The sequence below is a fragment of the Buteo buteo genome, chromosome Z, assembly GCF_964188355.1.
Source record: "Buteo buteo chromosome Z, bButBut1.hap1.1, whole genome shotgun sequence".
Classification (NCBI taxonomy): Eukaryota; Metazoa; Chordata; class Aves; order Accipitriformes; family Accipitridae; genus Buteo; species Buteo buteo.
The window spans coordinates 2868858-3112650 of NC_134204.1; the positions used below are offsets into that span (position 1 = coordinate 2868858).

The following is a 243793-nucleotide window of genomic DNA, read 5'->3' on the forward strand; positions in this document are numbered from 1 at the left end:
ACGGCTGCATCCAGACTGGCACCTGGATGATGTGGTCGCACCAGCCAAGTCCCAAGGGCGGCCACAAAACCCATACACAACGGAGCAGGAGCCTCTCGGCGTGAGGCTGTAGCACCTTCAAATACTTCAGCCTCCTGAGGAGCAGGTGAAGAGGTGACCCGATCACTGCAGGCAAGGAGCTGGGAGTGACAAGTCACCTTTGTGACAAGGGCACAACAACATCCCCCCTCTGCAAGTTGAAGCTAGATAAGTTCAACCTTGAAATGAGATAGCATCTCCCCAGAGTGAGAGCAATTAAGTGTTGGCACAAGGTAGGAAGGGGGGGGGGGGCCCTCACCATTGCTTAGAGCCATTAAAACAAAATTAACGGGCTGGTTTTTAACCCAGCCTTCTGTGTCTGCAGGAGGATGAGCTGCAAACACTTCCCTGCAGTTGCATTTCTGCAACACCTCCCACCTGGGGACGTGGAAAGTTTCAGAAGCATTATTTATGCCTCAAAAAAGGCCTGAGTGGTAGGAGAACAGCAGGGTCATGCTAAAAAAAAAGGAAAGATCAAGGTGAAAGGACTGAAAACCAAGATTTGCAAGCATTGCACGAGATTCATCTCACTTAAATTGTGACCTCTTAAACTCAGATATCCAAGTCGGAACCAGCACCCTGAAGGACGTTCGCCTGCGCCGTGACTGAGGTTTACCACAGGGTGAAAAAAATCCATTCGGGAGGTGCCTATCCCCTCCATTTGGTGGGCGGCAGCTCAGATCAGACACTTTTAGATGCCCAAGTGAGGGCAAATGAATTGCATCCACCAAAACAGCTTCCACTGCAAGTGAGCTGCCTCACACCGCCTGGAAAATCGAGAGGCAATTTTGGCTTGTAATGCCAATTGTGGCAATTTTGCTTTGCTGAGTTGCCCAGCACCCAGGAGGCAGAAGCAGGATGAGAAAAAGCTACTCCAGCACCTGGAGGCAGGTCTTCATGTCTCTGTTCTAGGTATAAAGAAGAGATAAACAGAGACCATATGCATGAAGCACTCAACCTGGAGAGCTTGAGGTTGGCTGAGATGCTCGCAGTTCAGCATCCTTCTTTCTGAACACGGGTTATTTGATTGGGATTTCAGACCTTATTGGTCCTCACTAATAGGCTGGGCTCTGCTTGAGGAGGGAAAGGACTGCACTGAGCCTGACTTTTCTCTGCTTTGGCTCTGAACCCAGGTGGAGGCTCACAGTGGTGGTCTCCCAAGCACAGGAGAATCGATGGTACGTGGGTTATCACGTCCCTTTACCCTCACCTCTTTTGCAGGGAGGGGGAATGCTGATATGCTCACCTGCTGGGTATGAGATTTATCCTCAAAATATTACGTGCAACTCCAGCCCTGGCTCCTGCGATATCCTCGCTATGGTCCTGGTCTCCTTTTCCCTGCAATCCTTCCCACACATACCTCCACAGAGCTTCATTGTCACCTTCAACCTGATGGACATCTGTCCATCCAAAAGGAGGAAAGTGCACTGCAAATCTGAGTCTCAGTTGCATGCCTTCATCATATCCAAGGTGATGATATCACCATCCCCAGGCCTCTTTCTGCAGGAGGCTGGGCTTCTGCTGCAGACCAGGGGAGGGAAAAGCACTCTGCGTTTCCTGGGAAGTTCCCGGTGCCAGGTAGGATTAGACACGCCTAATTAACAGTGAGGAGCAAGCAACACAGAGCTGAACGCAGGGACCGAAACCCCTCTCAGCAGTATCCAAGCACTGTGTCTCCAAAACCAAGCCACCTGCTTCGTGAAGAGAAGCCCTTGATACTGCACATCACCTTCTCTAGCCGCAACATCCCCTAGGCATACAGACAAGAGACAGGTAGCGGAGGTACCCAAACACCTCCAACACCCCGAAAAGGCTGAGCTCGGGGTGTACACCGGACCCTGGGGGGACCCCTCTCCCCTAACCCACCCCACGCCTCCACGCTGGAGGACGCGGCCGGGCAAAGCGCTGTGCGGGGATAGCCCGTCAGAGCCGCTGGGACATCGGGGTCGGGTTTTTTCCCCCCGCTTTCTGGTACTCACACTACACCAGCCTGGGATGAATCTTCCCGAGGTGCCGTGCCTCCCGGCGCAGCAGCCAAGCATGCGTTCATCACACATCGAGCACGTTTGATGGCCATTAAAGCCTGGACCGTCGCCACCTGCCATCTCCAGACCCGAGGGTCTAGTTCAGGCTAGGAGTAAATAAATAAGATGGAGAGCAAAGGCAGCCTGCCTTGGAGGGGGAAAGAGGGAGAGAAGCAGGTTTCTCTCTCCGGATGCGGGGAAGGGAGCCGGCAACCTGCCGGGCACGTCGACGCCAGCTCGGTTGCGCGCAGATTTAGCTGTGCAAGCCCGCAAGTCCGTACGCATATAAACATAAAGCACGTACATACACATAAAGCAGGTGTAGAACCGGGGAGAAGCAAAAGCAGACGCGTTCGCTCGTCCTCTTGGGCGCTGCAGGCTCCTTACGGATTTTAAACCCACCGTTCCAAGGAGGCGGGGGGGGGGGGTGTCTCCGGCAGGCCCGGCGGTGGCAACGGGGCCGGACCGGGCTGAGCCCCGGGGAAGGGCGAGACGGGACCGGCACCGGGACCGGCACCGGGACCCACGGGCGGTTCCAGGGACGGCTCCCCCCCCGCCCCAGGCGGGTCCCGGCGGGCTGCCGGTCCCGAGGTCCGGTCCCACACGGGACAGGAGCGGGAACCCGGGCAGCGAACCCGTTCACCGAACCCCGCCGTAACCCACCCGCCCGCCCGCCCGCCCTCCGGCCGGCTCACCCCGCACCGCATCGCTTCCCGCCCCATAATCCCCTCACCGCCCGTCCCCGGCGGGTTCAGGCCGGGGTAAACGGGAGCGGGGCGCGGCGCGGGATGAAAGGGAACGGCGGACCCGCCGCACTTACCGCGGCCGCACCGCTCCGCCATAGCCCGCCTCGGCTCGGCGCACCGGCACCGCGCGCCCGCCCCCGCCGCTGACGTCACCCACCGGCCTCCGCCGCCGCGCGGGGGCCACCTGCCGGGGGAGGGGGCGATCCCCGGTGAGGAGCCGCCTCGGGGGAGCCCCTGTGTCCCCCCCAACCCCGGCTAACCCTCGCCGTCCCCGGCAGCGGCCGCCTGAGGGGATCCGGCGTCCCCCTCGCCGTCCCCGGGAGGAGCCGCCTGAGCGGCTCCGGTGTGCGTCGTGTGTCCCCCGCCGCCGGCCAGCCCCTGTGAGGAGCTGCCTGAGGGGACTGGGTTCCCCGCCGTAGTGCCTGTGAGGAGCTGCCTGAGGGGTTTGGGTTCCCGCCATAGTGCCTGTGAGGAGCTGCCTGAGGGGTTTGGGCTCCCGCCATAGTCCCTGTGAGGAACTGCTGAGGGGGGGATCCCGCCTGGCCCCCCGCCCTCAGGGTGTCCCTCACAGCAGGGGCAGGGAGCCTGAGGTGAAGCCTCACTCTGAACGTGGAGACAACCCAGGCTGGGCTTTCTGCCCTTTCCCCCCTCCATTGTAGCCAAGGTGTATTTTGTTTACCGGTATTAACGTGTGGGTTTCCAGGTCTGCACCAAACCAGCGTCCCAGCAGCCCGTGAGCCACACCGGGGCCTGCTTTGGCCCCGGGGAGCCCTGGAACATGGCAGCGTCCTCCCGTCTGTCCGCTCCCCGAGGTCTGTCCCCGCTGAAGCTGGGCTTTTCCCGAGGACAAAGGTGTAATGGATTTTGGGTAGTGCCCCGAAGGGCTGAGGGCTATTACAGGTGGAGTAGCTGTGGTCTTTCCACCCCCGGGTGGCATGACCCGCTGTGCAGCCTTAATGGAAAAAAATTCACCGTACGCTGTATTTGCAGTGTGAAAGAACAATTAAAGGAAGCTGCTTCAACAGTCTAAGTGGAGGAAGCACGATAGTTCGATAGTTATTGATCCCTCCAGACAAGCGTGCTGCTTTGTTAGAGCTGGAGGAACCGAGCCTCCCATGTCTTCCGCAGGGGAAATGGTGAGAAAAACTAAAAGAGAAAATGGTCCAGTAAATTAAACTCTTAGGGAATTACACAGGAGGAAATGAAGGTGTATAAACAATTTTTGGTGGTACAGTAATCTGTAACAAGACCGCTCCGCTGTTTCACTGGCTAAGATTAAAATGAACGTTCCCGTCCGGTTACCCTGTGAGCAGGAAGGTATTGAATTGGTGCTTATGCCTGTGAATGCAAGGGGAAAAAATCAGAAGAAAGAGGAATAGGAGCATTAACAGTTATTGTTAAAACCTCCCAGGGAAGCTGATGTCGTGTGCCCTGCATCACTGTGAGCTTAGGTGCCGCTTCCCAGTGCCTTTCAAGGCCCAGTGTGGAGGTTATTCCCCTGGCTGACACAGCTGACAAACGCCCAGCCAGGGAGAGCGAAGGGCGTCCTGGGGCCCTCCTGGGAAGAGCTCAATGGGGAAAATTAGGGTGTTTGGGCAAATACGTTCTCAAACGAGAGACTAACGAGATAAAACACTAATGAGATAAAGGGGCCTCCGTTCAAACGGGGTGATTAAACGGCAGTAACTCCAGGCGGCTATAGTTAGCTCGTCATCATCATGAAGCTAACAAGCGTAATGAATGGAAATACCATATTTACGGTACACGGTGTTGGTGCGACTCAAACTGTACGCCATAAATTGCAGGTTTTGGCACCTGTGGGTGTGTAATGGTGCCGTTACACACACACAAACACACACAGAGGAGCTGCTGCTCTCCGGCGTGAGGTGGGTGCAAGGGTGCGTCTTTACAAGCAGGATGAAGAAAGACAGGGTGATAACATGATAAGCGACTTAATTAAACACTATGGGGCCTGAATAGATAATCATGGGCCTGTGCTGCATCTTCATGCACGAGGAATTGCATCTCTTTCTAAGCGGGGAGAAGCAAAGCTCTCAAAAACCTGCCGGAGTGTTTACATCAATTTCCCCGTGATTGGTGAGGAGGGACCCGGCGCACTTGATCAAAGCAGGCAGCACTGTTGCCTGAAGCATATGCCAATAATGGGAGCTATAAGAATCTCTTTTCTTCCACCTTGCCATAATGTGGTTTTTAATCCAGGCTCTCTCCCTTCCCTGTGTGAGACAGCTGAAAGCACAGGTGAGGTAAGTGCAGAGAGGCATAGCATTAGTCCTGTCTGAAACCCGGCAATTTAGCCTTCCCGCTGCAGGCTTGGACTATCGGATACCTTTAGGAAGAGGGTGCTTTTCTCTGCTGTCTCCTTTTCCAGCACTTACTTTCATTGAGAGAGGGGGCATTTTTATTGTCTAATCACAGCATGTGCAGCATTTTATTCAGAGCCTGAAATTCACCCCTTCCGCAGGCAAAGCAGCAGAAACCCACAGGGGTGACATTCAGACTGTACTGGGGGGACTTACACCCTGTCCGGGTGTAGATTTCACTCCAGTTGCATAATGATGCCGTTACACCCACTGCAAAATATTTGTCTTGCATAATATTATTCTGTCTCCAGTTACAGGACTTATCCAACATATTTAGGAAGTTAAATTGTTAGCTACCAAAATAAACAGGACCTGAGTGTCTACAGCACTGATGACTTTCAGAAATCCCCGGCCAGATCTGAACTCGGCGACGTCAGTGAAGTGATACAAGTCAGCCTGGTGCCATTGTTTCCTGCTGGATACAGTAGATTCAGCACATCCTTTTTGACACGTAACGCCGCCTTTTCCAGACATATCCCTGATGTTTTATCAGCCCTTGGAAGAGGGTGCAAAAAGTCGGTAGTTGCTCTGTCTATTAGTGACCTGTAGTAGCATGCCCTGGGATGAATCGTTAACGCTTTCACAGGCCCGTACACAACAGGCAGAGAATAAAGACTCTTTTTTCATGACAAATTCCACAAAATGAAGAACCAGTGAAAAAGTGGCCATATTTCCAGAGGTGCTAAGACTGGCTGGCTGCTGGGCTTTGGGGGCATCTCAGAACCCATGAAAAAAAAAAATCATGCTTTTATTAACACTTGATAGGTTGCCTTTTCTCTATGCAGATGGGGAATATTGTTAGGAATTGCTCTGGGTTATAAGAATTTCCCATCTTAAAATTGCTTTCATGTGCTTGTGAGGAACCACAGGATAATTTATGTGGGAAGGGACCTCTGGAGTCACCTAGCCCAGCCCCCCGCCACTTGGAGCCTGATTCCTCGGATCAGGTTCCTCACAGAGTTTTCCAGTTGAGTCTTGACCATCTCCAGGGATGGAAGGTTGTACGGCAGGGTGGGGGAAGGGGATTTAACTGAATCGGGTTTCCTGTGTGAGGCAGCAAAAAAGAAAACAGTGTTTCTTGCCTCGGCATTCTCCTCTCCAGGCTGCAGGCTGCCTACCCCACATGTACACGCTGCTCACCAAATTTTAGCTTTCCTCAGCAGTTTGAGCTTGCAGCCCAATTTCATTCCGTCAGCTGTATTATTAATCAGCAGGCTGCAAATTATGTTGCTATAACCCACGTACTTTTTGTATTTTAAACTGAAAATAAAATAAATTGGTGCATAGTAAACAAATCCCAGCTTTCTGGGAGAAGCACGCAACTGGAGCAGCAGAGCAAGGGGAGCTGCGGGTGCTACGGGGCCAGGACAGCCGGGAGCCCATGGGTAGAATAACCTTGTCCAGGCTGAACCCTCTTCTTGGGAGATTGAGATAATTAGTGGAGCGCTCGTCTGGACAGGCTCCGTACAGATCCCAGGGTGGCAAACACACCTGCGAGACTGTCTCCCTTCTGCTTCTCACCCAAGGTGCCACTTTGTCTGCTCAACCAGGGGGGATGAACCCAAACCCCCGGGGTTTCACCCCAGCTGAGCAGCCACATGGAGCTACCCAGAGAGCTGGGCACAGTGCTTGCCTTAGCCATCGTCTCAACCCTAAACTGTATGAAGTGAATAGCTCTCTAAACAGAGGCTGAAAAAAGAAAAGGACAATATAAAATATTTAAAAAGCTCTTTGACTTCCTAACCTTTCATGCAGAAAAAGGATGCACAAAAATACCAAAAAAAGAGAGGCTGATTAATGGCTGGGCCAGAGCTATTCTCCCACGTCCATGTTTCCTATTCAAACTAAGTTTGCCTTCATAAAGGACAGTTTATATTTCTAGGTTCAGTGCAGCACACACTAGTTGGTCTTGGTACAAGAAAAAAAAAGCCATTTAATAATGCATATGCTTTTTTTTCCCTGCTTAGAGCTCTGGTGCAGCTCGTCGGACGTGCTTTGGTGATGGTATAAACACAGTAAGGCACTGCTCGAGCGCGGCCTGGCTGCATTAGCCATGGCAGCTCCACTGAAATTACTCTGCAATCGCCCTGATGCCATCAGGAAAAGATGAATTCCCCAGGGGGATGCGAGACAGTAATGTGTGATCAGTTGCCCCAGAGTAGTATTAATGTACAAAAATAAAGTGGACATTAAAAACAGCAGGACAGGAAAGTGCTGTGAGTGTCAAGCTGGAGAATTTAAACCACTCTAAGTCGCCACACGTGCCGTTCGCCCCTCCATGTGCGCTCCGTTTTCTCCCCAAAGTGTTATAAATCAAACAGATACTTAAACGTCGGTGTCTACAAAGTAGCTGAGCAGGTAAGTCCTGGCTGGTGGGGACACGGTGGTGGAGCAAAGCAGCCCTCTGCGCTGCTCACCTTGCAGCATCTGCCTGCACCCATCATGTTGTGATGGTCCAACACTGCCGTCGGTGCACAGTGCCCTTCCCACTACAACCGAGGACAGCAAAACCATGAACACAAGCTCTTTGGCACAGGCACCACACCTTCCTCTTTCTTCCCTACCTTTAAAACACCAAAGACAGGTTAAGGGTTTGAGTTTATATCTCTTAGAAGGAACAAGCCACTGCTGCAGCCCTGGCTCAGCTTTACTTTTGCGTAGCAAAGCTGGCTGTGCGCAGAGCTGCCTGTTTGCCCACCTTGCCCTGCCTGCAGCGGCAGCGAGACCCTGGCTTTGGGCACAGACCATTGCTGGACACCAGAACATCAGCCAAGAGACACTGGTGAGTTGTCCGCTAAGGAAACAGCTCATAATAGTCTGCCTCTTCGAAACAGGAATGCTTCAAAGGAGGAAATGTCAGAGTACAAGGTCTATCAGGCACAAGTGAAGTATTACCCCCAGCCCCTGCCAGCTCCTCGAGTGCTCCACGAGGAATGGAGAATCAAATGGAGGAGGAGGGGTCTGAGATACTTCAGAGCCGCACTGAATCCCGGGTTGGATAACGTGGCAGAGGACAGTGTGGAGCGGCCAGTTCGAAGAATAATCGAGCGGCTGAGCAGATGTGATGCCCAGATGTCGAGCTCCTGGGGATGAGCCCATGTAATGAAAGCAGTGTCAGCAGCACAACCCATTTACTTTCTATTTATTGCAAATGCTTGTTCACTGCCTTGTGCCCGCGGAGCCTGTCCCTGCTGCTCTCCCTCCCTGTCCCCACGCCGGCACAGCTGCACCCAGGCCTCGGCACCCTCCTTGCATCCTGAAATAACACTGTTTATTCACTTCTTCCTCCATCTACCCACACCACATTTGATTTATCACTGGTGTCAGAGCACCCACCCACCAAACTGGAGTGAGGGCAGCGACTGCTGCTGCTCCCTGGCTGCGAGGGATCCCAGCCTGCTCTTGCCATCTCACTGGCAACAAAACTAGTTGAGAGCAAAGCTTCTCATTTCCCAAACTGTCACCAATTTTGCATCAACTTTCTTGAAGTTTTCCTTTTTGATTCTGTCTTATTAAACTGACCTAAAACTGCCAAAGCAAAGAAAACAGATGAAGTCTCTCTCATGTCATAGGCATTTTACCTTTGTAAATCCTCGGGAATGAGAGCCCAAACTTTGCCATGGTGCTTCCCAGTTTCTCTCCCACCCCAGAGTCAGTTTGTCATGAGCAATTAGCACTGGCACCAACGTGCCCGAGCAGAAGGAGCTGCCGCATACCGCAGCATCACCTCCCTTTCCCTAACCAGCATCCTTCGCCGCTTACCTGCTTACTACACAAGCCATTCATCCTGGCATCTCGATCATTAATAAAGTTTCTAATTAAAAGCACAGTCTCTGCCTGCCCATACCCCCCGGTTTTGCTTGTTTAGCCGTGACTACTGAAGCCACGATGGGCGAGAGGAGCCCAGGCACAGCTGGAAGCTACCACGCAGGGTCTATGGTGCTGCAGGCAATTTTGAATACTGGTACCCAGATCAGTTGCATTCCCGATTGCTGTAACCGTTTTGTACCCATAACAGAAATCCAGCCACAAGAAAGAAAACCAACAGAATTATTTTAAAACTTGTGTTTTTCTTTCTAAAAGCCAATGCCTTTCTTTTGCCATGGCTGTCCCCAGCATGTCAAATGCAGATGATGCCCAGATTAAATAGCATGACCTCAAAACTGCCATTTCCCCAGCCTTCAGGGCAAATCCCTTGCAGTACTTGGATCCAAGCTTAGCTTTAACAAAGGAGCTACCCCAAAACCAACTCACCTGCTCACATGGGTATTTAAGTGTTTTACCAGCTCCCAGCATTTGCATTCCTGCTTGTTTGCAGGACTGAGCCTGCAGAAAACAAGCAGCCAGGTTATCTTTTGCATGGACCTTCACAAAGCATTGCTCAAAATTACCTGGGAGAAGCATGGGAAGCAGAAGGGAAATAAAAATGGCAGTTAGTCAAGGTCTTCTTATTCATAGATTATTTTATCCATTAATTAAAGCAGAGCAGGCTTCAGAATGGCAACAGCTTCCCTGAGGTCCCAATTAAGTGGGATGGCTTTGCACCAGCCGCAGTGGGTATCCGAGGGACTGGGCGAGGACAGAGGGATTGATGGATGATAATGAAGGAGCTGTTTGAACATGTGCAAGCGAAGCTCTCAAATGACCTTAAGCAGCCTGGTTTGGGAAAGCTGCGCTGTCTGCGCCAGGAGATGCTATCTCCTCCGAGAACAACCCAGCTGAGGCATCATCCAGCCCTTTGTGTTTTAGATCCAGCGTCTGGGGAATATTTCAACGTGAGAAATAACCGACGCCAAGTGCACAGCAAGATAATTTTTTTTTTTCACCCCAAGACTGGCCATTTCCATGCATTGCTCTTTTAATTGTAAATAGTGTTTTTAAGCTTAAAAAGGGTGGTTTGGAAGTGGTGCAAACTGCCCAACCTTCCAACCTCTCAGATCCCATGACAGACTGAAGCCGAGCAGTATTTAGCTGTGTTAGCCTTTTAACAGGGGGTCAACCTGAATTTACAACTCAACCCCAAACCCTCCAAAGCTGGGAATACAAAGGGGTCAAGGAGCAGACGCTGACAATGACATCCCTGCAGAGAAGTCTCCCAGCCCAACACAGTTCGGCTGGGAGCAGCATCTGGATGCCGCACGGGGACCACATTTGAGATAATGCCCAAGGTAGTTTGGGAAATGAACTTTTAATTAATACTACTATGTCTTTTCTAGAGGCTCTTAGCTGGGAGTTCAGCAGGGCAAGGTTGGCAGCAATGCAGAGCTGCTCTCTTCCATCCTGAGCGGAGAAAATGCAAAACACCCTGTGTCTGATGTGCTTATGACAGCAGCATGGGTGTTTGGGGAAGAATAGCTCTTAAGACACCCATTTAGCCCAAGATTGCTTAAACCTTCCCTCTGACGGCACCCGCCTTATCACACACCAGCTGCAATCCTCCAGATTTCAGTGTGCCTCCAGCAACAGCCCGTGGGCAGCCCGAGGACGGGATGTAGGAAGCAATGCTGCAGCTTGCTGGCACATGGCAGCCGGCGGCACCGTGACCTGGCATCACAGGCTCCAGGTCACCAGCAGAGCAGGAGAATTTGGCTGCCGATGAGGTGTTAATGGTGACAGAGCTGTGAGCTTGATCTTCCCCACCAGCCAGGTCTTCTCTGGCCATATGGTGCTGGACAAGTCTGGCAAGCCCCGGCTGCCACTGGAGGTGTGCAGACAGGGCTTAAACCCCCAAATCAGGCATGGTCCATGGGGCAGAGCAGGATAGCCGAGGGTCCCCAGCTGTCCCCATCATATCCTTCCTCCCAGTTCCCTGGAGTTGGTTTTTACTGGAGTTGTTGTCCAAAAGGGACGGGGAGGCAGCTCCTCACTCCCCCTGCACTCATGTCCCCACTGCCTTCTGCCGGTGGGCTCCAGATGCTGCTTTTGTGCCTAGAATTAGCCAGCAAGCCTTGTGTGTCCTCACTGACCAGCAGGTCATCCCGGGAATGCCACTGCTGCGTGGGACATCGGCAGTTGCTGGTGGGGACATGTGGATTGTTTCTCCCATCCTTTCCTTTCTTAGGAAAGGTTTCGCTGTGCCGGGGTGGAAAGCAGAGCTTAGGGCTCACCCCTTAGCCTGCGGCTCCCACTCCCATGTTTTTCCTCTTAGTGGTCCCCAAGAAAAGGCAACAACTATGTGATTTCACCTGGACATCTTTTTTGTGATGCACACTGTTGTTCATCACCAGGAAAGGGTCTGGATCAGCCAGGGCTGCTTTTATGTGAATTGAAGGAAGCATCAGCCCTGGCTCACACGGCCATGCAGAGCCCTGAAGGCTTTTCCAGTGCTGGTTTGACCTTCCTGGTCCTCCCAAGCTTGCAAGGTGGGGAATACATTTCCAGCTGAAGAACAAAACCAGAATAACCAGCTGGGCCACCAGTGCCAACCCATGTCTACAGACTGGAGAAGACTCCAGCTGCCAGACAGCTTCTACAGAAGCAAGTCCTTTGATGGCAGGTGGAGCCCAGGCAGGGTAGCGGTAGCAGATGATGCTCGACCTCTGCCAGAGCAGAGGCAAAACCTGCTCTGGGCTTCACGGTGGCCCTGAGGAGGATTCGTGTAGCTCCCTTGTAGAATAACTCCCTAACAGATGGCTGGGTGGAGAAAAATCAACATCCTCCTCTGTTAGCACTGGTGAAAAAACAACAGCATTACTTATTGTAAAAAAGGAGACAATTTTCTACGGCAATTTCTCTTTCCTGAGGCGTGGGGTGAAGCGCAGCAGCGTGCACGCAGCTCCTTGTGCCCGGCCTCCATCCCAGCTCCAGCAGCAGCTCTGGAAGTCTGTGCTCTGGCATCCACCAGCCCTGCTCCTCACACTCACCTGGAGGACTTCAGTCCTCCAGCTTCCTTTCTGCGACAGCTGGTGTGAGCTCAGAGGCCAGGAGTGGGTTTCACTCAAACCTAAAGAAACTCTGGATCAGCTGCCCCTTCCACCTGCTAGCCTCTGCTTGAAGTCTCATCTTGGGAAGATCAAGGTGGCCACAGCTCCATCCACACATCCAGAGGTGCACCTCAACCCAAGTGCATGACCTGTCGCTTCTGCAGCTCCCAAACAAGGCACAGCCTTTTTTTTGCATGATATGGACTGAAAACTTCCATCTGAATGACATTTACCACCAGCATGTAGAGTCAAGCCAGTTCATTTTAACTCCTTTCCTCCACCGAAGAGCCAGTTGGCATCACCAAGACATTTTCTGGAAACCTGCCCTGTCATGGCACAGACATGGGCTGGGGAGGGGAGACAGGACACAGCAGGGAAGGCGATGCTGAAGGTCATGCTGCAACAGCGAAAAAGAAAAACAAAGCTGGAAACCCCAGCTGAAAAGGCAGAACAACCTGCAGAAGGCACAGAAAACATCAAGCATCAAACCTTGGCATTGCTGTTGCTGAAGTCCACCTGTGTTGACAACAAGGCATGTGGAGGAGGAGGAAGGTGCTGCAGGATTTCAGAGGAGACCTCTAAGATACATGCAACAGATTAATCTGTAATTTGATGTTTTCAGCCAGGGAAATTTTGTTTGTCTCATCATCTGAGGAACTCTGTGGCCAATTTGTCCATTGTCTATGTGTCTGTGGGTTGTGTGCTCCCACCTAACAGCTGAGACAAAGGCTTGGCTGTAGCAAAAGAGAATAAAAGACTATAAATGTTTCCATGGAAAAGATGACTTGAACAGGCTAAGGAGCTTTGTGTCTGGGCTCTGTCATTAATCAAGCTAATTCAGATAAGTGAGCCATTCAAGTGATATTAGGCCCAGCAAGAAAAGTCAAAGCAAAATAATCAAGGCTTTAGAAGAATGAAGAAGTCTCTTGAAAGTGCAGACCAGATTTCTGATGGCTGCTGTGTACTGAGCCAGAAAACCGGAGGGGTCGAGGGCCTGGAAGCCCAGGACATGCTTTTGAGTCAGAGCATGGAGGATTTGGTGGCTACACTGAGCAAGAAAGACTCTTCAGTGGCTGGACCTGGGTAAAGTTTTGTGTAATGGGGCATCCCATCAGCCCGGTTAAGAAAATGAACTGGTTGGGCTGGAGACTTCTAAGCACCCTTCTTCTGGTCATTGGGGATTCGCTTGCCTGCCCCTAAGTTCAGAAAACAGGAATAAGTTAAGATAGACCATCTCTGAAGCACCTTTGCAAGAACACCCCCTGCAGCCAGTGCTGCCACCAGGGCCTGGGTCCCCCTCCAGGCATCGTCCCCCAGACACGGGTGCAGAGAAGAACCAGCATTTCAGCCTGTTCTCTCGCTGGTGCTTTTGGGATGAGAAGTTTTGTAGAGCTTTTGTATCGCCCCACACCAGAGTTAGATGATAGGAGGTAAAACCAGCAGAAAGCAAAGGATAAGAGGTGCTGCTTAAGCCATCTCATGGTCCCTCTGTCACCTCCCTCCATGCTCTTTTGTGCCTTGAAGTGGTATTTTGTAGAGCTAGAAAAAATAGGAAATATCTTCCCCAGCCACCAAAGGAAGATCTTCCTGCGTGGGCTCCCCATTCTTCATGCAAGGCAGCCTGGCTTCTCCCCATGCTGCTGAAAAACTGGGACCTTTGACTGGATGAAAATATCCCAGCTGAAGGCAGATGAAGGGAAATATGGGAACTGGCATCAAAAAAGCTGTGCTACCCTCGTGGCAGCAGTGAACTGAACAAATCCTTCAAAAACCTGCGTTTTAAGATTGATCTGCTCTGAAAGTTGGCTCTGCAAAGCCTAGCAGCTTTGCATTCCCCACCACCTCTGCACAGCGTGTTTCCAGCTTTAAACGAAAGGGTGTTTTGCTGTGTTTTCTGATGCTTTTGATACTATTTTGTAGTGCATCTCTCCTACGCGCTCCGTTTCCAGGTGAGCTTCCCACGGTTAATAAATAATATGGGCACAAGGCTGAAGAAAAACAGGCAAGGGAGCAAATCTGAGGTGCAGGTGGGAGAAACACGGATGCACATAGCTTCATGTGGGGAAGGGCTCCTGCAGCAGCATCTGAACAGGATTCAGAGGTGGGAAGCCACGGAGACAGTGAAGTTTCCCATTTCTTCCCTGCTTCTGGGCACAGACTCCTCAAAGCCACAGTCAACCATAACCAGGAGAAGTGTCTGAAAATGGAGAAAAACCCAGAATCACAGAAAATGCACATCCCACGTGCTCAGATAAGGACCCAAATTAAAAGATGCAAACCATTGGTAATCGAATGAATGCTGGTAGAAGATTCGCTACTTTCAGCCTGGTGTCCACAACCATGAGCTGAGTCTGTAATGTTTGGCCCCACAAATGGTGTCACTAAACCCCGTGGAACAAAGGAGAAGGCAGATTCCTACCAATTTCTGGCAGCAGCATTCCCAGCAGAGGAGATGTTGGGACAGGGAAGGAGAGCAGGACCGGCTTAAAGAAGAGGGCGAAACACGGGGCCAGAGCTTGCACCAAGCAGCTCCCAAGGGTGGGCACAAGGGCAAGAGGTTTTTCTCAGCCATGGCTGGATTTAAGCTGGATAGTGGGAGAGGTTTCTTTCTGTTAAGTTGGAAAGATATCGACTTCACAAGTCGAAGGGGCAAAGGTGAAGCCAAGTGGGTTTAACATGGAGCTTGGCAAGTCAAAGCAAGCAAAAAGCATTGCTTCTCAGAAAGGGATTTGCAAGACAAAAGCTGGGGGGGGGGTTGTGGGGAGGTGGTGGCCAGGAATGACACTCCTTGCACTGTGATCTTAACTGTCAGCTTGCACTGTGGCCTTGGGAATTACTTCAATGCCCTGATGCCTCATTTCCTTTTGAACAATAGGGACAATAATACTAATCCATGCTTAGGAACCACTCCAGACATCAACATTAAGGCATAATCACAAGAGAACCCCTCCTGGTTTGCGTTACAGCACAAAATATTAATAACTTCAAGTCATTTGTGACAAGTTGGAGGTGGGAAACACTCAGGTGCTTGACAGAGAGCTCAGCCCATCCCAAAGCAGTAGGAAACCCCATGAGCATGTTGCTGCAGGCAATGGAGGAGCCGAAGTATCTCAAAACCTCTAAACCCCTCCAGAAGGGAGGTATAAGCAGTCTCAGGACTGGGCAGGGATGGAGGATCCCTGGAGCCAGCGCATCCCCAGGCACCCACCAGCACAGAGACATCCCTTCGATGCTCTTATACTTTATTAATAAACCACAGGTCCCACCCCACAGGCTTGGCTTGCTTTCCACATCGAAGGCTGTTTAAATTTTAATTGGTGTGTGCATATACATTCATACCCAACCAGCTCCTGCCTGAGATGTTGCCATGGCATCTCCCAGCCCCAAAGCACCAGCGTTCGGCTGCTGGATTATTCACACTCAGTGCTGCTGAGCGAGAGCGGGGGGTTCACAGCCAGGATGCACCAGCACGGGGGAAAACAGGCTGTTTTTTACATTCATGGGGCTTTAAAGAATCAGTGAAATTGCCGCCATTCTGCCTAATTACCCACTTCATTATCAGCAGGGGAAAGCAACACTGAAACTCCAGCAATTTCCAAATTTCCCAGTTGCTGGGAGGGGAGAAGCAAGGAGCTTGGTGGGGCTGGTTCACCAGGAGAGCCACAGTGCCAGGTTCAGGATGTACCCTGCGATGAGACCCTACAACAGCTCAGCTGTAGGGTCAGCACTTCCCCAGCTGCTCATATATACATTCCCATATATCACATCCTCCCACATGTAGCCCGCATGCGGGGTCCCAGGGCCGTTTCCCAGTGGGGAGCAATCCTGAGCCTTTCTCTCCTTAAGCAACTGAGCAACAACCAGAAGGAAACACTGCTGCAAAGAATAAACACAAAAATCAACGTATTTCCAGCTTGTAACAGTCAGCACATTATTTAATTAAAAAACCCTATTAAGATCAGTGTGATTTCCCAAAGGGAAAACATATTTAAACTACTTCAGCGGCTGATGCTCGCTGCAGTTATTGTAAAGTGGGGAGGTGGCTCTGCCCCAGACACCTACAGCACCTGAGAGCGATAAGAGGAGGAATACTTTTAATGCTAATTTGCCGTGCAGTCAGGTTATGGGCCACCTTCACTTTGTTGAGTCTTCCCAGGAGGTAGCACAGGCTGATAATTTACAGCCTATTTATTCAGAGATGTTTAAATGAGGAGCCTTTACACCCTGTGTAAGTTTTTTTGGCTTTTGAAAGCCTTCTAAATTCTAGGATATTGCAGGAATACATTACTGGATGCAGCTAAAGAGCTAGAAAATGTAATTTTGATTTAAGCTCATCTGGAGGCAAATAACTGCATCAGCTAGAAGAGCAGTTTTCCTTACAAGGCACCTGGAGCTCTGACCAAGTAGAGGACACCATCCCAAATTATGGATTCATTTGAAGGCAAACCTGGTTTATCCATAGTGGGGGTCATCAGAAAGTGTGGATCTTGGGCAAAGTATTATTTAGAAATTGGAAGCTCCCATGGCAGCAGCAGGGAACGAAGGGTCCCATTTGTATTTTAATTTATTTCCTTACTTTTTTGTGAGGGTACAGAATCAGGCCGTCAGACCCTCGATCCAGGCTGCCAAGACGACCCACACAACCACACTCTTTCCAGATGGAAGCAGACAAGAGACTAGCGATAAACCTGCTCTTAATTAAACATTTGTCTTGCAATTACATACTTCTGAGTAATTATCACCATCAAGACAAACACCAACTGGATTACACAGAGAAGAGACAGATGCTAAAGGTTAACAGGTCTTTTTCTCCCTTTGCAATTATTCCTGAGATCTTGCAGAGGGAAGGGCAGGATGGCTGGACAGTCACTGCCACTACAAGGGAGGAACAAGCCCATTCAAGCAAGAATTAGCCTGAACTAGCAGATTTTGAGATTACAGTACTGAGAGGATGGATGATGATTCCTCCGAGGTCTTGGTCCAGGCCTGGTGCAATCTAGACCATGGCCAACAGCCTCCAGTGGTTGTGCATCATCCCTCCATAGCACCTTCCCATGTTTTATCATCCTTAAGCTCCATGAGGGTAAACCTGAACCCACCGATAAGGGCCCACAGCTTCACTACAAGGTTTTGGGCTCTGCAAACACCAAGGTTGGAAATCCCCAGGGGTGGCTTCAGTTTATTCTTCTTGTCCCTCCTCCCACCCCAGACCATCTATCCCACAGCGGGGTCAGCATAACAACTTCTTCAAACAGTGTTGTCTCCACTTGAATCATCTTTCTACATTAAGTAACGCCAATTCCTTTCTCTTCCCTTACATCAAACCTTTTTAGCAATCCTCACTTCCACCTTCTGGCTTCTCTTTAATTTGTCCAAAGAGGCAACAAGAATCTTACAGAGTCCAAGCTGAGTCCCCACCAGCAAGAAAGCTGGAGGACTTTTTACAAGGGCCTGTAGTAATAGGACAAGGGGTAATGGTTTTAAACTAAAAGAGGGGAGATCTAGACTAGATGTAAGGAAGAAATGGTTTACAATGAGGGTGGTGAAACACCAGCACAGGTTGCCCAGAGAGGTGGGAGATGCCCCATCCCTGGGAACATTCCAGGTCAGGCTGGATGGGGCTCTGAGCAACCTGATCTAGTGGAAGATGTCCCTGCTCGTGGCAGGGAGGTTGGACGAGGTCACCTTCAAAGGTCCCTTCCAACACAAACCGTTCTGTGATTCTAATTAGTAGGTTGACGAACTGCTTTCCATTTCTAACATAGAATTCCCATTTGGTAAACCCAGTTTTTATATTTATCGGCTTGCTTTGCAATAGCCACATGAAATGATTCGCACTTTAGTCTGTGCTCCACTGTGATCATCAGGTTTCCTCTGACATACCGCTGCTGGCCAGCTCATTCCCAGCCTGCCCCCGATTTCTCCTTCCCATGGATATCTCTGTCTGTCATCACCCCAGGACATGGCATGAGGACGTGATGAGGCAGTGTTAGGTGCATGAGCTAGGGAAGCAGGGTTGCCTACAAATCTGCTTTTAAACAAAATTCACCAACCCAGCACCTTGAACTTCTGCATAATTCATTGCATCCAGCTGTAACTGAGAAGAGAAGAAAGGGATGCCCAGAGATGAGGTCTCTCAGAAAGACCAAGGTGAGATGTAAGCAACGAGAAATTGGACAGAGATTTAACACCCGTATGCTCCCATAGCAGGTATCACGCAATTACAGCAACTCTGCAAGTCTTTCCGACATCCCTGTGCAGCTCAAGGCAGAGGTGCTGTGGCACGGCTGAAAGTATCACATAAAAACCCAGACTGTTAAAACAAATAGGAAAATATGGATTATTAAAACCAAACATTTGAATAGTTTGAATAAATCTCAGACTCGCACAACACCTGACCTTGTCACGCTTACTTGCAGCCATCTCCCCCAAAAGAACCATCCAGAAGCAAGTTGCAGGTCTCTTCCCTGCTCTGAATGAATCATTTTTCCACTTTGAAAACGAAGGCTGCACAGAAAAGCAGCCTCAGTGCGTTCCCAAAGGTTAATCTGATTTGCTGAGCCACAGCTGAATTATTAATGATTAGCGCTGCCGCTTCTATTAAGGAACAAGCATACAGGTAGCAACCATTACGCCAGCAAATCTTTTAAGCCAGCACAGCTCACGTCTATGAAGAAGCTCGTCTGCCTCCCGGCCTGCTTGGGCCACAGGGAAATTTAATTATTTAGGTTTCTCGGCTGCTGCATAAATACCAAACATAAAACATTAGTTCATAATCGAAATGCTGGTGCTCAGCACATGGCAAGAGAAGCTGCATCAGCAGGGATGAATGACATGAGGCTGGCCAGTGCAAAGAGATATGTGGGAACAAGGACTGAGCTCCTGTGAACAAATTCCCCCTGAAATTTGGGAAAAAAGAAAATAAAAAAAGGAAAAAAGACAAACTTCGGAATGGATCAATCCACAAGACTTCCACTGAGCATGGAACAGCCTTCAAATATTGCCAGGAGAGTCCAAGCAGCTAGAGTTCACAAAGTGACGTAAAGGCCTGGACTTATTATCACTTATTAATCTCACATCAGTTAAATTAGAAGCACTGCTAAACTGGAATAGAAAAAGTTTTAAAGCCATTGAGTTGCTATTCACTGCTATGATATTCCACTAGTTTGTTTGCATTCAGTAAATCCACAAAGAACTGAGGAAATGGGAAAACCAATTTTCCTAGTGCAATTCTCAATACGAAGCAGCAGAGGCCATGACCTATTACATCAAAGTACAAATACACTTAATTGGTTTCGATCTTAGCTTTCCAAAACACTTGCTTTTATTCAGCTTTGAAAGCAACACATATAGGAATAAACTTGTTCTGTGTTTCTGTCTATACATATAAAATGTGTGTTTCTGCCTATACATAAACCCCAGCATGTTTAAAGTGGTTTCATTTAAACAAGTTTTTCTGCATTTTAACTGCATCCCAATTCCCAGGAAATTCCGTGTGACACAAGCTAGATTTAAAAAAAAATAAAAAATAAAAAAATCAACCATTTAATAAGAAAGCCCTGTTTAATTTTTGTACTTTACTGTGGAAAATGGTAGGCTTAATTATGAGAATATTAAGCTTTACAGCTACTTAAATACATATTCTCCTGGTTATCACGTGCACAGGTTCCAAATTGAGCCCAGCTCTTGATTTTAGTTGCAGTCAACATGTCTTAAGGGGTCTCGATCAGTGTAAGGATCAAGCACTGAAGGAATAAAAAAACCCTATAAATGCAAAACTGGATTTAAATCAAGGTTTCCTGCTTTTCCATGCTGATCCTCAGCACAGGGTTTCTCTGTAGATAGCTGAATGGTTTTGTAGCTTGTTTGAAACACAAAACCACTCCTCTGATGAGGGCAAGCTCATACACACGCTGGTGTGGGGCAGGGAAGGCAAGCAGATTTGTGATTGCAATCGCTAGGATACGTCAAGATTATTTAGTCCCATGAGCCATAGCAGGCACCACCCTAGAGAAAAGTTTTAAAAATTTTTTTAAGTTAAGAGAACAATTCAGAGGGTCACTTGCTAAAACTGTGTATGGGGAGAGACACCTTCCTCAACTCAGAGACTCTTCTGTCAAAGTCCTTGATATCAGTTACCTTCTTTATGCAGCATTCCCTTACACAGGGAATTTTTTTCAGCTTTGTTCAGTATTAACTCCCTATAAGCAAAGATCCACCATGAATGACATGAAATGCTCATTTTCTCTTCCTCCTCGTGGGCACTATGAAAGGGAACATGTGCTCTCACAGATGGAAATCGCTGCCTCCTGAAATAACACGCAGCTAAACACCAAACTAAATACTCACGGGTAAGAGCGCTTTGAGCATTAGTTTCAACAGATAATTATTTCCATTAGTGCCTCTTCAAAAGAGGAGTTAAGGAGAACAAAAAATGCATTTTTTTATCCAACAAAACAACAAAGCAACAGGAACAAAGAGCATTTTAAAAGCAACTTGTGCAACGCTGCTTTCTCCCTGTCAGACCGCATCTTTCCTGTCCTCGGAACCCCCCCATCGCAAACGGGGCAGTAGGATTCAGTTTGATTTCTGACCATCAGGGCCAAATTTAACAGACGTTCCTTTCCGCCTCTGCCCAAGACATTTACCACAACATATCAGATTATCGCAAACGTGAAGTTCCATGTTTTGTCTAGACCAGCCCCAGGAGGTAACTTTGCTCACCAAATACATATTCATCAACAGCTTCTTCTGTTCCTCACAGCTCCCGCTATGTCCAGGGGCTGGAGAGCAATGGGTGTGAAAGTACAAACCGAGCCATGTCCTGAGAGAACAGATTAAGGCTGCGGGAAGATCACAATTCCTTTCCAGTATATCAGGTAATTAAATTTGCGTTATGTCAGTTTCATTTCCTTGTTTTCAGAAGCTGAAATATCAGGGAAGCTGACATTTGGAAGAGCACAGGTTGGCACTGGAAAGCTGCAAGTTAGCTGTATTTTGGAGGAGTATTACATTAAACCATCTGGCAGGACCGTCAGAAACACTTACTGATATTGAGTGCTATTGCCAATTGTATGCTGATGAAAGATATGGGGAGCACTAGCCAAAGAAAGAAATAAGTAAACATACAGCAGAAGATAGTCATCTTTTGTGGCAACTCCTGGAGATGAACATTTTGTCCCCAAAACACTTTGGAAACAGCAAAAACTCATTCAAGAGAGGGGACAGGAACTCACTAAGCACCTGGGACACCAGGGCATTACGCTTTTCCAGCTCACAAGCCAGAGTGAACTTTTTGAGGAAGAAAGGTGGAAGGGTACAGTGAGCAACCACGATCCATGGCTAGACTTCCTCGTGAAAAGTAAAAGAAAGAAAACACAATGTTAGGATAGGGGATTAAAATAATGAGCACATTTGTGAGAATCTGCCCGAGGGAAAATAGTTTAGAAAATTAAAAACTCCATGGTAACAGACTGAAAGCTGTTAATCAACGTCTAATTAATCACAAACTGCAATCCTCACAACAAAACATTAAAAGGAATTACAGGCAGGAGAAAAACATTCATGCAAGCAACCAACCAAGCTTACCCAGACCAAAACAAGTACTAAGAAAAAAAAAAATAATAAAAAACCACCATAGTGATGATACCTGAAAAGGAAAAAAAAAAAAACTTTTGACGAGTCTATCAGGACATTACCATGAACAGCCAAAACCAAGGTTATCTTGTACACTACCAAGTTTTGGTTTTTTTAATATCTAGCAGAAGGCAACCTCTAGGATCCCAGCCTCAACCTAAGTTAAAAAAAAAAAACCACCCTGTTGGCAACAAGCAGCTATCAGGTTGTGGTGAACACAATCACATTGCATGCTGGCACAAGTAATGCTCGGCCATTTTAGAAGCACAGGTTAGTCTTTGACTACAGTCTGCATTTACACCAGCTGTCAGAGGGCACAGTTGCTGCAAGCTTGCCGATTTCTGTTGCTCTCGCTCTACTCCAGCCTTTCAATCTGCTAGTGTAGACCCTGCGCCGGGCCAGAAGGTCCCGCAGAGCTGCCGCAGCTGCAAGTTTTCTGTCCCTAGTGCTACACAGGTACCATAGAGCTTTGACAATCCAAAGCCCTGCTCATCTGAACACTGAGCAATCAGTTTGAGAACAGCGACTTTGAAACAATTGTTAAGAAAGGGTTTCTCATCTTTCCTCAATTATAATGGTAATTGAAACATTAGACACCTGTCTCTCAGTCTTGTTTGCCCATCAACAAGTTCCATTTTTAAGCCTGCCACAACTGTCCCATATACTTGGACCTCTTATTACAACAAAGTGTTCACTTGGACATGGTTCTTCTGAATCCATTTGGGGCTCTTTTTGCTTCTTCCCCACACTTTTAAAGTTAAAGCCATATAATCACAAAGTAAATTGCAGAGAAAGAAAAGTCAACATGCTGTAAATACTGAAATAGCCCCATGTCCAACAGACCAACTTCCCTCTAGGGACACCCATGCAACAGGATCTCCTCCTGGTGTGGGCTGGAGAGCTGATGAGTCAGATGATCAGACGAAAGCAGATGAAAACAGAAGTTAGGCTGCTGGACAGTCTGGAGCCAGTCACCTGGAAATGTCAAAACCAAACATGAAATGAAGGGCAAGCCCGTGCAACTGCTTTATGAGGAGATTTCTTTTTATTAAATAGAGGGTTGCAAGTCCTGAATCTTGAAAGACTCTTAAACAGTACATGAAGCTGGGCAAAACGAAGCCCCCCCCCCCGCCCCCAACACAATAGCAAAAAGAAGGACCTGATGATCCATGGACCCTAACCTCTACATTTTATTTAATATAAAATAAGCTTTGCCAAAACCAGATGGACTCAACTGACACCTATGAAAACTGATTTTGCACATCCTCTTATTCTGTGTGTTTATCTGAACATGGAATACATTCCAATATGATGCAGAGTAGGGACCTCAGCTTGGATCTCAACATCCCAGAGCAAAAGACCAAAAAACCCCCAAAAACCAACCACCACACACACACAAATGGGAATCTAAGATTATATAGCACTCACCAGGATCTCTTTATTGAGAAAGTTCAATGTTCATTCAGGGTCTTTTGCTCATTAAATTGTCATCTTAACACTGACAGGGTACAAGAGGAGGTATTTTAGATTAGATGTTAGGATAACAGCAGATATAGGCTCATGGAAGAAAAGGACCATAGCTTTTCATATCAAAACAGTTTTGATTACTTGCAGAGTTGACATTTATCACAATAATTCTACTCTGGAACTTACTACACTAATAGGTCATTTGAAAGCAACCCTCTACAATAAAAACTGCGATGAGTTTGACCAGTATTTTCAAAGCAAAAGACAACATTTTCACTTAAAAAACCTCACTGCTCTACTGCTTCAGTCTAATGGGTTGGTCTGAGGGAAAAATCTGGCTGCATGATGCAGTATGAAAACCACATGGCTAACAGAACTACCAGTCATCAGTCTGGAAATGTTTAAACCACCTCAGATCTTTCCTGTTCAAGTGATGCAGGAAACTCCAAAACATACAATTAGGATAAGAAGAAAAAGATTAAAAAACAGGAAATCTGGAAATTGGTTTGAGGGATTAAAAAAAAAATATAAGATGCTTCCTTTGAGTAGCTACAGAGTCTTAAACACAGTCTCCAACTCATGAACACAAAAGGAACATTATTAACATGCAGAGAATGTAACTTTCAAGTGCTGACCTGAAAATGTGATTAAAACTGCCTGTGACCACAGGTATACCAATTGCCTATCTGGTTTACATCTGTAATTTTCCAAAAGACTCTCAAGTTTTCAAAACAAAACTCAAATACTTCAAGGCCATTTGATATTGCCACTCCTAATTTAGGATAGATGTCTGAAAGACACTTCTTGGTCCTCACTACTGCCTTTTAGAAAGTAAGAGAGCTGGATAGGAATGCCCACACATAGAATCTTTCTCTGCATCTCAAAATACTTCTGCTTTCCGTATCTTGGGTAAGCAGAATATGGAAAGCTCATTAGCAGATGACATAGCGGACAAGTCTTGAGCCACGAACTTCTCTCACTCTCTGGCAGTGGCGCAGGATATTGAGGATGCTATGGAAGCGCTTATCCACTTTCAGTTGAGTGAACTCTTTGATATCAGCCTCCACAATAAAAAATTCACCTGGAAAACAAATAATGACTTTGCTATAGAAATGACTATGTTATAGCATACACTTAACATTTCACAAGTAACAATACAACCTCTTCTTAACCATTCCATACACTGATGAAAAAATACAAACAGCAGTAGGACAGCCTCACACCATCTCAGAATTTGTTCTGCTTTCCAGATTTGTCACCAGAAAGAAGAATTACCAACCTTCCAATTAAGTTCAACCACCCAGCATCATCCACAGGCCCCATTCAGCGAGTTCCGTCTGTTGCCAGCTATATCTACTAACATCTCTCAAACCATCCATGCTCCTCTATCAGGGTATAAAGTCTGTAGCATCCCAAACACCACCCAGGGACAGATATGAAACATTTCACAGATGTGCCAGACGATGTGGATAGTAGAAAGTCAATTGACAGCACACCTTGAAGAGCCTTGATGCCTAACAGCAAACTTCTTTTTGAGGCCTTGCCCACAGGTGTTCTGCATTTAGTGACATCCAAAGCACGGACCTGAGCAAAACCAAAGAGATGCTCAGGGTCTGCTTAAAGATCATAGCACAGCTTTACAGAGAAAGGCATCACGCTTCAGTGTGTCAATCATGGAACACAGTTGAGTAGCAGCGTAATTTGAATCCCAAGTAATTGTGTTGCAATGTCTGAAATAAGCTGTGGCCTGATGACGTTCTCTCAACAGGCACTCAAGTTCTGGAATTGGCCCTTTGCAAATAAAAGGACAGAGCCCTGCATACATCAGAGCTATGCAGCCCACCATTCCCTTGACTTCCATCAGATTTGGAAAAGAATAATTCTTTGTTAATTAAGAAAATGCAAGAGACTAACCACATGGAAAGGCATCCTCCCTGTGTCTCTCTAAGAAAAAGGCATAGGAAGGTCCTGCATCAGAGTCGGCAGCCCATCCCTCCTTGTAGTTGATTAACTACTTCTAAAAGGAAATTCTCATTATCAAGTGCTTGTAAGAAACCAAGGCCTTGACTGGAGTTAAAGCATTTAAAAATGCCTGCAACAGAACCCCAAGAGAAAATCCCCACAAGCTAATAGTAGACACAAGGAAGGAAGGAGTTATTCTAAGCACTCCATAGCTATATTCACTAGCTGCAATTTCATATTCAGTTTTTATACACTGCTCAGATAGGAGATAATTATAGATCTAGTAAAATGACTGTACATTTAATACTTCCTGTAACAAGGCATAAGGTTTTAACCATGCATCTTCACAAAACCATAAGAAAGAAAAGCAATCTGAAAACAGGAACATGCTAATTAAGGTATAAGAAAGAAATGTCCAATTATCTTTAAGGAGAGGAAGTAGAAGGAAATAACATACTCTTCTGTAGTACCATGCTTCCAAGTCTTATGAGAAAGAAGTCACAAGGTTAGGGGTGTTCTAGCTTGGAAAAAAGAGGATAGCATTCTCCCTCCTCCTTTTACCCTTAAAGTAAGGCATAGGCAGTGTCATCTTAGATAAGATGGAGCACCTCTTCTTTCTATTAAGTTATTGGAGAGTCCTTCCAGTTTAACTGAGGAGAAAGTAGCTGACCATAGCTGGAAAGCCAAAGCTGCCAGGAAAGCTTTTATTTGTTTATATAAAAACAAGTACAATGTAGCTTTATATAAAAACAAGTACAATGTAGCTTTACACAGGCAAATCTGTGCTTTTATGTAAACATTTCAACTTTAAAGTTTATCTTATGAGTGATCTAACAGGACACACACTGCACTCTGAAGTAGCATCCAATGTTGTGACGGCCATTAGAACTAAGGTCCCAGAGTGCTGTTTATAAGTGCAGTGTTCCCTAAAATATTGCTTAGCCAGAGCTGAAGAATAACAGATCGTGTTTTCTCACAGACTGGGCCATTTTGAGAGTTGGTGACACAGATGTCTAATAGGAAGCAGAATCTTCCAGAGACAATGACTGTCAAAAGCTGGAGGTCTTCCCCCAGATGGGAACTATACTGGACTCTCAACAGAGATTGCAACACTGCCAAATTTGCATACAGATGAGAAGTGGAAAGTTTGTTTACTAGGAAAAGAAAAAAACCCTGCGTAACTGCTTAAAACATAACTACAGTTGCATAGAGACCATTTGCAATTTCCAGTAATAGGGCAATACACCTAAATGGTGTTAGGAATCCAGGGATAATCCACATACCAGTTTTGCAGTCTATTATATCTGGGGGAGCATCAGAACGTCCTGAATCTGAGCAGAATATGATTTCTTCTTATGTTTGCCCAGAATTCAGGGCAGCAACATTCAGCATAGCAGGATCTTTTTTATGAATAAACCAGAACTGGATAAAGGGTGGTGGTTTGGTTGGAAACAGTAGGTCCACGCACTAAATAACTAGCTAAACTAAATGAATCACCCTACTGGCTGGAAGGCTACCCTGATAAACCAGGCAGCATCTTTTCTCATCTTGAAATCAGAGGAAGAGGTCAGTTGGCAATCAGCCCAGGCTGAGAAACTGTGGGAATCCTAAGCAGAGAGACACTCACAGTAGAAATTTAAGCAAACAAATCAATGAATGCACAACCTCATCCTGAAAAATGCAATGGATAAAGACATTTAATCATTTTGTGCTGGCCAGATAAGAACTGTCTGACAGCCTGCCAGACTTTTTCTCTAGACTTCCTAGATGTTTAGTCACAGCAAACAAAAACAAAACAAAAAAACCTACCACAGACACACACACACACTCAGGTGCTGAATGTCCTAGTTTCCTAACTGAACTTTCCAGCACAAACAAGAAAACAAAGACTGTCTCTCAGGTACCTGAAGAAATTAAAAGTGTCAATTTTTCAGACTTAAAAAAAAATACTTTCTGGTAGAAAATTATCTCTGACTAGTTGTAGCTTTCTCAAGTTGCTAGAGCAGCTCCTTCATTGCAGCTGAGGCTGCTGTGGATCATGGTGCAGACTAAGCAGCATTCCAGGCCCAGGAGGGCCTTTCTGGTGTTTACCCTCTCCTCTATAGCCATGGGCTCAAACTCCTTACTATCACCCTGAGGACAGTAACAGTTAAACCAAAAAGATACTGCAAGTTAAAAATTATGAAGCAAGTATTTTAAGAAATACCAGATTAATACGAGCCACTGTTAGACTGAAGCAGAACTTGTCTAGAAAAAAACCCCACAACTATCCAGGCCCACATCAGAAGCCAGTCATGTGAAGTAGTCTAGCTGCATGCCTTTAGCATGCTTTTATTAAAGTCCTTTACAACACTGACTTTCATATGACATGTTTATCCTTTAAGTCTCAAAATAAAGTGCTAGGCATGTCCATCATGTCAGAATTCCTTCCCTAGAGAAGAGATGCATTTAGATCTACACGTTAGTGATGTTATCACCATACCATAAATATTGAGAGAGTCTTGATCAGTGACAAATTCAAAGGAAGGAAGAAAAAGTCATCGTTTGTCATAAGGTGACTCCTGAGTAGCCAGTGAATGCTCTTAGGGCAGAATGTTCTTGCATTCTGTCCAGGACAAAAATCAAGAGGCGGGCACCGAGGTGTTGTCAGAAAAAGAGCTCTCTTTCTGTGAGACAGAAGAGAGTTTGCTCCACACTTTATGTCTGAACTTGGAAACACGAGGGCATTCTAAGGACATCACCAAGCTTGATATGTGCAGTACACCCCTCCAGGAATAATTACATACTTGTTCTCAAAAGGAAAGGAATGTCAAAAAGGAGATTTTAATATTAGAGATTTACTGTGCTACATATCTTTGGAAAAACTAACCTGTAAGTACGACTTGCTTTTAAATTGAGAGACAGACATTTTGGTGCATTTTTGCTCTCTCTATGCTTTTAGGAGGAGAAAACGTAAGGTTATCAGACAGCCCTGTCTCTTCCACAAAGTCACTGCAGCATGACTGATTACCCAGATTTCCCAGCTCGAGAACAAATTTTTAATAGTTCATGTCTATTCTAGGTTAAAAACTGAAAATGCAGTTCATGCAGTTTGGTTATCAAACTAAGAGTTTCCAGAACTTGTCGTGATTCCAAATCAAATCTTTGTGCAGTCAAAGGTTTTGCTACAACACACCGTGAACATGACATGTTTTCAGTGAAAACATACAAAAAGTAACCAAATGAGTTATGGGAAAACTCTTAAGTCAAAACAATAACCCTTGTTGCTACACTATGTGACTATCCGGAAGAGGTGACAGGATTTTATACTGACTACCCAGTTCTGTATAGTAATAAGAAATTTATATTCTTTATGGCCTAGAATCTGATCTGGAGATGAATCTAATTTCTGTTCTCCTCCCCTTATATCAAGGTAGAACCAGAATTTTCATTGCTCCAGACAGTCAAAGCGTTGTTTGTCCCCCACAGTGGATAAGAATTTTTCAGGGCCAAATCTGATTTACATTGTGGCACCCCATGCTGGGAAGGGAGGGAAAGCCCTGTTAAATCTACAGATTTTTTTTTTTTCCTGTTCTGCATCTGAGAATAAGCAATAGCAGGTTTTCTAAAATTTTTCAGGACTGATAGTTTGAAACACTCCCACAGGTTAGGCCATTCCACCAACTACCAGAGTGCCTGGATGGACTATTTCCTGAGAATAAGATACTGTAAGATACACTACAAAATGAAAAGCACATGCTGTCATGAGTCATTCAATATTTTGTCCAGTATGTTTATACTTGTGCTGCAATATCCAAGTGTTATGAGTTTGGTACTAGCAATGGGGGAAAAAAAAAAAAAAAAAAATACCTTTCGTATCCTTAGTTTCTTCTTCCAGGAACCTGTGGTAGAGATTTCTGACTGCTCCATTCATTGATTTCAAAGGCTGATGCAAGATTTTGTACTTGCCCACCACGGCCTTGTTCACCTCTTGAACAACTGCATTAATCTGATCATATGTTAAGCGGCCTTTCATATACCTACAAATAAAAATAAAAATCAGTAACCAGAAAGTCACAAACAAAGTTCCGTGTTTATTTTTCTCTTTCATCATCCTTAATTGAACATGCTATTCCTAGTTAGAGGCAGTTTCTTCTGCTTTTTGTTAATGAATAAATGTAGTAGTTAATTTTGTTCATTTCTTTGATTGTTCAATAATCTTGAAGGTAAAAAAGCCATGATAAAACTTAAACCAGAGAGACGAAACATTAGAAAGCTAAATTAAGAAGTAAAAAATATCTAGTGCTTCAGCTGTAAGGAGCTTTTCAAAATGGAATAAAGGTTGCTTTCATAGCTTAGCACTTAAAAACTACAAACGCAGAAAAATCAAGCGACTTTGCAGAAAACAGCATGAGCCAAAACTGAAATTAAATGTTGCTGCCTAAGAGTGCAATTTGGTTCATATTATAATCATAAATCATCTGTATTTGATCTTACAGCCATTCCTTTGGTTTTTTTTGAAGAAATAGCAGTTTTGTGTTGTTTTCTATATTTTTTTGTGCAGCCTACTAAGCTATACAGACACAGTTCTGCACTACCAACATCTGCTTCTGAACTTTTAGAGCATTTCATAAAACTAGTACTAAAATAGTAAGATCTGTTGATAACAGCCTAGAGGTACAGGAAGCACAGAAGATAAAAACAAAGTGATGTGGAAATATTAGAACACTGGAACATTTGCAAGTAAGGCTATTTAGTATTTATAGATGTAAAGGCACGTATTCAATGAAAAGGAAACATGCTACAAACTGAGAAGCCATTGTATAAAAACGAAATCTGAAACCCGTATGACAAGCAGTAAGCTAAATACAAAACAAAACCCCAGAAGACACTACAGTAAAAGCCAAGGCAACCTTGCAACTTGAATTATCCTGTGATCACCATTTAGTCACTACAACAAACCAAACTTGGCTGTTTGTGTTTGGTTCAGTATCAGTTTGCAGGTGCCTGGAATTCAGAAAAGTGTTACAATTCATTTTAAGAATGAATAGGGTTATTGAGGTCAGTACATCAGGCGGTTAAAAGCCATAGGACAATAAGACTAAGAAGATCAATGAACAGCAAATTCTTCCCTCATTTTAACCTGAATGAAAAAACTCAATATTTGGAAAACATACAAAGAATTTAAAGCACAAGTAGCTAATCAATTACAAACTCAATATTCCAAACCAGAATGTGGGCAGGCGTTCTACAATTGCCAACTACAAGTAAGTGTTTGCTGTAGATTTTAAAAATAGTCAGTCTCTGCCAGGAAGGCAGGTCTGCACAGGGCGTGTAAAAACTCCTGAATTCAAAGCAATTGCTCTATTGTCAGACTGAATTGCCACTGAGTTATTCGCAGCCTGTTTCCAGTGTTATTGATACTTTGATTAATCCAGATTAAAAGTTGGAGTGTAGCCATTTTTATAAAAAACGCTCTAATTGGCACACATAACATCTTTTCAAATAAAAGCAGCACTACCACCCCTGAAACGCAGTCATGCTCAGCATAAACAAGTAACACAGCCTATAACCACAGAAGGCCTTTGCCTGTATACATTAACCGCTATTTATTGCTCTATCTGCATCCCTTAGCCTATTTATAAAGTCACAGGGGAATGTGCAGAGCTATGAAGATTAAGGCCAGAGGTATAAAATACCTGTATTTAAGTTCCTGTGCTCCTGCTATCAATAGACATACAGTGAATATACTTAATTAAGCCAACAGAACACCTCAGCTCATCCTGAAGCAGAAACAGAGAAGCAAGATTTGGTTGCCTAAACCTAAGAACCGAGTGGTCTTTGAGAGGGCCTCAGGCGTCCAAGGTGCTTGCAGGGGGCCAGCAGATGTGCTGGGGTTTACAGAAAATTCAGTAACTAGAGATCTGGCAGTACATGCTAAAGCATCTGCAATGGCACCAGACAGCTCTGCTCAGGCAACGGAAACACACCATTAGCAGCTAGGCAGATGAGCCATTTTCTGGTTTCGCCAATTGTACTGACTAGACATTCGGCGACAAGAGTGGGGGCACTCGCTGAACGTGGAAAAACCCATGTCACAGACACTGAAATGTAGGTGCCTTAATCTGAAACTAAATTCTGTCAAAAGCAACTGGAATTTTTCTTCTGTACATAACTGTAAGGATCATAAAAACTCCAGGTGTTCCACAGGCTTCTCATATTTCTATCCAGCCATGGCTAGCAAACCCATAAATGCTCACATTTATTTCAATCCATACATACACTAATATAAAAATACAAATTTGAGAAGTTCCAAATTCATCCGTTTAATTTAGATTTAAAATAAACTTTAAAATCTGCTTCACTATACCAACAGCAACACCATTCAACTTTTTTTTTTTTTTTAAAAAAAGAATGACCCAATTTCTTTTTTTAATCCACAGAAGCCCTTTTCAAAACATTTTTTTCCATAGGTACGAAAACCAAAGCACAGTGCTGTGTTCTTCAAAGAAAAATAACAGCATCAATACAGCACATATATACCACTGGAAAAAAGATAAATCTCCTAATGGCCAATCCTGCACTCTCAAAAATGCTTAGCCTAAAAGAAACATATATTCCCCCCAGTTACCATCTTCTGAGACTTTAGAGTTATAATGATTGTGCAGATTCTAAAAATATCTTAAGCGGTAAGAATTTCAGAGACAGAATAAAGCAAGCATTTTCCTTTGCCTTGAATTCAAAGTTAACTGAGACATCTACTGTGCAATTTCCTTTTCCTTCCTCCAGAAAGTGTCTTTCTGCAACCGATTTGAAGGCTCAGATAATTTGCAAGTTTCTTACTGTGCAAGAGTATTCTATTTGATCAAGGCACTCCATATCTGCACCTTAACACAGCTTGTACCTTTGTTAAATACCTGCTGCAGAGTTGTAAGAATATGAAGTCACTGAAGACTGTATATCCCTTTCAGTGCCCTAATGATGTTAGGGATAGATTCTCTTTCACTTTCAGCACAAAGGGGGTCAAAACCACCTAGATTTTTCAGTTACAGCCTGCCACAGCTGTGGTAGGAAGGGAGAGAGGAATGAGACTCTTGGCAGATGCAAAACCCACGATACCCAGCTGGTATGGGATTTAGACACATATGTGACGCGTATGCAGTTGCGCTTTATTAAGTCCCTCAAACAGGCTTAGCATAGGCACAGTCCCGTACTAGCACAGCCACGCGGCTCCAGGACCAGAGCTGCATAAAAATGCAGTAGTATCCCTTGTTACTATTGCCAGCAGGTATAAAGAGATCCTGCATGAGAACCAGTGCTGATCTGGAGAACTGGGATATGAACCTAATCCTCATTATTCTAAGGGAGTATGGTTAGGTGTGAGAAAATTTGGGTCACAAACATTTGCTGCTTAGATTTGATTAAACAGTGTGTGAAATTGAAAGCTTAGCAGACTCCCCTGATCTTGTATTATAACACTGCCAGGCAAGAGTCAAAAAACCTGGTAGATTAATAGATCCATTGAAATTCATGTAAATCTTCCTCCACTGAACAAACATGCCTTTCCCATCTCAATAAAAATAGTTCTATAGCCCCACAAGCACAGTCTAAGATGCAATCTTTCTATAAATCAGCAATGAATATAAGAGGATCCAGCTGGCCTCTGTCCCCATTCTCCCATCCACAAACAGCAGTGGAAAACTTTCCACTTTAAGGGGCTACCAGGGAAGACCATAGTTTTAACTGGAGATTAAAACAACATTTGGCTGGAATGGTTTATCTGGCCTTAGCAGAGATAAAGACCAAAAATTCCCACGCTCCAGCTTTACCTTTCCAAAATTTTATCAGGAGAGAAGTACCTAAGGGATTAAATACACCAAATACTAGAGATGATCTACAGAATAAAAATATCAGGTGCATGCACTTTTAAGAAGTAATCAAAAGAGTCCTTTATCATGAGCTCGACATTCAGGCTCCTTCATTTTTTGGATTAAGCAATTTGGTGGAAGAAAATGGACATTGCTTACCTGAAAATTTTGAAAACTATAGGAAAGATGATTTGAAAACCTCAAGGAAAACACAGACTCAAAAAAAATAAATTCTTACTGAAACAAATGTTGTCAGGGGACACACTGAATCTAGAGTCTAGACAACAATTTAGCCTTAGGCATCAGGAGAATTTTCTCCTTTTTGCAGAAATATTTGTCCTTGTCCCCAAAATGCCATTTAAGAAAAGTTATTCCTACATGACAGACCTCAGACAAGGACATCTATTAATCTGGTTCTGTTGGTAGGGGAAAAAACCCACAGCTTTCTACTCCAGAAATTTGGTATATTTCAGTGGGAGGTGTTTTTTGTTTTTAATAAGTCTGATTTCTTTTCCTGTTTCAACACAGATTAATAAGTCAAGACTTGAAGTTTTCAGAAACCAATAGTCAGGTCAAATAAAAAGAACATTTATCATTATTTTTCCTTTTAAGTGTAACCATACCTTACATGTTATGAGATGATGGCTTTTTTTTTTTTTTTTTAGTGTCAGGTCTCAAAACAAGAACAGAACCCATCTATTAGCTAATATATTTCTGTTCATATAATGAAAGCGACTTTCGAGATAAGAGGTTTGGGTTTTAACTGATTAGTTCTGATCTTCCCAACATACACATAAAAAAAGAACCTAATTAGCTCTATTAATTTCATTTTCAAGTTTGCCAGTATTGCATATAAACTATTCGGAGCTATGGTCATGATGTTTCATCCTGTGAAACATTTAAAACTTCAAAACATCTCTATCAGTCTCAGTTCTGCAAGTGCTTACTTTCCCAAACCTATGTTTGCCACACAAATTGGCATGACAGGGTCTAAGAAAAGCTGTGCTTACTTACGCAGGAACACTTTCAAATTCTTCTGCAGTTATTAAGGGTGCTTCTTTAATAAGTCTTGGCTCTTTTGTAAGTTTCTTTGCACGTTCAGGTTCTACAACTTTTGTTTGTTCTTCACATTTCACAGTTGGCCCGATGATGCTGTAAAATGAATGAATATGAAGTGTATAAATAGCAGATAAGTAGTAAGGAGAATACCATTAAATTATCAAGTCTGCTTACTCACAGACCTAAGTTCCAACCCATCTGTTAGGATGGATGAACACAATTCATGATCTTTCCTGAAAGAAAAATAAAAAAAATCCTACTCTGTTTCAAATTGCATATTTTAGCTGACTTCATTATAGCTCTTCATTTGTCTGCTAGAGAGGCTGCTAGCAGGTGAATTGGAAGCAGTCCAAATGCAGCACAGAGCAGTTAAGAATTCAATGTACCATTACATTTCACAGAACATGAGGCCTTGCTTTTTATCAGATGAACCACAGCACAGAGCTGCAGCCTAACAGGCAGATTTGAAATACTTCACAGCTCTTTGAAACAAGTTCAAATCTTGGGAAGCCTGACTCATCCATTAATCTTTTGAAGCAAAGAAATTCAACACCATCCAGAAGGCTGGGATATTTTTTATATATATATATACACACACACATATATATATATTTATTTTTTTAGGCAAGATCCCAAAAGCCAAGAAATTTCCTGCTTTGAGTGATTATTAGAGCATTATTTTTATAAATTCACCCTTCCTCCAAAACCTCAGCTTAAAGCCTCAAACCCAGAGTTATTTGCCAGCCATCCACCTAGCTGCTCTCCTACTGATCGGTAGGAGGACAGCAAAGAGGATGCATTTGGCCAAATTCACTGTAATCTGAATACAAGGACATTATTGGGCTGAGATGCGCACCAGAAATAACTACAGCAGTACCGAGCTGACCTGTCACAAAGAACTGATCCTCTTCTTGTGGGAAGGTTAGATCAAAGTAGGGATCTTCGTTCGACATGGAGCCCTATGGTCAGCAAACAGCACAGCAGTGCCTCATCTCAGTTGACCTGAGGGCCGGGATTTGATGCGTCACTCGAGGTGACACCCCCAAAGGTGTCCCATTTCCCAGGGAAGAGGACTGCAGTGCAGGGGACAGCGAGTGCCACCTGCTGGACTCCCAAACTGTCCTGTCCCTGACACAGTGACAGGGGAAGCTCTGCTCCGTGCCACGACACAATGCAGAGCCCTTCTGAAATCCAGGACACCAACAGTTAAACTAATTCAGATGTAAACATCTGAAAAACAAGGTGAGGCCCTGCACAAAACGAACCCTGGCACCCTGGAGCTAGCAGTAGTGGCAGGGAATGTCAGCAAGGACGAGGGAAAGGGGAGGGTGGGGTTTTTTGGTGGTGTTGGAGGTGGCTTTGGAATAGAAGGATGAACACAAGGACTGAGAGAGGCGAGTTTGCTTCTTAAAACTTCACTCCTCCCAAACACTCCAGTCTCCTGCCATCCTCCTCACTGCAACAAGCCTCTTACCTTTTCTAGATGATTCCCCACCCCCAGGTACTTCTGCTTTGGGTTCCCACCCACTCCCTAGCCTGTGCAAGTATGGTACACATACAGCTCACTGCTGACCTGGACAATGAAAAGAAAGAACCGAAGCTTGTATTCAATATCTGGCTTTTGTGTAGTAAGAAACTGCTCTCTCAATAAACACCTGGAATACAAACGGCTTAAGACACATTGCACTTGCTTTATATTTTAGTGAGATTCCTCCAGTAAATAAGAACATCAAAACCAAGAACACAGGAGAGAAACAATAACTAAAGCTGTGAATTGTTCAATTCATCTGTGTGGGCGTTTTCATTCTTTCTGAGATTTGAAGGCCTGTCTCACCAGCGTTCAAGTGCTAACTCTGCTTTCTGTATTACTGATCTCACGATATTCACTCAACAGACAATTAGCAGTCAGCTCCCCAAGCATTTTGGGATGTAGAGGAACGGATATGGAGAAGGTCAATGGAGGAAGGTTTGAGGAAGAGGACTGAAGACCTATTTACAGTGATAAAGATGGATTCTAAGCAATTACAGTCTGCCTTGCACTTGCTTGATCCTCCACTGCACGATACAGTGACAACAGGGGACAAAGGAGAAAGGGTGCTTTGACAAACGGCATTAACATATAATGTATTATTCCTCAGGAAAAACCAACACCACAAACTGACACTGACAGAACAGAACAGCAGTTGTAAACCGGCAGAGCACAATCTGTAGAAAATTAGAAAAACTTGATTAGTTTCACATGTGTAGTTCTCTCTAGAAAGGGAAGGACCCGCTAAAGTTGTATCACAATTAACTTCTTGATCAAAAGCAGGACAAGACTGAAAGGGAAACCAACATCCAAAGAATCTTTTTTTATACCAGAGGCGACACAGTCACTAAACAAGACTCATTTTCATCTAAACAATTTCCAGGAGCTAATGTAAACTTAAGACAAAGGGTTTTCCTAAATTAAGAAAGTAAGTTATGAAAGGAAGGCAGAACTGAAGAAATTCCATTCTTTCACACACAAACACACAAAATATAAAATACAACATCTAAATTGAAATGGAACTTGAAAAGGAACGAGATATCTCTAGACACATTTTAGGAGGCTGTTTCCTAAACTGAGGGTTCATGTCTAAAGGGTTGCATTGAGAAAAAAGCTTCTGCACAAGTCACCTCTTTACCAGCTAAGACTAGTACAAGTTTCAATACAAGCAGTACCTACACAGATGAGAATGTTGCTACACGCTATCTAAAATTACAGTTCATTTTTCTCTTCTGTAGCCCTGTTTCCACATCCTTAACCTTTTACTTTGCTGGAATATGCCTGAAATGTTTTCAGCCTGAGGCTTGTCTGGCAATAGGAGCAAGACCAGGTAAAGCTGATAGATTCAGGGCACATATTGGAAGCATTGAATTCAAATAGACTAATGCATTGCCTTCTGACAAGCTACAAGGCTGGAAACAAGTTCTGGGACCTCCAGATGTTAGACTCTAGAAGAGAATCCCATCTGGTATACACTAACATCACTCAAAAATAAAAAGCAATTCCAACAGGCCAGAGAAAGAGCTGACCACTGAGAAACCCAGTCAGTTATAATGTCTTAGAAGTCTTCTGAATAATAGCTACTGTTTCACATACTTGTGTCTCCTTCTCCCACATGAGCTACTTTATTCTGAACAGCTTCTTAGTACAGCCTTCTCAAAGGCAGGTGGATGTCATTGCTAGCTAAAATAAATGCCAGGCTGCTGCAGGGAAAGGAGAATAACCACAACAATAATTCAAATCTCCACAGAAAGATGACTGAGTTAGAGGATTATTTTTTTTTTAAATTATATTTGGAAGGGCAGTGTTGAACTTCAGTTCTAGTGACCCAGCATTTGGATCACTAACCCACCCGTCAATCCTTATACACTGCAGCTACCAAATCAGCGTGTTTGCAATTCTAAAGCAGGGAATGCTCAGATTTGTCAAAGAACTAGCTTTCTACTGTAATGTCACACCTGCCACTGGAAGCTTCCATCCAAACAACTTGGTATTTTATAGGTTTTACCTGAGGGATTTGTTAGGGTGCTAGCACAAGCCCGGTAGCGAACAGCCAAGAACAAACTCCAGAATCAATACATATAACAACCTTGGCTCCCAAAAGTTCACAGTTAATATACAGTAAAAGGAGCAGAGCTGTACAGTGCTGCAGCTGGACACTGCCAGAAGCAGCCCGATACGCCCATGCTCATGGACCACATACCAGCTCTGAGTTGGTTTAGGCAGATGGGGAGGAATGTTTTCACGGAGGTGCTGTGCTTCTTTTTGATCTCTTTCAGCAGACTTCTGGAGCTCCTGAAATTAACGTTAGACTTCATCAGAAATCTGAAACTATTAATGTCAAGCAAATCAAATTAGTTTACCATTAGGGCAATGCTAAAATAATTTTTAACTTCATTAAGAGTTCTTTGCTCTCTCCCCATCATCTTACCTCTTTACCCCCTAATTTCCCAAGAGCAACTAGTAAAGCTCAGAAAAACAAAGTTAAGAGTGTGAAAACATAAGCTGGTTTCTCCTTGCCCTCAAAGTGTCAGAGAAATCTGAGTGGGCAAGAAGTAAATCTTTTACAATATACCCTAGCAGGTCTGGGCAGGGGAATGGTGGTGGTGATGAAGAGATACTACAGGAAACTCATCTACATTCCCCAAACAACACTTTCACAAAAAATTTAACATATGAAGGCACTGCAAACACACACTGGAACAAGAAATAAATATTCTAATTAAATAGTTTTCATAGCTATTGCAAGGATGTAAAAATAGAACTGTTCTTTAGATCACAGTATCTATTACGATAAAGACATGCTTTCAATGTATAAACCTTGAAAAATAGAATTTTTAATATTCACTATGCTGGAGAGCTGCTTAATAAACCATCAGTAAGCCTGTTCCAAGCCCCAGTTTTCTTATAAGCACATGTGTCCAAACATATCACTGAGGATCTAGAAAAGAACAACTACCCACTTATCAAAGATTCCTTTGAATCTTTCAGTATTTTATGAACAGGAAAAAAAGATTACTTTTAGCAAATCCTTCAGTTTTTCTTGCTGTTGAACTTCAGTTTCCATTTTATTCAGGAGATCATGCAAGAGAACCATCTCATGTCCTATTTTACAGAGCATAGATTTGAGGGATGGTTCTTGACCTGTCAAAGAGAGAACGTTAAGCCAAAAAACCTCCAACACAAAACCCATACACATTTCCCTTCCCTCCACAAGCAGTGATTATCTGCTAACTCTATGCTCCCCAACTACCATATCTTTCCAGGAGAAGCAGCAATATTTGCTGGTCAAACAGTCAACCTCCTGCTCCATACAGCCAACAGAGTTCAAAGCTGCTGCAGGAATAAAGGCCCCTCTCCAACACAATGCTGAAAAGCGCTAAGCTGTACACACTACCACTGCAGATTGCAGGTGGAGGACACAGGGCTTAAATGCAGCCTGGCTTACACAACTGCTTGGCTGCAGCACCCTGTTCTACTTCGTCATCTCCCTCTGTTTAGGGTTATAGTTCCTCTTCCAACAGGAGGTTAGCCTAGATGACCAGATGACCCTCCCAATCAACATTTCTATAATCCTCTGCAACCTCTATTTGTGCCTAGGAAATGATAAGAGATGAATCTAAAACATTCAGATCAATTTCAGTACATCAGTTTAAATAAGTTTGTTAACCACTGCGTGTTTGCATCACAGTCAGGCGCTCCTGGAATGCTAGGACAAGACACCTGTATAAACCTCCACCTATGCCTTTACACATTTTTGTAATTAGGCTTAACATACTCGCCCAGATATTTTTTAGTTCTCCTATCTGAAGCTTTCTCCACCAAGTATACAGAATAAAAGGTACACAAACCACCAGTCTTCATGTCCCTCAGAGGAACATACTTTCACTTAGCCTGTGTTCTCTGCTTGGCACCTAGTTCCCTGATAACGCTCCCATTTTGCCATCCTTGCTCACGTTGTTGTTGTTGTCTATATTTTACTTGATTCCCACTTCACGTTACGCTCCTTGTCTAATGAAAGCATTCCCTTTTTCTGCAAGGAGGTGCAAACCAAAACCCACTCTTAATTTCTTTTACCTATGTTCCTTAATTGAAGAGTCTTTTTAATAGTCGAAATCTTCATGTTGATGTGAAAGCATAAATCTTCCAGGTCTGAGGACGCCATATCCTCTATTATCACACTGAGGGGAAATAAAAAAGAATGCATAATTTAAGAAAGACCTAAGTTGCAAACACTAGGCACACAAGCAGAATTTTAAAAAGGGCCCTGATCTGTCAAAGAAGCAAAGGGAACTTAAATGAAGCAGTAAATGTAGTAACTACATTCTATTTTACTAAACTGAAAGCAGGAGAGGCAGCACAAAGTGACTGGCATCAGACAAGACAAAGCAATTTCCCTGAACTCTGGATTTAAATGCACTGTAATATCAATACAACGATTCCTCATGAAACTGGGTAAGACTTTATTATACTAGGACGTTCGCTACTAAGGGAGTTGGAAATTTACTGCAATAAGCAAGAAATATCTGTTTTATATAAAATAGTACTATAAGGCTCTATCAGGGAAATTGCATCAGATGATCAATATTTAAAGCGGTATTTTGTTTTGGATTTCTTTTTTAAAAAAGACCAGTAATTAAACAAAAGGGAGCATGCACTTGCTTGCTAGCAGAGTACGGAGGCACAAAAAGTAGCATCATATATCGGTTGCTCTTGTGCAAATATTATAGAAAATAATTGATAAAAAACCGTTGCTGAAATGCATCTTCCCCAGTCGCCGTGTAACAAATCTCCATTTAATACTACCGTCTGGCAGCCCTTGTCTTCACAGCGCTCACACGGCTCCCTCTGGTGGCTAACTCACCCCTGAAAGCTCAGCTTTTGTTTTGCTTTAGTTTTAAAATACTACGAACTAGCACTCTTGCTGAACGAGTTACTAGAGATTTGCCGATTTCCACACCCTCCGTACCTCAGGAGAAACCCTTACGACCCGCCGCACCCCCCGCCCTCCGTTTTGCCTCACGCCCTGACCCAACGCGAATACTTACCCCCTCCCGGCGCCCCGCTCTCACCGCTGCCGGTGACCGCAGACCAGCTGACTCGGGACGGTGAGGAGGAAAGCGGCTCCCTGCTGCGGTGACCGGAGACTAGCCGGCTCGGGGCGGTGAGGATAAGCGGTTCCCCGCCGGAGAACCCCCGGCCGGTCCCGCCGTCCCTCAGCGGCGGCGGCGCCGCTTCAAACCCGCCGCGCTCGGCGCGGCCGTTGGAGAGCGCAGGCGCCTGCACCGCGCATGCGCCCGGCGGGAAAGGCGGGAAGGGCTGAAGGGCGGGCGGTGCTGAGGGGAGAGGTCTCCCGCTCCGGTTCCACCCCAGAAACTGGGATTGCACCACCAAAAACCCCCCCAACAAACAAACCCCACAGCATTTGTTAAGTGGTTACATAAATTCAGTTTATTTCGGCATTCAAGAGAAGACAAAGCCCTCAAAAAAAAAAAAAGTCACTTTTCAACATATACATACTCGTACTGGTATGTCTCCTATAGAACATCATCATCACCCACTGCTTTTTTTCTCGGGGGGGCAGAACCCCACCATAAATAAACAGCTTACACTTACCCCAAACTCATTTTTTTCTAATTAGGTACAGATATAAAGGTTTATTGCTAAGGATAGACTGCTTATCTCTCTGAAGAAAAAATATGCAAAAACTGTTGCTTTTCCCCAATTCCCTAATAAAGAATAGCTCGTAGTTCCCTCCCTCCCTCCCCAACTCTAAAAACAACCCAAAAACCCTAAAGAACTGAGAAACAGATTAACATCCAAATGAGTTAAAGAAGGACCATTTTTAAACCAGTGATGCAATCCAAGAAGTGACTGCGTTCAACAGACCTTTAAGGAGAACGGAAGAACGAGCAAACAAGGAGTCCAGACAATAGGTTACTGAAATTGCTCGGTACAAGAAGGCATCATCTTAACATTTTTAGCGGTGAAAAGCGGTCAGACCTTCAGTGGCGCAGGGACGGCTGCACTAACCCCTCCAGCAGTCCTGTCTACACAACCACGCCGAGCCAATGTGTCCTGTGACTCCCATCTTCCAGCCTGTATTCATCTCAGAAACTCTGGCAACCTCTACATTAAACACAGAGACATAGCCTGTCTTTGTGTAGACAAACCATAAAAGCATCAGTAAAAGGAGGAAAAAGAAAATTTGAAAAGCCCTGCTTCATAAGCAATTCTTAATGTCAAAAAATAATAATTAAAAGAAAGACAAAAAAACCAAGCCAAAGAGAGATGTCCCGAGCCCAAAAAGCTCAAAACACACATCCCCTCCTAACCTGGAATTGTTCACATTTGCTAGCTGCTTCAAAAAAACAACTCAAATGTCTGTTCTAGACTTTAAACGTGGGGTTGTCTTGCACTAACGACCTCTGCAGCAAACTGAATTATAACATATGACCATAAAAAGGAGTGAAAAAAAATACAGAAACACTATCAGATATAGAGAAAACTTATTCTAACTCCCCATGCTTATGAAGAATATTTGAACATGGCATTCAAAAGTTTCTTTTGCTGTTTAACCATGCCATGGGAATCATTTGATGTTTCTGCAGACAGCTGAAACCCCTCCTGTGGTCTCGATCAGTTTAGTGATTAAAAAATAACATTTCTTCTGCATGTTTCAAGGGGAAAGAACCGCAGAAGTAAGATTCTTTCTGGAGTCTATTACACCATCTGGTGCTACCTAAAGTCACAAATCCAAATGTACAACAACCTTACAGAAAGCTGTGGTATGTAAGATCAGGGTACGTTACTTTAGGGCACTGAATACTGAAATTGTCATTTCACATCACCTGCAAGAAACTTTCCCAAATCAATACACAGTGTTCTTTCTGTTTCATATACATAAAATATTTAGCACAAAGGTCATAAATTGTCCTTTAGCATTCATCTTTACAAGTCTATTTTATCATCAGGAAGCAAAAGAAGAGTGATCTTTGCATTTTATTAAGCAAACACCCCTGAGTAAAGAGGCTGATATCCACTGTCTTCTCTTTTGCAAGTAAGCACGCAGACACTCAGCATGCCGAAGAACTGAAAAAGAGAGAGTGCACAAGAGATTTAGTTCTGCTGTATTTTTCGTTTCGGTCATCAAACTCAACACCTATATGTTAATTAGGCTTCATCATAGCAAGAACATTCCTTCCATATTAAAAACCACTTAGAAAATACATCTACAGAAAGTGATTTTTTTCCTCTCCCCTTATCGTCAGGCAGATGAAATGGAGGGAGCTGGAAAATAACAAGTAAGGAACAGAGGACTAGGTCTACTTCAGAGCCAGAAAAAGGCTGCAGGCTAATAGGACATGGTAGAAGAAAAAGCCCTGAGATCAAAGGGCGAACAGTATTATCTTCCATGAGGGAAGAAATAGAAACATTTACCTTTACAATGGCAAACCCCAGGATTACAAGCATGGCATAGCTGATAACGCTCTGCAGCCCAGACTCCAGCTCCTCTGCACAGCCCTGCCAAGGAAGAGATAGGTGAAAATAAGTTAAAAGACACTAACTCAGCTGGACTTTTTTTTCTTTCTTTTCTCCCCAACCCTTCAAAGCAAGCAGGACCTTGTAAGGCCTGTCTAACCAACCACTGCGGACCTGAGAACTTCCATTCTTGCCTTCCAGACCTGATGGCTTCTCATTCTCCTCTTGCTTGAGGAGAGGCACTGACAAACTGCAATTCACTGACATTTTCTGCTTCTCAATCTCCTCCAGCTCAGGTCACTTAAAGAAGTGCCCAAAACTCAGAGCCAAGAAGATCAGCAATGGTATCTATAAAAGTCAACTTATGGGCTTGTGCCCCAGACTGAAGAACCTGCTATGCAGTTCTCCAGATTCAGCATGGTCAATCCTAGAAGAGTCTCTTTCCCTACCCCAGATCTGTTTGAACAACTATGTGCCCGTAGCTAGTGCCGGGGCCTTGTCATGTTGCTTCTGTAGCAACGTGAAATGGAGGAAATAGCTGAAAAGAATTGGATTAAGTTATCCCTAAACCCTGTCTGAAGTGCTTTTCCTCGTTGGTTCTGGCTGGTTGAGAATGATCATGGCCCAACTGTGAAACTGTGCCCTTTATCCTCACCCGTGTATTGAGTTCCTGTAGCTGATCCAGATGGCCCGTGCAGTTCTTCATATCTTGCCTGCAGCAGCTCAGAGGGACACTGTTGTTACCGGTGGAATTAAACCACTGCGTGGTTGTCCAGTCACTGTAGTTCTTTACCCCACAACAATGAAGCTGCCAAACACAGGACAGTTACAGGGATGCATGAATATGTACAAACATGAATGCTGGTGTTGAGTTAAACCTCTCCTAGGCATACTGGGCAAGAGCTGCCCTCAGTATGCAGCACATTTACAAGCAGCAGTACTTCAGGAAAACAGCAGTAGATATAATAGATCATCCTCCTTTCATACATTACCTCCTTATTGGTTTATTCTTTGTGAAAAATCTAATATTAAAGTGACAGGTTGCAGGATAGAGTCTTCTGTCATCTTTCTATTTTATGATAGAGGATTCTCAGCAGCAGCAGTTATTCACATGTACTCGTTTGGTATGATGCAAAGGCCACTCACGTCAACAAGGTCATTCATTTACATGAACTTCACACCAGGAGCCTGAAAAGGCCAACTCTGCAATGTGGGGAGCACCCTCAATTGCCTTGGAGATTCAGATGCTAAACACTGCTGCAGAGCCAAGTTTCAGGATATGATCACACTGACCCTCCTCCCCAGCCTTCCCAGCCCAAGTTCCTTGTTTAGGACCCCACTGTTCTTTTCTAAATAATTCTCAGGACAATTTAAAAGTTTTCTTACCTGCTCTTGCAAGTAATCCACAACAGCAGACTCCGGATTTTTCCCATCATACTTCTCAAAGACTGAGTGCATTGTGCCTTGCACATCAGTTTTTACCTATTTAGAGAGGAAAAAAAAACCATATTGTTTTAACATGAGATCTAAGAATTTTATCTAGTGGAAACTAGATCGTGGAGAAGATCTGTATCCCAACTAAGTCAGGGGAAAAAAAAATAAAAAAAATAAAAAGCAAGTGATGTTTTAGATAAAATGCAGGTAGCACTTAACCAGAATCACATTCCTGGATAGAAGCTTGCCTCCCCTGATGGAAGAGCCCTCCTTTGTGAGCATCAACAACTATTTAATTCAACTTAGAGATTGTTGCAATGCCTGCCAGGTACTTCATGTATTCAAGAAAACTGGATATATTGGAACGCTCTAACAATGCAAGATCTATTCTTTACTTTTAGGTTAGTACAGAGATGCTAATTCTTCACTTACCTTTTCCCTGTAAACAAATCCCAGGACAAAAGCAGATACTTCTGCAATAAAGATAACCAGGATAATGGCCAAGAACTGAAATTAAAAGAGAGAGACTGTAAGGAAGAATTCCACAGCATTTGAATTCAATTGCACACTACCCATCACATTAATCTATAGTCGTAAGTTATCATTATCTGTTGTTGCCTCTCCAATCAAAATAGTTTCCAGAAAATAAATTAGAATAGGACATCACTGTGCTTGGCTGGGACTATGACTGTGGTTCCGCAGAATCTGTGCCCAATGTAGGCAGTCTCCTGAACACTGCCATAATGTGATCTGTGTGAAGAGCCTATGAAACACTTCACAAGGTGGCTGTCGAACAGGACACTGCACAAATAAACCAGCAACTGAGTTGGGTATGTTGTGCACTACTTGCTGAGCTCATACTGCCTTCAAGGCATGAGCTACGGGCCTGAAGTTACTCAGCTTGAACCTTTCTAGGTTTTAAAAATCATTCTAGAAGAAGTGCGGGCATACTTTCAGGATTCAGAGAACCAAAGTCAACAGAAAAATACTTTTTTTTTTTTTTCACTTGCTTTGGAAATTCATATCTCCTCCTATTCCCTCACCATCACTCTTCTTCTCAAAACTGGCTAGTCTCCACACCTATCTCCAGGAAGCTAGCTGAGGCAGAGCCATGAAACTGCCCAAGGGTATTTGTCTGTACAAGGCAGTGCAACTAATAATTTAGCCTGCACCTCACTCACCATCAGTCAGTGCCTCACAGCAGCACGTAACTCCCACGAAGGAGCAGTGCTTCAGCAGTATATTTCAGAATAATCTTTTACTTTCTGTTCTGTGTGTCCTGAGAAGGTCTAGTGTAGCACTTCCCATACCATGCAACAGGGTGAAGAATAGAACATGCAAGAACATGCAGCACTCACCACCCCTAGACCAACTCGAGACTCCCGGAAGGTGGCACAGCAGCCGATCAACCCGATGATGAACATTACCACAGCGACGCAAATAATGATCACGGCTGGCAACAGAGCATACTTGTCCTGCAGAAAGTTGTCGTAGCTCTTGTAGGTGTTGATGACATATGCCCCAACATAGCTGAGACCTGCTGCTGCTGCCTGAAATGCAATAAAGTTATTAGCAGTTATTTATTAAGCCTCTGCCCAGGAAAGTAAATACAGACCTTTTTGTAACAGTGCAATTAACATTTCCACTTTAGAAGTAATGGCTACAGTATGCAAAGATCTAGAAGAAAAAAATGCTGCATCTGAAACTAGCTACCCATTCAAACTTTAACACAGAAGAAAGAATTAATTTCCCATGAATCACTCTTCTACTTATGAAGCACCACTTTAGCCAAGCTAAAACACGAGTCTATTAACATGCATCAGTCAGTGTCTCTGCAGAGGGCCAAGCTCACAATTCCTACCCAAGATCACCTACATCCTGCATTTGGAGGAATCAACTTTTAAGATGATCACTACAGGGGTGGGCTGTTGGTTTTGAGCTTTTTTTTTTTTCCTGAGAAAAACTCATCCTTTCCACTCTCGCAACACCATTAACCACTAAAACAGCTATAAATGTTCTTGTTTTCAGCAAAACACAGTCCTTCCTTTTTCTGGAGGAAACACATTTCTGCAACCTGTAAAATAAACTCTCCTCCAAAAGGATATTTTGCCGATTGAAGCCAACATACAGTGCACCAGTGACAGCTGCCCAACTAGCAGCCCTACAGACCAAAGGCTTTTATCTGCAGAACTGAGTACAGCCCTGGAAATAACACGGAAAGACTCAGCAATGCCCTGCCAATACCCCACCAATGGCATAAAAAAATTCTCTCAAGAGTTACAACAGCTCATCCACCCACTATAATCCTGCAGCACAAGACAACACCTGTAAAAATGAAGCACCATCCATACTCACATTCTGGAAACTCAAAGGAAACCAGTCTATTTGTTTTCAATAGGCTACAACTGGATTTCATCATGCACCTTACAAGCAGTTCATTACTTGCCCCAGTGCTGTATGTCTTAATTAAATCAAACACTCCTCACACTGGAGCTAGGACTTGCTAATTCCTTGTCTTGGTTTCAGCCGGGATGGAGTTAACTGTCTTCCTAGTAGCTGGTACAGTGCTATGTTTTGAGTTCAGTATGTGAAGAATGTTGATAACACTGATGTTTTCAGTTGTTGCTCAGTAGTGTTTAGACTATAGTCAAGGATTTTCAGCTTCTCATGCCCAGCCAGGGCACCTGACCCAAACTGGCCAACGGTGTATTCCATACCATGTGACGTCCCATCTAGTTTAGGAACTGGGAAGGGGGGGGAGGCAGTTTTTTTTTTTTTTGGCCGCTCGGGGACTGGCTGGGTGTCGGTCGGCGGGTGGTGAGCAATTGCCCTGTGCATCATTTGTACATTTCAATCCTTTTATTACTTACTGTTGTCATTTTATTAGTGTTATCATTATCATTATTAGTTTCTTCTTTTCTGTTCTATTAAACCGTTCTTATCTCAACCCAGGAGTTTTACTTCTTTTCCTGATTTTCTCCCCCATCCCACTGGATGGGGGGGAAGTGAGTGAGCGGCTGCGTGGTGCTTAGTTGCTGGCTGGGGTTAAACCACGACATTCCTTTACCTTGTTTGGCCCCTTCCCCTCCGGCCAGGTCTGGTGCCTGCCCTTCAATTACCTCCACATCCTTCATTTCAGACAGCTCTCAGTCCACACCACTCTCACATTCCTGGACGCTGCCTGTGCCTCAAAATTACTGGGATCAGATGCACCAAGTGATGAAACCAGGATCAAATTAACCCTTAGAGACATTTAGCACACATCGTGCAAGATCCTGCTGTGCTGGGGCTCAGATATGGCAGGTCCTCTGCAAAGTGAGGTATCAGGAAAAGGAATAGGATCACCAATTCTCAAGCTTTTTTTTTTTCTTCTCCACATGCATTGGGTTTTCAGGCGGTGCTAATGATTAAAGCAGTTCCTAAAACTTCCTTTAACTTTTCCTCTCGTTGAGGAAAAATCTCTTTCCAGTTTCCCTGTCTGCAGGCATACAGCAACCAGGGCTTCTTCCTCCCACTCCTTTTTAGGGATGCAGGGAAAGGATGAAGACCACTTTAGCTCAAAGGGCACCATTGCCTTCTCACTTCACCACCGTGAACAACCTCACCCCTTCCTCCTCCAACACTATGCTCTTGTGCTGAAAGCGGGACAGAAAAAGTCCCTGGAGTGGTAGCAGCACTAAAGGTGGGGCTGGGGACACTGCACATCCATCCTGCCTTGCCTTCAATTGCACAAAAAGAGCAAGGCATATGACTCAAAAAGTGCATCCCATATTTCTGGCCTGGAGAGCGGGATGCATGTGCGACTGTCCACCTATTCTCCGTTCTGGAATGGCATCACCTAGGCAAGGGCAGCCACGGAGAAGGAAGCAACACTCCTCAGCTAACTATCCATCATTCTGGAGAAAACCTGATGATGGGATTTGCTCAATGTATGCTTTATTTCTAACATTTTAGGACTATCAAGCACCATGATTGGCCATGTTGGCCCCAAACCCAGTGAAAACAATGCAGATTCAAGACAGGGGATGCAGGGCTTTTATTAAACACAGAAATGCTCTGCTCAGCTTGGCCAGCACCAGCTCAGAAAGCAGCTCATGCAGTTCCTAAAAGGGTTCAGAGTTTGGCCTCTGCTCCCATGGAAGCCATGGAAAACATCCTAGTGACCACAGCAGGAACAGCGGGATGCTCTGGGTTGACTTAAAAACTTCTCCCTACCTCTGCATGGCAAAAAATATTACACGAATAATGCCACAGTTACTGTCAGAGTTGTCCCATCCTGACTGTAACCCCTGGCTGCATTTGTTGCTGGGGTTTGAAGCCCTCCTGGTAAACATGGGTATGTCTGGAAAGTAACGGCATTCTAATTTCTCAGGTTTTGGGGAAATTTCAGGCAGGTGCACCACGACTCTACAGCATGCACCAAGTCATAATCCTCCACCATGAATACAGATACAACATGGCGATGCTCCCAGCCACCATGCTTGTACCCCAAAAATCACCTCATCCTTGGTCCCTCTGCTGCTGCCATCACTGCCAACCTAACACAGAGCTGAGATATGGCTTTAAAAATTCCAGGCTAGAGAAAGTACTCCCAGGTAGTCACCCCAAACCAAAGGTGGAGCCGGCCACTAGCAACACAAAGCCTCCTGCACGTGCACTTTTAAACCAGGCGCTTGCATCTGGGCACAGCCACTAATGAGAATGTTTTTCCTGAGGCAATAAGCCTTTGGTGCAGCTCAGTACCCAGGTTGGGATGTCCCACTGCAGTTGTCATCAACCACTGAGTGCCCACAGCCCCAAGAGAAAACCAGAAGGACTGCGAGACCCTCAGAAAGGATCATGATAGAGGAAGGCAGCCCCTGGGGAAATGGAACAGGGGTGACTTTACTGCAGGAAAGGCAGAACAGGCCGAATAACCGGGGTACAAAAAGGCATAAACCATGTTTTTGGCAAGTAAATGAGTCATCCGCATTCAGCAGCAATGTCATGTCTAACACATGCACAATGAAACAGTCTTGTGACTTAGTTAATGTGTAAAAGTTAATGGGCAAAGTGCAAAGTTAATTGTTTGTCATATTCAGAGGATGCAAAGCCCTGCTCTTTTGTGTAACTCTAGTCCCAGCCTTCACAGTAGTTCTGTACTTCTAAAGACAGTCTGCTTCACAACTTAATCTTCCTATAGGATGTTTTACACAAAAGAATAGCCCAATATTTCCATTATCCTTCTGCAAGCGATTTAGACTATAGGCACGTTCTTCATCTCTCATCCATACTTTATGCCTAGTTTTCTCCGTATTTTCAATGTGCTCAACACACAATGCAAAGGAAGCACACATAGGAAATGCTGAAGACGGACCAGCTGTGGGAAACTAAGAAAAACCTTGTTGCTAGTAAAGGGCTACCACAAATTTAAAAAAAAAAAATTAAAAAAATTGTTAAGCCAATTCACAGAAGTCCCATAAAGCCAGGACTAACAAAGCTCCACGACAGTTAGCCAACATCAGAGGGTCCAGTGTTGAGTTCAAGGAGATTCTTGTCCAAACTTTATCAACGCAAATATAGACCAACACTTTCACAGTAGGTTTTATTGTGACATTCAGATTTTGTCTGGGTTCTGGTCAGAGATGAAACACAGCCAGCCAGAGGTCTATTATAATTTCCAAACTTCTGCTTCCAAGCAGAAAAAGGAAGTGTAATGAGGTAAAAATAAGAGACTTTGGGTAAAGATCTGGCTTAAAGGAAGTTCACATTTTTCCCCACAAACTGAGATACAGCCACAACTTCACCCGTGGTTTTTAATTCAAAGTGAAGGTTTTGAAGACTGAAGAGCAGGGTCACTCAGGAGTGGAAGGCATTTCAGCTAACGATCTGTTCCCTGTTTTATTTTTGCAGATGAGTCCCAGGGCCAAACTTCAAAAGCGAAGATGAAAAATATTTCGGAACATAAACCTGAGCTCTCCCCTTAAGCCTTCCCAGTACTTAAGGCAAATTCAAAATCTGGTAGAGGGATTTTCCCCCCAGCATTGCAAAACCTTCAGCCCATTCCTAGATCTAACATGAAACTTCTCTAGAAGAGAAGTACAACAAGAAATGTCCTTTGCACTGCTGAAGATAGACCTTAAGTCAAAAGTGTAAAGTATGCCTGATTAAACAGCTTCTGTTGGATCTCAAAAAAAAAGAATTTTCACAAATACAAAGGCCAGTTTAAGTAATTACTTTTGGTGAGGAAGAGATCAAATAATTCCTTCTCCATGATTAGTCAAACACTTTCTCAAACACATCTAAAATTATATACAAGGTTGCCAGGATTATTCCAAGAAATTCACACTAGAAATTGTTATTGTTCTTTACAATTTTTTTTCCTCTCCTGCTTGGAAGTTTTCTTTCAGAAGAATTCAGTGCAAAATAGGATCACACGATGCACAGAGAGGCTTGGCACAATGTGGCTGGCAGAAACCCCAGCACTGGCAGCCAAGGAGTGATGCAAGGCTGATACGGGAGAACCAGTTCACCTGGTCTGTGGGGCTGCATCATTGCCTGCACCTGGCTGTGGTCCACCAGCAAGCACTGTACCTCTGGCAAGCAGAACATCATCCTAACCTTAACCCTTCCTCCCCAAACATCCCCAGCTGACTCACCGGGGCCCCAGGAAACACTGCTGGTATTTCTTTACAACACTGATGATGCACATAAAACAAGCTGAAGAGATGAGGCAAATGGAAATTTTGCAAGAAAACCCCTTTTCACAGCTGAGCGACACAGCTGCAACTGTCTCTGCCATCTCACCCACCACAGCTTGCATCATTCAAGGACCTAAGCAAGAATTACTTGGTTTTTTATATCCTGTGCCTCTGACAGAAAGCAGAGATCTTAAATTGTTTGAGTGTGAACAATAAACTCCTTGTTGGGGTTGAGCAAAAAGAAAGCAAAGCTGTAACAACTGGGTTTTCCTAGGCTGATGTTTGGGCAGGACCTGGGCAGGGTTACTCACCAAGCTGACTTCACCCACCTCTTCCATACTTAGCCCAGCCAGCTGAGCCAGGGAGGCAGGTATACAGTGGTGCTCTGCTGCAGGAACATATATAACAAGCTGGAACTCTCTCCAGCCACATAATGCACACACAGCACTGTGATATTCAGTCTTGCCCGGGAAACAGGAGGGGATAGGACTGGATGGCTATAAGGAGCCCAAGCTGTCTCACTGATGCAGAACAGGGCAGCTGCTGGAAAAGAGTAGAATTTTTTTTTTTTTTAAAGTACAGCAAGATTTTTACTTTGTGTTCCACCATCAGAAGAGGAATTTTTTTTATATGCTGATGACCATGAGCCCCTGCCCTTCTAGAGATACTTATAGCCATGCAAATACTTCATGACACTTTATCAGTGTCACAGCCATAGAAGGGCCCCCTTAAACTTCCCTCTATACCACTGCTCTGAGAAAGAGAAAAAAAAAATTACAAAGTTTGCATCTGTCAGTCAAGCAGAACAGATACTTTTCTACCTTTCCTTCTTTGTTTTAGTAAGTTGACCTTACATGATGGCTGGGAACAGAGGTTTGTGTTCGTTTGCATTTATCAGCATAGGCTTCTTTGTCCCCCACAAAACCTAAATAAAATACAGTAAAGGAGCCAACCTACTAGCTATTAAATTAAAAGGCAGTGTTTGTTGGTTCGAGGTTTTCTGGGGCTTTTTTTGAAAGTTTATCCCAGAATCTTCCAATTTCAGAGTGTTGATTTGATCATTTCGTCTGTTAATACGGACCAGTATAGGATTTTCTTTTTAAAAGGCTGGTCAGTTAAATACAGAGTAATAAAGCTATAGTGTTAAAAGGAAAAGCTGTAAGAACAGAGCAAATTGCAAATTCACCAAACAAGTGTGTTCAGCCACATGCATCTTCTATACAGTAAAAGAACTGAGATAATGACACTTAAAAAAAAGGCATTTCTCCCACATGAGTTCTCAGACAGAACCTTCCCAGGGCCAACACTAATATCTACCACAGCACAAAACTTGGACTGATTGGACTTTTCCCCCATATTGTTAACTTTTTATGGGCAAAGAAAGATAGGGTAAATAATACAATTTAAGGAGTAATAGTAGTTGTTTTCTGCAGCAAAATACTACAAATACGTACTGGAAGAACTATTAATATCTACGCAAACCCTTTCTGAACCATTTCCTTCTAGTTCTTTGTTAGACAGTCAGCTCACAGAGGTGTTTTAGTTAATTTTAAGGCTTGAAAACCACTTTTTTCACCAGTATCTTTGCGTAGCAGTGATTTAAGTCAGAGCGCCTCACCCAATACAATACCTGATGCTGTTTTGCCCTCACATCAAACAACTACATTCACTCAGATGCTATCACCTTTTCAGTAATTTTAATTTGCCAGAGGACAGATTAGGATATCATCTTCACTTACTAGTTTGCAAAGTGTTTGCCACTACCGTGCTGTCCCCATGCCCCCCTTATCTAGAATCAAGCTCCAACAACACTGATCTCAATTACAGCTGCACACACCTCCCTTAACACAGAAGACACTCCTTATCTTTGGGTTTTTTTTTGTGTACAGAAATGGTTTTTGATTTACCTTGATAGGTAAATCCTCTGCTCAGAAGGGTTTGCACAACATTTCCTCCATAAACAATTTATTTGATTACCCAACAGCCATCATGCACAGCAAGGGCAATTACTCTTTCTGGCTCCCTTGCTGCTTTATTGTACTACAAGTTTTACTCTTCCCATTTGCCACCAGATTTTCAAGTCCTCCCTAGCTTCTGCGTTACTCCATTTCCGTGGAGTCAACAGGTTTTCTAGTGACTTCAGGAGAAAACAAAGGCACTGAGCACTTCCACAAAAGCCTTCTTCATTTTATGCGTGCTTTAACAACTTCACAGCTCCTGTTTTAAACTCCACTTAGCCCATACAGACCACGCAGTTCCCCAGACCTAGAAGTCTCCCTTGGCTCAAGGCAGAGCTCTTTCTTCCCAGCACTTAGGGTAACCCTGGCTCAGCACTTCCCATCCCACTTACAGAGATTCCTCTCCCTTTTCCTGTCCCAGGTTTAAAACTCTGCCAGCTGGGAGGGACCTCCTGGCTTTGGCTACTGTTTCCTACCCTGCTTATGGTATTCATTTCTCTGAACGATAAATCAATTAATTGCTGCACTTGTGTGATCTGGCTTCATCCAGGGCAGCATGTAACCCTCCACCTGTGGTACAGAGGAGCAGGCAGGCTCCAGCATGCCCATCAGATGGCTGTGCAGGCAACAACTGCTACGGAGGGGATGTACCCACCATCTGCTGCAGCTCCCGGTCACACATAGCTCACGGCCACGACCGGACAGGCTGGCCACGCACCGGTGAGGTACAAGGTCACAGAAGCACGGAAGGGTTGGGGTGGGAAAGAACCTCTGGAGGTCATCTGGGCCAACCCCCTGCTCAAGCAGGGCCACCTACAGCTGGTTGCCCAGCACCGCGTCCAGGTGGCTTCTGAGTATCAACAAGGATGGAGACTCCAACACCTTTCTGTGCAGCCTGTGCCAGCGCCCCGTCATCCTCATGATGAAAAAATGTTTCCTCATGTTCAGAGGGAACCTCCTGTGTTTCAGTTTGTGCCCATTGCCTCTGTTCCTGCCACTGGGCACCAGTGAGAAGAGCCTGGCTCCGTCCTCTTGGCAGCCTCCCTTCAGGTATTTATGTATATCAATAAGATCCCTCCCGAGTCTTCTCTTCTCCAGGATGAAGAGTCCCAGCTCTCTCAGCCTTTGCTTACAGGAGAGATGCTCCAGTCCCTTCATCATCATCATCGCCCTCTCTCCATTATGTCCATGTCTCTTCTACTGGGGAGCCTAGCACTGGACCCAGCACTCCAGACATGGCCTCCCCAGTGCTGAGCGGAGGGAAAGGACCACCTCCCTCCACCTGCTGGCAACACTCCTCCTGATGCAGCCCAGGGTACCCTCCGCCTTCTTGCAGCAAGGGCATATTGCTGGCTCATGGTCAGCTTGGTGCCCATCAGGACCCCCAGGGCCTTTTCTGGGAAGCTGCTTTCCAGGACACGCACGGCTCTGCTCTGCTCCCCACTGTTCTACAGGTCCTTTAGTTTCTGAGGCCTTGGAAGCCCATAGCTTCAACTCTTTCTCCACTTTTTTCTACTGGAAAAAAAAAGTAATTAGCAATTTAAAAACCTAGTGCACACATCTCTGTGTTCCCTCAGACTCTCAAGTTGTGAAAACATTGATTTGCAAAATAATAAAAATACTGAACTCAGCAAGTTGGCTCTGGGTTGGAGCAAAAAGCAGCAAAGCTGCGAACCCCTACCAAATTGTCCTCAATTGCCAGCAGCACCAGGAAAGACAGACCACTGATCTTGTGCCAGTCACTAGCCACAATTTTAACACCTTTAAACCATGGTCACCTCATGTGAGGTACAGAGGTGGGACCTAACTAACAAAACTGTACTGAGCCTACTTACACAAATCCACAGGAGACTCTTCAAAGTACATTATATCTAAATATTCAGCTGCAATGTACAACTACGGGGCATGTTTCAGCTAGCCTTCAAAACACACCGCAGGGCTGCTTGGTGGGTATGGTGGGAAGCGCTTGCTTTTTCCTTTTCTGCCTCAAATGAAAACAATAAGCAGCAGCCAAAAGGTTCTGAAAACCTGTGGCGCTCTTTCAGAGAAAAAAAGAAAACCTACACCAGCATCTACTTGCAGTTTTTACGTGCTGCAAACCCACACACTCAAAAAGTGATTCTGGTTTTAGTGGGTTTGTTTTCAAATTATATTAAATAAATGTTTTCCTTAGGAGTTGTCCAAGCATGTCGTCTTCTGTTTCCCGAGCCTAACTCCAGGGTTATTTTCCCATCCCTAAATGCCAACACCTATCCTATGAAGTGTAAGTGGTGGGATGTCCTTGCGGAGACACTGCACACCAGTGCAAGGCAAGGAATCCTGCCCCAAATCCTCTGACTTCTAATGCTTAAACCTCTGCCTTGGGGTCAGTGTGCTGCTGCTGACCACAATCGCAGAACATCACGCACCTCTGAGGACAACAGGACCACTACTAGGAGAAAGCAAACCCACCCTTTTCACTCTTATTCTCCCAAATACAGAGAGGGCAGGGCAAGAGCTTGCTGTGAGTGTAACTTCAGCTGAGCATGGATGGATTTTTCAGCCACTGCCAAACTGTTTTGGCTCTGAATGTCCAGCTCAGACACAAAACACCCTCTAGTTCAATATTTGCCTTCAGAACCACCCTAGTTTCTTAAGAGGCTGTTTCTGGCTCAGCCATCAGATCCTGCAACTAAACTGAATAGCAAAGTGCACCTAAAACACAGCAGAGCTAATCCTACATCCTGGGGAAACTTCTCGGAGCTGGTAACAGGACAGATGCCTCTATAATCTGCCCTGACATATTGCTTGTCACTCAGCTGAAAGGGAAGGACCATGGGGAGCAAGGCCGCATGGTTGTTGTGTGCTTCTTCCTGTGAAGAAAAATGCAGGTTGGGATTCTCCTGCCGCAAAGGGATCCTGCCAGCTCCATGGTAAAGCTTGGTAGTGCAACACTTTGGGGGAAAATGAAGGAAATGCCCAGTTTATACACCAACTACAGGAAAGAGCCGCTTTCTATTCCCCCTGCACGAAGTATCCTCCAGCTCTGAACTTCTTGCAAAAGGGGTAGCAAAATGGGACCTCTCGAGCAGCTGTAATTATCAGAGGCACTTCTACAACATCAGACCTCTGGTTTCAGAGACCTGCAAACAGTGTGACTTGCGAAGAGACCAAAGTGTGTTTAGGACCAGACCCATAGCCCGGCCATCTAACAGGAGCGTTTTCACAGCCTCAGGGACTACTGGGGACAGTCAGACTAAGGCTGTTCCCCAGAAGCAGACAGGAAAGGGTGAAGTTTCTTGCACTGTGTCTGCATCGCCATCTGAACACCTCCCATTTCCTGACCACACAGCACTGACATCTCAGTTTTAATTTTGTCCATGAGGCCCCTACGCATATGGCAGAGCGCATTTTCCTGAAAGTCAGTTAAGTTCTGCTTCCTCATTTTGGGCAGAGTACTTTAAAATAAGGAGTAACTTTACCCTTTCAAGGCAAAAGAGGATCATGCAAAGTGCCAAGTCCGGTACCAAGCCCTGGCATCAGCCCCCTCCAGTGACCTCTCCAGTTCATGCGGCTGGTTTTCCCCCCACAGTTCAGCAACAAGTTCACAGGAGTGCTGGAAACAAACCCACCACTTCCCACCCAACACTCCTCATGCTGGGTCAAGATGTCCCCCAGCCCTCCCCAGCTCATCGCCTCATCCCGGGGGGTTCAGGGAGCCCCAGCCAGTACCACCAGAGGGGCAGAAACAAGGAGCCCACAGGGAAACCCGTCCTGAGCCCTTTCAGAAAGGGATGAATGACCACAGCTTTACTCGCTGGATGTGCTAAAAAAAAATTAAAAAAATAAAGCTCTTGGTTAAGCAGCTTTTTCCACCACGGACGCTACTGTGAGTCAGACTGACCCCATGGCCCATTAGCATCATTTCCCTGACCCAGAGCGGGGAGGAGAGCTTCCACAGCTCTTCTATCTTCCTGTCAAGTATCACATAGAGCATTAAAAGCCAGCAGAGCTGCCTATACCTCACTGTCACGCACAGTGGGCAGCTACAGACAGGATTAAGGATTTGCTTAAGAACAGATGGAGGAAAGATGAGAAACGGGTCACAGGGCTACTGACACCCAGACCTCTAAGGACTCTTTTGAGAATACCTCCATCCTTAAAAATAAATGTGCTTCCAGCACCAATAATCTCCAGCATAACCTTTGCTATTCACTACATTTTTAATCCCATTGAGGGATTCAAAATTCTCCTCCTCATTGGGTTTTATTTTTTAAGTATCCCGATTTCTCTCTGACTGAGGCTTCAGAGCAAGCATTCCCAAACCACCCATCACTGGCATGAGTGATTTCAAACCACTCATAGATGCAGGAACTTTGCCAAACCCTGCCATAGACCAGTGCTGGGATCACTCTCCTGGGCTTATCCTCCTTGGACAGTACTGTTGCTGTCAGCAGATCAAATTCTGACGTCTCCAATGCACCAGTCCTGCTAAGACTACCCAGGCAATAACTTGCCCAACAGCAGAGAATAGCATAAAGGTAAGTGAAGCAAGGCTGGGGATATGCCCACCTCTGATAAAAAGTGAATGGGAAACCTGGGCAAACAGGATTTTCACTCCAGCAACACTTAAGGTAGCCTTCTAGTGATGAACTCCCCAGGACTCCTGGTGAACGCCAAACCCTCTCTGGAAGCAGAGGTCTGTTTAGTGACAACAAAGCTGAAAAAGGTGAGCAAGTACAAGCTGCTAATGGCTGAATTCAGCAGCACAGCTCTGGGATTAAAGAAGGGAGTTTAGAAGAAAAGCAACCCTCAGATCACGTTATACAGAAATATCAGAAGATTAAACTCAAATCTAGTTTTAAGATTCCCAGTTCCTTCCCTTGGACCAGCAGGTGAATCCCTGTATTTCACCTCCCTCCTTCAAGGATCATCATCACATCCCACCCAGCCAAGTCCCCTCACAAGACATCACCAAGAAGATCAGAGTCTCCTCCAACCCTCACTATCCCTCTTTTAGGTGGCCAGAGTTAAACCAGCATCCCCAGTCTTTACCTAGAACAGGCCAACACCCACTTACCAAAATAACCACACACTTGGACCTAATTAGTAGGTGCTAAAAAGCAAAATTGGAGGTGGACAGACCTCCCACAGCTTAAAGCACCACCCTTGGTAACTGTAGTTAAAGAGCTTCAATCAATGCCTATTTGTGGGGGTTATGCACACCTACGTCTCCTCCACTCCTTCCCCCCCCCCCTTTTCCCCCATAGCAGAACGACCCACAGATATGATGGTGAGCCTGGTGGGTAAGAGAGAAGTTGCTTTTTCACCTCATTTAGGAAGCCATTGTTTGTTATTCTGCAAAATCTGTCTTTCTTCACTCCTGCACTCTGATAACAATCAGAGATCCAAAAGAGGATTTATTGCCTTTTTAGGACATCTCTAAGCAATAACCTTTGTCAAAGCACCATTAACTGCAGCAGCTGCTGAATATGCAGGTGGTGAATTATTTTCCATAATCATTTCCAAGCTGGGCAAGGTTTGCAGCATGCAATGCCTGAGCATGAATTACTCCTTAGAGAAGGACTAACGTTCATTGCAAATCTTATGTTTTGATAATGATCTGGAGCCTTGTACTAGTAGAGCCCCAACTGTTAGAAATGTTCTGAAAGAGCATAAAAGAGTCGGTTCCTCCTTCCCCACCCTCTTAAAACCTGAATTCCAGGTTCTGCAGTTCTGCTGCAGGAATGCAATTACCACACGTAATGGTGGTGGCAGCGTCTAAATGCCATAAGGTTTGGGGCTGCATTGCTCTTCCTAGGATAAAAAAAAAACAAAAGGCTGGTTTGGGTCACCCCACATTCAGAGGCTACAGACATGCAGAAGGATAATTACTGATGGTCCATGGATCCAGATGACCTACTAGCTTCAATCACAATTAATGAGTTCTCCTACAGCAGAAGAAAAGGTACCAGAGACCTCTGGTACCAGAGACCAGGACATAAAGCTGTTGTTTGATTTTCAAAAAGCTAAGCAACAATGCTAATCTGAGGTACACCTGAGCTGAAGCTCAGGGGATTTCCACATACAAACAGTGGGATGCTCCAATGTTTCTCTGCAGGTATTTTAAAAAATCACCACAAAACAAGCATACACGGTGAGATCACATTACTTGACGTGCAGCAGTAAACAAAGCCTCCTGCGCCGTTCAGGCTAGTGATATGAGAGTTACCTGGAACACACGCAGCAATAAATTGTGCTCAGCCCCTATAAAGGAGGCACAGGACTGGAAGGGGACAAGCTCCTAACTACAACCAGCAGCAGGTCCCCATATTTACAAAACAGGGCACGACACCCCACGAGACCTCAAGGTTTAATTCAAGCAGTTTTCAATTATTTTTTTTTCCCTCCCCCCCACATAGCTTCTCTCTTTGGGAGACCTCTGTTTTTTCTCTTTAAATCTTCCTTGCTTTAGAAAAGTCCTCTGCCTTCCCCATTACCCAGTCCTGCTCGGCCAGGCGATGGGGAAAGAGCAGAGCCCGGGGGGCTGCTGCTGTGCTGAGCCTTAACCCAGGCTGCGCAGCTCCCAACCCTTGCTCTTGGGCTACCACCAGCACATTGAAAGCATCCTTTGCAAAACACTCTTCTGAAAATACTCAAGTGCTACAAAACAGATGTGAACGCCCGAACCACGCTGCTGATACAGATGAGGTTTAACTGGGCCCCTTCTCTCAGAGCATGTGAGTCCTTGGATGATGACAGGGGGGTTACACAAACTTCCCCATGCAGGGGAAAAGCCCGAGACTGGTTGCAAGAATAATCACTGCCTCTTCTGAGCGGTCACCTAACCCAGGCCCTGCTGTCACTGTCATCAGGCTGCCGTGCCACAAGCCTCCAACGCTGAGCCCCCCAAACCAAAAAGTACACAACCCCACCCTCATTTTTTTGATTGCTTGTAAATAATTATTGAGGAAGTGATTTGGAAAGGCATAATTATACCAAAACATAATTGGAACAAAGTTCTCGGCCATTTTCCTCCCTCAAACACTCCTCACCCCAAACTGGGAGGGCAGCCCCTGCCTAATACCCTCATCCTGCTGCAGCCAAACAGCTCCATTTGTTTCCAGTCACAAAATTAGCTTGTAGATTGCTTTAACGACACACCTTTAAAAACACTACTAAAAAACCTACTACATTAAAAACACCCTGCAAAAAACCTCAAACTTCAACACCTTTTTTTTTTTTGTCAGAAACTTAAAAACCCAAATCTTCCTGTTCTGTAAAAATATATATGGAGGGTTTCCTATAGAAATTAACAAGTCACCTGCACACCGGTAAACTAAATTCCCAATTAACGCTGGAAACCCTGTTAACCAGAACGCAGTCACGTCCCACGACACCGTCTCCTTCTGCCACATCTCTTCGTCGCATCCAACACCCGGGACCGCAACCCCCACGTAAACCAGGCGGTTCCGGGTCCCCCCGTTCCGCACCCCCGTGTCCCAGCATCCCGTGGTGGTACCCAGAAAGCGAGGCTCAGCAGCAGCAGGACGGTCTTGGAGGTGATCACGCCGCAGTCCATCGCCTAGGACGGAGGGAGCAGGTCTGGGACTCCCGAGCAGGGACCGGCTTTGGGTCGCGCGTGGGGCCGCCCCCGGGCCCGCCCCACAGCGCAGCCCGCCCCGTCTCTGCCCACCCACGGGGATGCGGTCAGTGTTTCCCCGCGGCCAACGAGGCAGTTTTCCAAGCAAGGGGGTTGGGGAGCACCGGGAACAAATGTCAAAGCAAATTATTGTTGACTTCAACGTGGGGTTTTTTGTTTGGTTTTGTGTTTTCTTTTTTTACTTCTGCAACTTTCAAGCTTAGTTAAACTGAGCTTTTGTGAAAAGCTCTCACTGCAGCTGAAAGGTTTTCATAAAATCTGCCTTCCGGGACTGTGAACACGCAGCAGCGTGTCTCCCTTCATCGAGCACTTCTCAGCCTTTTTGGTTTGGCACCGTGTCATGCCAACCTTTTCAATGGCATGCACCAGGAATAGCAGGAATACAGCTACAACGTGGGTTTGGACACTCAACTGTGTGTCCTAACCACTGAAATGTGAGTCTGAGCAGCCACAGGGAGAGGGATTTGAATTTGGTGACTGCAGAGGGCATGAAAACATTGCTTTATTTCCATCAGCCGAGCCTCGTGCTTTTAAAAACAAGCCGAAGGTGCAGGGCGGGCAGCCAGGGGTTTGTTTTGCAAAGACCTCCGGCAGCCTGAACTGAGCTGAACCCAACTCCGCTGGGCTGCAGGATGCAGCTGTAACAAGTTTCCCGACTTTGCCCCTTCCCAGCAAAACCAGATGCGAGCCAGTTTCCTTCAGGGGATATGGATTTTGGAGGGGTTGTGCTGAAGTAGCTCTCCAGCGGGAAATCATGGAAAGGGAGATTATGGACAGTCTCTGCCTGCGGCCCATGAATTGAAGCCGCAGCTGCTTTGAAAGGCAGCAGAAGGGCTTGTGCTGCCGGCTGCCAAAATCACAGAAATCCCCACGCAGAAAGTAGGGTGAAGCTGACTTCCAAAATTAAATTCCTTTAGGAGTAAAGATCAGCACAAAGTCAGACCTTGATGACTGCTGACGGAGCTCCTCCTGCCAGCAAGCTTGTGTTTGCCATGATAATTTCTATTACAGCAATAAATGTGAACAGAGTGTGTAATTGTGGAGTATTTCTTCATTTTAAAAAAAGCAGCACTTTCACTTTCCCTTGCAGTGTGGCAGGCTGAGGTGTTAATAAAGAAAGGAAATTGCCTGGAAACTTTTATCTTCATAATTTTGTAGGAATGACTGGTAATCTGGGGGAAATATTTCGAATAAGAATGAAAGGGCAAATTCTGAAGTTTCATTTGAAATGAAAAGGAATAAAAAAAACACACCAAAGAAACCATCTTGCCAGCCAAACCCTATCTTTCTTTGATATCAAAAGATTGTTTCCATTTTTGTCGCTTGTTAGTTCTCTCTTTAAAAAATAAAAGTAGTTTCACAATGAGAATGAAATAGTGTCCTTAATCAAAATGTTACCAGCTGTATGCTGTTTCTTTCAAAGCAAAATGTTATTAAAATCAACAACGGCCGATTTTTTTATTAAAGGTGGCCTAGAAAGTAACTTGCCAGAACAAGGATGTGCCTGTGGAGACAGCTGTATCCCAACCATCTCAGACAGCCCCGGTTATGACATTCCACACCATTCACCACCAAATTAGTCTTAAAATCAAGAGATTCCTGTTGAACACAGGATTTTAAAAAAGCACTAAGCTGGCAATTTCACAGTCAACTTTGGAAATGAATGGGGAAAAAAGGAAATTCAAAGTATCTAACACAATAACAGAAAGATAGCCTAAAAGGAGGCTTGGTTTACAGAGCTGCTCTCTGCCTTTGGACCTTTTGCCCTGGATTAATTGGGTGGGTTGGTTTGGTTTAAGTCTGAATTTGGTTAGGAAATATGCTGGGAAAACAACAGGTTTCCCACTCATTTATTTATTGTATGTTTTGCAACATGCAAGCTCAACAGTTTGCACTGGAAGCCGTAACATTTAGTAGGAAAAGGATCTTTACTTTTTGCCTTATCTACCAGGTATCAACCATGTAAAGATAAAAAGTCCCCTCTGCACATCAGACCATGTGTCTGGAAATAGCTCTCTTGAGTTTTCTTCCTGCTAGACTAAACAACTTGTCAGCTCTGGTATTTTCCAGTACTGATTCTCTCCCATTGAGCCCCATTTTTCTTGAAGCGCCTAAAAAAGGCTAGCGTGTTCCCCAAGGGTTTAGCTGTGCTGAAGAGGACGCCGAATGCCTCTGGCTTCTCCTGCAGTGCCGTGGCGTTGTTGACTCACTTCCAGCTTGTGATCATCTATCGCTGCAGATCTATTTCTCCTGAAGGAACCACTTCCAAGCCAGCTGTTCCCCATCCGCTTCTCCTGATTATTCCTGCTCGGGTGGGTGACCCTGCCCTTGTCCTTTCTGCGCCACATCTGATTTTTCAGCCCTTTCCTCCAAATCCTCAAGATCATTTGGTAACTCCATCCCTACCTCAGGCCTAGCCCTTGCCACCTCCACGTGCTCTCCAGATTTAAATTCTCTATTCTCTCCTCCAGGTGATTACTGAAATTAAAACCCACTAGAGGTGGGTGCAGAAGCCCAGGTGACAGCAAACCACGGGTGACTGTCCCTGGGCTCCCGATGGACAGTGGGGTACAGGGAGGTGTTAAAAGCCTTATCATATGATATTTATTGCTTCTTTCCCCACAAGGCCTGTTAGCCATCACTGAAGGAAATGAGATTAAAGTGAAACCATTTGTCCTTGACAAATCTACATTGGCTGGTATTCATCTCCCTATTTTCTTCTTAGTTGCTTACGAATGATTTCCCAATTACTTAGTCCATGGTCTCTTTGATGTTGTTTTTCAGGAACTGAAGTTAATTGGCCTGTAATTTCCAAGCCCTTCCTTTTTTTTTTTTAAATGGAGCCTATATTCTCCCTTTCTCAGCCTGCCAGCACCTCACCGCCCTCCCAAAACCCCCATTGCAAACAGCTCTGAGATGGCTGGAAACACTTTTTAAGTCCTCTAGGATCAAGTCCATCATACAAAGTTCATTTGAGAACCATCAGTTTACAAAACCTCAGCGTAACCTGTCCTTTCCGCATTCTCCCATTGATTCTACGCCTTTATCCCTCCTTTCTGCTGTGCCAGCTGCCAATTGTGCCAGACGTTTTGGTGACCATTGGTAGAAAATGGGGTCAGAAAATCAGTCTCTGGTGGTTGGCACGTGAGGATGACGCAGAAGCACTTTTCATAGTACATGATCTTATTTCTCAGAATGGTTTGGATCTCTTGAAAATACTGATGTAAAAATAACAGGAAGGAAAGTTTACAGTCAGCAGAGAGAGCTTTTTAGCTAAAAACACTGAAAAAATCTTTAATGGAGATCACAAAGTTAGCAAAAAGTGAAGTTTGAAAAACTCAAATACTTTCAGTTGCTCTTTAAACACTCCAGCTGGGTTACACGCTCAGTTCTTGTTGCAGTCGTGAAAAAACATGTTTCCCAGAAACAAATACTCACATTTTCTCATTTTTACAGGAGGGAAATTGTTCCCGTATGGAGTTTAATTAGGAAGGCAAGGACTCTATATGGCCTTCCATCCCACACCAGCAGAGAGCCTGCCACAGCAGCTGTATTCACTGGAGCATTCATGTGTAAGGGTTCGCAGTTTAGACCTTGCCATAGTGCTAGACATAGAATTTTGATTTCTACCATGCTTCAGTACTCTGCTGAGCAGGTACTATAGATAATGCTGCACTGACCCCGAAGCTCTGACTGCAGCTATTTCAAGCCTCACGCTCTGCTCCATCAACCCTGATTTGATCACACCACTGGTCTTACCCCACTTGCTGACCTGGTGACTGAGGACAGCCAGGTAGGACATAGGTGATGAAACCCTGAAAGATGCCTGGTTAGCTTTTCTGTGGTATTCTGTGGTAGTTACAAGATACAGCTAAAGCAGCTCGAAGATGTTTTGGTCTCTGGATCCCAGCTGCAGCAGTGAAAGGCTGGCACTTAAAATCAGACGAGGCTCCAGGGCTGTGTCCAGCACAGGACTTAAAACCAGTAGCTCTAGAGGGACAGGCATACTGGCAGCACTGGGTACCAGCAAGCCCAGGCACAAGGACAGAGTCTTCTCAGTGAAACCTGGAACATGCAGGGAGGAGAAGGAGGAGAAGTTTGCTGAGTGGAGCACTGGCGGGTCGGCTCTTGGGGCAGGGAGGTAGGGAAGGACCACAGGCAGCTTTTGGGAAATAAGTGCAGTCTTAATGGCTCGATCCACGAAACTGTGTAAATCTCCTGGCAGGGCAGCCCTAAGACACACTGACCATGTTCATGATGATCTTCTCATGCTGGGATTATTCACCCCTCCTTCACGCTGTGTTCCCTTTTTGTGGTTAAACTCTGCTCTTTCAAGGTTGAGAGGAAGAAAGGAGAAAAACATTTTCTCCACTTGCCTGTGGGCGTGGAGGGAGGAGAGCAGCTGATCTTGTCTCCCGCTCCCTTCCGCTGTGCAGGTCAGGCGTAAAAAAGAGCAGTTGTCTGATGGCGCCTGGCTCAGACATGGTTGGGGAAGGGCTCTTATCTTTGCACTTCTACATTTAAACCATAACAACCAAGCACGACCTGTGTACACAGCTGACACCACAAGCCAAGGCCAAACGTAGACCTGTCCCATCAGCTGCCTCCTTTCTTCACTCAGAAAGTTTGCAGATCTCTTTTCAGCTCCTAATATTTGAAAGCTGACCAGCTACTCCTGGGCTCCAACTCAAAATTTCTCAGCCCTCACAGGAAGCTCAGAGTTGATTAAATGTTAAGAATTACTCATCTCCAAATGATGTGCCAACACTAGAAGCTTGCATCTTGCTGCCATGCAATTCCATGGGGAGATACACGGCCACAACAGAAACACATGCTTATTACAGATAAACCTCAAGAATCCTGATAGTCAGCGCTGCCTACAGCTGCACGATGAAACATCTGCAGGACTTTTAGGCTGCAGAACTTAGTACCAGCACGAATTCAAGTTAATCACGAAGGTGAGAGATGAGAGCCAAGATGTGAGGCTACTTTCTCAGGGGAAACCGCACAGCTGGGGCTCTGCACCAGGAGACATGGTGCCGGCTGGCAGGTACTGGCTTTGACACATGGCTGAACGAAGGCTTTATTTTTAACTTGTATTTTTAACATACATTAGTATAAGTTCTGAGCTCTGCTACTTATGTGAGGGATGTCTCATTGGAGGCATGTTTGTGTGACTCTCCTATCCCTGTTCCTGACTCAGCCAGTCATGTGGATCTGAGCAAACAGCAAATCCTTCAAAAAATGAGTAAAAGTACCCAAAAGACACAAAAACCAGGAGTCATGATTTCCCTAAGCAAGTATTTTGAAGATTGCCTGAAGGTGCTGGCAGGAAGGATTAGAAGGGAGCATGACCAGAGGAACCTGAGATGGTCTGGAGTGTGACCGGTGAGGAAACCCTGGGGGAATTCAGAACCAGACAGGAACTGGCAACTTCTCAGAGCCCTAGCCTGGGAAGTCCAGGGCATCTACGGGGGAGAAGGACTTTTGATCCTGTAGAAGGAAGGGACTTGGTGTGCCCAAGTGCTGCCTCATGCAGTCACCACAGTCCCACACAAAGGGAACAGGCAGCCACTGCAGGAAAAGTTTTGTCTTTTATGAGGGGTGGGGATGACTTTGGTTCCCTTAAATCAGGTTAATTTTTCTTCTAGAGGAAGAAGTAAAAGGTTTCTTTTGTACAAAGAAAAGGGGGAATTGTTCATCAGTTGATATCGATCACTTCCTAGAAGAGCAGAAAGGGCCTACTGTCCTTGCTGGATTTTCCCACCACAGATTTTGCTCTTGAAAAATGGCTCTGGTTTGCTGAGTTGCTCTAACTCATCACGTGGTATTGTCTTACCCCCCCCACATTCCCAGCCCTTCCTGCATGCTGACGTTAGCATTATTGCAGCTGAGCCAAGGCAGATCAAGCCCAAGGACACACATCATCCTGTTATTAGGGTTTAGCTACATGAGCTGTATCTTTGTGCTGATCTGTCTGGACAGGGAGAGAAGGGAGAGATGACTCCATCCCTTTTTGTGGCTGGCTGCACTTCACTTAAAGCAGTTTGAAACGTTGGCCCACATCTAAAGCTCTGACTTCTGTGCAGTTGTTGACACCTGAGTCTCAAATGGGGCTTTCTGCTGGCTGTTCCTTAGAAAGAGGTTTCAGGAAAGAGTGTCCAAACCAGCAAACCCAGAACAGACCATATGCTACATATATCCTATAGATATTGCCCCAGTGAGGAAACCCTGGAGAACAATGCGGTGACCAGGATCCCCTTTGGCATGTAATTTAAGGAGAATCTGGTTTTTTATCTAACGTTAATGTAAAATAAGCTCAAAGTCACAAGACATCTGTCATGTCTTTGGACTAAAACTAGCTTTTTCAGGAGGAAATCTTTTCAAAGCTGGTGGAGGGACTTCACATAAAACAATAGGGGGACTGAAGGATCCATCCACACCCCCCTATTTTTTTTAAGATTTCAGATGGAAGTGCTGCACATTTGTATACAGTCTATATTTTTTGTTACACACAAAACTGATCTGTGGTTTTGTGTAAATGTTAAGAGTAAGGCAACATTCCCCATTAAACACCCCATAAAATACTCGGCAAAACCATTAACATACAAAGAAATTCAGCCCTCCCAACACTTAAATATGAGTGTTTTCAGGGGGGAAAACCACAGTTCCCTGCTGTGAAGCTGTTTGCCTCTCCCAAACATCTCAAAGACTAAATCACAATAGGCTGATAGCATAAGTCTCTACTGAAATAAACTCAAGACATTCCAGTTCAAGGACTACCGCAGTAGCATAACACATACCCCAGCGCTTAAATCCTGTGTATCATACGGCTTGCTTTGATCGTGCAAGGATCCCATCACTGGTACCTAAGGTAATTGCACTGCTGATTTCAGTTGGATGAGAAGCTTTACAGTCAGCTTTAAACATTGACCTTTCTTCTGTTGGATCACTTTTATAATTTATCAGCCAAGTCCCAATTATCTGCAAGAAAGCAAAGTTGTTGGCAGTATCAGTGTTCCTGGGCTTCATAGCTTCACCAACAGCTTTTACCTGTGACTTTTTTTGTGGGCAATGAACTTGAAGCAATCACTGATCCACAGCCAATGTTTTATTCCCCATTCTCCTCCAGCCTGGGGAAGCTCCGGAGCCTGTCCATTAGCAGCAGGTCTCTACGAGGGGCCTGCCCGTCATGACCAGGGAGCTGATGCTGTGGGGTTCACACATTTACCATCAACCTGGGGGCACATTCTCGCCATTAAACTCCTTCTTCCTTCTATGCACTTATTAACTCAAAAAGTTTTCACTCTTGTACACATCCGTGCCAGCCTCTGCTCCCACCAGACGCCACCAGCACTTCCCAGCGAGGTAACGTTACACTAAAGAGGGGCACCAGGGCCTGGGCTCTGTGGGGCCCTGACTGATCCGCGGCAAGGACGATGCCCTGTACGCTCTACCACCCTCGAAGGACCTGCGGCCTCACAGCTCGGCGCCCACACGGTGCCTGCGGCCCGGGAGCGGTGGCACAGCGTGTGCGGGCCGGGTACCGGTACCGGGCCCGGGCCCAGATCCGCCTCAGGCCGCCATTACGGGCCCGCCGCCTCCCCTCAGCCCGCCCGGCGGACTGCGCATGCGCCGGCTCGCGCCCTTCCCTCCCGCGCTTGCGCCGGGCGAGGATTTCCGCGCGCGTCCCCGGCGTCATGAGGTCACTTCCGCCGCCGCGCGTTGCTATAGCAACGGGCGGCGCCTCGGGGCGGCCATGGAGGCGCGATGGCGGCGGGAGGTGACCGGGCCTGTCCCGCACTCCTTGGCGCTGGTGAGGGACCGAGCCGGCGCGGGAGGAGTCTGCTCCGCTCCCGGGTGGTGCGGGGTCCTTGGGGCGGGCGCCTCAACCCGGTGCCGGTTGGGGCAGGGCCCTCTCAGAGGAACCGGGAAGGGTGGGCTTCCCGGGGGAGCCCGGTGCTGTGCGGGCTGAGGGCCTTGGGAGGATCCGCTGCCCTCTGCTGTGGGTCCTTGCGGGAGCCGGTCCGACTGTACCGGTGCGGGGCGAGGCCGCTCCTTTTGGGGGTGTGGCTGTGTGTGAGGAGGTGCTCGGAGCCCAGGGAGCTGCACCGGAGACGAGGCGGCGGGGCGCTTGTTCCGTGCGTGTAAAGCAGACCGTAAACATCCCCTTGGATCTGCAGGGTAAGGTTTAAGCTGTGGCCTGGGCAACGGGCAAGCGCTGGCACCTGAAGCTACATCATGCTCTTGTATTGAGGTTGTGTTCTTCGAGGCAAGGCTTGTTGGGATTTACCCCTAATTACCCTGAACTCTCATCATTTGGTGTTATGTACTTATTTGATCATGAGCTCAACTAAAAAAACTCCCCAAACCCCAGAATAACTGATTATATTTTCACCCAGACACATGCTTTCTCTTACAGAGAGCCAAGCCTCCTAAAGAACCAACAGGTGAAAATATTATCTTGGCCCACAGACAGAAAGAAAAGGAACTCCTTGAAAATGCTAATTTCTTAAGGCTGTACAACCGGTATCGCAACGTCTACGAGTGGCAGCAACGCAACGAACAAAAATGGCTGCACAGTGTCGTGCAGAGAAAGGTGGATGCGACAGTGCAGGAGTATCTGGCGGGGACTGATGAGAGACGAGAGAGGTAGCAAACAAGTAGCTAATACCACTATCTGCCCTACTATTTTCCACTTGACAGTATGCTTAGAGGAACGATTACAGGGAAAAACACTCAGCTGAGCCAGCTCTGTATATTACACTGTGCATTGTGGCGTGGTATTTGTTATTCATCGTAGCAGAAAGCATAGGTGTGCTTAATTGGCGGTCAAGTAACAATGCAGAGCAAACAGTAGCCTTTGGGCTCTTGTTACTAGTACTGAGCCAATCACTAGAGATACGTATTCAAACACAGTAACTAGTACAGTTTTGGTGACATTTAAAGCCTTGCCTGCCAAGCGTGAAATAAAAGCAGTATTATAGCACTTGTGTGGCTTGATTTTTAAAGAGAACGAAGAGTACGTTGGTAAAAGTGTCAGAAGCTCTAATTGTTGGGTGTAACTGAGGGTTTTGCTGCAACCTCATCAAGTTAATGTTTAGGTCTACAAGTAATACTTTGCAGCACAGGCAGTTGAAAACATACATTTTTTTTCAGAAGTCTTTAAAAAATAATAAAGGTGAGGCATATTACTGTCTTGTAAAGAACAGAATTATGCTGTACTGATCTTAGAAAAAAATCGTATGGTTTAATTTCTCAGTTACTCTTTTGCGTTAAGTGACTTTGGAGCTGTGAAGGTCATCAGTTCGGTATCCTGGTCTGATGTGTCTTCATCGGAATTGTACAACAATTGCACAGAATCACTGAGGTTGGAAGGAGCCTCCTGAGATAATCTAGTCTGACCCGTTGCTCAAGCAGTCACCTAGAGCAGGTTGCCTAGGACTCTGTCCATTTGGGTTTTGCTTATCTCCACACATGGAGACTCCACCACCTCTGTGGGTAACCTGTTATGGTATTTGACCACCCCTATAGTAAGGGAAAAAAAAAAGTGTTTTCTTGTGTTCAGGTGGAATTCCACATGTTTTAATTTGTGCCCATTGCCTCTTGTTGTGTCACTGGACACTACTGAGTAGAAGCCGTCTCGCTTTTCTGCATTCTCTCCCTTTGGATATTTATATACATTGATAAGATCCTAAGATCCTGCTGAACCTTCCCTCCTCCAGGACTGAACAGTCCCAGCTCTCTCAGGAGAGAGAGATCATTAGGAGAGATTCTCCTTTTAGGAGAGATGCTCCAGTCTCTTAATCATCTTAGTTGGCCCTTCACTGGGCTCGCTCCACTAAGCCTGTATTTTCCTTGTGCTGAGGAGCCCAGAACTGGACTCAGCACTCCGGATGAGGTCTCTCCAGTGCTGGAGAGGAAGGATCACCTCCCTTGACATGCTGGCAGTGCTCTTCCTCGTGTAGCCCAAGATGCTGTTGGCCGCCTTTGCCACAAGGGTGCATTGCTGGCTTATGTTCAGCTTGTCTGCCAGGACCCCCAGGTCCCTTTCTGCAGAGCCGCTTTCCAGCCAGTCAGCCCACAGTGTGTACAAATGCATGGGGTTATTCCTCCCCAGGTGCAGGATTTTTTTTTGAACTCATGGGGTTTGTTCTTATTTAACTGCTTAAGATCCCCATGCCGTCTTTGTGAGGAGACTCGGCTCAGTACGTGGTGAAGAGAGTGCCAGAATTCAGTTTCCAGAATTAGTCAGGCTTTGGCTTTGCTGCTGTAACTCCCACCGGCAGTGCCAGCATAAGTCTGTGGCACTATTGCTTGTGCAGTAGCAGTGAGAGTGAATTCCCAGAGGCCACTGTGGTATTTGGGCTGGGATTAGTGAGTTACTGGATTCCTTAGCCCCAGGTTTCTTGCTGCTAGGATTAATAGTTTGTAAGATAAGGAGCTTAAACTGTGCCAGGGCAGAACCATTCCTGTTGTGTTGTAAGATCCCCTCCATGGCACAACAGGAGTGAACCTGAGTTAAAATTTCACATTCCCTTGGACATTCCCTTCTTTGGCATTTGCAAGAAGTGTTGAAAGGAGCCCAATACACATTTTGTGCTTGTAACAAATAAACTAGAAGTTTATCATTCAACAGAAGGATTGTTTTAGCTTTTATTTAAATGTTTTCATTACAGGCTTCGCGAGCTCCTGGAGGCAGAGGAAAGTAGGTACTTTGCTGAGATGGACTCACTTGAAGAAACGGTACTGGAGAAGCAAGAGAAAATGAGGGAGCGAGCAAAATTACTGAGAGAGAAGAGAGAAAAAGAAAGACAACAACTGGTGGCTGAAAAACGAGAGCAGCAGTTCAGGTATCTTATAAAATAGAATTTAGGCTAAGTAAATATGAAGATGCAATTTAACAAGAAGGTGACAATAATAAACTGAGGAAGGAAAGATTAATGTTATTGAAGCGATTAAAAAAAAAAAAAGGTGGTTTGGATAGAGACGTATGAGCTTTGCCAGAAGTTGAAAGGCCTCAGCTATGTTGCCTGCAGTGGAGCAGCGTATAGTCTTTTTCTCACTGTCGATGAAAGGGTGCAGTCTCTAAAGACCAGAGGTCCAAATTTGCAATGCTGTAATGCTCAGCAAAGTGTGTGAGAAAAAATTTCGTTAATAGAGATGAAGGCAACAGGTACAGAGAACTGTCCTGTCTCCATTGTTTAAGTGCTGAGATACCATGAAAACATTCTTCCAACTGCACTGCTGAAATCCTCGTCCTATGTGAGCATCCTTGCACTTTCACCTGCCAAATTGGCTGTTTTTGTAGTTCCTTGTTCTGGCATATAGTTCTATTTCAGCTTTCTATAATTGGAGTGAAAAGCGTTCATAGCAGGTTAATTTGGCCTAAATCATGCTTATTAAGCTAATGCATCAAAGGTTGTTGAAGAGTTAACATTGTCCAAAAAGACAGTGTTTTTATTTGTTGCATACTTTTCAGGAGTACCAGCTGAAGCTAAGGTTTTAATGCAACCTGAAGTTCTGTGCCAAATCTTCCTGGACGCTGAGCTTGGCAGTGTCTTTTGAAGTCATTAAGATTTGCAGGTGCTTATCAGGCCCTGAGGCCTTGGCATGAAAACTGACTTGTTCAATTCTTGGAAATCTGGTTTTCTGAGGAAGGGATGAAAATAATATTAATGTAATTTAATTGTAATAATTTGAAGTATCTCTTCCCAGTCTCCCACAGTGCTATGGAAATCCACAACACCTGTTTCTCAGTGTGCAGAAGCTGGGGATAAAAATCAACACTTGCTTTCACTTGTGCATAAACTCTAACTAATTTCACAGATAAATATTTGTTTCCTAAAGGTGGGGTTTATTGGCTGAGACAGGTGTTAAGGCAGTGTACGCACTTCTCAGCTTTAAAATATGGCCCTTGCAATTTAAAATTCCTAGTTTGTTCTCTACCCATCACACAAAGTGGTTGAAATTCCCTTTTAAAATTGTTTAGAGGAGACGCTGCTGGAGTGCCTTTTAGTTTGTACTTGTACCTTGTCTTACATGCCAAGGAGAAGGCATTCAGCTTGCGATTTAGACACCTAAAGGTAGGTGTCTAAGTGTTGGTATCTTTATATTCACCGAGAATCTGAAATCCTGTTCTACTCAGTAGATCTTCATTGAGATCAGGACAGTTAAAGGAACCTAATGTCATCCTAAAGTAGGCGTATACTGGTCTGCCAGTTGAACTGCACCCTAGCCTCCACTGACTGCATTGATTAGGTTCCCGTTGATTAGAATGGGAATTTAGCTCACATGTAGATTGCTGTTTGGATGCCTAATTTCAGGTGTTTTAATTGCAAAATGAATCCCACTGTGAATCTCATCATCTGGGGATACCTACTTGGACTTTCATGCTGCAGTTGCCTGTCTTAATGTCTGAAGTCCTCTTTCTTCCCAGGACAACCCTATTGATGTATGGCTCACTCAGTCTCACGGAATCATTCCCATCATCCTTCTACCTTTCCCAGTCTGCTCTCGTATCTAGGCACTATTCATACCATATAGTATCCCATTAAAAAGTGTGTTGCTGGAGCTTTACTGGTGGTGTTCTGCTGGCTGCAGTTTTTCAGAGGATTTGGCGGCAGTGAAATCCTCTTTCTTCACACTGCTGTGAGTGGCAATCTTTGAGTATCTTTGCAAATGAATCTTCATCCTATAGCGCAGAGAGTTTTTCTCTTTGACTGTCCTGATGTAACGGAAATATGTTTCCATAGTCAGTTCCTCTCTCTGTTCTTCTAGCTCTGTCTCTTTCTACTCTTAAATTAAGGTTCCTATAAAAAATCAAATCTTTAATAACACCAGCAACAGTTTACTTTGTCTGTTGATCTCTCCTTTGAAAGACAGATACATTTCTTCATGTATACTCTCAGTAATATTTTAAAGTCGTCTTGTCCTTTTCCAATGAGAAAGGAATTCTCTACTGTGGTGATCAATTCTGATTAGATTAGTAACTTCTAATATCTGAATCTGCATGTATTTGTCATCTTTAAGTAGCCCCAAATCTGTTTTTCCCCCCACCGTTAGCTGTTATTCTTGCTCCTAAACTGTCCTGATCCATGCAGAGATCTGGGAGCAGGCTTTGTTGCTCAGGAGACCAAAGCTTATTGAAGATCCACAACCAGGAATCTGTAATTGTGTCACAACCTGTCCTCTAGGGCAGTGGTCTCCAAACCTCTTTGACTGTGCACCCCTATCAGTAAAAAAAAATTGTTAGCACTCACCCCCAATATGTTTATTTATTTATAAATTATATGCTTCTACTACTGTACTAGTATATTATGTATATTATAAAACATATGCAAAAATAGAAATTAAAAGAGGGTGAGGTAAAGATGAAATAAACACTATTTTTATTTTTAATGTTATTTATTAATGGTACAAAACATACTTTCTTCCCACACCCCAATGGATTGTCTTGCACATCCCACCTTGGAGACTGTTGGTCTAGGGCACACCCAGAGGAGCCCCGGGAGGTCATTTCCAGTAGCAGGTGGGATATACACATGATTTTCTCTTTCTCTTTGCCTGTGAATTTACAACTGTTTTGAATGTCTTTCTGAAACCTAATACAGACTTATTTATATTTCTTTTAACTTTAAGCAAGGCACTCTGCTCTTTTGCAGGTATAGATTCTCAAACCTGAGGTATAGGAGCACCTATAGTGTACAGCACTCCAGTACATTATTGCAGAGTACTAAAAGGCAGCTCTTTTTATCTGCCATGTGGGCTGGGTTTGGAGCTATAGCCTGAGGGTATAGATAGCCAGGAAGAGTCCTTTGTTGCAAGGTGACAGAGGGGACAGTGCTCAGACCACCAGAGTCCTGCTGGATTTCATTTTCATGAAGGGCTACCACTTGTATGAAGAGATATTCAGCCAGCTTTAGCCCGTGGGTATGTTCATCACTGGTATCTTTAAAGAAAATTGCAATGTCTTAAAATTTACATAAAACACATTGCATCCTTTCTTGTGATAACATCAGAAGCATCCATACAGAGAGTGTTGCTATCACAGCAACTTTGTACTGCAGCCATAAAATGAATAAATAACTGGGGGGGAATACATGTAGTTTCTGTCTTTGGGAAGTGGCTACATACAGGCACAATTTTAATGTTAAGAGGCTTAGGATAGCAAAGTGAGGAAGAAAAACAGCCATCTGGGGGAGCAGATGTTTATAGGTTGCTGTAAAAGCTGCTTTGAAGGAATTATTTTGATGAAATCAAGCAATTATAGGGTTATATTCTATTAAAATTCTAACCATGCTGAACTTTTATTTAACTTCTCTTCCCCTCTGAGAATTCAATTAAATTCAGATTAGTTTATAATCATGAAAAAGAATAACTAATTCTTTATTCCCTCACTGCTGAGAGAACTTTGAACCCATTGTGTTAAGGTAATACAGTTCTTTCTAATGGTGTAAGATTTCAAATCTTAATAGTGGCATATTTCCCTCAGAACGTTTGAGAAATATATTTTTCATGAATACTAATTAGTACTGTAGTCTTTAATCACCACTAACTCCTACCTGGGAGTTGGAAGATAGATCCCAGTGTTAAAATGTAAGAAAACCAGCAATGACGTAGTATGTTTGTTGACCTGTTTGAAGGCAGGGACACCTCTCGGAGTGCGCTGTGGCTCACGGCATGCACATCGCTGGGCTGCTCTCAGCTGTCGTTGTTGGGACAACCAGTGAATGAGTGGTCGGAAGGTTCCCGTCTCATACAAGGAAGCAAAACAGCCCTCCCTTTTCACTAGCCTGCACTGGCATCTGCTCCTTCGTTCCTGTATTTCCTCACCTTTCTCTTATGGAGACCTGAGCTGAGGATGGTTCCTCATTCCAGGGACAATTTCTCCTTTAGAGGATACAAGCCTAGCTCTCCGGGAAGAACCCAACATTTGGTTAGAGGATGTGGCGCGTCCTAGGATTGGGGGAGAAAAGTGCTAAGTGTGGCAGTCTTTATCTCAGAGAGACTTAGTGTTGATGAAAGGGGACTTGGCAGATTACTGTTGTTTCTTCTCAGTCAGGAACAGTTAAGAGGTTAGAAATACCTTCTGAATATCAAATAAAATGAGAATTTTTGTTTTCATAGTGCTGCTTTCCCTTTTATCGTTTGTGTATAGTGCTTAGCACCTTTCATCACTGCCTCCATGGCATTAGGTGCTTTACAAGGAGAGGATGAAGAGACAGATGCCCTTGGCCCTGGAAGCTTACAGTTGAAGTGTGAGGCAGCAAGCAGTGAATGCCAACGGGAAGAAAATGTGGTGAGACCTCCGCTTCTGCATGAAATTACAGGTCAAGCATTGTGTTCTTTGGCTGTATCTCACTCCTGCAGCACCAAGGGAGAGTGAGGTGTAGCAATCCTTGCCTTCCACAGTCACAGCTCTGATTTTGCACCGCTCCACCGTATGTTTGACGTGGTTGGATGGCTTTCACTGTGGCACTGAGAACAGGGTCAGGCTGGCTTTTGGCACAGTTGCTTTTTCTGTCTGTCAGCAGCTTGTTCAGCCGGTTCTGAACAAGAGGAAGGCTGTTTGGGTAAATGCTCTTTGTGGTTTATAAACCCTAAGTAATTTTTATTAGACTGGCTTAGCATGGAGTTTTATTGATAAAGCTTTGGAAGATCTGTAAGCCAACACATAATTATTACGCGCTGGTAGCTGCCTCAGCCACATACTAATGATACCAGGAGCTGTGCTCATTCTGTGCTTGTTAGCAGGAGGTGAGCGGGAGGTGATGAAGGAGCAGTGTCAAGTAAAGAAGCCATTATTCTAGAGCATAATCTTGCTAGTTTTAGGGCAGAAACGAGTTATAGAGCACCAGTCACATCCCGTGTTGCAAAACTCTTTCCCTGTTTGCCTCATTGTCAGTGGATGTAGCAGTTGGCCTTGGGGAGAGGTCAAATTTGCATCGTTTGTGTAGCCTCCGTGGAGGTGGGAACCCATGGCCCCAGACAGACAATAACACTCCTATTAATTCTATACCCGAAACCCAGGTCAGGGAATATAGATGTGGGTTTAGATGGAGACAGCAGCTATATTTAACTTAGGAATCATTTAGAAAAGTGAAGACTTTGCAGAGACAGATCCTTAGCAGAGCCACAGATTATGAAAAAGCTAACCACCAAATATCTATCTTTAGTGCTGGCAAACTTAATTTTGCTTTTAAGTAAAAAAAAAAAAAAAAAAAACATCTTAGGCAATGGAATTCATTCAGATTTTGTTTCATTGCTGTAGTTATGAAAATTAAGTAACTCTCCTGATGTTGAGAATGATAGTACTATGAGATAGTTGCTTGATGAATATTTAATATTTTTGCTACACAGGATTGTCAGCTCATACAGGATTGTATAAAGCAATAGTATTTCACATTGTACAGGTAACTACTGCTGTCATGCAGTGGTTCAAGACTGAGTCAATCATATCTTACGATGTCTGCTATGAATTCCTAAATAGCACTGCAATAATCTGTAGAAGATGGTTTCATTCAGCATGAAATTGTGAGAGATCTTTTTACTTCACAGCATTGCATTCATGTGTGTCTATCAGAGATCCTTAGAGCTTATAGATCCTTAACACTTGTACATCTTCACCATTGTCTGCTAGTTTCACATTTTGATTTTATGAAAATCTATAACCTGGTTATAGAACAGAATTAAAATGCTTGTATATTGTTCAAATTAAATATTGTTTGGTAGCATATGTTGATCTCAATAGTGCTTTGCAAAAATAAAAGCAGAATCTGCAAGTAGTTGAGTCTTCATGAACTGAAGACAAATACCTGTTTATATGCAACTCGGTTGCAGTGAGTAAATGAAAGTTGGAAGCTGAGTTACTTGTTTGACTTTATAGCTTCTCCAGACTTTTATTGCAACTTTTCTGAATTATCCCACAAAACTTCATTAAAAAAATGAATAGATTTTTAGTGGTTCCTGTTCAACTGTGTAACCTCACAAAGTATTTTCTGAATATGAATGAGCTTTCAAGTGACTAATAAACCTGTTCTAAGTCCTCATTTGAATTAAGAGCAACCCATACGTTTGAACAAGCATAGTGTGCATGTGCTCTATATGTTAAAAAAGAGTGTGTATATATATACAAACCCCACACAATGCATGTTCCAACTACATATATACATTTTATATAAAATACACATTGGATAAATAACATGTATATATTGTGCATGTGTATAGAGGTTTGTTTGTGGGGTTTTTTTTACAAATGCAAATATAGGACCTGCTCTTCAACTCATTAATGTCAAAATCTCTATCAAATCAGGCTTTCTATGATTCCATAGGCCTCACAAGGAGTCAGTGTCAGACCAGGTGTAGAATTCCACGTCCTGAGCTGTGGTCCTTTGAGTAGTTATGAGCTGGGAGCCTCCATCCATCACACATCTCTAGACTTGCTTGTTATTTTGAGACTTTTTTTTTAAAAAACTTTTATGTTGCCTTTCAGAGAACAATGTGAGGAGCTTCGTATACAGTGGATGAAGAAGCATCAGAAGGAATTGTGTGAAGATCGGCTGGCCCAGCTAGCTTTGAAGGAGGAATTGAAAAAGCAACAGAAAGAGGAGGAGCAGATGTTTGCAGAGCTTTGGGAAGAGGATAGGTTGGCTAAGGAAAAGCGAGAGGCAGTAGAGATGCAGAAATCAGCAGAACAGAATCGGGAAATCCTGAATGTGCTCAGTGCCCAGGTCGCAGTGCTCAGTGCTCACAAAGAGGAGGCAAAGCGGCTGAAGGAGGAAGAGGCTCGACTGCTGGTAACTTCCATATCATTCTCAGTTCAGGGTTCTGTATAAGGCCCTCCTAATGATAGGCTTACTAGACATTTAGAATAATCCATACCTTATTTATATCTTTACTGATTCCATTAGTATCTGAGACTGTCCTATTACGCTAAGCCTCTTTTCCAGAGCTGTGGCAAATGCATTCCTGTTTACAGAGGGAAATACATCTTTTGAAACAGCATTGTAAAGGATTTTGGCATTCAAAGCCTCTCGGAGCCTTTGTGGGAAATGGAAATATTTTTAAGCTTTTGCCAGACATCTTTGCAATTTTCTGATTTCCAGTTTCCTGTGGGATAGCTAGAGAGTCTTGTGTCCCAGCTGTAATCCGTAACACCAGATCTCAGACCACAATACATATGTTTAATCATCATGGTAAGTGCACTGGGACGAAGCAGCAGGAGTGCGCTGCTCCCAGAAGGGAAGGTGAGCTAGGAGCCAAGGGTGACAGCAGGGCAGGCAAGTACGCCGTCCTCCCTGACAAGAGTCCCACAGTACCCGAAGGAACGGAGCAGAGCAGGTCAGCTGATGTTAATGAGGTCATCTAACAGTCCAAACTGCTCAGCAGGTCTGTCGTGGTGAAGTCCAAGGTGAAGCCAGGAAGTCAAGTCAGCAGGTCTGGATCAGGATTGACCTCAGGCAAAGGTGTACCTGTAGCGTAGCTCACGTAGGCACCAAGGGTGAGAGACTGAGCCTAACTGCAGCTCCCAAGCGACTCCTCTCAGTCCCTTCTTGCACCGCTCTTTCCCAGCTCTGATTCAAGGCTTGCATCAGGGCTGGCTGCGAGCACAGGCAGCCAAGCCCCTGCAGAGAGGTGGCAGAGCCTGTTGGTGCACTCAGGACCCTGATACGTACGTGAGGAGATGGATTTATTCGGAAAATCCCAGCTGCTTATGCCCCAGCTGACTGAAGTAGTCTACATCCATTTTTTAAATATATATATTTTTTTAACAAATTAGCAAGCAATGCCTAAGCTCTCTCACCTATTAGTGCTGTTGGGTGTCACATTGTGAGAAGCGTTTGGCTACCTTGGCCCAACTGTTTGGCCACTACCCTCTTTTTTCCTTGTCTCTCCCAAGGGTAGACTTGCTGTAGTTGTGCTGGCTTTAGTGGGGCTTGGTAGTTCACAGTGTTCTGTGTTGACTTTGTTGTGTTACGGGAGACTGCTTAGTTCAGACTCAGTCTTCATTTTGCAGCTATTTACATGTAGCAATTGAATGATCCCTCAGGGTACTCTGTTAGGCAGTGGAAGCTGATGTTGGCAAGATATATACTCCACTACTTTTTAAAAATAGTTACAATAATGAATCTAAAGCTCTGAAAATCCTGGCTGTAAAACAGTGGAGTCCTTATTCCTAGCTAGACTGTAATGTTTCACTTATTTAAAGACATGTGGAATAAAATTATTTTCTTGTAAGAACTTTTAAGGCACTGCCAAACCTCCCAGGCAGAGAACACTTCTACTTAACTGGCCTTTTCGGAAAAATGATATTAGAATAGAAGACTTTGTAGCTTCCCCTGAAGACAGCTGCCTTGGGCTCTGTCAAGGAGATAAATTTCTGGTAAAGTGGTTTAGTCTCTGGAAAAAAAGCTTTCTTCAAAGGGTCCATAAAGGAGGGTTTCTTTATTGAAAATGGGATGTAATCCTTTTTTAGCAAAGAGGGCTGTGACAGATGGCATCGTTACAAGTTTTTCAGTACAGAGTTGGTAGCCTCTAATGATCAGGGGTTTCATCTGGGTGAAGGACATGCTATGGACAGCTAAGTGTCTCTGTGTATAATGGTTTCTTCTGGTTGTTGCAATGGAAATAGATTATTTAGGGAAGCAAAACTTGCACCTTTGCCATGATAGACCATACGTGTGCATCAAGATAGCTCGGGCTGGATGACAAAACAGAGACAGCAATTTTTGCATTAGCTACATTACCTAATTAGCTGCCTTCCTCCCTCTCTTGTCTTTTCTCTCCGTTAAAGAATTGTAATTTCTTGAGAAAGTGACTGAAATCATGTTATTCTGGCTGTAGTATCGCAAGCGCTAGACTAGTTTCTGCCATAGCACTTTGGTCCTGGCTTGCAGATGGATGGTTGGTAACAATTTCTGTGTACATTTGCAATGTTGTGTTATCCCATCGTGTAAACTTTCACAGAGTAAGCACCATGGATCCCATCCTTGGCTACTCTCATACAACTTAACTGACGTCAGAATTCAGCCTAAGGCACGTGCCAACTTGCCCAGTAGACTGCTAACTATTTCTGCTTTCTTTCCGTCTTTGCTGCCCAAAGTTTTTTTTGATTACTTATTCTGTGGTTCAAATAATATGTACTGAGTTTCAAAGCTCTTTTACCAGCTTCTGAAAGTGAATTTGACCATTGGGGCAGATAGCAAAGTCAGTTTTGGCTTTGAAACACTGAAACACTCAGTGGGTGCTTTATGTCCAGCATGACAAGTTACATTCCTTAGGAAGTGCAGCTTGTACTTCCGTATAGGGAAAATTAAACACGTTGTTTATGGCAAACCTGCTGATGCATATTTGAATATTTATTGACATTACAAAAGAGGCATTTAATTTAAAAACATGTTAACAAAAACCTGTACCTTCAAGACAGCTGAGGCATTGTTTCTAAGACCTGTACATAAGCTGATGATGGCCACATACTGTTTTATGACTATGACTGCTTGTAAACTTATTCAAATGCAGGATGTTCAGGAATTATGCTAAGTTACTTTATTGATGCTGCTTTGGGATTTTTTCTTTCTTTTGCCTAAATAATCTTGAATGTACATATACCTGTTTGGTCTTGAATATATGTTTGCTATTTTTCTTTGTTTCTTTCTTAAGAACTCGACTTTACTGTCCATTTTCCTGTTCTTTCCAATATAAAGCGGAATGGTTTGAAGTCATGGGAAGTCAGTAACTGCCCATCGGATGCAGTTACTGCCCAAGGATACAATTACTTACTTTGTGCAACCTTATGTCCGCTAGAGATGCGGTGCTCCGAATGTCAGCACAGACACAGGACAGATAATATATGCAGAAACAGGTGGAACACATGGCTGTGTTCGTGGCTAGTGGTTATGGGCTCTGTGTGAAGATTTGGATATAGATCACATGTGCTGCAATGGTATTGACTTCTCTAAAGAGACGACTGTCTCTCCGCTTGAAATACTTAGAGAACATCAGGCATTTCAGTGTTTTGGTATTGAAGTGCATGTGATAATTAAAGAGAAAAATCCTGAATTCTAATGAACAATATGCTAAAATGTTCATGCTTTAACAGGTCTAATGGATGACACTAATTCTCTAATGTCAGCAAGAAAGGCTTTAAATATTTATCTTTGCTCTTCAATGTTTCAATTAAACTAATTCTAGCTATCACTTAGTCTGAAGTTATGCAATGATTTTACAAGCTGGCGATTTTTGCCATTGTAGGAAGAACAGCAGCAACTGCTTAAGCTAGAAGATGAACAAATTCAGATGAAGAAACTACAGAAACAGAAGGAATACAGGGATATGTTGCTCAGTGCAGCACAGGACAAGAAGAATCGTCTTAATGAAGAAAAACAAGGTGAACTTGCCCTAGAGATGAAGATCTTAGAAAAATCTCTTCAGGAACCCCAGGAGGACATCGAGGAGAAAACAAAAAGAAAAGTAAGGACTAGAGGTGTTCATTGTGAAGTTGTGGGGCAATACCTTATCTAGACTAATTTTGTGGCCCTTAGTGAACCGCACAGTATAAATGAGATCAGACACAAGCCCTTTTCTCTGAACAAGTTGATTCTTTTGTTGCATAGCCTGTTGCCTCTCCTCCTGCCAGCGCTCTACTGCTCTGAAGAAGCCCATTAGCTGTTAAAACCACAGCAAGTACTTTAAAGCATGCTTTGTAATGAGCAGGGCTACCAGGCTAGAAAAAAGAAGGGGGCTCTCAGGAAATCCTGGAATCTTGTCCCTCCCTGCTGATTTCATTGTGTATAAATCACCTGAACTTTTTCATCCTTATACTGCATGGATGTAATGGAGGTTAGAAAAACATTTTTTGTTTTGTGGACCTGATTTATTAAATATTTGTAACTGCAGAAGAAAGTAAATATTTAACTTATTCTAATTTATTAATACTAAGAAACAGTTTTAAATCTTTAATAGCTGGATATATAGATGCAAAACCTCATGTTAAATATCTTGGAGATGCCATGAAATGATGGATCTGTCTGTCACTTCCTAAATTTAAAACAAGTAGATTGTCCAACTTCAGGGTGAAAACGGGTCTCAAGGTAACTTTAAGACAGAGCAGGGAGCTGCATTCATTACTCTGCTCAAGATATTTAGAAGCTCGTGTATGTTAGGTAAGTTGTACAAACTCACTGTTAGACCTTGGCACAAAATTAGAGGAGGTGATACTTATTATTATTATTATATTTATTGGATCCCAAGGCTTCTAATGCAGGTGATGGTGAAGTAGCCTGGTCAGCTGTGGAAAGTTTGTAAAATGTCTGCGTTGTAGGCAGCTGAGCTGCTATGGGGGAAGGGATCACTCTGTATTTGTTCTGCTCTTATGCTGTTGTCCAGGTACCATCGACTGACCAGGAAGAAGAGTCTGCACAGCTCTTTCCCATGGCAGGGTTTGGAATGGAGCTCTAGGCTCCCAGTTCCCGTGCTGGCCGCAAACCAGTACTTCTCTTCATGATTTGAAAGGCTTTTTTGAACTCATTTACTCAGATCTGCAAATGTCTGTGTGTTTGCAGCAAGAGCTGTTCAAGGAGCAACAGACTTACTTGGCACACCTCGCACAACAGCTGGAGGAGGAGAAACAGCGAGAAAAAGAAGTGGACAAGCTTCTTGATGAAGAGATGGCGAAGGTTTGGGCCAAGAAGGCTGAGCAAATGCGATTGGAAAAGGAGGCCAGAAAGCAGCTACTGAAAGATGTCCTGAATACAAGACAACTGCAGATTGAGGAGAAGTGTAAGTAGTAACAGCTCGCTGTCTGTGCACCAAACCTACCGCATGAATGCAAGTCTTGGCAAAGGCAGAGGGAGTACAACACGCTGCTTTTGGGAAGACCATCTGGCCCAGCATGCGCAGGCTGTATGGTTGAGTGGACAACAATGCTACTGTCTCTGAATCTGCTTCTGAAACTTTACTCCTAGAGGCATTCCTTACACTAATTTCCCATTGCTATCACCAGAGCAAAGCCTAGTAAAGTAAGGATTGTATGAGAAAGCAATCATTATTATTAATTTTGTTGTTATTATGATGAAGCTCTGAATGTGAAATCTGTTCTGAGTGGATGAAAAACAAATAAGCTGAGAATACACTTGCCATTGTTTGTGTGCCTCTTCAGAAGCAACAAAATTCAGGCTTGCTATCTAGGCTACTTGGCTTGAATACAGTCTCACTGTCCCTTCAAGATTAGCAGTGCTGTTATCTTCTAAAAGTTGGGGGGTTTTGTGTTTTTTTTTTTTTTTTTTTTAGTGCAGAGAAATGCAAAGGAGCAGGAAGAACTTGCTCAAGAGAGGAAGTTATTAGCTGAAGCAATCACAGAACTCGAGCATAGAGAAGAAGAAAAATATGCAAGGTATTTTTATTTTATGCCATCCGTTCATTTCATTGCAGATCAATCTTTTAAACTTGTGAATAGGCTAATTCTCATTTTCAGATAACTCTAAGAGCACTGGGTGGGCTTTCTTCTGTTCAGAGAGTCTCTGCTCCAAACTGCTCAATAGCAGCCCTGTTATATTGCAATTGGTATTAAATCACTAATTCTGATCTCATCATACAAATAATGGTGTTTCATTACATATCCTTGTTTTGGTCTTTTTGGACCATCATGTGACTTACATCCATCATGTTTATTAAATACACCCCCTCATACTCTGAGGTGCTATTAGGAGTGGCAGAGGTTTGGGGAGGAGGGTTAATGAAAGGTTAGTTCGTTACTTACCTAGGAGAACTAGTGTGTTCAGGCTTATTGCTGAACTCCACCCACACGCATCCCTTAAACAATCATATAGTCAGCCACCAAAATACCAGACCACTGCACATAACCCAGCTGCACGGGGTTCTCCTTACCTTACGGTTCCTCAGGGTGAGAATATAGTTATACGCAGTAGCTGAAATGTTCCTCTGGGTGTCATGCAAAGCCTAGAGCAAAGGGCCTTATTTCACTCACTCGATTTCCCTTTTGTACTCCTGCCCTTTCTCCACACTTGTCTGTGGGAGGTAACTGAGTAGCTCCTTCCACAGCCACTATCTCTTGTGTTCTCTGATGGCTTTAGTGGTAACAATCTCCTGGCTATGGTAGAAATCTCACCGTTCTGAAGGAAATGCGCTGGGCTTCATTTTGGATATGCTTCGCTTAGCGAAGAAGGCATTCAGTGCTGTCAGTAAGTGTTTGTGGTTCAACTGTGTTGCATTTAGCGCACAAGTCTTGACTAGACTGTTGGCATTTTAAGTGTCTGTGTGACTCCTGCTCCAGAAGTGCCTGAACACGTAGGTAGACTTCCACTGCGGCTCCAAAGGCTGATGAAAGGAATGTATGAGTCTCAAGGTAGAATGGAAGAATGATTTCTTCTGACAGCCATTTCCTAGAATATCAGTACAAGGCTGCAGCAGGAGCCTGCACTCTGCCTTCCCCGTTGGCAGTAACTGTTATCTTCAGAATGAGGGAGTGGAGATGGGGTGTAAGGCTGCTGCGGCAATGAGCCTGAGGTGGGAAGGGACTGAGACCTGACACATTCATTCTTTATCCTCTCACCACCACTGTGAGGGACAGGGAAGGCATGCTGATTACAAGGAGTTGTCCTTGCTCTTTTTTTTTTTTTTTTTTGTTAAGCACTGATTTTTGCCATCTGCTTTATAAGATATAACAGAATGCAATTAATTCTCCAAAGTAAGTAAGGTTAACATGTAGCATTTGGTTAATAGTGGTAGTTATTCTTAACACCTAAAAGGAGTTTTTAATGATTCTTTAGTCTAAGGTTGAATGCTAAGGGATTAAATAATAATAATAAAAAAGTTGTTTATTTTTTTACCTACACATCATAAATAAGCTATTCATATGTCATTTCCAGAAAACTAAAGGAAGCAAAAGAATACCAAGAGCAACTCGGGGCTCAGATTGCCTATCGACAACAGGCGTGTGAAGCTGAGGAAGAAGAGAAGCAGCGAGAATATGAATCGGGTCTAGCAGCAGAGAGAGCTTACCAAGAAAGGGTACAGGACATCCTATCAAGGCCTTTTGAGAAACTAGCAAAGACCCACCCTTTGAGAAGAAAACTAATGTCTAACTCTCAAGAAGATCACTTACTATGATATTTTTAACTTACTCGGTTGCCTTTAAAAACATTTTCTTAGGGTGTTTATAACTGACTTGAGTTAGCAGGCCCCTCTCCACTGTGATGCTCAAAATATTTAACTGGAAAATACAAGAAACATAGTATTTTAAAGGTTATTTTTACCTATGGATTTTTTGACAAAATGACTGATCCAAATCAAAGTGACATTTTAATACAAGAATACTGTATGTTCTCTGCAGTATAATGATGTATTATTATGACACGAATGACTTGTAGGCATTCTTTAAAATCCGCATAGAGAAAATTTGTAGAAGAGTTTCAGCAAACTTCTATTAAAATGCCTTTCAAACTGCGAATATTTGCAAAATCTTTTATTGTATTTAGACAAAAAGTACTTGGTGACTCATCTTCATTTTCTTCGTTAAATATAAAACTGAATCTATCTTACTATGGGATGGACAGTAAAAAGCTGATATGGCTTTGCATACATTCTGATAGCTGTTGAATGATCTGTGGAATATCAGAGTCCCAAAGTTAGTCTGCAAGATCTCTGCTCGGACAGATTTAATTGTGCAGGACTGAAGTCATCCTTTTCTTGCAAAAAGGGTTATTATTTATCATTTTGATGGCAACTCTGCCTCTTTGGACTGCCTTGGCTTGCCACCAATGCCATAGTCTGAACATACAGAATGGGGGGTGGAGCACCAACAGTATTTTTAAGACAGAGCAATAAAAAAAATGGCCAGATGTCAACAGGAAGGTCTTGCGGGGGTGTTGGCAGTGGGCAAAGGGACACCTTGCTGCTGTCTCAGTCCGTGTGTGTCGTCGTCCCCCCCCCCCCGGTTAATGACCAGATTGCCCTTTATGCAGGAGGAGCAGTGGGTGACACAAGGAGGACAGGTGGGAGCAATCCAGATTCTCCCCATGGCATTGCCCTTGACCAGCTCACTGGTATAGATTTCATTAGTTTTTCCCGGGTCCTTTTCAGAGGAGGGAAGTGAAGAATCCATTCACAACCTCATATCCTTTCTTGCCCATATGCTTTGTGGCATTCGGAAATGTTTTATCTTCTTTCTCACATTTTTCTACTTGAGTCTTTGCTGCTGCTTATCTGCAGGTGTTTCTCTCTCCTTGTTCAGCTTTTCAGCTTCTACCATCTTTCCTCCAGCCCCTGCTTTTCCATCCTTTTCTCCATCTTCCACCCCTCACTAAGCACTTCCTCTACGTTCTTTCTCCTCCCTACCTATGCTTTTCAGTGTTTGGCTCCCTCTTGGCAAGTACCAGGATTCTTGTGTTTTTGTTGTGTGGGAGCATGAATGGTTGCACAGAGAAGCTGATAAATGGCTGGGATCAGAGCCCAGGAGCCCCAGCTCCCAGGCCTCTTGGAATGAATCAGGAATAAACTGCCCACACAGTCGCCTCATCTTGGTTTGAAGCAGATACCAAGCTGACAAATGCTTTTTGTCTGTGGAGAAAGCTGTACAGCTGTTTGCAAAAGGTCAGGTAGAGATGTATTAATCTGAAACAGTACCAGTGCTCTTAGCAGAGCAACCCAGCTAAATTATGGCTGTAAATGGCGGAAGAACCTGGCCCTAAGATGTTGCCCTGCTGAGGGTTTTATCTTTGCTTACAGACAAAACTGCTCCGAGCGCAGCTTCCTGAGATGGCAGGGGGGACAACTTCACACCATCCAGACAGGTGACTAGACAGAGCGGTGCGGAGCCTCTTCACGTCTTGTTCCTTCAATCACTTTTGCCCAAACAGGGTCTGTCTCCGACAGACACTGAGGAAGGAAACGTTCATAAATGTGGAAACATTGCAAACCAAGAGAGGTGGGTGGTTAGTCGTGACATCTAGCCCTTAGAGAGTGCTTTTCAGTAGCCATCTCCAAAGCCACACAGAGGACTTCAGAGCCGCTCCTCCTGTTTTGCGGGTGGGAAAGGCCATCCCAGATAATGGAAACAGCTTCATCACTCCAGAGAGCTCAGGTAGGCATAGGTCTGTGCTCTCACCGCTGGGTCAAATTGGCAGAATGATTAAGAGATTAATTTCCTGGTCGGCCACAGACTCCTGGTGTGGCCCTGCACAAGCAATGTAGATTTTTCTTTACTGCTGTGACCCCTCTTTGAAAAATGAACATAATAGCACATTCAGAATTCCAGGATTAATTAAAGTGTGTTATTAAAGGCTGTGACACTGTCGTTGGGTACACCCAGTATGAGAGACAAAAAATACCACATTGGTGAGCCATCCAGAACAATAATAAATCTTTTTTTAATAAAATAATAACTAGAAAGAGGTGGTCAGAACTATCAAGGATTTATAAAGTGTCTGAGCTCCTGCTCCTGGAGGCAAAATTTCTCTGCAGTGAACGTGAAGTCTGCGCAAAAATAAAAGATCAGACTGGAAGAGGTTTGCCTTCAGCAAAAATGAATTCCCATGGCATAATGGGCAACCAAACTCTTCCAAGAGAAAACTTGTTGTCAATGAACATGTTGCGGGGCTGACCCCTTTGCTGTTGAATGCTTTGTAGATGTCAGGTGGGTCTAGAAGAATGGATAAGGCTCATACCAGGCTGCTGAGCAGCTGGGTGGGTCAGCAGACTCCTTTAGGAGCACCCTTTCCCTGCCCCTAACAGTCAGATGAGCGACGCAGTAAGAATGATTTTCTGTTTCAGGACTGAAAAGCTTCCTTAATCCTACTGATTTCCATCTTCTTGGATGTCCTCGCGGTAAACTGGGCAAATAGGGCACCGAGTAGCACATGCTTCAAAGCGTGGTCGTGCCTTTGCCTCCCTCCAACCAACGCTCATGTTAGATTTGTGACATACAGCACCTGCAAGCAATAACCAGCAAAACGGATCTGAAATTGTGGCTTACAAGTCCCGAGAACCTCAGGAGCGTTAGCTACTACTCATGTGCGTGGTATTTCCCCCCAGGTAAGCAATCCTGGAGCCAAACGATCTATTAAACCGAGAGTGCAGGGACACCGCTGATAAGTGAAGCAGCCTGGTCCATGGCTGGGTGACTTCTCCCTGCACCAGGGCTGTGAGTCAACCCAGAGATGAAACCACTGCATTTAAAAAACAGGCAGCTACAGCCTCTTCATTTATACAGGTACTAGAGCTTTGCAAAATATTCTTTTCTCTATTTTTTTTTTATTACATTTTTCACGTTGATAGAGGAAGAGCAGAGGTGTGGAGTGTGTCGCTGACTTGCCTGTGGCAGAGCTGGGAATGCCAGTCCCCAATCACATCATCCCAGACCTACTCCAAGGTTTGAACCCCCGGTACTTGCCAAGGCTTTAAGACTTTTCTGCACCCACCTGTCTGCTCACAAGGGCTTTTATACCAACCCCAGGACTTTCCACAGTGATGTTTTTGGCCGTGCACAAAGCATTGAGCTGGGAGCGGTTCCTGGTGCCCTGTGGCACGGTGCTGGCATGGTCCCCGCTCCCCGGGGCTGGGCTGCAGGCTCCCAGGGCTGTGGGAACACCTTCAGGGCTGGAAGCTCGCTGCAAACCTACATCCAGCTTTGGACAGAATCAGTTTTATTTGCAGAAAAATCCTTCTTTGTTAATTTTTCATTGTTTTAACACCTTGATGAATTTTTCATTACTTTAACACAGGTGGGAACACTTGCTGCAGAAACAGCCAGTGCAATCATGCCCAGGGTACGGTGACACCACAGCCCCTGCCAGACCTGATGACTGTGCCTAGACATAGCACATGGTGACTTCTGCATGGCCCAAGAGGAGGGAAGTCCAGCTTCGAGCTCTTTGTGACAACTCTGCATGCAAAAATTCAGGACCTGGGTTCGTATTTAGCAACAACCAACTCGGTCCTGATGGCATTTGGAGATGTCAGAATTGATGCTCCATATCTTTGCGTTACCCGCTACCATGCCCCACACAGGCAGTGTCACATACAAGAGACATCCAGCGAAAGCACAAACCTTTCCCTGCAGACCTCAATACACACGCAGAGAGTTTAAAGTACTTTGAGCAGATATTGCCCCTAATTTTGAGGAATAAGGTTGACTCAGCTCTCATTTTACCCTTGGCCACGCACAGTCTCAGCAGTAGATCCTGCTGCGAAGTATTTACGTGGAGGATTTCAGGATGGGGTTATTGTGGGATGCTCGTGCATCAAAATTCAAGGCTGTAACTGCAGTTTGGGGGTCAGGGGATTTCACTGCAGAAATGCTGGTTTCTCCTGCCCATCTGAATTCAGCGGCAAACTCGCCTTCTTTCCTCTACCTACATAAACCCCCAAATCTGACGTGGAATGATGGGGTGTCTGTTGCAGAGCAGGTAACTCCGCTCCTAACCTCCAGTGCCAGCCCCAGCACCCTGCCCGCCTTGCCTTGTCCTCCAGAGCCTCTCGCTGCTCTGTGCCATCATCCGTCCATCCATCTGTCCCTGGGGTCTCCGTGTGTCATTGCAACACAGGGACAAGGCTGGGACCTGTAAGCCTCCAGGGGAGTGCACCCATCTCCAGTACCCGTTCTGTACTTGCAAGGAAGCCACTGGCTGTGCTCAGAGGGGAAAAGAACAGATATTTGGTTAATTTTCACCTCTAAGTGCCTTTGCAGTGAATGCAAGAGGTGGTACGATAAAATGCTATTTTAGAGCCCGTGCTTGTTAAATATTATGATCAACACAAGTTTCGATTCCCAAATGGGAAGAAGCTTCTGCCTCCCAAATGAGGTAATTTCCAGCAACTCAGCACTTAGGACACACTTCAGGGATTTCGTATGTATTTTAGGGTTTTTATTTTCTAACTTTAATTAAAGTTTTAGATTATGATAAATTCGATGGAAAGTCACACTCAGCACCAGCTGGTATTTCATGGGAACGGCTGTGCTTTGCCTCTGGGCTGTCACTGCTACCCAGGCTGCACTGAAACTTTTGCTCCTGATTGTGCCGTTACTTCACATTTGTTTCTACAGTTGATTTAATAAAAGGAGAGGAGCAAGTTTTGTTTGCCCGACAAAGCTATCTTGGAGGCTTTGCAGAGATTACGCTGTCAAATGTGCTACCCAGGGTAATTTCCAGATAGGATGCAGGTTTTTCTCCCCTTCTTTCCTCTTTCCCAAACTTCCCCCAGAGCCACCTGCAATTTGTTTGGATTCACCAAGGACATCAGAGCTGGAAAAGAGAGATATCCGCGATGCTGGCTGTCCTCCCACTGAATCGGTGCTGCTCCCTAGCAGGCTCTGGTGGGGGACTAAGGGAAATGATGCCAAAGTGGGGGTAGTTTCACCCCCCCAGGGATGAGGAGCAGAGGGTGAGATGCCGCCAGCGATGGCTTTAAAGAAAGGCTGTGGGTGCTCTGTGAGCAGCACAGCCTGAAACCGCGGCAGAAGGGATCCCCGCTTACGGAGTAAACAGCTGTGGCAGAGAATAAATGTTGCTGAGGACGTTTTCTGCCTGCTTAGTTAATATGCGAAATACCTTGAATGATAATGAATAGCAATAGTGATGAATTGGGAATACTTTGCATCATCCTTCCCAGGCACAAAAAGTGCTTTATAAGCATGAATTGAAGCACAAGGTGCTCCCGTGGGATGGAGGGAGGCAGCGTGGCCGCTGACTGACAGGCTGGGGACAATTTTTGGCTGTTTCTGCCAAAGAAACAATTCCTGGCATGGGTGTAGGATGGAGCGACACACAAGAAGTACCCAGGAGCACAGACCCAGTTGGTGGTGGGAACCCAAACCCACCTCCAGACACAGAAAAACCCATCCCTGGTGCGTTCCTTGAATGTATTTCCAGTGGGTTCATGTGTGCAACGCTGCTCGTCCCAGGCACAGGCACGTCCTGGTAAAGGACACCCCTTAAAGCCATTCCTTGCACCCCAATATATGGGCGATCCCCAATGGCTCAGCGGCTGGTGTGGATGGCAGAGCCTCAAACCACCGAGGGGCACCCGCTTGGGGCTTAATTACTCTTCTTCTGTGGGGAAGGAAGAATAGTAGAATAAAAAGGAAAAAAAAAACCAACCAACAACAAACGCGGTGCGTTTCAGCGCCTCAAGGGAGACAAGCGAGGCGGCTCCAGACAGGACCCTGCTCGGGGCTGGGGGCAGGAGCCGGGGCGGGCTCCTGGGGAAGCGGTCGAACCGAGGAGGGGAAGGAAAAATATGTATTAAAAAAAGGGCTTTTTTTAAGAAAAAAAACAACCCTAAAAGCCGACGCAGGCAGTGAGGCAAAGCGCTGCTCCCCTCGACCCGAGCCCGGCGGGAAGAGGGGCCGTGAGGGAATGGGCGGCCGGGGCCGCGGAGCGGGAAAGCCGAGCGGAGCCGAACCCGAGCCGAACCGTTCCGAACCGAGCCGAACCCAAGCCGAGCCCGAGCCGAACCCAAGCCGAGCCCGAGTCCGAGCCGAACTGACCCGAACCGAGCCGACCTGAGCCGAACTGGCCCGAACCGAGCCGAGCCCGAGCCGAACTGGCCCGAACGGAGCCGAGCCCGAGCCGCCTCATACCTGAGCGGGGCGCGGCGGAGGCGGAGCGGTGCTGCTGCTGCCTCCTCCTCCTTCTCCTTCTCCTCCTCCTCCTCCTCGTCCTCCACCTCCACCGCTCCCTTCCCTTCCCCGCGCCCCGGCCGGCGGCGGCGGGTGTAAAGGTCGGTTTGTCTGTCTGTCTGTCCGTCGGTCCGGCGGGCGCCGCTCGCTGCCTACCGCCCCCATGCCCCGCGCCTAAGAGCCGCCCGCCCCGGCCATGTCCACCGCGCAGCTCTACACCAAGGTGAGCGGGGAAGGGGAGGTTGCGGGGGATGTGTGTGTGTGTGTGTCTTCCTTGTATTTTGGGGGACGGGGCGGGGGGTTGTTTCCCAGTCGTGGAGGGGACCCGCAACTTTCCTCGCACCCCCCCGGGATGGGGCCCGGGGTGCGGAGGGGACACCCCCCCCGCCCCGTATCTCTTCCCCGGTGGGTATCGGTCGGCTGTGGGAGCCGGGACGGGTCTCCTCGCCCCGTGGGGTGAGCGGCCCCTCCCGGTATTTCACCCTCCCGGGGCGCCGGTATTGTGGAGGGAAGGGTGAACTTCGCCCGTGGGTCGAGGTTGAGGCGGCGTTTGGCCTCGTCCTTCGTGGGGTCCGTCACCAGAGCGGCTGAACACGCAGCTAAAATGCGCTCGGCTTCCCCAAATCCTCACAGAATCTTTTTTTTTTTTTTTTTTCCCCTTCATATTCCTAAAACACCAGGGTGGAGGGAGAGGGGAAAAAAAAACCCCAAACAAACCCAGCCTTTACAACTGCTGTAACTAACCAAAATGCTCCTAAGGTGCCCAGTTTCCAGAGTCCTTTTCGTTCTGCAACTCCCGAATAGAATCCCTTGGCAGGGGTGCGACCAAACGCACCCGCTTCCTCATGGCAAGCAGGGAACGTAACATGGCTGATGGCCTCGCAGGGTGCTACGCACCGCCGGGCCGGGGTGGCAGCCAGCCGCCCTCCCCGTCGCTTCCCAGAGAGAAACCCAGATTTAAGCCTAAAAAGTGGTGGTTGTGGTAACGGGAAGCTCGGGGCACTGGTTTTTAAGCAGAGCCTGTGGTCTAGACAAGATAGTGCTTTTTTTTTCCCTTCGTTTCGGTATTTTGTGGCTGTGGGATACTCAGGCAGGGTGCAGGGTATTCCTGCTCCTTGGCCAGAGTGAGCTGGGGGTGCACCCCACACGGTTTGGGGCTTTCTGCCCCCCTTCCCAGCGAGAGGTTTGTGTCCAGAGAGATGTTTCTTTGCTGATTGACTTGGCCTGATGAGAGAGCTCCTCGCGTGCAGCGGGAGATCCGCCCGGTACGGAGCGATAACTGATAGGGAGAGAGCCCTCTCCCTGCGCTCCGCATCTTCCCGAAGCTAGCTGGGAGTGCTGCGGGCAGCCAGGATCCAGGGAATGTGCTTAGTAAAAGCCATCAATAACGCTAGGCAGGGGCTCATCGAGAAAAGTGCTTGGCTTCAGAACTGTTTTTGCTGAAAGACTAAAGTGCCAGCATCATCTACTGTAATAATGAGAATTTTAGTGTTTTAAATTCTTCCTGTGACCATGGTCAGCGTGGAGATGCTGCCAGATTGGCACCAGCCCTCTCAAGGAACCACTTTTTGTCTCTGTGCCAGTCTCCCGGGCTTAACTTTGCTGCAGATTTCTGCTTCTGTAACTCATTTTGCGGACAGCTTTTATGTAATGTTGGGGGTTACCGCTTATTTTTTTGGCCGTTGATATCAAACGGATGCAGGACGAAGTGTGAATCTGGCGGCTCCTCCTTTGAACCTGTGGGAATTTAAGAATCCCCGCTGGATTGAGCGGGGCTGTCTGTGAGCAGGCTGACCTCTGTCCTTCTCGGAGCACTTCAAAAGCAAAGCCTCAGGTTTGGAAAACCTTTTTCTCTTGGAAAATGTGAAAGGGAGCACAAGGCAAGCCGTGGCTTAACTGCTCCGATGTGCCTACCACAGCATCTTGTTGGATGAGTGCATGGATGCGATGGCAAGCATCCCTGGGGAGGAGGGAAGCTGGGTGCAAGCACTGTGTTATCCCTATCTATGGGCTGGTTATAACCACCAGGTTAATTGATTCTTAACTTGATGAGCAGGTAATTAATCTGTGTTGTGTTTTTATGCTAAACTGGTTAGGTTTATATTCCTGTTCATCTGTTGAATGGGTATAAGATGCCTGCTGGGGCATTGCTTGTGATCCTGTTGCTGTATAGGGACTTTTTAATGAGGCACATGGGAAGTGGTGGGGATTTGGTGACAATCTGCACATGTCATTAACTTTTAATTTATTTTTAATAACAACAAAGATTCTTGATGAGAGCTGGTGTTTCAGCACTGGCCCTTCTGCTGGTGTCCATCTGTCTCGTGGGGACATTTTGGGGACACAGCTGGTGTGGTAGGTGCTGGGGCCAGGGACAGTGCCTTGAATCCATATGGGTCATCTGTGGGGCTGACGTTGCGGTAAAATTTAGGACTGTCCTGCTGGGTGGTCTTCTGTGCGGGGCCTGTGTGCTGGCTCTGGGCTTTGAAGCAGCAGGAAAACATTTCCTGTGACTTTTGAGTATATAAGAAGAAGAGCAAAGGAGGCTTTAAAAAACAGAACAAACCCCGCAGCCTTAGGATGCTGAGCCTGATGGGTGCCAGTTGCTGATGGAGGTCCCCAGGATGAAGCAGATGCGTTGCTCTCTAGCCTGCTCTTGGAAAACATTAAGGAAGGCCCCGGCACTCGCTTGCACATCATCTCCGTGTGGATGCAGGCATTTGGCCCTGGGGTCTGTAGCTCCACTGGGCACTTATGGCTCATATATGGTAGAAGCGTCCGAGAGCGTGGTGGGGAGAAGACAACCTGCTGCGGAGGGCTGCCCTGCCTTGAGCAGTCGGGCATTGATGCACCCTCTGCGCATGGCTGCCAGAAGATGCTCTTACAGAGTAACTGGGCATGGGGGTGAACAGAGGAAAGGAGCGGGGAAGAGTGGGAGAGCTTCAGTGGGGTGTTGGGGTTCAGGAGATGACTTTCCAAGCGTGGATGTGGGGCCTCCTGGATCACCTTGTCGGCCGGATGGGGATGAGGCTTTTTGAGGGAAGATGCGGCGGCAGGGAAGGTGGACAATCTGGCTTGCTGGAATCAATACGGCTGTCTTGCTAAAAGCCTATCGATCCGATGTGTAGTGTTGCATTAGCACAGCCACAACGGTACCTCCCTTGGAGTCCTTGCTCCTCCTGCTTGAACTGGGATGAGAGAAACTGCTGGGGAGCTGCTTTGGAGTGGCTAAATGGGACTTCTTTGGTCCTTCCACCTGTCCTTCCTGCTGGGCTGCGATGGGAGCTGCTGTGTGTTGTGTAGAGAGCCCTTAACTTCCACTTGATGCTTGCTGAAGATCTCCTAGGACCTTGTGGGACATGTAGTATTTTCTTCGTGCTTAAGTTCATGCTTGTTAAGCCATGCTGATGAATTTGCTGCGTTAGACTCTGCACTGCTCTGAGGAGTGCTTAAACTGGAGAGGAACCCATCCTGGAAACACCAGCAGCTGTGAGTTCCTTGGTGGAGGCCCTCTCCATGTGAAGTCTCACCTGTGCCCCTTTAAGAGCAGGGATGACTGGTGTTTAATAGCCCCCATCAAACAAGATAATTAACAGCTGTGCTTAATTATGAGCATGAGAGTAGTTCCAAAAGTGCATCAACCTTCAAGCACGTAGGACTCCACTTGGATAAATACTTATGGGGAGACCATTACAATACTCTTCTCGCTTCCAATGCAGTAGCTGGGGACTTTAGGATTATCTGGTTGTGGATTTTATTTTGTTGCAGAAGCAAACAGGAATTTAGTGCGACTCGTGTCCCAGTGGAAGAGGAGCTGAATGGTAGAGTGCAGACCTGGTTCTGGAGCCGCTGGCACCAGTGCGTGCAAGAGGAATAGAGGAGGTAGTGGCATCAGGGACTCCTGCTTGCAAAAACCTGTTCCAGACGGAGAACCGGTGGAGCTTTGCCTAACCTGTGTATCTCTCAGTTACCCTGTGCAAATGTCTTTCTAAGGCAGCCTGGGGTCGGTCCTGCTCCTGCCATGTCCCTAGGGTTCCTGCTGGAGTGTGGCAGGGGTGGGATGTGCCCAGCTGCAGTGCTGCCCAGTCAAACTGGTTGCAGCTGGGCAGGGGAGTTCCTCAAACCCTATTTAGCTGAAGCAAGAGGCAAAGGCAGCTCCCTGTATGCAATGCTCTTTCCTTTCTCCCCAGCTAGAGCCCTTCAAAGAAACCTGTTGCTGATGCAGCTAAACTACAGCCAAGGTAACTGCAGTCCAATCCCTGTAAGCCTGTGCAGATGCCAGCATTACTCTGTAATGAGATAATGGGGATGCTCTGCTCCTCTGAGCTGGGTGCTGGGCAGGATGGAGGGAGGACATGGCCCCTGGAAGATGCTATCTCCAGCAACGGTTTGATTTGCAGAATTAAACTGGAGATTACACTTGTTCGCATGGCTCGCCTTCGTTAATGTAAGGGGAAGCTCTTCATATTACTGAAACAAATATAATTGCTTTTGCTTCTGGATGTTCTGCTCTCTTAAAGGTACTTCTTAAAATATGTTAATTGTTAATTTAAGCGTAGCCTCTGAACATAATGCAAAACAGTACTTCTGCCAGGCTAGAGAATAAGCTGTGCCTTTCTGCTCCTGGGGTGTTGTGCAGCTTGAGATATGCTCTTCAGGAGGTTTGCAAGCTCTGGAAGAGTAAGAAACCAGGGTATTTATTTATCTTTTTATTTTTTTTTCCTTCCATTGTGCAAAGTGACTGCTATTTGCCAAGTATTTTTTAATAGATGATAGAACTTAATGCATTAAAACGTCCTCTTCTAATGGCTAGTGTTGGGTATAGAAAACTCTCTGGTTTTCACTTAAAGTTGTTGTATTAAATAAAGTATCTGGAATGAATTGGTGGTTTCTGACCCTGGGGAGAAACTTTTCAAAAGTGAATAAATATTGCCAGTGTGATCACACACTGATTGAGTCAATGAATTGGCATAAACCTTCTGGCATAAAACGTTTGTAAAAATGGTTTATCTTTCAAGGCTTGGGGAGGATTCATCCTTAGTGGGTGCCTCTGTGCTGGTTTGGGGTTGAGGAGCAGTTGGGAAGGAGAGAAGATTTTCTGTGTATTGTGTAGAAAAAATTTCTGGGAATAAGTGTGTGGGACAGGGAAAGTTTGGGGTTCAGTCCCAGGCCATCCCCAGGACCTCTGCTACAGAGCTCCTGAAGTCCTGCGTCTGCCATTTGCAGCTGCTATTAGGAAAATTAGGTTATACTTGAAGATTTTGGTGTGGTGGGTTTTTTGTTGTTTTTATTTTTTCTTCTTTATTTTAGATTGAGAATGTGTCTGGGTCATGCCACAAAGGGCAGGGACAGCTCGGGGGCCACGCTGGGATTTTCATTTAAAGATGGGGCTGTCTTGCTGAAGGAGCTGGATCTGTTGGCATCCCTGGTCTCTTCCCGATCCTGCCTCATTATTAGCTGCAGTCGCGGAGAGAAAATTCATTGAAATGTAAAATATGATTGCTCCAGCCGGCTCTCTGCAGCTGGGGACTGTGCCAAGGGCACGGCCACCTCCGCAGCAGCTCAGGGACCTCCCTGGTTTCCCTGGGAGGGCACAGAGGAGAGAAAAGCAAAGCCAAACTTGGGGGTTTAAATACCATTTAGTCTACTGGTTATATGGCCTTGAGTAGATGCAAGGGAGGTGAGAGATAGGTGCTGCTGGCTTTGTGGGCCTTTCCCTCCCTTGACAGGCAGAGATGGCCGGAGTTCACCCCATGCTCTCCCAGCACTGTGCGGATGCAGGTCCTGCTGCAGGGAGCACCTATTTTGCACTGCAAAAATAACTGCGTTTTCTTTTCTGTTTGTGCAATTGTTCATCTCAGTTGTGCATTTAGTAGCACCTGTGCTGGGGTTATATGAGAGCCACTGAGCTAAGGAACACAGAGCTCAGTGCAGGCGCTGGGTCGCAGCCCTGGGAATGACTCCGGCAGGGCTTAAAGCAGGAGTAGGAATCAAGCTAATTATGCTCTCTTGCTGGTTGGGATTAATCAATTTGGCTTTTTTAAAAATTATTTTTAAGATTTCCTTCCCTGATACTGTTTTAAGGGTATGAAATTGTGTGTGTGTGTGTAATCCCAATGTACACGAGCCCAAGTTGCAGCAATTGCTGGGTTAACTCCAGGGTGAAAGGTGGAACCCTGGGGCCAGCAGCGGGTCCGGAGCCTCTGAGGCAGTGCATGGCTTGTGCTGGTCCTGTGGAGTGGAATGGGACGGGATGAGTCGGTCCTACCCTTTTTTACCCTAAGGAAGGAGTTTAACAAAGGGTATTTGTCGCAGGCAGCCTGGCTGCTGAGGAATATATTTACAAGGGAGGATTTTTTCTTTGTTATTCTTCTCTGCTGCCAATAACAAGGTGCAGAAAATAATGACCCTGAATGTGAATGTGTACATTCCTTCTGATGACCAAGAAAGAAGGCTATGTTTGTGTCTGTATTTTTGTGTGTGTGTGTGTATATATCTGTGTGAAACTGATCTCAGTTTGCTGTAGTGCTGTGAAGTTCTAGGCATGCTGGACTTTTAATTTACACTCTGATTAGTTTGTAGCTCTGGCCAAAAAAGGAATAGTGTACCCTTACTGTGATAGTTGTCCAGGAAGGAAACCACAGGAGTAGTTTAACTTCAGGTGGACTTTGGACCTTCTGAGTTAGTCAGTGGTGTAATAAATAGCAGGTAATGTAGGTGAAGCCCTGAGGTTGTGTGTTTTTTGTTTGTTTTTTTTTTTTTTTTTGTGGTGTTATTGTCTGCTCTTTGACCCGTTCTGCAAACAGAGGCATTTTGTGGTGGTTAAAGGAATATCAGCATGAACTACAATTCAGGTCAGAAAAATGACTGCTTTTATTGCAACAAGACCCCAGGCTTTGGCAGACACTTGAAAGGTTTGCAAAACATTTTAGTGAGGAACTTGCTATTTAGCAAAACTGAAAAAAAAATTCACTGTGAACTTTCTGTGTCTTGAGTTGGTTGTGTAAAGCAATAGCCCTTGTATACCTCTGGCCCACTGTAAGACACATCTTGTGGGGTTGGGTTTTGGCTTAGCCTGGTCCTCCAGAATTGAGTAGAGACCTGTCCAGAGATGGTGGCAGGGCTGGGGAGGACCAGGGGCTGGTGGGTGATGGGCTTCATGTGGCCTTCCTTGTTTGAATGCTCTTTAATGTAATTGTCATGGTAAGCTCATCAGTTTTACTAATGAGGCTGTTAAGGATTTGGTAGTTCCACTCTTTGCCTTTCCTGCGGTATCCAGGGGGTTTGGAGAGGAACATCCCCACAGGGAAGAGCCTGCAGCCTGGAAATGTGACCTTTTCTCCAGCTGTGCTCTCCGTTTGTCCTCGCTTTGTCCATGCCCAGTCTTCTCCAGCTGACTGAAACCTGTAAGTCGTGGGAATGGGTTAAATATGTCAAAAGCTGGACTATAGGCCCACAAGAACTATAGGCAACGTAGGTCTATAAACCCTTACTATAAGAATATAAGCCCTTAATTGCAGGGTATGGTTCCAAACCCATGACTTGGTGCAGGGTGGTGGGATGGTGGTACAGCTCCTCCGGAAGCGTGTACTCCCGACCTGCTGTGCCACCATCCTTCACCACTTTTAACCAAATCCCATTTGATTTTTTTAAAATTTATTTTTCTCCTCTGCAAGCAGGTTTGGTTTTTTTTGTTTGTTTTTTTTGTTTTTGTTTTTTGTACTGGCTTTTAGTTCCCTGTGCTTGTCTGTATGAACCTAGTGGTGCTGTTAGGACATTCAGACCCTGCTCTGGCAATTACAGCAGATCACCAACCATACTGTGTAACGCATCTTGCTGCCCTCCCCAAATCTGCTTATAGTGCAGGGCAGGTGGTAGGACACTGTGGCCATCTCCTGCTTAATGCATGGCCATCACCTCCTCCTTCAGTCCATGTTTCATGTTCCCATATGGGCATTGGTGGTGGTACCAGTGGGGTGGTTTAGTGTTGTCTGGGGGCTCGGTGGTGTTATGCTCCAGGTGTTCGGTGCTAATGTGGCTTGACTCCTTGATAGGAGATGTGTGATGTGTCCACCTGTCCATCCTGCCTTTTGGATGCTCCTGCTGGCTCTCATCCATCCTTCTGCCCATGAGTCTCCGTTTGCCGTGTGCTTCCAGCTTAGCTCTTCCTTGAGAACATGTCCTTTCCATGCTTGAGGTTGACCAACCCTTTCAGCTCATGCCCGCTTCCCATCCTGCTGAACCACAGGCAGCCCAGTTGGGCTCATGGGCTCCGTGAAGGGAGAAGTTTCACTTAGTGGCTCCACTGAGGTGTGGAGCCAGCCCATAAATCCAGCTAATCCACACCTTCACCCTTCCCGTGAGTCATTCCCCAAGCTCCCTTACGATAGTCTCACCGAGGTGTGAGGTGCTGGTAGGATGTGCTAACCACCATTTACAGGGCTATTGGGAGCAGGATGTGTTGCGGATGAATCACGGCCACTACTTATCAAAATGACGCCTTACATCTCGGGGATGCGTCCTGGCGAGTCACCGCTCTTCAAAGAAAAAGGACCCTTAATATATTTAAAGATGGCTTTTAAAAATCATGGGGGATGGTGATGGGAATGTCCGGTTTCTTCTGAAAGCCTCGCAGAGATGATTTCAGGTGGCTCAGCCAAACCTCCAGCTGCCAAATCCCTGAGCAGGCTGGACATGAGCAGGGAGCTGGGGCTGCCAACATGTGTCTTAGGAGATGAATGTTGAAAACTGTTTTTTTAAAAAAACAAAAAACAAAACGAAAAAAACCCTGATCCCCATGCCTGCCGTGAAGCCAGTACTTGGTGCTATACCCCAAGTGAGCAGAAAGTCAGTGTAAGCGTATCTCAAGGCAGCGAGTGCATGGAGAGATACCGAGATGATGGAAGCTATAATTTTCAATCTAATTAAGCTGAGTAACTCCCTTGTGGATTTATGCCCCTTAATTACTTTGATCTCTGATAACATGGGTGCTGTGGGTATCGCTGTTTTTTGAGCAGCAAATGTGATGTCCATCTGGGGTGGAGGAGTGGTACACACCGAGTGCTTTGGGGATGGTGCGGATCTCAGTCCAGGACACGTGATCTTCTAATGGGGTGGGGATGGAGAGCTGGAGGTGGCTTTCATGTGGCAGTACTGGACTACTGTGGTCCTGGATTGGTCCCACATCTCCTGGTAGGACTATGTATCCTGTTTTGGAGACAAGGTGGAGGTGCAGGAGAGGAAGGTCCTGCTCCAGACCCACATGGACCTCAATGGGAGGTGGATGTATGGATACTGGTGTGACTCTTGCCACCCTTTCCTGTGGCCATGGAGTGCCCATTTCTTGCCTGGCTGATGCCCACCTTCGCCACCACGTTCCGTGGTCAGAAAGAAAATAACGAAGGAAATGAAAGACCAAGTGCCGCTCATCCAGTGCTTGATCAGTGTCTCGTGTTACTGTGCTGTTCATTTGCTTTCTTGTCTCCACCTGGCCTTGTAAGAAATTACTTCTCTGCTGGGATAGACAGTGAACACCTGCACTACCATCTTGTAGTTAATGGTTCCAAGAAGCATGTTTTGGCTGAAGCAACACCTTTAACACCACTAAAAAGCTCTTCTGGAACCCATGTCTGCATGGGGTGTGAACATCTCGCCCGGGGGCTGGTGAAGAGCTGCCCTCAGGGGTGTCTGCATGGACTTCCCTACTCTGAGTATTGGGGTTTTCTCCCCCAGGTTCTGGTGTTGCAGAGATGCAATTTGCTTTTCCTCTGCTGTCTGACCGTGACAGCTGAAGTGCAGCTGGGGACGCGTTGTTTGTGGCTGGATGGCTTTCAGGGGACTGAGGTCCCTGGGTGAGGGACTCTACTTTTGAGCTGGACCTGTCCTTGGCTTGGCTCTTCCACAGCATGTGTTTTATGGCCCTGAGTGTTATAAAGACCCTGGCCAGAGATAGGAAGGTCATGGCTTGCTTCTGTAGAGCCTACAAGTACCAGGCTTGAAATCTCTTGCTCTTCTTTCCTTCTGCTTGTTTTCTTTTTTCTTTTTCTTTCTAAAACCTTCATTTTTGTTTGGACCCTGCCCCAGCGAGGTGATAACTTGTTCCTCCCTGTGCAGAGTGGTGAGATGAATGCTTACACTTTGTCTACCCTGCCATGGAGGATGGAGGCACAGCTCTTAAATAAAATACTTCCTTTTGAAAAAAAAAACCGAACCACAAACCAACCAAAAAACCAACAAACCCCCCCGAATTCCAGAAAATCTTGATGCTCAAGGTTAAAGGGCTGGTGCTTTGGTGCAACTGGTGGCAGGAGCGGCTGTGGATTTCAGCCTTGCAGTGCTGCTGCCACCCTGGGGGTGATTTCTGCCGCCCGGCCCCTCGCCTGCTCGCCGGGAGCTGCTTTGAAGCCTCGTGTGCTCTTGCCGTGCCAAAATAAACTTGGAGTCGAGGTTGTCAGAGCTAATCTTCATCTTTTTGTGCTTTGCCCTTCTCGCTGTTTTGGTGAGTGGTGGCGGTGCTGGTGGTACCTGCTTATTTTGGGGAAATCCCTCCCCAGAGTGGAAGCATGGGGACCATCCCCCTGATGATGCCAGACGGACGTGAGCAGTACTTCCCAGCTTTGAGAAACCTGAAATATCCATTTGCTGAACCCTCAGGGTGGGTTTAAATCATCTTCAGGAAAAGAATTTGCTTGAATTTGTCTTTCAGCACCCGACACTCCATGCTGGAGAAGATGGGATGGCTGAGGCTGCTTCAGGCTATGCAACTCCTCGCAGTCCCCAAAAAGCATGTTGCAAGCAGGCTTTTCCTCCCCAAACACTGCTGTGCTGGCGTTTGCATCCCAAAGTCCAGCACCAGACAGAAAACTGGCTGATCCTGCTCAAATGCAGCCTCTCTGGGGCTCCTCTTTTTGTCCAAGGAATGGTGCTGTGCAGAAATCCGTATTTTTTAAAATAAGTCTATTCTCAGAAATAGAATAGAATATTCTATTTGGCAATGCCAAAAAGTCTGTAGACTCTCCAAGACTTCACTATTTTCTGTCTTTATTTATATTATTTTTATTTCTTTTTTATTTTTTTGACTGAAAGAGGTGCTGTCTCCTGGCAGTCTTTGCTCTAGTACAAAGTTTCAGCACTGGAAGGTCACGTGAAGTAAATCAGCAGAATGCAAACCCTGCTGTTACTTACTAAACTTTGCCCAGATCTCATTTAATCACCAACCTGATAAGTGCCTAGGAACTCCAATTCTTTTCCTGCGAGGAGGGAGCTGAGCCCCAGCTCCAGTCCCCGGGGCGGCACTCGTCCTGGCTGAGCATCCTCCCGGCATCCTGGCATCCTTCTACTCAAAAGGATGATATTTTTTAACCCTTTGGATATAAATCATGCCTGAGTGATTACTTGCTGTTATATCCCAATTTTAAATAGTATTTTCTTTTTTGAGTAGCAGGTTTACTCTTCTTTTTCCTCCTTTTTAGCCTCAGATTACTCTGCTTTAATATTCAGTCATTTGTGAGGTATTACCCGCATTTAGGCTGTCACTAATTTCCAGCATGATGGTTTTCAGTGTCCCCGTGTGAACAGCAGACTGGATGTTGTGGCTGATAGAAAATCCCTGGGACATCAGTGTGCAGAAGCGTTTTTAACTATTGGACCACGCAGTTCATAAGTTAGTGAGGTTTTATCCTTTCAGCAATTCTGAAGGCGGTTTCTTGTCTCTCCACATTCAGTACTAAAGGCTGAACGTTTCTAAAAGAAAAACCTTTCAACAAAACAATTTAATTTTCCTCGGTGATATTTTGGGGACAATCTGTTGGCGACTATTTTATCCGGTGTGCCATCTCTCAGCTTATCACCCCCTTTGATGTGGCTCATTCGGGGGAAAAATGGCATTACACACTACCTCAATCACTCAGATGTCAGAGAGGATATCGCGTTTGACTAATCAGGGGAAATTTGGGAAGATTTAGTAATGCCAGGAGACATGACCCACTTTCAGATAAATGCTTTTCAGACAATAGAGGTTGTGCGATGTCGTGGGGGAGGGAGAAACATTCACAGGGTAGAAATAATTAATAATTATTTATAACTTTAAAATTTTATTTTATTGTGCTGACCCTTTCCCAGGTTCAGGATGGGTTTGCTTTCTTTTTCTGGTGGTGTTTGTTTTTGGTGTGTGGTTTGTTTTTGTTTTGGTTTTGTTTTTTGTTTTTTTTTTAAGAAAAAGAAAATGCTGACCCTAACTGGTTTTCAACAAATCTGTGCTATCCAGAGATGACTATCCCTGGGCTGTGGATGCCCATCACCTTTGGGATGCTCCCTTGAGCACAGGGGTTGGCTGATGGGTGTTGTGGTGGGAGCTGTGGTCCAGCGTGATGTGGCTCTGGTCCAGCTGTTGGTGACCAGCATGGGATGGGGATGGGGAGCCTGATGTGGGAGTTAGCTTTGAATGTCCCAGGTCAGGAAGGTGTCCACCCAATGAAGTGCATCTTAAGTACGTAAAGACAGAAGAATATTAATTCGTAAAGCCAGGTTTCTGTGTTTAGTTCATACCTCAAACTTTATATGCATTTTATCCCTATTCCTGTGTTATTGGGGGCTTCCAGCCAAAACAGCAACAGAAATTGCAGAGGTGTAGCACTATGATGTTGTAAAACTGTGAGACAGCCAAACCTGATGCTTAAATTTGTAGGATATAAACTTTTTCTTCAAAGACAATCAAAGAGAGCATTCTTTAAGTAGTAACTGCATAATTTTCAGTGCTGCAAGTTCTGTCAAGCAACTTGTTGTGGCTATTCCTTTGTGCAAGGTTTTATTTATGTAGCCATAACAGCTGAGCAAAACCACCTTAGTCTGCTTAAAACTTTTTATAACCCCTTATTAAAAATATCTTTGTAATCCTTCCAGAGTATAGCAACAACACTTCTGTCTTAATTTCATACTGAAGCTAAACTCTGGCAGTATCTTGAAATTTGCCATGTTGGTGTGAATGTCTAATGTGATAGAGCAGTCAGAGCCCACCCGAAAGCGGGAAGATGTGCTGCATGGGCAGTGTTTTGGGGGAAAAACTCCACCCTAGGGGTGTGCTGGAACTGTTGCTGGTTTCTGGAAGGGGGTCCAAGTTTTCAACCTTTTATTGTTATTTTTGAAAACAACCTTTTGAATGATCCTTCACCTGTAGGTGGTTTTTAATGCTCTATTTTTGCCTGCAGCCATGGACTTCATTGATGTGCCTTCCACAGTAAAAAACACCCCTCTTGTTTTCCAAGTAGTTTCCTGAATTCTTCTCTTTTAAGAGCCATGATACAATAAGCTTCAAGCGTCTTTACCAAGCAATTTAGTGCCTTCCTCAGGTTAAAGGCTTGCTTCTGAAGGCCAAGTGCAAGGTCCTGCATGTGGGTGGGAGCAATGCCAAGCAAAAATACAGGCTGGGCAATGAGTGGATTGGGAGCAGCCTTGCAGAGAGGGACTTGGGGTTATTAGTGGATGAAAAACTGAATATGAGCTGGCAACATGTGCTCACGGCCCAGAAAGCCAACTGTATCCTGGGCTGCATCACAAGAAGAGTAACCAGCAGGTCAAGGGAGGGGATTCTGCCCCTCTGCTCCGCTCTGGTGAGACCCCACCTGCAGTACTGCGTCCAGCTCTGGGGTCCTCAACATCAGAAGGACACAGACCTGTTGGAGCAGGCCCAGAAGAGGACACGAAGATGATCAGGGGGCTGGAGCACCTCTCCTGCGAGGACAGGCTGAGAGAGTTGGGGTTGTTCAGCCTGGAGAAGAGAAGGCTCCGGGGAGACCTTACAGGAGCCTTCCAGTACCTAAAGGGGGCTACAGGAAAGATGGAGAGGGACTGTATACAAGGGCATGTAGTGATCGGATAAGGGGTAACGGTTTTAAACTGAAAGGGGTTACATTTAGATTAGATACTAGGAAGAAGTTCTTCATCTGTGAGGGTGGTGAGGCACTGGCACAGGTTTCCCAGAGAGGTTGTGGCTGCCCCATCCCTGGCAATGTTCAGGGCCAGGTTGGATGGGGCTTGGAGCAACCTGGTCTGGTGGAAGGTGTCCCTGCCCATGGCAGGGAGGGTGGAACTCGATGATCTGGAAGGTCCCTTCCAACCCAAACCATTCTGTGATTTTGTGATTCTTCTGCACTTAAGGTTCGAAGCCAGTAGGCTGACAGTTTTTTGAGTGCATCTCTATTGGTAAACACTGTTTTTACATGCTGTTACAGTGATAGCTGGAAGGTACATAGCCCTGGCGCTTGTCTAGATAAATCCATTTCCTTTGCACGTACCTCTGGGTGTTTGGTGAATTGGTCACTGGGTTATTTGCGGGGGCTCTGAACTCCAAATTATCATTGTGTCCCATGAAATACTCAAATGGAATTTCTGAAGCATTAACAGTGGATGTTGAAGCCCTGATTGAAGTCCATGCGTGATGCTGAGAGCTTGTGTGATCTTTGGATGACTCAGGACCGATGGTACTTGGTTGGGCAAGAAGGTGGTCTTGCTGCTTCTGTAAGCACCGGTGATGCTGATGCCTGCCTGCTCACTCTCACGTGCCTGGGAAGCAGCTGGAAAGTTGGGAAGAGCTAAAATACATCTGGGATCTGGCCAAACCTGTCCTGTAGTCAGGCTACTCTTCAATCTAGTTAATTTGTCTGGGAGGGAAGAGGCTGTTTTGGAAGGACTTGGTTCCATTCCTCCTGCTCACACAAACCATATGTAATTTAGCAAGTCAGGACAGAACAAAAAGAGGTGGCTAAAGCCTGAAAGAGCCAGCCCAGCAGCTGTACATGTTGGAGATGAATCCAGATCTGAACCATAGCTCATAGTTTGAAAGCTGAATTGCTTTTGAAACACCCCAAGAAATGAAAGAGGCCGTGGCTGCATCTGCCTTACCTGCTTTAACACCATAAACAGCACTGACCCTTGTCTCTTACAGGTTTTGTACGTAATTTAGGTCTGCTTTGAAAGTTGGCTGCTATGTTAACACAGTTGTCCAGTGCCCATGATTCAGGCTTGGAGGAGTCTCTTGGGAGTTACAGCACCAATCCAAGGGATTCATGTTAGATGGTTGAGTTGGGTTGCATTAAGGATGTTTAAGTTGTTTTATGGCAGCAGGCTGGTTAAAAATGGAGACTTGGCTTTTTTCACCCTTTATTTTCAGGCAGAGCTTAAGAAAAGCTGAATCCACCAGAGAAGCATGTGTAGATCTTGTGCTCTGGTAATAAACATGCAGTGAGGATGTGGACAGGGTCTCTTTCATCCCATAATCACTTTCCTGATTGCACTGAATGTGGGTAGCCAAGGCAAGTGTGAAAATATGGTAGTGGCCTTTAGCCACTAAACCAGCCTTGAATATTTGTGGGGCTGAAGTGACATGTGAAATCTTGATGTGTGTCTTCAGGATTCAAGTGTCCCTTCAATAATTAGATGCTGTTGATGCTGATGGTGATGTCTTGCACTGGAGCAGTGTCCTTCTCACCATCATGAGCCTTGCTGAGGGTTTCTGTCGATGAGGATGCCGTGGGCCTCCCAAATTAGAGCCCTGAACTCCCCTATATGGGGTTAGTGGTTGCTGACCTCTCTACTTCTGTTCTACATCACTTCCACATTGGGGTATTTTAACAGTTGCTGGGGATGTCTTTTGCATTTGATTTCTGCAGATTGAGTGTATGACGCTGGGGATCTATTTACTGTAGTGAGAAAGCACATGTTAGGACTGATAATAAAATTTAACTGCAGTAGTCCGTCTAGCTACTAGAGCAGCCCCTATCCTTTTATTTCTTGATGGGGAGAGTTTTGCTACTTGTTTTCCCCAGTGTCAGTGCAAAACGAGATGTGGGCTTTCTTCTGTGCATGTAAATCGTGAAGGGAGTTCGGAAGTGTCGGAGGAGCGGGAAAATCCCAGCTTGTGAGCTTTCCTAGCTGATGTTTCTGGCTGGAAGCAGGCAGTGGGGATGCTGAGGTCTGCTTATCACAGAATCACAGAATGGTTTTGGTTGGAAGGGACCTCTAAAGGTCATCTGGTCCAAACCGCTGCAGTGAACAGGGACATCTTCCACTAGATCAGGTTGCTCAGAGCCCCGTCCAACCTGACCTGGAATGTTCCCAGGGATGGGGCATCTACCATCTCTCTGGGCAACCTCCAACAGTGCCTCACCACCCTCATCGTAAAACATTTCTTCTTTCTATCTAGTCTGGTTGTTTCCTGTCAAATGAAGCCCAGGCTTTTGACTGTACTTTGCTGGTAGCTGATGGAGGGGAAACCTCTGAGAACAGGTGAAAAATCCTCTTTAAACAGGTTAAGCTGCTTTCCTATGAAAAGAGCTGTTGTGAAAACCAGTCCCTCGGGGTTTCTCGCTGGGACATCAGTGCTGGCAGCCAAAACAAGTTCGGTTCATGGCTGTGCTGTGCCCATTGGCAACGGCCACACTGTCCCTTGCTTGTGTATCGCTGTGGCCATCAAGCGCTGTCTTTGCAGACCTTGCAAAGATTTGGGCAGCGTTGGGTTTTGGCTGAGATGGCTTCTCCAAAATTCATTAGGCTGGAGCTCAGATCCACTTTCGCATGGCTGGAAATGCCAGCAATGGAGGGAGCATGGAAATATGGGGACTTCTGCACCCCCTCTGTAAGGGAATGATTGAAAGCATCAAGGAAAAGCGACAGGAGGTGACCAGCAGGTCCTTTGGATGTTGGGCCGGGCTTGTTTTGCTCTGCAGGATTGCTTTGCATGTGGCTTTCCAGTGTGTTGCAGTTAATGCTGGGGTCATCGTTTAGCTTTGCATACGAAAGTGACCCAGTTTTGCAAATACAATACAGGGAGGACAGGGCAGAGGAGGGGAAAGCAAATATTTGCATTTCTCCTGTTGAATCCATCTCGCTGATGCTCTGATAGGACCTGTTCCTCTCTCATTTGAGTCTCTGCTCTTACTAAAGTATTTCTGAATACACCATTTGTTTACAGAAAGTGGGTCTTATCTCTACCATAGCTGAGAACAGGGAGCCTGTGCTCCCACAGTAGCTTTAATAATGTTCTGATAAGGGCTCACCGCTGTCCTTGCAGGGAGAGCTGGCTTATCGGGGAGCAGCAGGGCGAGAGGTGCCGTGGTGAGGAGGAAAACTGAAATGGTGGCAAACACTGGTTGGTATTTGGCAGTCTGCTTGGCTGGTGGGTGAAGGAGGTGAAGAGGATGAGCAAAGTCTGAAGTTTGGAAGGCACCTATGCACTGCTCGTCTCAATATCCTGGGAGGAACAGAGGCAAGGGCATGACTTCTCTGATCAGAAATGAATCTCAGTGACTGTTATATTTATCGAGTCAGTAGTTTGAGGTTATTTTATTCCTTAAACATCCCATACCTGAGTTGCTATGCCTTATTTTAATGAATTATGTTGTAATAATTATGGTAACTTGAGACTTGCATCTGATATTCTGAAATTTCTGGGGAAATAGGTATCGGCAATACCTCTGTGATTTTAGGGGGAAGAAGGAGTTGATCCAAGTGGAGAGGTTTGGGATGTGATGGAAACCCACTTTCATCTGTTTAGCTGAGCTTTGAGTAACTCTGAAGTTGGGTTCCTGGAGCCACCTCAGTGAGGCCACCATCCCTGTGGTTGTCCCCAAGCTCTGCCTGCCCTCCTGAGGTGGGCCTGAAAAGCTGAAAGCTTGAATTATGGCTCTTCTGACATGGTAAGCTGATGAAAAATGCACTCCAAATTCTGATTCCTACTCTTGTGGCTTCATTTTATAAAAAAAAACAACAAAACCCCTTTTTCTCAGAATTGCTACTTAAAGACTGCCCTGAGTTTAGCTGAAATTCCATGTTAAATACCTATTGCTTAAGTAGAGGCTTATAATTGTGCTCAAAGTGCAATAATACTTTGGTTATTTCTGATGTCGCTTAGGAAAGCATGACTTCCTGTGATGCAAGTGATAGAAAGGAAGTGATTCTTGTCTCCCCAGCTGCACCCAGCTGGGATGGGGGGAACCTTTTCAGTCCTCCAGGCAGTTTTGACACGTATGGAGAATAACTGAAGTTCATATCATGGATTTCAGTTTAATCCCATGGTGATGCTTGTTCATAAAAACCAGAAATTTGCTTCTCAGTAGGCTGGATGATGGATCATGGCACAGGATGCTTCTACAGGCAAGAGGTACCTGCAGTTCTATGTCTGAAAAACTGGCTTAATTTGGGGCAGCAAGTTAAAAAAGTGCCTTTAACTGTCCAGGTTGAAGGTTAAAATATCTTGAACCTTTGCAATGGTGATATGAAGCAGGGCTAAGGTAGCTGTGGGAGTTTTCACTCTGCTTCTTAAGCTCTGGGAATTCAGCTCTGTGGGTCACGTTTGGCTTGGGCATAACAGCAGCAGCATCTCTTTAGTCCAAATTACTAATTGACTGTAATTGTCCAAGAATGGAGTTGTTTATGCTCAGCATATATGGAAGAGCACTGTCTGCTGGTCCCTCCAAAAAGGACCTGTATTTCATTTATTTATGGGCACCAAAAGTATATCATGTCTTGATGGGGTCTCTCCTGAGCACCTTTCCAGTGCTGGCCGTGCTGCTGAAGCCTGTGGAGCTGTGGGCCCTTGTCTGGTGCCATCATGTGCTTTCAAACACCACCAAGTCCCCTGCAAGGCCATCTCCTGCCCTGGCATTTGCTTAATGTTCCAGAGCTTGTGCAGCATTTAGCACCAGGTACATGGGAGAACAGAGCTTCAAAACTTGAGTTTTAGGCAGTTGAAGAAAACTCCTACTAAGAATATGCGCAAGAGATTTCATAGACTGGGGAAAGAAACATTGCAACCTACTGCATCATGTTGCATGCCCTGAATGTTGCTTAAGGTTTTATTTATGTTGGTATGACTGCTTCTGACTTAACCATTGAATGTATGCGTTTATGTTGAGACTTCCTATGGGACAAGGAGCCTTCGTCCAGCAAATCTTTCACTTCTGTCCAGATTTTGACCATGGCATGCACTTGAAGATGCTGGTGGGCACCTCACCAGCAATGGCTTAACAAGAAACGCCTGTGAAGAACATAACATTGAATGTTTTCTGTAAACTTAATGTTGCTGTTGAGGAGGAGGTGGATGAGCATGATCTCTTTTCTTGCAACCCGTTGAGCTGACAGCCATTTGGCTTGCAGCAGCCTGTTTTCCCATTTGCTGCTGGGAGGGAGCTGCTGTGGACGCACCATGCTGCGAAAGGCAATAGGATTTCAAAGACTAATTGCCGTGGAACTTGAAACGCATCTTATTAAGTGGCTATTGTCAGGGCGGGGATGCTGAAGACTTTGGAAATGCTTCCTAAAATACAAATTTGGACTCATTGCATGCCAACTATTAGGCAGACAGGTCTCTGCTGATCTGCACTTGAGGTTTGAGGAGGCTAGAGATGTTTGGGTGCTGTGGCAGTGGGGAGGATAGTGCCTTTCCCCCCATGACCGCTGACTTCCCACCACATGTGGGCAGCCCCAACAAGCTGTGCAATTTGGCATTTCCCAGGACCGACACATTAATATGTACTTCACACGTTGGGTGATGGCCAGACTATAAATGGCTATAAATGATGGCCAGATGTGGTGATCCAAACAGGGATTTTTTTTTTTTCCTCCTTAAGAAAGGACCTAAAAATACCTTTTTGAAAGTTTGCAGCAGACTGCTGTTTCTCCATAGTGTGGGACAGAGGAAGAGACCTGTTAGCCCAAGGGGGAGATGAAAGGGTGGGCAGCTGAAAGAAAGAGCAGCTATGAAGGGATATGTGTTGCTTCAGCATCTCTCTCTGCTTTTTGTAGGTCTCATCGCCTTCTGAGCAGGGTCCTAAGTCACTGCTGCGAGCATGGTTGTGCACAGCCACTAATTCCCCCTTCGATGCCTTTGGAAGTCCTGTGGGACAAACCCATAATGGGAATGATGCTGTGGGTTATCTGAGGCTTCATGTGCACCAGTTTGCCCATGGTGGCGGCTGAAGGGAGCAGCGCAAGTTCAGGTGTCCCCATCCAGCCACTGGCCCATGGCGTTTACAGGAACTCGGGTCTTGGGACTGAATATTTCGTCAGAAAGGGCAGAAACTTTTGGGCTTGTACGTTATGAGTTGGGAACTAGCAGCACAGTTTGCAGAAGCTTCACTTTGACAGCAGAATAAACTGGGATAACATAATGTTTCTTCAGTTTAATTTTTTTTCCCTTGTTTTAGTCACCTACCTAGCGAAACATGAAGTCATTCCCTAGAGGAGAGAAAAAGGTTGCAATGCAATGTTTGGTAGAGGTGGATTTCAGTTACACATTTGCCCTAACTCTAGTGAGCCACTCTCCATTTCTCAGGAGTTGTCTTCATGCACTCTTAACCACTATAACTTTGGGGTATATTTTCATTTGGTCTGCTGCTTTTCTAATTAATAATCCTTTTTTTTTCTCACTTTGGGTGGTAGGAGTGGGTTTAATTAGTTTTGCTTAAAACGGGTTGTAGTCCTGAAGCTGCAGTGGTGGGACCTGGTGGCTTCAAGGCAAGTGGCATCAGCCAAAGTGTGACCATAAATGCATGTCCTTCCTGAAGGGAAATGCATCTCTCGGATGGGAACTGGGTTTCCTGGTCTTGGAGCAAACCCCCTTGCACCTGAGCTGATGGATGTGTAGTGGGATGGAAATCCTGTAGCTGGGATGTCCCTGGGATGATGGAGCGCTGCTGGCGATGATGGGAAGATCTGGAGCTGAGCCTTGCCTGCATTGAAGCTCTGACCTGCTGCCTGCTCAGCACTGCCTGTGCCCAGAGGTAGCTTGTAAGTGTTTGGGGGGGGGGGGGGGGGGGGGGGGGGGGGATAAAGAAATGCTCCCGTAACACAAGGAGGGATGTTTAAATGAGTAAATACATCTGCTATTGGGATATGGATGTCGTCCTGCGTGTCGATCCAAGAGACGTGCAACAGAGTGGCTGTGTTGTGGGGATGGGAAGGAAGAAGCAGCACCCGGTGGCTGTGATAGCTTTTTTTCTAAAATTTCTTTTTATTTTTGCCTTCTGTTTGGGGTGTTTTGCTGTGTGGACATTTCGATGTTTCACGAGAACCGTGTTTGATCTGCGTGGGAGCATATGTTTGTGTGCTGCTGGGGCATCCGCCCTTCCAAGGGGAAGAGATAACCTTGGATTTGCCTATGCATGGTGGATGTTGTCAGGTTGGAGGAAATTCAAACCAGGTGGTGGAAGCTAGAAAAGCTGCATTTGGTGGTGTGGTTATTTTTGTATTTTATTTTACTTTTTATTTTAAGTGGGTGCAATTACCCTTCTTGCAACCCTTCCTTCGCTTGGGCAGTCTTCTGCATTTTGATCTCCTTCATTGAGCCCTTCCTGCAGAACACAACACTGTTTTGCTAACTGCATCACCTCCCAAATCTCCTCCTGCGATTCAAAATTCAGGGGTTGATGGAGATGTTTTTTCCTGCATCCTTCCATATTTAAGCTTCTGTCTCCCCTATCTTTATTAGAGGAAATTATATATGGGATTTAGGGGGTGGTTTTCCAGGGAGCTGCTGTGTGATATAAGTAAGAGGCTGCAGGATGTCAGTGCTGGAAGATCTGGAAAGCCAAAATCTCAGTATTTTAGCTGGACAGCTGAAGTTGTAAGGAAATAAGGAGGAAAATGTAGCTGACTGCCTACCTGTGCTGTACTGTCCATTTTATGTTAAAAGGGAAACCACCTTTTACGTGAGTTTCCTTGGAGATGTTTTTTGAACCAATTTCAGTTTAGTGATTGCAAAATCTTGCCTATTTTCTTTGTCTCCCTGGGGAGAAGAGGCAAAATATATACAGTAATATAGAGTAGCTCATCATACAAGTGCACATCTGAGGTCTGGCACATGGACAGTCGTGGGGAAAGCAGAGCTGGGCACAAGTCACATTACCAAAGACCTGGAAATTACTGCAATGAAATGAAAATGCAAGAGCAGTCCTTCCCTCCAGGAGACCCTTTCTCTGCCCCCCATTCCTAAGCAAATGGAGGTGTATGAATATTTGTTCACCACTTCAGATATTTAATTAAAACTTATTTATTCCAGCTTTGCCTCTTGACCGCTGATGCTGGTCTCCAGGCATTGCATGTCTCCTGCTAGCAAACCTCATTGCTGGAATTTTTTAATTATAACCAGTAAAACGTTGCTTACTTAAATCCTTGGTAATCAGTTTGTTTTGCTTCAGTTGCTTAGCAATGAAAAAGATGCAAGGGTGGCCTGGGGGCCTTTCCAGCACACCCCTCTGGTTAGAAAGGGCTGGAGAAATGCCCCATAAATACAACTATAGGTCAAAACCCCTTTGAATTAAGCATGCATGGAGTGATCCTCCAAGAGGGTTTTTAATGTGTGAGTTCTGGAGAGGTGAGGGATAACTATACAGGTTGATTAATCCAATTAGTTCTTTATAGTAAGGTTGAAAATCCAGTCTGGTGGAGAAGTTGCCCTGCAATTAAAGGTAGATTTTGGTGGTGCTGTCTGGGTATAACAGTGCCTGGCAGGGAGGATGGCTGAGTGCTGGAGCGGCAGGCGAGGGGTGAAGCGGTGTATACCCTGAATTTCAGAAGGTGCTTGTGACACTGTGAATGCCACGTGTGTTACTGCAATTACAGCCTAGAAGTGGCTGCTGTTTTTAACTTTTCTGGCTGAAATTCCTGGTGTCCCCTGGCTGTTTTCTGTGGCCCGGACTGCCCTGTGCTGCTGCACCCAGCTCCTCCTAGGATCATTTTAATACAAAATCATTTAATGAAGGGTGGTCACTGTGCTGGGGAAGGAACATGCTTAGGAGTTTCCCTAAAGCATCACAAGGCTACATTATAGGTAGAGGAAAACCTGGGGTGAAAGGTCATTTTTAACTGCATTATTAATAATTAAATGTATATGGTGTATACTGAGCATCTTTTGAATCCAGCCTGTTCCATCAAGGTGCTTACTTGGAACTCAGATGGAAAACGGGACTGGCGAAGACAAGTTTACACCACAGCACTGCTCAAAGTTTTGATTAATTGAGAATTAGTCGAGAGAAGGGTAATTAATGCCAATCAACAGGGATTTGCAGAAAGTAGCCTGGAAGGGTTTAACTTTCGCAGTATGACAGACTGTTTGGTAAAAGTCGTGCTACGGAGACACTCAACCCCTGCATGGGGTTTTGAGTTAAAAAGGTAAAAAAACAAGTCTGTAAAACCCCAGTAACTGTTACTGGAATAAAAAAAGCTGGCTGCGTGGCTGAGTTAGGACCATGGGTCTCATCCTGATTCCCCTTAGACACCGGATCAAAGATTTTTTTTTTCTTGATCCTGTGTGATGTGACAATTTTTTAATCAATGACTTGGTAGAGAGGTAACGGGGACCAGAGGAGCTGTGTCGGGTTGGTGGTGCTGGAATGTGGCTGTGAGCATCTTGGGGGTGCCGGACCCAGGGGAGATGCTTGGGAAGGGGTTGTTGAACCTCCTGCTCCAAACTGCTGCTGCCCTGATGCCTGCAGCTCTTCCAGGAGGAGCTGCAAGTCAAGTGCCTGATTATCTGTGTTGGCTTTAGCACCAGGTTATCTGTGCCTCCCCAGGGACTCTGCAGTGATTTAGGGGATTTGCAGAGCATCCCTTTCTGGCATTGTGGTCACTGGATGGTGACGGTAGGCTTCTTGTAGAGCAAATGGTGAGCATCTTGTAGACCTGAGTGAGCCATGTGTGATAGAAGAAAAATTTGGTGCTTGCTGTGGCTCATTGGGATGGTGATCCCCTACTCCTGGTGCTCAGTGGGGGACAGGACCTGGGGAGAGGTCTCCCACCCAGCAGGCCCGTGGCTGGTGTCTCTTGGTGCAGCTCTCTAATGCTGGTGAATATTAAGTTTTGGAGGGGCTTTGCCAGGTTTCGTAGCAAACCCTCCAGTGGAGCACGTGCTTTAAAACCAGGCGTAGACATCCAGAGGGGCAGCCCTGCCTTGTACGCCGTGATTTCATCAGGCTCCTGGCTGCATCCTCGCAGCAGGCAGCAGCCTGTCTGCCCCGCCGCCAGCTCTCACCCTTTGCTAGTGCTGCATCAGAGCAACCAAAGGCGAAGGGCTCCTGTGGTCAACCTGATGCGAGGCTGGAAAGGCATCGCTGCAGAAGGAGATGGGCAGCGAGACCCCAAGTGCTGCCAGCTCCAATTTAAACAGGCACAACTCTCCTCCTGTAACATCTCGGGCTGCTGTGAGATGGTTCATTAGTGACGATGCAGACAGTAACGCACATCCTCTGCGGGTGAAGTCTTGTTGACCCTGGCAGAGAGGTTTGGTTTTGTTGTTTCTTAAAGAGTAGAGGAACAAAGTAAAAATAAAAAAGTTGTTGCACTGCCCAGAGCAAATCCTGGTCTTGCAGCCTACAAGGGGATTGCTCCCCAGCCCAGGAGGGACTGCTTTTCCCCCAAAATTAAGACTGAATTGTTTTTTAGCACTGTCTCAAAGCACCTGGGGCTCTACCTGGTTTTGCAGAATCTAGTGACTTACTGCAAGAGGGATTTTGCATTTCAGCCCATTGCTGCAGTGAGAGTAAGGCTGCCTGTGCGCCTGAGACCTTGGCGCTGAACCCGTCAGTCTTAATTAAGCCTGCAGTAACAAGCGCCGCTGAGATGCCATGGACGAAATGGTAGGGGAGAGGATTGGAAGACACGAGTTGGCTGTTAGTTACATGTGAGACTATTGATTAGTCCTGGAAATCATGTTTAATTAAAGCCTTCAAGCGTACCCCCAGTATTTCTATCCTGGTGTCGGGGCTCGCCTGCAGCCCTGCTCTGCTCGGTGCTGGTTTTACCTCTGCCGCTGGTGATATGAAGCCGGTGCAATCATGAACTGAAGCCTTTTAAATGCCCCTTCATTAGAAATGCTGCTAATGAGCCAGTGGATAAATGCTGCAGACGCTGCTTGTCCGAGCAACTGAGTACTGCTCAGCTGCTGTGACACTTTATGCAAATCATCATCTGAGTTAATTTGGGCAGGGCAGTAAAATTCAGCAAAGAGAAACAGAGCAGATTTAGTGCTGGTGGGAGACGTGGAGCCATCCATCAGCATGACAGCTCTTCAGTGGGGGGACGAAAATATCCCGTACCCAGGAGGCATCAGCAAAGCACGTGCTTTGCTAGCTCAAATCCAGCGACCTCTGCAATGCTCTGGGATGAACAGAGATGCTCCCCAAAATTTAGGAGCTCTGCCTTGATGGGGCATGGTCTGGGTGTGCATTTGTGTGCTTTCCCTGGGTCCGTCTCCGTGCTGATAGCACGAGGAGGATGGGGAATGTGAGGCACGGTGTAGATTATGCTCATCTGCCTTGGCTCAGCTGTTAGGGTTTGTGCATTTTTATCAGCCCTGGGAAACACACAAATTGCTTGCTCTCATGTTGAGGAATTAGAGATGCTTCTGCAGCGTGCCACTGTCTTTCCCTTTGCATTTAATGCTCTCAGCAAGTTAACGTTTGTGTTCTGTAGCTCAAAATGATGTTTTTGTGTTTTTTAACAAGTAAAATACTTTTTTTTTTTTTGCCCTACCCCTTGAGCATGATACTGGGGTTGTGTGTGTGTGTCCCTTGCTGTGTGTTGAAATGTTGATTTTTTTTTTTTTTCTTTTTTCCAGCCATGACCTCTTCTTTCAGTCTTTCTGGGTTTTTACGGTGAGAAAGAAGTGGGTCTTTTCCTATTAGAGGTCCTTGCTACAGTTGGATACTCTCTGGCCAGGCTGGGGATGCTGGGCTTTTGCACGGTGTCTCAACATGGGGTACCAGCGCTGCAGAAATTGGGCAGTGGAGAGGTGTGTAACACTGGAGCATCCCTGCCTGCTCTGTACCAAGCAGTGAAATCCTCTGCCATCCCCTTCTGACCCTTGTGAGGGTTTGTCAGCCAGTGGTACCCAGCAGCAAATGGAGAAGCCAGCCTGGGGTGAGATGCAGGGGTTAGTAGGTCCCGGAGTCATGGCACAGCTTGAGGAGCTCTGACCTAAATATGGGCTTTGCTTGTCTGTCGGGCAGGGGAGAAATCACTCCTGGGATGAAAATCTTGCTCGGAGGATGGGAAAGGGAGGATTATGGTTTGCCATCTGCCCTGATGTTCAATATTGTAAATAATAATACAAAAGTTAATGATCCACAAGTCCCTTAACAGAGAGGTTTTTGCCCTGCTGCCGAAGCACCTCGCCTGTGCCTTGCTGCGTCACGGGCAAAGCAGACTTTTCTCCTGAGTCACTGCCAAGTGGGGCAGAATGGAATTTAAGGCTGCAAGGCACCCAGGAGAGCCCTGGAGCCATGCCCTCCTGCTGACAGCACCCATTGAGCGGCTCTTCCCAGCACCAACAAGCGTGGTGGTTTGCACAGGCACATTTATCATGGCTAAATAACTCCACAGATAACCACCTGTTAATCACGGGGTATGTGGGATCCTGCTGTGGTAGGCATAATGCCAGTGGATTCGCAAAAATACAGCAGTGACCCCAGTTCAGCCCACGACTTTGCACCCAGGGCAAATTAATGAAGAGAAGTTTGTTTGCTTTAGTGCAGATCTGGAAGGGGATGCTGTTAGCATCCATGCACAGTGGCTGCAAGGAGAGTCCTCTGGTTTTTTGCTGCAAGAGTCTCTTTATATTATCTCTGTGGAGTTATCTGTAATAGTGGTTTAAAAAAAAATAGGGAAAAGAAATTATGGAAAAAATGACATCCAAACCCTGAATTGTGCTGTCTGGTATGACCTCTTTTAATTTAAGGTAGAGTTTTTATTTTGCTCTTTTTACTTGGGAAAAGCAAAGTTTGGGAAAGCTTTAATTTTACTAATAGATGGCTTGTGAGAGCTGAAGGGTAGTTATTGGACTGTGTCAAAGTAAGCTGCTTAACCATTCACATGCTGTATCTATAAATGTAAATATTCTTGGGGAAGCCAGGACTGAAGCTTGTGCTGTTTTTTCATTCATATGTGTTTTTGTCCTCTTCAAGAACATCCAGTAATACTGGACCATGTTATTTCTTTGAACAATATGAATGAGGTTGGCAATAAGCCCCCTGTAAAGGGGGAAAAGTAGAAATGTGCTTGCTTTATGAAGAAAAATATACACATATTTGTCCCAATCTCTACCTTGTTCTTAGCTGACGTTTGCATGTTCACCTTTGATTTTTCAAAGGTGCATGTCACTGTCTGTGGTTTCTGCTAAAGTCTTTTTGTAAGTTTTTCTTAACCTGTGTGGAAGAACCTTGGATATTTGATACTATATCTTAATCTTCATTACTGAATTCCTAGTTGTTAGGTGGTTCATGCTATTGTATTGGGGGTATTGTGGGTTTTCTGCCGTGCCTTCCCTCTGGCTTCAGTCCCATTGGAAGGATGCCCCTGGAAAAGTGCTCTTGACCCAGGAGCAATGAAAACTTCCCGGGGTCAGCTGTGAGTATTGCCATTTCTGAAATAACTTGGGGGATTAAAAACCAGTAATATTAAAGATGGATTTGCTTACTTCCAGCTTGCCATGAAGACTGTTGCAACCACCAAACAGCCCAGACTAAACTAATATAGCTAATTTTTAAGCATTTTTTTTCTTAATTTAATGGAAAATTATACTCTTAAATTAATGAAAGATTGTACTCTGTCCACGCTGTCGGTGTAACTCCTGTGCAGACCAGCATTGCTTCTCGCTGTGCTGGAGCATCCACTGAATACATCACCCGGAGTTCGCTGAGAGAGCCTTTGGTTGGCATTGAGGGCTTTCAAACAGCGAAACAAAACCTGCCTCTTCTAATTTAATGTTGGTTTTAATCTGCATCTGTAGCAGCAGCCTGCTAAAATCTAAATCAAATCAGAAGGTGGGGATTGAATTTATTAAGCTTCTGCTTAAGCTGGGTGGAATAATGCAAGAAGCTTCGAGAGCATTGAATCACTTTGGTTTTATTGGGAGTCTGGTTTAAAAAACAAAACAGATTTTTTTTAGTTTTTTTTCTTGAGAGGCTGAGCGTGCAGAGCTATTTCCGATTAATGCTAACGCATCATTCAAAGGCGTCCTTGAGGATTAAAGAAATGCTTTTCTTTCTGTCCTCCTGGATGGAGACACTGGAATGTTGGGAGGTTAAGTGATCTGCCCAGGGTTGTGTCTCCTGACCCTGATGTCAGGCTAATCCTCTGCTCCCAGTGCTTTGAGATAGACCCACCTGCCCTTTCCCTTTATAACAAGCTCCTCCAGAAGATCAAGAGGTTGTTAAAGCTAACAAAGTCAGGACATGCCATATGAAGTGGAATGCCAGAGGTGAGATTATGGATGTAGAGGTTCACAGAGATGCTCTCTTCCTGCCCGGGTGGGTACCTGCTTGGGGGCCTGGTTTTGGTGACCTGGTGGCTCTCATCTATATGAATTTAATTGGCAAACGTGTGGCATATGAACCTGCTTTGGAGGAAGCGGGTTGCAGAAGTTGGAGGCAGGGAAGGCAGGCAACATGAGCGTGGTGCTCCAACGTGCCCCCACCATGGGCTGCCTCCAAGCCTCGTCAGGTTTTAATTAAAGCTCGCCGTGTAAAGATCTAAGAATGACAAAGTGCTTTTATTTCAGCGCTGTATGGTTTGACATATTTGGGATTTACGGATGAAAGGGAAGAGTTGGATGTGGGTTTACGTAGCAGCCTGCCCTGCCTGGAGGGTGTTTGTCTCTGCTGGAGCACGGGAAGGAGGGGAGGATGGTGAAAATACACAAGAAAAAAAAATGGTGGTCCCTTTTTGGATGTGTGTGTGCATGCATGAGAACACAGCATTATAGATGCTTGGGGAAATACATTCATAGCAGCCTATTCTAACAGCCCGCAGCTATTTAGCAGGACGGGAAGCACTTGGTGCAGGGAGTGCTTGTGCTGGAGCAGCAATCACATTTGGGATCTCCCAGCTGGGGAATGAGTTACCCCCAGGGCTTCTGAGACCTTGCAGACACCTATGTCTTCTTGCCTTCTGTATTGCATGATCCTTTGCATGTGCATGTATACAGAGTCTTGGAAAATCACAGGGTTTTTTTAATTAAAAATCTGTAGTTTTTTGCGTGGCTGATGGGAAGCCTTTCACCACCAGGTTCTAAGTCCATCCCTGGGCGGTGGATGCTGAGAGCTGCTGCCCTCCAGCAGCGGTTCAGTGGTGCAGAGCCTCACATCTCGCCCAGGTGTTGGGTGGCTTCTGGCCATGGTTGACGATGAATTGCTGAGAGGGGCTGATGTGACCTCTTACTGCTGCTGGAGGTGGACTCAAATTTCATCCACCAAAGCGTGCACAAGCACCACTGTGGTTTTTGGGTTTCTTTGGGGTCAACGTGCCCCTCTCTGTGTCCATCTGTCCAGGCAGGTCCATGGCTCAGCCCAGCCCCATGCGCAGGTGGAGAGTTTGCAGGGCTCCAGCCAAGACTGGCAACATCTTGTTTTTGAGGCTGCCTTGAGCCAGGTACATCCTGATCCCCGGCTATTTCAAGCATTTCTAGAGCATGTTTGATCTCTCCTCTGCCAGGAGAGAGCTGGCACTGGATGAAACTGTGGCAGTGGGGATGAAAAGGCAGGCAAGGCGCTTTGTGGGGGTGGCAAGAGCCGCAGCAATGGTCTGTAAAGCTCTTCCCGTAGTGTTGGAGCCTGGAGAAACTGGGGCGAGGTGTGGGGATGAGGAAGGTTGAGGGATGCATTGCCATCTCGCCAGCTGCACCTACTCCTTCTTTCATGGTCCAGCCAGAGATGGGGTTCCTGGCCATGCTGCAGGGATGTTTCATCTCTTGCAATGCTGCTTGCTGGAGGGGACAGGGGAGATTGGGCTGGGGGTCCCGAACCGGGCCCTTCCTCATGGCAGGGAAAGCACTGAAGGTTTATGGGGTGCTAGAGGTGGTGTGCTGAGAAAAGTTTATTTATTTAATTTTTTTTCCCCTCCCTGATAAAACTGCTTTTCTGGCAATACATTTGTGTAGCTACATTAACATCTAAAGGTTCCCACTGCTATAGCTATTGAGCAGCTCTAAAAATAATTACAGGCGATACATACAAAAATCTATGGCTCTTGAGCTGCAGAGCAGGCTGTTAGATGGCTGCTGCTGCTGCTTTAACTCTTGGGTCACTATGAGCATTATTTGGCTACTGTGTGCTGGAGATTTGGTTTTAAGATGAGGGCCAAAAACATCTTTGGTGCTACAGTGCTGGTGTTGCTTGGGTTTGCTGGGATTTCCCCCCAGCCCCTTGTGTTTGTGTAAGAATAAGTTTATATAGCTCTTATTTCAATCAATAGGAAGAGTTAAGGGAGACATGACCCCAAAAATGCCAATAAATAAGTGATCATTGAAGGGTTCATGTTGACTCTGTTGGCTGGCAGAGTCCAGCATCAGGCTAGCTTTATGGGTCCATGTCCAGCAACAAAAGCCTGACTCAAGGTGACTCCCTGCAGGGATGGAGCAATTTTGGATTCTTCATTCTCAGGACCTTGCCCTGGAAGCCCCATGAGCAGGGAAACTGGTACCTTCTCTGGCAAAAAGAAAGGTGGACGTAGAGGGTGAGGGAAACCCATGTATGGAGGTTGCAGCATTACTGGCAATGCGTTTGTCCCAACTTCTGAGAGCAAGTACTGGAGGTCTCAGCACAGCAACAGTTACTTGTTTGGCATGGGGGATGCTTTTACGCAGCCTGGGCAGAGTATTTATCTCTGCATCATAAAAGCAAATTAAATCTCATTAGCAAGAGGTGTTGTGGCTCTGAGTAACGCCATAATCTCATTACGTGTGAGCAGTGCTACTTGCTCTTGGATTTTGTCCCTTTATGGACACGTTGCCTGAGCTGTGCGGGTCCATTTTTGGGATTTTCTCTCAAAGGTTTAAGGGTGGCCTGAACTTTGGAGATGCTAAAAAGGTTAAATGTTGCATCTAAATGTTTTTCTGGAGCCTTGAAGCCTGTTTGCGGGTTTGCTTCCAAGTGAAGAAGTTGGCTTTGGTGTCTTCTGTTGCCAGTTTAGCACCATGGCAGTGGGTTTGGGTTAAGGCTTGCTCTGTGGGAAGCAACCTATCGTTGTTTTGTGCAAAAGAAGTATGCTTTGGTCTGCTGGGGGCGGGGGGCGGAATTCCGTTATTTCGTAAAAGCTTCTAGAAGGCTGGTTTTTTTTCCCCAGGAAAATTAAATTTCACATTTACCTTGAGTCCGTACTCCACTTGGTTAGATTGATAACAAGTCAGTGTACACCTTATCCGGGAGAAACCTGATTGAAAGTCTGATTGAAAATCAGAGTTCTAGTCTATAATTTACCCCAAAATCTAAAATTAGAATATTTTTGGGGGACGGACGGACGACACAGGACTGAAATAAATGGTTTAGCTGCACTGACTTTACAATGAGTGTGAGATTGTGTCCATGGTGAATTAATTTATTTATGATTTAATTTCCTGAGGTTTCTGTGTGTTTAAGTTTTTTCTTTCCTCTTTTTTCTTTTTTCTTCCACCTCTCCAGTATACTAGGGTTTGGATTCCTGACCCTGATGAAGTTTGGAGATCGGCAGAAATTATCAAGGATTACAAAGAGGGAGATAAAAGCCTCCATCTGAAACTTGAAGATGAAACTGTAAGCTTTTGAATGTCGTTATTCTTGTCAGTAATTTAAAGTTTTGAATTAATGTGTGAAGAAGCCTGAGCCATTTCATACTTTTTAAGGAAGTATTTTAAAATGTGTTTTATGGCCTTAGCACTTCCAGTTTTTCCCTGCCTGCTCACTCCCCAAATACTTGTGTTAAAGTAGGTTGAGAGAAAAGCCCTTGACCCTTCTCATCTCTTTTCATTCTCTGGCAAAGTTGTAATAGTCTGTGATATCAGAATGAGGTGTTTTTTTTTTTGGTTTTTTTTTTTTATAGCAGCAGTATGTTAGAAATATCAGTTTATGGTTTTTTGCTGCTGAACAAATTGGAAGGAGCGCGGCTGGTGGCATCTACTCAATCTTGGGTACCGATGGAAAAATCACACAGAGTGCAGAAGTGACTGCTGTGCAACAGCTTTCTCTGTGCCTTAGTTTTTCTCTTTAAGTGTAATCTTACGTAAATCCCTTTTTTCCTCTGTGTTTTTAAAAAACAAAAAAAAGCTCTAAAAGACAAAAATGAGAAACTCATTTAAATGTAGATGTTTTTTAGCAAGTGCTGCTTTCAAATGCACGAACAGTCCAGGCTCACGGCATGTGTGCAGGCAGTGATAAATCATTCCCAAAGCAGGACAGAGGCTGGGGAAGAGCAGCTGCTTTCTGTCCTGCGCAAAAAGCTCATGAGGTGGGACATTGGGTAACAGTGGGGGATTGCAGATGAAGTTAACAGTGGCATTTACATCAGCTGCAAAATTTGGGTGGTTTATGGGAAGGGAGCAGCCATGCTACGTACCTGCCCTGAGGTGTGTTCCCCACGTGTGGTGCCTGGTGTAGCAGGAAGAATAGATATATTTTTCATGAAGAATTCCACCTAAACTAGCTTTCTTCACCGAGCAGGTAGGGTTTCCTTGATTGTCTAGAGGGTGATCTGCTCTGTTGCTTAGAAGAATTAATAGAGGCCACTTTCTCCAAATTGAAAATGCTCTGAGGAGGGTGAGTAATTCATGTCCCCTGCCAGCCAACCATTTCCATACTGCAGGGAATATTTTCACCATATTACTTAATGGGAAGATGGAGAACAGGAATGAGACACGCTTGATTAGGCTGTTCATCAGAACAATTCTTCTTTCAGAGCACTGCAAGCACAGGCCGTTTGCAGTATGTGAATGTGCCAGGTTTGCAAAGAAAGTCATTTGCGTTGAAATCTGCACCCAGTGCCTGGTGCTGTTGGCTTTTCCTGGGTCAGCCCCGGCTGCATTTGTTGTCCTCCCCAATTTGCTTTTCCAGCACAGGGCAGCTTTCTGAGGAGGATAAAGGATGGATGATGCTCCTCTTGGAGCTGAGATGCTTTTTTCCCTTCCATGGTGATAAATCTGGGTGAGGAGATGCACAGATGCCACCTCACTGTCCCTTGGAAGCACCAGGCATGTTTGTGTAGGACCATGAGTCACTCTGTCCTTTGCTGCTTGGTGGGCTCCCTGCCCAATAGCCCTGTAGTTGGACCTTCTGGATTTACCATCCTGTGTCTATTAGTCTCTATTCCAAGTCATACCAATCGTCCTTTGAACATATCTTTTCTCTAATGACATGATGCTTTGTGCTCATGATGCGAGCATGATGCTCATGTCGGGCGCGTTTCCACCATTCCAGTCATTCCATGCAGCAATTTGTCCCTTCCTCCCAGGGGCATAGGATACCACAAGGATTACCCTCGTTGCAGGTTTTTTACGTGCTTTTTCTTTTGCTCCTGAGGCGAGAAGGTAGAAACCTTGGAGAAACCAAGCAGCAATGCTCAAGCCTTTGCCAGAAACTGGTGATGGGTGTGAAAAGCACTGCAGGCTTCAACTCTGGGGCAGGTTTTGTGAGCGGTGCTATTGGGTGCCCAGCAGAGATGGGTGCCTGGGTGCAGGTGGGCGCCCATCTCATCCACAGCAGCACCTTCCTCATGCTTGTTGTGCTCAGGCTGCCAAAATACATCTGTATGTATTGCTGAGTGCTGCAGCCTCCATCCTATTCTGGTTGAGATCTTCAGCAGTTTTAGTACTTGGGGGAGTGTGGGGGGTGGGGAGACTTTTTTTCTCTCTCTCTTTAATCTGGATATTTCCCTGGAAACCAAAGGGGCTAATAAGTCCTGCAAGGTCTAGCCTTTTTGTACAGCTGAGTTTAGGGTCAGCAACATTAAAGTACAAGGAGATTAAAGGATTACTAGGTGTTGTAGATGGTATCTTAACAAGCACGTCCCTGTCATGGTGAAACACAGGAACATCTCATTTTGGGCTTGTGCAAGAGGCTACTCCTTAGTGTGGGCGCTCCCAGAGACCCCTCTTTCATGCTCTTCTGTATGAAACCCTGCCTGGACCCAAGTCGCATTGGGCTGAAAAGCTTTAGCGAAGGGGAGCAGCGCACATGTGTGTCAGAGATACTGAGCATACGTATCTTCGGGGGTTTCGAAGCTGTTGAAAGCCTTTTGTTCCTGACAGCCAACATGCATTACCCAACTGTTTAGTGCTTCTCTTTTGTCCTTGTGCTTTAAGTGATTTTTCATGGATTTTGTAGTTTCTGGCTGTACTCTGTATGCAAGAGTACTCCCTCTGAATGAAGAGCTGATTTTTAAATATCACAAGGGATCCCTGGTGTGTTTGCCATTAAGATGTGAGACTGAGTTCAAACTCTTGAAAATTGGCATTGGCAACGTGGAATTGGAGTACAAAACAAGCCTGAGGTTGTCAGATGTGCTGTGTAAGCCTGTCCTTGTGCACTTGGGTCAGCTTTTCTTGTGCTGTTTGCACAGGCAGCGATCCAGTGCCAATGCAATGGTAGTGATGCCCTTTTGCTTGCAAACTGGGATTCCTTGCTTCTGCTGGGAGCTGAGCATCGTGGACCCCTTCCTGAGATGCCCTGTGGGAAGCAACATCACAGGCAACTTTTTTTTCCTCCACTGCAAAGGAAAAAAATTACACTTTTTCTTTAGTTGGTGGCCCTGCTGCTCATTTGGGGATGAGTCAAAAATAGTTAGCATATGGGCAGCCGTATGCTTCAACGGCATAACCTGGCTCTTCAGATATTGAAGCAGCAGGGGCTCTGTGCTTCTCCATGGCCTTCTCTGCCTGAAGGGGTGTAAGGTTTTGAGTATAAAAGTAACTTGAATTAAAAATGAGTTGAGAAATGGCGGATGGGAAGAATATAGTCTAGTTTGAAATGAGGCTGCTTTTCAAAGAGCATGAAGATGCTTAGATCAGATGAAGCTGTGGTTTTCTGTATGGTACCTGTTACTGCCTGGAGCTGGCTAAAGGCTATTTGCCACCAAGGCTGGCCTGAAAACAACTTGGGTATGCTCAGGTTGGTGCTTGTGGACCACCAGTGTTCCTCAGGACCAGCTGTTGACCAGCTCAAAGCCATTTACCAAAGGGGTGACCTGTCACCTGGTAGTGTGTCATCCAGGTTCCTGTAGCATTTAACATAAAGGGGCTTTCATTCAGAGCAGGATGCGTAAGTATTTTATAGCATCAGGATGGAGATATGCTTGGATAAGTTATAAGACATTAAAGGAGCTGTTGTTTTCTGTGTTCTTGTGTTCCTTGTGCGTCTCTTCAGCTCTACGAATATCCTATTGATCTCCAAGGAAATGAGCTGCCTTTCCTGCGCAATCCAGATATCCTGGTGGGAGAGAATGACCTGACAGCCCTGAGCTACCTGCACGAGCCCGCGGTCCTCCACAACCTCAAAGTCAGGTTCCTCGAGTCCAACCACATCTACACGTACTGTGGTGAGTGTCCAGGCCACATGTTCAGCTCCTGGAAAGCGTTGGGTTAGAGCATGTCCACATAGACACACCCTGAGACCACAAGCCAGAGGCTGTGGCATGAGGAAGGTCCAGGGCTTGTGAATTTGGAGCGGGTGGGAGACACAAGTGTGTGCCAACAAGCTTTAAGTTGCAAAACCAGAGGTGGTTTTTGAGGGTTGGTGCACTGTGAACTTCCTGAGCTCATGGTCCATGTATGTAACTCTTGGTGGAAATGTCTTGTCAGATGAGTTTGAGGCCAACTTTGTGTGTGCTTGGCAGTCTGTGTGGAAAAAAGTAGGAGCTAGCAAACCACTGGGGAACAGCAGTGTGCCAGAAAGATGCGATCCAACTGAGAAATGTCCATAGCAGCTTTTCCTCCCGAAAGACTGCAAGAAAAACCTTGCAGCACTGTTTCCTGCCTTTTCTTGATGACTTTGGGGGTCATCGAACTTGTAAATTCAAAGCAGAAGGATGGCAGGTGTGAACTTGGGTTTGTCATTCCCAGGAATTGTGGCCTGCCAAAACCGTTCAAGACAGCAGTTACCTGTGAATGGATGACAACAAACTGCAACCTAAAAACAAAGGAAGAAGGCAATTCAACCATTTTTATTCAGTTGCGCTGGAGAATATTGAATGTTGAACCCTCTTGCTGGCACTCAGGATGACCTTGCTAGCAGTGATGCAGACTAACGATTCTCTAAGTGATGAGTCGCAAGATTTTGGCGAAATGCAGGGGACTGTTTGTGTGGCAGGGTTAAGGCTGGTATGTACAGCTATGATTAAGCGTTGCAACTTTTGCTGAGGAAATGCTTGGCAGGAGGAGACTCTTTAGAGTAACACCCTTGAAATCCGTGGCCTTAGCAGCTGGTAATAGTGGTGATTTTTCTTTAAATATTTTAATGAAGTGTAATGTGAGACTACTGGCATAACTTGCAGCCTTTTGCAGCTGCATGTGTGCTCCCAGTCAGCTGCAAGCCTGCTCTCATCCAAAATCAGTGAGGTTTCATTAGTGCAGTGTCTCATGAAGGTTTATGATTATCTTGAGCACAGCATCGTGCTAGTGAAGATACATGGGTTTAGGCTTAGCAAGTGTAGGTTTAGCTACAAAACTCTGCATGGGTGCAATGTACCTTGTGCTTTGGTTATAAAGTAGTTGAGAAGGGGAGAAAAGTGCTTGTTTAGCAGCCAGTGCTGAGGCAACTACAGCCCTTCAGCTTGGTTTGCATCGTGGCTGTGGGCATGTTTTTGGCAACTAAGGTAAAAAGGTGTGTGACCCTAACAGAACCAAGAAGCAAACAGATAGGAGCAGGGCATGGTGAGGTGAAGCTGTTGGGTTAATATCCAACAGAGGCAGGTAACGTGACTTAGCTGGCCTTTGCCTTTCGTTGCGGGTCAAGTCATGTACGCTGGTGTTTGCTGCAGACCGAGAGTTCCTGTGTTTTGCTGTAATTTGAGTGTGCCCAAGCCCTGAATCGGCTGGGCTGGGAGCACAGCACCCACTCCCACCATCCACATGCTCTCTGGAGCTCCTTACAATAACAGTTTAAACCTGCAAAACCTGAAGGCACTTTGGAGGTGGAATTTGTCAGTGCTTCAGTTTTGCAGGGGGCAGACCAGCTCCCTCGAGCACACAGGTAGCACCACACGTGGCTTTGCCTCTTGTTAATTCCTGGGCTCACTGCTTCCTGTGGGCAGGCACGGCATTCCTAGAGTTGGAGAGGAAAGAGATATTAAAACTTTAATGCAGACTCTGGCATTCCTTGCCTGTGATTTATGCATTTCATTCTGATTTGAGTACCTTCTTTGTTATGAGCTTTAACTCAGAATTTAAGCCAGGGAAAAATCTGGGATACTTGTTTGGGTCTAGCAGAGCTTTGGTTGCATAGGAGTTGTTTTTCTGAAGTGATGGCTCAGACACTGTTTAGCTCTTCTCACTCCTCCTGCAAGTTCTGGCTTCACGCAGTGAAGATTATATATTTGCTTTTCTCACCAGTTTAGTGTGCCTGTAGCTGTATGGGAGCTTATTGCCTTGCTGTCAAAGCATAGCGCTTTGAAGGAGATGCTGAGATAAGAATTAGGAGTCCTTCTCCATTCCCTTCTCATCCTTTTTTTGCCCTCTAAGCATCATGTTTAAAAAAATTGATCGAAACAACTAATGCAAGCCCTGAAAAGCCTGAAGTATTAACTCTGTGCTTGGTGTGTAACGTATCTGTCTATTTATCTGTTCTAAGGTATTGTACTTGTTGCCATCAATCCATATGAGCAGCTGCCAATCTACGAACAGGATGTCATCTATGCGTACAGTGGCCAAAACATGGGGGATATGGATCCTCACATCTTTGCGGTGGCAGAGGAAGCCTATAAGCAAATGGCCAGGTGAGTGGGTGCTCAGTCAATGGGGTCGGATCTAACTGTCATATCAAAAGCAGGCAAATACGCAATTAAATATTGCAAGTACACAATTGAAGTGAAGTTGTGGAAAAGAGTGTGAAAATTCCAGATTTTCCTCTCTGCTGAGAATATGGGGTCTTCTGTCATGCTTTTATATCCCCCATGTTGGTATGAAATCTCCCTATCATGGTGGTCGTCTTCACTGGTGGGTGCTGTAGCTCTGCCCCTCTTCTGTGAGATGCAAGACTTGGTTCCTGCAACAGCCTCCCTTGCACGGTGCAGAACTTCTTCATACTGAAATCTCTTTGAGGTCAGGTATTTCTAATTAATTCTGCTCACTGACTTGACCCTGTTATTGGCTGCCAAGACTGCTGGGCAGACTGGGCTGATGGGGATCTCTGTGGTCCTCAGGAACTCACGGGTTTGGTGCAACCGTGGTTCAGATGGGGAATCCTTCTCCTGTTGCTGCTTGGATGAGTTTCCTGGAAGAAATTCAAACCACTCTGCAAATGTCATGTTTAATAGCTCGGAGGAAACCACACTTCAGATAATTTGGTGAGATAATCAGGCTAAACTCAGAAGCTAATGTTAGTCGTCTTTATGGAGACACTGTGATTTTGAGTTAGGAGGTGACCGGCAGATATTTGGAGGTATTTATGGGCCCTTCAAAGCCGTGTCTTTGCCAAATGAACGTGGCATGAGTTTTACTTTATTTCTGTGTGTGTTGTGTTGCTGAAGACGCAGGATTTTGTTCTTACCAGATAAGCCATGACCTAAAGGAGAACTTGAGAGGAAGCCGAAAGTTGTTGTACTGGGGATCATTTTATTATAGTTGTCTGGGCTTGCACAGTGTGTTTAGATTTGCTTGTGGATTAGCTGTGATTTTTATACAGCCCTGGCTTTTAATAGCAAGAGTAAGCACTGAACCATTTACCAAGGGTTGCAGCCTGTTTTCTGCTGTGTCTTGGCTTTAAGCAGTGAGTGAAGATGTGTTTCTAATCGAAGATGAGACAGATTTCAATCCAGAAATGCATCTGGAGGAGCACTGCCATGGATGGAGATCAGATGGATTGTACCCAAACTGACTCCAGCCTGCAATTCAGACCTCCTGCAAGTGCTTGTGCTTTGGGCAAAACCCTTTTGAGAAGAATTTAGAAATTTGGGGAGCTGCCTTTAGAAAGAGGAAGGCTTAGGACTGTGTCCTTGTTACGTGAATCCAGGCCTGAGCAGCAAGCTGCACCGTTCTTTTTAGAAGATGTCAGGGTTTTGCTGACCAATGTGGACAGGACCATGGATTTTCCTGGGCACACATCTAAAATATAAGGCAACGACTTGCTTTTCTCCTGAAGTCTGTGCTGGGAAGACTTGGTGCTTTCCCACATCCTTGCATATTTTTTGCAGGCGGTGGGCTAACCGACAGCTTTAGCCAGGGATGCTCGACTCTGTGCTTTCCCCCTTATCAGGGTAAATCTCCTTTTGACAGCTACCCATCTAATTCATAACTGCTGGCTGTGGATGGTAGGGAGTGCTCAGTTTGCCGGGGGACATGGAAATAGCCACCTTCAAAGCTCTTAAACGAGATGCTCGCTGTTCAGCGCTGCTCTGGTACTTTCTGTCTTGGGCTGGTATTATGGTAATTGCAGGCTTTGGTACAAAAGAGGGATTCAAATGGGGCTGAGAGGAGATTGTAACATGGATTATAGGAATCCGCCTGGTTATTTGAAATGTGCCTTAAAATGTAGCACACCATATTTTAAATCTGAAATCTTCTGGGTGGACATTGTGTTCTCTGCAGTTTGATCTGGGCTTTTCCCTCCGCGGTGCTGCAGGGAGAGTGGTGAAGCTCCTTAAGCAGGGTGTGTGGATGGTGTCTTATGTGTGATGGATGGTAGTGCGTTGGACAAAACTTCTTTTTGCCTTTCTTTTTTTTTTTAAACTGAATTACTGACTCTGTGAGACACCTTGTATCTGCAGCTCTGCTTTAGGCAATGGGGGTGCACATGAGTGTGGTGGGACATGGGTACTTGGGTAGCTCAGCGATCAGGATGGAGGTCTGTGAGCGTGTTAAACCTAAACCGGTGTGCAAAACCACCACTCTTCTTGCAGTGTCTTAGCTTTTAAAAGATTGCATTATGTCTGGTGCATCCTATAGACCAGGAATAAAAATCAAACCTGCAATCTTAGAAGGTCAAATTTGCAATGTGACTGAGAACAGGAAACCACTCTCTGGCTAGCCTTCTGGGTTTCTTTATTTATCTATGTAAGTGTGTGCTTGTGTATGTATATGTAGGCTTATATATTTTTAAAAAAAATGGAATTATTCATTCTAAAACCAAATTAAATGCAAATCACATTATAGAAAAGTGAGAATAATAATGCAGATGTGCATTCTGTTTGAATTTCCCTGGTTTTCTCTCAACAAGAGTGTCCTCAATGTAACTAAGAAATTGAAATGGGTAAAACAAGCTTTCTCTATGGAAGACTGCTTGGAAACAGCTGATGTTATCTGCAACATCACTGAGCAAAAAGGTGCTGAGTACATGACTTGCTGGAGCCACTGAGCAGTCGTTGCTGTGTGAGCTTGACTGTGTTTGGTGGAGCTTCATCGCCCAAGTTTCATGATGAGTGGTTTCATTTTCATGCTTTCATATGTGTCCATGGGATAATATTCGTGCCATTTTTGTGGCAGAGCAGAACTTTACTAGCTGACGCTCAGTAAACTGCTTCCTTGAGATCGGACACTGCACTGGGGTAATAAACCCTTCAAAAAAAGCATTGCTGAAATGGGGCTTGAGACTTTTTTGGGCTACAGGCAAATAGTGCAAACTTTGAGCAAGAGTGTGAGCAAGCTGATGGTGCTAGCTTTTCCCTTGCTGCGGGGTTTCAAGTTGCAGCGGTCCTCTGAGGGCAAACTTTTCATCCTTTTCATGAAGACCTGGATGAGGAAGGCTGCAAGGTGTGTCATGTTTTTATAGGACAAACAGAGTAAGGACATAATCAGGAAGCACGAAGTCACCTTGAATAGCTCTTCTCCAGTGCAGAAGGCAAGGTCATATATAGATATTAAAAAAAATATTAAAAATATAATAAATTTACACACATATACAATATATTTTATATATAATATAAAATGTGTAATATATGCATGTAATAAATATGTATATGTATATTTTAACTTTATTAGTGGCCCAGAGCACACTGGGAAGACTGGAAGTGGAGGTGACTGAATGGGATTGAGTAGATGGCAAGGAAAAAGGGCACAAAATATAAGATTTCTCTGTTAAATGAGAAAAGTTGGAGGCAATTAGATTTTTAATTCTCTGGGCTTCTAGTATACCGTTGCCATGTAGAGACAGGGTGCCAGGGCAGAACTTAAAACATTTGCTGGTGTACAAGTGTTAGTGACGTTGTCCTGTGCTTTCTCACTTGCCTCAAGCCGATAGAGTCCATGAGATGGGACTGGAGGCATCTTCACAGGTGGCTGTAAAGCTCTGCTGGATCCTGTGTCCGGTGTTGTCCTGTCATCAGGAAATGCCAATTTAAAAGGAAAAAAAGTTGTGGGTGGGCTGGACAAGGGGCTGCAGAAGGTGAATAACAATATCTGATGCCTTTTTGGGGGACAAAATAGTTCACAAAGCATCTGAATACCTACTGTGATTTGGGCGTGCATTAAAACTCCCCTTTAAATGAAAGCTTTTCCCAAAGAGGATGCTTTGCAGACAGTTCTTTGCAGCACTTGCATGTAAAACAGCTTAAAAAAAGGCAGGTGATTAAAATTTGTATGTGACAGCCTCTAATTTTTACAGTGACCAGCTCTTTAGAAACTCCCTGCATACCCAGTGTGAGACTAAGCATACTCGGTTCATTGAAACAATATTGTTTTAGGCAAAACACACAGCATGGAGTTAATTTGCTCCAAGTGCCGCTACTGGCGGTGGTGGAGTCAAGTGTTGGGGTTGGTGGAAGGATGGATCGTTTAGTGATTGCTGAGACTGTGGGGTTCAAAGCAATTTGTGCTTTGGGACACATATTATCTGCAGGGCAATGCAACCATGTCCTCCTCTGGTCTTGGTGTCTGTCCTCCTGATAGTACCTGGCGAGGTGTGTTGGGTGTTGGTGCCTTTTACACCCTTGGGTGTTGCAGAAGGCATTTGCGCTCCTGAAAGCAGACTGAAAGCTTTGAGGGAACATCCAGGATTGTCTGGAGAGCCAGCACAGCTGTCGGTGCCCTGGCTGATTGCTTCTTGCTTTTCTTATAGAGGAACAAAAGATCCCTTGTGTGGCCAAATCCCAGCGGTGGCTCTAATTTCCTTGTGTGTCATTGCTCTGGGCAGAAGCCTGGAGTCTAGCGAAAATTCCCCTTGAAACTTTATATCTGCTGAAGTCAGCCCAACCAGCAGCTTTCCACACAGGAGCAGGGATTGTTTCTCACTTCTCACCCTAACTCATGTTCCTCTTGATGAATATGCCCCATCAGTTGTTTCCAGCTCCGTGGAGGTGGCCGAATTTTGCATAGTGACGGTGCAACACCAGCTTCCCATTCCCAGCCTTTGGGAGCCTTAGTTAGATACTTGGTTAGCTATTTCCCTTTGTGATTCCAGCTCCATTTTTCTTCTCCCCAGCTATCCTCAACCAGCTCAGCTTGACAGTGCAGTCACTGTGTGGTCTCCAGATGCTGAATTGAGTCTATTAGGAAAATCACTGCAGTGTGCTACAGTAGCGAATATATTTGTGTGGTTTTTCTGTCTTTGGCCCCTGTCTCTTCTTCCTTTTGTACGGGTTGGGTTCACTCTGGGCACAGGACAGGACTTGCTAGTCCAAGTAAGGTTTCTTAATGCCTTTTTTTTTTTTTAAAAGAAAGAATCACGCATCATACTTAATAAAATGGAATATTGAACAGCCCTAGGTGATAGAGGTATGTGGTATGAATAGCATTGCTGTGGGCAATGGGGCAGGAGAATGGGCCCTCCGAAGGTTGTCAAGCAACTTTCAAAAATGGGGAGCAGGGAGTGAGGTGGTCTTTGCTCAAATTGTAAATCAAATGGCAAAAGCATCGCAAACTCCTTGCTCTATATTCTGTGTGTTTTCCAGTTAGCACATCTGGATCTTGCAACAATAGCAACATTATATCATGTGTGTGGGCCTTATAATTAGCATGACATAGCAGCAGTCCATGTCAGCTAATAAACACAAAATAAGTGCAATGTTCAAACCATACAGTGAAAAACATCTCCGGTAATAAAGGACTTGCAAAAGTCTACTAAGAAGTGCATGGACTGGGTGAAGTGCCGTGCTCTTTATTCACTTGTGCATCCATCAGGCTGATGCTTTCACAGATGCATGATGTCTGCAGAGCTGTTCCATGCGGCCAGACAAAAATATCTTGATCTGATCCATGTATAACTGCTAAATTGGAAATGCAGAACATTTTAACGTTCTGCCAGGAGCATGAAGGAACTCTGCAAACCTTAACTGACCCTTGCAATGTCGATGGGAAGGCAAGTGTTCTAGTAACCTGTTGATTAGACTGGCGTTTCCTCCTTACCGGTGTGAGGATCTCCTCGCAGTGTTGTTGATAGTTCTTGCAGAAGAAATAAAATAAGAAATGCAAGAGTGATTTGGTGGATGAGTTCAGCTTCTGTGTATCTGGGCTGCCGGTCTTGCCTGCAGCTCGGTGGGTACCGGATAACCGCCGGTGTCTGCAATTCAAACTAGGGTCAGCATCTACTGTGTGATTCTGAATTTATGTTATATGGAAATAGCATGTCTTCCCTTTTCAGCCCCACTGCCGGCATGCTGTTTCTGGCACTAAATGCTCGAACACCTGGACTGCAGATGGGTAACTCTATTTAGTAGTGGCTTTCCATTTTTGTTGGAAGCTAATGCACCCGAGTCTTGCATTGCACTCTCAAAAGCCTATGTCCAAGTGTAAAAAAATCACTGCTTGCCTACGCTAATAGGCAACACAAATGATCTGTGTCTTGCAGGGATACAGGTGCTGGTGGGGCTGTACGTGACCACGACTGCTCTCTCTTTTGCTGTGGGGTGTGATGCTGGGGCTGGAAAAGAGCAGAAATTGCAGCATTGACCTTACCCATAGTCTAATAGAAGCAGGGAGGGGTATGGGCACAGTGGGGGACGTCCTTTGATAGCACTTCAAATTTCAAGCTTTACAAGAGGATTTAAAAACATACAATGAGAGAGCAGGTAGGAGTTAAAAGAGAGATTAACCCCTGACAGAGATGCAAGAGGAATTAGACTGGCACAATAAATAAGGCTGAAGGCTGTGTTATATTAAAAGCAGGGAAGGGCTTAGGTCTCCTGAATGAGGCTGGGTCGGGGGTTTGCAGCGAGCTGTGGGGGTGATCTGTGCTGCAGCTCAGCAGGGCTTTTGCAGCAGGTGCCATCTCAAAAACTAAAGCCCTGGTCTAAAAAAAGGGTCAGAAGAAAAAAAACAACACTTAATATCCTTGAATTTGGGAAGGGGAGAAACTGAAGGGGATCTCTTCTGTTTAGAGTTAAAAGTGGGATAGGGAGGAGGGGAGAAGATTTTGGAAGAGCTATCCAGGAAACATGCCGATGGTGGTGTTAGACCTCAGGGTTTGCAAAAGCAGCTAGATGTAACTTTTCCAGAGGTGATGTAAAGAAAAAAAAAAAAAAAAAGGGAGAGACTCCAGGTGATGTTTCCCAAGGATTGGAGGAGAGGCCCTCCAGTCTTACTTGCCCTGCTGTGGCAGAGGACAGAGATGCTCTGAGGATAACTGGTCAACGAAATGATCCTTTTTTTTTTTTTAAGTTTCATTTTTTGTTTATTTTGGGCAATTTGGGATGAGAATGATGCTATTTGCTCACAGCTTTAATCATAAACGAGACAGCCCTTATAGAAAAAACATAAATACTCATAATGGGACAGCACTGGCATGGGAGAGCTTAAGGTACAGAAAGATCAGTGCCTGACTAAAAGTAATGATTGAGCATGTGAAATATCCCTGACTTGGAAGGAGTCGTAATAGGCTACTTCAGACAAGTTATTACTGCTGCGGTGCAGGAGAACTGTTTGAGCTCTGAGGTGTGAAAGCTGTAACACCAAATATCATTAAACATTGAAAATGGTGTTTTCGAGCACCATAATTACATCAGAACACAAAGACTTGTGATTACCCTTGCCCATCTCCCAGCCACTGCTTGCCATCCCACATCATCAGTGAAGTTCTGGAGACCTGAGGATGGAAAACTTGCAGTGTGTGCCCAAAAGTCAATGCTCCCACTGATTTCTGAAAATCTTTCTGGGGTTTTCCTAATGAATATCAACTGTAATTAATTAGATTGTAGTGTAGGAGTTTTACAAGCATCAGTGGCTGATGGTGGTTGAGGTGATGAAGTCTGTAGGAAGGACCTTCTTTCTGGGACTGCCATGGGGTGGAAGAACAACTGACTTGTCTTCCTGGTGCCCACAGAGCTGAACTGCTGGGGGTAGCATTTCACAAGCTTGGGGAGAAGAAAACTGGCATGATTCTTGCCCTTATGTGATGCTTTTTGGTACAAAGTACAGTACAAAGCCTTCTCCATCTGCAGGGCTGCAGTGCTCCACAGGGGCCAGCTCCTTGCGGGTGGCTTGGGTCGGAGCCAGGGATGCTCTGTGGTGCGATCCCAGCGCAGAAAAGAGCATCAGGGTGCCAGAGAGCTGATAAAATTGGCCGGGTGCGTGTTTCGCTCTCGTTAGAAACGGCATACAAAAGAATTGCTGACCTCGTTTTAGTGTGGCTGAGGAGCTGTGTTCTTCCCCAACGGGGTATGCAAAGCATAAATCCTGGGAGAAGGTCGTCCTTCCTGCTTGCCCTCAGGAATTGGTGGAAAGACTGGAGACAGCTCAGCATTTTGCAGAAACTTTGAGTGTGCAGAATTTTCTTTGCTATTGAAGGGGCATTTCCAGCCGGCTGCACAAAGCAGTCCAGGGAGAAAGTACCTTAATGAGCTGGGACCAGTGGGACTCCCACTGCTCTCACAGGAGGAGTAACTCAACTCAGCACCGCATAAAAGCGCTCTGACCTCTGCAAAGACATCTTAATTTGCACAGTGGTATTTGATCTCAGCGTTAGAAACGTCAGATTGATATGCGTGTTAAACAGTGTTGTACAGAGGGAAGGTAACGCTTTGTGCTGCTGGTGACCGCCACAGAAGATAAGGTTAATTTGCACGTTACCTGTTCTTTGAGCATTGTGCTGCATGCTCATCCTCTTCCATTCAGGGCCAAACTGGTACTTTTAGGCTTTTTTCCAGCAGCTGAGAGATTCAAGCCCGTATTTTCTCTCTGACTTCTTGCTAAAACCCAGGTGTGTGTGAGCAAATCAGCTCTGAAGCTGCACAGGATGGATCTGGTGGGTACATCATCCTTGATGCATCTTCTTGAGTAAGACCCTGGATGGACTGTGCATAATCTAACATCCCCCAGAGACACATGCAACAGCTGAGTGATGTTGCACCAGAATTTGGGCTTGCTGAAGTGGGATATTGCTGTTTTCTTTCTCTGGTTTGTTGCATTAAGGTGCAACATTATCTTTACAGTTGCGATGGTACCAGGATGGGTAAACTCTGGGACGGTTCTGGCCAAAATGTATTTTGGAGCTGTGGTGTGGCCCATGTGGGTGTAGGTTGTTGGTGAAAAAATTCATTCTTCTCTGCCATCGGTATAAGCCACCCTATAAAAAGAATTATCTACCTGGGGAGGGGGGAAGTTGTATAGGGTAATCTATGCTATTTATGAAAGATACAGTGTAAAAAGGACCCAGATGAATATATAACGCTTGAAAAGCCATCCTTATGTTGCTGCTGGCTTCAACAGCTGTAGCATAAAACATGCATTTGCAGCAGACATTTGATAATGCAAACAGAAAGCGTGCCTTTAAACACTCTTGTTTGACTGGACACTAAATAATCTCTCCTTGGGTTTCTTTGAGGGAGAAGTCCAACTACCCCAAAGCTGTGTTTTCGTATTGGCTTTGGCGACACCAGGCGTGGTATTCTAAAAACCCAAATTAAAGCCAATGAGTAAAACAAGCTACTGCTGCTCTCAGCAGCGATGCTGCTCCAAATTCCAGTTATCCCACTGAAATGGGAACGATTCCTGGCTTCGGAGGCCATTTCAGAGGCAGCTCTTCTCCACGTTACAACGCTGCAACGCTCTGATTTTTATCTTCACAGTGTGCAACTTCTGTTTATTCATTTGAAGGCAGAATTAGACAAGTCTCAGTTTTTTTTTCATCACTGTCATTAGCACTTGAGGGGATGCAATTCAGTGGTAATCAAATCATTGCATTTTTATATATTGCTAACAACACAATGCACTAGCTATGCTCATTTTTAGCCTGCCCAGCACTATCAGTACAGAAGCGTATTAGAGGCTGTTGTGCATCAGGGCTTTATGGGTGTTCTCATTGTGGTCAGGCTAAATTCAAACTACAGTACTTAAAGCATTTTTAATCTTCAGATTGCTTTATGAACACTAATCCTCCAAGCATCCTGAAAGAAGTAGGTTAAATATGATTTCCACGGTGGAGAGACTCATTGACTTGTTCCACAACGCTGAGAATTAGTGTCGGATCTAGGATTAGAGCTGGCGTGACCCCTGATAATTATTCACAGGGTCTGGCTCTGCCTTCGTTTGCTTCAGATATTTTCCTCTCTCAGAGGAGCTGCTGTTTTAATGCAACTGGTTTTGCTCTCACTGTGGAGATCAGGATGAAGTTGTGCAGTAGTTTGCTTAAGCTGCTGGTGCTAGTGATGGTTTTCTGAAGAAATGACTATGAAAACAGATCCTATAAGTTCTAGGTCCCTTCTCATGGCTTTACTTTACTGCTTTTAAAGAAAGCTGACTTTGGAAAAATTCTGACTGTGATTTAGGTCTGAAGAACCCCTCCTTTCAAGCAGTGTTGGTGAAGGCTAAGGATCTTGGATGTATACATGTGCACTAAGATGTCCCCTGTCTCTTCTTGACAGACAGAGGGGTGGTGGGAACCATCAGTGTCCTTGGGATCAACCCCTTCATTATTGCCATGGCTTGACTATCCCCTTTCCTGCAGTGAAGAGTTTCCAGGCATGTTCATCCCTGATTTAACCAGATAAATTGATAGGGAATCATATATTACAATGTCTAATGATATTCCCAGGCTGAGAACTGCATACGGAAACACTGAGCAGTGTCTCACCTCTGATTGTTCTGATCGATGCAACAAAAATGGGTGCAACTTGTAGTACAGTTGGAGAGCTGTGTCCAGATGGGCAGGCTTGAAGTTTGGATGTTTCTACATACCTTTCCCAGGCTGTTTGGATGCACTTCTGAGGGTAGCGGTATTCTCTGCATTGCTGTAGGTGAAGGACTGACTGCTTAAACAAGCAGGGAAATCTGTTGCCTCAATGCAAAGGCTGGTGATTAGCAGCTAGTCCTAATCAGTGCAGATATCTGTTTGAAGTGCCCTTTCTCTTTGTAGACAACTGACTTTTTTTTTTTTTTGCCTCAGGCAGCACCTTTAGATGTTGCCTTTATAAAGAAAAAAAACCAAACTGATACCTACTAGACTTTCAGACTAGATAGAAGGAAGAAATGTTTTACGATGAGGGTGGTGAGACACTGGAAGAGGTTTCCCAGAGAGGTGGGAGATGCCCCATCCCTGGGAACATTCCAGGTCAGGTTGGACGGGGCTCTGAGCAACCTGATCTGGTGGAAGATGTCCCTGCTCATGGCAGGGGGGTTGGACTAGATGACCTTAAGAGGTCCCTTCCAACCCAAACTATTCTATGATTCTGTGATATTTTTCACATATTGTGAAAACTCCAGTGACTGCCTTATTTGTTTTGCTGGGCTGGGCACCTCACCCATCTCTTACTGTGTGTGTGGCCAAGGGTGAGAGTCTTGATGGGTATTGCTCATAACGTAAAAAATGTCTGCAAAAAAAGAGAGGTGTTACTCACCTGCATAGCAGATTATGAACAGGTATTACTGCTTGAAGAGGGCGTGCTGAAATAGTGAAGCAAAACGTTCAGATTGCACAGACAGACGGCAGTCCATACACTTTAGCAGATGCCACCAACACTTGCAGCCCTTAACTTTGGAGATGCTCTTGCCCCTCACATTGAAGAAATAATCCCGGACTTTGTTCTGGTTGGACTTCTGTGCCTTGATGGTTTTGTAAGCGTCCCTGATGGATGGAGGCTGTAGCTGAGATCACGGTGTTGGTTTTCCAGGCTGTGGGTCATCTTGGAAAGCTGCTCTAAGTGAAGAAACGAATGTCCTGCAAACCCATGGGGCTGAAGGTTGGGGAGTTGCCTCTCTGAGTGCCTCATACCTAGGTTTGAGCTGTAGCAGTGGCATGTGGTAGGAACAGCATCTTCAGCCATTATTGAAGCCTACTCCCCATTGCATGCCCTGCATTGCTGGACGAGCGTGAACACGCTGTGCGCTGGCATGTGTGCATCACATGAGCTGTTTGCCACGGGGAGAAGAGCACTGACGTATGTCGTAGCAGCATAACAAGCTGTGGAGGCAGCTGCGAGGTGCACAGAAGCCCCAAGAGGAGATGTGACAGCATTGCCATGCTGCATCAGAGCTGGTATTCACCCATAACATTTCATTTTATCCAGGCTTTATTTCCATAGTAATTTTCCTCTGTGCTGATGCTGCCAAAACTGACTGTATTTCAAGCAGCCATGTTGCATACTGCGCCTGCACAATGGCCAAACATTTCAGTATTTTTTTATTCTATGCTGAATACAAACGAGTCCTGCCTGGTTTTAACCATTTCTGCTCGCTGAGCAGCCTCTTTGCTACCAGCTGCTCCATGGCGTTCATCTGTCTTTCCCTGCTGGCATCAGCGGCTGGTAAACTTGTACATTGAAGAAGGGAAAGTCTCTGTAGTCTTTATTCCTGAAGTTGGAAAAGAAATGTCTGAACATGCACATTCCACCAAAAAAACAACAGAAGAGACACATTATTGCAAACGCAGGAGCTTGAGTGGCCTTGCTGTCTTGCTTGGAAGCCAGCAGCTTTTTTTTATTTTATTAGTATAATACAACTCTAGAAGTTTTCTTCTGCCGTGGAGAACCCGCTCAGCCCATTTTGTCTAGCAGCACATCAGCCATTAGGACAAATTCTTGAGAAACTCTGGAAAAATGTGACCTGGCAGAGCGGCTGCAATATCAGTAAATGCTGTTGGCTGTGGTTTTTATCACTAGGTTTAGTGTCTTTTGGAGAACGATGGTACTTTTTGAAAAGAGACAAGCCAGAGGGAGGAATAAACCACTCAGGATGCCACATAAAAGGCAGTTTGTGATGGGACCTGAAGCCTGCAGAGACTGTGGGTCTGGAGAGCTCCTTGGATGGGCTCCCTGGTGGGTTGGTCTCTGCATCCTCCAGCCAGGCACAACCCAATAGCTGATATGGAGAAGTTAGGAAAGAGGTGAAAATTGGTTATGAGAGGTCTTAATTATGAATCTTAGGAAAAAAAAAAAACAACAAACAGGTTAAAAAATATTACCATGTAGCAGTGCTGACTGGATGCCAAGTAATGCATGCTTCGTCTTTTTTGAACTTTATTGGCTTCGTTCAACTGAAGAGTCTCTCCCAGGCTGGTGTAGCTTTCATCTTCTGGCTTAAAGAAAAAGTGGGGGGGAAATGTTTCCTGAAACTTGCCGCTTGGGCAATACCTGTCATGCTGAGAAGGGTGAGAAGCAATAATTCTCAAGTAACTTTTAGGCAAGTCTAGCTCTAGGCCGAGCCACCTTTGCATTTGCAGAGTTCTTTTTGCAGGGCCAGTACTTGCTGGCAGAGATCTCAGTTGTCACCTCTTTCTTCTGCTTTTCCCTCACCTCCAATGAAGGACAGTCCGTTCATCCGTGCTTGCAGGCCATGCCAAAGTCTCTCTGTCTGCTCTTTCCCTTGTAGCCGACAGGAGTTTTATGAATTGCGTCCTACTGATGGCCATCGTGGGAAGTTCACTGTTGGAGCTCAGCAAGTGGCTGTCCATGAAGATGATCAAAGCAGATGTGAAACTTCTTATCTACTTTCACCAGAGATAAACCATGATAAATTACTGCCATTGGGTGTCCTGGGAACTGCTGCTGTGGCTTTATCCAGCATATTTCTGGTTTTGGTGCTTAGTCTTCCTTCCTCACTTTGGAGCTGGTACTGTTTTTTCTCCATTGGGTTCATGTGTGTGATGGCTCGTGCTACAAAAAGAGCTTCATCACACACCCGTGGAAGTCTAAAGGTGTGAGACCAGCGTGTTGGCAGCCCGGTGCCCGGATCCTGCCAGCTGGCTGCCTGTGGGAGAGTCAAGGATAGCTTTGCCAATGTGTGCGGAGGGCACGCAACCGTGACTTAGCAAGTGAGATGTGCAGGCTGTCCCCACCTGGGATGAGTCACTGGGAACACCGGCTCGGGGTTGTTGGCTGCCTGGGTGAGGTTGTGCTCTGTTCACGGCTGGTATTTCTGCATTAACTACCTGATAGCTGGAGCGGTTGGAGGTTCCTCTTGCCTTCCTGTTGGTGGATGCCCAGGAGAGCCGTAGAGCTAGCCAGGGATGGATTAAGAAGTACTTTATGAATCGATCCCTGAAAAATATCAACACGGCTGGAAATTAGCTCAGCAGTCCTCTCCTGCTGGAAGTATTTGAAAGTTGTGGTTTGCACCAAAATAGTACATGTTTGACTTGACTGAGGTTTTTTTCCAAACCAATTATCTTGAGCCTAGAAGGAATTAAGATGTACGTGCCTGAGAGTGGAGGAAAGTAATGGTGTGGTGTTGCAGCATGTATGTATTTTTGTTGGAAGTCTAAGACTGGTATATGGCAATCATTTAGCTTCTGTTCTCATCTTTCGCTGGTATAAACTTGAACTAAGTATCTTAAATTGAAATGCATTTTTATGGTGTTTCCTGATATCAAGAGAACTGCAAGGTGTAAATTTATTATTGCACTCATATATAGGATTTTGTGTGCCTGCACTCAGCTGTGATTCATGAAAGCTGGGCAGAGTCCGGGAGGTTTAATTTGATCTTATTTAAAAACACACTCAATTACATACTTACAGCTTACCCCAATAGCTCTGATATTTTGGGAGCTTATATTAAATCCTGCAGTGAAAACTCGCTCCTTTCCAAAGTCCGTGGCCAAATTGCAGAGTTGCTGGGTTTGCCACATGCCAGCAATGCCTTGGGGAGCAGATCCCACTGCAGCAGAGGCACTTGCTCCCGGTGCCGGCAGATCTTTGCCTGGAGGGATGTAGTTCTCCTGAAAATGAGTTCCTCTTACTGCCTTGGCCCTTTCTCTGCCTTGCAGCTCAAGCACATTAAACAGATTAATTATTGGGACATATCTAGGGGATACCATGTTGTGCACCTGTGGTGGGAAGGACTGGGTATTTTAATTTAGCTGTGATGACTTGTGCAAGTTTTTTTTTATGTGAATGATTAATTTTGCAAGTAGAAAAAGGCATTTGGATGACTCCTGTGCTCCATGCAAGACTCAAAAGCTACGTAAGTTGATGCACCCTCAAATTCCCCATGATAAGTCCTGTGGTCTGTAGGTTTCTGGTGGTCTGTGCTAGTTCTGATGGCATTAGAGCTACTCCAGCGACTCAGCACCAGCCTGGGCACGGGGCATCAGTGGCTGCTCCCATCATGGCTGGAGAAAGGTTTGCCTCAGCCCCTTGGTGACAGGATGATGCTTCCCACTCCTGCAAAGCATTTTCGTACGTGCAGATAAGGTCCGGTGTGTATTTGCTTGAATTCTGTTATCCTGGTGCTGGTACACCTGTATCCTTTTGTAAGCAAATCTGGTGTGTGCTTGGAAAGGGTAAGGCTGCCTGATCCATCTATTAATGAGCAAGTCCTTCTTAAAAACTATTTTGATTTGCAAGTTTTCAGGAGCTGAACAAACTTTGCTTAGTGATGTCTACCAGGAATTGCTTTTAAACTCTTTATCCTTCTTTACTTACCCCTTGGTCCCAGAAGTACCTCTGCACTTTGTAGCAGTGAGTACAATTTGGCAGGATTTGGGGATGAGTAGATGATGTGAGTCTGATGTCAGAGATGTGCTTTGTATTATTGTTGTCAAAGATTTAACCAGATGTTGGGATATATGTGAGAATAGTGATATTCATATAATTGCATAGGGAACCAAATTACTTCTGCTGTTTCCTAATTTTAGGGTGCTTGATTTCACGCTTCAGTATTTTTAACATATTTTGAGTGTAGAGGAACCTTTCCGGGTGGGTATTTATGTTTTAATAGCTCAGCAATGGGCTACTCGAGCAAGTTTCACAACTAATTGCTCATGTTTTGTGGAGCAAAATCTTAAATGCTTGAGTGAAGGCGTTGGAGGGAAAAGTTAAATATATAGTATTAGAAGCTGATATTTAGCCAATGCCTGCTAATAGTTCTCCAGACAAATGTCAAACAGCAGAGGTTTGTTATTACGGTGTGTAAGAAATGGGCTTTCCAGTGCTGGGCTACGTGCTCCAGGGGTAAAGAAAGCAGCAGTGCTTCATGCAGGCGTTCATCTCCCGCTGTCTCTGCAAGCCCTTAGAGATGTTCTGGAGATGTTCAGAGCGTCCTTTATGTTTTAGCTGAGATGTATCACAATTGTGTATTATTTGGTAGAGTCCAGAATAAGTCCAGCATCCATAATGTAGGTGGTAACAAGGCAAGGGAGACAGAGACATGTGAAGATGGAAGATTGTTGTGTGCTGTGAACAAACTGTTAACAAGAAAATGGATTATCTTACAAAAGCTTTTATTCTCTGCCGCAACAGGGATGAGAAGAACCAGTCCATCATCGTGAGTGGTGAGTCAGGTGCTGGAAAGACTGTCTCTGCCAAATATGCCATGCGCTTCTTTGCAACCGTCGGTGGTTCTGCCAGCGACACCAACATCGAAGCCAAAGTCCTTGCATCGAGCCCAATTATGGAGGTAAAAGCTGCATAATTTCCTTTGTCCTGCTTGCAGTGATCACTGTGTCTCTCCAGAAGTCATGAAAACAGTGAGAGCCATAGGGGCTTGTGAGCCAGACCTGATTTGCAGCCTCACGTCAGCAGTGAGCTGGACTGAAAATGCAGAAATACACCGACAGCCTCCATTTAGCCCACCCCAATTGCTCCTGTATTTAATGGTCTTGAAGCTGAGCCTGTGCATCTCCAACACAGCTCCAGGAGCTGGGCTTTGACCAGGGCTCTCAAGGAGAGAGCCCGAGGGGTGCTGCTGGCACCTTTAGTGTTTTATCATCTTCCTCCTCCTTTTGCCACTGCACGGTACCTCCTAATCTTCTTTAATTGTATAGGCATGAAATAGAAGAGAAAGGGATTACTTAATCTATTTGAGGTATTTCAATGCAGTTTTATTTTTGTTAGTTTTCTGTTGCTAGCAATCATATAGGGGAATAACAAGTCCCATCATAGGGAAATCCCTGTTCTGAAGGAAAAAAAATTCCTTTTATAAATATAAAAGAAAGGGAAAAAGCAGCTTGGTTTTGGTGCATTGTGGCCAGATGGTGCAAATAAATGTCTCTGTGCCTAAATCCCATTTTCCAAACATATTTTGGAGTCAGAATGTCTTAATTTGTAAAATATCCAAGTCAGCATGAAGACAAGATTTGGGCTTTTCAAAAGTCAGTTAAGCACTTTGGACATGTGTGACTTTCTCTTAAAGGCAGGAGCTAGCAGGGCAGCTGTAGTTGAGCCCAGCGTTGTCCTGCGCTTATCCTTAGGCTTGGCTCAACCTGCAGGGAGGCTTCCTACTGCAGCGCGTCGTGGCCAAATTGTCTAATAGACATGGAGGTGGTGGCTTGATCCAGGGTGAAAACCAAGCACACCCCAGCCCGAGAGGCAGCACGCGTGGTCTAGCATCATACTGCCTGATGTGGAGTGCAAGCTGGAACGGTAAAACAAGTGATGGTGCAGACAAGTAGTAAGAAAAAACACGCAGGTGTATGGCTGGCAGAGGACACTCAATGATCTGCCGCAGTGTGGGCTTCATGCTGTTTTACTTCTTTCCTTACCCATCTCCTGTGCCTCTGTGAAATGTAGCTGCAATACCTGGGAACACTTAAAAGCATCCAAGGAAAAATTCATAGTGCACACTGTTCTCCTATATGACCCCATAATTTTATTGCTCTAATTTTCTTGCCTGTGTTCAGTTCTGGATGTAATTTCTAAGTGCTGGGGCTGGGGAACCTGTCTGTCTTTACTGGAAATTAATGAGAATGTTGCCCATGCAAAAAACCATAAAAGAGAATTGCCTGGTTTGCAAAAAACCCAAAGTTAAAGTGTGAAGATGGAGTAGAGGGATGTGTGTGTTGTGAAATAGTTCTTAGCGCTGAGATGCGCCGCGTTTGATGCATGGGAGGTATGTATGTCCCTGCTGAGAGATGGGGCAGGTATCTCTGCTTTATAGGCAAGGAATCGAAGCACATGAGATAAGATGATGATGGTATTCTGGATGTTCAATTTGGCATGCAAAATATCTAGTAGTAGTGTTTGTTGTAGCAGTTTGTGAACTCCCTATTTCCCTGGGAAATGGGCATTGGGCTCTGGGCAGAAATGAAGTGTGTGCGCTCTGCCCTGCTGCTTTTATGTATGGTCTGGGATGTGTGCTGGAAGGTTGGAGGTGGGAAGTGGGGGCTGTGGAGGTTCTGGGAGCACCATAAGCAATGGAGAAGGGGAGCTTTGATAAAGGGGTAAATAAATGGGCTTTGGGGGAAGGAGGTGCATTAGCTAGCAGAGGAGTTGGGTTGGTGGTGGATGGATAGGGCAGGGAGCAGGCAGGGCTTGCTCTGGGTGTGATGCTGAGGCCATCACGCCTGGGACCCCTCAACCCTTGATGGAGAGGTGGAGCAGCTGAGGGGGCAGGTAGCAAGGAGCAGCTTTGCATGTGCAACAGCCTCTTTGGTGTAGGCAGCACCGTACTGCATAGAGTAATTTCCTGGGGAGTCCACTACATGCAACTGTGGAGGCATCAGGTCCTATGATTAAAAGTTTTGGATGACGTCAATGTGATGCTACAGGTAATACTGTGATTATTGCTAAGCGTACATGCTTGGCATGTTCCCCAAGAGCTGTGCCGTAGGTAGAGGCGGTCTGCAAGGAGAGCCTGGGAAAGGCAGCCAGCCTTTGAGAGGTGCCCGAGGGCTCTTTCCTGTGCATGTCCATTCCCTTCCATCACTTCTCCTGTGCTTGCTTGAGGCTCGTGATCTCAGGACTGGGGAATGGTGGTAGAAAATAAAGCTGGTGTAGCCGTGAAGTGGAATATTGTCTTTCTCTGGTCCTCTTGCATCATGAGTTGCTCCTTTGGCTGCTCGATGGATTCTTATCTTTTCAGTGCTGCACCCCTGATTGTTGCACACGGGCTGGATTCCCTCCTCTCCCTTCTGTCGCTGTGTGTGGCAGCATTACCTGCCCGGGAGGTGACAAGTGGGTGCTGGAGAGGCATGGAGGGGCTCTGGCCATGTCACCAAAACTATGGACCAAAGCCCAAACACCTGGAGACGGATTGCAGCTGGTTCCCTCCCTCTCACAGGGCTTCATTGCCCACGTCCACTCCAGGAAAGCTGCCAGTGTTGACTTGTGAACAAAGGTGGGGGCATCCTGTAAGACAAAACAAGAGTGCTGTGGCTGTTGGGATGTAGATGATCTAATCGCTGTACAAATACTCATTGCTGTTCATGCGCGTTTTTCTTCCATAAAAATTACAGAGACACCACGTTTTCAGTGAAGAGTCCTCCCCAAAGTCACATTATTGCTCTGCCTTCTGTATCTGGGAAGGGGTTTCCCTCAAATCCTCCCATGACTGTTTATGTAACACTGATTACAAATTTAAATGTTTAAAAAATTTTAAAAAATAAATGAAAAATTAATCTTTAATTTTGTTTTATGCAGGCAATTGGAAATGCTAAAACAACAAGGAATGACAACAGCAGTCGCTTTGGGAAATACATTCAGATCGGCTTTGATAAAAGATACCACATCATTGGTGCCAACATGAGGACATATCTGTTGGAAAAATCACGAGTTGTATTCCAGGTGAGGAGTTGTGCTTTTTTCCTTCTTTTTTTTTTTTTCCTTTGGATGCTGTACTCTGGGAATTTAACAGTCTGGGTCTTTTCTATGGATTAAAAAAATAGCTTTATAAGTAGCTTTTCTGGAGGACATGGCTTCCAGACATGTCCTTCAGGCTCAGTCTTTTGCAGTTGTTCTTGATGATACCAACCTAGTGAAACTCATTCTGGAGGAATATGTACCCGGGAGGCTTGTTAGTTGGCCTCTGGTTGTTCCCTCCATCTGTCCAAGGCTGGAGCCCTGAGGAGGGACCACTACTTCTGGCCTGGCTGCTAGGCAGGGACGGAAAGCCTTTCTCTGGGCAACTGCTGAGATTTTTACTGAACCTTATCAAAAGCCAGGAAGAATAAATATCAGGCAACAGTCTTCAGTTTTGAAGATGGAGGAGAGGCAGGAGAAGGGCTGAGGAGGCTGATGTCTCTGCCAGGGCACATCCTATGGGTTTCTTCTGCAGGGCTCGGGACAAGCTTTCTTGGTTTGTGCTATTTCCTTTGCAGGATGGGCAATGCACATTGGTCAGGACAAGGCTTGACATCTCCTTTCTCCCAGGTGGCAAAAGTTCCCTGTCTTCTTGGTGACACTGAGAGAGTCCTGGTGATGGGAAGCAGGGGATGGGGTCAGGGTGGCCCTGGGCTCAGCGAGCACTGGGCTGAGGGTGGGAGCACTCCTGTAACCTCTTTGTGCCTCCGGTAACTTGGCGTTTTCCCCGTAGGCAGAGGATGAGCGCAACTACCACATCTTCTATCAGCTTTGTGCCTCAGCGAGTCTTCCAGAATTCAAAGACCTTGGACTAAGTAAGTACTTCTACCTCCCTGTGCACTGGTAGCTGTTGCTTAGGTGTGATGGCAACAGGAAAACATGGTGGGGTTAGAAATGCAGGTCATCGGTGAGGTTATGTGTGCCTGCTCAGTGGGAGGAGGTGAAGGGAGATGAGCTTGAAGGGCTGCTTCTCCCCAGCAGTGCACAGGTTTGCTCATGCCATCTCCAGGGATGTGGCACCTTGGATGAGACACCAGCCCTTGTCATTCAGCAAGCTGCTGCCCAGTGGCGGCGAAGTGCATGAAGTTTGTGATGCGCCGGTCAGCGCTGTTAGGCTCCTGCAAGTGCTGCTGGTGGGTAGGAGCTGTTGCTAGAGGTTAGCTGTGGTGGAAGCCTGTGTATGTTGTAGAAATTCCCTGCAGAACCACAGTGAACCACGTGCTGTGGTAGATGCCAGCTGATGCAGGGAGATTGTGTGTTAACATTGTACGAAACTTGCGTAAAGGTCTGTCTTTTTAAGTGAAGTGTGAGTATGGCTCGATCTGGCCAGGGTCTTGGTAGAAGCAGCTGTTTCCTTTGAATCCATTATATTTTTTCAATGGTTAACTCCTGGGATATATCCGAACTTGTTGTTTTTCCCCAGGATTTGCAGCAAAACCTTTGTAAGATACCTGAATAAGACACTTTTCACTTGCAGCAGGGGGTGCAGAGATGTGTAATTAATTTTTCATCTCAAATATTCGCTGTTGCTTAAAAAGAGAAGTGAGGCTTAAAACATGCTTTTAAGTATTTAAAATGGGGAGCAAGGCAGGTTGTGATCCCAATGCAGAACATTTTGCTGCTGCAGAGTCGCACAGAGATTTCCATCGTGGCTACAGAGAAGTGGTAGATGGAGAGAGAGGCTTTCGGTTTCTGGGTAATTCTGGACTTGTTTTAATGACTTTTTACATCACTGTAAGCACGTTGGTCGCACTTATCGAGTGCTGGTGCTGAAATGGAAGCACTCCTGTTCTTGTCCTGTTGTCACCAGTAAGCCTCGGTGCATTACCCAACTGTAGTCCATACTCTGCCCAGTGACACCAAACCACACAACCCCATCTGTGAATTTGCTAAGGCATAAGATAACTTCTGAGACCATCTAGGTGTGACCATAATGTTGGTCCCAGTACACCTGGGTGGGAGGTGAAGGCTTTGCATGATTCACTGTGCACCAGCCATAGTGTGAAACCTGGCTCCATAGGTCAAGGCTTGTGATGGACCTGGGGCTCCTTTCGGTCTCTAAGGGTCCCAAAATGATGTTCCTCTGAAAGTGACTTCCCAGCTACTGCCAAAGAGCCTGTGTTTGGTCCCATTGCATATTCACACGACCTCAGAGCACATCTCTGAGCACTTACAAGAGTTTCTGCAGTGGGGTTACGTGCTTCATTTTTGCAGATACCCTGAGTAATGCTGTTGTCCACTGGCATCTTAACATTCAGAAATAAATTATTTCAAGCCAGTCTGGGAGACAAGTTGATACTGGAGAGCTGCAGCTGTGAAACCACCTTTCCCTTCTTGGGAACATGTGGATCAGAGGAAGTTATCGGTCTTGTTCAACATGGGTCTCTAAAAGCATCGTCTGTATTTGTGGTGACTGGTAATAGTGAAGGCTGAGAGGTCCGGGCTCTCCTGGTGCATCACCCAGGACATCTTTATTCTGTCGTCACTGTGGCTCTCAACTTCAGTGTCTCAAGGGAGACTGCGTAATGGCAACAGCTGGCGGCGTAGGAGGTGGTGGGTGCCAGGGCTGTTAGCCCACGGGGAAGCCTTCTTGGGTCATTTCTAATCAAAATTTGATGTTGTCAGTGTGTGTCAGTCTCCAACTGCGCTCTTCCGTGGTGTTTGTGCATTTGATGTATCACAGCGTGCGCAGGTATCCATACAGCCTGCTGCTTGTGCATTTGGGTAAAATGCAACAACGGAAAAAGAAAGGATTCTTTCTAAAGTTAAAGGTGTGTGTCTTTGGTGTTTCCTGCACTGTCACCTTGCAACAGCTTAAAAATACCTCCCTGAAATGTTTTTGTACCTGGCAGATGCAGCGCTGCTCATGTGCTTGGCAGGGATGGGATGGCTTCTGGGGATGGGGACGTGGGTGCCGTGAGCTGCTTTTGTTGGGGTGAACCAGGCTCTGCCCTGACCTGTTGAATTACCAGTGCTGGGCAATTTTCTTCGAGTGCAGACGTGTGCCATTCACTTATTTTTCTTTCTTTTGAGGGTTCTTTTTCAATACCAACTTTGCATCAGATTTACTAGCCTGTATTTCAAGATAACTAGAGAAACCCCAAAGTTATTTACTCACGTGAGATGTATCTTACCTACCTGTCAACCTTATCTTCACAAGGCTTATGCAAAACAAGGGATATCATGATGTGAAAATCCACCTTTTATTAGACAGAGTAGAACGTATATTTTTCCATATCAAAAGTAGGAGCTGTTGTTTCTTCTTTGGGTCTTGCACATGCGAAGAATTGTTGTTAACTCTCTTTTATATTGCAAAATGCCGGAAAACAAAGAGTCTCTAAACTTAGTTGAGCCCAGCAGGGCAAACCAGTAGGTGTTGGCTCTTCAGCTGGAGCGATCCTGAAGGCTTGATTTTAAACTAGAAAGGAAATATTTGACTTAAAATGCAGGAGTTTGTGTGTAACGCAGTGCCTTTTGAAGTGTGGTGTCTTAACTTGATGCCTGGGCAATGGTGCAAAGCAGGAATATGTTTTATTTGTTTGCAGTGAATCAAAGGGTTTCTGTGGTTATTAAAATCATTGCACGCATACTGAAATGTAAGTATTGGAGTCAGTTATACCAGAGATGACTTGAGGCAGAAACAGATCCCAGTGTGGATGGTTAAAATTGGAGGCTGATGTCCTGGTCCCATCAGCTACTGCCAGCCCTGGATGCATTTTGCAGGGTGACATGCAGCGACATCAAGTTGTTAATGTGATGTGCTCCATCACGAGCTGGGTGAGCTCCTGTTGTGCTGGGGCGACCAGGATGGACACTGGCTCTCTGACCCCAATCAGCATTTTGTGCCCCTTGTTGCCGATGCTCCAGCAACGAGCAGGGTTACTGAAACCTCTAGGTCCCAGGGCTTTGTATGCCAAAAAGAATTAAATGTTTTTCCTGTAAGAAAGTTGTCCTGAAAGTACAGCTAATGCAAAAGCCTGTGGGAGGGCTGGGAAGGGATGAGGACCTTTTGGTGGCAATGTGAGTCAAAGAAAGTACAGATTGCATGATTTTAAAGGTTACCAGCAGGCTGATGTGGAACGCACAGTAGGCTGTATTTCTCATTATTTTCATGATACTTGGGTAATATGTTTGTGAGCGTTAATGATCTTTCTGAGCTTTTCTTGGCAAGTCACTCCTACCTGGTTTGAAACGAGCTGAAGCTGGTGCTGAGAACTGATTCTGGGTGGGATGGGGAGGCTGTCCACCTCCTGGGCTCCGCCAGCCCTCTCTGGGGCCAAGCCTGCTCCGGCTCTGCCAGGACTCAGCCTGGCAGCCTTGGGCACACACCTTAATGGTTTTGACCTCAGATAACCCATTGTTTTAAGGAGGGGCAATTGCATGTGAAGCTTTTTAAAGTGGATGTAAGTCCTGCGATCTTTTCTTGTTGTGTCTGCATTTGAAATGCCTCTTGGTCTCCATAGGATTTAACTTTGCGTTGTCCTGAGATAACTTTGCTAAAGCACAGATGCTTAAATGGTGTAATGCTGGCACCGTGAGCATTTCTCCATTCCCTTTGCTCCGTGGATTTAAGGCGTTATGTGGGAAGGGTGTTAAAATGTCTGAATTGGTAACAGGTATATAAAACAGGATAGAAAAAATTGAAAGTAGTAACCTCAGTATTTGAAGTAATATGCACCTGTGCAACAGAGCAGTTATTTGAATCCCAAATATAACACAGCTCTGCCCTGGCTGAACTTGCTTTGCATGGGGAAGGAGTTTAATCCCTGTAAGAAATAGTTACAGTCATAGTTATCGGGGTTATACTTCATCCATTTCTAAGTAAACTATGGTTGAAAGGAGATGGGTGCTTTTGGGGGATGGGCAGGGTGGGGGATAGGGACCATCCTAGTGCATGCTCTGGAAAGTTACTGCTTGCTGATGCATTTCTTCTGGTTTTTTCTCTCCTAGCATGTGCCGAAGACTTTTTCTACACTTCTCAGGGAGGTGACACGTCTATCGATGGCGTGGACGATGCTGATGACTTTGAGAAAACCAGGCATGCCTTCACCCTGCTTGGTAAGGGCTTGCTCTGCTTGGAGCCTTCCCAGCAGAAGTCTTTTGCAAACGTTTTCAGCCTGAATTATATGACCCTCCTGTAACACTAAGAGGTATAAATCCATGTTCCTATTGACCTAGTTGGCTTTACCTTGTTCTTTAGTATGAGCTGCAGCAGTGTCTCTCACAGCTATCTGCAAAGCAGCAGTGAAATAGAGGAGGACACTGAATTTATGCGAAACCTAAATAAACCATTCTGGAGTCAAAGGTTTGCTGCAGCTTTGACTTGCTATTTTTTACCATATTTACAAGCAGGAAAACTGCTATTACTCTGCAGTTCAATCAGTATTTACGTTGAAGGTGATGTGACTTCTCAGACCATCACAGTATTGTACCAAGTAGCTGATTCCTGGGAATAATGAGCTGAGTACATCCCTGCTGTGCAGAGTCCACGTTTGCATGGCCAGCTGCAAAATCTACTGCTGCAATAACCACCCGTTCATGCTGCACTTGAACAGTGCTGTAGTGTGCCTGCAGCAGTGACTGTTTGAAAGGAAAAACAATTTTTGCAGGTGAAAACTTTCCCAGTTTATTAATATTTATCTGAAACCAAGTTTTAAAATTCTCTTAAGTGTTGGTGTCTCTCCAGTGCATTTCATTTGTTGGGAGAGGAGCTCATGATGTTCACAGCCAGCTGTGAAATCCCCCTCAGCAGCTGTATTGCAGCCACTGCGCTGTGCCAGCAGTGAGCATGGGGATTGATTTCAAGTGTTATGACTGCGTTTCCCCCAAATTTGTCCTCTTTGTGTTTTAGATGGGCTTGATCTCTTTTTCTTCAGGGTGACAGCGGGGTCTTTCTTTACCCTCCTCTTGTCCGGCTGCTGTGACTTCTAACTGTTAACTACTTAAAAAACAAACAAAAAATTATTCCACTGGTTGCTCCAAACTTGCCCACAGGACTGCAATCCCCAGGGAACACTATCCCCATCCCCTTGTAACGTGTAGTCTCTCTTTGGTCCCCTTCTCTGCCTCCCCAAGCAGACCCCCTGTCTCCTTGCTGGTCCCTGTGGAGCACTGTGCAAGCATCTTCCTCTGCTGCCAATTTGATGATGTTTTCCTGCTCTTCACATGGTTCCTCTGGCCCTGCATTTCCTCATTTTCCTTCAGCGTTTCCCAGCTCTGTCTGCTTCTGTTTAGGGCCTAGTGAAATTGCCGCTACAGTTTCTAGTCTTACCTTTTTATGTGTAACAAGGAGAAGTCAGATTTATCTGCAAATCCCCACGCTAGCCAGGCTTAACTCCAATTAAGAGTGCCAAGTAACAGCAGAGCATTGCTCCTTTTAGTAACCTTGAAACATTTCTCACTGTGCTGATAACAGAAAAGTCCCGAGAGAGAGAAAGGGAAGCTCTTGATAATTCAAAAACCAGCAGGTGATGGCTCAGACCTTGGGTGGATAATTAGGACACCAGCACTGAACACAAAAGGGACACAGAAGCCCAGTTGGGACGTGAAAATGCAAGATACGGCAAGAAAGCTGTGTGCAAGCTGCTGCTGAGCAAAGCTCCTGCTGGGAATGCCTGCAAAAGCCTGCCAGAAAAATATATGAAGCAATAACATCTTACACCCCCAGTGAAGACCCACAAAGCGTAGCTCCTACTGAGACACAGGGCCTTAAGACAGAGCTCCACATCACCTCCCTGGTGACTTGCTGTATCCAGCTGTAGTACCAGTCTGGAGGCGTTGTGCATCATGTGCACACCTTTAATTTTCTCTTCTGTTTGTGGGATACCGGCAATAAGTTGTAATTTCTGTGCTTCAGTTGTCAGCAATATCTCCCTGTTTGACTACTATCTCAGAGAAGCGACTCCTTGTTCTATAAAAGCCTCAGAACCCTTATAGCTTTGATCCCATTTGATCATTATGGAGTAGCATCATTGGTTTCGTGCACGTGCACAATAGTATTAAACCCATCTGTGATAAAATTGCTTTGATGAAACCATTAGGGGTAAAGAAATAACATAAGGAGCTCCTCTCGCAGTATCCACTGTCATTTTTGAGTGATGACTTTTCTGAGAGTTTATGATGAGTTTGTTGTGAGAGGTGTGATAACTCTGAAAACCAACAGCCCGGGAAGGAAATCAAGCACCACAAACTTTTTCAAATAAAATGAAAATTGCAGTTTGTTTTCTGTTGAGACAATCAAATATCAATTGTTCCCATAGGAGTGAAGGAGTCTCATCAGACAACCATTTTTAGGATAATTGCTGCCATTCTGCACCTAGGGAACTTGGAAATCCAAGCGGAAAGAGATGGTGATGCCTGTAGCGTATCGGTAAGTCACTAGCAAGAGTGGGGCACGTGGGGAGCTTTGTATGCTCATAAATTGGGCCACGTTGGATGTGTTGAGCTTCGCAGCAGTATTCTTTGGTAGAAAGCCCTTTTCCTCTTGGTTTTCTTTGCTTTTTTCAAAAACACATCATGATTTTCTGGCTGCTTTGTTTTTCCTGGAAGACTGCATTATTTCTCCTCTTTAGCCAGCCTGTAAGCTAGGTGATTCAAAGGTCACTTACCACCTTAAGTCCCGACCCATCTTTAACTCTTCTGCTTTCTTAAAAGACTTGGTGCACAGAATATTGGGGGAACTGTGACTCCCACCAGCAGAAGGTGTGATGCTCTACAACTGCTTTGCTACTGGCAAAGCCATGAGGCTGCTGCTTGTCATGTGGCCGTCTAGTATCCAAAGGAGCACTGCACAGTTAATTAGCAAGAATAAGTAAGACTGAAGATGCCTTAGTGGTCATTTTTCTGTGTTTGTTTAGGGAGGAAAAAAAGAGATTATATGCAAAATACTGTCCTGTGAATTATCATTGCATCCCAGACTGGGTCGTTTGTTCCTAATCAAAGTATTAAAATGGGTTCTGCACACACTTTTAGTGGTACCTTTGAGATAATGTGGTGTGCAATTAGTTAGGTGCTGGGGGTAATTTGCTTGATATTTGGCAACATGAATATGTGAAAGTGGTCTGCTCCGACAGTGTTGAGTTCTGTAATGGAGTTCATTTGTTTAATTACCTTCAGATGTAATTGCATGGTATTACATCAATTCTGTTATGACTTTGAAACCATGGTCAAAAAGGTATCACAGCAATAAAGCATCCTAGATGTCCTTTAAAATGCATTTTTCTCTGTCCCCAAACCTGTCCAGCTTCCGTATGTGCATGTATATAACTGGAAACAATTTACTTCCTTTCGATGTGTATTATTACACTGAGGAAAGGGAAATTGATTTCTCATTGTCCAGAAGGCAGTGCCTGCTATCTTAGCATAATAGAGACTCAGAACTGTCTTGTCTTAGTTTGAGGGGGTAAAAATACAATGCACTAGAGAAAATGAAGTTCACATTTCATTTTATTGATTATGCAAAACACAAGCCCTTCTGGTAATGCACATTTTGCAAGTTTATTATTCAAAATGGAGTTAGTTTGTAAAAGGCGTGGTGTAATGGCATGCCCTAAGCTTTAACTTAAGGCTTAAGCAAGGTTGCTCTGAAAGAGTGTGTAGTTGCAGCTCAAGGAGGAATAAAGTGGAGAATGCTCTTTCCCATTAGCAGTCACTATGGAAATGCGCTGTTTATGAACATCGAGACCTTAAGGCTAGCCAGAGCAGAGCAAAGCCATAGGGTGTACCACTGTTCAGAGCTCCACGTGAGCAGTTTCATCCATGTCCATGAAGACTAGTGCAACTGGATGAGTGCTCATTGCTTTTCTGTTTCCTATCAACCACAGAGAAACACGGTATTTCCCTAGATAGTTATGAAATGCTGTTAATTTCTTGCACTAATCTGGGAACTTGGTGTTAAAACTCCCATTTTGGAGTGTCACCAACTTGCTAACTTTGCTTCTCGTTACCCCCAGAGCGAGGACGAGCACTTGAACAACTTCTGCGGCTTGCTGGGAGTGGAGCACAGCCAGATGCAGCACTGGCTTTGCCATCGCAAGCTCGTCACCACGTCCGAGACCTACGTGAAGAGCATGTCTGTGCAGCAAGTGGTGAACGCCAGGAACGCCCTGGCCAAGCACATCTATGCCCGGCTCTTCAACTGGATCGTGCAGCACATCAACAAGGCCCTGCACACCACCGTCAAGCAGCACTCCTTCATCGGCGTGCTTGATATCTATGGGTAGGCACGCTTTCTGCTTTTAAGGCTGTTTAATTAGTCTTTTCTGATTTGTCTCGCCCTTCTGATAATGCGTGCTTGACCTTGACTTGCGGCAGGTGATGGGAATAATAGAAGGGGATCCATGAAACCGCAGTCATGTGTGGTTTGCAGTTTTGATTCTCCTTTAAATTATGCAACCCCAAAATGGTGCACGCAGATCTCTTTGAGTGCTGGTTTTGGGGATTTACTTCCCATGCTGTTCCTGTTTGGGATTTCTGTCCCTCGTGCTGTTTAAAGCATCAAGCTTAAAGATGAGCTGGGGTAAAGCTGCCAATGTGGAGGCTAAAGACTGCGCTTGGCTCTGCCTGGTGTTGCTGTGGGGTTTAAAGAAACTACTTTGGTTCTTCAGCTGTGAAACTGCTGCTGCAGGGCCCTTGCGCAGCGAGAACTTTCGGAGGACTTTGGGAAGCTGCGGCAGTGGGGTAAGGTGCAAAAAGTTCTGCTATAACCGAGGGCAAGGCTCGCAGCCTGCAACTTCAGGCTAAGAGTTGTAGCTGCTCCAGGAGCTGGTCCCTGACCCAGTGCAGTCACTGTGCTTGCTCAATCCCAAAATCTCATGTAATGGCAGACTCCTGGTAAGGCGTGTCAGATCTAGGTAAACCTGAAGCTCAGAATGAAATCCTGCTGAAGCAGTTCTGGGTCAGCTGCAGAAAGCTTTTATGGCTATAATACCTACACAGTTACTGGAACTGGAACTTGTGTATAAAACCTCCCATGGGGTTTCTACAGCTGCTGGTGTTTGGGATATTGATTTTAACACCTGCTGGACAGCCACGGCAGCAGAAAGTGTGCCAGAAAGTGCTGGAGCATCAGTGTAGCCCACTGCCTGCTCATCTCCATCAGCAACTGCTGGCATACGGCAAGGTTTTTGCAGGAACACTTGTATCAAGTATGAGAAGAATACAGTCCTCTCTGTTTTGGGATTTCAGTGGGATGACCTGAGGTGGTGAGGGTGGTGTCGGAGGTTTGCAAGTGTCTGTCTTAGGTAGATAGCACAGGACGTGGAGGATCTTAAAACATCAGTTGTTTCCCCTCATTGTCCCTAAAAATAGAGATTTCTGTGGGCTGGGATATGATAAATAAAGCTTTGAGATGGAGCTGCATGGATGATAGTGGGTCAATGCAGAAAACTGGATGTCTGAATTAGAAAATCAGACATGGTCTTTCAGAAATCTGAAAAAAAGGAGTCTTGAGGATAACACTTGTGAAAGATTAAGTTGGGCTTGAAAACCTGTTAGTGTGGAAGAAATATGTCCCTTAGCTGCAGGTCTCCTGTGCATCATGTCCAGCACGTGGGCCAGCAGATGCTTTTACAGCACTGGTGTCACCGCGGGGTATAGAAGGTTTTTTTTTTCCATGGGGACCTGCAGGTCCTGTTGAAAGAGGTGGGTTTGCAGGTGAAGGATGTCCATGCTCCAGGCCATAATGCTTGTGTGTGAGTCTGGTCTCCTAAAGAGACCATAAATCCCTTTCAGAAGTGGGTGTCGCTGTCTAAATGCTGAGTAATTAAGAATGCAAGGACCTGGGGTGCTGACAACCTAACTCTCTGCAGTCCTTGAAAGTGGTTTGGTTTCCCAAACTCAGGTTATTTGGGAGTTTTAATGCATTCTGCCAAATATTGGAAATTTTGTTCCCCAAAATGTCTGTTGTTTTTCCTTTTCCTCTAGGAGAGGAATTAAGCTAGAAAGGCAGGGAGCCTGCAAGCAGCCTTCACCACGTGTCCCTGACATCCTGAGAGCATCTCTGTCCTGGTGCTCCTGGGGGAGGACTGTCCCCATGGGTGGGATTTCTAGGGACAGGGTCCAAACCAAGGGTGCAGAGGCTGTGGGGTTTGTGTCCTAATTCTCTAATGCTCGACTCCACATCCTTAATTCTCTGCTAACACTGGGGTGAGAGGGTGCAGCATTAAAAGCCTTTATGTATTTATTGCAAGTGCGTCATTTGCTATAGTAGCAATACTGCAATCCCTCTGAAGAGTGGATTCATGTGGCATTCCTGGACTTGGCGAGGATGGCTTGTTTCTCCTCTGTTTGCCATGTGAAGGGAAGTGTGAACACCCAGGCGGCCAGCTGTATGCTGGACTTATTTATGAACTTTAAATATTTCAGTATAAACCCTGGTGCTGCACTGGATTTAGGAGATAGCAGTTGCACAGCAGAATAGGGAACAGGAGAAAAGCCAAAATGCAGAATTTAGCCCCCAACATCTGCTCATGAGAGCTGTCCCCAAGCTGGGATGTGCCTTTCCGGGAGCCACAGTGATGGATTGGAGTGGTGAATATGCTTATTTTTTGCACCAAGATATAGTGCACCAAAATGAATAGAAACTGAGTGGCCATTGGTTTGCTTTTTGCATTAGGATGTCATCTTAATGCAGGCACTTTGTGCGGGTAGGACCTCCTGGCGAGGGCATACGTGGAGCTGGCGACTAAACTGCTCTGTCAATTAGCAAATTGCGCTGGCAGGGTCCCCTTAATTAGCGACTTCATGAAATCTCCCTTGGAGCTGGTGTTCTACAGCTGCTCTGCCCCCGGCTGGCATTCACTGAGAGGGTTCATAAATCACATCTGGTGTCTCTGAAGTGGAAAAAGAGTTTCCACTCCGATATCTTTTCCCCTTGTACCCCCGCTCTTGTGTTTTTTCCACCTAGCTCAACGTGCCTCTCCATCTCTGTTTTAATTAAATCTTTTCTTGCCCTGTTGCTCTGATCATGAACCTGCAGGAGTTGGTATTTTCAAGCAGTCCTGGGGAAGTCGCATCCCTTTAGTTGCAAGAGCTGAAGGCACCGATCTGCTCGGTGCGATGGCCGTGCAACCAAGATCAAGCACATTGGGAGCTCTTCAAGGACACGTTCACCACTGAGGCTCTGGCCACGTGTTTAATATAAACATTCATTGGTCCCAGACGCCAGATTTAGTTGCAATAAAGATTGTAAAGTTCTGTTCCTGTGATGGGGATGCGTCGAACATCCTCTGCTTGGCACAGGCTGCACTGACGCCGGGGCAATGCCAGCCCCTGGACAGACAAGGGGAAGTGGTCCTGGGTTTCTTTGAGTTCTGTGGGGCTGATAAAAGCACAAAAGTGGCTCCTTTCTTCCATTCCCCCTTCTTTTGCATTTTTGCATTGCCTTTCCTCAAGGACTCGGGCGTTTTGTACGGTGAGGGTATTACCACCTGGCAATACCTGGGGAATAACTGCATCACATAGATGACAGCCAGGTAGTCCTCAGAAAGTACCAGAAATACTGATTTTTATTTTTTTGGGGGGTGGTGGAAGAGGAAAAAAAAAAAGGGGGCTTCATTTGTTCAATACTTTAAGACTGTTCTGCCAGCTCCTACAGCACCTATTACCGGAGCAATTATTTCACCGTGCATTTATCATTACAGCAGCTTATTCGTTAAGCACAGGGAGCCTTGCCACTTCTCCCCTTAGTTTAATCCTTACAGTCATGTGTCAAAGAGTTTTTTCCTCCCCCTTCCAACTGTGCCTTAAAAATAGAAATATAAATAACATAATTCCCTGTGGTAGCTGAAAAATGTCTTTTTTTTTTTTTAAGAGCAAACCCAGCTCCCTGTGCCTGTCCCTGGGCATTGTGTACTTCAACCCTGACCGCCCCAGCAGCTCCGCTGACTTTCTGCTGCCTGCTTGCCTGTAGTTTGTGTTATTAAAACTGCATATTTTTTCTTTTCTAATTGTGACTAGGAAGACAGTTTTAAGATTGGTTTGGAGTTGGCTGATGGTCTGTGGAGGGGTGGGATGATGTTTCTGTGAGGGTAGCTTTGGAAGCCCTGGTGAAGAGGGGGATCACCAAGACCAACACCAAACTCCCTCTAAGAAATGTGTTGGAATTGGAGCTGAAAGCACCATTTCTCCCTCTGCCTCCCAGAAGTCATTTGCTCACATGTATCTAATTTTTGTGCTATCAGGGATGCAATACAGAGGCTATAATTATGAATTTAATACCTTCTTTTTCTGCTCTATTGAATTGCATTAAAATTACGATGTTGGGTCTTTTAAGACAGCAGCTACTGTTTCTCCATCACCTTTGCAGTGAATGTATTTGGACTTAATATTTCATAATATTTTTCCCTGAGAGATGCTGTTAGATTTCTCGTCTCAGACAGCACTACTGCCTGATGGACAGGAAGCTACAGTCGTACTGAATATCTCATTTGTGCGTAGCAGAAGAGACCTCTTGAATCCCTTGGGTGGTGGCAAGGAAAGATAGACATTTCGGGGAATGAGGAATAAAGAGTAGATCTGGGATAGGAGGAACGCGAAGAGATGGTTGAATAACTGGTGTTCCCTGTCACGCAGATGACACTATTGCAGAGAAAAGTTGATTTTGAGACTAAGCAATGCTTAATACTGATTTATTCATTGCTTTGCAGGTTTGAAACTTTTGAAGTGAATAGCTTTGAACAGTTCTGTATCAACTATGCCAACGAAAAGCTCCAGCAGCAGTTCAACTCGGTAAGGTCAGCTTGGAAGCGTTCCATAAAACTTAACACAAAACATATCAAGGCTGGATTATTGTATGTCTGGTTTCTGCTTAATTGCACTTACCTGCAGCCTGGCCAGATCGCGTGGCCAGCATGAATGTAGTCCTTGGGATACCATCTCTCCTGGGCAATGATTGTGCATTGCAATTGCACTAAATATTCATATCAAGTTGAAAATACTGCTTGATTGATTTATAAGCTTGGTACTGGAAACAGGTTTGCAAATTATTTATGCAACGTTTCATTGATGGTTTTGGATAAGTAGGTAGTTTGCCAATTTTTTTTTTTTTTCATAGTTTCAATCCTAAACCAAAACCTGGATAGTCTCGTGCTGAGTCCTGATTTCCACTGTGAGATAAAGCATGGGTGGAAACCTGCCCATTAAATGTAGCTTAAACGTCTGCAATGAAAACTCTGTATTAAATAGCAGGATTGGACGCACTCCCCATTTTTCACTTGGACATGCCTCACAAAAACCTGAGATTCTTCTATTTTATTAAATACAAGCGCTTACCTGCACTGGAAATGAAAACAGTAAGGGGTTGTTTTCTGCTTTTGTTGTAAGCAGGGAAAAAATCACTATTAGTTTCAGGATACAAGGGAAAACTTGTTAAATTTGAGCAGCTAATTACTGTGGCGTAGTTTGGCACTTTGAAACTGTATCATATGCATGGACGTGAACACTTGCAGTATATCTCATGCATCAGATCACCGCTGCTAAAAATGAAAAGTAAATTATGGATTGTATTTGCACTATTCATATCTTACTTGGTACGTCCGACTATCACTTCTGAAGCTTATAAATTCAAACTCTGAGATGACATGTTTGAAGAGATTTTAAAAAGCTATCTTTGAAGAAAAAAGTGCGTTTGAAAAATCATTTTTTTAATATGCTTAGAGTATCTCAGAAATAGCCAGAGACAATTTATCTGCTAGAGCAGAGGTCTGAGATATATAAGCCATGCAAAGATTTTTTTTTTTTTTTTTTTTAAATAAGAATCTGCAATAGAAGTGTTCCTGAGTCAGTTAGATACTGCTGCTGATATCCTTTCTAGGACGTTGGGTGCTCTCTGTGAAGCTCTGCTCACAGATGGGGTCACATGCGCTCAGCCCTGGCAGGGCTCCCAGCTTGTGAACCTGCTGCAGCTCACTAGTTTAATCAGCAGAGCACTGAAGGAGAGAGGGATTTTTCTTAGCCCAAGAGATATATATGTCATTGTCATTTCAATATATGGCTTCCACCTAGATGTAGTGACAGCTTCAGTCATTTTCTAGTGAAAGTCATTTAAAGCCTTTTTTCTTTTTCCTACCCCATGGTTTCCTAGTGTAAAGCTTTTATTTTCCTTGCCAGAAGCTAGATTGTGTAAATGGCAGAGGCTGTACAAAGCTGTACGTGAGGGCACCTAAAGCTTCTATGGCTTCTGGATGTACTGATGGAATATTTTATTCCAGTGGGGACAAGTAGGTGAACGGGGAAGGGGCTGGTGCTGTGGTGGCTGGGATCACGGTCAGTAACTCTGTTGTTTTTCCCACTCTCAGCACGTGTTTAAGCTGGAACAAGAAGAGTACATGAAGGAGGGAATCCCTTGGACTCTCATAGACTTCTACGATAACCAGCCCTGCATAGACCTTATAGAGGCAAAACTTGGTATTTTGGACTTACTGGATGAAGAGTGCAAGGTAAAGAGGATCATCCACCTTTTTGCTGGCATTTTTATTTTTATAAAAGGTTAAAGAACGGGCTTTAAACTGTGGTAGCTTGCAAGAGGGTAAACATCTCCTTTCACATGCATTGCCAGGTGCTCATGGCTAGGGTAGGCTGTTGGCATTTGTTCTGCTTTGCTTTAGGACTATCCAGAGCCTCCTTGGCAGATGTTTGGTACCAGCCTGGGTACCTGATGTCACCGTGTGTTGCCAGAGCTCATGCTGCACTTAGGAATAGCCTTTGCTTGCGACTTTTTCTTCAGTGTTACCCAAGAGCTGGAGTTCCTCCCTGTCTCAAGCCTTACTTTGTGCCAAGGGAAACCCGGGTTGTCTTGTGATAGCTATCTGGGGTAAAGTCAATTGCATTTAGTGTACAGACTTCAGATGCTTATAATGTTGAGAGAGTAGTTTGCTATCTTTTACTCTCTCTCTGATACCAGCCTAAATTACATCTTGCTTAAAAGTTGAGAAGAAAGGCCAGAACCACAAACCTTCATGAGAATCCATAAGAAAGGTTGCACTCCTTATTCAGTCATGAATTATCAAATATATTTAGAAACAAGAAATGCAAGATGGAAGAGTCTCTTGGGAAGCTGGGATGCCTGTTTTGAAGGTCTTTGGTGTTAAGAGTAGGTAAGAAGTCCAGAGTCTTTAGGTATGGTCATCTCAACAGGAGAGCTCAGTGTGATGCCATGATGAAAACGGCTCCTACATTGGGCAGAGCAGCTCGTATCTCTTCAGTTCTGGTGTCTGCACAGCAATGATGGTGAGGAAATACTGGAGAGAGTGTTATCAGATCAGGGCTATAAAACATTGTGATACTGAGGATAAAGAAACTTGAGCGCTGCACACGAGTGGTTGTAAGTGATAGTCAGTGGGAGGGTTTTCAGACCTTTTGACACACACAAAAAAACCCACCCTAGCATGCAATAGCTAGAAGTTGAAGTTAGACAGATTCAACCATGAAATAAGCCTTTTTAACGCTGAGAACAGCCTGGTGGAAGAGGGTGGTGACTGCTTTGCTGATGGATGTGGCTGCCTTGTGGAGCCTCAGGCTGGTTTTGCTGTGGTGTGATCAACAGGTTGTCTTTGGGAAGAGTTTCTATCAAGACTTGGATATACTCTGTGCCAGGAAATGTCTTACTGACTGTAGAAGGGCTCTGAGGGTTTTTGAAGGAGGGCAGAGAAGGGTGAGGCAAAGGGTGATGGGAGAGCTGAAGCAGGGAATGGGCCCCTCACCAGGATAGCCAAGGTGATGAGAAGGACACAACGAATTCTTGTTGGCTCTGTGGGATCCATGGGTATGGGACAGATCCAGTGGTCCGAGGGCAGGAGTGTCATGTTGCATCAGAGGGAAAGGTTTTGGATCCATTATTTAGACTAATGTCCCTGTTGGGATTTAAGGAGATGTATGGCTTGTCTGGAAGCGAGGTGACCTGTCAAGTGGCTGCTCTCCTCCACGCGACAGGGCTGCCTTCCCATGCGCGACAGGGCTGTCCCAACCTGTACATCCCATGAGCTCAGCCCTCATCTGGGGTACAGACATGCCAGCTGTCTCTTTGTGATGAGCCAGAGTTGTGGCTTTGCCCTTTTCAAATTCAATCTCAGGAAGACTCCTTGAAAATGAGAACAAATTAAACTTAATTTGATGCCCTCAAAAATAGCATCTTAGCCAGTGCTGGCTCAGAAGGAGGTCAGATTATTTGCTTGATATTCAGCACCATTTCTTTTGGTCTCTGCACTATTAAGCCTGTTAAACTCTTCAAGCTCCAGCTGACTCCTGGGTGTTTAAGGGAACTTTTCTTTGTGCCATATTGGCTGATACTGCCCTTTGCTCCTCTCTGAAGCACCTGGCACTGGTTGCTGCTGGTGACATTGGATTAGATGAAGCAACTCCTGTGCAACAGCAGTAGTATGGACAACTTTGCTGTAGATCTGCTTGGTACTACTTTTTCCATATGTACTTTTTTTGACCAAAAAACTGAAACACAAGATCTGTGCCTCGCCCCCCCCCCATCAAATGCCAGTTATCTGGGTATTTACCTGTCAGTGGGGAATGCTGTCATTAGTCACAGGCCCTTATTATGGGCCCTGTAATCGGCTCTTTTATAATAACCTGCAAGTGTTCTCCAGCTTTATGAAAATTTCAGCAAAGCCTGTCAACTGAAAGCACCAGTTTATGGATGAAAACCTTCACCCCCGCAGCAGCGTTTTGCCTCTCAGGGAGAGCTGGCGGGCGCGGGACCACAATAGGGTAATTGCAAGTCATCTCGTTAGCACGTACAACGTTGGATAAATATACTCTGGAACTTGAAATGGCATCGAGGGGGTCCTAGCAACATAATGAAACATTAGCGCAAATGCGGAGGGTTTGTTGCTAATGTTCTTGCTTCACAGTATGGATTTTTTTTTTTTTAATCTTAAATGTGAGGTTGGGGAGGGAGTGGTTGGGTATGTGCTGAAGCAGTTCAGCTAACGAAGGTCATATGAGAGTCTTGTCACTGTTTAGAGAAGAAGGGGACCAGGCAGGGTTGATATGGGAATTGGCAATGAAAGAGAGGGCTCTTGAATTGCAACTGGAGTTGTAAGGACTAAACCTGTCTCATGAATGCAAACGATAAAACCCCCTACCTCTGAAAAAAGAGGGCTTTAGGATATGTTTGGGTTTGGGGTTTTTTAAACAGCTTTGAGGTCTTAGGAGTTGGAAGCTGTTGTACAACAACTTCCTAAGGTTGGAGGGGGCTTCTGGAGGTCATTTGGTCTGACCTTCAGTTATGTCCCTGCTCTGCCCAGGAAGCCTTATAATCTCCATGAGACTGTGACCTTATGTCTTCTGCTGAGTGACCTTGGAGTCCTCAAAGAGCCTCTTCCCTGTTTCCTGCACTGGAGGGTCACCTGCTTAGATCTGAAGCTTTTAGGACTTGTTGGTTTCACTTTGGCATAAAAAGATGCTGGAGGAACAGCAAGAGTTCATGTCCCATGTACAGAAATGTCACTGGCTAGAAACCAAGGCCACCACGACAGGCACAACGTTGCAATGCTTTAACACAAACTGATGAATGAGCCTGAAGAGGAGGGAAAGGGAAGAAGGGCGGCATCCAGGAGAACCTCCCTGCGGGTGAGCTGTGAAATGTGGAGGGACTCACTATAGGGCCAATGGCGATGCTGGGAAATAACCTGGGGTAAGAGGAGAGGAGAGTAAGGAGACCAGCGTAGAGCCTATCAGAAGAGACAGGCGTTAAAGAGGAAGGCTGTCTTATGAAAATCCAGTCGTGGGAAGTTGGGAGGGCATGTGGAAGACTTGCTTGGATGTCTGGGATGGCTTTAGGGTATGGTTGGCCTTATTGTAGAGGGAATGACTTTGGCAGAGGGGACAGCAGACTTCTTAGGAAGGCTTTGAAGGCTTTGTGGTTGGAGGGAACACATGAAGAGCAGCTTCAGTGCTCTGGAGAAGAGAAGCCAGTTGGGGTCGATTTTTTTCAAGGGACTTAAATTATTCTCAGAGGAAATTGAAAATCTCTAAGAAATGCAGTCAGGTCTCTGTAACAAAACTGGATAAGGTGTCCTGCTTTTCTGGCTGAAACTGCTTGCTCCGTGGGAGTGCTGCTTGTTTTCCATACACTTCCCAAGTGTCATTCAGGAGTACAGTCAGAAGTTGCTGTGGATGTCCAGGTTTCTCCATAAGGTGTCCTGCTGACTTTCTGCTCTCTTGCTTTTGCCTGTGCTGTTGGGATGGGAGTGGGAATGAAAAAATTAACGAAAAAGCATTTCTATTGGCATGAAATGCATCTAAAAGGGTTTGATCAAGGATGGGCTGGTTGGATGGGTCGATGTGTCAGTCATGGCATCGTTTTCCGAGTGCTGTTATGGATCTTAGTGAAATTCTTTCTGCTGAGGAGCAACGTGACCCTGAGGCTGCCAAAGGGGGATGTGTCTAACCAAACCCCAAAACTCCCTCATGTTCTCAAACTCTCTTGTGGATCCATTTTGTGTTTTATGGCACATTGCCATCGTGTTACACTGTTAATGTGCCAAATGCGTTTTCTAACGCTTTTCAAAAGATGCTCTTTAACCTTTCCTGTGTCCTTCTGTCAAGTGCCAGAAACACTGAAGTCTGCTTCTACCAGACTGGTTTTCAATCCTGCTTGTCTCTGTGCATCGCTGTGAACTTAAGTATCCGAGCAAATGTGTTTTCCTTGTCTGGACTTGTTAGTTTTTTGAACATCAGTAATCAGCACGTCGCCTTCCTGTGCCGGCCGGTCCTGTCCAGGGGGATTTCTGCTCCACGGGCAGATACATGGAGGTTGGACCTCTGGGCTTTCCTTTCGGGTGGATCGCCTAATCTGAATAACGGCAGAATAACCTCGCCTACGTCACGCTGTCAGCTTTTATGACTTTAAAGTCAGGCGCATCACTTGCAGTGGAGCATGTCTCTGGAGTGTGGAGGAAGCCCAGGCTCTTTTCAGGCTTTAATATCTATTGGAGTGTTAAGGAGAAAAGAAATAAAATGTAAATAGCTCCTACTGTGTTTTCAGAGGGTTGACTTGTAGATCATTAGGTATGAAGGGACCTTTGTTGCTTTTATCCAGTTAATTGTCCTTCTTTTGGAGGTGATGGTGGAGTGAATCTCACCCTTTTGTCCAAGTGCTCCAAACATCTCTTTGGCTGTCTGGTGGTTATGGTGGGTTCTTGACCCTGGGACGCTTCTGATGCAAAAGCTCTGGACCCAAGCCTAGGGGCTGACCCTGGCTGCACCGGGCAGATTTGATTTCGGTTTCAGTAGCTCCTGGCAGCTCGGAGGACAGTCTGTGGAGACGGGAGGTGATGCTGGCTGGGATTACGCTGCCCGACCGATTTTATGCAATGATGGGCAGAGGGACGGTGAGGACAGAGAAGCAGAAGCAGTGACCTTGTGAAATCACTGGTGTAAGGTTTTTCCTGTTTAGAGATTTCCATACAATACTTACAAGACACTCGGTTCTCTTCTTCCCCATCCCCTAATAATGTCTTGCACTGATGAGATAGTCTCTAAATAACTTTCTCAGTGGCTCTAAAGGCCTTAAACTGCCAAGCCAATACCAAAAGCTGTTATAATAGCATAGATAATGGCCCTGTTAGTTTTTATCTCTGGCACTTGGTCCCTATCAGGTGCTTCTCAGGCAGCTAAAAATACCCAGGCTGCACAACGGTGAGCAGGGAGCAGTGTGGGTATAGCGAAACCCTCTTTCTGCGAGGCAGGAGCGATGCCTTTGAAGTTTAACTCTGAGATAAGCAGGAGTTTTCAGCCAAGTGGATGACCTAAAAGAGAGCTGGTGCAGGATAAGTCTGCTCTCTGCTGCAGGTGGTGGCTCAGGTGGCAGCAGTGTTCCTGCTCTGCGCTCACGGCTCGGTCCTGAACAGGAGAGACCTAATGATAGCTCCAGAAAGGATGGGTTTTTTACATGTAAATATGAAATATAACTGGTGAAAAGAAACTCATGTGCATTTATGTAACTCTATAGTTTAAACAGGCATGTCTATCTTGTGTAAATAACATATGTTTATAATTGCATAAATAAATGCCTTTTAATATTCATATATAGTCCATGTTATTTCTATGTGTATCCATAATTGGCTACACTTACAACTGTAAAACATAAATATGTCTGGGATAGCACGGCTTGCGTGAGTGGCTGCTGCATTTAATTCAGCCACTTCTTCCAGTTAACGGCAGTGGGCAGGAGGTGCTTGTCCCTGTGTCCAGAACCCTTCTGATGTGTTTTGGCTTGCTGTCATGAAATCAAAGGCTGTTTCAGAGCAGCATAAAGAAATATTCCTCATCTGTCTCAAGTTTTCCTTTTTACTGTTTGCTGCCCCTATTTCCTCTGTCAGTTTTCATATAAAGGTCTACGTAGAGACCTGATGGATGATCCAGAGCTTTTCCTGATGCTGCACAATTGTTCCGTGGTTTCTAGGCTTTGTCCCATCTAATTTTAAATATTGCCTAACACTTTTCTTCTGACTCTTCTCTTTTACTAACCTAAATAATCCAGTCAGCCAGTAGAAGGAGGGTTTGGCATCCAGAAGATTCCTGGCACAGGGGGTTGGATGTGTGGGATCGGGACGTGGGAATCATTTAGCTGTAGCAGGACAGGTATGTGGGTCTAAAGTCCCAACCCTGTGTGCAACTGGGGTTAATGCATCCTGTGTTTGGGATCCAAGTGACCCCACCCCAAACCTGCTGAGAGGCAGAGGTTTCTTAAGAATTATCATTTTATTATTATTTTAATTTTAATACTTAAAAATTATCATTTTATTATCATTATTTTAAACAAAATAAAACAGAACCTCTTGCATGTTGACTCAGGTGGCAGTTTGTGAAACTATTTGATCACCAAAAATTGCATTAAAAAAGTAATGTTGGTGCCTGAGCAATTAATGTAGCTTAAGTGCAAAAATACTTCTTTAATTATTATTATTTTTTTTCCTGCAAGAGCTGTTCTGGCTGTTGGAGTGGAACCAGCATTTGGGTGTCTTTCACGGGAAACAAAATTTTAGTGTGTTTGTCAAGATATACGTGAAAATAAGATAGCATATGCTCCTAGAACTGGAAGGTGGACTTCGTTTTTCAAATATTCCTGTAGCCCATGCAGACTACAGGAAGCCCACAAGGAGGGTTCCTCCAAAACCTCCCTGCACCTCCTTTGCATGCCTGACCGCAACTTTTTGGTCCATTTTCTCCCCGTCCAGGTTCCCAAAGGCACTGACCAGAACTGGGCGCAGAAGCTGTACGACCGGCACGCCAGCAGCCAGCACTTCCAGAAGCCCCGCATGTCCAACACCTCCTTCATCGTCCTGCACTTTGCCGATAAGGTAACTGGGTGTGTGTTGCGTGTGCTGGGACTTGAATGCAGAAATGGGAAATGCATGGAGGGGGGAAAAAGAGCTTCATGAAGGAAAATTAGTTTATAGCGCTGTTGAGCTGCTTTTTGGTGATAGGCATGCCTGGTTGGCAGTAATCTTGGTTCGATGCTCAAATCTAGATCAGCTTAAAGGACTTCAGCCTCCAAACTATTGCGCTAAGCTTTAAATAGTTGTGCTTTCTAGAGGAGAGAAAAATCCTCTTTCTTAAAGCTGCGGCAAAATGAATTTCTGTAAGGGCAGCTTGACTCAAAATGTATTGGAAAATGAAATTATTTTTGAAAAGCAGGAGCTGCGAGCATCAGCAAGGCACGGTGGGGAGGAGCATGTGAGAGGTGACCCTGGGCTGATCCCACCCTTATGAGGGAGAAAATGCCAACTGTGGGACTCTAAATCCCAGTGTCTGGTCCTATAGGGTCTTGTCCATGGGCTCCAGCTTCATTGAAACCTTGATGTGATAGATGTCACTCACAGCAAATAAGAATCTTAAAACCTTGCAGTTATGCAAAACACATGTTTGTTGGAAAGGAAAATGTAAGACCAATGTCCAGGGAGCCAGATGACGTGCAAGTGCTGTGATACTGTATAGGTGCTTCTCCTAACCAGGTTTGACCTGGATGCGAGCAGCACTTCTCGTGGCAAAGGTTGATACTCGCCTTTTCTTACGCATGTGATTTTGCACGTGTACCCTTGACGAACGATAGGTCTTTGCAAGTTTTCCCTCCCCTTTTTTTTGTGGTCAGTTATTTCAGCCAACTTCAAATGTAAAAAATAATATAACATTTTCTTCTGTCCTCTCTAAATTCTTCTTTTGCGTCCCAACCCTCTGCAATTTCAAAACCAAAAGACTTACAAGAGATGTAGCCAGGGCATCTTTTGAGGTTTATTGATCAGCTTGCAAGGAGGTCAGGAGTGAATAAAAGAGTCTGTAGAGGTACTGATGATCTTTGCATTTTTACCCCTGGTTTCCATGGAAGTGCAGTTTGGTGTCCCGTACAGAGCAGTTTAATGACTAAGAAACAATCTATGTTTGTGAGGGTTAATGCATCCTGTGAGGGTTTTGCTTTCATTCAGATTCACTTTCTTTGATAATAAGTGACCTTTAAATTCCAGTTGTTTCCACCCCTTCTCCCTCTCTGGTTTTTCAGGTGAGCTCCTGACAGTAGGGGAGCAGTGGGACACAGCACCTTGTCCTTGTGTGGTTGGACTTTACCCTCTGGGCTTCTTCCTTTGTCTCTTGCTAGGTGGAATACCAGAGCGAGGGATTTCTGGAGAAGAACAGGGACACCGTGTATGAGGAACAGATCAACATCCTGAAAGCCAGCAAGGTAAAAGCAATGAGTCGGGAGGTAATTAGCACGGCTGTTTTCCAAAGTGTGAGCTTCGTGCTTGCGTTCCCATGCTGTGCCACAGCATGTCATGTAGGCAAAAGTGGTTGGAGGCACCTTGCATGAACAGCAGCAAAAAAGGCAAATAAGCGGGATGTGGAGGAGGGAATAAGGGGGGAGAGGAGGGATAAGGCTGCTAGTTGCACCCAGGTGTGGATGTGCGTGGTCCTCTGCTCTCCTTCACCCTGGTGTCAGTGTCATGTTGAGGTGCATCAGAAAAATCCTTTCCCAACCTGCTGATCCTCTTCTTCTTTTTTTGTTACCGAGAGCAAAAATCAGGAACAGCCAGTTATAGGGCACTGTAAATCCTGCTTAACTCTCGGAGCTCCCCACCCATCACCTGGCACCAAAGGAATTATCAAAAGCATGTGGAGCCACAGGTGATCCTGGGATTAAAAGCCATGGTCAGCAGTATAGTTTGTATGTTACGGGTAGTGTTGCTGACCCTACCGCCATTCTGTATGAAAATAGCTGTTCCCCTTAGCTGTAGTCCATCATACTTGGCCCTGCAGCTTTTAATTACTTTAATAATTAGTATGCAAAAAATAGTGTTAATATACAATGCTGGAAATCTAATGTGAACTCTGAGACATTCCAGCTGCTCTAGAGCTATTTCATGCTGCTGCCAATATGTAATATTAACAAATTAACACATATTGATGATCACACTTGCTGTTGCTCCTGGATTACAAGATTTTGTGCAATGTACCTTTCCCAAGTATTGTACAAACAACTTGTCGACACCTCACTGCATCAAGTGCCAACAGAGATGTACTGATTCACCTCGAATGTCAACTCTCCTTGTAAAGAGCTTTTTGGCACCTGAGGTTTAAAGTCTCTGTTAGTCCTGAGGGCTTTGAACTCGGTGGGGTGTTGGAAGCAGAAAAGCAGTAGCTGTGGGATTCTGCAGGCTTCAGCGTGGGTTGTGCCTGCAGTAAACGAGTGCTTGGCAAGTGGGCTTCAAGTTGGAGACTTTACAGGTGCATGTATGAACCGAGCAGATTTTACACTGATTTCCAGTACTGCAGTCGTCTTCTCCACGAGCACTTGGGTGTTCCCTCTGCACTTGGGTGGGTTGGGTTAGAAGTGTCAGTAACGCAGACGTCTAAGGAATTTCAAATCCTTGTTGTGTAAAAACAGACCAAAAATTCACCCTGCAACCTTGAGTCTTTCATTGTCAATTAATGAGTTGAGACTTTAAATTACCATAAAACTGCCAGAGGCAGCTCTATTATTAAGAAGTTAGTATGAAAATCCAGCCCTGCAAAGTCCATCACACCACCCAGCAGCCAAAATCGAGACTGCATGACTCTGAGGCACCGTTGTTTCCACCAGACCTTGTGTGTGGTGTAGGGAAGGAACATATCTGCTTATCTCCAAACCATTTCAAAGCTTCCCCCGGCATGGGTCAGCTTTTTAACTTGCATATATTTTTTTTGCATAACAAATTTTACATCCCCCCTGCATGTTGCAAGCAGATGCATCATGTATCCAGATTTCTCCTTTTTGTGCTACCCTCCCTTGGGTTTACATCTGGGTGCGACCTTCCAAATGCCACCCTAAATAAGGGAGAGGGAGGAAGTATTATTTTTAGGAGCATTTTAAGCAGGAGTTTGTTCCTGGCAAAGTTAAGAGAGATGAGAATGGGAAATTAATTGAGTATTGTCAGTGGCTTGCCCTGCATCTCAGCAATGAATTCTTATGAAGATGGCAAGATAGCAATTTTCTCATCCATGGGGGTAGTTGTGAGTCTAATAACTCTGAAGCTGGGCTTTAATAACTCCCAAATCAGGAGCTCTTTGAGTTCGGGAAGCTCACAGCTTTCCCAGGGTAAAAACTGGGCATGATTAGAGCTTATTAGAAACGCCAGGTGACTTGCAGGAATAATTGATGCTGTGTGATGAATTATTTAGCCAGTGCTGAAGTTGCTGTTGTAGGTAGTGCTGCAGAATTGGTCGTGTCTGATAGGGATTTCTGCTTGACTTCTACCCGTAGGTGCAGAGGAGAGATGTAACTCATTGAAGTGGTGTTGTAGAGTGGTGGGGATGGTGCCACCTGCAACACATTCCTTAAAAAAAAGAATTTTTAAAAAAATGCTGAAACGGGTTTATTAACAGCATCTCCTCCTCTTCTCTCTCTCATATATAGGGACCAAAACATGATAGCAGAGCAGGCCGTGCTTCGGTTCAATAGCAAAAAAACCCCCAAGCCCTGCTCCTTGCAACTGATTTGCTTGACCTAAAAAGCCATTAATGTGTATGCCCCAGGACCAAAGATTTGGGTTTACCTGGCCTGCAAACTAAGCTAATGCTCCTTGAGATCAGGCGTCAGGACCTTGTGAATTCATGGTGGTGGCTCTGTAGATGACACCAGCATCTGCATTTGTGAGCTAGCTTAAAATTCTCAAATGCACTTGGCTCTGAGAGTCTTTGGGTGATAGTTCGATGAACTTCTGCCTTTGAGCCATTTCTTTAATGACATGGGAGCAGTGGCTGTCATCAGTCCATGCCAATGCTGTGCTGTCCTGGGAGGAAGAGCAGCGTTTCCCTCAGTAGGAACATCCTCACCCTCTTCGTGCAAAGCATCCAAGACCTGATTTTCTGTTCATGCTTTTGCTAACCCTGTTGGCCAGCAGATTCAGTTATCCTGATTTTTTTTGTCTCTCACCTGCCATGTCCCCTCCAGGGGTATAAGCAAATAAGAATTTTTTCCTTTTGTTGTAAAAAGCAACCTGGTTTCTCTGAACCAAAAGGAAGAGCAGTGGCAGTGCCGAGCCTGCTGCTCAGATGTGCTAATTTGACTAAAACTTAAATTTGTGCTGCAAAAGGCTGTGCTGCGAGGACTTTATCCTGTACTCAGGATCAGGCCTGCATACAGTATTCACTGCATTCTTCTTTATGTTCCCACTAAAGTGATATGCACAGCAAGGGGGAACACTCAGTTTAACTCGGCAAGGACTTAAACACCTCTCTGTCAGCAAGTGCATCACTAGTGAAGCGCTCCCACCAAGGCAGAATTGCATTCTGCTAATTAGAATGCCATTAATGCTGTCAACAAGATGGTGAAAGAGACTTTTTAAAGCAGCTAATTAGTTTTGTTAGTGCTGGTCAGCTAAAACAGTTGAGAGTTGATGTTCTTTGAATTAAGGAAACAGATTTGAATACTGATTGAAAGCATATGGGCATGCTGTTAAGATATTGTATTCCAGTTCTCTATAATTATGAATTATGCACTAGTGGTTTTGACTCTACCAGTTGGGAAGGAGGGATCTGTCCTTCTCGTTTACCCCCAGCATCCGTGGAATAGAGTCTGGGCTGCTAAAGATGATTCCAGTTACACCAGTCTTGCATTACGCAAGCTGAAAGCTCGCCTCTGAGGTTCTTGTTGAGTGTTTGTGCAGGAGCGAGTGCTCCTGTTATTAATAGCAGGTGGACAGAGGGGTCGATAGTGTTCACAGCTATGCATTGAGAAGGTATTTTGAAATCTGAAATTACAGCTGGGGGTTTTACCACATTGTCAAGCACAAGATAGTAAAGTGGAGCCTGTGTTGGATATCTTCCAGCATCAGGCACATGCCCCCCAAACATCCCGTGTTTGCAGGAGTCAAAGCACCCAAGACAGTGACGTGTCATCGAAGTACAACAGCTGTCAGGATGTCTTTTGTTGAGATGGAGGGTTAGGCAAAGAAGGTGTGAACCTTTATTCTAGTAGGAGTTGAGCGAGCTGCAGAGATAAAAATAAAAGCTGTGAGTATGAAGTAGATCCTTAGCAGGCGCTGTCCTGGAGCCTGCAAGCAATTTGTTAATGTAATGCAAACAGTTTCCTTTCCACAGTGGTATTTAGGCTGCCGCGCTAGCAAGGTGTGCGAACAGTCTGCGGGACCAGGGCTGGAAATGTTCCTGTCTTAGTCCAGGGATGTGGCAGAGAGCCAGGCAGCCCTTTAAGGCACCGGACTGTCTGTTACTGTCTATAAAGCAGTAAATCCCTGCGTTTTTCTTGGGATCTTAATGGAAATACAACGAAGTTTAGCTTTTGGAGGAGCCTGGGATGGAAGAAAGAGCACTGTGCGGTACACTACTGCCTCATGTCAGTGTTTTTTGCGTGGATGTGTCAGGCACGGCGTGCCACAGAGAAGGGAAGCGTGATGCTGGTGCCCTCTCCCACGGATGCTCCGGAGTGGGCATTGCTGGTGGGCTGCATGCTGCTGGGACGGCATCATGGGTGCTTTGGCAGTGTCACTGGGCTGGAGCCCAACTCAGCTTGGTGATAAGTGAAATCCCACCTGGTGACACTGATTTTTCTCCCATTTAAGAATTTACTATTTGAATGTAAGTGCAGCTGTAGTGGGAGCCAGTGCGGGTGCATAGCCAGATTCAAGATGTGAAAATTTAACAGCCCTGCTAAACAGACCAGATTTATTGTGATTTAGTATTCAAGTTCCCTAGCCTAATGCAAATTTGAAGATCCTTCCCCTTAAAAAAAAAAAGGCATTAACTGCATTTGCCAGCTCACCTGTTCTCCCGTTTATGAAGCGGAAATGTTGCTGCTGGCTTGCCAGAAACCCCAGACTTCAGGGATCTGAGGAGCTAAATGCGGTGCTTCCAGGGCTGCAGAATGGCAGTCATGCTGTCACCTTGCTTGTTCATGCTGAAATACAGGTAATTAGTGAGGAAGTGCTGGTGTCTCTTAATTGTTTGGAAAAGCAAGGGTATCTCTGTGGCCGTGGTGGGAGCAGGCTGCTGCCTGTTCTCATGGGGAGACCCTGTTCCTGGGGCATGAGCTGTGCAGGCAGCATCCTTGCTGCAGTCAGGACTGGATGAGTACCTTGAAATGAAGCCTGGGAGCAAGAGTCAGTTTATGTTCAGGAGGTTTTGTGCCTTGGACAACGCTTCAGTGATGCAGCCTTTCAGCTAGCCATCCTCTTTTTTTTTTTTTTTTTTGCTTGTTTGATTCAATGTGCACATTTCAAGATTTGATGAACTACAAAACAGAATGGCCAATGGTCCTGCTGACGTGGTTTATGTAGGCAACGCTTCTTGCTTTTGCTTTATTGCCCTTTTTCCCCTTCCTGGTTTCAGATGGGTAAAAAATGACCGGAGCAATGTGACTTGGGTGGGTTCATTCAGCAAAGAGCAGGGCCAGAGGTGCTCAGGCGTTGTTTTTCATTTTAGTATCAAATGGTGGCAGACTTATTCCAAGATGAGAAGGATGCTGCACCCACCACTTCCATGGCAAAAGGAACGTCCAAAATCTGTGTCCGTTCTGCCAGACCAGTGATCAAAGCTGCCAATAAGGAGCACAAGAAAACGGTGGGGCACCAGGTAATGTATGATTTGAGTGGGTCAGTCGTCGGCAGGGGAACGGGGTGAGTGAATCCAGACACAGTTTTATAGTTCAGGTGTTGCTTCTTCAGTTTGAAGCAGAGATAAATAAAAAGCTGTTGTGGGGATAAGTGAGGAGACCTTCCTGTGACCTGGGTTGAGGATGGGAACAGTTTGGCTGTTGCATTTTGGACACCTGCTAGCAGTGTCTCTGGAAGAGCAGTCTTGAGTAGTCTTGACTGGAAGCAGTTGAGACATGGTCTAAGGATGGTGGAGGCCACTCTGGGATTCACTGGACTGTGTCCCAATGTACTATGGTGCTCAAAAATTGACACAACTTGAGAAAAAGAGCGGTTTTTTTTCCCCTGTGTGGAGAGTCAAGCAGTGCAACAGGGGCCCAGAGAGGTTGTGCTGTCTCCACCCTTGGAGGTTTTCAAGACTCAGCTGGGTAAAGCCCTCAGCAAACACTTGTTGCTGTTGTACATCACTGAACTGGAAGCCCTCAACCCACCAGTGTCTTCTCTGAATTGCTCCTGCGTGTGCCGGGCTGATGGGGAGGTTCACACTGTGTCACATCTGGAGGCTGGCACCGAAGGTGGTTTGCAGTGCCTGCCAACTTGGGTTGCACCCTACAGCACCTTCATCCCTCTTCAAAATGAATGGTTTTGTCTTTCAGTTCCGCAACTCGCTTCATTTGCTCATGGAGACTCTGAATGCCACCACCCCGCACTACGTGCGCTGCATCAAGCCAAACGATGAGAAGCTCCCCTTTAAGTAAGTGGGCTTTCAGATGAGCAAGGGGGTACAGCATTACAGCAACAGAGTGTGCTTTGGACTTGACTTCTTGCTAAAGAGATTGTCCCCCATTGTAATGTTGTTCCCGTAACTGGAAGGTCCCCGTAGTTTGCTGGGAGTCAGTTCTCTTGCATTTCATTATGTGGTTTTTATGCCCCTGAAGGGAAGACTAATGCAGGTCCTAGTAATTCGTAGATATAATCTACTAATACTGAGCATCCTTGCTTTGCAGTAATAGGGTCTTTGTACAATATCATCTCGGAATCGCTTTGATTTAAATAGTTGCAGTACTAAACAGTGAAAAGTAGCAGAGAAAGAAGTGGAAAAGTGGACATAGGTAGTTTGCTTGCAAAATGGCTTGTAAAATGAACAAAAATGTCTTGGTGCTTCCAAAATAGATGTGGAAAAAGTAAAGGCGTGACTTGTATCAACATCAGGCAGTTTTCCAGGTGAGTGAACAGCTGAAGCAAAAAGCCAGTCTTAATCTTCCTCTGTAGTTCAGAGACGTATCTCAAGCTGTGAACATTGTGAGCAAATAGTTGTTAGCCTTGTTTAACCTCTTGATAATGTATTTGTACCCAATTTTGTTCCCTGTAACTCCAAAAAAGCCTAGCCATTAGTATGCAGGGCCCTCATAGATCTCGTTGTGATGTTGTCTAAAGGTGCTGGCATAAACTGCAGGTGGTGACATTTAAGAAAGCAGGTTATAACTGTAACCCATAAGCAGGGAGGCATTGCCCTCCAGCTGATGCAATGCACTCTGAGTGCTCCCAGGTGGGCATGGTGCCACCTCGGAGTTCAGAGATGGCTCCAACAGCATCCTGCAAAGGAGGGTGAAGCATCTGTAAAAAGGCTCATCCTTGGTCGTGGTATGCTGGTGGATGTGTATCCACCAGGAAGCTTCCCTGGCTTGACTCTTCTCCCCTTGCAAACAGCAAAGTGAAGGATATTAATGGTTAGAAGACATTCAGGAACTGGCTTATGTTTAACTGTTTCATTAGATGATTAGTTAGCAGCTCTGGAGAAGGCTATGTTGGCTGTCTGTGCTGGGACGGCAGTTTCCGTGGTCTGTTGTATCTATTTCATGTGCTGTTTTGTAGGTACTGGAGATGCTAAGGGCCTCAATCTCTTGTTGCCTGTTGCGGAGGCTGTCCATTTAAACGAAATTCAGGATTACACTTTTTGTTTGATTGCTTTCTTCAGATAAAGCACAGAAGTATTTTTCTAGCTTCCCGTAGTGAAAGTGTGGTAGATGCTCTGTATGGTGAAATGGCTTCACCTTTTCAAAGGGTGTTTTCAAGACTCCGTGGCCCTCCTCAGCTCTACTTTCAGCCCATCCATCTTCACTTCTTTGCCTTTAACTTTACAATTCGGTTTTTCATGTGATGCTCAGGATACAGTTAATATTGTTTTATAAATGTGCAAGCTCCTGGCTGTCAAGGTGCAGTAATTATCTAAATGAACTCCATTGTACTTCTAAGATGTTATGGGTAGCAAATACCAGGAGGATAATTCTGCTTGTGTCTGCTCCCAGTCTGACTGGTGACTCGGTCCGATGCAATGCTCCCCATCTGGCCAATGTCAGAGCTGTCAAAGCTCAGGATTTTGGGAACAAAGGGCAAACCAAAATAGGCACAAGAACGGTTCTGGAGGAGCAGTGTGCAGGTGTCTCTGCAGCCAGCAGCATTGCAGGAGTCGCCATGGGCTGGAAATGACAGGAGGGTGCTTTGGAGTGGGGTGGTGGTGTTGCATCCCCATCTACCAGCCAGAAAGCACTGGTTCAGGTGTCTTGTACTGGGGGTTCTTCTGCAAGAGATTATCTCCCTCGTCACCCGTCGTGGATTGCTTAATTGAAATTGTAATCTGCGAATCTTGGTCAGTGTTGATCTAGCTGCCACCAGCTTGAGGAATTTGTATCCTTAGTGTGGCTCAAAGTCTATTTACTTGTATGCAAAACTTGGGTCTGGAGAATACTGGGATGGTTGTAAAGGAGTCTGCATTTCAGAGGCACTTGTGCTGAAAAACACATAGTGCCAGGAGGCATTAGTGAAAAGAAACATCAGTGGCACCGCTCTGACTTAATGTTGAAGTGGTGTCTTGTAGCATGCAGAACACATGGTGTTATGTATGTTGTTCAGTGAAAATACACAGACCTTTTTCTCTTCCTAAACCACAACATTTTTCAGCTCACAAGAACGTTACATTTTTGCTAAAATGAGATGTTTAGCCTGGAGAGGAGAAGGGACCTAACAGCAGCCGCCTTGTACTTACAAGAGCTACCAAGAGGACAAAGCCGCGCTCTTCACAGCAGTGTGTGGTGGGAGGACAGGAGTCAATGGCCACAAATTGATGTGAAAGATTCAGACTCGAGATAAGGAAACACTTTTTTTTTTCTCCATGAGGACAGTCTGTCAGTGGAGCAGGCTGCCCAGAGAGGTTGTGCAACCTCCATCTTTGGATGTTTTCAGCCCTTGACTGGATAAAGCCCTGAGCTATGGGTCTGTCCCCATACCTGCCCCAGCTTTTGAACATAGGAGATTGGACTAGAGACTTTACATCTTCGAGGTGAGTGGTGTCAGACTTCCAGCCTGGAGGAAACGTTGGCACCACACAGTGATACTTGCTGCAGCTGACTGCAGGCTGTGTCTGAGGTTGAACCCTCATGGAGAAGACCTCAAAGAGAGAGGTGTGAGGGCAATGCTTGATTTCACCTTGCACCTTTTGACAATTTTCCTTCCAAATTCTGTTTCAGGCAGAGTTTGTGATCTCTTACTTGGGTTTCCAGGCCAAAAGCAACCTGCGAGGCGCCTCTACCTGCCCTGGCAAGGAAGAGGAGTTCATCATAATGTGTGTTGTCCCACTTTTAAGCTCTTTATTTTGGCCTCAGTCCATAGCTGGAGTTGTTGCTAGAAAGGGTCCTGGCTTTCCATGCTGATAAATGACTGCAGCCGCTCTGGTTACTGCTGTTCACCCCCACTGAGCAGGGCTTGGCCGTGTTGCAGAAGGTTGCCCTCGTGTATGACGTAGATTGCCCTGGGATCTTCCAGGACTGAAGGTTTCCCCGTCCATCTACCAGTTCTGTTTATTATTTATTGTTATGGAAATTGTACCCTTGTGGATTCTTCCTTGAAGCGAGTGACAGCCAAGACTGATTTTTCCACCCTGCATCGTGTTTGCGGTGTTGTAGCGGATAACTTGCTGTGGACTTGACAGGTCCAGGGAATTTAAAAATGCACAAAGTAGCAGGGCACTATTTCTTATGCTGCTTTTGCACAGCAGAGGCTGGACAGAATTATTTATGCAATCTTGACCTGCAGGTATAAATACTTTGGGCTTCCAGGAAGGGACAAGCAAGTACCTGAGAAACTTTAGTTCCTCGCCCTTGTTCTGGAAACCTAAGACAACTATGAACATCTACATCTTATGAGTCCAAGCTTGATCCAATGACCTCTTCCAGGGTCCAACATCTTGAACTCGAGAGCTGGGACCGCTTTGTGCATTTGGTGTCGAGGTGGAAGGAGGGAGGGAAAAATGATGGGGGATGCTGGTACCTGCATTCTGCGCAAAGATAGGCTGATGTGAAAGCCAGTTCATGCCAGGAACCAGAGAGAGCATGGCCCAAGTATTCAGCTGGGAGTGGGCACAAAGTTTTTTGGCACAAATTGCTGGTGGAAATGAGGTGCCAGTGGTAAAGGGTAATGCCAGCTAAGAAGAGGAGGGCAGACAGCTGAGAGCAGAAATACCTTGAATTTCAGCATGATGCCTATCAAAGACCTTTAGTCTGGACCATGAGCACCACTGTTCTTCGTAAACTTAACAGTCTGCAAACCTGTGGGACCTGTTAATTATTTGGTTTTGGTATGGACTTGAATATATCAGATGTATTTTGCTGTTGAATTCAACTTCTTTCTGGAATTACATTGTTGCCCTTACAGCTGCAAAAGTAATACTGTCTGGTTCGTCAGGCAGCTTGTGGTGGGGTAGCCTGTTCCCTTCTTTATCGTAATTGTGTTGCTTTACATAGCTGGATAGATTATGGCTATGGTGAGTAATTGTAGCAGATTGTCATCTTGTCCCAAGAGTACCACTTGGCATTGATAGTAGGGCAATAGCAAGGTCCATTGCACTTGAAAAGCACAATGTCTTGTGACACGGAGAGAAAATGTGTGACATTTGTGCAAGCTGTTCCCAAAGCAAGGCATGGGATTTGTGGTTATACTGAAGTTTGTGAGGGAATGGGTATGGACAAAAGCTATCCATGGATGTATGGTTTTCTTCAGCCCTTGTACTAATGATGCGAGCAGAGCTTTTTTCCACAAATCAGAAGCTAATTCCTGTCCCCAAAAGAGTCAGTATCAAGTTGTTTCAGGCAACAGTACGTTTTTCTTGCAGCATAGTGTACTGATGTGGGCATAAAGGACTGAATTCCCTAACGTGCACTGTGTGTATCAGCAGGGTCAAAATTAGAGCTATTGCAGAGGATGCCAACATAAATGTTCTCAGGGATGCTTTTAGATTGATGTGGGTTCCTCCTCACTGTGTTAATCTCGATCTTAAATATAATTGCAGATTTGATCCAAAGAGAGCGGTACAGCAGCTGAGAGCTTGTGGAGTGCTGGAGACCATCCGCATCAGTGCAGCTGGCTTCCCATCCAGGTACCGTGCTGGGAATTAGGTGTGGTGTTGTGCTGCTGGTGCGCTTTACTCAACAAGTTCATCATCTGGGGCAAGGGAGGGAGAAGAAAACACTAGTGTTTTCAGGACAAACAGGGTTTATTTAGGCAGGTTTACATCCAGGATAGATTTTCCCCTTTTTATTTTTTTTTTTTTTTTCATTTTGCAAAACTCCCATTAGGTCCTAGGTTCCTCAAATTGAAGAGATTCGTTATCAAGTGATGAGCTGCAAAGTGAGGCTGCCAGAGGGTGTGTTGTGTCGTGTTTCAGCTGGTCCTTTCGGTTTGGTCCTGAGAAGTAATTTGATGTGATGAAATCTCTGAACGTGCTGGTGCATGACAGATAAAGGAATCTAGCTTTGATCCCACACGAAGGTGGACAGCCAGTAACAAGATAATGTCTCTATATCCTCTGCATCCAGCTTGCCTGGGAGCAAGCGTTGCCCTAGAGGACTTCTTCCCTGAAGCTCCCCATACAAAAGCTCCTTGCACTGTACAGTTTGCCTGCCTTTTTTTCTTTTTATTTTTTTTTTCTTCTGGCTTCAGACTCCTGCTGCAATAGTCATTTTGGCCAAAAATTTTTTGGTTATACTTGCAGAGAAAGAAAATAAGAGTTGTAAAATATTATTGCAGACTTTCACACTGCACATCCAAAGCATACTAGGCTTCAAATGCTTACATCTTAAAAAGGAAAGGCTATGGGTGGTGTGGCTCTTGCTAACTGTGATACAAAATTCAAAAGAGGTTTTTAGGGCCTAATAAATCAGAAAACATAAACTATAAATAAGCCCTGAAGATGGCAAGGGCAAATAATTCTAAAAATGCATCAATTGCGTTCTAGTGCCAAGCAGCTTTGTGTTAATGTCAGCATAGCCATCAGCCTTTTTATATGGAACAAAGGAGTTATAAATACACGCAGTAAAGAGTCGGCTAAGCGTGATGCTGAACACCATGAGAAACTCCCTGTCCCGGTTTTTGGGGAGGAGTGTGCTGCCTTAGTAGTTACTCTCATCTTCTGCAAAGCTGCAAACAGCCTCTGACGATAGCAGCTTCTGCGCGTTGATGTGGGGTAGTTCTGCTCCACTTAACATCTGTTGGCCAGTGACCTCCATGGACAGGCAAAAACTGGTGATGGGATCTCCCTGGCCAGCTGAGCTCAACTACTTAAGAAGGAAAAAAAGAAAAAGAAGAAAAGTTTCATGGAAACCAATTTCTCTCTCTCCTCTGCCAGCGTGAGAGGGTGGCAGAGGTGCATGGAGATTTGGGTCCTCATGTTGAGGGTCTGGCCCTGTTAGAAGATCCAGCACCACCTTTGGCTCCCATCTCCAAAGTCTTCAAGGAAGTAACTAATAAAAAGTTGCTCCTAAATTACATGATCTCTAAGGCGTGGACAGAAATGAAAAACCAGCCCACGGGTCAGGTCTTTCATTATCTTTGTTAAGGTAGCCACAGGGTTGAATCCATCTGTCTGTCCTCTAAAGCCCTAAAGCAGTGCAACAGCTGTGGTTTCATTTGGAAAAGGCCACAGAAAGGCAGTTTTGTGCTCCTTAAGCAAGTGGTCATGCTCCCCAGTGCAATGGGGGCTCCTGGCCTCTGCAGTTGTGGGTCCCAGGGGAGGTTTGGGGAGCTCTGAGTTGAGGGTTGTCCATGGGTTTTGCTACTGGTCTTAGCAGAGTTGCAGGGATACCCTGTTCCTCTCAATTCATAATTTTCCTAACAACTTGTAGCATTTTCCCATCTCTGCTCACTTAACTCTGCAGTTTAGACCCTATAGCACTCAAATAGATGTATAATTAGTAACTGGGGAGGGGAGAAACCACTGCAGCACCTGGAGATGAGCCAAGATCTATTTATGGCAAATAATTGACTGGTGCAAAGACCATTCCATCCCAAAAAACTCAAAAGGGATGATGCTTTTGGCTCTGCTTGTGTGCTTTTGGTTATGACGTCTTTTTTTTCCCAGGATACTAAGAATACAGAACTCTTCCATCACTGCAAGTTGTCAGCTTTTGTTCTTCCTCCAGGGGGAAAAAAAGGGTGCAAACAGCTACTTCAGCCTTTCAGGGTGACCTTCTCCAGTTTGGGACGCTTCAAGGACAGATTTTTGTTTATTTTAATGTTTCTGGAAGACAATTGTATACATGAACAGCTCTGTGCTAAATAAGATACTCACTTTGACTTCTGGTAGTTCTTCGCCCTCCTTGGTCATAAAATTCTAGTCTTGAAAATCCAGACCCAGGAGTTGGGCAACATCAAATATACAGATTATGAATAATCTTTCAGTGAATTGGCTTTATAAACCAGCTTGGCAAAAGCTGCTTCCACAGGATCTTATTTCATGGGAAATGTAATAGATGTTTCAGTTCTTTCTGCATATTTACATCCATACGATCTGTCTCGGTTTTCATCACAGCAAGCATTGATTATTCCTCTATATTTCCTTATATTTTGAGACAAGTTGGATTATAATGGTTGATTAAGGATAAAACCAAAAAGGAGGGTCATTGCTTTAAACTTAAACCCTGTGTGAAGGCTATAAATTTAAACCATTTAAAATAATAATGGAAAACTTGATCTTTGTGAGTTTTGCTTCACTTGGCTCTATGCAATTTAGCTTTAGAGCAACAGGGAATTTTCAAAATGTTTTATCTCAAGAGAAGTTTTATTACAGAAACAGGAGAAAATGTTTATTTTCATCCTGTAGTATTTACATGTGAATATTTTCCAGCATACTGTCAGAAGAGTAACTTCTGAGAGTGGTGTGGCTTTGAGTTAGAGATCTCTGGATAAAGCCACCTCCTGCCATCATTTCATGCTTTTCCATCACTTTATGGGTTGAAGAATTGAATGTTTTGAGGCTTTAACAGTTGTGGTTTTTTTACCTGGTTCCTTTAAGAAAAAAAGTTTTAATATAATTTTCAGTGTTCTTCAACCCATGTAAGTCATGATATATTCCCATTGAAAGATGAAGCCTCATGCTCCCCACTTTGGGTACACCTGGCTTTATTTTATCATTTCCATGGTAGGCTGCACTCTGCAGCTATCTCAGGTAAATTGAAAATATATCATTTGGTTTGAAATGTTACGCAGCAGTTAAGAAATGCATTTTTTAACATGTACATAAATGGCTGTGATGAATGGACTGTCTTAGATGAGTAGATAGTAAATCTATCATCAACTTCCATGGGTAAAGCATGGAAGAAGGCTCTGTACTATAAACCCATTCATCTTTTTTATAGAAACTGGCTGCATAAAGATCAGTCTGTAAAGAATTAATTGGTGCAGATCTCCATTAATAACAAAATACTTTTTAAAACAAGTTTTTAACTTGCATTTTGTTGAAACTGCGGTTTTTTTCTTGCTGGTTCTGGTGGTTTCCAGTCAGTGGTAAAATGGCAGTGGTCTCCCACTGTGCCATCACTCTGAATAACATTGTCATTGCAGTTTCTCTAAAATACTCTTATTGTAGTTGTTATGTATGAAATTTATTGTTTAAGTATTCTTGGCATTTGGCTGCTTCCTCTGGTTGCTGGAGCTGACTGTCAGATGCAGCATCTTTGTATCAATTCAGTATGAAATCACAGCTGCTAAATTCTATAAACATTAAACATTCATAATTGAAATGTATCATGGGCATCCTTGGATATAAATTTTTTTTTTTTTTTTGGTAATGTGCCTTTAGCTGTCTTGCAGTCATTTCAGGGAAACAAAACCTATAAATGACTTTGGCTGCCAGCAGTTCTGTTTGCCTACTCCCCCTACTCCCAACAAAGGTGTAATATGTAAATAGAGGTTTTTTTCCCCTCATTTTGCTCTTTGAATATATTCCAGATAATTTCAGGCCATGCCAGCCTGCATGTTTTAGAGCTAATTGAAAGGCAAATCTGTTCTGCTGCAGTAAACAAGGCAAGAGAAATTTTCTCCCTGAACCGCAGTTTCTAAAATAATTTCATGTCGAATCTTGACTCAAATGTTCAACCTGCATGCCCCCAAAGAGGCTTCAGCTCCTATAGAAAGATCAATATAGTCCACCTCCTTACTGCTTAAAATATTGATCCCTTCAGGGGAAGGTACCGCGTGGTGCTGGCAGGATTTCATACATGAAGCTGGGTTTGCTGAGCAGATGGTCACTGGGATGGTCTGGGGTGATGGGGGGTGATGAATTTATTTACCCTTAATGGAAAGATTTTGCATTCAGTTATTTTAGGCCACTGAAGGAAACTGTATTATGGTTAAGTCATAAAAGCTTCAAGCTCTTATACTCCTTTCAGCTCTTCATTCAGTACCACTGAAATAACATTGCTGTAATTGCCCTAAAACAATAGGCTGGAGGTATTTTGGGCAGTTGCTGACTGCTTGGAGAGATGCTTTTCAGAGGCTTTCTCAGGAGTCAAAATTTCACCCCCGGTTTCTTCCCGGAGCCCTCCCTTTAATTATGAGGTTGTAATAAATCCAGTTGGCTCTGAAGCACGAGGGCTGCTCTCGGGTTCGTAGCCCCGCGATTTTGGGCAGGAGCAGCCCCTTTGCTTTGCACCCGCTTGTAGTTTTCTGTAAAGCATCCAAGTCTTGTTCTTCAAACTGCAGATAAAAAGGCTTAATTTGTAGCGTGCGTTATGGCTTATTCCCTCTGTCTAATTCCTGTACGTGACAAAGAAATTGCTGGGTTGACCAAGTTTCCTGCTCCTGGCCAAGCCCTTGAGCATCCTTCTTGCTGCTCTAGCCCAAGGATGTTTTTCTTCACAGGCATAAGTTATTTTCTTGTGTCCTTCCATTCCTTTTATTGCCTCTTCCTTTTAGTGACCTGTGCTGACTTCAAAGCAAAATTTTGATGTTTGGGGCTGCTTGTGCTTGATCTCAGCCCTGAGATTATTATTATTTTTTTTTTTTTTCCCTGGGAAAGTTTGAGTACTATCTGTCCAGTCCTTCATGCCTCCTTCTACCTCTTTCTCAGTTGTGCAGGTACAAAAATCCTCCTGGTTACAGCTCTTTGCCTACACCACCTGTCTGGATCTTATAACTTGATAATTATAAGGAATTGTCTTTATTTAGTGGCCCTCGGTGGTTTCCAGCTCCTAGCAATGAGGTGTGCATGAACTGTGTGTTGTTTGGCAGCATCCTGAAAACCTGAGATCTGCTTTTAATTTAATACCTGTCAAGAAGTTGAACTGAGGTATAACCTTTCCATAATCTCTCCTGACCTTCTAAGCTGTAGGGTAACATGGCACATCTTTTGTCTCATGCTGGGAATTGCTTTGTCGTCTAGCAGGAGGGAAAGAAGTTTCCTCTTTCTTCCTTTTCTCTGTTGAAGATGCAGATGTTGAACCTTAAAAAAAAAAAACGTATGTGTGCAGAAGAATAAAAAGTGTGTGTGCACTAGAGCATTGAGCTTCACTATTTCTGCACCGGAGAGATCTCCCTTGTAGGGTTGGGGGATCATGTTTGTTTTTCTCGGAGCACATAGTTATAAGGTAATTTTATACTGCTTTGAACCTGAAAAGGTTTAACAGGCATGTTACATTACACCTGAGTGCTTTAATTGTTCCTTTTTTGGGGCGGGGGGGATCCTGTAACAACACCTATGAAACCCTGCAGCTTGCTTTTGCTTGTGAACTGGGACTGCAAATATTCCGGTGAAACTCCTGATGGAGCAACTGAGCCCCGGCGTGGCAGAACTTTTGTCTTGATATTCTGCGGACAACAACACAAGGAGCGTGATCTCAGGACTGTTGTTTCCTGCTAAATCGGCGAGGATGGTGAGGGCGGCCTCGCTGCAGCAAGGGTGAAGCGGTGCTGTGCCGTGGAGGTGCAGCATTTGGCTGTGAACCTCTGGGAGATGTGGATAGACATCTACGGATGCCACTGGCCCAGCAAAACACCCCGACAGCAATCAGGGAGCGTATTCCCTGCCACTTCCACTATCTCATGTGAGATGTACTCCTAAAAAGTGAGTTATGTTATTTTATATTAAAGAAGGACTCGAACGGAAACAAGTGGAATATCAGTTTTTACCACCTTGTGAAATGAGAACGACAGCCTCTGAAGAAAGACCCTCTATGTAGTGACTTACTATCTATTTTTAAGGGTTTTCTGCAGGTATCTGACTTGTTTGAAAGCAGCTGTGGGATCTCCATCTCTGTCTTGGTGCAGGAAGATGATGGATTTTACTGCTTGCTTCCCAGCTTGGACCCATGCCCTCAGTTAGGCGTGTTGCCTCTTCACCATCTGCTCTTTGCCAGAGGAGCCTGGGTGGCACCTGCAGGATGATTTCTTCCTCCGAATAGCAGCAGTTAATAACATCAGCCCCTAAACTGACTCTGGCAGGTTAATGGGAATACTCCCTCCTCTTTTTCTCTCCCCTGAGCTCTCCTTGGCTCAAGTAATACCTGAGGCAGGCAGGAGGTCTCCAGCATCGCACGCTTGGCTGCGTGCCTCGGGCACTGTGTGCTCTGCTTCTCCTCTCGGGTTTGATTTGGAACTGCGTAAAGCCTCAGACGTGCTTAAAATGAAAACGGGTTTTATGTGCACAGAGCAAAAGGATTAAGGTGTAGGTACAAAATGGGAAATGTAACTATAAAACGAAGGCATTTAGAAAGCAAAGAGAAAGCAAGTTTACGCTCTAAGCCCTACATGACACAAGCCTGTAGTCTTGTCTAATCTTTGTGTTCAGTTTTGCTCTACCTCACCCCAGAGAGAGCTTCCCGTAGCAAGTATCTTATCTTTTTGTTGTTGTTGTTGTTTTAAGTGATAATCCAGTACTTTTGGTTATTTGAGGATGGATAGCCTTGGCTGTCTGGCCCCAGGGCTAGCCCATGTAGGCAGGGATGAAATGTTCACTAAATCTGGCTACTCCAGAGCTGCTCAGAGCAATATGAGTATGGGAAACCCTCTCATCACAACTCCTTTCTTGCTGCTGTCTTCAGGAGCTCTGAGTCATATCTTTTGCTTCAGGAACAATGCTAAGGACTCTTGCTAGTTTTTGCCATTCCCATATTCTTTGCAGAACGTGTTCTGGGTGCAATGTGTCCGTGCAGGAATTGTGTGGTACTTGCCAATCCTTAGCAGTCTGTCTTTTTTTTTTTCCTTTCTTTTTCTCCCTTCGTTCTCATTATAAATGTTTTCTTCTACTGTGCTCCGTTTATTAGAGTATTGCTTTTAATCAAACTGGCTTTCTTCCCCTGCTGCATTTTCTGGATTGATGTGAAACCATTGGTCGTGTATTTTGAAATATGTACTATATTTCTGGTATGCTTATCTTACCGAATATCCCAGCTTCCAGCCTTCAAGAAGTTTCATGAGATATGTAGTATTTTATAGAGACTGCAGTCTTGAACATGGGAGATGCTCACGTGGTGTGACGTCTTACCCAGCCCCACCACTGCAAACTGGCCAAGTGTAAGGACCCATCACAAGCGTCGCTCTGGCCCTTTGTGATTTATTTTGCTGTTCTTCCCCCCTCTCTTAATCTCTGGAAGTGGAAAAATAGGAAGAATTGGGTGTAAGAACACAAGAATTAAGGCACGCACTCAGCTGCTGGGGGGAGGAGACACAGCGTGTTCTCATCTTGGCTGCCAGAACATCCATGTGGGTGAGGATCAGGCTCACAGATGGTTTTGTTGAGTGAGGGCAGAAATCAAAATCTCTGCAATTCTCTCCCATCTTCTTTTGACATTTATTATGCATATTTTTTTGAAATAATGATGGCTGTACGTGACATTGGAAGTGCCTGGTGTTTTAATTAAAAACTCAGGTTTTGAGGGGTCCATAACTCACTGTGTTAATTTGGAGAAGGCTGAAATTTGGCAGATGCTGTACCAATTTCAGGATCCAGTCTGCAGAGTCTACATCTAACAGCTGTGGCAGGAGATCGTATTTCCTAGCAGTAAGCTACAGTGCTCTAATTCCTTCAGTTAGTGTTCCATGTTTGGGAACTTCACTGCTGGTGATAGTGAGGCACCTTCCAAGTGGCTACTTTGTCTTTCCGGAGTCCAGAGACTTTGTGTTTGTTTTAAGGGTCTCAGCCATGGACCTCAACATGGACTGATTAGTGAATTAATTGATTCAAATTAATATTCAACAGAGTTTGGAAAAGCAAAATAAGGAAGAATTTCGATTTGATTCATTTTCTGTCATCAAGATTGCTTTTTAAATTTTTGGCCAAATCGGGAGATCCATGATCTCTTCAAAATTAACATATCCTTTCCAAAGGGAACAGTGTTGTTGCAATTGACTGGTAAAATGCAGTAGCTTGGGAAGCACATCAGGAGGAGTGAAAACAAGGTGATCCATGGTCTTTCTGGTCCAGGCTAGAAATGCACTGATAAGGGTGTTCAGTGGCAGGGGAGAGCTGAGAGTGGGGGTCAGGTTTGGTGTGTCCTAATTTCTTTCAGGTGGCTTTGATCAGTATACGAGTTTCATATTTTGATTTGTGACTCCAAAGGCTTTATGTTGAGGAAATAATGCCCAGCGTGCAGACTAATCCTGTGTATGCTTTGCTTTCAGATGGTCCTACCACGACTTTTTCAATAGGTATCGTGTTCTTATGAAAAAGAGAGACCTCTCCAAGAATGACAAGAAGCAGATCTGTCAGACCCTGTTAGAAGACCTCATTAAGGTGAGCTGGGACCAAATCTTTGGCAGTGATTTTTACAGCACGGAAGCTCGTGGCTTTGATATGATTGGAATTGCTCTTCCTGCTCCTACTTCACCTGCTGCTTATGCAGGTGCTTTTTCAGCCCAGGCACCCTGGGGCTTTTTCCAAAATGAGATAGTCTCACAAGAAGGTAGCGAGAGCAAGCGTGACATGGGAATCTCATGATTGCAGTCAAGCTGAACGTACCATTTCAGTGCTGGTGAAGTCCAGAGTTTGCTATCACTGGCTGTACGTGAACAAGCGGACACGTTTAGAAAATTCATCCCCCCCCAACCCCTCCTCCTGGTTTTGGCTAGCTGTAGCTGGAGCACGTTGTAGAGGTCCAGCTTTTGACAACACCATGAACTTTAGTCAATCATTAAATGCCTCTTTGCAGTAGAGAAAAATGCACTAAATGCCCTATCTTGACGTGTGGGAGACTTTTAATAGCAACTAATATGTAGAAAAAACATCCTGTAGATTGGGACTTTTTTCCCGTAAGCAAACAAGAAGTCTTTGCTACCTCTCCTCACCAAAACCTTACTACTCACTCATGTGCATTATTTTTAAATTGAAAATGTGCATGCAAAGGTTTCTTGCTATTGAGCAGCCCAGAATGCGCACAGCACCTTAGCCACGTTTTAATTTTTGATCTGTTTTCCTCATGGGATTTTGAGGAACTTAGTTGGGTTCCTCTCTGCAAAAGCCGTTCTCCTTACACACCAAATGTTTCCCTTGGCTGCAGAGCCATTTGCAGTGCATGTATGACTTTGCAGATATAAGCCTTAATCTTTTCAAGAAAAATCTTTTCTTGAAGTCTTCTGGCATTGCATTGCTCTATTTAACTTTAAAGAAAAGAAAAAAAGAAACAAAAGCCTCCAAACTAAAAAACACTCAAAATTTATGTAAATATATGGAACTTAAGACTGAATCCGAGTGCTGCATTTCTCAATGGGTATATAGAAGCTCAAGTAGTTTGGAGTCTAATATCTTCATCACCCAATTAAGAAGAGATGCGAGCTAAGCTGATAAATCCGATTCAAAGTGGGTTTTTTAATCTGTATCTACTGAGCAACATAGACTGAAAAAAAAAATGTTTGCCTTAATTAAATTTAGTTTCCTTTATGCTTTTGAAAAGGATCCAGACAAGTTCCAGTTTGGACGTACCAAGATCTTTTTCCGTGCAGGCCAGGTGGCATATCTGGAGAAACTGCGAGCGGATAAGTTCAGAGCTGCCACAATCATGATTCAGAAGACGGTGCGGGGCTGGCTGCAGAGGGTCAAGTACAAAAGGTTGAGACAAGCTGCAATGGTCATCCAGCGCTACACGCGTGGGCACCTGGCCCGGAGGTGGGTGCTAGGAAGCCCTCCGAGAAAGGGCTAGCTGGGAGATCAAGTGGAAGACCACTTCTGGGCACTTGTATTCTGAGTCAGTTCCATCTTGTAGGCCTTAAACTTGGGGGTTTCATATGAGAAACATTGAAAATGCTCTGTACGGGGTGTTGCCTTTCAGCCCTATGAAAACAAGACCCAAGTTGTGGACGTAGGTACCGTGGCGAAAGTTTCTGTGCTGAAGTAAGGACTCATTCCTGGCCCCTCTCTCCAGTGTTATTTGGGGGCAAGAGATTAAAATTCTTTGTCTCAGTTTGATTTCATATTTATATTGATTTAATTTCTAGGTGCTGAGCCAGGGCTATAGCATAGGCAGCTAGGCTGTAATCAGCTGACTAAAGTACTCTGAGATATTTAAGTGGAAGTGTTTCACAGAACTAATACTTTTCTCTGACTACTTCTGGCAAAGGGCATTTAGATCAGCCAGTGAGCACTTTGCTAGTTGGTATGCGCTCCTCTTCTGCAGGGACCAGGTTTGTGCTCCCTTGATATCCAAGGGGAGTTCTCAGAATTGATTTGCTGTATCCTTTTGTAATGAGAAAAATCACTCCAAATCACTGGCAATGGGGCTATTTACAGTACTGAATAATAGAGCTCAATTAACTCTCTGTGTGCAGGAACCTCAAGCTACCTTGTGTCGGTGGCTTGCTGGGATTTCTGTAGATACGCTGCACTGGAGAGTAGGCTGCTGGTAGCGGGTGTGGGGTGGGTGTGAGGGAGCAGTAAAGCAACGTAACAGCATCCCAACACACAGGTCATCTTGCATCTTATGCCCCTTATTCAGGTCAAACACTGCTATTCTCCTGTATCTAGCCAAGGTGGCTTCGGGCACTTTGCAGATAGGAACAAGGAGTGGATTTGGGTCCTTTCAGCTTTGTTTCCCTTCTTGTTTTCTGCTTAGAGAAGCTGTAGTGCATTAGCTACGTTGTTTGGTTCTGAGCAGCAGTGTTCTCCCTGGCTCTGAGTTAGCATCTGCCCATCAGAAGTGCTGCTACCTAATCTGCAGCCCAATTAACTCTACTTGCACTTGGGCAACATGAGATGCCACCTGTATGCTATGAGGCTTCTGCACAGTCACTTCTTCACTCCTGATTGCTGGATGAATGTTGACTTCTATCAATTATTGAAGCAACCAAAGGCGAAGAACTTCCAGGTTCCTTCCAAGGATTTCATCTAAATCATACCGTATTTTGGAGGAATGTCAGAGATGCTCACTGCATTTGTGGTATTACTTGTGCTTGTGAAAGGGATTGGCATCATAGAAGGTCTCAAATAAGCAAAGCTGGGCATTTTGGTGACTTTTAATTAAAACTGAGCACAGAGTTTTTCCTGTCTGCAGAAGTCCACGTACTTCTCTAGGCTCGTGACTGCAAGTCCCTCTCGGCCGTCTTACAGCTCACTTGAAGACAAGCCAAATGAGACCTGAGCAATAAGAGGAAGGTTAAGAAAAAGGGAGAGTCGGTGATTAACTTTAGCCTCTCCGATGGGCTCTCCATGCACACCTACAGACTTGGACTCTATATTTGACTTTGCATCAGCCAACCATCCCTCTAAGGAGGGGAGGAGGAATCCCTGGTGATGTTGAAGTGATGGAGTATGAGCTAAAAGAGAGGCTGGAAGCAGATATGCAGAAAGTACCTGCTGCAGTGTTTCTTCAACATGATTTTCACCTCTTCATGCAGGTTTCATAGGGATGGATGTCATCTGAATAACTGCTTTCTCCTCTTTTTGGAAACAGACCATCCCTTGTCCTCTTTAATAAGCTGTGGTTCAGCGGGTCCTAATGAGAAATCATCATCCTTGATGAAGAGAATATATGAGCCAATCCGATATGGCTTTTACAGTTTTGATATGCTTTTTACAAAATAAAGTAGTGGATCAAATATCTGTATAATGCTTCATGCTGAGAGCAATAAATGCATCATGAATTCAGCAAAACAAGCTAATTATCAAATTAAATGGAGGTTTTATGGGCATTTATTAACCTGTGTAACAGCAAATTGAACATGAATTCAGCTGGAGAGTGGGAGCAACATGGCACGGAGTTGACCGTGTCCCTCGTAATTTACTCTCTGAATTGCTTGGGGCTCTGCTCGTGAATGTTGCCAAACCACTGCACACTGGTTTAAATGTCAAATCAATTTGTTGCTGTTTTCACTGAGACGGTAGATACCCTCTGTGACACTTGCTTTTTATAGTTAGGGAAGTGATGGAGCCAACCTGGACATTGATTGGCTCAAGTACGTAAGGCAGAGGGGTCCAAACCAAAGGAAAAGCTGGAAAATATTGTTTTTTCATGCTGTTTAGGAGTAATGAGGTGTGTTGATTTCTTGTTGTAGTGCTCTTGGGTGCTGTGGATGCTGTCTGATTGCATATGTGTTCCCATTATTCTAATGGAGACATGCTATCAGCTGCTCTTTTAGCCCTACTGCTGGGATGGTCTTTCTTGAATACCATCAAGCTACTTTTGGACGAAAGGTTTTTCTCTCTTGTCCAGTTTAAAACTTATTACGACAGAAAGAAGGGAAGTTTAGTTTAACTGCTAACCTTTTTCCTATGCTTTGCAGACTTGCTGAGCACCTGAGGAGGACGAGAGCTGCCATCATCTTCCAGAAGCAGTACCGAATGCTGCGGATCCTCCGAGCTTTCCAGAGGGTCCGCAACGCAACCATCACCATTCAGGCTTTTGCTCGGGGCATGTTTGTCAGGAGGATTTATCGCAAGGTATGGCTCCACGGAGTGTCTTTGCATTAGAAAAGAGTGGCAAGAGCTTTTATGTTTACCTCTGCTGGCATAGCATGGTGCTGTATTTATTGTGGCCATTTTGATGTTTTACAAAGCCGACAGCCACTGGCGTTTCTGGAGAGCACACACTGACGGCGAGCATTGCCATTTAAAGCTGTACAAGCAAAAATGATTTTGGCAGCAGCACCCCAGCGGAGCAGCTAAATGAAGTTAGTCATTCAGATGCCGGAAGGCATTGTGGAAATCTGGAAATGTCATTTGATCTAACCCATACTCTGCAAAAACCTCCCTGGCAAACCAAATTGGTGTCTGAGCTGTGCTGCAGGTGCTATTTCCAGTATGGTAGGAAGAACAGTAGGGTCTGCCATAGAAAACATCAAGTCATTTATTGATAGAAATCCCTTTTTAATTAGTTCTCTCCGTTAGCTTTGTGTGTTAAACCAGGAGCTGAAAGCAAGGAAGCAAAGGTTTGATTACAGCAAGTGATACAGTGAGAAATTGTCTGTCAGGAAACCGAGAACAGCTTTGGGGAATCTTCTGTCCACTCCTCGCATCCAGCCTTCCTTTGGTAGTCACCTAAATTTATGCCTAATTGTGGTCACCAGGATACTCAAAGAAGTCAGAGGCATGATGAGCCAGGAGAGCAGAGCCTGCTCCTGGAGATGATGGAGGTTACCTGGGCACCCGGTGACCCCCTGGAGAGATCAGGGATGTCCTCTGAAACAGAGCAGCTGGATGCTGGTGATCAGGAATTTCTGCTGCCACTGCTTTTTCAGCATCTATTTTTTTAAATTGGAAGCCTCTGCAGGGGAGGCAGCTGGTCCAGCATTTAAACTCTGAGATTCAAGGCAACCCAAAATCTTAACAGGGCGTAGAAGTTGGCTGAAGGTCAGGCCTCTCAAATCTGAACATCCTTAATCTCTGGAGCACCTGGATATAGGTGTTGGATATAGGTGTCGGTTCAAGAGCACGCTCAGCAACAGATGCAGGGCTGCAGGTGATGCTCCATGGGGTCAGGGCATGCCCAGTGCCCACCAAGACTTTGCTGTAAGGCTGGAATAGGTCCCTGAGGCAATGCAGTAGGATTTCTTCTAGCTCTTTGGGCATCCCCAACTTTATCTGTAAGAGTGCCAAGGTTGGAGACGTACAAAACTCATTTCAGAGTAACTGGTACTGCATCCTAAGTTCACATAATCCCTTTATTCTAAATTAAAATTTGCAAGTGCAGAGAAAGCCTTAGGGTGAAACAAAAGATTTGTAAGAGAAGCTGATATGGTACCTTTTCTGATACAACTTATCCCAAACTAATAACAGCAAAGTGTCTTGTAATCTTTAAATTCTCCTGGTATTTCTTTCCTCATAATACTGCAGCATAGATCAACGTGAAGAAAGTTATTAACAACATGCTGGTTGTACCTCTAATACATCAGCCTTCAGTTTTAGAGGAGGGAATTCAGCTGCAACCTACTGAAAAGATTGCTGTAAATTTTTGGGGAGAGATTCAATCCAAAACTGCCAGAAGTTTCACAAAAACAGATATAAGTTTCTAGAAACTGAATCGTGCAAGAGGACTGGCTGCAGACTGTAGCGAAAGGACTCCAGAGTTTTATTTGAAGGTTATCCACACGATAAGAAATCCCACCAGGACAGCATTTATCTGCAGTATAAATTATCATAATGCAGGGGTGGAACAAAGAAAAAAAAAATCTACAGACCTGTTCTGGTGTGAGTTATATCTGATGCTGAAGGGACAGTAAGTTTATTGCTGAGTGTTGGTGTGTCTGTTAATGGCTATTTATTCCACTAGCTATGGAACTTGTGGATCTGAGTACGATTCTGAGGTGGTCCATGAAGTCTGTCTTGAGCCCAAATGTCCCCTGTCCCCATCGAGCTGTCTACTCACCAGACAGGATCATATCCCCTCATTTCACTGGCCAAGCAGGTCTTGACTCTTTTTAGAGAGCAGCATGGTTCCGAAGAGAGGACTGGATGTGTCCTGCCTGCATCAGTTGAGTGCAGTGGCTGGAGAAACCCCCCAGGAGAGGGGATTGAAGTACCCCTTCCCATCTATGACAGAGGATGCAAAATAACAGTCTCTATCTCCAGCCATCGCCCTTGTCCTACCAGGACACTCCTGCTTGAAGGAGAAGCCCTTTTGAAGGCAGATTGGGAAGCGTCGAGTGCCGTGTTCCAGCCAAACCAGGGCTGCTGCTACCTTTAGGGCTGACTTTTCTCCCTTGATTGTCCCGTTTCTACGTGTTTTGTAGATCCTCGCGGAGCATAAAGCCACCATCCTCCAGAAGTACGCCCGTGGCTGGCTGGCCCGCACTCGCTTCCACCGGGTCAGGGGTGCCACCATCGTCCTGCAGTGCTACTACCGGCGCATGAAGGCCAGGCAGGAGCTGAAGGCGCTGAGGATCGAGGCCCGCTCAGCACAGCACCTGAAGAAGCTCAACATTGGCATGGAGAACAAGGTGGTCCAGCTTCAAAGGAAGATCGATGAGCAGGTAAGTCCTGAGCTGTGCCGGGACAAGTGTGGTCCTGTTTCTGCTCTGCCTGTCTCCTGTTGTCCTTCCTAGGAAGGATTTTATCTGCCTGTGTTGTCTGGGATGGATGTCGTGGTGGTGGCAGCCTTCTGCTACTGCTGGCCAGACACTTGAAAGGGTGGGACACTGCCGTGGAAGTGCGGTTGCACGTGGATGTGGGGTCTCCACCTTGCTGTCTGAAGAGCTTGCTCAGTAAGCCGCAAAAGCGGCATCGTAATTGTTGTGAGAACTGCCCAGAAGGACTTAGAGGAAGAAGATAAAATGGCAATTTTCAAAGCTGTTGCTTGATGGTCTTACTGTGACTGCTTTATCACAGAGAGGTCTTCATCAATTGCTACTTGTCATTAATGAGCTGCAGAATAATAGTTTGATTACACACTTAGGAGGGTTTTCCCACATACTAACGTGTGCAAGTTACTCTGATGAATGCCCTCTACATTGCTTCCCAGTACTGTACAAGGACTTCAGGGATGAGTATAAGAAGTGCTCAGTTAGGACCCAGTTGTATCCAGTAACATCAACAGGAAATTCATATCTACCTATGTCCTTAAACAGCCTTTTTACAGGCAGGAGAAACATTCTCTGTAAGTCAGGATACCTACTTATTTGTAGTACCAGTTGTTAGTAATTGCAGTTTATCATTCTGTTTGGGATGTTGTCGGGGACCCTTATACATCACACATGGTTTCCTTGCTGCCTTAAATCTCTCCCATCCCTGTATGACATGAGAGGTCCTGCGATGAAGATGATGAGAAATGACTGTGTTGGCTCAGATACTGCAGAGTCAAGACAGCTGGGGATTTGTATTACTGCTGGCCGCTTTCATTGCTGTATTAATTGGCTGCAAAGCGTGTACCGCAGTAGAGCCTGACTTTCAAATGTGGTGTTTGATTTTAAAATGCCTGCTTTGCATACTTAGATTTTGCAGACAAACTGTAGTTCAGGAGCGGAAAACCTTAGGCATAAGGTTTCCTCTATATTTATATATCAGAAACCTGTTTGATATGACCCTTTATCTGGAGGGTATTTGGTGGAATTAATTAGGACAAGTCATTTCAGGTCCATGTATTTGGGCTGGACTTGTGCGATGAGTGTGAACATCTGCATTGGGTCTGCTGGGCTGCTGGACTTGGCAGTGGAGCTGCAGTATTCATTTTTTTTAATTTTTTTTTTTTCAATTCCTTGTCACTTACTGCTAGGAAAGGTGTGGAGTGGAACAATAAAAAAAACCCCCAATCTTTGGTTAATGTGGGCTTTCCTGTCTTGGATTATGAAAGCAGCAGAAAGGTCTACTTTGGGGAAGGACACGGGGAGAGCTTTTAAGTAGGCAGAAATAATGGGCTGGAGCTCGTCTTGGTCTCCCTCAGTCTCTGCGCAGACTTTGATGCTTTCCGTGTAACTTTTGCAGGAAAGAATTGCTGCTCTGTATTACTCCTGGTAGTCTGTCCAGTGAGCTAATTTCAGGACTGACAGGTTTCCCTGGGATGCTTTGGAAGTGCTAATGAGCACCATTCCAGTAGACTTCCTTTTCAGTGCACTGGATTTTTTTCTGGCAGCAGTGAGTTTGTTGCATCATAGTTTCCCTGAAGTATCTTGATTTCAGTCCTTGCTAGTCTATAAACATAACCTCTCAAAATGCCAATTAACTTTTTAAGAAAAAAAAATAAAAATTGCAGGTAACCTGGAGAGCTGCAGTTGTATCATTTGCTGACTAGCTGTGGAAGAAAATGTTTCTATTTCTGCTGCTTTAGCTCATGCATGAATAGAGAGATGCAATAGTCCGTGTGCCCCTGAGGAAGAGAAGATCTTTCTTTGAAAACATTAAAGCCTATTATTGTATGTCAGCCTCAGCTCACACGCTCTAGCAGCCGTAACTGGGCCTATTTAATTCACTTTCTAAATCAGGTGAGGGATTTTTTGCATACACAAGAAAGGTTTATATCTCTTTTGCTGTAAAATATCCACACTGGACCACTTTTTTCTATCCACGTTGGACCACTTTCTTCCTTTTTTTGTTCTTTTCAGTTAAGTGAGTTGTTTTTAAATGTGTATACTGTAGCTGCCTGAGACACTTTTAAGGCTGTTACCTAATTTAGTGTTATGTGTTCATGCAGCCAACATTTAGAGTCACAGTGAGCTCCCTACGCTGTCTCTGCAAGCGGCAGTATCTCTGTGAGCATTTATTGTGAATAAAACTAGTTTGGGTAACAGTAGTGATGAAGTTGTCGTCTCTGCCATTGATAGCAAAATAAACTCTAGACTGGTTCACAGAGCCTGGGTTGAAAGCAGGACTGTCACAGCTTTGCTGGGCTGGATAATGATTTAAAATAAAGGAAGTTCAAGTTTAACGGGGTCTGTTGAACAATCCAGCTGCTCTGTCCTGTCTCTAGTAGCTAATAACAAGAAAAAGCATTCCTGTGCATTTATCTTGTTTCTGGATTGAAACCTCAGTTGGCTGGTATGTAAAATCGTATACATAAACCTTGGGACACAAAGCCGTGAAATTGGGGGAAGCAGCAGAGATTTGTGAACCAGAGTGATTATTGCCATCCTCTGTAAAGCTTTTCTCTCTGAATAGATCTCTTTGGAAATGGCTTTGGTCATGCAGAAATGTTAATTCCTTAATACCACATGAATGCTGAATTTCTATGTTCGCTAATAATCCATTACAAGGGAGCAAATGAAAAGGTGTTGATGTCCCTCGTTTACTCGTTTTTTTCCATTTGAGATGTGTCTTAATCTTGCTTTGTAGCACTGAGACTGCAGTGAGAGAGGGGGGCTTTGGGAGGTCACCTAAGAGGGGGGCTAAAAGGATGATCAGAGAGATGGTAGAAGAAATGATCCTATGAGCCTTACTGGGAATCTAAAAGAGACTAATCTGAAGTAAGGGTGGAGATTTTGGTATCCACCAACTCACCATGCATTTGTACAGGGGCCTGTCTGGTCTGAAGGAACCTGCGTAGACCTAGAAGATTTTTTTTTTTTTTCTTTTCCAGGCTATAAAGTTCTTTGAAAACTAACTCTGTTGTACAGAAGTTAATGAGAGCCTTTGACTCTATTACAGAGATAGGTCATACTTTTTTGCATTTAAATGTTTTTCTTGCTTACTTGACTCTGGTGAACATCTTACAGGAAGAAGTTGTATCTTGGGATCTGTGACTTTGCACCTTTACTGCTTATCCTGACCAGTCAAAAACCATATATCAGGACTTCCCGAGTCCATTGACTTTTTAAAATTATATGTTTGTGTCTTTTAAGACTTTTGTCTTCTGGCTTCTTCATCTCAAGCTTTTCTTAGCCTCCACGTGAACTAAACAATTCTGGGTGGATGGAGCAGTTTCTCGTGAGCTGGCGTAACACTGCTAGTGACTAAAGCTCTGAGAAACAGCAAAAGGCTAAATTGCAGATTACCAGGACGCTCGTCTGGTCTCGACAAGGATCTCTTGCCAAATGCTTTCCAGGAAAGACCGAAACTGGATGAGATATCCACTAAAGTCCCATTTAAGAAAGGAAAGCCTTTTGGATCTGTTGTACAGTGAGTGATAAGAGCCCAGATCATTAAAGCTGTATTGAAAACTTTCAAAAATTATACTTTAAGAACCAGACTGTTTTAAATTGCAAAACAGTTGTTTTGCTCTCATGATTATCTACCAAATGTTAGCAAAGCTGCATGGTAGGCTCTTCACAACGGACCAAGAGCTTCAGTAAATTCATTATCATTTCTGAGGATGGCTAATAGTGATGATGTTTTATTAGTCACAATGTAGTTCCCACTGGCTTTGATTTGAACAACAAAAATGAAATGAGGCTGCTGAATTTTCAGGTCTCAAAACTTGGGAGCAAATCGTTGCTAAGTGCTGTAAAAGAGAAGATCTGAGCAAATAAAGAGACAATTGAGCTGGCACATGACTTAAAGCTGGGGTTTAGGGAGCTCTTTGTGCTTGAGGCTACAGTGCATTGTCACCCCAGGTGTTCCTGAGACATAGGAGTCAGGAATAAAAGGAGAAACTGCAAGCCCAATATTACAGACAAAAAAAAAATTGCAAACCAGTTGCATGAAGCAACATTGTATGGAAGCTGTAATAACAGTGTGGTTTTTTGTTTTGGTTGCTAGTGCTACCAAGCTTTGTTTGCTTCAAGTGTAACATCAATTTAACAAATGCTTGTGTAACTCTTACCAAAATATTATTGAGCTTTTGTCACAGTTTTGAAATTGTTTTTAGTTTTGTAAGCTTTATTAGCGTATGCATGGAAATGTTTGTTATCAGAAGTTTGTTACCCACCATGCTCAAGGATTTTTAATAGTTACTTTTGTAGTGCATCAGTGCATGCATTGATCTTGCTTGCGGTCTCATTTTCTTCTGTTTGGGATGTTGGTTGCAGAACAAGGAATACAAACTTCTGAACGAGCAGCTCTCTATCCTCACGTCAGCCCACTCCTCTGAAGTGGAAAAGCTGAAGAAGGAACTGGTGCAATATCAGCAGAGCCACCGGGGTGATGGCAACCAGCTTGTCAGCTTGCAAGAAGAGATGGAGCACCTCCGGCTGGAGCTTGAAAAAGCTCATGGGGAGAGGAAGGTTGTGGAAGACAGCTACGTTAAGGAGAAAGACCTACTGAGAAAGGTACGTCTGTTTGTCACGTCTCGTGTTGTGTAGGTCTCCTGCTGACGGTCACACTGGTGAAAGCTCACCCTTCGTAAATCTGAAGGGGCAAGAATTTCTATCTTCAGTTAAGATTTTTTTTCTTTTAGTCACTCAATGCCCCTAGAATTTGCCTTTTAACCAGGCTGTGGGGCAGCAAGGACAGGTGAATGTCCCTGCAGGAGCAGCGACTGCCGCATGGCAGGAGGATGCCCCATCTTGATGCCTTTTGCACTGCCAACCACGAAGAAGCTCCCCAAACCCAGACTCATCTGGAAATAAGGGTGCTTAATAACCGTGGATATGCCAGGGCTTCGTGTATATACAGTGATTCCTATGAGGACAGGCTGAGAGAGTTGGGGTTGTTCAGCCTGGGGAAGAAAAGGCTTTGGGGACACCTTACAGCAGCCTGCCAGGGCCTAAAGAAAGTTGGAGAGGGACTTTTTACAAGGGCACGTAGTGGTCAGACAAGGGGTAATGGCTTTAAACTGAAAGAGGGTAGATTTAGATTAGATATAAGGAAGAAATTCTTCACTGTGAGGGTGGTGAGGCACTGGCACAGGTTTCCCAGAGAGGTTGTGGCTGCCCCATCCCTGGCAGTGTTCAAGGCCAGGTTGGATGGGGCTTGGAGCAACCTGGTCTGGTGGAAGGTGTCCCTGCCCATGGCAGGGGGGGTGGAACTAGACGATCTTTAAGGTCCCTTCCAACCCAAACCTGTGATTCCTCATGACCTGTAATGCAAAATGTTGGAGAAGGCTGTTGTAGATGCTGTCAATATTAGGAAGATGTCCTTCCTCAGCCCAGCATGGTATGGGACAGGAGGGCTTGGTTTCTGCCATGCAGTCCATGGCCGTTGCAGCTGGTCCTTGAGGCTGGTGTTGTAGGTATATGTAGAGTATAACCTGCGTGGGGACCACCTTGTCCCTCCCAAGCAGAGACACTGTCCAGCACCAGTTAGGCTGGTTGTTACAAGCCTTTATAGGGTTTGGAGCTGTGATGTAGACTAAAAAAAATTTTTTTTTCCTCCTTCTTCAAGCAAACTCCAATGCTTTCTAAATCCCTTGAGGTGGAGGTGGTCCAACACTGCCACCATTGTACAAGAAAGCATTCTAGTGGGAGAAAGAGACTTCAGAGCGTAGAGATTTTTTGCAAATAATAAAAAATTGACCTTTTACCCTGAATGTCTTTGGTCAGGTTCATTCTGAATAACCTTCACACCCATTCTCATAACCTAGGGCACTAAGGTATGGGTTTAGTTTCCTGCTGCAAATGCTTGTGATTGTTCAGGTTAAATCCGTGATCTTTCTTCTGCACCAACTGTTGAAGTGGTTTCCGTGATCCTGCTATTGGAAGGAACTTAGGGCTTTTCTACTCAACGCAGTGCATAGAAAAAGCTGATTTGCAGCTGTTACTCTAGAATAGCGCTTTTTGTGTGATGACCTGAAGACAAGTTGCTTTTGGAGATTAAAAAAAAAACCCAAAAGGTCTGGGATTAGCTGTGTTTTTATTACAGTGGAAGAATGCCCAGATGGGGCTCTTCTGGGGTGCTTCACCCAGCAGCACCTGCCCTGGCCAACCTCCCCCTCTGGATAAGCCCTCAGATGGTGGGTTTGGGTGAGAAGCTGTGGGGACTGTGTGGTCAGGATAACTTAATCTGAAAAACTAGCACAGCTGAAATGCCTTTTTGGGTGGGCTTCTCAAAAGGGCATTCAGCCTGTACATGTGTTGTCTCTTGCCTGGACTAAGAGCTGCCAGAAAAGCAGTTACTCACTCTTTGCACACGTATTGCACCCACACAGGGATGTATGGAATCAGTGATTTTCTTTTCTCCAGCACCAGATATGAAGATCCTTTTTGGCACAAGGCTCAGTTCATTAGTTGGCTGCAGCACAGGCTTTTAGAGCCTGAAAGGATGCTTTATTTTGAAGGTGATGCAGCTGGGGAAAAACTGCTTCTTTTTGTTCTCGATTGCAAATCCCCTTCAAGCACTCAGAAGAAAGGTTGATTTAATGACCAAAGAAATGCTTTCAAAAAGCAGGAAAACAAAGCAAAAGCTTTCCCTTGTTGTAGAAGTGCCTACTGCAGAGCAAATACTATGTACTTTACCATGACAATAAATGGTTTAATTATAAACCATAGCATTTCTGCTGAGCAGTGCAGGCTCCTATTTCTGACAATGGCTTTCAATTGCACCCTTTGGTTCCTTCTCAGTGGGAAGACGGAGAAGACCTGTCTCCTCCCTGGAAATGTTTGTTTAGCCAAAACGCTTTCCGAGAAAAATTCAGATAGAGTTTTTTGAGTAGTTCTAATAACTACCAAAAGTGTGGGGAGTGTCATGAAACTGAATTCAGGTGAGAAGCGCTTTTCACCTTCAATATCAAGATTACACCATGGCCATGGTTGTGGTGGGACACGTTCGCTCTGGAGATGATACCCAAAGTCATCAGACATTTCTGAGTGACGCTGAGATAACAGCCTTAATTTTATTGACTTGAGCTGGGGCAGCAGCTCTTGCAAATCCATATTAGTTATGATTTTGTTACTGAAAAAAAGTCCTTTAATCTCTTTCTTATAGCTTTTCTCTTTGACTCCTTAATTTTAGAATAGCTCTCCTTATTCCATTTTGTGATAAAGTTTAAGACATCACATCTGGGTGAGTACCAACAGCTCTTCCTAGGGATTTTGGTACCACCTAATCTTCTCACTTGGTGAGCTAGGATGATTCAAAGCCTGGCCAGGAATTTTATTAACAAAATCCTAAATGCCATCACGGTTTCCTCACAAGATAGGGAAGGACCGGAGCCAGATCTTATGCACAGGTGCTTCCAGTGTAACACCTCAAAAAAGGGGCTGAACCATCACGAGTGCTCGCTGCTCAACATCTTCCATAGAAATCCTTCCAGGCAGGTGCCGTTGCATTTGAAGCATCTTCAAAGATCTGTTTCCTACAGAAAGGTGAGCAAGGGGTACAAAGTTACCAGATACGGATTTTGTGCTACTTGGCCATTGTGTAAACTGCTCCACTTGCCTCTACCTGTGTTTAATGGACTGTTTTCATTCTCACTGGGTCTCTGTTAAACGCAAATTTTGAATTCCAGCTTGTTTGTTTCATGTGGAAACATGAGTGTGATAAAAAAGTTCAATCGCTTAAGATCACATCTTAAAGATACCCTATCTGGATTAGAAATTTTTAAATCTGGCAATAATTGTTGCGGACTCTACCAAATGTTTCAGTTCTAAAATATCCCCCCAGCACAGTTGGAAGTACTCCAAATTTTTGTCTAGTTCTGCTTTCCAATTGTCATAACTTTGTCCTCTGGGCAGAAGAGTTCTTTATCAGCACCTATTAAAGAGCACTAGTAAAATAATCCCATTGCCTTTAATCTTTTCCCTGAGGGGATAAACGAGTCAAGTTCCTCGCTCACCCATTGCAGCACAGGTTTTCCTTCCCTTCTATCACTCTTGTAGCTCTTTGCCAATTTTTTAAGAATTCTTCTTAACTTAGACACTAGTGCTGATCTAATGGCTGCGTGCCTGCTATATTTATTTGAAGTGATGCATCAGTGAAAGAATGTAGTTGGTTTTGGTACAGAGTATTGAAATCATGGCTTAGTTCCGAGCATTTAGAACACCAGTAGCTCTGCATACCTTAAACTGTGTTTTCTTCACTTCTACTTGTATCTCCACACTCCAGCTTTCCTACTATATAGAGAGATGCAGGAGATTATAGTCTCATGCAGACAGCTGGAGCAAATTAATGGATTGGAGAGTGAGGGGTGGTGGGATCTTGTAGTTTCTGTGCACGGGATATGACTGCTTCAGTCATGGCTTACAGTAAAATATTCGTTGTGCTTTTATCCTCACCATTAGTATGTATCTGACATATGCAGTATTTGATAAAATACCTTGATTTGAGCATGCTTGTGTAGAAGACTGAAGTCTGTGCTAGGAATGCGTGCCAGCTGGGCTGCCTATAAATTTTACCTAGTGGTGACAGCAAAATTATTGTTCTTGGGCACTGAAAACTTTTATTATGGTGTGTACAGCGTTGTTTATCTTTGGCATCTTGAGATTCTTCTGCTGTGTGTAGCTGTCTTTGAAGCCATGGCTAGAGGATGCGATGAAGCAGGCACAGGGAATGACATTACGCTGGGATGATGTGTCAGTTTGTTCTCCTACCTGACAGCAGCGGAATCATCCTGCTTAACCGTAGCAGCATATTTCACTTGATCATGTGATGTTTTTGTGTTCTGAGATAACGCTGTTGAATGCATCAAAATTCCTGAGGATGAACAAAATTACAGGATAGGTTGCTGCCAGCGTCAGTCCAGCCTTCTTGTTGTGACAAGTGGCCTTGCTTCCCTTTATTTTTAAGAAAGGGGTAGTTAAAAAAACCAAACCCAAAACAAACTATTTTGCAGGATTTAGTTTGTTTTCATTAATTTTTGCTAGGCAATCCTTGGTGTTAATTGCTATATATCCTTCTGTTGTATTACGAAAGGCCCTGGTACATGCCATGCCTCGCTGTACTAGAGGTTCTGCAGTAGTGTGAAGCATTAAAGTGATTATAACCTTCCTACATGAAGTAAGACACATGAAGTTAAAAAAGCCTGAACTATTTAGTATTATTGCTCACATTCACTGCATCCATCTTTACTTAAGTGCCACATTGCTTGAAACAATGAGGGAGATTTTTTTTTTCCCGCAGAAGTCAGTGCTAAGACTTGAAGATAGTGATGAAGCCCATCGAGGTGTGGAGATAAACCCCTGACTTGATGACCTGATCACTTGTAGGAGTTTCACTCCTGCAGATCATGGTCACCAAGTCCAGCTGCTCAGTATTTTGTAAGATTCTGCTGAAAACATTAATTTAAGGGAGAAGTGCACTCAGGAAAATAAAAGTTAGCCTCTGTTGTTGCAGTGCCATTCTCCTATGCTTCAACTCCTGATGTACAAAGGATAACTGGCAAAGCACAAGGGGATAGATCTTTTAAACAGCAAAGAAAGCCTGAACAAAGCTCCCTGTCTCCAGCCAGGTGAAATGTAATCCCTCTGCAGAGGCTCTGACCTGCAGCAAGCAGTAATTCTTTGCCTTGTTTCATAGCGCATATCTGACTTGGAAGAAGAAAATGCTCTCCTGAAGCAGGAAAAAGAGGAGCTTAACAGCAGGATCCTGTGTCAATCTGAAGGTAAGAAAAAATGCTTATAGCATCGTAATGCCTCCTCTAAACGAGGAATTTAGCTGTTTTCGCCTGTAACTTGTTTTTCCTGTGTGCTTTTCCTACCTCGAAAGGTGCTAATCTTCCCGCAACCCTTTTGTGGTGGTTTTTGTCATTATTTTGTTGTGCAGGTAGTTCTGTTCATGCTGTCCTGCTGGTGGATGGCAAGACAGAGGCTGGTTTAGTTGGTGAAATAAGGAATAAAGTACCTAAAAGGGCTTTTTAATTCAATTATGTTGCAGCATTTACTGCAGGTGATGTGGGAGGCAGTGAGGCTGCCAGGAGTGGAGGGTAGAGAATAACAGCGCCCCAAGATTGATGAATAAAGGATCCAAGGAAGAGCACAGTTAACGATACTGAGCTGTGACAAAGGATTTCTCTAATGTGACAGGAGTCTGTGAGTGTTTTTTAAAGCAGGGTCTTAGATGGCGAAGGGAGGAAAACAATCTGGGAAAATCCCAAGCCACCAAAGAAACTATCATGTGTGTATTGAGCTTTCTTATTTTTTTATCATCCTTTTCAGCTTTGACTTTGTTGCAGGATTTACAAATACTATCACGCATCATTCTGTGGATGTATCTATTGCTGCTGCGTGGTACTCATGAAGTACCTCTTGCTCTCAGCCCAATGCAAAATAAAAGAATGGAAATAACATGCTAAAAAGAAACTTGCTGCAAATATTTCTTAATCTCTTATGGGATGCTTTTGGAGCATCGAAGCTTGGGGAAAGCAAGTGGAGGGGTTTTGTTTGGTGTTCACCCATTTAAAAGGACACATGGACTATATTTGCCTGGTTTCTCAAAAAGGGGAGGGACCAGATTTGCTTCCAAAAGGCAGTTCTTAAAAAAAAAAAAAAAAAAAAAAAAAAAAAGAATTTCTTTGGATATAAAACACTTTCAACCCCCCCAATCTTACCATGGTAAATGGTTGATGATGGCAAGAGAAAGAGATGCTACTGTTGATTTGCTCCTATGCCAAATCTGGTGGTGGGAAGCAGGCAGAGAAGTCTTTAAATGCAACGAGTACCAAAGGCACTTCTTAAACATGAATGTATTTCCATACTGTGTTGGTCTTTTCTTAAGTGGGTTTATGGCTGGCTCATGGGAGCTGGAGCTGTCACAGCTGAGTTAAGCATAATAGATCTGATGGTTTGTAGGTGCTGGAAGTTTTCTTTAACTCAAATGACAGAGGACTGTGCTCTCCGAGCAGAAGAGCTCAAGCTATTCCAAATGGCAAGGAGACAGCTCTAGATTATAATAGTCTCTAAATATTAGAGAATGCTTATATGTATTTTAAAGGTTCTTGGCAGGGAGCATTTTGTTAATTACTCAATATTAATGCACATATTTACAAGAAGTTTATTTTGGAGATGAAGATTACAATTTCTTTTCTTTTTCTTTTTTTTTTCTTATTTTAAAGACGAATTTGCACGAAACACAGTTGAGGAAAATATCCAGATGAAGAAAGAGCTGGAAGAAGAGAGGTCTCGTTATCAGAACCTGGTAAAAGAGTATTCAAGGCTGGAGCAGAGATATGACAACTTGCGGGATGAAATGACTGTTATAAAGGTAACAAAACTGAAATTATCCCTGTTCTATGGTGGCTGGATAATGTGGCTCACTCATCCCCAAAACACTTAATAGAACTGACATTATTGTGCAGTTTGTGCTTTATGTTTCTAAGAGTGAACTTCTACACTGAAGCTGAACCATATGTGTGCCTTGAAAAAAAGAGCCTGATCTTTCACGCTTCTCTGTTAACTGCATAGAGACATCTGTGAATCTCAGCAAAAGCTGGTTCATGCTTCATGTTTTGCTTTTTGTTTCAGTGGTGTTCATGTGTAGGTGTTGGGTTATAAAACAAAAAAAAAAACCCACCACCACCCCCCTGCCCCAACCCCAACAACATGACTTCAGAATTTCAAAAGCCAAAGTTTTTAGCTTCAGCTTTGCTGAAGTGCTAGAGGAACTGTTGAAAATTAGGTAATAATTAGAGTGATGCTGGATTAGGTAGAAGGTTGAGCGTTTAAAGGGAGCCCTGGAGGGTGCTGTGAACAGCATAATTTTGAGCTCAGATTTGCATGTTCGCACTTCACGGGCATCTGGTGTCATGAAAAGCCTTTAATTCATGCAGAATTTTTAAACTGAGCTTCTGTATCACTTCACGTTTTATTTTAAACTATTCCCCTGTGTTAATATGAAAGTTATGGTAGGGCATAAGAACTAGAAAATGGAATCCGCTATAAGGTGACAGCCCTTTTGTAAAGGTAACCTTAATATATAGACATATATTTGTTCTAAGAAACAACGCTTCATGAAGAATCCTTCCTTAAACACTGAATGTATTATGTATCTGCATCGCTCCTTGGCAGCAAGCACCAGGGCACAGGAGAAACCCATCCAACCAGAGCAGTTTGGAGTCGGATTCCAATTATCCATCCATATCAACCTCTGAGATAGGAGACACCGAGGATGTAATACAACAAGTGGAGGTACAGTAAATTGGGCAGGCTCGAGGGGAGGAGAGCCCTGCTCCGTGGGGATGATTGATGTGGGTCTGGGAGCACGTAGAAGGAATGCAGGTTGGACTATAAAGTGTGAGGGATTAAACTGATTTCGTGCTACCGAAATACCTTGTTAATTGTGTGAAAGGGATTGCAGGGCTGCGGTCCTGTGGCAAATGCTTACTCGTTTGTAGGGTCAGACTTAAATAGGGCTCTAAATATAATTAAATGTTGTCTTTTGGCCATACCAGCTTAAAGACTGATGAAAATTCATCAAAGTGGTCAGTGTTGTTACATGTAGGTATTCCTAGCACCAATGGCAATGATTGTGTAGCAATCCTTCTCCACAAGGATATGAGTTCATTCCACCCTTGCCCTGAGTGTTTTCATTCCAATGCATCTTTACGGGTGCTTTGCTGTCTGGCACAGCCCCTGTAATCAACAGTCTCTTAATGCAGAAAAGAGCAGCATAAATTATTCCCTGGCTATCAAGAATCGCGTGGAAAAGGGAAATGCTGTAATATAAAATATTCTAGGTGAAGCCAATTAAAAAACAACTAATAAATACTTGGCTGGAAGGGATTCATTAGGGCATTTTTTAATGTTCTTAGCTGTGGCTCCAATCAGCCCGCTTACCTATTGGGCTGTTAAGCATTCAATGATTTATTAAAATGAGTCAACTGCTTATTGACATTAAAAATAGGTGCTTAAAGTGGGAGTTTGGTCTCTGAAGGTACTTGCCTTTCTTGGGATCCTCCTGTTACTGGCTGTGGCTGGGGTCGGTGCTGATGTACTGTCACGGCACTGTGCGTGGTTATAAAACCTGACTGAGGTCTTCTCCTTTTTCTACTCCCCGGTTCTTCTCCAGGAGGTCGGGATGGAGAAAGCCGCCATGGATATGACCCTCTTCCTAAAGCTACAGAAGCGAGTGAGGGAGCTTGAGCAGGAGAGGAAGAAGCTGCAAACCCAGCTGGAGAAAAAGGAGCAAGAGAGCAAGAAATCCCAGGTCAGAGATGTCTTTTCATTGATACTAATATTTCATGTTGGTAACTGGCTTTCCTTGGTTGCCTGAGGACACGTGATGTAGGGATTGAGGTTTGAGAGGGACAAGTTCAAGTTAAGGGACAGCAAATCCATCTGGGAAACGGAGAGAAACCTTTTTGGCAGCTAAGGACAATTGGACAGGAGAACTGATTTTTTTATTTATTTATATATTTTTTTTTAAACTGATTATAACAGATTTAGGACAGTATCTTAAGTATCTAGAAAGCAATGACACGTAGAATCAATTTTGGAGCATTTTATTCTGCCTGCATTGATCCAGTTTCGTTCTCTTGAGAAATCTGAAGTGTGGACTGAGTTTTGTTAGTGAAGGTCAGAACGAGGAAGGGGTACATGAGTATTTGGAGGATTGCAGATGGATGTGATGCTGCACCTTTTGGCTGGATCAAACCTAGAGGCATGTCAGTGCTTGGGAACTGTGAAGAGAAAGGCCCTGGTACCCCACATCTCCACATGTCTTTTGGTTGATTTGGGTTATTCAAGCGCTTCTTTGCAGTCCTGGTGTCTCCCCATCCAGCAGTGTGTGGTCTGAGCTGATAAGCACTTCACAGATGTGTCAGTCATGCTTGTGTCCTCAGTTTGATATTGTTATAATCTGTGTGGTTTGGTTTTTTTTCCCAGTAATGATCATGTAAGAATGTAGCCTAAAAAATGGTATAGTAAGTCAGAAATAGCAAGGTAGCTGTTAGAAGAATGGGTTCTTCCTTTTCTCTGTATTGCAGGGCAGGGATATTCCTTTGATATATTCTTTCTTCCTTGGGAGAAAACATCTTCCTACAGTATGGGTGGTTTGCTTGGAAGTCATTAAAAAAAATAATAATAAAAATAACTCTAGATTACTGACAGACCAGTAGTAACTTAAAGAGTTGGTCCTGACTTGCAACTGGAATCTGAAAATACAGCGCACTCTAGCTGCCAGTGAGCTGATGTTTGGCATAGGGGGCTTTTAATAGCAGATCTGTTGTATGTGTTTTACTCGAGGCTTTGTGGCTTGTTCAGAGGCCAGAGCACCAGAGACGATGCATGCCATGAAACACCAGTGCTGTGTGCGTGGTGTCGTGAAGCAGCAAAGATGCTCTTGGATAAAATGCTGAGCAAATGCCATCGCTCTTGGTTTCATATGTGAAATTTCTGGGGCTGCTGTTGCTTTGTTTGGGAATTATTTTGTTTATTTGTCTCCAGTGTGAGATCAGTGTCTGTTGACAAATGCAATAAGAGACTCAACAAAATAATCCACAGTAATTATTTATTTGCTTCACCAGATATTCTTACTGATCACCTCTAGCAATTTGCAGGAAATACATGGAACAGGAAACTTCCCCAGCCTCTCATCCTTGCTACAGAGGCAGATTAAAAACCTGCTTCCCAACTGCTATGTTGAAGATTGTTCCCCTAATGACTGTCATTGTTTGAAAGCTGCAGTGAGCCACAGTTGTCAAGATATTAATGAGAGATTAAACCATTTTTCTCCTGAAGCAGTCCCTGCCCTGCTACGTGTTGCTGGGACTCCGTCTAATGCCAATTAATAACATTATTATGGTTGAGTTGGCTGGCAGGGTTGGCTGTTGATGGAGGTGTACCTAGCCATCCTGTGCCATGTGCCAGTTCATCTGGCTGCTTTTAAATACTAATTAATCTCTTTAATCCATGCAGGTAATTGAAACGAAGACTGAAGTGACTTCAGAACACGAAGATTTTGCATACAACAGTCTGAAGGTGAGTGAGGAGCCCCGACTTAGTGCTGTAATCTATTGCATGGCTCCAACAGCCCAAACAAATTGTCTGAATGTGGTAATAACCCAAAACCTCCTGTAATCAGCTCTGATGATTAGAGATGGCAGTTGGAAAGCTGTAGCTCCCCGTTGGCTCCTGGGCCTGGGGAGGGCTCACAGATGTTTCTCTCTGGGGCAACATCTGTTCTGCGCTGGGCTACCTGTTTCTGAGTCACCCATAGCAGTAACAAGCTCACTTATGGTGAAGGGTGCTTTTTCTACTGCACATATTCCCTCTGGGACTTTTTTGGGTTTCCTTTGACGTGACACTGCAGGTCTCAGCAGTTTGCTCTGCAGTAAGTGTGAATTCTCATGGCTGAAGCCCAATGTATTTCTTGTTTCAGGCTCCAACTCTGCTTGTCCGCTTTCCTTGCATTCCCAAGGTGCCACTTGGGTCAAAACCAAATAAATCTGCTGCGTGGATTGCAGTAATAGCCTCCACCTCTCAGTGTCAGTGCTGGCTGAGCATAGTCACCCTGTGTCTTCCCAGCTATTGCCCTACCCTGCAATTCGTCTTGTCCCCAAGCTCTAAATCCTTACAGTTCTCCTCCATCATTTTCTCCCTATGATATACAGATTGACCGAAACCTGTTAGACTCCTGTCACGGCTTGTGTGGATTGTGTCCTCCTGCTTTAACTGTACCCAACTACTTCTGGTCTTGACTGTTAGGCCAATTCTTATGTCCTGTTCATCCTTGGAAAACCTATTTCTGGGATAGGCTTTGTAAGGAGGTTTTTTTTGTTTGTTTGCTTTGGTTTTTGGTAGTGCAGACCTACATTTCAGATGCTCCTTCTCTCCTTGTCACCTTAACAAATATCACAATACAGCTGAGAAATCCAGAGGAATATATGTTAGCCAGGATAACATCATACTAAACCATCTGACAGTAGTAAAACTATTTTTTGCTATCGTAGAATATCTTGAGTTGAAAGGGAACCATAAGGGTAATCATCATCTCCTCAGAAGGATGCAAAAAAGCAGAAATTAGAGACAGAAAGTGTGTATGTTCAACCCTCAATAAGAGCATACCTCTAGCAGTAGCTTTTTCTGGCACTTCATCCAGGTAGTTTTTTAGTCTCTAAGCACGATATTTTTGTTGCACTTGCTAGACAAGCTCTTTGTGATTGAGGGAAACCCTGCTGAGTTTCATTAGTACCTCTGCACAGCCCATTGGAGTAGAAGCGTGGCAGGAGCTTTAAGATCATTGCCCAAGTATCTTCCAGTTGGTTAAACATGGCTATGGAAGTTTTAAGCTTCTTGACCTTGTAAAGCAAAGTGAAGTTGCAGTTTGGAAGGGGAAAACCCAGCAGATGAGAACTGCCACCTTCTTAAATGACTGCTGCAGTTCTGACTTCTGTGTAAGTTAAAAAATTGTGTTTTCTTCAAGTTTGAACCCAGGAATTTCAGGATGGAAATATTAATTTTGGATTTTCCTACTTTCTACATTTCTAACAAGCCTTAATAACTCTCTATTAACACAATTTCATAAGAATAGGTAGCACATGTTACAAAAAAAGCAGGGTTATTTAACCTTTAGCCTAAAATATAGGTGGAAAATTAACTTGCAAGGAAACACATCTCAGAGTTAGTTTTTAGTGGCATTGCACTAAACCAAGAGTTTCTCTTTAAGGATTTTCCAGCACGAGGTTCTTGCTGGAGTTGCAGGAAAATGAGCTGAGGGTTGCAACAAGGAACAACCAGGACTAAGAGCTTGCTTTAACGCAGTGCAGGCCAGCACGGACCAGCTGTAGCACATGATATTTTGGGTACTGGCATGTTGGGTGAATGTCACTCCAGGAAGAGCTGGAGGTCCTTGTGAAAGCGAAGGAGCAATTGCTTCAAATGCCATACTGAGAGGCAACCCTTAGTCCTAAAGGAAGGGATTTTGTGTTCCCTATAGGTGGGTTGGCCTGAGAGGAACCACTGAAAAAGAGAGAGAAATACAGCACACTGGTGTTTTCCCCACTTCTGAATATAGGACACTGCCTAAAGTCTCCATCTGCAGTGAAAGAGTGACTTACTGCTGATTTTGAGTGCTGCTTTTCCCTCCTTCCCCCATGACAGCTGCTTCTGTGACTATAACAAAGTTCCTCTTCTCTCTATTTCTCCTGCGAATTTGTATCTCAAATATTTATACAGTCTCTGACTCCTTCAAGAGTCTTGCGTTACTAGATTTATTTTTCCTTTTTGCCAACTTAAAAAGTCTTTATCTTGAAGAACTAGGCGGAGGTGTCTAAAAGCTTACACACAGCAAACTCTTCCTGTGGATGCTCTCGAATGGTCCATGAGATACCGGCTGATGGAGGAGGAAGGGATGTTGGCTTTGATGCACCACTGATGCACTATCTTCTGGAAACTCAGACTCCTTAGCCAGTTTAGAAAGGTTTTGGAAGGTTTTAGAAAGGTGGCTGCAGTGTCTCTTCAGAAACCAGTGTATTTCCCTGAAATTAATATGAATTTTGACCTAGGTGAGGTGTGAAGACTGTTACTGGTGCAGCTGAACACCTCATTGTGGTGTAGGAGTGTTGCACTGGGTGGGGGAAGAGATGCTTGGTTAAGGTCATGAATGACTCATGGTATGGTTTGGATAAATCTAAGTATAAATCTATAAATACAATAAGCAGTACAAATGTAAATATATTTATTTTAAAATAATGCATACAAATATCGGTTTGGGTAAATGTAATAAATATCGTTATTGCTGAAGAGCAGGTTTTGTTGGGGGTTAAGGATGTTTCTGGGTCTTGTTCAGTGCTTTGTGACCTGAGTCTTCACTGCCTTCTGTTCACTTTTGGGTCCTGTTCAAGATATTTTTGACATGCACAGCGCCTCAAGCAGGACGAGACAAGGTGTGGGCGTTAGTGGGTGGCCGTGCAGGCTTGGTTTTTGCAACCAGCACGTGGTCTGCTACTTCATAGGTGTCTGCTGTCATCCAGCTTTGTGTCTAGGTCTAATTGTCCTGTATTGTCATGGCACCCATGACAGCAGGGATTTGCCTTTGGGATTAGCTTTTGGTGGAGAGCGTGTTCTTGGTGCAGATTTTGATGGAGGGAAGTGAGTGAGGCACAGTCCTTCCTTAGAGAGGCTCATTTGGATAAGGGTTGGTTGTTTCTTTTTGTAACGATGCAAAGAAATGTGAGAAACTTGGGCTAACACTGATATATTTACATCAGGCATAAATTATGCATCCTTTGTAATGGATAAATAGAGTTTTCAGTAGATGCTGTCCCAAAATATGCCCAACCAGGTGTATGCTTAGCCATGAAGCAGGGCTGGAAGGGTGTGAAACATCTCCCAGGTGGGAGATATGTCCCTGAGCCATGCCTGCACAGCAAAAAGTTCCCCAGTGAAAAATGTATTTTTCCAGCTTGTTTTTTCAGGCTGGGCGAGTGGGAGTGGGAGTGAAAGCACCAAGGAGTCCTTGCCCTGACTTTGTGTTCCTAGCAGGAGCACAATGCATGATTTGATTTCTTGCTCTTCGCATAGCTGGGATGTTTGTTTCATCCCTTAGCCTTGGCAGCTCATTATAAAATGAGCTTCTAGAGGATTTTATTTTCTTTTCCTATCGAGAACCAGAAATAGAAAAGAGGGCAAATTCCTGGCATGGCAGTGCTAACCTCTGATTTACACAAGCTCATGCCTCACCCAGCACTGCTATATAAGCCCCTTCCTAAAGAGTGAGTCTATTTCCATCACCGTTAGTGCTTGGGTACCCCTTTCGCACCTCCATAATTCTGTACATGTTGGGACAAGTGCAAGTTCAAGTTTAGGATCTTCTGACGGTGTAACTTGTCAAATAAATCAGCGCTATTGGACTATGCTGAAGAAAGAGCGTTTCTGACAGGGCAAGTAGAAGTCTCCCTTTCTGCATTCGAAGCATTTTGTTTTAGCTTCTGCTCTGCCATCACTGATGCTGGTGCAAAAAGGGTGTACAGGCAGGGGACGATAGGCATCTCACCCATGTCTATAGATATTTTAACATTGCTTCATGCCCAAAATCCACCAAGAAGGATTAGGGAATTAATTTAATTGTAAACTCTGAAAGGAGTCCAGGGCTTGAGCTCTTGGAGTGGGGTTGTTGGTTATAACTTTCTTTCCTGATCTTCCTGGCTTTGTTTCTAATCGGAGCACAGCTTGGTACGACCAGTCCCTGGAGTTAGCAGTGTGGCTGACCCATTAAAAAAAAAAAAAAAAAAAAGGGGGGGGTGGGGGGAGAAAAAGAAAAGGAGGAAAAGAAAAGGGGGGGCAGAGGGGAGAAAAGCAGGGGGCTTACCCAGCAAATAACAGAAATCTCAGAAGAGCCACTTCTGCCGAAAAGCACTTAATTGCTTTCTTCTTACCCTTCACCTGTCTCTGAGCATGATCAGAGAAGAGTGGAAAGCAAGTCAATGCTTCAGCCACAGGGCAAGAAGAGTTAAACCCAGTTTGGTATTGATTCCCCACTGCGTGCACTCTTTTCAAACTCCTGTTGTACAAAACAGCTACAGAAAAGCCAGTGTCTCATACACTCCCTCTGCTGAGCTGTGGTTAATGTGGATGTGGAGGAATTGCTGGGTCTAATGCATTTCTTATCCTTTTTTTTTTTTTTTTTTTTTTATAATGAGAGATGGTATAAAGTACCTGAATATGCTCCATTAGTGATGGTGTTTGTTCAGCTAGGAGTATGCTGGCTGTCCAGATGCCAGATCAGCTATTCTGTTCACACCTCGGCTGTGATAAGGCATGCTATTTATAATTTGTAAGGATTCATAATTACAACACCCGTTTCCTATGGAAACGAGGTTTACACAGCTGTGCTAGCTACACACTGTATAAATTGTATAAATTGCCCCCATCCCCCCCTAGCCATTTTCAGGTTCATTAGTTTGCATCAGCCAAAGCTGATAATGAAGCAGATATCCCATAGATAAGAGGGATCGTAAAAGAAAGCTGTAGAAAGGGTCAAAAGGTACTGGGGAGAAGGAAGCACCTGGATCTCAGCGAGGGAAAGAGCTTGTGCTATTGTAGACACCAGAGAATCCACAGGGATGGGGGTTAGTCCCTAGGAAAGAGCTGACCCCAAATCAGTCAGACACCAGACTCTGTCAGCTCGCTTGCAGGCATCTCTGGTTTTGCTGTGCGATGGCTGGATGATGTTCCCGTTGGGTTTTGGTGTTGTCTGGGCGCATACGGACAGGAGGGAGCGGTCCTGGGTGCCACCACGCAGCAGCTGGTGATGGAGAATCTGGTGCAAAGAGAAGGTGGGCTGTTGGGATTTGGGCTGTGAGCAGGACCCTGGGGGGTCCTGGCAAGGACTGCCCCATCCACAGGAGCAAAGCTGCCCTTGACCCAGCTGGGATGTTCCAGGTGGGTTTTGGGTGCTGGCGGAGAGCTGCCAAATGTGGCGTTACAAGCTGCTTTATGGTGAAATACTGAAATATTACCTGCCAGAGTTTTATTCTTCTGTCTTCTACTGTCATGCAAAAGCAAACAAGCCCTTCAGCTGTCTTGGCGAACACGGCAGTGCTCATGCATCGTTATTCAGGAGAAGCAGTTGGTGTCAAACTTGTACGGTATTGCCCCTGCCTTCAAATGCCAGCAGCTGACGAGATGTCAGGGCGAGAAAATCCTCCAACTGAAAAAAAAAAAAAAGAAAAGAAGCCGTAGTGGGAATTCACAAAGCTATAGCTCACCTAATGGGCTGCCTGCCATGATGAAGGGTCATGTAAATCAGCATCTTCCAGCTTATCTAATGAATATGAAAGATGAGCTAAACATTGTGGGGTTTGTAGTGATTTCTTGATTGAGAAGGAAAAGGGGTGGAGAAGAAACAAAAGTGTTTGGCTTCTCTAACGGCTTGCTTTTGTGTTTAAAAATAGTGTTAACAAATAAAAACTCTCCCCTGTGTCACCCTGTAGTGTTGCTATTAAATAGCAACAGGCTACTGATTACAGCAAAAATCTTTTCTGAACAACACATGGCTGGACTGGCAGCAAAATATAGATTCTGGCGAGAATTGATCGTTTGGCTGTGATCATCAGTAATCAAGTTACCTTAGAGGCATCTCGGAAAAGGATGAGGCACTGCAAGACAGCTTATCTAAACTGGTTAATGGCTTGGTATTTTCCAGAGGCAAGAGCTGGAGTCGGAGAACAAGAAGCTGAAAAATGACCTTAATGAGCTGAGGAAGGCTATCGCAGACCGAGCAACCCAGAACAACTCATCCAATGATATTCAAGACAGTTATAACCTCTTACTGAATCAGCTGAAATCGGCCAACGAGGAGTTGGAAGTGCGGAAGGAAGAGGTGCTCATCCTGAGGACACAGATTATGAAGGCAGCCCAGCAAAAAGAGACAGGGAAAAACATGGTAATTGAGAGGGTAATGGATTTTCTTTTCCTTTTCCCGTTCTGTTGCTGTAAATTCACTGACCGCCTGAGCGATGCCATTTCTGCTTTGGTAGGCTCTGGGTGGCAGGATGGTGTGGGGAGGTTATAGGAGATTCTGCCTATGGATAAGATATAGTCCATTACATCGTTTGAGGCAGCCCAGGACTGTACGTCCCGTGGTGGTCTGTACTGCTGTAAGGTGTTTGACCTCATACCCGATGAGGTCTAGCCAGCTCACACCAAGGAGCAACTTCTCCAGCCCTGCACCAAGGTGTAGTGGTCTGAGATGTTCCTGGTGATGGTTTGTTACAACTGGCTTATTCTGTAAGGAAATGGGATGGGGAGAAAGAGCTTCTGGACCAGGTTCTGCTCACTTGATGCTGGTGCAGCTGTAATGTGTTTCTACTGGTGTGTAGGCAAGAAGAGAGCCTGTCCCATCACAGTCGTTTGAGGGGTTTTTGTTCAGAGCCTGTGCTGATGGAAGAGTACATTTTCGGAATTGTACTCTCATTTGGGCTTTTTAATTCACTACCTTATCATTCCTTGGGGTTTTGGTATGGTTTGTATTTCAGACCGCCCCCCTGGCCCTTATCTCCCTCCCAGGTTCACTGCATCCTCCTTCTATCTCCTAATGTCTGCTGCTGTCTGTTTGCATGCGTATGAATTCATAGAAACTCTCTAGTCTGATGGATGCCCCGAGGAAGCTCTCTTATGGATGGTTGGGAGTTGTTCGGTATCAGGAACTTTGAAAGACAGGAAGAGATGTGCAGGATGTCATGCTGCTGTGTTTTGCATGTTGTATTTAGGAAAGCATCACTACCAATGCCAGCTGGCCGAACAGTGACAAGCACATTGATCAGGAGGACGCGATTGAAGCCTACCAGGGGATGTGCGAGACGAACCGGTAAGTGTGGCCCAAATTTTTCCAGCAGCAAGAGGGGCTGACCAAAGTGTGAGAAATGAGATCCACACCAAAATTAACAACATGGTTCAGAGAGTTACCAACTTCTGGATTGTGATCTGGACCTTGGGTCAAGGATGGGCCATAAAGATGGGGTCAAAGATGCATGTCTTGTAACATCAGGACCAGCGTTTGTCTTTTTTCAATTTGTTGCCATTGAATATTTCCTTTCCTGAAGTGAACTTGCTGATGAAATTTCTGCCCTTCCTGCAGTAGAGGTGATAAGATTGATTTAAGCATCACCTTTTTGTCAGTAAATCAATGGGGCTCAGCGTGTTTCCTTCTGCAAGGTGTGTTTTTTGGTCACTTAATGAATTCTGTGGATTTTCTCTTACTTCCTTTCAACTTTCTCCTGGAGTGTGAGCAATGGTATAGGATGTAAAATCCCATTGTCAGGCACAGCTTTACTCCCTAAACTGCATTTTCCAGCTTGCACATGTAAGGATGGTTAGTTTGTGTTCAGGTGTTGGTGAACGAGTTGGGAGTCAAAGTATGAGTTGCTGTTTTCCAAGGGCATGTGTCTGACCAGGTCGTATCACTGGTTCCCAGTAGTAATCGATATTTGGCCATCCTGGAGTGCGTGTTGTCCACTTTCACTCAGCCTGCAGGGACACTCCGGTCCTTCTTCAGCCTTTCTGGTTTCCAGACTTAACAACTTTGTGGGGAGGATTGAATCAAACACAGAAATAATGAAAAATGCTGCAATGAGCTAGTTTTCCACAGTGTATAAATCTCTTTCCTTGCCATTGCACAGGTGAGCTGCAGTTTAAGGAGTTCATGTGATCAGGCCTTGGTGTTTTTTGGCTTCTTGAGATTTGGGAGGGGAAATCTGCAGTCTCCAGGCTCAGTTTCCTATTACCTCTCTCGTCTACCTCTCATGAAGCTTGGCTGGAGCTTGTCTCTTGTACTACAATAGCAGTAGCTCTATAAACTATCACCCTGATTTTCAGCAGTTATTTATCCAATGGCTCGTTAATCACAACCAGCTTCCCAGTTATATGGTTCCCTGTGCATTTGTTTGTATATTGGGTTGGTTTATAAACTGTAGGCTGGAGTCAATGGCAATAAAACAGATGAAAACAAATGCTCGGGGAGCATTGGATTATTGTATTTGTGGATATAAATCAACATTCCTTCCCCCCAGCATAAATTTGCATTGGTACTTATGCAGCTCTGTACCTAAGTGTGTCAGCATGAGAAATAAAACTGCTTTCTCTTTCTAATCTTGATCAATAAATACTTCAATGGAAAGCTTTTCTGGTGGGATTGCAGTTCTGAAATGGGATTAATAAGCAAGAGCCACTTTTTCTCCCACCTGTGCTGCAAGAAGCACTCCCATTTCTCTTTACTCTGATACCTCTCATTCTGTGGGCGGTTTCTAACGGAGTTCGATGCTCTTCCACCGGTCCAGTCCGACCGATGTGGTAAAGCCATGGTCCGCCCATGGGTCACTCCTAGCTTGAAGTCATCATGTCTTAGCTGCTTAGGCTGGGGACGGAGCATGGCTTTATTTTGGTGGGAGATAGACCTTTTATTCACTCTGTGTCTGTATAATCCAGGACTTTTAAATACAGCAGGAGGAAAACAGGAAAAACTGCCAGGTGCTGCTAACCCTGCCCACGTAGCGATTCTCTTTCTCCACACCGTTCTTGGGGGAAGGCCCTTTGATGCCAGGTCAAGGGGAAATTTGAATTATAAATGCAGTGAACTCAGCTTTTTTTCTTTTCCTTCCCCCCCCCCGCCCTTGCTGACTTTCAGCTGCTAAAGGGAAAAGTATTAAGTTAGTTTCCAGCTAATTTTCTGCTTCAGTAACTGAATGTAAAGCTAGGTAGGCTCTTTGTTCCCTGTTTCAGTTCTTGGGATCTTTCTTTCAAGCCTGTTTGATCTTGGTGGAAATGTAGAGCCAACAAAAGACCAGGTGATGATGTTAGAGATAATAACCTGGCAGCTCAAAGCACATCAGGCTTAGTCTTTGAAATTAACTTCTGTGATTAACTTCCAAGTGATTTCTGTAGAGTATGTGGCTTTTTTTTTCTGCTGGGTAAGTCCCACCTGCAGCTGCGAGTGTTAAGTGAAGGGCTGGTGCTGGCTTCATGTGGAGGATGCTTTTGCGGCTGGAAGAGGCCATCACAAGGAAAAGGTTCATATCTCTCCTTACCACTCTCCAATGTGTCTCCTCTTATCACTGCTTTCCACTCTGTCGTATATCTAATCTGTGATGTGCATTAGTTTTCCATTTAATTAAAAAAAAAAAAAAGCAGCATATCTGTGTTTGAAAATGAAATGCCCCTTCCTCTTTATTAAGAGATGATAATTATCTGAAGATGCTAAAATTAACATCTCTGGGGTTTGGTATGCCTGCACCTCCTTTAAGCTACTTGGAGGAAGGGAGGGAGGCATTTGGGCAGGAATTTCTCTCCCTTTCATGGAGGCAGTTTGCCAACTGCAAGTTGCCAGCCGCTCCCCCAGACCCGTACCTCCAAGATAAGGATAAAGGAGAAATGAGGCTGAGTCATGCCCTTTCAACTCCTTTCAGCCTTAGTTGAGAGAAAGATTTACCCAGCATTTTAGGAAATTATTTTGGCATGTACTGATTAATCTAATTAGCTTGAAAGGACCCCTATTGACTTTTAATGTCTTGGTCAATATGAACTTCTGGGAGAAGGGGATCTCAGTGATTTCCGAGTCAGTGCTGTGTTGATGGACGCAGGCTGAATGCTTATTTCCCAGGGCAGTTTTATCTTAGTATAATGGCACCCTCTTGAGCTGCTTTCTTCATTTACCACGGTGCATATGATGAAAAAAGGAAGGAAAGCTATTTTTCAAATGAAGTTATCCAGGAAAATGCATCTCTTAAAAATGCTGCTGATCGTGTGAGATTTCCCAGGTTACTGACATGTAGTAAACAGTGAGGATCCTTCCTGGTTTTGTTTTTTTTTTTTTCTTGGTTTTCAGTGCCTAAGTACATGTTCTGTTGAGATTATATGAACAACAACAACAAAAAAAAACCTTACTAAGAAATTTACCCAAATCAGACCAAGAAATCTCCCTGTATCTGTCAGCCTACAGGCCCTTTTGGAAACCTGCCATGTATGGGGTAAAAACAAGGTTTTAATTTAAATTCATACATATGGCTTTAACAGATGAATTTGCCAAATGTTAATGCCTGAACTGTTTTGCTACTTTTGAGAAATGCCATGCTCGTACACCAGGATGGAAGGGATGTATCAGTTGTCTGCAGTGGTGAGACACTTCTTGAGTCCTTTTGTGGTAGTGCTGCACCGCCACAGTTCTCACTGCTTTCCTCGTGTGAAAATTTGCTATAGAAAACTTGTACTTTTCCCTTTAAATATGCAGCACTTTCCTTGCCAGGGAATGGCATCTGCCGCACCTCTTTTCAAAATACGAGATGCATGTTGGCTTGGTTCTTTTTTTTCTCTGAAAGATTAATAGTATACTAAGCAGGTGTTGTTGTTGTTGTTTTCATTATTATTTCCAAAAAGAAAAACTGTTTTCTAACTCACATCAAAGCCAAGTAAAATCTTGCTGTAGCAATTGTTCCTGGTCAGGTTGACCAGCTCCCATCACTCATTTGTAATGTGTTCAACTCCTCATTAAGGAAGATAGATTAGTTTCCTGCCTTTTATAACTTCAAAAAAACAAAACAAAACCCAAAAAACCAAACCCAAACCACCTGTTAAAAGGAAACTTTTAGTATTAAAGTGAGATGAGACTTTTCTGGGCATTCTTCTGCCTGGATGGGTAGGGAGAAGATTGGATCTCACATGGGAGTGAGGAAACAAACATCCAAGGGGTGTTTGGACTGAAGGTTGCTCCAAGGAAGGGCTGATGTGTTTGACTTGATTGAGGAGACCCTTGACTGAAGTAGAAGGAAAAGAATTTATTTTAGACCAGTGGAAACTGCTGCAGAAGGAAGGAAGTGGAGAAACTTGTCTTAAAAATATCTTATTAGTGAGATGTGCCAGAGCACAGAAGGTCTGGAAGACGCATGAGCTGTTCAAGCTGTCAGGATGCAATCAACAGTGGGGTCAGGTTATGTTTGCACTGTGGGTTGGAAGTGCATGTGGGCTGTTCCAGCTCAAAAATAGTTAATTTTTTTTTTTTGGAGGGGGAAGCAAGGAAGCTTGTTGGGAGCTGCTAAGAATCACTCTGCTTTTCATTTTACCCCATCTGTGTTTGGACAGTTCTTCCTTACCCCTTGTGCTGACTTCTGCGCTCTCATTTATCTCTCGTGGTCCTTGTTTTTCCTCCCTGGTTTTTAAGCATAAGGTTTTAATGAGGATTTGAGCTAGCTGATGTGGCGTGGGCTTGCCAGCTCTTTCCTTGCAATTAAATGGGAAACAGTTTAGTCTTACAGAAATGAAAACTCAGGCTCTGATTTCCAGGAGTTGGGCTTTTTGGTAAAAACAATAACATCTCAAGAGTGATGATAACTTGCTAGGAGGTTGGACTGGGTGATCTGCGATGATCCCTTCTGACCTGAATGATTTTGGGTTCCTGTGTTGGCTGCGGTGGGTTGGGGAGGAAGGGGCTGCACGAGGATGTGTTTCACGGCTGGGGAGGGAGGAGAAGCTCCACTAGCAGCCCGGGGTGTTGTAGGAGGCACAACCAAGGCATGGTGGAAAAGAAAATACAAAGTAATGATAGTGTGCTTTAAAAAAATAAATTAATAAGGGTTCGGCACCTTTCCCCCTTCTATTGCAATTGACCTTTTGTCTTTCTCTGTCCTCTTGTTTCCTTTTTCTGTCCTTTATTTCTAGCAAGACTGAGGACTGGGGGTATCTCAATGAAGATGGAGAGCTCGGCTTGGCTTATCAAGGTTTAAAGCAAGTTGCCAGGTCAAATGCTTTTCTTTTCTCCACTGCTGCTTCTCCCCTCTCTCCCTTTTGCTTGCCCTTTTGTTTCTTTCTCTTCCTCTGCTGTTGTCCTCTATAGGACCCGTTGTCCTCTCTGGGAGCAACCAGAGGTAGAATATCCAAACTGGAGGAATTGAGACCCTCCTCTAATTTTCAGAGGAGTCGTTGTGATTCTAACTGGGCATTGCTGATGGTGGTTGTTGTCACTAATGCCTGAGCTGTGATTCAGTAAGAATTATGTTACATTAATGGGAAATTGTGTGATAAAGGTGTTGGGAAGCTGTAATCTCCAGGAAGCCAAAACAAACAAACAAAAACATTTTAGATATTTTTTTTCCTAATTGCACTAGGATAGTGTTTTCTCCCAGTCCTTGACATGTCAGAAGTGGAGTCCCTGTGCTTGTATTGCAACCCTGTCTGCTTTGCATGCTCCTGGGGATTGTGCGCTCCCATCCATGCATTGCCTATAGGTACAAGGAGGAAGGTGCGTTGTGGACACCCAGTGCTATCCTTCCACAGCTCTCCCCATGTCCTGCTCTGGTCGAAAAATATCTCAGCAGGACACACCAGGGCTGTACCCGCAACCTCCGTATCTCCTGGAGATGCTGGTGATTCTGTAATGATCTCTCATCTCCGAGCTGATGAACGTTTAGAAACACAAATGGAGATTAAAGCAAGGCAGAAGGACTCCTGGATTCTTTTCCTGGTTCAAGCTGGTGCTTGGAAGAGCTGATAATTAAATGTTAATCAGTCTGTGCTCTCCTGCAGGGTGGTTATGAGGCTCCAATATATATTTGATTTTTAAAAAAAGATGAAATGAGCTGATGAAGGACACTATAGAGAGGAAAAATTAAAATAAACTTTTGTATCAAGTAGTCTAAAGCAGTCACATCTAGAGGGATCAGAGTAAAACCAGAGAATAACAGGGATGATTAATTTGTTTTTCAAAGCAATGTAGGAACCCAAGTTTGTAGGAGGAGTGTGTTTTTCTGAGGGTGGCTCATGGTTAATCCGAACCCACGTGAAGAAATAAAATGAAAATTAAGTACTAAATACTTATTTCATGGTGGGCCTGTATTTTCCAAGCCTATTAAGAATATAACTCCTGACAACATGATTATGAGGCTGAGTGTATTATTGGCCACGTTTCTATAGCTGGAAAATATCCTCTTCTTACTTTTGCTAGAAAATGGGAGTAGAGATTGGGTTGTTTAGATCTTGTAAAAATGACAACAGAAAACCAAACTGGGAAACGATTAATGCTTTTCGTCCAGAAATCTTCCACAGAAAGCATGTGTTCTTTTATGCAAGCCTTAAAAAAACAAACCACAAAACAACAAAAAAACCTCCCTGCTTAACAGTTCACAGGTGTGAATGTCCATGAATTTCCCAGTGGACCCAACAGAGTTGTAGCTTTTTTCCCCACTGGCACAGCTCCGTGTCTGTGCGTGTCCTGGGTAAATGCTAAGCTATTGACACCAGAATCTTCCTCATCTTTGAGGATTGCTGTTTGGATCCCATGCCAGAAGAGATGAAGCCCCTGAGCCCCGTGTGTGGCTCTCCGTAGCTCTACCCAGGAGAGCACATCCACGAGTTACAGCTCAGGAAGTGGGCTCGGATATCCCTCTGGGTCATTCCTCCTATTTGCCACCATCGCCATGTATAGTCTGGGACTAATGCTTTGCAGTTTGTGGCTTGATATCCTTTTCTCGGAGTCCTCATCCCTTCTGGAGTCACTTATTTCAAGCTTCTGGAGAGAGCTGGTGGGCTAACGAGATTTCCTTAAAAAAATCAGTTATTGTGTCCCTTGCCAGGTTTGTCAGCATCCCCATCAGCCTGGGTGTGTGCAGGAGGGCAGTTAACATCTCAGTGATGAATCATTCTTCCACTGGATTAATGAAGGCATTCTGGTTTTAGTAAATAGCTGGCTAATGGACTAAATAAATGTCTACCGTTTAGCTCAGCATTTCCCCTCACCCCAGGGTTGTCCTTGTGCACAGGGCTCAGGGCAGGGCTGGAAGGAGACCTGCTGTAGGGAAAGGTGGGTAGTAGAGGGTGGCAGGGCAAATCACTGGAGAAAAAATTGGGTACCCGCCTAAAAGTGGGAGAAGGACTGGTTTTGGTGACTTCTGTCAGCTGTGTTTCATGGTGTTAGTATTTTTATGTTGTGGAGTACAAGGAAACAAGTCTTTTTGCCCCTGCTTCAAGAGTCCTGGTGAAGTCAGGAGTGGTGATGGACGCTGAGAGCAGGAACTGATCACGGTGACAGAGAATTGCCTTGTGCGTAGTTTTCTGCAGGTAGTTTATGAATTAAAATTGAGATATATGGGAATATACTTCTTCTTAAGCAAAGATAAATAGCAGCTCTACAAACAGCTAGAAGGAATGAAGGGTTTCAGCTTCTTTCTGCCTTGAAATTCCCAGCAGTAGCAAAGCTGTGGTAGTCCAGCCAAATGGCGTCATTTGCAACGCAGTTCAGTTTTCAAGAGTAAGAACTGATGTTTGAAAGCGGGTGAGCGCAAGAACAAATGCCCTTCAAGCTGAGCTTTTGAAAAAAAAAAACCTGCAGGTGTTGATCTGCACTGCTTTCATGCCATGCATTTGCTTTTTGCCAATGGGAAGAGTAAAGTTTGTGATACAGTTACAGAAAAAAGGGAGCTCTTGGAATTTTTTTTTCTCCCTTTTATTTAAAAAAAAAACCCAAACAAAAAACCAAACTTTTGATCTCATGTCTCTAATTTCAAAAGTATTTAATCTGCAGTATAGCCAATGACAGACTAATATGGCAATAATAGCCATAAGCAGGCCTTTGCATGTGTCAGTTTTGTAGGGAGGTTGACTGGGAACATCTCCCAGGCTGGCTGACTTTGAAGGGTCTAAACTCAACTGGTGGTCCTTTTCTCAGGTTGCTGGAAGCACAACTCCAGGATCAGAGGAGAGAGCATGAGGAGGAGGTAGAAGCTCTGAAAAACCAGGTGGATGCAATGAAAGAAGAGCTGGAGAAACAGCAGCAGGCTTTCCTGCAGACCCTGCAGCTGTCTCCGGAGGCCCAGGTGGAGTTTGGACTTCAGCAAGAAATTACACGTCTCACCAATGAAAATCTGGTAAGAAGCTGTACTGAAAACACAGCCTAAGGAAGAGGGGAAAAGAAATGGGTTGAGAGAAAAGAGATAGGAAATGGGGAGGGGAGGGGAAGGCACTGGGGTCTCTTCCACCTAAACTCTCCACAGGATCCTTCTGCATCTTCTACTGGGGCATTTGGGAGTGTTGGTACTTGGCTTTGAGCTGTTGTTCAGTGGCTAGGGCTCTTGTGACTCCCTAGGTACTTTTTTTTTTTAAGCCTGCCTACTTTGTGGCTCTGCCTGCCAAATGAGATTGCTGAAGTCGCTGGGGACCCCATCCTCTTTAATTATGTACAAAGACAACACAATCCTTCTTCTTACTTGCATTTATCTGGGATGTGGGGGGCAGTTGCCACTCTGAAGAGTTATCCTGACTGATCATAAATTTTCCTTTTCTCACTTCCTCTATCTGTGTGCAAAGTCTGGAGTGAATATTGGCCCCTCCTAAGTTCAGGTGAGGGCTTTCTTGCCTTTTTCAACAACTCTAGTATCTAAATAGTGTTGGAACCATTTAAATATGATTAACAGCCAGGAGTAAAAATGCTTCTGGGGGTGTGTTGTGAGTATTGCCTGCTGTGTAGGCTACTTCTAGAAAAAGCAGGCACGCAACATCCACAGTCTTTGCAGTGTAGGTAAGGGTCTCTCTGAGCAATCCAGAAATAACACGGCTCTTCTTCTACCAGGATGCTCACACCGTGCACTAGTGGTGCATAGACCAGGCTGCCGAGTGACTCCAGCCTCAGACTCACCCAAAATGAGTTGTTCTTGGGTTTAATTTTTTTTTAACCCAATGCGTCTTCTGTTTTTCAGGATCTTAAAGAATTGCTAGAGAAGTTAGAAAAGAATGAAAAGAAGTTGAAGAAGCAGCTGAAGATTTACATGAAGAAGGTCCAGGATTTTGAAGGTGACTTGGCTGGTGGTAGACATTGGGGTGGGGAACAGCACTCTGGTTTCCCTTCTTTGGCCAGCCTTGGAGAGCTGCAGGTTTTTCTCTTTTTCTTTCTATTAAAGTAAGATTTGGTCGCTCTGGGCACTGAACTAGCAGTGAGCTCATCATTTGCATGACAGCAGGGAACCAAAAGTCCAAATGAAGGTCCTGGGTCATCCTTAGGCTGTCTTTGAGCAAGGACAGCTGTGCTGCTGTAGCTTTAGCTTGTTAATGTGGTTGAACGTGGCAAATTTGGAAGAGTGTCCACGAAGTGATGGAGGGAAGTGCTTGCTAGAAGTGTTGGTCTGATGCTTGGTGTACCAGGGTTTGGAGGGTATTTAAAGAACCCTTTTTGCTTTCATTGCTGTCAGTGCGGTGACTGAAGCAGAGATATAGAGAGGAGACCAGTGGCTAGCAGGCAGCTGCTCTGATTGGGCAATTTTGAGGTGGAATTAAGACCACTTAGGATTAAAATATATATGTATATTCTACTTGATCAGAAAACACCACAAATATGACATCTGTGTTGTATGGAAGGAGCTTCCCATTCTCTGGAGGTGCCGTGATTAATCACATAACCTTGTTGTCATGAGCTAATTTTTGAAAACTAGGCATTAAGTGAAATTAAGCTGAATTAACTGGAGGGTTTCCATGGCTAGCAAGGCTGGTCTCTGTCAGTGTAATTTGCATGCAGCAGGCTGCTGTTTACTGCAGTACTTGCACACTGGTCTCTCCTGTTATATTAAACTTTTATAGAAGCACAACGCTCAATGGTGTGCCACTGCGGTTCTTCAGCTTTACAGCCAGCCAGAAGATGTGATGCTTAGGTATTTTTTTCATTGCCTGGCTATTTTTTTTTCCCTTCTGTGAAAATGATACACTAAAAGGCTTCCCATAGGGTTACTGCCTTCTAGCTTCTGGCTCCTTGGAAAATGAAAAATGATTTCATCTTTTCTTCTTTAGGTCCAACTTTTGCACTTTCTTTCATTCAGAGTCAGAACTACTGCTGACTGGTAATTCAAGACCTGGTTCTTTATATTTTTCTAAGTCTGTTGAAGCTGATGACATTATTGGAAATTTAATATATAATGCTTTGACTTAGTGTCTGCTGTAAGGCCAATGGAGGACGTGAATAGCTGTCAATCACCAGGTACCACCTTTCATACTCTTTTCTCTTCACAGCATCACAAGTCACGGTACCGGCGGAGAGGAGGCAGCATGAGCGTAACATGCAAGTTGTTGTCCAGAGGAAGGAGAAAGATTTTCAGGGCATGCTGGAATATTATAAAGAAGATGAGCCACTCCTTATCCGAAACCTCGTTACAGGTGAGGAACTTGCTCTGCTCCTGCACCTGGCTGTTCCTTCTCTTGCATGGGAGATCTCAAGATAGGCAAGTAAGTCTTCTCAAATTAATCCCTTCTGGGGCCGCATGTTTGTGGTGATGGCAATTTTGGTAGGTAAAGCGGCGCAGTACTAAGCAGGTATACCAGCATGAGTGGGATCCTTAGGGACAGCAAAAAATGGAAAATGTAAAAAGGAGGCTGTAGTTTTTAGAGCAGGCAGTAACTTGCTGGGCTTCATACAATGTGGTAGTAGATGGGAAGGGGATAGCAAAGGCTAGACCATGGGGATTTTGCACAGCAATGGAACAAAGGTAGTTTGTTTTATGAGATAATAACAGACTTGTGAGCTCTCTTACGCTGGAAGGTCTGATCAAAATTGTTGCAGCATCACCTTATTCAACGCTGTTAAAGAAGTCACGCTTCCCTGGCTAAGTGTAGTATTTACCATCACTCTCTAACCCCAGCAGAGTCTAGTGAGAATCTAAGAAGTATTCAAAGAGCAGTGCTACCCCATTGCTGTGGTCTTTGAAGTTCCCCTAATGGGACAGGCTCTTCTTTAGAGGCTGCAAATTCCCACAACTGCTATTAGGACTCAGTATCTTGAGGGCAAGAGTGATTTACTATGTCATGAATTTAGAGGGGGGGGTGGTTTATAACCTGTGAGAGGTATTCCTGAAAGCTTCAGGGAGCTTTTCTAAGGTTATTTGTGTGCTGCTTGGGTAGGCTTTTACATGGCAAAGATCTAGTGCTACCTGTGCATCCGTACGGTGTAATGGGATAGTGTGTCAAACTTCAGTGCAGACAGTGCTACCCTCCCGAGCCCTAGTGCTGCAGCTCTTCTGCTTTGGCTGGCTCCAGCAGGTCTGTCTGTCCTGCAGTTGGACCTCTGGTTCTGTGTCTGTGCTGCAGGGAGGGATGCAAGTTGCAGAGCTGAAGTCTCAGCTTCCCCAAGGCTGCGGGGAGAGGGGTTTGCCTGGGTACATCTCCAGCTTTAGTGTTCCCGGCTTCACCTGGCAGTTGGTGAATTTTAAGAGGATTTTTTTAATTAAAAAAAAAAAAACAAACAAAAAACAACCCAAACCTTCTAGATCTCAAGCCACAGGCAGTGTCTGCTACTGTTCCCTGCCTTCCTGCTTACATCCTCTACATGTGCATCAGACACGCGGATTACATCAACGATGACCAGAAAGTGCACTCCTTGCTCACCTCCACCATCAACGGGATTAAGAAGGTCCTGAAGGTAGGTATCTCTTTTCTCTTCTCTTGGGGTTCAGATGGTGTATGATGGTAATAACCACGTCAAAGTGTGTGATATTCAGCACTCGTCGTGATTTTCAAGCCCACTCACTCTCCTAGCTTCCCTTTTTAGAAGAACAAGGAGAATTATGATCTTAGCAATAAAACTGCTTGCATTTACAGATTATAAAAACAAATGTTTGCAGGGGACAAATGGCTAATACTGCCCATCTGCAGAGAGACAGCTTCCTGAATCTAGGTGGGGAAACTCAAAATCACACTGTCTCGCTATGCCAGCAACCCCCACTGAAGAGGGGGGTCTCACACGTTTTAATTTTGCTTCTCCAGAAACACAACGATGATTTTCAGATGACATCGTTTTGGCTGGCCAATACGTGTCGCCTCCTGCACTGTTTAAAGCAGTACAGCGGAGACGCGGTAAGAAACTCGTCACTGATCTAGAGTGTGTTGGCATTCCTTCAGGAATGGTTGGTCTTCAGGTCTTCTGGGTCTAGTGGCTTCCCTCTGGCTATGACATGGGGTCATCTCTGACTTTCCTTGCTTGTTAATTGGATATAACATGAGGCAGCTCCTAGAGTCATGGAATAGTTTGGGTTGGAAGGAATCTTTGAAGGTCATCTCATCCAACCCCCCTGTCATGAGCAGGAACATCTTCCACCAGGTCAGGTTGCTCAGAGCCCTGTCCAGCCTGACCTGGAATGTTCCCAGGGATGGGGCATCCACCACCTCTCTGGGAAACCTCTCCCAGTGTCTCACCACCCGCATCGTTAAACATTTCTTCCTTATATCTCACCTGAACTAGACCAGAGGTTCATGGGGCATTGCAGTGAGACAAGACATTTGAGAGCTGAAACCAGGACACAACACACAACAGAATATTTTGAATTTCATAGCCAACCATGCGCTTTGATTTGTCTGAACAGGGGCTTTCTTTCTGGAAGGCTGTTCCCCTGGTTTTAGTAGGTCCCACAATTTTTCACTAAGCAAGATTTTCAGAGGAAAACCATTCCAAATCTTGCAGTTTTATTCTGCACATTTCTACTGTGGTTTTTTTTTCCTGTTCTGTTCAACTAGTTCAAAATAACCACACTTTGAGACAACAAAAATGCATAATTATAATGTAAGATTTGGGAAGGAAATCCTCTCATTTCTTGCCACCTCAGTAATGTTTCATAAGTTGAAATAAGTTTTATTATAGCCGATCTCTTCTGACAAAGTCAGATCATCACAGTCCTCTTAGTACATTACACGCTGCCATCCTTATAGCCATGTGTTCTGGGTATTAAAATTTTCAACAGAGCCAAAGTATATCGTTTCTCATTTAGTCTTGATTTGTGTTAGATATATTGAGCAGTCAAGCTTTAAGAATAAAGAGAAAAAATTTCATGGAATCAAATAAACTATTCGGAGCATTCACAAGATAATGACTGGCGTGTAAAATCTCAGTGCTGGACTTTCAAGATTTAAATTGAAAAGAAAAATAGTTTAGATCATACTTACTAATAGTTATGCTCCTTTTGCCCTCTTCTGCCTGGGTAACAATGTTACATTTAAAGAAAATCCTCCCCAGAAAACCAACAGGGTAAAAAAAAAAAACAACAAACCCAAACTTAAATTTCGCATACTTTGCTTTGATTTACTGTATTAAATGAACCAGGTATTTGCAAATTCAGTTGATAATTTGGTGCAAAAAACAGAGGGGAAAAATTGTTCTGAGCAGTTTCTAAAATACTGTTATCTTTAGTTTGAAATCCAAGCTATTTTTGAGAAAATGGGTTTAAAAGAAAATCCCAAACTAAATGCAATTTTGCAGTGCAAGGGGCACAACAGTTTTTCATTGGTCAGGAAAATGGAGAAATTCTGAAGTCAGCTCAAATTGTACATGTTGTATTTTTACCCTTTGCTAGTCAGCAAGCAAGAAAAGAAGTTGTTGCATGGTTCTCATTTTGACACCAAATTGATAAGACTGTGTGAACAGGCAATTAAATTAATTAATGTGTTAATTACAAAATTAAGTTAGATCATATTTGCTTCTGCCAGCAAAACTGGCATTAATGTCTGAGCCCAGAACTCAGGGCTACAGCATCTATTTGCAGGATCTGAAATCAGCTGCTTCTCCATCAAAAGGCAGGGAATAAATTCAGTTACTTGGAGAGATTTCTGAACTTCACATCAGCTTAAAATGTTGTCAAAGCATATAGCACGTGGTTATTTTTTTTCCCTAAAATATTAATCTCAAGATATGTGGTTTCCCATAAATAATTGCGACTCACAGGGATGAACAAATAGCTAAAAAAAGTTTCTCAGGGACTAAAATGTCTTTTTCTAGTTCATATATGTTGCAGTTAATACAGATGTTGCTCCTTGCTAAAGTTAAAATGAAAAACTTATCACTTAATGATGCTTTTCTTCAAAAAGCAGCCCTCTAGTAATAATTTATGAACAAATGGCTGAGTAAATCAAAGGAGATATACGAGTCTTGATCTTTTCTATAGTAGACTAAGAATGTACTTTGGTAACATATCTGGATATCTTGTACTCTAAGGTGTTTTTTTAATGCAGTTATTTTACTGGACTATAAATAGGTGGAATAATGAAACCAGGTGTCTTAATCTCCTTCTGTTCAGGGTTTCATGACACAAAACACACCTAAGCAGAATGAGCACTGTCTGAAGAACTTTGATCTGACCGAATACCGCCAGGTGCTGAGCCACCTCTCTATCCAGATTTATCAGCAGCTCATTAAGATAGCAGAGGGCATACTCCAACCCATGATCGGTAAGTTCACAGCACATTAGCTTTTAGGAGGGTATTTTTTTTTTCTGTAATTATCTACTCTGAGTGTTTTTCAGACCTTTGTGTGGTGCTAGCATGACTCGTCCCCAAAGGAAAAGCCTGTAGTTGGCAAAGAGGCGTATGTTACAAAAAGAGTCTTGGTTTGGAGCAGGTCCTCTTGTTAGCGGTGACCTGGAGTTAGGGAGACAGACCTGGATGAGTTTTTTTATTTTCCCCCATGATAGAAACTAATAGGGATGAGGTTTTTTTCCCCCATGATAGAAGATACCTCCTTCCTTTCTGTTGGGGAGGTAGTGACAGAGGTGAGGTGGTGCTGGTGGGTCCGTAGCAACAGCATTCCCCTCCAGACCAGGTTCACGGTTAAGCTTTTTATGGGTGGAAGTGTGCGTTATGAGGGAGGAGGAGAACTGGGAAGAGGAAAAAGAAACTAATGAAGACCTTGTTTTGAAAGGGTGAGTCAGTATGAGAAGAGTTGCCTCCTCAGCTAAAGCTGTCCTCCTCCTTGCTAAGCTAATTGAGGGGCTGTTCTCAGTGCTTTATATTTTTCTAGCTGCTGGTGTTTTCCTTTGGCTCCCAGCCTGGACTCCTCTGTATCTGGGACTCTTTCCCTTTGCCCTCCAAATGTCATTGCACAAATCCTGGCTGTATCTGACGGCATCACTGCCTACCATCGCTTCATGTTCCTCCTGCTCCTTGCAGAAAGTTGTCCGTTCCTCTATCAGTTAGGCTGTTAGAATGTTATTGCTTTTAATCTATCTTCATTTCTCTCAATCCTTTGAACCAATTAATCACTTTAACGGCAGAATTTAAGGCTCTGTGGTGGGTATAGAGGGAGAATTGATTACAGGTCAAAGGAGAGCTGTTCCCTGTTTCTGCAGCGTGGTAAGTGATTTCTGTGTAGTAACACCAAGGGAAAAAAAGTGTGATCCTACAGATATTTTGTGTGCTTCAACAATTTTGTATTATCACAGTAAACTAGCAATTCATGGACCTGTCCTGCTTTCAGAGCTCTCAGCATCCATCGTGTTGCATCAGTGAGGCTGCTGCATGTTTATGACTGCTCACGGAGGGGTTCTTACCTCTAGTGACTAGTAGGTGGATGCAGACTTTTTTAGCTCATTTTTTCCCCCTTTATCAGTGTCTGCGGTGTTGGAAAATGAGAGTATCCAGGGGCTTTCCGGTGTCAAACCGATGGGCTACAGGAATCGCTCCTCCAGCATGGCAGATGGCGACAGCTCCTACAGCCTAGACGCAATCATTCGCCAGCTGAACACGTTCCACAGCATCATGTGTGACCAGGGGCTGGACCCAGAGATCGTGCAGCAGGTCTTCAAGCAGCTCTTCTACATGATCAACGCGGTTGCCCTGAACAACCTCCTGCTGAGGAAGGATGTCTGCTCCTGGAGCACGGGCATGCAGCTAAGGTGGGACGGGGGCTTGGGGCGGAGATGTACCTGCTTAAGGAAGTTTTATTAACTTCATAAGGTGGTGGAAAATAGGAAAATAAAATGCAACGGTGTAAGTAAGGGGAGAAATTGGATTCAGCAGGAGACTGATGCAGTGGCAGTTAAAGCTAACCCCCAGTGAGTAATGCCTGTGCAGTGCAGTTTGCTGTGCAGCTTGTGAATTAAATGTATGGTACAGTAATTATCTCTGGGGTGGCCTTTCCCCAGCTTTTCCTCACCCAGCCTGAGTGTGAAGGTTGCACAGCCCAAAGACTACACCAGGTGATGTAGGATGGATTGAACACGGGGATGGAGAAGTCTCCGTGGTTCTCTCCTGCTGCTGTGTCTGCTGGTTTTAATGTAGCAAGTGTTGTAGTGTCAAAGGCTCCGGTTCTGCAGGTGCATCTTAAAGCCAAACCCCTGTTGCTGCGTGCAGTGCCTCTGGCCTCTCGTGAGCTGCAGGCAAGTGGCAGCACGGATTTCTGCTGGGCTGGGATCAGGGGCGCGTGTGCCCCATCGCCATCTTAGCGTGGTGTTGTAATAAGGACTGAAATTTGAAATGACAGCTAGTGCAAACCTGCCAGAAAGGGCTCATGAATATTTATCAGCCCTGGCATAAATCTATCAACTTACTTCTCGGTGTAAATGATTTAAACCTTGCTTTTGCTATCCTTTCCCCTTCCCATAGTGGATCCTTTGCATGCTGCCCTTGAGCCTGGGAGTGGGCACAGGCAAAGGCATTTTTTGTGTAGATAATTTTCAGAGGTACTTGGGTACCTTGCAGGATTTTGTTAGCTTTTAAAAGCTTGTTAAAAGCTTAATTTTAATTGACTTTTGAAACTTGAACAAATCTGAATGGTTTAGAAAAGCACATCCCTTGTGCTGTTCAGCTGTTACATGGCTCATCTGTTTCTAAGGTACATAGAGTATAAGTTTTGCTTTGAGCTGTTGAGTATTAAGCTTTGGTCTGGTTGTCTCTTGCCATGTGTATCACAAATATGCATCACAAAAAGCCACACGTACCAGTACTGCAACACACCTTGAGTCTCGTAGAGGATTTTTGAGATGCTACGTCTTATCTCTTGGCGCTCAGCTCGCATCTTGTCTTGGTTGCTTACCCAGGTTTAACATAAGCCAGCTGGAGGAATGGCTGCGTGGGAAGAATCTGCAGCAGAGTGGAGCAGCACAAACTTTGGAGCCCTTGATTCAAGCAGCACAGCTTCTGCAGCTGAAAAAGAAAACCTCGGAAGATGCTGAGGCCATCTGCTCCTTGTGCACATCGCTCACGACCCAGCAGGTAGGGAGCAGGGCAGAGACGTACACCAGAGGCTACTGATAATTAAAGGAGTGGGAAAGGGTGGTCAGCGTGCCATTCCCACCATGGGGACAACTTGGTCCTTTTCAAGACTGATGTTAGGTACGTGACCCCTGTCAGAGACAGTCGCCACGGTGGCTCCTCTCTTACAGTGCCACTGATGGTTCTGGAGCTCCAGAAATCCACAAAGATGAAACCCAGCCCTGAGGAGTTCATGATACAAGTCAGACACTTGGGATTTTAAACCTACCTGTTGCCTTTTGCCAGGGTCTAACCTGGTTAGGTGTCCAGGATGCCCACCCAAGATTTGGAGTGGGAGGTTGAGAGTTGCCCACCTAGGCTGGCTGCATCTGACCTTAAACTTTGAGACTCCATTCAAAGAGGATATAAACTCATGTTTTTTGCTGCTGGATTGCCTGGCCTTCATTTGATAATGCCGAAGGAAGGGAGAAGTGAGAGGTGTGAGCTGATCTCCAGTGGTTCTTGGAGATCCTTTCTCCTCTGTCTCCATCTCCCTGTCTTGAATGTGTGTTCCTGAGAGAAGCCAAGGAAGGAGCAGGAGTGAAGGAGCATCGGGAGAGGTGTTGTAGAGGTGACATCAGAAGTAATGGGAAGCGGTCACCCGTGTCACCGTGTGCCAACCGAGTGGAGTCCCTGTATAAATCTGTTGTTCAAGTCTATTCCCAATTTACAAATGCTGCCCTAAGAAGTGACTCTGAGAGGTCCATAGAGGCTTACCATACCTTAGAGCAGGCAAAGGAACACCAGGATGATACTTGTGCTACTTCTGCCTCTCAGTAGTGTCATGGAAGACTTATTACGGCCATATCAAGACAAACTGTTAGCGGTGCTTTGTATTCTGGAAAAGTTTAGCTTCTTTTAACTGCCTGTAATCCTATTTTGTTTTCAACAGATTGTAAAGATACTTAATCTCTACACTCCTGTGAATGAGTTTGAAGAACGTGTGACAGTAGCTTTCATACGAGACATACAGGTAAATTAAAGGGCTGTGAAGTGGAGGAGTTAGTACTAATGACATCTATATTAAATCATTACTAACTCTGGCATTTTGTAGTAAGCATGCTGCTGCATGTTGTCCTGGATTTAGTGCTCTGCATGTGCACATGCTTACTTGCAACATACAGCTGCAGGGATAACCAGGCTGTTAATCACAAAGAGCACCTAAGTTCCCAGCTCTGCTAATCCAATGCTCTTTAGCAGCAACGCAACGCAGAAGTAAGGTTGCAGGAGTCAGTGAAGCATCGGTGAAATGGAGTTATTTCTGAGATACAAGGCAGAGATTGGCAACTAAAGGAAAAATAAATAAAAGAAAACTGAACATCTTTTAATGCTCGCAAAGAGGAGGGAGGAAAAGGAAACAAATGCATTCAACTACTCTTAGAATATGTCTCCATCGCTGAGTGGTTGAATCAAAAGTGCTCTGCTGCTATCATGGAGCACTGCTCTTGCTGTGTGAGGGGGTCATGTTGTTTCCAAGTCCTGTGTCTTGCTTCATGGTCATGTAGAAAACATAGCCAGGTTCTTCTGAAGCAGTGTTTCCTACAGTCTATGTGGAAGTTGCTGTAAATATTTGCTCAGAGGATGGCTGCTGCAATAGGGAACAAAATAGTTCTCACTGTTTTTTGCAGTATCGCTAAAATTGTGTACATTCTCAAATTTTTTATGTTAAACATGACAAATGCAAAGAAAAGGCAACAACTGATACTAAATTTGTTTTCTCCCACACCTCATAGATGCACTTGCAAGAACGAAATGACCCTCCACAGCTGCTGTTAGACTTCAAGCACATGTTCCCAGTTTTGTTCCCCTTCAACCCATCCTCCATAACCATGGACTCTATTCATCTCCCTGCTTCTCTCAACTTGGAATTTCTCCATAAAGTCTGAAGAAAGTACAAATAAGCCCACCTCTCCTACTCAGAGACCTCCAGCAAAGAAAGAAAAATCACGAAAGGAATTTAAGGAGCTCTTTAAATATGGACCAAACAGGTTTATGGAAGAACCAATACACAGTAATAAATGGATGCTAAACTGTACAGTAAAAGAGAGACTGATCTGTATGTGATTTTTTTTTTTTGGTAATTTGCAGCTCAGAATAAGGATACTTGAAATGTAGATTTATTTTTTACTGTTTGATTTTATGTTGACTTAGTTCAAAGCCCATAATCATCTCCAAAAGCCACTAACAAAAAAGAATGGTGAGTGGGAGGCAACTTAACTTGGATCTTCATAGGTGTCTATGAAGAAATGACAGTTAAATCAAAAACAAAATCTGAGGCACTTATGCTGCCTTGAAGGATGTGTAATTTGTCTAATAGCTAGGTGGTTTTGTATGTGTTAATAACGGGACATGCAATTCTGCCTCCTGTTCTTGCTAGTAACTGTATTGTGATAGCGAGTTGAGAAAGTAAATTGCAGAAGGTGCAACTACCTATTTATCACGCCGGTTAAGGTAACGGGCTTGGACGCTGCTTGTTTCCACTGACGTGGAATTTGTCACAAATTCTATGTTTGAGACATGCTGTTGCTCCTCCTAACTACATCCAGTGCATCTGCTTCATGGGAGTTCAAACAAATTGGCGGTTTGGACTTTCTTCCATTACCAAGTTTACATTAGTGACTTGCAAAGGTTTTGTCCTAGTGAAATAATCTCGAGACAAGGGACTGCCTTAGGCCTCCTGCTTCTAGTATAGACGAGCATCATCCTGATCCATAGTGTTGGCTCTCCCTGTGCTTTTAAAAGCCAAAAACTTTCATCTGGTGGCTACTGAGGTTCTTAGACCTCTTACGTGGCCTGTATCAGAATCTCATGCATAGGTAAGACATGCTAATGCAACCCAGTTTAATATTTGGGTCCCCAGTCCTACTTAGGTTCGGTGAGTTAGTCCTAGCCATAGCAGTCCACGGAAAAACTCTATTCAGTTCAATAGCCATCCGAAATGTTACCAGTCATGCAAATGCAGGGTTTAGATAAATGAAGAATACTTAAAGAAAAAAAAGAGTTTTAAAACAAAAGGGAATGGATAAGCAATGAAATGTTTTAAGACAAAAAAATTTTAAGATAGTGTGTTAGTAATGTAAGCCATTTCTTTAAGAGTGAACACGAACTCTTTGTCTACAACAAGCTTAACGGAATAATTGCAATCAATTCAAATTCTGTTAGGATTTTTTTTAAGCTAACTTATAAATTAAGACAAACCAATCCTCTGACCTCGCGAGGTAGATGTTGAAAGGGGCCAGCCACTCACAAAAGCAGCCATTGATTTTTCTCGGTACGACACGTTGACTTCTCGGTTACTGCAGAGAGCCACCCTCCTTGCTGAGAAGGGGGAAAGGTGGGTTCCCGAGGCTGAGTGATGTTGTACAAAGACCCTGATGGTGATGCTTCTGCCATGGCTCAGCATGCCAAAATGCAACGAAGGTGTCTGGCAGCAGCGAAAGCCCCGCTCATCTTAGCGCTGGGAGCATGTCGCCCTTTCTACTTCCATAGTGGTCTCGTCTAAGGAGATCTTAACTTACCTGCTTTTGTGGTTGCCGTTCCTGAAGTCTCAGCAATTCCGCGGTGATTAAGAGCTTTCAGAAAAACCTCTCTGCATCTGACTACTTTGAGTTGGTGTAAATCATATCCAAACAGCACATTTATGACCAGGTACCCTGTCTGCTCAGAGGATTAAAATAGAATGTGAAGTCTCTTAAAGATAGACTACATCCCACCATGCTGCAGTCACCTTTTTAGGTAAGGAGTGTGTTTTGATTTAAACATGGTGTATATAATCTATGTATATACAAACTGTAATAGTCCTGTATGTACTATATATGTATATTACTATCCAGAAAGCACATTTTTAAAGAAAAAGTTGAGTGCTGTGAAGAATTATTTCAAATGGACTATGGTTTAGTACAGCTGTTACCAGTGAAGGACAGACTTAAGGCCATTTCCTAGGGAGAAGTTATCTTTTCCCCTAACCGTCACCCAACTAACGATAGAAGAAAATGTATTGCTTGTATAGTACCAGCACTACCTCCAAACGACAGTCCTTGAGCACTTGCATCTACTACGTGTATTCAGTAGTGCCTTCATCTCCCCTTCATATACACTAAGGATAACGCCACCATTTTGCTGTCTGTGCCCAGCAAGCCCATGCTCTTCTGCCACTTGCTCAGCTATATTTTTTATTTATCGTACCTACCTCTTTTCACGTTTGCAAATGAATGTTTTTGCAATGCTCTGTATTTAATTTTTTTAATGGTAGCTTATCCCTTTTTTCCACACTATAGCAGTCATTACAGTTTAAAAATAATTCAAAGCAGAATTCAGTCTTTGTGTAAGGTGGTTTTAACATAGTGCTATTTCTCAGAATTCATCTTAGGCCAGCAGTTTCCTCTCAGGCTTTTCAGGTCTCTACCTCTCTCTGATGTAAATTATTCAGAGTATGAGTCCCAACAGATTGATTAAACCAATGTTTGTCATTCAGACTAAATGACAGGATGCTGCAGAATCCTCTTCTGCAACGATTTTGTTGCTGATCGCAATTACAAAATGTGGTTAATGGCCTTTTAGGGGATAATGGTCTTTCGCTGGCATTTTCAGGATCATGATTTATATGTACAACAAAGAGACTTTCTTAAAAACTCTTGGTATGTATAGATGGGAACTAGGATTTAATGTCTTGATCTGTGACAATGTAGTTTATCCATTAAAATCCATCTGGAAGAGGACTCTGTATGAAATATCTTTAATTTATCTTTTCTGTTAGCGATTTTTTGAATTTATTTTTAAATGTTAATTTTGTTAAATTACTATGCTCAAGCATGCCTGCCTTTCCTCAGATTGGCACTTCTTTATTTAATTTAACACAAAGCGTGGCTTTGAGAAAGCTGGCTGTTTCCCAGTTCTGTCTTTATTTTTAAATATTGATTATTAAGTTGAGCATTTTCCCACTGTGTGCCTTTAGCTGTTACTAAGGTAACTGACTTCTCAACCGCTGTTTCTCTGAAACAAGCATTAAAATGT

The 243793-nt window shown here is 44.8% G+C and overlaps 4 protein-coding genes across 6 annotated transcripts; 2 read left to right on the top strand and 2 right to left on the bottom strand.

The window, feature by feature from the left end:
• Nucleotides 1-22925: 22925 nt before the first annotated feature.
• On the bottom strand, nucleotides 22926-40891 carry SKA1 (spindle and kinetochore associated complex subunit 1). 2 transcript variants are annotated; one of them, XM_075021260.1, is made up of 7 exons: nucleotides 40724-40891; nucleotides 39729-39832; nucleotides 38671-38795; nucleotides 37855-37946; nucleotides 34079-34216; nucleotides 29067-29236; nucleotides 22926-24336 (listed from the first exon to the last, which is right to left on the bottom strand). In XM_075021260.1, the coding sequence occupies exons 2-7, from the start codon at nucleotides 39814-39816 to the stop codon at nucleotides 24188-24190; spliced, it is 762 nt and encodes a 253-aa protein (XP_074877361.1). In that variant the 5' UTR covers nucleotides 39817-39832; nucleotides 40724-40891; the 3' UTR covers nucleotides 22926-24187. The 2 variants fall into 2 exon arrangements, with proteins under 2 accessions (XP_074877361.1, XP_074877360.1); XM_075021259.1 differs by having other exon boundaries at nucleotides 40700-40768.
• A 1610-nt stretch (nucleotides 40892-42501) lies between these two features.
• LOC142027321 (tetraspanin-36-like) lies at nucleotides 42502-68485 on the bottom strand. Of its 2 annotated transcripts, none has more exons than XM_075021262.1 (7): nucleotides 67651-68485; nucleotides 45926-46117; nucleotides 45000-45074; nucleotides 44520-44615; nucleotides 43789-43941; nucleotides 43092-43175; nucleotides 42502-42743 (listed from the first exon to the last, which is right to left on the bottom strand). In XM_075021262.1, exons 1-7 carry the CDS (start codon nucleotides 67705-67707, stop codon nucleotides 42657-42659), a joined length of 744 nt encoding a protein of 247 aa, XP_074877363.1. In that variant the 5' UTR covers nucleotides 67708-68485; the 3' UTR covers nucleotides 42502-42656. The 2 variants fall into 2 exon arrangements, with proteins under 2 accessions (XP_074877363.1, XP_074877362.1); XM_075021261.1 differs by lacking the exon at nucleotides 67651-68485 and adding an exon at nucleotides 60707-60963.
• A 36-nt stretch (nucleotides 68486-68521) lies between these two features.
• CFAP53 (cilia and flagella associated protein 53) lies at nucleotides 68522-86309 on the top strand. Its single transcript, XM_075021258.1, has 8 exons — nucleotides 68522-68663; nucleotides 69270-69499; nucleotides 71527-71700; nucleotides 78342-78645; nucleotides 82100-82318; nucleotides 83410-83626; nucleotides 84137-84239; nucleotides 85735-86309. The coding sequence occupies exons 1-8, from the start codon at nucleotides 68607-68609 to the stop codon at nucleotides 85973-85975; spliced, it is 1545 nt and encodes a 514-aa protein (XP_074877359.1). The 5' UTR covers nucleotides 68522-68606; the 3' UTR covers nucleotides 85976-86309.
• A 6370-nt stretch (nucleotides 86310-92679) lies between these two features.
• Nucleotides 92680-242395, top strand: MYO5B (myosin VB). Its single transcript, XM_075019778.1, has 38 exons — nucleotides 92680-92706; nucleotides 127637-127808; nucleotides 130058-130202; nucleotides 146022-146178; nucleotides 149139-149282; nucleotides 150031-150112; nucleotides 154248-154355; nucleotides 156557-156666; nucleotides 158249-158514; nucleotides 162944-163025; nucleotides 164594-164734; nucleotides 171488-171610; nucleotides 172903-172986; nucleotides 178218-178367; nucleotides 179044-179141; nucleotides 183732-183818; nucleotides 192335-192446; nucleotides 193603-193814; nucleotides 196424-196580; nucleotides 198869-199108; nucleotides 203531-203770; nucleotides 208893-208977; nucleotides 210427-210575; nucleotides 211379-211498; nucleotides 212379-212516; nucleotides 214226-214288; nucleotides 220455-220706; nucleotides 221521-221618; nucleotides 229458-229656; nucleotides 230485-230578; nucleotides 231785-231928; nucleotides 233035-233186; nucleotides 233531-233620; nucleotides 235831-235981; nucleotides 237138-237423; nucleotides 238567-238741; nucleotides 239673-239753; nucleotides 240514-242395. Exons 1-38 carry the CDS (start codon nucleotides 92680-92682, stop codon nucleotides 240664-240666), a joined length of 5367 nt encoding a protein of 1788 aa, XP_074875879.1. The 3' UTR covers nucleotides 240667-242395.
• Nucleotides 242396-243793: the final 1398 nt, after the last annotated feature.

Bases quoted from the DNA above. Each gene is read 5' to 3' on its own strand.
- SKA1 (XM_075021260.1), bottom strand. From the start codon at position 39,816: ATGGCGTCCTCAGACCTGGAAGATTTATGCTTTCACATCAACATGAAG. The intron at 34,217-37,854 runs GTATGTGGTCCA...TTCATTTTACAG, and splicing joins CCTAAACCAACTCAGAGCTG to CATCATCGGGCCAACTGTGA. The intron at 29,237-34,078 runs GTAAGTAAGCAC...TTTTATTTGTAG, and splicing joins GAATTTGAAAGTGTTCCTGC to GTATATGAAAGGCCGCTTAA.
- LOC142027321 (XM_075021261.1), bottom strand. From the start codon at position 60,766: ATGGACTGCGGCGTGATCACCTCCAAGACCGTCCTGCTGCTGCTGAGC. The intron at 46,118-60,706 runs GTACCACCACGG...ATTGCATTTCAG, and splicing joins TGCTGAGCCTCGCTTTCTGG to GCAGCAGCAGCAGGTCTCAG. The intron at 45,075-45,925 runs GTGAGTGCTGCA...TTTTAATTTCAG, and splicing joins CTCGAGTTGGTCTAGGGGTG to TTCTTGGCCATTATCCTGGT.
- CFAP53 (XM_075021258.1), top strand. From the start codon at position 68,607: ATGGAGGCGCGATGGCGGCGGGAGGTGACCGGGCCTGTCCCGCACTCC. The intron at 69,500-71,526 runs GTAGCAAACAAG...TTTTCATTACAG, and splicing joins ACTGATGAGAGACGAGAGAG to GCTTCGCGAGCTCCTGGAGG. The intron at 83,627-84,136 runs GTAAGTAGTAAC...TTTTTTTTTTAG, and splicing joins ACTGCAGATTGAGGAGAAGT to TGCAGAGAAATGCAAAGGAG.
- MYO5B (XM_075019778.1), top strand. From the start codon at position 92,680: ATGTCCACCGCGCAGCTCTACACCAAG. The intron at 199,109-203,530 runs GTAAGTCCTGAG...TGTTGGTTGCAG, and splicing joins AAAGGAAGATCGATGAGCAG to AACAAGGAATACAAACTTCT. The intron at 212,517-214,225 runs GTCAGAGATGTC...TAATCCATGCAG, and splicing joins AAGAGAGCAAGAAATCCCAG to GTAATTGAAACGAAGACTGA.